Source organism: Pan troglodytes, chromosome 1 (assembly GCF_028858775.2).
Source record: "Pan troglodytes isolate AG18354 chromosome 1, NHGRI_mPanTro3-v2.0_pri, whole genome shotgun sequence".
Lineage (NCBI taxonomy): Eukaryota > Metazoa > Chordata > Mammalia > Primates > Hominidae > Pan > Pan troglodytes.
This window is the reverse complement of record NC_072398.2, coordinates 215,379,476-215,620,677: the sequence shown is the minus strand read 5'-3', so window position 1 is coordinate 215,620,677 and position 241,202 is coordinate 215,379,476. Positions and strand designations below refer to the sequence as shown.

At 49.3% G+C, this 241,202-nt stretch overlaps 6 protein-coding genes and 4 pseudogenes across 29 annotated transcripts; 7 read left to right on the top strand and 3 right to left on the bottom strand.

Annotated features, from left to right (window-relative positions):
- Positions 1-18,134: 18,134 nt before the first annotated feature.
- Positions 18,135-20,685, top strand: LOC129136495 (coiled-coil-helix-coiled-coil-helix domain-containing protein 2-like). Its single transcript, XM_063785711.1, has one exon. It carries the CDS (start codon positions 19,080-19,082, stop codon positions 19,470-19,472), a length of 393 nt encoding a protein of 130 aa, XP_063641781.1. The 5' UTR covers positions 18,135-19,079; the 3' UTR covers positions 19,473-20,685.
- A 1,501-nt stretch (positions 20,686-22,186) lies between these two features.
- Positions 22,187-22,230, bottom strand: LOC112207172 (U7 small nuclear RNA; annotated as a pseudogene).
- Positions 22,231-22,495: 265 nt separating this feature from the next.
- On the bottom strand, positions 22,496-22,563 carry LOC112207128 (U7 small nuclear RNA; annotated as a pseudogene).
- A 10,739-nt stretch (positions 22,564-33,302) lies between these two features.
- Positions 33,303-87,358, top strand: DDI2 (DNA damage inducible 1 homolog 2). Of its 4 annotated transcripts, XM_063785708.1 has the most exons (10): positions 33,303-33,741; positions 45,018-45,147; positions 48,673-48,909; positions 51,765-51,891; positions 56,626-56,753; positions 61,843-61,971; positions 68,054-68,157; positions 70,041-70,230; positions 74,947-75,009; positions 78,159-87,358. In XM_063785708.1, exons 1-9 carry the CDS (start codon positions 33,604-33,606, stop codon positions 74,961-74,963), a joined length of 1,200 nt encoding a protein of 399 aa, XP_063641778.1. In that variant the 5' UTR covers positions 33,303-33,603; the 3' UTR covers positions 74,964-75,009; positions 78,159-87,358. The 4 variants fall into 4 exon arrangements, with proteins under 4 accessions (XP_063641778.1, XP_009447136.3, XP_016810133.1 ...); XM_009448861.5 differs by lacking the exon at positions 74,947-75,009 and having other exon boundaries at positions 33,358-33,741; positions 78,159-80,602; XM_016954644.3 differs by lacking the exon at positions 78,159-87,358 and having other exon boundaries at positions 33,358-33,741; positions 74,751-75,009.
- Positions 87,359-103,179: 15,821 nt separating this feature from the next.
- PLEKHM2 (pleckstrin homology and RUN domain containing M2) lies at positions 103,180-153,696 on the top strand. 2 transcript variants are annotated; one of them, XM_513054.8, is made up of 20 exons: positions 103,180-103,476; positions 135,133-135,239; positions 135,603-135,712; positions 136,789-136,888; positions 137,434-137,521; positions 138,635-138,821; positions 140,297-140,356; positions 144,285-144,513; positions 145,982-146,800; positions 147,047-147,116; positions 147,235-147,325; positions 147,637-147,701; positions 148,070-148,158; positions 148,765-148,897; positions 149,481-149,671; positions 150,141-150,206; positions 150,839-150,998; positions 151,300-151,479; positions 151,562-151,678; positions 152,747-153,696. In XM_513054.8, exons 1-20 carry the CDS (start codon positions 103,417-103,419, stop codon positions 152,882-152,884), a joined length of 3,060 nt encoding a protein of 1,019 aa, XP_513054.3. In that variant the 5' UTR covers positions 103,180-103,416; the 3' UTR covers positions 152,885-153,696. The 2 variants fall into 2 exon arrangements, with proteins under 2 accessions (XP_513054.3, XP_009447171.1); XM_009448896.4 differs by lacking the exon at positions 140,297-140,356.
- Positions 153,697-153,789: 93 nt separating this feature from the next.
- On the top strand, positions 153,790-160,329 carry SLC25A34 (solute carrier family 25 member 34). 7 transcript variants are annotated; one of them, XM_524516.6, is made up of 5 exons: positions 153,790-155,789; positions 156,847-156,912; positions 157,011-157,163; positions 157,512-157,646; positions 158,144-160,329. In XM_524516.6, exons 1-5 carry the CDS (start codon positions 155,412-155,414, stop codon positions 158,324-158,326), a joined length of 915 nt encoding a protein of 304 aa, XP_524516.1. In that variant the 5' UTR covers positions 153,790-155,411; the 3' UTR covers positions 158,327-160,329. The 7 variants fall into 7 exon arrangements, 6 of the variants coding, with proteins under 6 accessions (XP_524516.1, XP_016810160.1, XP_016810170.1 ...); XM_016954671.3 differs by adding an exon at positions 157,944-158,017 and having other exon boundaries at positions 157,011-157,646; positions 158,144-158,281; XR_001718150.3 differs by having other exon boundaries at positions 157,011-158,017; positions 158,144-158,179.
- A 690-nt stretch (positions 160,330-161,019) lies between these two features.
- On the top strand, positions 161,020-166,958 carry TMEM82 (transmembrane protein 82). The gene is made up of 6 exons (XM_016954690.3): positions 161,020-161,581; positions 161,769-161,841; positions 161,954-162,128; positions 163,096-163,516; positions 165,844-166,031; positions 166,522-166,958. Exons 1-6 carry the CDS (start codon positions 161,494-161,496, stop codon positions 166,606-166,608), a joined length of 1,032 nt encoding a protein of 343 aa, XP_016810179.2. The 5' UTR covers positions 161,020-161,493; the 3' UTR covers positions 166,609-166,958.
- Positions 166,959-175,752: 8,794 nt separating this feature from the next.
- On the top strand, positions 175,753-207,877 carry FBLIM1 (filamin binding LIM protein 1). Of its 14 annotated transcripts, none has more exons than XM_001150861.6 (10): positions 175,753-175,848; positions 177,289-177,444; positions 183,614-183,806; positions 184,085-184,354; positions 186,478-186,665; positions 187,629-187,731; positions 189,507-189,676; positions 193,710-193,888; positions 196,247-196,364; positions 202,866-204,913. In XM_001150861.6, the coding sequence occupies exons 4-10, from the start codon at positions 184,105-184,107 to the stop codon at positions 202,977-202,979; spliced, it is 1,122 nt and encodes a 373-aa protein (XP_001150861.1). In that variant the 5' UTR covers positions 175,753-175,848; positions 177,289-177,444; positions 183,614-183,806; positions 184,085-184,104; the 3' UTR covers positions 202,980-204,913. The 14 variants fall into 14 exon arrangements, with proteins under 14 accessions (XP_001150861.1, XP_063641711.1, XP_054518909.1 ...); XM_063785641.1 differs by having other exon boundaries at positions 175,756-175,848; positions 177,289-177,470; positions 183,617-183,806; XM_054662934.2 differs by lacking the exon at positions 175,753-175,848 and adding an exon at positions 177,022-177,158 and having other exon boundaries at positions 183,614-183,668.
- Positions 207,878-209,654: 1,777 nt separating this feature from the next.
- Positions 209,655-212,928, top strand: LOC129136496 (large ribosomal subunit protein uL11-like; annotated as a pseudogene).
- A 12,262-nt stretch (positions 212,929-225,190) lies between these two features.
- On the bottom strand, positions 225,191-225,676 carry LOC456466 (ubiquinol-cytochrome c reductase hinge protein pseudogene; annotated as a pseudogene).
- Positions 225,677-241,202: the final 15,526 nt, after the last annotated feature.

The window sequence follows — 241,202 nt, the reverse complement described above, 5'->3', positions numbered from 1 at the left end:
TTAGCTACTTAGCTAGCTAGCTAGTTATTTTGAGACGGGGTCTTGCTGTGTTGCTCAGACTGGAGTGCAATCATAGCTCACTGCAGCCTCAAACTGCTGGGCTCAAGCAATCGTCTCACCTCAGCCTCCCGAGTAGTTGGGACTACAAGCGTGAGCCATCGCGCCTGGCCAGTAAAGTCTTTTTAAATAACCTTGTTAAAAAAGGACTAGAGGCCAGGGGCGGTGGCTCACACCTGTAATCCCAGCACTTTGGGAGGCTGAGGCAGGCAGATCACGAGGTCAGGAGATCGAGACCATCCTGGCTAACACGGTGAAACCCCATCTCTACTAAAAGTACAAAAATTTAGCCGGGCATGGTGGCGGGTGCCTGTAGTCCCAGCTACTCGGGAGGCTGAGGCAGGAGCATGGCATGAACCCGGGAGGCGGAGCTTGCAGTGAGCTGAGATCACGCCACTGCACTCCAGCCTGGGCAACAAAGCAAGACTCTGTCTCAAAAATAAATAAATAAATAAATAAATAAATAAATAAATAAATAAATAAAGGACTTACAGGCAAGCTGTAAGGAAGGTCACAGTGCCAGAGAACCTGCTACATCCTCTTTATTTCTAAGGGGAAAGAAAAACACACTGTGGAAAGAAAGAAGTGATTTGTAATGGAATTATGTGAGCCATTTAGCGGTATTATATATATTATTTTTTCTGATCTCTAAATGTTGAGATTGAATGGAAAAGGCTCACATTTGCATTTACGTTGCAACCTCTACACAAAGGTTGCACATTAGGCCAGGCGCGGTGGCTCACACCTGTAATCCCAGCACTTTGGGAGGCCGAGGTGGGCGGATCATGAGGTCAGGAGATGAGACCATCTTGGCTAACATGGTGAAACCCCATCTCTACTAAAAATACAAAAAATTAGCCAGGCGTGGTGGTGGGCACCTGTAGTACCAGCTACTCGGGAGCCTGAGGCAGGAGAATGACGTGAACCCGGGAGGGCGGAGTTTGCAGTGAGCCCAGATCGTGCCACTGCACTCCAGCCTGGGCAACAGAGCAAGACTCTGTCAAAAAAAAAGGTTGCACATTAAACCCCACACCACTCCAGCCTCCACTCTGCAGGTCGGGACAGAGTTTCCTAATGGTCAATTATCAGTGCTTAGTGTTGGCCTTGGGGCAGGTCCCCGCCATTTTCTGGAACAAATGCAACAATCTCAGTTATTTTTTCCTTTTTTCCTCCCTTATGCCACTTAAAGGGTCTCAGTTATTCTCTTGACTCCCAAATTCAACTGCTATTTCTTTCATGTTGCTTGTCCTGAATGTATCATGTTCTTACTCCGGGTTTTTCTTTCATTCAGCTCACAAATATTGAGTGTCTGCTATGTGCCAGGCATTCCAATGAGGTGTCCCCATCATCCACTACAGCTGAGCACCCTCTCTCCTTGAAACGTTCCTCAGGCGGCCTCTTGACTGGGACTCCCCTGGTCTCCTTCCACCTTCGTGGCTCCTTCTCGGCTGGCAATCCCTTTTAATACGGAGGTGATGATTTTCACCCACAGGCAGGTCAACCACAAGCCCAAATCCCAGCCCTGAGCTCCAGGCGACCAATTTCTAACCCTGACATGGATGCTTGACAGCACCTGGGGTGGGCTGCAAGTTCAGCCAGCGACTTTCCACCTCCCTGTCTCTGATCCTGCTCTATGCCCCCAAATTTAGGAAGTCCTGATGGTTTCCTGCACCCAAGCCTTCTGCTCATTTCCTCTGCTGTTACCCTGGTCCAGGCCTTCCCACCCCAGCTTTCCAGCTGATCTCACTCTCACTAGTATCACCATACATATGCCTGCCTGGTAATGCTTCCTGGAGCCAATTCTTCCTGTGTTTCCCCTTCTGCAGCTCCACGGGCTTGTTCCTCCAGCCCATGGTCAGCTGCCTCAGCCCCCACTTTCTTGCCTCCTTTCCTTTGTTCATGCTTTTCTGTCTGCCTGGAGTGGTCCACCCCGGCCCTCAGCTCCACATGTCCAATGTTCAGTAGAAGCCCACCCTCAAAAGACCCTGAACTACTTTTTTTTTTAAGGGAGATAGAAGTCTCGCTCTGTCATGAAGGCTGTGGTGCAGTGGCACAGTCATAGCTCACTGCAGCCTCCACCTCCTGGGCTTGAGCAATCCTTCTGCCTCACCCTCCCAAGTAGCTAGGACTACAGGTGCACACAACTATGCCCAGCTAATTTTTGTATTTTTTGTAGAAATAGGGTCTCACTGGGTGCGGTGGCTCATGCCCATAATCCTAGCACTTTAGGAGACCAAGGCAGGCAGATGGCTTGAGTCCAGGAGCTTGAGACCAGCCTGGCCAACATGGGGAAATCCTGTGTCTACAAAGAATACAAAAGTTAGCCAAGAGTGGTGGTGCACACCTGTGGTCCCAGTGTATCGAATTGGTGGGTTCTTTGTCTCGCTGACTTCAAGAATGAAGCCACAGACCCTCGCGGTGAGTGTTACAGTTCTTAAAGATAGCGTGTCCGGAGTTTGTTCCTTCAGATGTTCAGATGTTTCTTCCTTCTGCTAGGTTCGTGGTCTACGCTGACTTCAGGAGTGAAGCTGCAGACCTTCACAGTGTCACAGCTCTTAAAGGCGGCGCGTCTGGAGTTGTTCGTTCCTTCACGGTGGGTTCGTGGTCTCGCTGGCCTCAGGAGTGAAGCTGCAGACCTTTGCGGTGAGTGCTACAGTTCGTAAAGGTGGCGCGTCCAAAGTTGCTGTCCTTCCCAGTGGGTTCGTGGTCTCGCTGGCTTTAGGAGCGAAGCTACAAAACTTCGCGGTGAGTGTCACAGCTCATGAAGGCGGCACAGACCCAAAGAGTAAGCAGCAGCAAGAGCTATTGCCAAGAGCAGAAGAACAAGGTTTACAAACAATGTTCCCACAATTTGGAAGACTCCCTGACCAGCTTGGTGCCGCTGGTTCCGGCAGCCTACTTTTATTCCCTTATCTGGACCCACCCACATCCTGCTGATTGGTCCATTTTACAGAAAGCTGATTGGTCTGTTTTGACAGAGTGCTGATTGGTGCATTTACAAACCTTTAGCAAGACACAGAGTGCTCATTGGTGCATTTACAATCCTTTAGCTAGACAGAAAAGTTCTCCAAGTCCCCACCTGACCCAGAAGCCCAGCCGGGTTCACCTCTCACTAGCTACTCAGAAGGCTGAGATGGGAGCATCACCTGAGCCCAGGGAGGTAAAGCTGCAGTGAGCTGTGATTGCACCACTTCGTTCCAGCCTGGGAGACAAAGTGAGACCCTGTCTCAAAAAAACAAACCAAAAAAAGAGATGGTGGGCCTCACTACGTTTCCCAGGCTGGTCTTAAACTCCTGGATGCAAGCAATACTGCTACCTCAGCTTCTCAAAGTGTTGGGAATACAAGTATGAGCCACTGCGCTCGGCCTTTTTTTCTTTGTTGTGTGTGTGCCTGTTTTAATTTATAATCCTGTATATATCAACAGATATATCCCACATAACAAAAGCTTTGTGAGATCCTCAGTAATTTTTTTTAACTTTTTTTAGAGACAGGGTCTGGCTCTGTCTCCCAGGCTGCAGTGCAGTGGTACTGTCGTGGCTCACTGCAGCCTTGAATCCTAGGACTCAACTGATCCTCCCACCTCAGCCTCCTGAGTAGCTGGGACCACAGGCTCATGCCACCTCAACTGGCTAATATTTTTTAAATTTTTTTTGTAATTATGAGGGTCTCACTATGTTGTCCAGGCTGGTCTTGAACTCCTCAAGGGATCCTCCCACCTTGGCCTCCCAAAGTGTTAGGATTACAGGTGTGAGCCACCACACCTGGCCTCAATAATTGTAATAGTGTAAAGGAGTCTTGAGATTTAAAAAAGCGAAAACATCTGAGAACTGCTAGCTTCAGTCGGTGGTTTCATAGTATTGTTTGTGAGAAACATTTACATCGATTTCCTGGAGTGTCTGTTAAAATTCAGATTCCTGGACCCCATCCCAAACTACAGAATTAGAATCTATCAAATGTTTTCAGCTAGGTGTGGTGGCTCACACCTGTAATCCCAGCACTCTGGGAGGCCGAGGGTGGCAGATCACTTGAGGTCAGGAGTTCAAGACCAGCCTGGCCAAGATGGTAAAACCCCATCTCTACTAAAAATGCAAGAATTACCGGGGCATGGTGGCAGGCGCCTGTAGTCCCAGCTACTCAGGAGGCTGAGGCATGAGAATCACTTGAACCCGGGAGGCAGAGGTTGCAGTGAGCCGAGATAGTGCCACTGTACTGCAGCTGGGCGACAGAGAGAAACCCTGTCTCAAAAAAAAGAAAAATGTGTTTAGCTGGGTGTTGTGGCTCATGCCTATAATCCTAGCACTTTGGGAGGCCAAGATGGCAGGATTGCTTGAGACCAGGAGTTTGAGACCAACCTGGGCAACATAGTGAGAACTTATCTCTACGAAAAAAATCTAAAAAAAAGTTAGCTGGGCATGGTGATGCATGCCTCTTGTCCTAGCTACTCAGGAGACTGAGGTGGGAGGATTGCTTGAGCCCAGGAGGTAGAGAGATGCTGCAGTGAGCCATGATCGCACCACTGCACTCCAACCTGGGTAACAGAGTGAAACTCTGTCTCTAAATAAATAAATAAAAATCCAGACTGGGCCAGGCGTGGTGGCTCACGCCTGTAATCCCAGCACTTTGGGAGGCCCAAGGCAGGCAGATCATGAGGTCAGGAGTTCGAGACCAGCCTGGCCAAGAGACTAGTCTGGGCAATATGGTGAAACCCCATCTCTACTAAAAATACAAAAATTAGCTGGGCGTGGTGGCAGGCACCTGTAATCCCAGCTACTCAGGAGGCTGAGGCAGGAGAATTGTTTGAACCCGGGAGGCGGAGATTGCAGTGAGCCAAGATTGCACCATTGCACTCCAGCCTGGGTGACAGAGCGAGACTCTGACTCAAAAAAATAAAAATAAAAATAAATAAATAAAAATCTGGCCAGGTGCGGTGGCTCACACCTGTAATCCCAGCACTTTGTGAGGCCAAGGCAGGCAGATCACAAGGTCAGGAGTTTGAGACCAACCTTACCAACATGGTGAAATGCTGTCTCTGCTAAAAATACAAAAATTAGCCGGGCATGGTGGTGCACGCCTGTAATCCCACCTACTCAGGAGGCTGAGGCAGGAGAATCACTTGAACCCAGGAGGTGGAGGTTGTAGTGAGATGAGATCGCACCACTGCACTCCAGCCTGGGTGACAGAGCGAGACTCTGTCTCAAAAAAGAAATTAAATAAAATAAAAAATAAAAATCCATTCATGTTATCACAAGAAATTTCAATTGTACATTTGTTAATGAAAGAAAAGACAATTTCAACTTCTATAAATTTTTGAATTTAACATTTATTTTAGGATTTGTATTACCTCCTTGAGCTCAAGGCTATCAAGAATTTGAAGAGATCATTCTTTAAAAGTTCTGATTATTATTCCATGTAGCAAATACGCAAATATCAAGCATAAAACTTGATATTGGTCCAGGCACGGTGGCTCACGCCTATAATCCTAGCACTTTGGGAGGCCAAGGCAGGCAGATTACCTGAGGTTAGGAGTTCAAGACCAGCCTGGCTAACATGGTGAAACCCTGTCTCTACTAAAAATACAAAGAATTGGCCAGGCACGGTGGCTCATGCCTGTAATCCTAGCACTTTGGGAGGCCAAGGCGGGCAGATTACCTGAGGTTAGGAGTTCAAGACCAGTCTGACCAACATGGAATAATCCCGTCTCTACCAAAAATACAAAATTAGCTGGGCATGGTGGCACACGCCTGTAATCCCAGCTACTAGGGAGGCTGAGGCAGGAGAATCACTTGAACCTGGGAAGCAGAGGTTGCAGTGAACTGAGATTGCACCATTGCACTCCAGCCTGGGCAACAAGAGTAAAACTCTGTCTCAAAAAAAAAAAAAAAAATTTAGCCAGGTGCAGTGGCACACACCTGTAATCCCAGCTACTCGGGAGGCTGAGGCAGGAGAATCGCTTGAACTCCGGAGGCAGAAGTTGCAGTGAGCTGACATCGTACCACTGCACTGCAGCCTGGGTGACAGAGCAAGACTTTGTCTCAAAAAAACAAAACAAAACAAAACAAAACCTGATATTAAACAGCTACCTTCACAGAAAAGCTAAAACTTGGCCAGGTACAGTGACTCATGACTATAATCCCAGCACTTTGGGAGACCAAGGAGGGAGGACCTGTTTGAGCCCAGGAGTGCAAGACCAGCCTGGTCAACACAGCGAGATGTGAGACGCCATCTCTTTTTTTTTTTTTTTTTTTTTTTTTTGTTTGAGACAGTCTTGCTCTGTCGCCCAGGCTGGAGGTTAGTGGTGCGATCTTGGCTTACTTCTACCTCCGCCTCCCGAGTTAAAGTGATTCTCCTGCCTCAGCCTCCTGAGTAGCTGGGACTATAAGCATGCGCCACCGTGCCTGGCTAATTTTTGTATTATTATTTATTTGTATTTATTTGTATTAATTTTTGTATTATATTAGCTCAATATTTAATGCTTTCCCTAATAATTTGATTTTTTTCCAAATCATAATTATACAATATGTAGAAAATATCAATCTTTTTCACCAAATCCGATAGGGATCCAAACTCCCCCCAGTTAACTTCAGTGAGAGATATAAATTGTATGATTTTCTATGTATGCCATGACAGGAAGAAGGTTGGGAAGTACCCATCTAGTAAACTATAATTTCCAATATCTACTTCAGCCTTTTGGGTGTCCTCCAAGGGCAGTACCTTGTAAAACACAAGGAATAAATGTTTTGTGAGTGAATGAATGATTGAACAGATCTTCTAGAACTGTGAAAAGCATCTCTGGGGTGATGAGTATCTCAGTCAACAAAACTGACAGCCTGAGTGTGGGGAAAACACTGTGTGCATTTCAGCCATCTGCATGGATTGATTCCATTTGGCCTGCTGAATGGTGAGGTAAGGGCTCTGCAGAAGGAGTCAACGCTGAACTTGTCTGTGCTTGTGGAAGCTCAGAAATGATCCTGCCGCAACTTCAGCCTCCCCAGGCTGCCTGGCTGGGGGCTTTCTGTGACACTCATTCGCCTTGCTACAACCTCAACACTCATCTTCACCTTCTTTGTCCCCTAGCCCTAAATAAAAATATATTGTTTAGCATGTTCAGAATACTTTCATCTGTTAAAGGAAAAAATTAGCTGGCCGGTGGCTCACTCCTGTAATCCCAGCACTTTGGGAGGCCGAGGTGGGCGGATCATCTGAGGTCAGGAGTTGGAGACCAGCCTGGCCAACATGGAGAAACTCTGCCTCTACTAAAAATATAAAAATTAGCCAGGTGTGGTGGCATGTGCATGTAATTACTCCCAGCTACTCAGGAGGCTGAGGCAGGAGAATTGCTTGAATCCAGGAGGCGGAAGTTGCCCTGAGCTAAGATAGCGCCACTGTACTCCAGCCTGGGTGACAGGGTAAGACTCTGTCTCAAAAAAAAAAGAGAAAAGAAAAAGAATAAGAAAAAGAAAAAAATTAGCCTGGGCAACATAGTGAGACCCTGTCTCTAAAAAAAAAAATTTTTTTTTTAATTAGCTGGGCACAGTGGCGCACACCTATAGTCCAGCTACTCAGGAGGCTGAGGTAGGAGGATTGCTGGATCCCAGGAGGTGGAGACTGCAGTGAGCTGTGTTTGCACCACTGCACTGCAGCCTGAACAACAAATCGAGACCCTGACAAAAAAAAAAAAAAAAAAAAAGATAAAAGCATCTAATGATCCTTGTTAAAGCATGGTAAGGAAAAATATTCAGGACCCTTGAGATACGTATAGCGACCACTGCAATGGAATCTTGTAGTTGAGGAGAGCGACTGGACTCTCAACCCAATATAGTGTGAAAGGAAAAGAAAATCCCGGGACCCCAGACTCACTATGCCAAAGGAAAAAGTTAAGCTTGGGAACTGAGTATGTAAAACATTGCACTTTTTTTGGTTCCTAAACAGGTAGCTGCAAGACAGAGGCCACATATCTCCCCAGGTGACCTCCCTCATCCTGACAATGTAAATTAACAGCTTATTTTCACAAGTAAGGGACAAAGATAAGACTGGGAATCATTCCCCCGACCCCCACCTCCGCCAACCTGGAGACAAACGCATATTTGACTTCTTCCTCTACTCTATGTTTAGGTTATTTAATGTAAAATGTGGATTTTCTGAATAATTTTATGAACAATTGACTGTTCCTCTTTCCCCTCCTGCCCAATTTTCCCGTTTAAATACTGAAGTTCTCAAAATCCTCTTGGGAAAGAGCGCAGGCCACAGATACCACTGTAGCTTGTGTCTTTCCCAGACACATCCTCAACCTTGGCAAAATAAACTTGTCTGAGACCTGTCTCAGACACTATTTGGTTTACAACGGCATGGCAAGTGGGAATTTATAGCCAAAAAGCCAGGTGGGGTGCTAAAGTTTGGCCAAGCAAAGAATCTTTGTGGCCTGGCACGGTGGCTCACGCCTGTAGTCTGAGCACTTTGGGAGGCTGAGGCGGGTGGATCACTTGAGGTCAGGAGCTCGAGACCAGCCTGGCCAACATGGTGAAACACTGTCTCTACTAAAAATACAAAAATTAGCTGGGCATGGCGGTAGGCGCCTGTAATCCCAGCTACTCGGGAGGCTGAGGCAGGAGAATTGCTTGAACCTGGGAGGTGGAGGTTGCAGCGAGCTGAGGTCACACCACTGCACTCCAGCCTGGCCAACAGATCGAGACTCTAACTCAAAAAAAAAAAAAAAAAAAAAGAATCTTTGTGACATTAAAGCTTGTCAAAATCCCCAGTATTCTATTCACTTTGCCTATAAAGTTACACACTTATCAGCTGGGCACGGTGGCTCAAGCCTGTAATCCCAGCACTTTGGGAGGCCGAGTTGGGCCAATCCTTTGAGGTCAGGAGTTTGAGACCAGCATGGCCAACATGGTGAAACCCTGCCTCTACTAAAAATACAAAAAATTAGCTGGGTGTGGTGGTGCATGCCTGTAATCCCAGCTATTTGGGGGGCTGAGGCAGGAGAATTGCTTGAACCTAGGAGGTGGAAGTTGCAGTGAGCCAACATTTTGCCACTGCACTCTAGCTGGGTGACAGGGTGAGACTCCCTCTCAAAAAAAAAAAAAAAAAAACCAGGCACAGTGGCTCACACCTGTAATCCCAGCACTTTGAAGGCCAAGGCGGGTGGATCATTTAAGGTCAGGAGTTCGAGACCAGTCTGGCCAACATGGTGAAACCCCCATCTCTACTAAAAATAGAAAAATTAGCCCAGTGGGGTGGTGCGCACCTGTAATCCCAGCACTTTGGGAGGCCAAGACAGGCAGATCTCTTGAGGCCAGGAGTTTGAGACCATCCTGGTCAACATGGCGAAACCCGTCTCTACTTAAAAAAAAAAAAAAAAAAAAATTAGCTGGGCGTGGTGGTACGTGCCTGTAATCCCAGCTACTGGAGAGGCTGAGGCACAAGAATGGCTTGAACCAGGGAGGCAGACGTTGCAGTGAGCCGAGATGGTGCCACTGCACTCCAGCCTGGGCAACCGAGTGAGGCTCCATCTCAAAAAATAATAAAATAAAATAAAATACAAAATAAAATAAAATAAGCCTCCTATGGGCAGGAGAGGGGAAGGGGAGAGCATGAATTTATCTCAGAGACCCACCCAGTGAGGCTGAATGTTATGCAGTTTCAGAATCAAGCCAGGAGAGGGCACAGAAAACTTCTACTTGATGATCTAACAAAGGAAAAAAGATAATTCAGGAAATGGACAGAGTTCTCCTTCAATTATTCAGTCAGGTGACACAGTTTATGTCACCTCCTAAATCACCTGGAAAAAAATTTAGTCAATGTAATTTCATCCTGAAATCTCAACAGTTTTATTATACAATGGGTATCATAATGTCATCTTTGTACCATTTAATTTTTTTTTTTTTTGAGACGGAGTCTCACTCTGTCACTCAGGCTGGAGTGCAGTGGTGCAATCTCAGCTCACTGCAACCTCTGCCTCCCAGGTTCAAGCGGTTCTCCTGCCTCAGCCTCCTGAGTAGCTGGGATTACAGGCATCGGCGATCATGCCTGGCTAATTTTTGTATTTTTAGTAGAGACGGGGTTTCACATGTTGGTCAGGTTGGTCTCGAACTGCTGACCTCGTGATCCACCCGCCTCGACCCCCCAAAGTGCTGAGATTACAGGCATGAGCCACCGCCCCCGGCCCTCATTTAATTTTTTATTGAAGAAAATATTCAGATTTCTTTCAAGCCCCAGCCAGTCACCTATGCATTCTTTTAGATGGCATTTCTCTTTGCCCAAAGAGGTCAGCTGCTTCTGAGTAGTCCTTCTTCCTCTGCAAAGTAGGGACTATAACCTTTCCTGACTTTCCAGTGATGATGTTCACCATCAACCTGGTCCTTAGAGAGGAAGGAAGCATTAGACAAATGCAAGAGCTGATTATTAATTATGAACTATATGCTCTGGGTACATAGATCTGACTCAAGTTATTAGTAAGAATGAATACTTGATAATTGATGATTAACAGGACTGTAGCTTAAAACCAAGGTTCTAAAGTGCACAAAGCTCAAGGACATGTAGAAAAATGCTGTTTAGACAAACCCAAATATAAGCCAACTTGCGCTAGGCAATTAAACCCAGAAAAACGTTATTAAGCACTTTTGGAAGGTAAGAATTAATGCTTGAAGTGCAGATATAGACATCTCATACAAATAAAGCATGTATGATACATTTCCTATAGTATAACATAAATGGTTTGATAAAGTATTTGTTCTCTTTTTTCTTCTTTTTTTTTTAGAGACTGGGTCTCTAAAAAAAAAAAGCTCAATGATCCATCATTTCGTTACTCATGCTTATGTAATGAAACCTTCATCAAATCTCGATAGAATGGGGTTCAACGAGCTTCCAGGTTGGTGAACATACGGAGGTGCGGGGAGGGTGGCGTGCCTGAGGAGGGCATGGAAGCTCCAGATCCCTTCCCATGTTCCTTGCCCTATGCAGCTCTTCCACTGGCTGTTCCTACGTTATATTCTTTCATAATAAATGGCAATCTGGTTAGTAGACCGTTCTGAGTTCTGTGAGCTGTCCTAGCAGATGATCAAACCCGGAGAGGAGGGAATGGTGGGAACTTCTAATTTATAGCGAGTCTGCAAGAAGTACAGGTGACAACCTGGGACTGGCACCCGGCGTCTGAAGTGGGGGCAGTCTTAAGGGACTAAGCCTGTAACCTGGGGAATCTGATGCTATTTCCAGGTAGATAGTGTCAGGATTGAGATAAATCGTAGGACACTGCTAAAGTTTGGATGTTTATTCCCTACAAATCTCATGCTGAGCGTTTATCCCCTAATGGCAGGGTGTGGGTCATGCGGGTAGATCCCTCATGAATAACCAATGCCTTGTTGCGGGGAAGGGGTCAGTGAGTTCTCACTCTTTTCCCTCCCACAAGAGCTGGTTGCTAAAAATAGCCTGGCGCCTCCCCTGTCTCTCTCTCTCTTGCTGCGTGATCTCTGCACACACTGGCTCCATTTCACCATTTGCCATGAGTGGAAGCAGCCTGAAGCTTTCACCAGATTCTCCATCTTCCAGCCAGCAGAATTGTCAGCCAAGTTAACTTCATTTTGTTGTTGTTGTTTGTTTGTTTTTTGTTTGTTTGTTTTTTGAGATGGAGTCTCACTCTGTCCCCAGGCTGGAGTGCAGTGGCACGATCTCAGCTCACTGCAACCTCTGCCTCCGGGTTCAGGCAATTCTCCTGCCTCAGCCTCCCGAGTAGCTGGGATTACAGGTGCCCACCACCACACCCAGCTAATATTTTTGTATTTTTAGTAGAGATGGGGTTTCACCATATTGGCCAGGCTGGTCTCAAACTCCTGATGTCAGGTGATCCACCTGCCTTAGCCTCCCAAAGTGCTGGGACCATAGGCATGAGCCACCGCGCCGAGCCCTTAACTTCATTTTTTGATAAATTACCCAGCCTCAGGCATTCCATTATAGCAAGAGACTGACAGACACCCTCCTAAGGTCTGCAGAGAATTGTAGAATTTTTTGGTGTGAACCCCCACGCCCACCACCACATTAGGAGCCAGTGGAGAAGGAAATGGAATCTTCCCTTTCGATCAAATAAGCCCTTTTTCTCTTGGAATTGCCCTTTGATTTTTCTCAGTGTTAGTCTTTCTTTTAAAATCTTTAATATTTTCCTGATTACACCTAATACATATGTATTGTACAAAGTATAAGTTGACCATAGTCTGCTCCTACTCCTGCTCAAGGTTGTTTGTTTGTTTTGTTTTGTTTTGTTTTGTTTGAGATGGAGTCTTGCTGTGTTGCCCTGCCTGGAGGGCAGTGGTGCAATCTTGGCTCACTGCAACCCTCCGCCTCCTGGATTCAAGCAATTCTCCTGCCTCAGCCTTCTGAGTAATTGGGATTACAGGTGCCCACCACCACACCCAGCTAATTTTTGTATTTTTAGTAGAGAAGGAGTTTTGCCATGTTGGCCAGGCTGGTCTCGAACTCCTGGCCTCAAGTGATCCACCCACCTCAGCATCCAAAAGTGCTGGGGAAAAAGTGTGGGGATTACAGGCACCTGGCCTCAAGGTTGTACTTTAATTCATATGAGACTTTGGAAAAAGTACAGGTTTCTCCTGTACAAATTGGTTGGCAATGTGTCCTTTTTTCACCTTAAAATGCCTGGAAATCTTTCAGATAAGCTTTTTAAAAAAGCCTTTTATTAGGTGTAATTTACATACCACAAAATTCACCCATTTTTAAGTGTACAAGTTAATGATTTTTAGTACCCTTGTGCAACCATCACAACTCAGTTTTAGAACATTTCTATCACCCCCAAAAGTTCCTTCATGCCTATCAAAGCTTTTTAAAGGGTGCGTTTTTGTGGATAATTACAATCATGAGTAACAAGTCCCAGAAATGTCCATTTTGCCTGGCTTCCTTTTGCTGCCGGCAGGCAAAAAGAAAATTGCAAAAGCCCATCAACAAATGTTGGAAGAAAACACCATAAGCTGATCAACAGCTGTCTGCTAAAAATAGTTTATTCATGCTCTCCAGCTTTTAGTGAATGTCAGCCAAGTGCCAGGCATTAGTTAAGTCTGTTAGGGATATCAAGACAGGATAATAGCTTCCCCTGGAAGTAATTGGATATGAGTTCAATAGTATACAACCTCACTTAAAACAGTTTCCATATTCAATGGTTTGGGGTGGTAAAGTGTGCCGGGTGGGTGTGATATTTGGACTTCCACTTCCAGAACTGAAGATAAACAGGGGCTAGATTTACTTTCCCACCTAAACAACCAAAATACGGATCCCCAAAATGTAAGAAATGGTCTTCAAGACACCGGATATCACGCAACAAAGGACAGAAATCCCTGAAAAAAGTACAACAAATGGCTGGGCGCGGTGGCTCACGCCGGTAATCCCAGCACTTTCGGAGCCCGAGGCGGGCGGATCACGAGGACAGGAGTCCGAGACCAGTCTGGCCAATATGGTGAAACCCTGTCTCTACTAAAAATACAAAAATTAGCCGGGTGTGGTGGTACACGCCTGCAGTCCCAGCTACTCGGGAGGCTGAGGCAGAAGAATCGCTCGAACCCTGGAGGTGGAGGTGGCAGTGAGCTGAGATCGCGCCACTGCACTCCAGCCTGGGCAACAGTGCCAGACTCCGTCTCAAAAAAAAAGAAGTACAAGTGAAGTGAGCCCTATTATTGCTCCAGCTTACTGCCTTGAGGGTTTCCGGGCTCTACTGCAAGAAGAGCAAAGTGAGGAAGGGCCTGGTGGAATCCCGGAGCTGAGGAGACGGAGCTGAGTCCAGGGAGACCAAGGTAGCCAGATGGAAAGGACAGAGTACCAGAGAAAGGGAGTTGTTCAGACAGAACCCCAGAGATCTGTAAAAGGTCCCCGCCTCTAGCATTCAGCAGAGTACTGTTCAGAATACATATGTAAGAAAACTACACAAGGCTGGGGAAAGAACCACGTAAAAGGATTACTACAGCGATTCCTAACCTTTTTGGAGTTTCGGGATGAAACTCTTCCACCTCAGTTCATCAGACGTTCGTTAGATTCTCATAAGGAGTGGGCAACCTAGATCCCTCACGTGCACAGTTCACAATAGGGTTTGTGCTGCTATGAGAATGGAATACTGCTGCTGATCTGACTGGAGACAGAACTCAGGCAGTAATGCTCGCTCGCCTGCCACTCACCTCGTGCTGTGCGGCCCGGCTCTTAAGAGACCACCAACTGGTACTAGTCCGCGGCCTGGAGACTGGGACCCCTGGATTAGAAGGAATAGTGCCTACTCCTATGATCCAGATCCAGATTGGAAAAATTCGTAATGTGTGGGGCATTGGAAAGAGTACTTATGAAGGTCTTGCCTCAGGGGAATGATTAGCCCTAGAGTTGGCATTGCTCTGGTCCTAACAAATCTTTTTTTTTTTTTTTTTTTTTTTTTTTTGAGACACAGTCTCACTCTGTTGTCCAGGCTGGAGTGCAGTGGCATGATGTCCACTCACTGCAACCTCCACCTCCGGGATTCAAGGGATTCTCCTGCCTCAGCCTCCCGAGTAGCTGGGATTACAGGCATGTGCCTCCATGCCCAGCTCATTTTGTAATTTTAGTAGAGATGGGGTTTCTCCATGTTGGTCAGGCTGGTCTTGAACTCCCGACCTCAGGTGATTCGCCTGTCTTGGCCTCCCAAAGTGCTGGGATTACCGGCGTGAGCCACAACGCCCAGCAGTTAAAGACTTTCTAACAACAAAAAGCTTAATACTTTTTTTTTTTTTTTTTTTGAGATGGAGTCTCTCTGTTGCCCAGGCTGGAGTTCAGTGGCACGGTCTCGGCTCACTGCAACATCTGCTGCCCAGGTTCATGCGATTCTCCTGCCTCAGCCTCCCGAGTAGCTAGGATTACAGGTGCCTGCCACTGTGCCCAGCTAATTTTTGTCGTTTTTATTAGAGATGGGGTTTCACCATCTTGGCCAGGCTGTTCTTGAACTCCTGACCTCGTGATCCACCTGCCTTGACCAGCCAAAGTGCTGGGATTACAGGCGTGAGCTACCGCGTCGCCGGATACTTTTTTTTTTTTGAGATGGAGTTTTGCTCTTGTCACCCAAGCTGGAGTGCAGTGGTGCCATCTTGGCTCACTGCAAACCCCGCCTCGTGGGTTCAAGCAATTCTCCTGCCTCAGCCTCCCGAAAAGTTGGGATTACAGGCGCCCACCACCATGCCCGGCTAATTTTTGTATTTTTAGTAGAGATGGGGTTTCACCATGTTGGCCAGGCTGGTCTCAAACTCCTGACCTCAGGTGATCCACCCGCCTCGGCCTCCCAAGTGCTGGGATTACAGGCTCGAGCTACCACACTCGGCCAGTTTGATATTTTTAAGCCCATTATTTCCAATATTGTGAATTCTCAGATTGTCAAGTAATAAAATAAGCAAAATGAATCCTTAATAAAAATTCTATCTTGGCAACGCTATTTGTCATTTCCATCCTATGACTTTCTCTTCATATGTAACTGAAATTTCATAAATATTAAGAAATTGTTGTTTGGGCATAAGAATCAGATATGGAAAGGAGGCAATTGTGCTATTAACCGTGTCACTTAGGGCTACTGCCATTTGAGGCGTGCATCACACCAGCAGAATCATATACACCTGGGAGCTTGTCAGAACTGCAGAAATTCTCAGGACCTGCCCCAGACCTAATGAATCAGAATATACAGTTTAACAAGGTTCCTGGCCGGGCGCGGTGGCTCACGCCTGTAATCCCAGCACTCTGGGAGGCCGAGGGGGTGGATCACGAGGTCAGGAGTTCAAGACCAGCCTGGCCAAGATGGTGAAACCCCATCTCTACTAAAAATACAAAAATTAGCCGGGCGTGGTGGTGTGCGCCTGAAATCCCAGCTACTCAGGAGGCTGAGGCAGGAGAATTGCTTGAACCCTGGGGGCAGAGGTTGCAGTGAGCCAAGATCGCACCACTGCACTCCAGCGTGGGTGACAGAGTGAGACTCCGTCTTAAAAAAACAAAAGATTGCTAAGTGGTTACTACACACATTTGAGAAGCACTGGCCCTCTCCATGCAATACATTGAGCAAATACAGTCACATGTCACATAATCTTTAGTCAACAACAGACTGCATATAAGACAGTGGTTCCATCAGATTACAATATTGTATTTTTATTGTACCATTTTTATTGTACCCTTTCTATGTTTAGATACAAAAATACCAACCATTGTGTTACAATTGCCTACAGTATACAGTACAGTAACATGCTGTAGAGATTTGTAGCCTAGGAGCAGTAGGCTGTATCATATAGCCTAGGTGTGCAGTAGGCTATACTATCTAGGTTTGCGTAAGTACACTCTATGGGCAGGGCTCAGTGGCTCATGTCTGTAATTCCAACACTTTAGAAGGCCAAGGCAGGAAGACTGCTTGAGCCCAGGAGTTGGAGACCAGACTGGGCAACAGAGGGAGAAACCCTGTCTATACAAAAAAATTTAAAATTAGCCGGCTGTGGTCTAGACATGGTAGCTCACGCCTGTAATCCCAGCACTTTGGGGGGCTGAGGCAGGTGGATTGCTTGAGACCAGGAGTTCGAGACCAGCCTGAGAAACATAGCAAGACCCTTTCTCTATAAAATTAAAATATACAAAAATATATAATTTAATTTTAAAAAATTAGCCTGGCATGGTGATGCAGGCCTGCAGTCCCAGCTACTCAGGAGGCTGAGGCAGAAGGATCACAGCAGATCGAGGTTGCAGCGAGCTGTGATGGCACCACTGCACTGCAGCCTGAGCGACACAGCAAGACCCTATCTCAAAAACAAAACAAAACAAACAAACAAAAAAACTCTATGATATTCCAATGATAGAGTCACCTAAGATGCATTTCTCATATCTCGGTTAAACAATGCATGACTGTAATTTCTCCGGTCATGTTTCCTTATGTCTGAAAACAAAGGGCACTGAAACCTGTTTGTTCACTTTAGTTCACAGGCTGATTAGAGAAGTAAGTAAAATCCATCCAAATATAAATTAAATACACGTGAAATACCAAACCCGCTAGTAAACAGCGAGCTACATACAAGTCCCAGACACTCCACGACCGTTTCTAGATTGAAAATCCTAGGCCAGGCGCAGTGGCTCACACCTGTAATTCCAGCACTTTGGGAGGCCGAGGTGGGTGGATCACGAGGTCAGGAGTTCAAGACCAGCCTGGCCAAGATGGTGAAACTCCGTCTCTACTAAAAAAAAAAAAAAAATTAGCTAGGCGTGGTGGTGGGCGCCTGTAATCCCAGCTACTGGGAGACTGAGGCAGAGAACCCGGGAGGCAGAGGTTGCAGTGAGCCGAGACCGCGCCACTGCACTCCAACCTGGGCGACAGAGCGAGACTCCATTTCAAAAAAAAAAAAAAAGAATATTTGTATTTTCACTTCTGGGAACACACACACACACACACACATATATATTTAATCGAAACACGTTACCTTTCACTCAACAACTATTCAAGACAGAAACCATTTCGGGTAAGCAGACTCCTACAGGGTCCCTACTGCACATTTCTCATCGGTGGTCAAAGCAACAAAACCTGAACTAAGCCACAAGGTAGCTGCAGGAAGCTCTATGCCTGGGACCACTACAGGCAGGCACTAGTTTCCCTGTCCACCACTGCCCGAAATGGAGTCGGGCCCGGTTCTCCTGAGCTGAGCAGGCCAAAGTAGGGAGTCCGTGAGTGGACCGGGCATAGCCAGAGCGACGCCGCAGCACCCCAGCCGCAGGGTCAGCCCCAAAGGCAGCAAGGCCCGCTTGATCGCGGATGCCTGGACGCCCTCGTGCAAGCCTCGAAGGGGGGCTGCCACCCCGAACATTCGCCAGAACGAAAGCGGCAGCCAGGAGAAGCCCTCGCAGGTGCTGGAGGGATCCAAGCGCTTGAGCTGAGTCCGAAACTCGCACAGCAACCTCGGGAGGATAAACTCCAGCAACCAGAATCGGGTTGGCGTCGCCTAGCAACCAGGAGCCAAACGCGCGGACGCCAGGCATTGGCCTGCACGTGTCACGTGAGCCAGCGCCGCTGCCCAGTGGGAGATTACGCCGCAGGCACGTGATGCGGCGCAACCGCCCTTTGGCAGAGCTTTTCGCGAAGGCAGGTGTGGCGCTGAGCGCATAGGCGAGGCATTCCTGGGGTTTCCGCCGTATCTCTTTACAAAGTCCTGGCTTTGGCTGGTGCTACCAAAGAAAGGAAACCGGCGCTTGAGACTTGTCTGGGCTGGCTATGGTGAAGCAGTGAAACGGTGCAGAATTGTGTCAATGAGGCTAGTTCAGTTGTGCAAGAGCATTTCCTCAAAGTAAGACAGAAGCTTTTAGTTAAGTCAACACCTGCTAATGTTAGGCTGGCCAGAAATTTCCTGACAAATAATGGGTGAAGGTCGGGCGCGTGGTCGCTCATGCCTGTAATCTCAGCGCTTTGGGATCACTTGAGGTCAGGAGTTTGAGACCAGCTTGGCCAACATGGCGAAACCCCATCTCTACTGAAAGTACAAAAATTAGCCGTGTGTGGTGGCGCGCATCTGTAATCCCAGCTACTCTGGAGGCTGAGGCAGGACAATCGCTTGAACCCAGGAGGCAGAGGTTGCAGTGAGCCGAGATCACGCCACTTAAAAGAAAAGAAACGAAACTTTGTTGGTGACCATGTGGTGATGAAAGTGAGCGTTTTGGAGCGCAGCAAGGTGACTCCCCATGTAATTAGTATAGACAGAGAGTTTGTGCTCTAAAGGTTAGAAATAAATGTTTTCGGCCTGGTGGCTCATGCCTGTAATCCCAGGACTTTGAAAGGCTGAGCCAGGCGGATCACCTGAGGTCAGGAGTTCGAGACCAGCCTGGCCAACATGGTGAAACCCGTCTCTATTAAAGATACAAAAATAAGCCAGGCGGAAGAAGTCACTTAGCTCTTCGCTGGTTGTCACACGTCCGGAGGCCGAGCCGTCGCGTACCTAGGATACCTGGAAGCCGAAGCCACACCTCCCGCATGGCACCTCCGGCCAGCCGGGCCCCTTAGATGAGAGCTGCACCCAGGCCAGCACCAGTCGCTCAGCCACCAGCAGCGGCTCCGCCATCTACAGTTGGCTCTTCTGCTGCTGCGCCCCGGCAGCCAGGTCTGATGGCCCAGATGGCAACCACTGCAGCTGGCGTGGCTGTGGGCTCTGCTGTGGGGCACACACTGGGTCATGCCATTACTGGGGGCTTCAGTGGAGGAAGTAATGCTGAGCCTGCGAGGCCTGACATCGCTTACCAGGAGCCTCAGGGAACCCAGCCGGCACAGCAGCAGCAGCCTTGCTTCTATGAGATCAAAGAGTTTCTGGAGTGTGCCGAGAACCAGGGTGACATCAAGCTCTGTGAGGGTTTCAGTGAGGTGCTGAAACAGTGCCGACTTGCAAACGGATTGGCCTAATCAAGAAGTTCAACCTGGAGAGATGGAAAATCAGCTCTCATACTAATTAATTTAGTATAAAAATAGAATTGGTAGTGAGGGTATAAAGTGTAAGCATCAGTTAAACTTCTCCTGTCATTCCTAGCTTCCTTGCTTCAGAATTGAAATGGAAGGGAGGGTGTTCCTACTCTGTAGAATCTGGGACTGGGCAAATGTTTGTGTGGCCTCCTTAAACTAGCTGTTATGATTTTATTATTTGTGAGTTAATTAGAATAAAGTCATTTTCTTCCAAAAAAGAAAAAAAAATAGCCAGGCATGGTGGTGCACGCCTTTAATCCCAGCTACTAGGGAGTCCGAGGCAGGAGAATCGCTTGAACCTGGGAGGCAGAGGTTGCAGTGAGCCGAGATGTGCCACTGCACTCCAGCCTGGGCAACAGGATGAGACTCCGTCTCAAAAAAATAATAATAATAAATATTTTCACTCCACAACTGTCTTCCAATTTGGAGAGTCTGCGGTTTACTAGCTATGTGAACTCGGGTACATTAATTAAAATCCCCATGCCTCAGTTTCTTTATCCATGAAATGGGAATGATTACTCACAGTTCCTGTCTCTGAGGACTTCTAGAAGGATGAAATGAGGTCTTACATGTAGCAATATAAACTGGTAGTGAGGACTGAGCTTGAGTCAGATTACCTGCTTTGAATCCTTGTGCCGTCATGTACTGCTTGTGTATCCTTAGGCAAGAGACTGTCCCTCCTCTATCCTTCAGTTTCATCTGTAAAATGAAGATAATACCTCCTAGGATTTCTGTGAGAATTAAGTGACTCAATACACATAAAGTGCTTAGAAGAGTGTCCGGCACAAAGTCAATATTTGGAAATGTTAGCAATCATTTGGAAGGTGCTTGACGCACAGTGTTGATCAATAAATGGGACTTATTCTTCTTGGTAGCACTGCTGGTCTAGAGCAGGATTCTGGTTTCTGAGCTCTCCCTGCTCTCAACCTCCACGCCACCCCATCCTGACTTAAAATTAAGGACTGGAAATATCTCTAGCCATTTATGGTCACAGGTAATGGAGGTTCAAAGTGTGTCTCATAGAGTGATGAGAAAAGTAGGAGTCTACACTCTGAGCCAGATCCCAAGACGCTATTGAGCAGAGTCCAAAAGGGGTGAGGCCCAAGAGGAAAGCAGCTGAGGGGCAAAGAGCTGTGGGAACTCTGCTACAGAAGTGATTCTCTTAAGAGAGGCAGGGGGTGGTGGGGAGAGTTCAGTGAGCAGAACTGTGAGCAGGCGGGTCTGCCACATAAGCTTGTTGGATCTAGGTGGGAGGGTGTTGTAAAATATCCTAAATCCAACCCTAACCCATTCCAAGGAGTTGAATCTTGGATCTGAATCCTAGTACAACACAGAGTACATCTTGGATACCGGGATTTATTGATCGTGTATCATTTCTTGGGTTTACTTTCCCTCAACTCAGAAGTCATTCCTCCCTCTCCCTCATTCTCCAGGTCCAACCAATTGGCAAGTCCTGTTGACTTTTCAAAGTATCTCTCTAATCCACCTGCTTCTCTCTCTTTTGTCGCCACCTTTCTAGCCCCATAAACATTTTTGTGTTTCTCCTTTTGCCCGGTACAACCCATTCTCCACTCAACAGCCAGTGTGAACTTTTCAAAACTAATTTTTAACAACTTTATTGAGATTAAATCACATATCACAAAATCACCCATTTAAAATGTACAATTCAGCCGGGCGCGGTGGCTCACGCCTGTAAACCCAGCACTCTGGGAGGCCAAGGTGGGTGGATCATCTGGGGTCGGGAGTTCAAGACCAGCCGAACCAACATGGAGAAACACTCTCTCTACTAAAAAATACAAAAGTAGCCGGGCATGGTGGCACATGCCTGTAATCCCAGCTACTAGGGAGGCTGAGGCAAGAGAATTACTTGAACCCAGGAGGCGGAGGTTGCAGTGAGCTGAGATCGCGCCACTGCACTCTAGCCTGGGCAACACAGCGAGACTCTGTCTCAAAAAATAAATAAAATGTACAATTCAGTGGTTTTTGGTATATTCACAGGTGTGTGTAACAAACACCACAAATCAATTTTAGAACATTTTCATTACTCCAAAAAGATATTCTATACCCATTAGCAGTCACTTCCCATATACTGCCATCCCCCGATTCTCCACAAGCCCTAGGCAACCACTAATAAACTTCTTGTCTGCCAGGTGCGGTGGCTCACACCTGTAATCCCAGCACTTTGGGAGGCTGAAGCAGGTGGATCACCTGAGGTCAGGAGTTTGAGACCAACCTGGCCAACATGGTGAAACCCCTTCTCTACTAAAAATACAAAAAATTAGTCAGGCGCAGTGGTGGGCACCAGTAGTCCCAGCTAATTGGGAGGCTGAGGCAGGAGAAAGGCGTTAACCCGGGAGGCGGAGCTTGCAGTGAGCCGAGATCACGCCACTGCACTCCAGCCTCGGCAACAGAGCAAGACTCCATCGCAAAAAAAAAAAAAAATTACCTGGGCGTGGTGACAGGTTTTTTTTTCCTCAAAAATAAATAAATAAATAAAATAAACTTTGTCTCTTATGGATTGCCTTTTCTGGATATTTCATATAATTGGACTCATACAGTATATATCTCTTGTTACTGGTTCCTTTAACCTAGCATAACATTTTCATGGTTAATCTATGTTATAGTATATATCAATACTTTTATTTTAATTTTTTTAAAGGGGCTTTCCAGTGAAGACCAGAAAACCTGCTAAACAAATTCTTTTTTTTTTTTTTTTTTGAGATGGAGTCTCACTCTGTCACCCAGGCTGAAGTGCAGTGGCACGATCTTGGCTCACTGCAACCTCTGCCCACCGAGTTCAAACGATTCTCCTGCCTCAGCCTCCCGAGTAGTTGGGATTACAGGCACCTGCCACTGCACCCGGCTAATTTTTTTGTATTTTTAGTGGAGATGGGGTTTCACCATCTTGGCCAGGGTGGTCTTGAACTCCTGACCTCGTGATCAACCCGCCTCGGCCTCCCGAAGTGCTGGGATTACAGGCGTGAGCCACCGCGCCTGGCCCTGCTAGACAAATTCTAAAAGAACTGTAGCACTAATACTTCTTTTTCGGTTGCCAAATAATATTCTTTTATATGGATATACCACATTTTATTTATCCATTCATCAGTTGATGGATACTTGTTTCTACTTTTGGCTATTACGACTAATGCTGCTATGAACATTTATGTACAAGTTTTTGTGTGGACATATATTTTTATTTTTATTGGGTATATTTTTGGGGGTAGAAGTTCTGGATCATTTGGTAACTCTTTGTCTAAGTTTGTTTGCTTGTTTATCTGTTTTTTCTTTTTTTTTTCTTTGTGTGTGTGTTTTTTTTTTAATTGATCATTCTTGGGTGTTTCTCGCAGAGGGGGATTTGGCAGGGTCATAGGACAATAGTGGAGGGAAGGTCAGCAGATAAACAAGTGAACAAAGGTCTCTGGTTTTCCTAGGCAGAGGACCCTGCGGGCTTCCGCAGTGTTTGTGTCCCTGGGTACTTGAGATTAGGGAGTGGTGATGACTCTTAAGGAGCATGCTGCCTTCAAGCATCTGTTTAACAAAGCACATCTTGCACCGCCCTTAATCCATTTAACCCTGAGTGGACACAGCACATGTTTCAGAGAGCACAGCGTTGGGGGTAAGGTCACAGATCAACAGGATCCCAAGGCAGAAGAATTTTTCTTAGTACAGAACAAAATGAAAAGTCTCCCATGTCTACCTCTTTCTACACAGACATGGCAACCATCCGATTTCTCAATCTTTTCCCCACCTTTCCCCCCTTTCTATTCCACAAAACCGCCATTGTCATCATGGCCCGTTCTCAATGAGCTGTTGGGTACACCTCCCAGACGGGGTGGTGGCCAGGCAGAGGAGCTCCTCACTTCCCAGTAGGGGCGGCTGGGCAGAGGCGCCCCTCACCTCCCAGACGGGGCGGCTGGCCGGGGGGGGGGCTGACCCCCCCACCTCCCTCCCGGACGGGGCGGCTGGCCTGGCGGGGGCTGACCCCCACCTCCCTCCCGGACGGGGTGGCTGGCCGGGCGGGGGCTGACCCCCACCTCCCTCCCGGACGGGGTGGCTGCCGGGCGGAGACGCTCCTCACTTCCCAGACTGGGTGGCTGCCGGGCGGAGGGGCTCCTCATTTCTCAGATGGGGTGGCTGCCGGGCGGAGGGGCTCCTCACTTCTCAGAGGGGGCGGTTGCCAGGCGGAGGGTCTCCTCACTTCTCAGACGGGGCGGCGGGGCAGAGGCGGTCCCCACATCTCAGACGATGGGCGGCCGGGCAGAGACGCTCCTCACTTCCTAGATGGGATGGCGGCCGGGCAGAGACGCTCCTCACTTTCCAGACTGGGCAGCCAGGCAGAGGGGCTCCTCACGTCCCAGACGATGGGCGGCCAGGCAGAGACGCTCCTCACTTCCCAGACGGGGTGGCGGCCGGGCAGAGGCTGCAATCTTGGCACTTTGGGAGGCCAAGGCAGGCGGCTGGGAGGTGTAGGTTGCAGCGAGCCGAGATCACGCCACTGCATTCCAGCCTGGGCACCACTGAGCACTGAGTGAACCAGACTCCGTCTGCAATCCCAGCACCTCGGGAGGCCGAGGCTGGCGGATCACTCGCAGTTAGGAGCTGGAGACCAGCCCAGCCAACACAGCGAAACCCCGTCTCCACCAAAAAAATACGAAAACCAGTCAGGTGTCGCGGCGCGCGCCTGCAATCTCAGGCACTCGGCAGGCTGAGGCAGGAGAATCAGGCTGGGAGGTTGTAGTGAGCCAAGATGGCAGCAGTACAGTCCAGCTTTGGCTCGGCATCAGAGGGAGACCGTGGAAAGAGGGAGAGGGAGACCGTGGAAAGAGAGGGAGAGGGAGAGGTTGAGGTTGAGGTTTATCTGTTTTTTAAGACAGGGTCTTGCTCTGTTTAGGGAGAGGTTTATCTGTTTTTTAAGACAGGGTCTTGCTCTGTTTCCCAGGCTGGAGTGCAGTGGTGCAACGTCGGCTCACTGCAAACTCCACCTCCCATGTTCAAGCAATTCTCCTGCTTCAGCCTCCCAGGTAGCTGGGACTACAGGCGTGTGCCACAACGCCCAGCTAATTTTTGTATTTTTAGTAGAAACAGGGTTTCACCGTGTTTGCCAGGATGGTCTTGAACTCCTGACCTCAAGTGATCCACCTGCCTCAGCCTCCCAAAGTGCTGATATTACAGGCGTGAGCCACTGCGCCTGGCCCCCCCACCTTTTTTTTTTTTTTTTTTTAAGAAATGGGGTCCCACAATGTTAACCAGGCTGGTTCCAACTCCTGGGCTCAAGTGATCCTCCCACCTCAGTCTCACAGTGCTGGGATTATAGGCATGTGCCACTGTGCCTATCCTGTATGTCTAACTTTTTGAGGAACTGCCAAACTTTTTTCCAAAGTGGCTGCACCATTTTACATTCCCGCCAGCAGTCTATTAGGGCTTCCTATTTCTCCACATCCTCATCACCACTTGTTATCATCTGCCTTTTTTTTTTTTTTTTTTTTTTTTTTTGAGTATCTTTTTGGACAGAGTCTCCCTCTGTCCCCCAGGCTGGAGTGCAGTGGCACATTCTCGGCACGCTGCAACCTCCACCTCCAGGATTCAAGCGATTATCCTGCCTCAGCCTCCAGAATAGCTGGAGTTATAGGCGCATGTCACTACAGCCGGCTAATTTTTATTTTTTTATTTTCATTTTTTTTGAGATGGAGTCTCACTCTGTCACCCAGGCTGGAGTGCAATGGCACGATCTCGGCTCACTGCAACATCCACCTCTTGGGTTCAAGCAATTCTCCTGCCTCAGCCTCCCAAGTAGCTGGGATTACAGGCACACACCACCATGTCCAGCTAATTTTTATATTTTTAGTAGAGACGGGGTTTCACCATGTTAGTCAGGCTGGTCTCGAACTCCTGACCTCGGGATCTGCCCTCCTCGGCCTCCCAAAGTGCTGGGATTACAGGTATGAGCCACCACGCCCAACTCTGTCTTTTTTATTATAGCCATCCTAGTGAGCATAAAGTGGTATCTCATTTTAGTTTTACTTTGTATTTTTATTTTATTATGCTTATAGTTTCTGTAGGTCAGAAATTCAAAGGGAATACAGTGGAGACGGCTCCATGATGTCTGAAGCCTCATCTGGAAAGACTCATAAGTTGGAGATGATTCAACATCTGGGGGTTGAAGTCATTTGAAAGTGTCTTCACTTCTGTGCTTGGTGGGTTTTCCCGCTAATCAGCTTTCCCCTCAGCTGAGCAGCTTTCTGGAACAACCACACATATTTTCTCCATGCGGTCTCACCGTGTGGTGTAGTTTGGGCTTCCTCACAGCATGGCTGCTGGGTTCCAAGAGCAAGCGTTCCAAGAGAATCACGGAGAAGCTGTACTGACTTTTTTTCAGCCATTGATTTATTTTTATTTGCAGTTTGTATTCAATACAAATCAATTTCATAACAAGTTACTATGAATCAAAGCATACACACACAAATATACAATCCAAAATAGATGTACAGCATTTCCGCATGGAGCAAAAGGGAGTGTTCATTCACACACACAGTGGAGTGGGTTCATATCTGTTTCATCTGCTGTTCCCGTGTAGGTTTCTAAAGATGGAAAAAAAAAGACTACTGTGGCCATATTAGATGCTGGAACACATAAGCATCAGTGTGTGACCTTGTGAACAAAGGACTTCAGGGAGTGTCTATTTTTAAAAAGGTTTCTGTGTGTCAAGACAGTTGTAAACATTTTTATTACAGAATCAAGCCTACTTTACGGTTTAGGACCAGGTTCTAACTATCTAAAAATATTGACGTAACAAAATGTGTTTCAAACAGGGCATGATGGCTCATGTCTGTAATCCCAGCACGTTAGGAGATGAGGTAAGAGGATTGCTTGAGCCTAGGAGTTCAAGAACAGCTTGGGAACATAGAAAGACTCCTATTTCTACAAAAAGATAAAAATTCGCTGGGAATGGTGGCACATGCATGTAGTGCTAGCTACTTGGGAGGCTGAGGCAGGAGGATTGCTTTAGTCCAGGAGGTTGAGGCCGCAGTGAACTCTAGCCTGGGTAACAGGGTGAGACCATGTCTCTTAAAAAAAAAGGCCCCAGCCAGGTGCGGTGGCTCACGCCTGTAATCCCAGCACTTTGGGAGGCTGAGGTGGGCAGATCACGAGGTCAGGAGTTCAAGACCATCCTGGCCAACATGGTGAAATGCCATCTCTACAAAAAATACAAAAATTAGCGGGGTGTGGTGTTGTGCACCTGTAATCCCAGCTACTCGGGAGGCTGAGGCAGGAGAATCACTTGAACCTAGGAGGCGGAGGTTGCAGTGAGCCAAGATCGCTCCATTGCACTCCAGCCTGGGTGACAGAGTAAGACTCTGTCTCAAAAAAAGAAAAAGCCCCAAAATGTGTTTTAAATGCAGCTATTCTGATCCATAGTTGTTGTTTGCAAAAAGCATTTACAGAAAAAGAGTATAGCCTGGGCACAGTGGCTCAGGCCTGTAATCCCAGCACTTTGGGAGGCTGAGGCGGGCGGATCACCTGAGGTCAGGAGTTTAAGACCAGCCTGACCAACATGGAGAAACTCCATCTCTACTAAAAATACAAAATTAGCCGAGCGTGGTGGTGCGGGCCTGTAATCCCAGCTACTCAGGAGGCTGAGGCAGGAGAATCGCTTGAACCTGGGAGGCGGAGGTTGTGGTGAGCCAAGATCGTGCCATTGCACTCCAGCCTGGGCAACAAGAGTGAAACTCCGTCTCAAAAAAAAAAAAAAAGAAAGAAAGAAAAAGAAAAGAGTATAAAAGTTTTTGTGACTTTAATGCAAGTTAACTTTCAGTCTTTACTTTCCAAATACTTGATATACAGTTTTTGGCTCCTTTACATTTTTGCCCTTTTAATTTCAAGGTTTATAATTTTACCTTCAAAACAGATCTTTTTTTGTTTTTTGAGATGGAGTCTCACTGTGTCTCCCAGGCTGGACAGCAGTAGCATGATCTCGGCTCACTGCAACCTCTGGCTCTAAGGTTCAAACAATTCTCCTATCTCAGCCTCTGAGTAGCTGGGATTACAGGTGCACCACCATGCCCAGCTAATTTTTGTATTTTTAGTAGAGACAGGGTTTCATCTTGTTGGTCAGGCTGGTCTCGAACTCCTGACCTCAAGTGATCCACCTGCCTCAGCCTCCCAAAGTGCTGGGATTACAGGGGTGAGCCACCGCACCCAGCCCTTTAATGAATCTGGTGTCCTTGTTGAATGAAAATAGGTGAAATGAAATGCCTACGATTTGACTCTCTAAGGATAAACAAGAGTTATTGATGATGCTTGGACTTGGGGGTAGATTGCAGTCTATCATTGCCCTGGCACATGTCAATTACTACATAAAAGGTCAAATGCAATGTCAAATCCAAATCCTCAGAGGAAAAAGAATTCAGTTACCAAAAGAACAGTGATAGCCTAACAATGTAAAACTTAATATATTGGCATTAAATTAGTACTGCTGAAACAATACATTGAGGATTTATAGGACGATGGAAGCTTTTTTTTTTTTTTTTTTTTTTTTTTGAGATGGAGTCTCACTCTGTCTTCCAGGCTGGAGTGCAGTGGTGCAGTCTCAGCTCACTGCAACCTCCACCCTCCGAGTTCACACGATTCTCCTGCCTCAGCCTCCCGAGTAGCTGGAATTACAGACACTTGCCACCGTGCCCAGCTAATTTTTTGTATTTTTAGTAGAGATGGGGTTTCACCATCTTGGCCAGGCTGGTCTTGAACTCCTGACCTTGTGATCCACCCGCCTTGGCCTCCCAAAGTGCTGGGATTACAGGTGTGAGCCACTGCACCCAGCCATGGAAGCTTTTTTAAACTTTAAGACAGGATCTTGCTCTGTCACCCAGGCTGGAGTGCCATGATAATGGCTTACTGCAGCCTTGACCTCCAGGGCTGAAGTGATCATCCTACCTCAGTCTCTTGGGTAGCTGTGACCACAGGTGTATGACACCATGCCCACCTCTTTTTTTAAATTTTTGGGCCAGGCACGGTGGCTCACACCTGTAATCCCAGCACTTTGGGAGGACGAGACAGCTGGATTGCCTGAGGTCAGGAGTTTGAGACCAGCCTGGCCAACATGGTGAAACCCCATCTCTACTAAAAATACAAATATTAGCTGGGCATGGTGGCATGCTCCTGTAGTCCCAGCTACTCAGGAGGCTGAAGAAGGAGAATTGCTTGAACCCGGGAGGTGGAGATTGCAGTGAGCTGAGATCATGCCATGGCACTCCAGCCTGGGGGACAAGAGTGAAATGCTGCCTTAAAAAAAAAAAAAGGAGATTATGGCCAGGTGCAGTGGCTCATGCCCGTAATCCCAGCACTTTGGGGGGCCCAGTGGGTAGATCACCTGAGGTCAGGAGTTTGCGACCCGCCTGGCCTACATGGTGAAACCCTGTCTCCACTAAAAATACAAAAATTAGCCAGGTATGGTGGTGGGTGCCTGTAATCCCAGCTACTCAGGAGGCTGAGGCACAAGAATCACTTGAACCTGGGAGGCAGAGGTTGCAGTGAGCTGAGATCGCACCACTGCACTCCAGCCTGGATGGCAGAGCGAGACTGTGTCTCAGAAAGGAAAAACAAAAAATAAAAATTAGCGGGGCATGGTGGTGCAGGCCTGTAATCCCAGCAACTTGGGAGGCTGAGGCAGGAGAATCACGAGCCAGGGAAGTGGAGGTTGCAGTGAGCTGAGCTCGCGCCACTGCACTCCAGCCTGGGCAACAGAATGAGACTCCATCTCAATAAATTAATTAATTAATTTAATTAAAATAATTTTTTTTTTGTAGAGATGGGGTCTCACCCTGTTGCCCAGGGTGATTTCGAACTCTTGGGCTCAATCGATCCTCCTGCTGTGGCCTCCCAAAGTGCTGGGATTACAGGTATGAGCCACCCCCACCCCTGCCAATGGAAATCTTTTATTTTACTGGTTTTACTGCCGTATAGACTTAATGAACCAAATGAAAACTGAATCTCCACTCCATATTACATCTTTATTTCTAGACAAGATAAAATCTATTATTTATTATTATTATTTTTTTTTATTACCCAAGTTTTGTCTCAGGATCTACTATTCTTATTTTCAAGGTAGTTTTAAGTGTCCACATTTCTTAAGCCACATTCAAGAAATAATGTCTTCAATTTTGGATGTTGCCTCTCTTCATCTTGTACATGACATTTAAGCAGATTTAATATTGGCATCCATCATCTAGTCAAACCCTTCACGTGTTCTTCAAAGCAATTAAATTTGGGGTTCTCAACCTTTTCTTTCTTTCTTTCCTTTTTTTTTTTTTTTTTTTTGAAATGGAGTCTCACTCTGTCGCCCAGGCTGGAGTGCAATGGCGCGATCTCGGCTCACTGCACCCTCTGCCTCCCGTGTTCAAGCCATTCTCCTGCCTCAGCCTCCTGAGTAGCTGGGATTACAGGCACACGCCACCACGTCTGGCTAATTTTTATATTTTTAGTAGAGACGGGGTTTCACCATGTTGGTCAGGCTGGTCTTGAACTCCTGACCTTGTGATCCACCTGCCTCGGCCTCCCAAAGTGCTGGGATTACAGATGTGAGCCACCGCGCCTGGCCTTTTTTTTTTTTTTTTTTTTTTTTTTTTTGAGACAGAGTTTTGCTCTTGTTGCCCAGGCTGGAGTGCAATGGCGCAATCTCGGCTCACTGCAACCTCTGCCTCCCAGGTTCAACCAATTCTCCTGCCTCAGCCTCCCAAGTAGCTGGGATTACAGGTATCCACCACCACATCTGGGTAATTTTTCTGTACTTTTAGTAGAGACGGGGTTTCACCATGTTGGCCAGGCTGGTCTCAAACTCCTGACCTCAGGTGATCCACCTGCCTCGACCTCTCAATGTGTTGGGATTACAGGCATGAGCCACCACACCTGGCCAGGTTCTCAACCTTTTCTGTATCAGTAAAAGAAGGTGTGAAATTAATAGATTTGATGAAGACCCGCTTTTTTTCTTGCCACATTGGACTCCTAGATGCCATTTGGAATGGGTTTAGAAGACACGGAAGTATAGATGTTTCTTAACAGTAGAAATATAGAAGAGAAAGCAAGACCATGAGGAGACTGGCAGTTGACTCCAGGGCACAGCCAACTGCCTTGGTGGTGGCATTAGCTGGGTTTGGGGCAGACAAGGTACCCTGGGAGGAGTTACTTGAAAATGTTACAATAGTTTGATTTGAATAAATCTGCATAAGTAGGAGCAGTGCCAGAAGCAGCAGCCCCAGCCTGAGCCTGTCCACCATTGCTTTGTCCCCTCCATTGGTGTCTGGCATATATTGCTGGATGCTGGGTGAGAACTGCTGGCTCCAGGTGGACACAGGCGAGACCTAGCCTTAAAAATCACACAAAGTGGCTAGGTGCGATGGCTCACATCTGTAATCCCAGCACTTCGTGAAGCCAAGGTGGGAGGATCACTTGAGGCCAGGATTTGGAGATTAGCCTGGTCAACATAGCAAGGACTCATCCCTATTTTTTTTAATTAAAAATAATGTAAAATCATAATAAAAAGGAAATCAAGCCTGGGCAACATAGCAAGATCTCATCTCTACTAAAAGAAATTAGCTGCGTGTGGTGGTGCACACCTGTAGTTCCAGCTGCTGGGGAGGTTGAGCTGGAGGGATCACTTGAGCCCTGGAGGTTGAGGCTGCAGTGAGCCATGATCGTGCCACTGCACTCCAGCCTGGGTGACAGAGCCAGACCCTGTCTTGATAAAAAAAAAAAAAAAAAAAGGAAATCACATAATGTCACTTATGCCAGAGTTAGTCTGCCGAGCCATGATTCAAAGGGAGGGACATTCACCCCACTTCTTAATGGGAGGGTTATCCAATCACGTTGTAGGAAGAGCATAGAGGATGGGAGGCACTGTCATGGTCATCTTTGGAGAACAAAATCTGCCAGACCTGGGAACCTGAGCACCACTAGACCAAATATAACAATTAATCAATGATTCAAGCCTTAACTGATTACTTGATACCACCACTGGGCAATCCTAGAACATTTCTCAGCTAAACTTGCTTCAATTTGCAATGGTTATTTCAAACATTCACTCTAGAAGGCACTGTGTACGTCTTTCCTAATCCCCATTCCCAGCCCCCCTTTTCCCTATTTATGTCCTTTAGGCAAAGCTAAATACTTGCGTTCCTAGCCTCTCTCGCATCTATGTGACACAATTCTGTCCAGTGAGATGTAAGCAAAAATGTGCACAGGGACTTCTGGGCAAGCTTTTTCCTTGAATAGGAAAATGATGCATGCAGTGGAGGCAGCCAGCCATATATTGCAACCCTCAGGAAAAGGTCAAAACAATTACAAAAGTATTGGCCCTGATTTCAGTGAGCCACTCAACCAATGCTGTTGCTACCTCCAGGCCTTCTCTCCTGTGAGAAAATAAACCCTTGTTTGTTTATGCCACTGATAGTCAAGCTTTCTGTTGCTCGTAGGGGATATAAGCATTCTCACTCCCCTTTGCCTCTACTTTCTCTTTTTTTTTTTTTTTTTTTTGAGACAGAATCTGGCTCTGTCTCCCAGGCTAGAGCGCAGTGGACTGATCTCGGCTCACTACAACCTCCGCCTCCCGCGTTCAAGTGATCCTCCTGCCTCAGCCTCCCGAGTATCTGGGACTATAGGTGTCCGCCACCATGCCCGGCTAATTTTTGTATTTTTAGTAGAGACGGGGTTTCACCATATTGGCCAAGCTGGTCTCGAACTCCTGACCTTGTGATCCGCCCGCCTTGGCCTCCCAAAGTGCTGGGATTACAGGCGTGAGCCACCGCGCCCGGCTCCTCTAATTTCTCTTTGTAAAAGCCTTCAGCTGCTAATTCTCCCTTTCCTGCCACCAACAGCCTACTTACTACCTACTTACCTGCACCCACAGCCGTCTTATTTGCTCCTTCTCTCCTGTTAAAATGGAAAAGGGCTCCCTACCATGGAGGGGGGAGTGGGAGTAAATGGAAAGATGCTAATCTGGCATCCATTACAAGTTCATCTTTCAGTTTTGGTTTTCTTACTCATCCACACGTTAGTTCTGGGCCTCTACCACTCATCAGCTATGTGCCTTAAAAACAGGCCATTAAAGTAGCAAATATTTATTGAGTAGATTCTAAGCTGTGCCCAAAAAGGCACTGTGCTAGGTGGTAGGAGTTGCTAGGGCTAGGAAACAGACGCAGTCCAAGTAGAGAGAAAATTATTTACAAGACAGGGGAATGGAGCCTTGGAGGAACTGACCTATGTGGCTGGAAGGGCAGAGAATGTGGGAAGAGCTCGGAAGAAGGGGCTGGGGAGGTAGGCGTGGGCCACAGCCAACTGGCTTCTGTAGACTAGGGAGGGTAATGATTTTGGTTTCAATCCTAAATCACTAAGACAGGAAGTGAATTACTCTGTCGGAGCCTCAATTTCTACCTCGAAAAATATGTTTTATTACTAACTCCTGTACTAGATTGAGAGTTACGGAGAAGGATTTATCCTTTTATTCATTTCTGCATCGCCAGCGCCCGACACATGGTAGGCGCTTAATCAATGCCTGTTCGGTGAATAAATAAGACCGGGGACTCCTCCACAGACTTCTGTCATTAAGTCAACCAGTCAGCAGAGATTTCCTTCTCCGCGTTCCTTTCCTTCCCTCCCCTTTTCTCGCCCTTCCTCCCTCTCCTCTTCCACGCCCCCTTCCCACTCCTCCCCCTCCTATCCTCTCCTGGCTTCCTCCTCCTCTTCCCGGCCCCGCCCCCCGCTGCGTTGCGAAGGCGAGGAAGGCGAGGCGGGCTTTACGGCAGCCGCGTTGCGGCGGGGCGGGGCGCCGGGCGGCCGGCGCGCTTGGCGGCAGCCGTGGGAGGCAGGCCGGCAGGCAGACGGACTCGCAGGCGGGTGGCGGCGGCCGTGCTTGCTAGTGAGGGCGGGAGGGAGTGACTCACTGAGCGTGTGTGAGGGAGGGAGCGAGCGAGCGAACGAGCAGCCGGCGCCGTCCTCCCGCAGCACCAGCCAGGCCACGCCGCCGCCTCTTCCCCTGCGCCCCGCGCCCAGGCCGGGCCGAGCCGAGCCGGGTCGGGCCCGGGCCATGCTGCTCACCGTGTACTGTGTGCGGAGGGACCTCTCCGAGGTGACCTTTTCCCTCCAGGTCGACGCCGACTTCGAGCTGCACAACTTCCGCGCGCTGTGCGAGCTCGAGTCTGGCATCCCCGCAGCCGAGAGCCAGGTACGCCGGGCAGCGAGCCGGGCCTGCCCCGGAGCTAAGCCCTCCCCGCCTCGGGGCCCCACTCCCTCCCTTTGCTACTGGTGAAGAATTGGGGGCTGGGGGGAGCAAGGATAGCCATTCTCAGGTCACCCCCGCATCCGGAAAGGAGCTGGGGAGCTGGCATCAGTAGCTGCCCTCACACACTTCGAGCATGGGGTGGGGTACGAGGAGAGGGAGCGGAGAACCTGACCGCAGACGCACCCACTGCAGCGTGAGGGGCGCGTGGACTGTTGAGCAGCGCTAACCCTCCCCACCTTTGGCTCTTTGGCCCTTCCCTCTTTCTAATCCCGAGTGTAGGTTATCGTTGTGGACCTCAGAAGCAGCCGTGGGTTTGCTAGGATTCATACATCCTGCAAACCAGAAATACCAGTTTGGATCACTGTGGTAGATAGATGTTCCTCTGCTTTTTTTTTTTTTCTGGAGAGGGTTTCTGCTTAAATATACGCAGTTTACCTTTAAATGCACGTATTTGCACTTCCGGTGAAAGAAAAAGTTTAAGACTTGCACTACCTCATTTTGGGGTCTTTGGAAATGCTCTTTACCCACCACATGCGTTTCTGGTTAAATTCTTTTGAAAAACAGTACCTATTGGTTCAACTCAAGCTGTTTGTTTGTTTCGGTTCTACCCTGGTAGTAAGCCAGAAGGCCCTTTTTCTTTCAGGTCACAGTTCAGAGTTTGGGTCAGTTCAAAGCTCAATGCTTTAAAAGGATATTTGCTTGGAAACGGCCTAGTATCAGTGCTGTTTGGTGGTTTCATTTCCCTACTCAGCTTGCTGGAAAGAAGTTCAGCCTCTCATATTTTAACTAAGCAAAGTAATTCTCAAAATGCTTTGGGGCTGCCCCTAGTCTTTATCAAACAGAATCGGTGACACTAACGCTGTAAACTTTACACTAAAACACTTAGATCATGACTTAATAAATTTAGCCTGGAGGAAATAGTCTAAACATTAAGAAAATTATAGAGGTCTCCCAAGTCTCCATCAAGTAAATCTTGATTTTTTACTGCAGTTATGAAATAGTTTACAAAACGATTGCCCAACTGCAGCTTGTTCTGCTGTCTTATGGTAAACACGTGTCAATACTTTGTTCAGAAGTATGATTCCTTTACACAATGTGAACTTTAGAACCTTGGCATAAAGCTGTTCAGAAAGAATTTAAAAAGTTAATCCACAAAAGCTCAGGAACCAGTTCTGTCAGTGAATGCCTCATGTGGAGAACTAGGAAAGGACTGTTTAAATAGAGAAAATCAACTCTTCAATTTTTTTTCTTTTTTTGTTTTTGTTTTTGAGACGGAGTCTTGCTCTGTCGCCCATGCTGGAGTGCAGTGGTGCGTTCTCGACTCACTGCAACCCCAGCCTCCCGGGTTCAAGCGATTCTCCTGCCTCAGCCTCCTGAGTAACTGGGACTACGGGCGCGCGCCACCACGCCTGGCTAATTTTTGTAATTTTTTTTTTTAGTAGAGACGGGGTTTCACCATGTTGGCCAGGCTGATTTCAAACTCCTGACCTCGAGTGATCTGCCCGCCTCGGCCTCCCAAAATGCTGCGATTACAGGTGTGAGCCACCGTGCCCGGACAACTCTTCAATTTTTGATAGTGGCTTTTTCTTTTCTTTTCTTTTTTCAAGACGGAGTCTCTGTCACCTAGGCTGGAGTGCAGTGGCGCGATCTCGGCTTACTGCAAGCTCCACCTCCCGGGTTCACGCCATTCTCCTGCCTCAGCCTCCCGAGTAGCTGGGACTACAGGCGCCCACCACCGCGCCCGACTCATTTTTTTGTATTTTTAGTAGAGAAGGGGTTTCACCATGTTAGCCAGGATGGTCTCGATCTCCTGACCTCGTGGTCTGCCCGCCTCGGCCTTCCAAAGTGCTGTGAGCCACCGCACCCGGCCCGATAGTGGCTTTTTCAATTGTTTTTTCCTCTAGCTGTTATATTACCCTGGTTATGATCACCGGCTGGTAGGGAAAATAAGGAATTAAAATGTAAATTGGTTTTGTTGTTAGGGCTTGGGAAAAGACAGAGGTTGAGGTTGTTTCCATTCCTGCACTTTTTGTGATGGCTGAAACAAGAAATTTAAGTCAAAGGGATACCTGACACCCCCTTTAATTGACTTAAATTTCCTGTTACAGCCATCACAAAAGACGATTTATTGTGTGGTCAGCCAGACATTGCCCTCTGCCAGTTGGTAAAGTTAGGAATACCTTAGTAATTGAACATAGGCTAACTCCAAATTATTTCTTGTTCATTACGTCAATGTTTCGGCATTTACTTCCTTCCCAAGCCAAATTAGCATATAGAAACTTGGGCTCCAACTGGTGTTAAGCCTGTATTAGATAGCCATAAACAGCTCCTGTTTTTCCAGTCTGTTCTGTTGGCTCCATTGTAACCTGACAACACAGTATCTATTTTAAGGTGTCTGGTGGTCGGTTGTCTTTCACTTGCTTGCTTGCCCATCAGGCAGGAACAGGATCCACCCTAGACACTTGAGTCATTTCCTTTCATCAAATCATAATAGTAAACATCATTATAGTTTTTACCCATAAATATATCATGTTTACTTACTTGAGTGTCCCCCCCCCATTACCTCCCAGGGTTCTCTCATATTACTCATCTTCCCTTCCTTTCCTAGACTGTTTAACTCCTCTTGTTTACATTCTCCATTCCCATTCCTTCACCTCTCATTTCTGACTCCATTTCTTCAAGGAAATATATATATTTTTATGTTCTGGCTATTTTTTCCTGCCACTGTGTGTCCACACCACTGGTGTCCAAACTTTCATTCATGTATCCCTATCAGTAAAATATTTCAGATTATGCTTCTGTTATGTATATAATACATTATATACATGAACTGATACGTTGTATACATTATATATGACCACATGTGCATATAATACATATAACGTGCATTATATGCATATATAATACATATAACGTGCATTATATGCATATATAATACATTATCTGTAAAGTAACAATGTACACACACAAAATGGAACTTAAGGAAGGACGAACTAAAATAAATGGAAATGAAAATTCTAATATTTTCAGTTTCTTCCTCCACCGTTAAAGAATTGTCTTGCATGGCTGCCCTACATTGGTGATCAATGGTTTAGAATTCAGTCTTTCACCTGAGTGTCAATTGCAAATAAGCATATAGTTGGAAAAGGTGTTAATTTTTAACAGCTCTAGTCTGATTATAGTAGTTACAATGCAGTGATAACAAATTTAGAACAAGCCATCTCTACTTGTACATGTGATTAAAACTGGGCATGTTCTGTCTCTTAATAGAAGTGTGGGCTTGGAAGCCAGTCATGGCTCTGTTTGATGCTTTGATGCAGACTTGCCTGGGTGAACTTCAAACAGTTATCAGAACTTAGCTTCACTTTAAATTAATGTCTTCATAGTTTTGAAACATGATAATTTACCTCTGTAGGTGGCATATGGGAAAAGTAGGCACAACATACAAGGACCCTCAAATGAAAGGCAAATAATAGCAGTAATTGTATGATCTTGGAAATGCACACAGCATGATTTGTGGTTTGTAAACCACTATTTTATCTTCTGTGTGTTTGTTTTTTTGAGACAGGGTCTCGCTCTGTCACCTAGGCAGTAGTGCGCTCGCAGGTCACTGTAGCCTCAATCTCCTGGGCTCAAGTGATCCTCCCACCTCAGCCTCCTAAGTAGCTGGGACTACAGGTGTATGCTACGACATCTGACTAATTTTTTTGTTTTCTTTGGAGATGGGGGTTTCACTGTGTTGGCCAGGCTGGTCTCAAACTCCTGACCTCGGATGATCTGCCTGCCTTGGCCTCCCAGAGTGCTGGGATTAGAGGCGTGAGCCACCGCATCCGGCCCCAAATTGATAATTTTAAAGGCTACATAATATACCATCATATAGATGTGTTGTAATTTAGCAATCTCCCTTTTGTTGAGCATAATATTGGGGAAAATTGGAAGCAGTTATAAGTAACATGCCATGAACAGCCATATACTTAAGACTGTAGCCTCCATTTCTGTTTTCTCAGGATGAATTCTTAGATATGCAGTTGCCAGATCAAAAGCATAAAGTCTTTGAAAGGTTTTTAGTAAATTTAGATTATACAAGTCAAATTGGCTATTACATGGGGTAGTATATGTAGATAACTTGGTAGATATTGGGTATTTGATTAATGGTAATACTATTATGAAGCCATTCAGATGTAATTCCAAATGTTTTGTGGCCGGTTTATGGCCCTTATTTTATCTATATTCTTTATATTTTAGAGATGGGATCTCGCTCTCGCCCAGGCTGGAATGCAGTGTTGCAATCACAGCTCACTGTATCCTCAACATGTTGGGGTCAAGGGATCCTCCCAAGTAGCTGCGACTTTTTTTTTTTTTTTTTTTTTTTGAGACGAGATCTTGCCAGTGCTAGGCTTGAACTCCTAACCTCAAGCAGTTCTCCTGCCTCTGCCTCCCAGAGTGTTGGGATTACATGTGTGAGCCACTGCACCTGGCCTACCAGTTTATGTTCTGTAATGCTAGAAATTTATTGTTAAGCTTTTTGTTAATAGAAGGCTCTCATTCAGAGACCAGAAAACACCTGACCTCATGCTTAAAAGTTCTGAAGTTTTATTAATTAGTCTATTGTTAAATGTTGATTAAGATTATAATTCAGTCTCTGGGGTGCCTCCTCTGGAGTAAGTACCAGCAGTTGTGCCAGTTTTGCTGATTAAGACTCATAGCTGTATACATTTTCTTGTTGTATGTTCTTATAACTGGCAAAACTTGAATTTTGGGCTTTGTAGCTGTTGAGTTGGGTAACATGAATGGTGGAAGGATCAAGAATGCCGGCAGCGGATCCCCTTTTGTTTTTATTGGTAGAGATTTGAAGCCATGTCTAATAGATACTGAATGTTTGGTTGGAAGATCACATGGATTTATTTTGGGACTTTTGCTGCAAAATAATTGTCTTTCTTGGACTCTTAAGCCTATTTAAACAAAAAGAAATCAGTTCTTTGTGGCAATTACAATTTTAGCTAAGCTTTAGTTGATCTCATTTATGTCCTTAGACTAAAATGGAGCACAGCTGCTGCTTTGTCAGTGTGAGGAACGTGTGCTCCTCACCCAGGTTCTTCAGTCTAGTGTTTCCAGGAAATTGGCGCTGAAGCAACATTTCATATTTCATAGACATGCTCAATGTGGTGGTTATCTAGATTTTACATTTTTATTGTTAGATCATGCTGCCTTCCTTTAAAAAATGCTATTGTCTGCTGAGGAAATATTGTGGCAACTAAGCAGTGATGGAGTGAAGTATGGCATCTGTGAAGTGGGAGTCAGAGCGGGCAGTTGGTGGTGTTTCTTCATGTCCAGGGCATGGGGATGCGTTGAGCAGTGGACAGTATTTTGATCCTCTTGGTGGATAGAGTCTCTCAGTGGCAATGGATGGCTTAGTAGTACTTGTTAAAATCACCCAGCTAATTCACCAGGCCACTTTAGGGTTATGTTTGGGAAAGCTGTATATGATACTCCTCGAGTAATGGGCTTTGAAATTAGACAGTTCCAATTGCAGTTTTCTTCTTCTTCTTCTTTTTTTTTTTTTTTAAGAGACAAGATTTTTTTTTTTTTTTAATTTTTTATTTTTTATTGATCATTCTTGGGTGTTTCTCGCCGAGGGGGGTTTGGCAGGGTCACAGGACAATAGTGGAGGGAAGGTCAGCAGATAAACAAGTGAACAAAGTTCTCTGGTTTTCCTAGGCAGAGGACCCTGCGGCCTTCCGCAGTGTTTGTGTCCCTGGGTACTTGAGATTAGGGAGTGGTGATGACTCTTAACGAACATGCTGCCTTCAAGCATCTGTTTAACAAAGCACGTCTTGCACCGCCCTTAATCCATTCAACCCTGAGTGGATACAGCACATGTTTCAGAGAGCACAGGGTTGGGGGTAAGGTCACAGATCAACAGGATCCCAAGGCAGAAGAATTTTTCTTAGTACAGAACAAAATGAAAAGTCTCCCATGTCTACCTCTTTCTACACAGACACGGCAACCATCCGATTTCTCAATCTTTTCCCCACCTTTCCCCCCTTTCCATTCCACAAAACCGCCATTGTCTTCATGGCCCGTTCTCAATGAGCTGTTGGGTACACCTCCCAGATGGGGTGGTGGCCGGGCAGAGGAGCTCCTCACTTCCCAGTAGGGGCGGCCGGGCAGAAGCGCCCCTCACCTCCCGGACGGGGCGGCTGGCCGGGCGGGGGGCTGACCCCCGCCACCTCCCTCCCGGACGGGGCGGCTGGCCGGGCGGGGGGCTGACCCCCCACCTCCCTCCCGGACAGGGCGGCTGGCCGGGCAGAGGAGCTCCTCACTTCCCAGTAGGGGCGGCCGGGCAGAGGCGCCCCTCACTTCCCCGACGGGGCGGCTGGCCCGGCGGGGGGCTGACCCCCCCACCTCCCTCCCGGATGGGGCGGCTGGCCGGGCAGAGGGGCTCCTCACTTCCCGGTAGGGGCGGCCGGGCAGAGGCGCCTCTCACCTCCCGGACAGGGCGGCTGGCCGGGCGGGGGGCTAACCCCCCACCTCCCTCCCGGACGGGGCGGCTGGCCGGGCGGGGGGCTGACCCCCCCACCTCCCTCCCGGACGGGGCGGCTGGCCGGGCGGGGGGCTGACCCCCCCACCTCCCTCCCGGACGGGGCGGCTGGCCGGGCAGAGGGGCTCCTCACTTCCCAGTAGGGGCGGCCGGGCAGAGGCGCCCCTCACCTCCCGGACGGGGCGGCTGGCCAGGCGGGGGGCTAACCCCCCACCTCCCTCCCGGACGGGGCGGCTGGCCGGGCGGGGGGCTGACCCCCCCACCTCCCTCCCAGACAGAGCGGCTGGCTGGGCAGAGGGGCTCCTCACTTCCCAGTAGGGGCGGCTGGGCAGAGGTGCCCCCCCAGCTCCCCGACAGGGCGGCTGGCCGGGCGGGGGGCTGATCCCCCCACCTCCCTCCCGGACGGGGCGGCTGGCCAGGCGGGGGGCTGATCCCCCCACCTCCCTCCCGGACGGGGCGGCTGGCCGGGCGGGGGGCTGACCCCCCCACCTCCCTCCCGGACGGAGCGGCTGGCCGGGCAGAGGGGCTCCTCACTTCCCAGTAGGGGCGGCCGGGCAGAGGCGCCCCTCACCTCCCAGACAGGGCGGCTGGCCGGGCGGGGGGCTGACCCCCCCACCTCCCTCCCGGACGAGGAGGGAGGACGCTCCTCACTTCTCAGACGGGGTGGCTGCCGGGCGGAGGGGCTCCTCACTTCTCAGACGGGGCGGTTGCCAGGCAGAGGGTCTCCTCACTTCTCAGACGGGGCGGCCGGGCAGAGACGCTCCTCACATCCCGGACGGGGCGGCAGGGCAGAGGTGCTCCCCACATCTCAGACGATGGGCGGCCGGGCAGAGATGCTCCTCACTTCCCAGATGTGATGGCGGCCGGGAAGAGGCTCTCCTCACTTCCTAAATGGGATGGCGGCCGGGCAGAGACGCTCCTCACTTTCCAGACTGGGCAGCCAGGCAGAGGGGCTCCTCACATCCCAGACGATGGGCGGTCAGGCGGAGACGCTCCTCACTTCCCAGACGGGGTGGCTGCCAGGCAGAGGCTGCAATCTCGGCACTTAGGGAGGCCAAGGCAGGCGGCTGGGAGGTGGTTGTAGCGAGCCAAGTTCACGCCACTGCACTCCAGCCTGGGCGCTATTGAGCACTGAGTTAACGAGACTCCGTCTGCAATCCCGGCACCTCGGGAGGCTGGCAGATCACTCGCGGTTAGGAGCTGGAGACCAGCCCGGCCGACACATTGAAACCCCGTCTCCACCAAAAAAATACGAAAACCAGTCAGGCGTGGCGGCGCGCGCCTGCAATCGCAGGCACTCGGCAGGCTGAGGCAGGAGAATCAGGCAGGGAGGTTGCAGTGAGCTGAGATGGCAGCAGTACCGTCCAGCTTCGGCTCGGCATCAGAGGGAGACCGTGGAAAGAGGGGAGAGGAGAGAGGAGAGACAAGATCTTATTCTGTTGCCCAGGCTGGAGTGCAGTGGTACAATCATAACTCACTGCAACCTCGAACTCCTGGGCTCAAGTGATCCTCCTGCTTCAGTCTGCCAAATAGTTGAGACTACAGGCATATGCTACCATGCCTGGCTTATTATTATTATTATTTTAGAGATGGGGTCTTGCTGTATTGCCCAGGCTGGCTTTGCATTCCTGGCCTCAAATGATCTTCCTACCTCATCCTCCCAAAGTTTTGGAATTAAGGCGTGAGCCATGGCACCCAGCCTGCATAGGATCATTTTGATTCTCCTGAGTTTGCTTCCTCCTTGTAAATAAATAAATTTTCTCTTATAAATAGTTAGTGGCCGGGCGCAGTGACTCACGTCTGTAATCCCAGCACTTTAGGAGGCCAAGGCGGGCAGATCACAAGGTTAGGAGATCGAGACCATCCTGGCTAACATGGTGAAACCCCGTCTCTACAAAAAATACAAAAAAAAAAAAAAAATTAGCCGCTTGTGGGGGCAGGTGCCTGTAGTCCCAGCTACTCAGGAGGCTGAGGCAGGAGAACCCGGGAGGCGGAGCTTACAGTGAGCCGAGATCCCACCACTGCACCCCAGCCTGGGCGACAGAGCGAGACTCTGTCTCAAAAAAAAATAATAAATAAATACCGTTAAAATGTGCCTCTGCTCCCAGGAGACTGTTCATGTATCTCTAAATATACTGATAGTTGAATTTCTGAAACTGGAAAATTAAAGAGTAGGTTGTTGACAGTGGCTTCACAGTGTTGATGCTATGCTGTAAGAGCCTGCCTACCTGCCATTTTTCTTGACATGCCTCTTTTTTCTTGTTGCACACCTCAACCTGTGACGCTCATCACTTCTGGTTTATGTGTTTTTTCCAAGCAGTCTCACAAGTTATAATATGACTCTCAGTTGTTTTGCTGAAATTCTGTGTTGATGGTGATGTACTTTTACTGTGAAATTTGTGTTTAAATAAGGGTGTGTGAATGGGATGATGGGAGTGACAGTTGCAGTCTGTTGAAATGTGGTTCTTTTTTTGTTTGTTTTTGTTTTTTAAGAGACAGGGTCTTACTCTGTTGCCCCAGGCTGGAGTGCAGTGGTGCAACCGCAGCTCACTACAGCCTGGACCTCCTGGGCTCAAGCAATCCTCCTGCCTCAGACTCCTAAGTAGCTGAGACTACAGTCACATGCTACCATGGCTGGCTATATAAAATTTTTTTTTTTTTAGATATGCGGTCTCACTATGTTGCCCAGGCTGGTCTGAAACTCCAGGGCTTAACCCATTTGTGCTTAGCGTTCCAATGGAACGCTAAGCTTGTGGGAGTTATATCCTACTACTCAAGGTCATTGCCAAGGTATGATTTTTTCACAAAAAAAAATTTGCAACCTCTGGCCTAAATGGGTTAAGTGATGCTCCCACCTCAGCCTCCCCAAGTGCTAGGATTACAGGCATGAGCCATCATACCAGATCTGAAATGTGTTTTAACTCAGCGAGTTGAGCATTAAGAACTTAATAGTATTTTTTTTCAAGTCATGCATAAAACTTGTATAATTGGGCCTACAAATATGCTCATATTCAGAAGAATTTGATTTTGGTAGGAACTCATTTTCCTGTTCTGTTCCTCATGTCTAAAAATTCTGAGAGCAGATATGGCATAATCACTTTTTTTCCAGTTTAAATGCTGTGTTTTCAGTTTTTATTTCAGGTAACCTTACTATGAAAGCTGTAAGGAAACATAGAATGATAATGTTAGCAGAGAGAACTGGAAGGGACAGCTGTAATGATGATCTAGCCCACCTGCTTGCTTGACACATGGGAAGGGTGAGGTCTGGACCTGCTGAGTGTCATGCCCCTCACAGGGAGTTACTGGCAAGGATAGAACTCATGTTCCTCAGTTCGCATGTGGCCTGGTGAAAAATCATTAGGAGGAAAACCTTTCAAAGCCTGAGTTTATTCTGAATGCCTTTCTGGAGTATGTAATAATGCAGGGCAGATTTTATGTTTTTTTCATGATAAAATTATAGTGTACCTTTGTTCTTTCTATCTGCAACACATTATTTCATCTATTTGTGCTGTCAGGTTTTTTTCAGTTTGATTACACATCATAAAATATTTTTATTAGTAGTACATTCCTAATTCTTTTTTCCACTTGTATTTAGTTGTTATTTTCTTAGTTTCACTTTATTTTCCAGTCTCCCCCCTCCCACCACCCCACCAAGATGGAATCTTGCTTGCCCAGGCTAGAGTGCAGTGGTGAGATCTCAGCCCTGCAACCTTTGCCTCCCGGGTTTAAGCAATTCTCCTGCCACAGCCTCTGGAGTAGCTGGGATTACAGGCACGTGCCATGACACTGGGCTAATTTTTGTATTTTTAGTAGAGACGGAGTTTCACCATGTTGGCCAGGCTGGTCTCGAACCCCTGACCTCGTGATCCACCCGCCTTGGCCTCCCAAAGTGCTGGAATTACAGGCGTGAGCCAGCGTGCCCGGCCCAGAGTGATAAAACTTTGGGGATGGTAGAAGAGAAGGAAGATTGCAGTGCAGGAAGGATGATATTTGGGACCCTTTTGCCATTGTACAAGATTATTTCAAAGTGCACACTTTATTTAATAGTACTGTAGTTAGTTAGCATACCCAGAATAAATCATTCCCTTTTCCTCCCTGCTAAAAATTAAATCTAAAATTATATCCATTTCCATAAATTCATTCATTCTTTAGTTCAACAAATATTTGAGCATCAGTTATATAACAGGCCCTGTTCTAAGCATTTATGATCTCGTGAATGAAACAAAGTCTTTGTCCTCAAGTAGTTTACATTTAATGGGGCAGAAGGACAATAAGTAAATATATATTGTGTTAGTTGAGAGTACATTTTAAATAACATAGTAGGGAAGAACTCTAAAGAGTAATGTTTGATCAGAGACGTAAAAGGAAAAAAATGAGTGGAAAAAGAACATTCCTCAGGTAGAGAAAACAAGAGAAACAGCCCTGAAGGGGAAGTTGATCCCTGTTGTTTGAGGAACAGCAGTCATAGTGAAAGGCGAAGTCAGGAGAGCCAGGGACCACATTGTTTGGTCCTGCTAGGTGACGGGAAGGACTGTGGGTTTTGTTCTGGATGTGGTGGGAATCCACTGGAGGGTTTGAAAGGAGGGTGACATCTGATTCAGGGGAAAACTGGTCCTTCTACTTTGCGCTGTGTTACTTCTCAGTGCTTTATACTGTTGTATATCTTTTCTTGTTGTAGATCGTCTATGCGGAAAGACCTCTCACAGACAACCACAGATCATTGGCTTCTTATGGCTTGAAAGATGGGGACGTTGTGATTTTACGACAGAAGGAGAATGCAGACCCTCGACCTCCAGTGCAGTTCCCAAGTAAGACATCTGGTGGTTGAGCATCCCCCAGCACAACCATCAGCAGGTAGCAGAGCATAGCGCCTCAGAGTTTTGGATTCGCTTTGGATTCAGACTACAGAATACAGATCCTGACTCTGCCTTTTCCCTGCCATGTAACCTTGAACAAGTATTTTAACATCTCTAAATTGGTTTCCTCTTCTATAAGTTAGGTGCCATAATTAACCCCAACTCCTAAAGCTGACGTGAGGCTAATGCATGTAAAATCTTAGCACACAGCAAGCCCTCAATGAATGTTAGCTTCTGTTATCAGTGATAATTATACAATAATCTTTATCCTTGGGAAGGACTTGAAAGAATACATAAGCCTATGATTTTGCTACTTTGTGTCTGTCCTTCAGTGGCCAGCCTTTCTGGAGCATTTTATAGCCAGCCAGGCACTTGGAGCTGCATTTCACATGATCTCATAACTTGGTTGTGGGGGGATTTACATACTAATTTGCATAATAATTTATAATTATGAAGCTCAGATTTTAAATGGTGTCTTTAAAGTTACATAGCTATTAAGTGAGGGCACAGGAATTAAAATTTGATGCTTTTTCCATTATGCTGAACTTGATAAACATTAAGCAGCTTGACCACCAAGTTGTGGTTCTTTCCTACCAGCTGTGTTAATCACATACAAAGAAACGTTTATCTATCTTTGATGCTCCTTTTATAATAGATGTTTATAGTCTGAACTCTGTGCATTGGGATTTAGTAGGTTCTATGTCACTGAAATAATATGCAGAATTGTGTGGATGTGAATGTGTGTGTGCACTGGATAGAGAGAGGGTCATAGCTTTGTTCAGATACTTGAAGTGGCTCATGATCCACAAAATGGTTATAAGGTCTTAATGTGAAACAGCTTGGTGAAATGTGTGGTTTTTTTCCATTCGCTGCCATATTCAGATAGATTTTCTTAAATAGTGTTTAGCCTGTAGGTCACCAGTTTTAAAGTTTATGGTGACAGATGCTGGCAGAGTCTGGGTGATGACAGACTGACTGCAGTTTTAACCACAGTGTTTCCATTCAGCCTGAAACTGGAACTTACTGAGACCATCAAGGACCGGCTCCACCAGATCTGGAAGACATTAGTCCCTTGGGGCCACAGTTAAACTTTAGAAAGAAGTTAAAACTTCTTTCTGAAGAAGTTAAACGTATTTAAACAACTATGACAATCAGTAAAAACCACATCTTCCTTTGGTTAATTTGATGAGATTATTAATTCCGGAATTTACTTCTTTTTTTTTTCCTCTGCATTGTTGTTTATGGACAAGAGAGCCTGTAACAGGTTGGGGCAGGAGTGATCTGGTCTATTAAGTAAACATGTTTTTGAGAATTATTCTGAAGTGAATGGACTCTCAAGATAATGTATAACAGGAGTGGAGATAAAATTTCTTGACCTGCAAAGAGGGCCCACCCATATATGTTTTTCTGGCTGGTATAGATTAACTACCTCACAGAGATCATCCTCTTCACTTCACCATTTCCTTGGTTGGGAGTTGAAGAAAGTGGCTAGTTGAACCCCTGCTAAAGGGTAGAAATGTTACATCATGAGTTTAAGCATTCTCTTTTTCTATCTGAGGTCCAAAAAGGCTTCAGGATAGTACCAGACTTGAGACAAGTTTGTTTGTTTTTTGATTTTTTAGTTTATTTAAAATCCTTAATAGTGCAAGGATTGTGCTGTAATTCTGATCACTGTGGAATTGCTTAGTGTACTGTCATTTATAACATTAAGCACAGTTATCCTTAAGAAAAGTATTCAGTTGTTCAGACAAGTTTGACCATCAACTATATTTTTTGGAGTTGAAGGAATGTCGATTGACTCAGGCCTAGCCCCTCATTCTGGCTCTCCTTGTTTACTTTTCTCTTTTTCATTTTTCTTTTTTAAATTAACAGTTTTATTGAGATACAATTCATGCATTTAAATGATTTTTTTTACTATATTCATGAGTTGTGTAACCATCACCACAATCCATTTTAGCGTATTTTCATTACCTTAAAAAGAAATCCTATACCCATTTATAGTCATTTCCCATTTCCCCCTAGTCTCCGCAGCCTAGACAACTACAAGTCTACTTTCTGTCTCTATGTATTTACCTATTTGGAACATTTCATATAAATGGGGTCATACAATATGTGAGTCCATTGTGTAAGGATTAAAATTCCCTTTTATCTTCCTTTCATTTTAGTAAGGTCAGTTCCACCTGGCATATAGAACCTGGGAGTTGTAGCTTCTAAACTGTGGTAGCTTTTGGTGTACTCAGCACTGAGAACCTATGCAAGTCCCTTTTCTTCTTTCTTTTCTATAAAATGATGACACTGTTTAGCTCCCCAAGGGCATGAGAAGAGTTAGCAGAGATGCACAGATTAAAGTATAAATTCAGAGAACTATTAAGAACTTCCCTGAGCCAATACGTTTAGCACTGACTTGCAGAATTTAGCATCTAATATTTATGCTGCTCACTTGACATATATAATATCCTTTGATCCGGCCGGGCACAGTGGCTCACACTTATAATCCCAGCACTTTGGGAGGCTGAGGTGGGTGGATCACCTGAGGTCAGGATTTCGAGACCAGCCTGGCCAACATGGTGAAATCCCATCTCTACTAAAAATACAAAAAATTAGCTGGGCGTAGTGGCACACGCCTGTAATCCCAGCTACTCGGGAGGCTGAGGCAGGAGAATCACTTGAACCCAGGAGGCAGAGGTTGCAGTGAGGCAAGATCGTGCCATTGCACTCCAATCTGGGCAACAAGGCAAGACTCCGTCTCAAAAAAAAAAAAAAAAAAAAATTCTTTAATCCAAGCGTCAAGGCTGTTTGAACCATATGTCAGACCAGAGTAGGATTTTTCTCAAGAACAACATCCAGACTTATGCAATTATATTTATTGAAACTAGCTTTAATTTTTTTTTTTTTTCTTTTGAGATGAAGTTTCGCTCTTGTTGCCTGGGCTGGAGTGCAATGGCGCCATCTCGGCTCACTGCAACCTCCACCTCCCGGGTTCAGGTGATTCTTCTGCCTCAGCCTCCTGCGTAGCTGGGATTACAGGCGACTGCGACCACGCCCAGCTAATTTTTGTATATTTAGTAGAGACAGAGTTTCACTATGTTGACCAGGCTGGTCTTGAACTTCTGACCTCAGGTGATCCAGCCACCTTGATCTCCCAAAGTGCTGGGATTACAGGTGTGAGCCACCACGCCTGGCCACTTTAATTATTTAAAAACATAAATTAAAAACCTGATGTCTGTTGTGAGATATTTTATAAGCTAAAAATTTGGAGTTACTACCATCACCTTCCCCCTATTTTTCTTCTTCTATTGATTCACTCTCAGCCGGCAGTCTTTATATTCAGAGTCATCATGAGAAAGAACAAGGTTAAAGTCTACAGTTACCTTTGCTGCTGTCATATACCATGTATGAGCAAGTATTCTGCTGTTTCCTTCAAGTGCTTGTTTTTGTAGAGTAATTTGAGTAAACTGAATTGATTTTCCCCAACAGACTTACCCCGAATAGATTTCAGTAGTATAGCTGTGCCTGGCACATCAAGTCCCCGGCAGCGCCAGCCACCAGGAACACAGCAGTCCCACTCATCTCCTGGAGAAATAACTTCATCTCCTCAGGGCTTGGACAATCCGGCCTTGCTCCGAGATATGTTGCTGGCCAACCCGCATGAGCTGTCCTTGCTGAAGGAACGCAATCCACCCCTGGCAGAAGCTCTGCTCAGTGGAGACCTTGGTAAGCTTGTAAATTTGGAAGGCTATTAGGCTGGCCTGAGGTGAAGAAGCTGTGTCATAGCAAATGTGAAGAGACTCAAGCGACACTGTGTCACATGATTTATTGAACATACCAGTTTTTTCTCTGTGAGAGGTAAATTAGTGCTAAAGTCAAAGGCTGAGTTACTTGGAAACAGCAATAGAGTTTTAGGAGTGAAATCCATCTAGGCCACCCCCCTTGGTTTACTTTTTGTTTTCCTCATTGTTTTTGGCAGCAGATAACCTAGGTACTGGTTTTTTTTTGTTTGTTTTTTCTTTGAGACGGAGTCTTGCTCTTTCGCCCAGGTTGGAGTGTAGTGGTGCAATCTTGGCTCACTGCCAGCTCCGCCTCCCGGGTTCATGCCATTCTCCTGCCTCAGCCTCCTAAGTAGCTGGGACTACGGGCGCATGCTGCCACACCTGGCTAATTTTTTGTATTTTTATTAGAGACGGGGTTTCACCGTGTTAGCCAGGATGGTCTCGATCTCCTGACCTCGTGATCCGCCCGCCTCGGCCTCCCAAAGTGCTGGGATTACAGGCGTGAGCCACCATGCCCAGCCAGTAGCGATATTTTAACCTTAGTTAGATCTTCAATTAAAGAGATCACCAACAAGCCAGCTGATGCCAGGAAGGTTCAGTGCCCTGTATGGCAAAATGGAATCACCATAACCTCAGTCCACTCCAAGTTATTTTTTGTATTTTTTGTAGAGATGGAGTTTTGCCATGTTGTCCAGGCTGCTTTCGAATTCTTGGGCTCAAGCAGTCTGCCTGCCTTGGCCTCCCAAAGTGCTGGGATTACAGGCATGAGCAGTTGCACCCAGCTAACTTTTAGCCATCTTTATGAATCGAGTTTTCTCTGTAAATTACTCTCATTTTACTCTTGGGTTTATGAGTTAAATTGGGTTAAGTCTAAAAACATAACAGACACTTAATGACTCATTCCTCAATTGACTGTCTTTAAATTGGCAATCTTTACCTTGAGCGAAGTACTCAGATTTTAAATATACAATTCCTTGAGTTTTGACAAACTCCTGTAACCCCAATCAAGACACAGGACATTTCTCTCACTCCAGAAAGTTCCACTGTGTTGCTTTCTAGTCAATCTCCTCTCCTTATAGGTTACTACTGTTTTGATAATCTTATGGTTTAGTTTCCCGTGTTTTTAAACTTCATGTATATGGAATAATAGAGTGTCTGCTCTTTCGTGTTACGCTTTGTTTTTTTTTTTTCTTGAGATGGAGTTTCACTCTGTCTCCCAGGCTGGAGTGCAGTGGCGCGATCTCTGCTCACTGCAACCGTCGCCTCCTGGGTTCAAGCGATTCTCCCGCCTCAGTGTCCCAAGTAGCTGGGACTACAGGCGTGCACCACCACACCCGGCTAATTTTTGTATTATTAGTAGAGATTGGGTTTCACCATGTTGGCCAGGCTGGTCTCAAACTCCTGACCTCGTGATCCACCCGTCTCGGCCTCCCAAAGTACTGAGATTACAGGCGTGAGCCACCACTCCCAGCTCGTGTTAGGCTTTTCACTCAACTTAATGCTTTTTAGATCCATCTGTATTGTGTGCATTAGTAGTTCAGATAACCATTGTCATAATATCTTTTAATCTCTTATATCAGCATATCTAATCACCAAAGACGGTGATGATGGGGCATTTAAGTTTGCACACTTAAATGTACCACCATTTAAGAAATTGCAAAATAGTCCGGGCGGGGTGGATCACCTGAGGTCAGGAGTTCAAGACCAGCCTGGCCAACATGGTGAAACCCAATCTCTACTAATAATACAAAAATTAGCGGGACGTGGTGGCAGGTACCTGTAATCCCAGCTACTTGGGAGGCTGAGGCAGGAGAATCACTTGAACCTGGAAGGTGGAGGTTGTAGTGAGCCAAGATTGCGCCATTGCTCCCCAGCCTGGGCAACAAGAGCGAAACTCCATCTCAAAAAAAAAGAAATTGCAAAATAGGTTCTTGTTGTAACATACATCTTATAGCAAGCAGTGTTTTCTCTACTAATTTTCCTGCCTATTAATTCATCAGAACACACACAAAATATAGGTAGACTAAAAATAGTTTATACTTAATGTATCTGGCTTAAGGCAGGGCATGTTATAAAAGAAATGAAACTAGAAGAGGAAAAGGAGATTATATAATGCTGTATTTTGTTTCTAGGTAGTAGGATAATGAGAACAATGAGGAATGGAGGAGTGGAGACATTCATCTGCCACATGGTCACTCCCCACCATTTTAAATTGGAAAGTTGTTACCTCTGAGGAGAAACAATATGATAGATAACTTCTTATAAAAAATTTTTGCAAATACTTTTTTTTTTTTTTTTTTAAAAACAGGGTCTCACCATGTCACCCAGGCTGGAATGTGTGGTGCGATCACAGCTCACTGCAGCCTCGACCTCCTGGTCTCAGGCCATCCCCCCACCCTTGAACCCCCATCCAACAGTAGCTGGGACTACAGGCATGCACCACCACGCCCAACTAATTTTTATATTTTTTGTAGAGACAAGGTCTTGCTATGTTGCCCAGGCTGGTCTCGAACTCCTACGCTCAAACGGTCCTCCCACCTCAGCCTCCCAAAGTGTCGAGATTATAGGCATGAGCTACCACACCCAGCCACAAATACTTTCTTTACACTGAATTTAAATGATGAAATAGCCTTGACTCAGAGAACAGAAAGTAAATGTAATTGCTCATTTCAAATAAGCTTTAGGCATCCTCTCTGCATCTCTTACAGTTGTAGTTTGAGAAATTGTTTGGTGTGGAAAAGTACTGATAAAGGTTGAAAATATAGTGGTATTTAAGATTTTTCTCCCTTATTTTTGTAGAGAAATTTTCTAGAGTCCTGGTGGAGCAGCAGCAGGACCGAGCCCGGAGAGAGCAAGAAAGGATTCGTCTGTTTTCTGCTGATCCCTTTGACCTTGAAGCTCAGGCAAAGATAGAAGAAGATATAAGGTAAAGACCTGTTCATCTAAAGAACAAAACTTAGAGATTCCAGATTTCCCAGACTGCAGGTTATCTGACATTAGTTGGGCATCTGCTTGGAGGTAGCTTCTCTGTTTTGCAGTTGAGATAGTAACCTCAGTCTTTTAGGTTAGTCTCTCCTCTTTCATTTTCTATGCATTTCGATTCGACATGACAAAGATATAGGTGCTTAGTTTAATGACTTTCTTTCTAAAATTTTAAGGAGGACTCCCTGACTAGCAGACAGAGCATCATAACACAGCTTTAGATAAATGACCCCCGGACTGAGCAGAAGCCACCATCTGGTGAGACCACAAGGCTGGTTGCATATTACATGGGCTGATTTGACTCTCTTTCTTTAGACATATTGTATAAGTCCTGATTAAATCCAGGGCTTAAACATGATTGGATTAGAGAGGGCTCTGCGCCGATGGAACGTTGGTAGTCCTAAGTCTGTTTTCCTGCTGCATTTCTTGTACTGGCCTCAGTGGATAAACTGAATGCTGGACATGTTTCCAGCTCTCAGTTTCTGTAATGCAGTGGTTCTCACCTGGGGCTATAGTAAAATCACATGAGAAACTTTTAAAAATGCAGATGCTTGGACTCTTCTCCCAAATCTGATGAATCAGAATTGTCGGGCATGGAGCTCAAGCAAGGACAGTGACGCTGTTCCGGCCTCAGTCACACTGATAGTCACAAGCAAGATTCTGTTCAGTCATTCTCTGAAAAAAGGACAGCTGCTTTTCCTGCCTCAAGTCAGTTTTTGTTGCTAATTGTGAAGAACTTAGTAAAACTAAGAAGAAGATAACAGCAACGATACTTACTACACTTAGACTGCTTGGCCTTTTAGGGACCGTGTCATCATTTCGGTTACTTAAATGAAGCCTAACTTGGTCATTGTATTACACTATCTATCAACTTAGAAATTAAATCATGCTTTTTTAAACTTCTTATTCTTTTTATCTTTTTTTTTTTTGAGACAAGGTCTCACTCTGTCACCCAGGCTGGAGTGCAGTGGCACAATCACAGCTCATTGCAGCCTGGACCTCCCCGAGACTGAGGTGTTCTCACCTTAGCCTCCCGAATAGCTGGGAATACAGGCATCTGCCACCATGCCCAGCTAATTTTTTCATTTTTTGTAGAGACAGGATTTCACTATGTTGCCCAGGCTGGTCTTGAACTCCTGAGCTCACGCAATCCACGCGCCTCAGCCTCCCAAAGTGCTAGGATTATAGGGATGAGCCACTGCACTTAGCCCTTCCTTCTTCTCAATTGATCTTCCTTCTGACCTCAATTGATCTCCTACCTCAGCCACTCAAAGTGCTGGGATTACAAGTGTGAACACCATGTCCTGCCTCTTACTCTTCTTACTACATTTGAAATCAGAAATACAGGCTAGTCCTGGTGGCTCATGCCTGTAATCCCAACACTTTGCTTGAAGCCAGGAGTTTGAGACCAGCCTGGGCAGCAAAGTGAGACTCTGTCTTTACAAAAAATAAAATAAATTAGCCAGGTGTGGTGGCATGCACCTGCAGTCCCAGCTACTCAGGAGGCTGAGGCAGGAAGATCACTTGAGCCCAGTGGTTGGAGGCTGCAGTAAGCTATGGATTGTACCACTGCATTCCAACCTGGGCAAGAGAGTGAGACCCCCATCTTAGGGGAAAAAAAAAAAAAAGAAATATAATTGTACACTAGAATTAATTGACAGCCCTAAGTCATTACGAAACTCCATCTCAAAAAAATAAATAAGAATAGAAGTGAAATAGAGAGTGTCCATAAGGCTCATGTTTCTTTCTAGGGCTTGAGTGAAGGAAATAGGGTGACACATCTATTCTCTTCCCCACCCCAGGCCCAAGACGGAGTCTTGCTCTGTCGCCCAGGCCTGAGTTCAGTGGCACGATCTCGGCTCATTGCAGCCTCCGCCTCCCACGTTCAAGCGATTCTCCTGCGTCAGCCTTCTGAGTAGCTGGGATTACAGGCATGCACCACCACACCCGGCTATTTTGGTATTTTTAGTAAAGATGGGGTTTCACCATCTTGGCCAGGCTGGTCTCAAACTCCTGACCTCAGGTGATCCACCCTCCTCATCCTCCCAAAGGGCTGGGATTACAGGTGTGAGCCACTGCGCCTGGCCGCATCCATTCTTTGAAAGGTGAAAACCTTGTACCTCTGAAGAGACTCTCTACATATGGACCCCAGAAAAGCCAAAGTAGCTGGTGTTATTGCAGAGGATTTTTTGTTGAAACTCATTTGGGTTGGAGTCCATGCAAGATGAAGTATACAATTAATTTTAGGTTATTTCTATGTTTAATAATGTGCAATAGCATAAAACCTGTGTAATTATATAAAATGTCTATTAAAGTTTCATATGGCTTGCTACACCAGTGATTACACAGGGTAGGTGAACACAGGTTTGATAGCTTTCATATTTGCCTAAAGGAAGGTGCCTTTGACTTTCTGAGTTTAAATTTTGTTGCAAAATGACTGATAAAGCCATCAGTTCACTTGAGCTAGATGATTATTATGAAAAGAACAGAAACTGTAGTTAGAGTAGGAGTCAGCAGAGTTTTTTTTGTTTGTTTTGAGACAGGGCCTCTGACGTTTAGGCTGGAGTGTAGTGGCACGATCATGGCTCATAGCCTCAACTTCTTAGGCTCAGGTGATCCTCCCCCATCAGCCTCCTGAGTAGCTGGGTCTATAGGCACACCACCACACCTGGCTAATTTTTCTTGTATTTTGTAGAGACGAGGTTTCACCGTGTTGCCCAGTTGTGTCTTAAAGTCCTGGGCTCGAGTGATCTGTCCAGCTCCCAGAGTGCTTGGATTATAGGTGTGAGCCACCACGCTTGGCGTGAGGTTTATTTTTTGTTTGTTTGTTTGTTGAAGAGACAGGGTCAGCACCATAAAACAGGGCAAAAAAAAAAAAAAAAGTATCTTGCTCTGTCGTCCAAGCTGGAGTGCAGTGGTGCCATCCTAGCTCACTGCAGCCTCAGCCTCCCAGGCCCAAGCAATCTCTTGCGTCAGTCTCCTGAATAGCTGAGACTACAGGCTTGTGCTACCACGCCCAGCTAATTATAGTGATAGGGTCTCACTGTGTTGCCCAGGCTGGTGTCAAACTCCTGGCCTCAAGTGATCTTCCTGCCTTGGCCTCCCAAAGTGCTGGGATTATAGGCATGAGCTGCTGTGCCAGGCCTTAGTGGACTTTCTATAAATGGGCAGATAGTAAATATTTTAGTCTTTGCAAACCATACAATCTGTGTTGCTCATGTTCAACTCCGCCACTGCCATGTGAAAGCAGCCATAGACAATAGGACAATATGTAAATGCACTATATCACTGTGTTTCCATAAAACTTTTTTTGCCTAAACAGCAGGCTATGATTTACCAACCCTGGATTTACAGTGTAGGTTATCCCGAATCTTAGAAGCTGTTCTGTTAGTGTCTCAGTCTTCAGGTAAGTTGCCCAACCACTGACCTAGTTTCCATTAATGTTGGTAGTATTTGATAATGTTTTTAAAAGGAGATTGATTCATGCTGTTTTAAGGGAGTAGAAAAAAATTGGGAATAAACATGAGATGTTGGAGTAAGCAAGAACTCCCTTTTGTTGCTTTTCTCGTGTAAGAATTAGAGTTGTGTTGATTTTTTTGTTTTCTTTTCCTTCCTTTTGGTGGGGAGAGATGGGGTTTCACCATGTTGCCCGGGCTGGTTTGAAACTCCTGAGCTCAAGGGATCCACCTACTTTGGCCTTCCAAAGAAAGTGCTGGGACTACAGGTGTGAACCACTGCACCTGGCATGTTGATTTTTTTTGTTTTTGGTGTCTCGCTCTGTTGCCCAGGCTGGAGTGTAGTCGTGCGATCTTGGCTGCAACCTCCGCCCCCCGGGTTCAAGCAGTTCTACTGCCTCAGCCTCCTGAGTAGCTGGGATTACAGGTGCATGCCACCATGCCCGGCTAGTTTTTGTATTATTAGTAGAGTTGGGGTTTCACCATGTTGGCCAGACTGGTCTTGAACTCCTGACCTCCGGTGATCCACCCGCCTTGGCCTCCCAAAGTGTTGGGATTACAGGCGTGAGCCACCGTGTGCGGCCAGCATGTTGAATTTTTAAACAAATTATTTCATGGATCAAATGAACTATGAAACACATGTAGTTTTAAGTGATGGGTGCAATTTTTTTGTAGCATAAGCTGTTATATGAGCACTGTATACTAGATGCTTTGTACCTCTTGGCAACCTAGGTAACAGTTATCCTTAGTGTACAGATTAGAAAACCCAGTCCTGGAGATGAAGCAGCAGGTGCAGCACAAGATGTTGAAATATTTGTGTTTTCTGTTTGTGAACTTTTTGTAATGTTCTGGGCTTAGGAAATGTATTCAGATACCCAGTAAATCCTCAGTTAAAATTGGAACATTCCCGAAATTCTAACATTCTGCCAGAAAAATGGGGTTGTAACCCTTGCTCTCCAGTTTCTTATTTCTGAGCATATAAAGGCAGCTCAGTGTTTTACAAAGGGTAATTTTTATGCCTTTAGATTTTCTGCCAGCTGTTCATCTTACTGCCTCTTAGGAAATGATCTCTTGCCCCATATAGCACCAGTTTTTCTATGACTCGGCTGCTGTGCTTGGGGCAAAAGATATGTACAAATCTGTTTTTTAATATTGTGACTTTGAAACTGATTTCTCTCCATGGAATTAATGCTTTCAGTGTCCCTGGTCTTGTTCTGTTACAGGCAACAGAACATTGAGGAAAACATGACAATAGCTATGGAAGAGGCTCCGGAAAGTTTTGGCCAAGTAGTGATGCTTTATATTAACTGCAAAGTGAATGGACATCCTGTGAAAGCCTTTGTTGACTCAGGTGACGTCTCTGTCTTTTATTTCTTGGTCTCCCCTCCAACATCTTTACCTGACACGGGAGAAGGGGAGGCTCAAGCATCCGTTCAGATGGCTGTACTTTTTTTTTTTTTTTTTTGAGACAGAGTCTTGCTCTGTCACCCAGGCCAAAGTGCAGTGGCGTGATCTTGGCTCACTGCAACCTCTGTCTCCTCAGTTCAAGCGATTCTCCAGCCTCGGCCTCCCACGTAGCTGGGATTACAGGCGCCAACCACCATGCCCAGCTGATTTTTACATTTTTAGTAGAGATGGGGTTTCACCGTGTTGGTCAGGCTGGTCTTGAACTCCTGACCTCAAGTGATCTACCGTGCCTGGCCCAGATGGCTGTAGTTCTTAAGGCTGCTAACTCACTAGCGTGGGACTTACTGTTTCACTTGCCAGGCATTCTGTTGGTATTAGGTTTCTTTCTTTAATCATTTCTTAAGCAGTTTTGTATTTTGTGGTGTCTCCTTTTTCTTCCTAACTCCCCTTATCTAGCATCCTGAATTTCTTGGATGTTTCTGTAAAAAACTGGGAATACATAGGTTTAGAAGAAGGAGCTATAAAAGGAGCTGTGTAGAGTATAGGTCAAACACATTTCAGCCTGGCCTGTGCACCAGCACTTTGCCAAGATTTGGGAGGAGTGTAAGGCTATCTGGGTATGGTTCTTACCCTTAAAGAACTTAACAACCAAGTAAGGAGACAGGGATTCTTCTGCTTGAGGGTTCAGTTAATTCACATACTAGTTGGCACCTTTTCTGTCAGTAACAACCGTTTGCTTTTTAGTAAGACTACACCATGCAGCATTTTGTGGGTGTATGACTGAGTGGTCTCATACATCTTAATTCTGGGTGTCTCACTCAAGGCTGTAAGATAGGTGAGTTCCTAGAGTAGAAAAATTCCTTGCTCAAATAATATTTTCCCCCTTCACTGTGTATTTCTATATAAAAAGAAAAAAAGTATATTCTTTCATTTGTTCATCTACACATTCCTGAGCACATGCTGGGTTTCAGCTCTCTCTCTCTCATTTTTTAAAGAGAGGGTCTCTGTCACCCAGGCTAGAGTGCAGTGGTGCAGTCAGCTCACTTCAGCCTCCAACTCCTGGGCTCAAGTGATCCTCCAGCCTCAGCCTCTCAAGTAGCTGGAACCACAGGCATGTGCAACCATACCTGGCTGATTTTTTTAACTTTTTGTAGAGACAGGGTTCCCCTGTATTGTGTAGGCTGATCGGGAACTCCTGGCCTCAACTCTCATTAAGAGTTTGTACCTTGAGACTGGGTGTAGTGGCTCATGCCTGTAATTCCAGCATTTTGGGAGGGTGAGGTGGGAGAATTGCTTGAGCCCAGGAGTTTTGAGACCAGCCTAGGCAACATGGGGAAACCTCGCCTCTACAAAAAATACAAAAATTAGCCGGGTGTGGTGGTGCGTACCTGTAGTCCCAGCTACGGGGGAGGCTGAGGTGGGAAGATCACCTGAGCCTGTGGTGACGGCAGAGGTCAGGGCTTGCAGTGAGCTGTGATTGTGCCACTGTGCCCCAGCCTGGGTGAGTGAGACCCTGCCTTCGGGGGAAAAAAAAAAAAAGAGTTTGTATCTTGAGATACAGACATTCCTGGGAGTTTAAAAAAAACCTGAAATTATTCAGTTTAAAAAATATCTGTTGTGGGTAGGGCCTTGTGCTGAGTGCTTGGTGATAAGACTTAGTGACTGGAGCCTCAGAGGTCCCCTGTGTGAGTGAGAGACAAATACATAGAAGACGCTAATAGAATACTCTGTGTGTATTGATTCCTTATTGTGTGCCAAGCACCATGCTAGGTGCTTAATATAATCATCTTACTCAATTTTATTTCATCCTCAGAACATCTCTATGTACTTTGTTCTATAATTCCTGTTTTATCCATAAACAAACTTAGATATAGAGAGGTCACATTCTCTACTCTGTCTTTTACACATAAGGAAACTTAGAGGGATCAAGTCACGCTTCCAGGTATACAGAGTTCGTGAGTGGTGGGCTTTGGATTCAGCCCCAGGTCCCCTTGATGCCAGAAATCTCAACCACTGTGCAAAAATCAGGTGAATGTTGGATGGCTGTAGAGACCACATTCTCACTCTGACCGAGGTGCTCAGGAGAGTCTTTCCAGAAGACAGCATTTGAGCTGAGGCTTTGGAAAATGCAGGAGAGCAGTGAAAGGGGCCCTTCTCATCCTGGGTTGCTTACTTTAATAACTTGGCTTTTGTAAATTAAGAAGGAGGAAGAAAAGAGAGAATTGCCTTTCCAAATTCCCTTTTCCTTCATTATTTCTGGGCCTTTTTGAATCTAATCTTTCTCAAATGCCAATAACTTTTATTACTTATAAAGTGTAGGGTACCTGTGAGTAATATGAGCAGGAAGTGTTGGAATTGAGTGAGAGGCGAGGTCATTGCAAAAGGGCAGTCAGTTAGGGAGGAAGTGGGTCTTGAGCTAGATCTTGAAGCATCGGTGGAATTCAGAAAAAAAAGCAGGGGAGGGACCATTTTACAGGAGGGTCAAAGTGAGTGAATGGCAAAGGGGACATATTCCTCCTGCTGAAGCAGAGGGTTTAGAGTAGTTAGAATGTAAGGCTGGAAAGAAATGGTGGAGCCAGGATGGGGTGGGATCTGAAGCTGTGGTGATGGTGGTTTGAAACTAATCTCATAAGGAGTGGAAACCATTGAGGACTTTTAAGCAGATGAAGAAGTAAGTGATTTGAAAATGGTGCTATTGGCCCAGTGCAGTGGCTCAAACCTGTAATCCCAGCACGTTGGGAGGCTGAGGCGGGTAGACCACTTGAGGTCAGGAGTTCAAGACCAGCCTGGCCAACATGGTGAAACCCCATGTCTATTAAAAACACAAAATCAGCCAGGCATGATGGTGGCACACCTGTAATCCCAGCTACTTAGGAGGCTGAGGCAGGACAATAGCCTGAACCTGGGAGGCAGAGATTGCAGTGGGCTGAGATCACATTACTGCACTCCAGCCTGGGCAACAGAGCAAGACTGTGTTTCCAAAAAAAAAAAAGTGACATTTTAGGAAAACTAAAGGTAGACACAGATCTGGAAAATTCTGTACCCCTAAGGGTCACAACAATATCCTTGCTTTAAATTACGCATCCACGGAGTGGTTTGGAAGCCAGAACAATTGTCCTTTTGCAAGGGAATGGCAGTGTGAGCCAGGCTGATCACTATGGTTAGAAGAAGGAGCATCAGGACAGGCACAGTGGCTCAAACCTGTAATCCCAGCACTTTGGGAGGCCAAGGCAGGTGGATCACCTGAGGTCAGGAGTTCAAGACCAGCCTGGCCAACATGCTGAAGCCCCATCTCTACTAAAAATACAAAAAATAGCCGGGCATGGTGGCACTTGCCTGTAATCCCAGCTACTCGGGAGGCTGAGGCAGGAGAATCGCTTGAACCCAGGAGGTGGAGCTTGCAGTGAGCCGAGATTGCACCATTACACTCCAGCCTGGGCAACAAGAGTGAAATTCAGTCTCAAAAAAAAAAAAAAAAAAAAAAAAAAAAAAAAAAAGAAGAAAGGGCATCAGAAATAGCAGAAATTGCATAGACCTTATTTACAGGTTTGAGAGAAGAAAGACTAGGAGAAGAGTCAAAAGTGAACAGTGCCCAGGTTTTATGGCTGCAAGAAAATAATCCCATTGGCAAAGACAGAGAAATCCAAAGTGAGAATTATTTGGGGAGAAAGAGTTTTATGCCTGTTGGCTTTGACAGAAATGTCCAGTGCACAAGAATGTAGAACTAGAGTTTCAGAGAGAAATTAGGACTGCAAAGATTACAGAAGTGACTGTCTTCTACATAGGCCAACCCGCCGTGTACATGTTTCTGGGAGAGAAAATAACGTAAGTGCCCTCATATTTAAAGGGAAGAGAGTCTGATTGTTGGAGCAGAGTATGGGAGTCCACTTCTAAATTTTGGAAGACTGCATGATTTATTAATAGTAGACTATAGTGTCCCAGTGTGGGGTTTTTGTTTTTAATTTTACTTTTTGAGCAGATAAAGTAGTAAATAATGTACTTACTTGTTTACATAGTGAGACGGGATATTACTATGTTGCCCAAGCTGGTTTTCCACTCCTTGGCTCAGGTGATCCTCCCGTCTTGGCCTCCTAAAGTACGATTACAGGCGTGAGCCACTACACCCAGCCCAAAATTTGATATAAAAACAACTTGATAGGGCCAGACACTGTGGCTCACACCTGTAATCCCAACACTTTGGGAAGCTGAGGTGGGCAGATCACTTGAGGTGAGGAGTTCCAGACCAGCCTGGCCAACGTGGTAAAACCCCATCTCTACTAAAAATACAAAAATTAGCTGGACGTGCCGGGTGCAGTGGCTCACGCCTATAATCCCAGCACTTTGGGAGGCCGAGGCAGGTGGATCACGAAGTCAGGAGATCGAGACCATCCTGGCTAACACAGTGAAACCCCACCTCTACTAAAAATACAAAAAATTAGCCGGGTGTGGTGGTGGGCAACTGTAGTCGCAGCTACTTGGGAGGCTGAGGCAGGAGAATGGTGTGAACCCGGGAGGTGGAGCTTGTAGTGAGCTGAGACTGCGCCACTGCACTCCAGCCTGGGCGACAGAGCGAGACTGTCTCAACAAAAAAAAAAAAGCTGGACATGATGGCGCAAGCCTGTCAATCCCAGGTACTCAGGAGGCTGACGCAGGAGAATCGTTTGAAGCCAGGAGGCGACGGCTTAGAGATACTCGGTAAGAAGTGCAAAGTACTGCTAATTTAGCATTGCCATCTGTAGACACAGGACATCACTGCTTTCTACTGGTAAAGTTTTAAAATGTCATTTAATTATTGCATCGCTACAGAATATTCTTCCCTCAATGTCAAATTTTACATCATGTTTCAGATTACAGAGTAGAACTGAAAGTTGAATTAGGCAGGGCAGGACACTTGCTAGGTAGAAATGATTTTATAGAGACAAAAGCCTTGGGGTGTGCTTGGTTTTTGCTTTGTTATTATTTAGTGCTGTATTTTGAGTCTTCTCACAAAGTGGATTTTGTTTTTATTGTCTGATGTTTCTCTACTCCTCCAGGTGCCCAGATGACTATTATGAGCCAAGCTTGTGCAGAAAGGTGTAATATAATGAGACTGGTGGACCGTCGGTGGGCAGGGATTGCCAAAGGAGTGGGCACCCAGAAGATTATTGGAAGGGTACATCTAGGTGAGCAAAAGGCACTGGGGCTTGCTGTCTTTCTATAGGCTATTTGTAGGTAGGGTAGTCGATTTTCAAGTTTTTAGAGGGTCTTTTGTTGTTCTTATTTTGTTGTTGTTGTTGTTTTAAATTTCTTTTGTGTGGGTATGTCTGAGCTAGCAAGCCTAATTTCTAGAAGTTTTAAATCCTGTGTTCAGTCAAAGTTATGTGTTTCTGCTGGTTGCAAACAAGTAGTCTCCTCTACGTTTCTATTTCCTGAAAATATAATCCCTTTCCGTCATTTTAGCTGATTTATTTTTATACTTACCTCCATATTTCTAAATAACATGTTTATTTTGCTGTTTACTCATATGACTGTGTTTGAGAGCTGAGCTATCTAATTGAATGTGATTGCTTTTCTTTCATGGCTAGTATTATTTTCTCTTAGAATTAATAATTGTCCTGTTTTTCTTACTTGGTTTCTTGCGTAGTATTCATCCCAGACATTTCCTAATTATGTAAATCTCCTTTCAAGCACATCCAATAGCCTCTACATTTCATCCTATCAAAGATACTTCTTGAGCCTGGACTGGCAGTTTCAGGCCTGCTTCAGAGCTGCTGTTTTGGAATTTAACTTGACTGAGTCCTGCAGATTCCTTTCTCTTCTGTCTTGTGTTGGATTACATGAATCCCTTGTCTTCCTCTTTTTTATCTGCCCCTCAGTTTATTGGAGTGCATCATCCAGTAACTTTCTTAGAAGAGGTGCATGGGAGTAAATTGAGACTAATTATCAGACATGTCTTTTTTCCCTACATTATACTGGTCTGCCTAGGTTGGAAATCATTTTCCTTCACAATTTCGAGGCATTGCCCCTTAACCTTTTCACTGTCAGTGTTGCTGTAGTGAGGCTGGATTCTTTTCCGATTCTTGATCCTTTATGTGAAAGTTTTCTTTTTCTTTTCAGTTTTTTTTTTTTTTTTTTTTTTTTTTTTTTTTTTTTGAGACGGAGTCTCACTCTGTCACCCAGGCTGGAGTGCAGTGGCGCTATCTTGGCTCACTGCAAGCTCCGCCTCCTGGGTTCACAGCATTCTCCTGCCTCAGCCTCCTGAGTAGCTGGGACTACAGGCGCCCGCCACCGCACCCGGCTAATTTTTTGTATTTTTAGTAGAGACGGGGTTTCACCGTGTTAGCCAGGGTGGTCTCCATCTCCTGACCTCGTGATCCGCCCGCCTCGGCCTCCCAAAGTGCTGGGATTACAGGCGTGAGCCACCGCTCCCGGCCTCTTTTCTGTTTTTTTGAAACAGTCTTTGTTCTGTCGCCCAGGCTGGAGTGCAGTGGCACGATCTCAGCTCACTGCAACCTCCGCCTCCCGGGTTCAAGCGATTCTCCTGACTCGGCCTCCCTGAGTAGCCGGGATCACAGGCGTGCACCACCACACCTAGCTAATTTTTGTATTCTTAGTAGAGACGAGGTTTCTCCATATTGGCCAGGATGATCTCTCTCAAATTCCTGGCCTCAAGTGATCCGCCCACGAGGCCTCCCAGAGTGCTGGGATTATGGCGTGAGCTAGCGTTCCCAGCCTTCTTTTTCTTCTTTGAAGCTTGTAGATCTTCCCTTTGACCTCAGTGTTTTGAATTTTCACAATGCATGCTTGGGTGTGGATCTCTTCTCATATACTGTGCTAGGTACTTGGTAACCTGTGCAGTCTAGACACTCACATCCCTCTGTTCTGGGGACTTTCTCTGAATTATTTTGACGATGATTTTCTCCCCTCTGGAATGTCTGTTATTCAGGTAGGATAATCTCTCCTGGACTTGTCCTCTAGTTTTCTTCTCTTTTGTTTTTCTGTGGGATTTCTTCAACTTTGTCTTCCGACCTTTGTGTTGGAGTTTGTATTTGTTTGTATTTTACTTTAGATGGTTTTCATAAATGTCTTGTGATCCTTGGCATCATCTCACATTGAAGAGTGGGCCACTGGCTGGCCGGGATGGCTCACACCTATAATCCCAGTGCTTTAGGAGGCTCATGTGGGATGACGGCTTGAGGCCAGGAGTTTGAGACCAGCCTGGGCAACATAGGGAGAATTTGTCTCTACAAAAAATTTTTTTAAATAGCCGGGTGTGGTGGCAAGTGCCGATGGTGCCAGCTACTCGAGAGGCTAAGGCAGGAGGATTGCTTGAGCCAGGGAGATAGAGGCTGCCGTGAGCTGTGTTCATACTACTGTACTCCAGCTTGGATGACAATGAGAACTCGTCTCAAAAAAAAAAAAAAAAAAAAGAGTGGGCCACCAAAAGGCTTGTTTGGTAAATGACCTGGGTAGGCAGCCATGGCTCTTGTGGCCTTCACTGTAGGGTGGGTCTGAAAGTTGGGAGGGAGAAAAAGGCTGGCATCTCAGTTGGATTTTATTTATTCCCCCTGGTTTTCAGTTGGATACTTGTTCTGTCCCTGTCTCCCTCCATGCTCACCTCTGTTAAGAGTGCCTCTGTTTCACCCTCTCCAGAAAATAAGCCTCTAGTCTGCTACTGGGGTGAAGGGTCTCTTGGCCTAGCAGAGTGCGGGAGGGACACCCCAAGGGCTAACTGTGCCTCTGCGGCCTTCCCGCCAGCCTTGCTGCTTTGGGTCCATCTCTCCTCCTATCTGCAGAGGTATTTATGACCAGTTCCTATGCTCCATAGGAGTTCTGTGATGTCAGTTGGGTTGCTGCTCAGTTTTCCTCACTGTCATCTGCTTTTTAGCTCTAAAATTTTGTTCCTGTGGTCTCTACTATTATATTTGGCCTTAAAAATGTATGCCTTAGGGCTGGGCACGGTGGCTCATGCCTGTAATCCCAGCACTTTGGGACCCCGAGGCAGGTGGATCACCTGAGGTCAGGAGTTCGAGACCAGCCTGGCCAACATGGTGAAACCCTGTCTCTACTAAAAATACAAAAATTAGCCGGGCGTGGTGGCGGGTGCCTGTAATCCCAGCTATTCGGGAGGCTGAGGCAGGAGAATCGCTTGAACCTGGGAGGCAGAGGTTGCAGTAAGCCGAGATTGTGCCATTTCACTCCAGCCTGGGCAATGAGAGTGAAACTCCATCTCTAAAGAAAAAAAAAAAAAATGTGTGCCTTAGACAAAACCCAAAAACCTTTTTTGCAATGTTTTAGGAGTAAATGTAGATAAATGCATGTGTTCAGTCATTCATCTCTAATCAGAATTGTTTTTGTTTTCTTCTTCCATTATCCATTTAATAGATGCTTACTGTAGAGAACTTCAAAAGTATAGAAATGTGAGATGAAGGAAAAAAACATCCCTTAAATTCCTGTAGTGAGAATCAACCACCAGTATCATTTGGGCATATCTCCTGGTCTTTTTTCTGTGCATTTTTTTATCTTATAAAAGGTGATTATTTCATGTTTAAAATTTTATATTCTGCTCAAAGAAAAAGTGAAACAACATTTTCCCAATGTCACCATGAATTTCAAAAGAATTATTTAAATAAATGAATAAGTGTATAGCATTCTGTTGCAGGTTTAAGGATCAGCTTTTGGGTTGTTTCTTTTTTTCTTTTTCTTTTTTTTTTTGAAACAGAGTCTCACTCTGTTGCCCACACTGGAGTGCGGTGGCGTAATCTTGGCTCACTTCAACCTGTGCCTCCCAGGTTCAAGCGATTCTCCTGCCTCAGCCTCCCGAATAGCTGGGATTACAGGCACCTGCTACCACACCCGGGTAATTTTTGGATTTTTAGTAGAGACAGGGTTTCACCATGTTGCCCAGGCTGGTCTCGAACCCCTGAGCTCAAAGTGATTCGCCTGCCTCAGCCTCCCAAAGTGCTGGGATTACAGGCGTGAGCTGCTGCGCCTGGCTGGTGATGTTTCCTATTAGAACATGGCAGTATAGTTTTCTGCACATTTTGATTTTTTTCCCCCTAGTCAAGATTCCTGTAAGTGAAACTACTGAATCAAAGTTACGGATGCTTTAGGACTCTTGATATGTTGCTAACCTGTACCAATCCAGTTTATCCACCACTGAATGAATATTCATCTTAGTGTCCTATACTGTTAAGCAATATTAGTTTTCCCTCTTAAATTTACAAATAAGGTGGGTGTGGTGGCTCAGGTCTGAAATCCTAGCACTTTGAGAGGCCAAGGTGGGCAGATTGCTTGAGCTCAGGAGTTTTGAGACCAGCCTGGGGGCCATAGCAAAACCACATCTCTACTAAAACTACAGAAAATTAGCCGGTTGTCATGACCGTACGCCTGTAGTCCCAGCTACTCAGGAGGCTGAGGTGAGAGGATCACTTGAACCCGGGAGGCAAAGGTTGCAGTGAGCCGAGATCATGCCAGTGTACTTCAGCCTGGGCAATAGAGCAATACTCTTTTCTCAAAAAAAATTTTTTTTTACAAATGAAAGAGTGGTTTCTTATTGTAAGTTACTTTTCTTTCATTGTAAATGATAGTTTTTCTGCACATTTGCTCTTCCTTTCTTTTGAAATATGTATGTCTGTTTATTAGGGTCTTTGTGTTTCTCTTATTGATTTGTGTAGGATAAAGATAGTTCAACTACCTTACACTTTCCTAAACACAGTAGGACTGAGAGTTTTGCAGGAATACCATAAACTGGTTCCTTCAGGGGCTGAGTTCTCAGATTTTTGATGACTTTAAATGAGAAGATAATAGGAGGAGACAAAATAAGTACCAAGCTCTGTGGCCATCCTTGTGGATTTTACAACCGTGGCTATGATCAGCATGAAAAAACCCTTATAGCAATAGGGGAAACCTAAATAAAAGGAAAGCTTTACCATGGATTAGAGATTCAGTATGTTGGGGATGGCAGTTCTCCCACATTAATCCACAGAACCATTGAGATGCCATCAAAATCCTGGTAGTTTTTTTGTGAGACTGGATGTGCTCATTTTAAATTTGGCGTGGGCCCTATATTGTGAGAATGGGCAAAATACTCTAGAACAACATTGCCTTCTAGATATCAAAGGACTATCTAGAAGATACGAGTAGAAACAAACCCATGATTCTATGAACATTGATCAATGAGAGGAAGTCTTACAGAGCAATGGGGAAATGTTAGGAAATGTTGCTGGGACAAGAGGTATCCATGGGGAGAAATGAATTAGAAATCGGACCCTACCCACACCACACAAAAGCGAATTCAGAGTAAACACCTAGATGCAGGGGAGGGAGGATTGCTTGAGCCTAGGAGTTTGAGACCAGCCTGGGCAACGTAGCAGACCCTGTCTCAAAAAAAAAAAAAAACCCTAAAACCTAGATGTGGAAAGGAAAATTAAAGATTTTAGCAGAAAATACACAATATCTTGTGTAAGGAAGGAGTTCTTTAAAAATAGGTCATCTGCTGGGTGTGGTGGCTCACTCTTGTAATCCCAGCACTTTGGGACGCCAAGGCAGGGATGACTGCCTGAGGCCAGAAGTTCAAGACCAGCCTGGTCAATATAGCGAGACTCAATCTCTACAAAAAGTTTTTGGCTGGGTGCGGTGGCTCACGCCTGTAATCCCAGCACGTTGGGAGGCCAAGGTGGGTGGATCACGTGAGGTCAGGAGTTCAAGACCAGCCTGGCTAACATGGTGAAACCCTGTCTCTACGAAAAATGTAAAAATTAGCTGGGCGTGGTGGTGCGTGTTTGTAATCCCATCTACTTGGAAGGTTTAGGCAGAGAATCAGAGAACACAGGAGGCAGAGGTTGCAGTGAGCCGAGATCACGCCACTGCACTCCAGCCTGGGCAACAGAGCAAGACTCTGTCTCAAAAAATAATAATGAAAAGAACTTTTCAGCTGGACACGGTGGCTCATGCCTGTAATCCCAGCACTTTGGGAGGCCAAGGTGGGCAGATAACCTGAGGCCAAGAGTTTGAGACCAGCCTGACCAACATGGCGAAACCCCGTCTCTACTAAAAATACCAAAATTAGCCAGGCGTGGTGGCACATGCCTGTAATCCCAGCTACTTGGGAGGCTGAGGCAAGAGAATCACTTAAACCTGGGAGGCAGAGGTTGCCATCAGCCAGGATTATGCCATTGCACTCCAGCCTGGGCAACAAGAATGAAACTCCGTCTCTCTTTTGAAGTACGTAACAATAACCTTTTCTCTTCTTGTGCTTTTTAGCTCAGGTTCAGATTGAAGGAGATTTTTTGCCATGTTCCTTCTCTATACTTGAGGAACAGCCCATGGACATGCTTCTGGGACTGGACATGCTTAAACGGCACCAGGTAATTAAGAGCTTCACTTATTCTTTTTGCATCTGCTTTTTGTAATATGGTCATTATCACATTATTTTTATTGGTTACATATACTGGAAAACTAAGAAATAACGACTTTTCAAACCTGGAAATGTCCTTAAATTATGTTGCTATACAAAGGTTGAAATGATGTGTCAATATAGATAGAATCTGTTTTTGTGAAATCTCTCTGTGAATCTGTTAAATCTTGCCAAATGTTTTGAGATTGTAAAGGACAGTTTGGTTCCCTTGTATAATTTTCAGATTCTGGTTAGATCCTGATTAGTAGTTTTTTGATGACCTGACTAAAAAGTGTGGGTCAAGTAAGTCTTTAGCATTCTCTGATGCTGATCAAACAGTACTTGGGAAGAAGACCTTCAAGGTTAAGGAAGGTATATGTTGGGAGTGAAAGTGTTTATTTAGTACAGGGTGCATAATTAATATATTAATTTGTGTTGATATTTATCTTTCTACTCTAAAGCACAATAATTTGAGATATACTGCCGTCGTTGAAGAAGCAGTTAGTCCACTGGGTATTTAGATGAGATTAGGCATGCTCAGGGTGGTATGGATGTAGACCTCACTGGGTACTTCACATTTTTCACAGTAGGGTTTTATATCCAGTCAACCTGCCAGGTACAGTGGTACATGCCTTGTAATTCCAGCATTTTGGGAGGCCAAGGAGGGAGGATTGCTTGAGGCCAGAATGAGTTTGAAACCAGTCTGGGTAACTTAGTGAGACCCTGTCTCTACAAAAAATACAAAAATTAGCTAGGCGTGGTGGTACATTAGCTACTCGTGAGGCTGAGGCAAGAGGATCCCTTGAGACCAGGCTGCAGTGAGTCAAGATTGTGCCACTACACTTCAGCCTGGGTAACAGAGCAAAACCACATCTCAAAAAACAAAATTGAGTTCAAAACAATTGAAAATATAGCTAATCAATATTTTTATGTCACTATTTTAAAATATTTCTGTAAAAGTAGATGCATCATATTGATAATAAGACACAGCATTCTATGTATTTATTTATTTATTTATTTTGAGACGGCGTCTCGCTCAGTTGCCCAGGCTGGAGTGCAGTGGTGCAATCTTGGCTAACTGCAAGCTTCGCCTCCCGGGTTCACGCCATTCTCCTGCCTCAGCCTCCCGAGTAGCTGGGACTATAGGCACTCACCACCACGCCCGGCTAATTTTTGTATTTGTAGTAGAGATGGGGTTTCACCTTGTTAGCCAGGATGGTCTCGATCTCCTGACCTCGTGATCCGCCCGCCTCAGCCTCCCAAAGTGCCGGGATTACAGGCGTGAGCCACCATGCCCGGCTCACAGCATTCTAAATAGAACGAATGAATGAATGAATGTATGTATCAATAAAACCTTGTCACTGCCTTTCCTTATTTTTTTAGTCATGGTATAGACCAGCAGTCTCCAACTTTATAGATGTAAATCATATATGTGCACAACTGTCTATTAAGTAGTTATAAAATACACAAAAAAGGAAGTTAGCATTAGCATGGAGTAAAGAATACTGTGGAGATTGCCTTGCGTGGCACGATCTTGGCTCACTGCAACCTCTGCCTCGCAGGTTCAAGTGATTCTCCTGCCTCAGCCTCCCAAGTAGCTGGGATTATGGGCATGTGCCACCACGCCTGGCTAATTTTTGTATTTTTAGTAGAGGTGGGGTTTCACCGTGTTGGCCAGGCTGGTCTGGAACTCCTGACCTCAGGTGATCTGCCCTCCTCAGCCTCCCAAAGTGCTGGGATTACAGGCATGAGTCACTGTGCCTGGCCATTTGTGATTGGAGTTTTAAATTAAGGAGCATAATTTTTCTGCATGGTGTTTTATCTGCTATTATTCTTTGGTTTCTTTCTTCCAAGTGTTCCATTGACCTGAAGAAAAATGTACTCGTGATCGGCACCACAGGCTCCCAGACCACCTTTCTTCCTGAGGGAGAGCTACCAGAGTGTGCCCGGTTGGCATATGGGGCTGGAAGAGAGGATGTACGGCCAGAGGAGATTGCAGACCAAGAATTAGCAGAAGCCCTTCAAAAATCAGCAGAGGATGCAGGTATTTGGGATGGCCAAACTCTTCAATACTTGTTATTGATGGGTAAGCCCGGGAAGTGTGGGCTTCAGAAGGGGTAGGAACCTTTCCAGTTTTTAATCAGTCTCATGGTCCAGTAGTAGATGTGTTCATTATTTGTCTTCTTAACCTCCTTCTTTGATCTTCCTTTTTTTTTTTTTTTTTTTTTTTTGGAGACATTGTCTCACTCTGTCACCCAGGTTGGAGTGCAGTGTGCAGTGTGACATGATTGTAGTTCACTGCACCCTTGACTTCCTGGGCTCAAGCAGTCCTCTCACCTCAGCCTCCTGAGTAGCTGGGACTACACCTGGCTCATTTTTTATTTTTAGCAGAGATAGGGTCTTGCTGTGTTGTCCAGGCCTATCTCCAACTCCTGGGCTCAAGCAGTCCTCCTGCCTTGGCCTCCCGAAGTGCTGGGATTACAGGTGTGAGCTACCATATCCAAACCCCATCTCTTAATACAATAATGAAAAAGTCTGTATTCTGGCCCGGCGTGGTGGCTCATGCCTGTTAATCCCAGCACTTTGGGAGGCTCCAGGGGGCGGATCACCTGAGGTCAGGAGTTTGAGACCAGCCTGGTCATGGTGAAACCCCATCTCTACTAAAAATATAAAAATTGGCCAGGCGTGGTGGCTCACGCCTGTAATCCCAGCACTTTGGGAGGCTGAGGCAGGTGGATCACGAGGTCAGGAGATGGAGACCATCCTGGCTAACACGGTGAAACCCCGTCTCTACTAAATATACAAAAAATTAGCCGGGTGTAGTGGCGGGCACCTGTATTCCCAGCTACTCAGGAGGCTGAGGCAGGAGAATGACATAAACCCAGGGGGTGGAGCTTGCAGTGAGCTGAGATCGCACCACTGCACTCCAGCCTGGGTAAGAGAGCGAGACTCCATCTCAAAAAAAATAATAATAAAAATACAAAAAAAATTAGCAGGGTGCAGTGGCACACCCCCCGTAACCCCAGCTACTTGGGAGGCTGAGGCAGGAGAATTGCTTGAACTTGGGAGGCGGAGGTTGCAGTGAGTCAAGATGGCACCACTGCACTCTAGCCTGGGCAACAGAGTGAGACACTATCTCATAAAAAAGAGAAACATTCTGTTTTTTAGTATTTCAACAGATTAAGAACAGCTCAGTCCATTGCTGTGTTTAAGATAGATTGGGGTTATTTTGCTTAGACACATTTTAGAAGCTTCCTAAATTTTTTTAGGAAGTTTTTTTTGGATGTTTTTGTTTTTGTGATTTTCCTAAAGAAAATTTTGACAGTAAGCAGATGTTAACTTTTGAGTCCAACAGTATTTCCCTATTTCTTTCCTTTTCTTAGGACTGTTTTATTTTATTTTATTTTATTTATTTTATTTTATTTTATTTTATTTATATAGACAGAGTCTTGCTCTGTTGCCCATGCTGGAGTGCAGTGGCGCAGCCGTGGCTCACTGCAGCCTCAGTCTCAGTCTCACAGGCTCAAGCAGATCCTCTCGCCTCCGCCTCCCAAAGTATTACAGGCATGAGCCACCATGCCTCTTAGGCCTGGTTTATTTTGAAAAGTATCATTGCTACTGTGTGTGAGCAGCCCTAACTTCACTGAAGACAGAAGAACCAACAAAAAGAAGTATAAATTTTTATTTACTTAATTAAAAAAAAATTTTTTTTGAGACAAGGTCTTACTCTGTCACCCAGACTGATCCTCCCATCTCCCCTTCCTGACTAGCTATGACTACAGGTGCCTGCTACCATGTCCAGCTAATTTCTGTATTTTTTGTAAAGATGAGGTTTTGCCATGTTGCCCAGGCTGGTCTTGAACTCCTGGGCTCAAGCAATCCACTCGCCTCAGCCTCTCAAAATGACAGGATTATAGGAACGAGACACCATGCCTGACCAGCATAATTGAACGTTACTGAAAATGCAGTGTTATGGTGTGAGATTACAGTATTGTCGTCAGGCCATATTAGCACTGTATATATTGAAATCATGCTACCTAATACTTTTTTCTAAGTCTCAGTTATTTAGCTTGTTTAAGTGTAATGATGGAGCTAAGTTTTCTAGGTAAAATGGGGTAACAGTTTTGCTGAAATCCCCCATTTATTATAGAACGGTGACTCTGGGATGTATTTTCTAGAAGCTGAATAGAATTTACTTTTGAGTTTGGGTTATTTTACAGTCTTGTGCTGGCATTATTCATCAGTATGACTAGTATCACACATTGCTTTTTCTAGTACAGTAAATTATTAAGAGTTACAAGTTCAGGGAACAGCTTTATCCTAAAGACGAAAGTGGTAAGAGTTTTAAGAACAGCCAGGCAGCTTTTGCCACTGTTTTACTGGAGAGCATTCAGGTGTCTGTCATGGAGCTTTAGAATGGGTGTGGGTGGCAGATGGAGTTTTCCAGGTTGACTTTGTTCAGAATCAACTCCATCACCTTTTGGCTTAGTTTTATGTATAAAGTACAGTTTGAGTCAGGGCGTGGTGGCTTATGCCTGTGATCCCAGCACTTTGGTAGGCCAAGGCAGGACGACCACTTGAGCCTGGGAATTTGAAACCAGCCTGGGCAACACAGTGAGTCTTTGTTTCTACAAGAAATTAAAAAAAAAAATTAGCCAGCCATGGTGGCGCGCCTGTAGTCTCAGCTGCTTGAGAGGCTGAGACGGGAGGATCACCTAAGCCCAGGAGGTCAAGGCTGCTGTGAGCCATCATCGCTGCCACTGCAATCCAGCCTGGGTGACAGAGTGAGACCCTGTGTCCAAAAAAAAAAAAAAAAACAACAGAATTGACTCCCATCACTTTTTGGCTCAAGTTTTTATATTAACTACAGTTTTGGTTGTAACTTAAGTATTTTGTAGGAAGGGAGGAATTTTGAACAACCAGACAGAGACTAACTTAATAGTTTTAATCTTACCTGCAAGGTAAGCTTGAATGAGTTTGACATAGCTCCTTACAAGGTTTTGCATTTGGGGTGTAATTTATCATCTTAGTCGTGATGCTGTGTGTTAATATGAGGATATATTATCATTTTATGAAATGTCTTTTTTTTTTTCTTCCTTTTAACCTCCACAGTCTTGGTGCCATTATTTAAGAAACATTAGCTGATAATAGCAGTGTTTTCTAACCTACTAATAACAGTTATCCTTTTTTGGTAATTACCTTATTTTAATAAAAGTTTGGAAGATTAAAACAGATACACATATGTTTCCAGGCTTAGTGAAGGGGATGTACCAACTTTAAAGAATTAAAAAGAAATGGCTTTTTACCTAAATAACCTTTTGTTGCTGGTAGTATAGCTTGTGCTAATTTTTGTAATGTTTAAGTAATGAAATAGTTCTACATATCAGGTCCTTTTTATTTAGAACATCGACTTCCTAATATCATCCGAATAAATACTCTGGACATAGTAGGTGAAAGTATTTTGTTAACAACTTCTTTCTGGCCAAGGATGGTGGCTCATGCCTGTGGTCCCAACACTTTGGGAGGCTGAGGTGGGGAGATCACTTGAACCTATGGATTTGAGACCAGCCTGGGCAGCATGGCAAAACACTGTCTCTAAAAAAAAAAAACCACGGCTGGGCGCAGTGACTCACGCCTGTAATCCCAACACTTTGGGAGGCTGAGGAAGGGTGGATCACCTGAGGTCAGAAATTTGAGACCAGCCTGGCCAACATGGTGAAACCTCATCTCTACTAAAAATACAAAAATTAGCCAGGCATGGTTGTGGGTGCCTGTAATCCCAGCTACTCAGGAGGCTGAGGCAGGAGAATTACTTGAAGCCGGGAAGCAGAGGTTGCAGTGAGCCAAGATTGCACCACTGCACTCCAGCCTGGGCAACAGAGTGAGACTCCTTCTCAAAAAAAAAAAAAGAAAAAAAATTAGCCAGGCATGGTGGCATGCACCTGTGGTCCAGCTACTTGGGAGGATGAGGTGGAAAGATCACTTGATCCTGGGGAGATCAAGGCTACAGTGAGTTGTGGTTGCACCACTGCACTCCAACCTAGGCAACAGTGAGACACTGTCTCAAAAAAACAACAAAAAAAAAGAGCTTATTTTTTAAATACTTTATACTCTATTATAAACTCTATATTAAAATGTTTTTTTAAAAAACACATGTTTTTGATAGTAGGGATGGTGTCTCACTATGTTGCCCCAGCTGATTTTGAACTCCTGACCTCAAGGGATCCTCCCTCCTGGACCTCCCAAAGTGTTGGGACTGCAGGCCAGAGTCACTGTGTTCAGCTTGATGTATTATTTAAAAACTGATGAAAAGATAAGCTAGGATAGAATTTAATTAAGTGGTTTGTTTTCCTCTAAAATTGAATCTCAGCTGAGAAAGAAATTTGGAAAGGGACTGTTAGATATGTTCACTCACCTTTACTCCGTAAGATTTTTTTAATCACCTAATTCGATCAGGTGGATCTACTTTCTTCACCTGTCTCACATTTGCCCATGAATTCTCTATGTGTAGAAACAAAATTAATTTCTTTACAAGATCTATTAAAAATCTGTTGAAATTAACAGATTGCTGTGTGTATTGTGAGAGAATGGAAGCAACCAACAAATATTTTGGATGTCCAAACTACAGAAACATCCCCCAACTTGGAATCTACCAGTTCCTGATTTTAAAGATGGCAAAAGAACGGAAACTATAACCCTGCATGCTGTGTGGTTTGCATTGTTAACCCAAGTTTGCTTGTCTGTTTCCTAATTCACACAGAGCGTCAGAAGCCATGATGCATGTAGTGTGTGTGTACTGCAGCTGGAGTGGGCCCCAGACCAGGTATTTATAGACACCATGTTAAGCCTTCCATCCAGTTGTCATCTGTGATCTGACAGTCTGTATCTGCAGCAGTTTGGGAAGTTAGCATTTGTCATTCACCATTTCACCTTGTTCCATCTGGTTACAACTAGCCTATATGCATTTGTATTTTGGCATGCATACATGGATATGTAACATAAACTCCTGTTTAAAAATGGATTCGTTATTAGAACCATCCAACAGGGAGAAAATCCCAGTTAAAACAGTGTCTATTATATCTACCCCATCTTGGCTACTATAAATATCACATCAAGAATATTGGCCTCAAAACACTTTGTTGTTGGAGATAACTATGCTTTCATGGGTTTCATAAGTGCCTTTCCTCTGAAAAACTGAAAGCTGTTCTTTTACATTACTGCATACAACTACCTGGAGTTATAGAGGGTTAGAAATTTTAATTTTGTTGAAGAAGAAATGGAAACTTAGGCCGGAGGACTTGTCAGGGGTGACTCTGTGAACAACAGGAACTAAGACTTTGCTTTTCCTTCTGTCTCTGGCCTGACAGATTTTCAGGAAGCACTCTGCTTCCATTTCCTCTGATGTAAATAATGGTAAACATCAGCTGACTTACTAAGAGGAGGAAAGATGGTCTTTTAAACCAGCATCATAAGACTTTGTAGGAGTTTGCAAGCTGGTTGGAATTAGATACATAGCATTTAGTTTCTCTTCTTTCTTTCCTTGTAAGGATAGGTTAAAAGCAGGCATAGTTGAATTATTCTTAATAACCACTGTCCTCATCCTCTTCTCCTGTCATTCTGTAAACTGACCTAGTCCTCCCTTACGTTTAGGACTTAGGCTAGTGAAACTGACCTTCTCAGCTACAAGAGGACTATATGCTACTTTTTTAGTACAAAATTCATTGAGGGTGTGTTCACCTTGACCTCACTTGTTTATAACTAACACACAAATACCAGAAGGCCCTTACCATACCTCTTTATGTTGCTTACATGGATATTTCACTACAGTGCATTGTTTCTGTTAACATTAGTTCAAAATTCAACCTCTTCCAGAGTCAGCCTTAGTTTTAAATAAAACTAATAACTGTTAGACATCTGGTGGTATGAAAATAAAAAAACTAATAACTGTGTTTCTAGACTCTAATGGGTATAGCCTAAACTGAGATAAGTGCAGTTTTCCTTTTTACTCCTAAAGTGTAAGTAAGGTAAGGTTGTTTCATGGGAAGTCAATAGCTTCCTGAAACAATGCTTTGTCTTCTCATGCTGTTAACCAGTAGTTTATTAGAATGATTTAAAGCCTTTTGAATATAACTGCTTTGCTGCTTTTTAAGATCAAGCCCTCTTGTTGGATGTTAACATTTAGTACTGAGCATTTGAGTTGCATCTGTCCTAATAATAGATTGTATTTTGAAGTCATTTTTGTTACTGACCTTTTGATTTTTATTTTTTATTATTATTATTTTTTATTTTGACTGAGTTTCACTCTGTCACCCAGGCTGGAGTGCAGTGGTGCAGTCTTGGCTCACTGCAACCTCTCCCTCCTGGGTTCAAGCAATTCTCCCACCTCAGCCTACCTAGTAGCTGGGATTACAGGCACCCACCACCACGCCTGGCTAATTTTTGTATTTTTAGTAGAGATGAGGTTTCACCACGTTGGCCAGGCTGGTCTCGAACTCCTGACCTCAGGTGATCCACCTGCCTCGGCCTCCCAAAGTGCTGGGATTACAGGCATGAGCCACTGTGCCCAGCCCTTTTTGATTTTTAATTAAAGATCTTACAATGGTCGGGTGCGGTGGCTCTTGCCTGTAATCCAAGCACTTTGGGAGGCTGAGGCGGGCGGATCACCTGAGGTCAAGAGTTTGAGACCACCCTGACCAACGTGGAGAAACCTCATCTCTACTAAAAATGCAAAATTAGTCGGGTGTGTGGCGCATGCATGTAATCCCAGCTACTCTGAGGCAGGAGAATCGCTTGGACCCGGGAGGCGGAGGTTGCAGTGAGCTCAGATGGCGCCATTGTACTCCTGTCTGGGCAACAAGAGCAAAACACAGTCTTAAAAAAAAAAAAAAATTCTTACACTTACATGCGTAGAGGTCAATTTTTAACTGGATCAGTGGCAAAAGAAGAGCTGGAAATGATGTTTAATGATACTGTGATGCTTACACTGAGCTAGTGTTTTAGACTGCCGTCTTGTTTGGGTGGTCTAAGGTAGCAGTGAATCTAAATAGTCATTGCCAGTTGAAAAACTATTAATGAACCATCTCCCTCCACATTCCCCTTTCTTTAAAACACTTAAATATTCTTAACTTAGTTGCACACTATTGATGTGATAAAAACTTATAAGCCTTTTAAGTTTAGAGTTGTATTATTTGGTAGGATGATGATTGTGATTTAATCTGCTGATCATTAGTTTACTTTTGTTTTCTGAGTCAGATGCTCATCCAGTTTTACCATGATTTTTGGAAAGCTTGGCTAGAAATAAAATAGAACATTTGCTTCTCTGTCCCCAAGCATTATGTTATTTCTTATTTCTCTTTATAATTCCCTCTCTGTCCAGGTATACCTGGTTTTAGACTTCTCATTTGTAACCTCAGTGTTCACATTTGAAACAAGAAAAGTGCATTAACATGAGAATCATTCTGGTGCAGAGATTCTCAAGATTTGTAATATCCTTAAGAATCACCCAAGGAGCTTATTGAAAATGCACATTCCTGGATTTACTCTCAAGTATGGTACCCCAGGGTCTGCATACTTCACAAGCATCCCTGGTGGTTTTAGGGCAAGTGGTGAAAAAAGTACACTTGGAGAAACTATTCTAGAGTTGTAGACTAGACTAGGGAATAAAGAAACATAAATGTCCTTCATTCCTGAGCACTAACCCCGCCATTATGTGAATGCATATTAATGGGTACTTAATCACATTGAATTACAGTATGCAGATTTTATTAAGAACATGTCTACCTCTTATTCTGATGCTGTGAATGTCTACCACAATGAGAAAGTAATTTTAAAATCATTTCTATTTGTGTAAGAGAAACCTGAGTTTGAGGACCTTATTTTATTCTACGCTGTTTAGATTTGTATCCTCTGGTAATTTAGTGGCATTAGTCACCTGCTAATTAATCTTTTTCCTTTCCCCTGTGTTCCATATAGAGAAAAGTGGTAAAGAATCTACCTCACTGGGAATGTCATCATTACCAACTTCAGATGGGTTTAACCATCCTGCCCGTTCTTCAGGACAGAGTCCTGATGTTGGTAATCCTATGAGTCTTGCTCGCTCTGTCTCTGCTTCAGTCTGCCCTATCAAGCCCAGTGACTCAGATCGCATTGAACCTAAAGCTGTGAAGGCTTTGAAGGCTTCAGCTGAATTCCAGCTAAACTCTGAAAAGAAAGAACATCTTTCTTTACAAGATCTTTCTGATCATGCTTCCTCAGCAGACCATGCTCCAACAGACCAGAGTCCAGCTATGCCTATGCAGAATTCATCCGAAGAAATAACTGTTGCAGGTAATCTGGAGAAATCTGCTGAAAGAAGCACCCAGGGCCTCAAATTTCATCTCCATACAAGACAGGAAGCTAGTTTATCTGTCACATCTACTAGGATGCATGAACCACAGATGTTTCTAGGTGAAAAGGATTGGCATCCAGAAAATCAGAATCTGAGTCAAGTGAGTGACCCTCAGCAGCACGAAGAACCAGGGAATGAACAGTATGAGGTTGCACAACAAAAAGCTTCGCATGACCAAGAATCTCTTTGTAACATAGGGGACCTTGAGCTTCCTGAAGAAAGGCAACAGAATCAACACAAAATTGTTGATTTGGAAGCTACGATGAAAGGAAATGGGCTCCCACAGAATGTGGATCCTCCAAGTGCGAAGAAAAGTATTCCATCTTCAGAATGCAGTGGCTGCTCAAATTCAGAAACATTTATGGAAATCGATATAGCTCAACAGTCCCTAGTTACTTTGCTTAATTCAACAGGCAGGCAGAATGCCAATGTCAAGAACATTGGTGCATTGGATCTCACTTTAGATAATCCCTTGATGGAAGTAGAAACATCAAAATGTAACCCTTCATCTGAAATTTTGAATGATTCCATTTCCACTCAGGATTTACAGCCCCCAGAAACTAATGTTGAAATACCTGGAACAAATAAAGAATATGGCCATTACTCCTCCTCTCCAAGTCTCTGTGGCAGTTGTCAGCCCTCTGTGGAGTCAGCAGAAGAATCTTGCCCGTCTATAACGGCAGCCTTGAAAGAACTTCATGAACTTTTGGTTGTTAGCAGTAAACCAGCTTCAGAAAATACATCTGAAGAAGTAATCTGTCAATCAGAAACCATAGCTGAGGGCCAAACCAGTATTAAAGACCTTTCTGAAAGATGGACCCAAAATGAGCATCTTACCCAGAATGAACAGTGTCCACAAGTCTCCTTTCATCAGGCCATATCTGTATCAGTGGAGACAGAAAAATTAACAGGTACTTCATCTGACACTGGAAGAGAAGCTGTAGAAAATGTAAACTTCAGGAGTCTAGGTGATGGCCTGTCAACCGATAAGGAAGGTGTCCCCAAATCTAGGGAATCCATAAACAAGAACCGTTCTGTCACTGTAACCTCAGCTAAAACATCCAATCAGTTACACTGCACCTTAGGTGTAGAAATTTCACCCAAACTTTTAGCAGGTGAGGAGGATGCACTCAATCAGACTTCTGAGCAAACTAAGTCTTTGTCATCCAATTTCATATTGGTTAAAGACTTAGGTCAGGGCATACAGAATTCGGTAACAGACAGGCCTGAAACCAGAGAAAATGTCTGTCCTGATGCTTCGAGGCCGTTACTTGAATATGAACCACCTACCAGCCATCCATCATCAAGTCCTGCCATTCTTCCACCATTGATTTTTCCTGCCACAGATATTGACCGGATTCTCCGTGCTGGCTTTACTTTGCAGGAAGCTCTTGGAGCTTTGCATCGAGTTGGTGGGAATGCAGACCTTGCACTTCTTGTTTTGCTCGCAAAAAACATCGTAGTTCCTACATGACTGTGGGAAAGTGGGCTAGACCATTCTCCATTCCCTTTAAACAAAAGAAAGCTCTCTATATACACGCACACATACACACTCACCACATATACAGTATATATAGAAACCTGCAAGCAGAATGTTGAGCCAGATTTTTTTTAAAGATTTTTTTCGGCCAAAGTAATTTATGATCTTTTGTCTGATGAATTTGTCTATCCTACTTGTTAAAATTTAGGCCTTTTTAAATGTATTGGCAGTATGTGCATACAGAAGCTTTTTATTCTCATTAAGATGTATCCTGGAATAAAATGGATGGTTTTGTGTGTAGCATACTGTTTTAGAATGAGAGTAAATGCTTTGAAAAGCAGAAGCCATGAGAAATCCCACTACCCATCCAGCTAAAAACAGATCAACTCTCCACACTGTGACTGTGTGTCTGTGCTGATGGCAAGGTATGGTTTGCTGGCTCAGTTGTCAATTTAGAAACTTTTGACCACATAGTTTGGTGTTTGGAATTCTACCCAGTGCTCTGTGTATCATGATTCATTAATTATAACAGGAAATTGGAGAATAATTGAATATCTTATCGTAGAGTGGTATGTTTTTATTTGTGTGCTTAGGATTTGACATTTTAATAGGGCGAGCAGGAGGGTTTAAATCTTGGGCTACTTTGTGCATCGCAGGCTGCTGCATGGATTGCCATGAATCCTTATTACATTGGATGGGATATTGTGGGGGAGTTACAATGCAAGTGAAACATGGTGCTACCCAGATTTTTAAAAGAACAGAACAATCATAATTCCATTTGCAGATGTCAAGAACTGTGAGGGAAAAATAATGGCCTAAACACTGGAATTTGCTAGAGTTTGGGTTTGCTAGCATCTCACTGATAACACCTCAACCCTTAATGACTAATGGTAGAATTAAGTTCAGGAATGGATTGATTGCCAGCAGCTTATTTCCTTTCTAGACTCTTCTGCCAGGAAGTTCTTCAAACGCTCAGTGTGAGCTGTGATCTGAGTGAAATACTAAGTGTGATAACCTTGTCACTGGTTAATCTTGGTGCTTGGAACGGTCAGTCTATTTGGAGAGTGTCCTTTGTGGCAGTGGAAATACTAATTACAGTTTCTGACTTAAGTGGCCTTGGTAGAGTTTTCCATCCTTTTCTTTCCTCAGGAGTTTCTTTTTTAAGCAAAATTCATCTTATTTGTGTTTACCATGTCAAGTTAGAGTGGGGCATAATATATAGATGTATTTATTGTGGCCTTTTTTTATATAAGGACTAGCCCTTGGAAATCATTGTCCTGTGGGCCCCACTGTGCAATAATCCTACTGGATAGGTTTTAGATAATTCTTTCCTGGCAAACTGCTCTTTTGGGTACCTAGCAGGAATCTGAAGTCTTGGTTTTATTGAAAAGAATTTTGAGATTCATAATTTCTGATTCTAGATTATAGTTTGTAACATGTTTGAAACAGAAGCTTCGAAAGAGTGATTTCTCAACTTAGTGTTAAATGATTTTGTCTGAAGTCTGACTCTTTGTAAGCTTGTTGTTTCATCAAATTTTAAGTCATTGAGCACAATCAAAATGGAGGCTCATATCTCAGGAGTTTTTGAAATTTTAATTTAGGGGCACTTAGAGACATTTTTTTCTACCCCATCCAACTTCTTTCTTTCCTTTTGCTATGATGTTTGTATGTATGTTATAAGACTTTAGTGACGGGATGGCGTGTCACGTAGATTCATCATGATCCTTTATGTAGTTAGGAAATGGTTGACAGAAGGAATTGTAGTTTACTGCTTTTCAGAGGGCGTTAAGAACAACAGGTCAGCCAGGTTGTCTTTAAGATGTTCTTTTAGACAGCTGCACATTGTAGACCCTTTCACCTGCCCTACACCAAAGATGTACGATGCACTAGGAAACTGCTCATAGGATTTCTGTCAACTGACTTAAAGCTGTGATTGTAATTAAATAGTTGGTGCTATGATTGATGCAAAATCTAGTAGCAATGCAATGGGACCCTGTATTTGCTTTATGGGTGGTGGTTTGGGAATGTATTCTAAGCTTATAAATCTTTGGAACCACGGGGTGGGAAGGGTGGGGGAACTTACTGATGACAATAGACTCCCTCCTAAAGGGCCTTCCATGTAAGCAGAACGAACCTTGGCACGCAATTCAGTGTGGATATTTGGGAAACAGTTCCAAGTGGAATATATAATATCAGTCGGGAAAAGATTTCATTAGGATAGCTTTTTGTGTATGTATATGTATATTTATTTTTAGGAATAGATCTATAGTTGTACACGAATTCCTGTTAGGAATACTCTGAATGAGCTTAACCCACTTGCCAAATATCCTTGTCCCTTCCATCATTTTATTTTTGAGATGGGGTCTTGCAGTGTTGCCCAGGCTGGACTCAAACTCTGGGGCTTAATCATCCTTCTGAGTAGCTGGGACTACATAAAGGCCAAAGTATAATTGCTTTTGATTTTTAAAATCTTCTTGCCCATCATTTTTATAAAAATTAAGCTGTTTGTCCAACACGGTGAAACCTCGTCTCTACTAAAAATACAAAAAATTAGCTGGGCATGGTGGCACACGCCTGTAATCCCAGCTACTTGGGAGACTGAGGCAGGAGAATTGCTTGAACCTGGGAGATGGGGGTTGCAGTGAGCCTAGATCGCACCACTGCACTCCAGTGTGGGCGGCAGAGCGAGACTCTGTCTCACCCCAAAAAAAAAAAAAGCTATTGACACTGTTAATATTTTGGATGACTTAAATGTAGCAGCTCTAGAATGCAAAGGGTATATTAAGGAGCATTACAATAGTGAACCTTCATCGTCAGCTTTTATTCAATTAAGAGCTCCAGAAATGCAGAAATTATGGGTTAACTTCTAAGAATACCATCAAATCCTTGTGAATTCTGGTTGCCAACAGTAATAACCAGTAATGGGCACCTTTACCGGACAGCTCCTTTACCATAACCAGTAGTGGGCAGTTCTGCGGTCAGCACTTAACTACAAGGGCGGTCTCTGTTTCTTCACCAGAGAGAGAAGATTTTCCTGTGTAATTTGTGCCATTTCCCTGAAGTTGGTTCTTGAGCGGAAAGATGTGCTTGGTAACCAGACAGCAGCTTTACATAGGTTATAGATTTTGCTCATTGATGCTGTTAAGAATTATTTCCACTCATACCTGTTCAGGGCTCCAGACAGCCAATAGCCTTCATCCCACAGTTTGGGCTTCAGCTATTAACACATAAAGATAACCAGTTGCAGCTAGGCGCGGTGGCTCACGCCTGTAATCCCAGAACTTTGGGAGGCCAAGGCGGGTGGATCACCTGAGGGCAGGAGTTTGAGACAGGCCTGGCCAACATGGTGAAACTCCATCTCTACTAAAAATACAAAAATTAGCCGGGTGTGGTGGCCCATGCCTGTAATTCCAGCTACTCGGGAGGCTGAGGCAGGAGAATCACTTAAACCTGGGAGGCGGAGGTTGTGGTGAGCAGAGATCACGCCATTGCACTCCAGCCTGGGCAACAAGAGCAAAACTCTCTCAAAAAAAAAAAAAAAAAAAGGGTAACCAGTTGCTTGGCAAAGGAAGCTGGAGAGATGGCGAGTGCATGTGTTAAAACTCTTCTGCCTTGCAGCCCACATCTTCTAGAGCTCCCTGTCTTCATATGTACTAAAGGGAGACACAACCCTATGTGTTTTTTCCCAAAGAATGTCTCTAGCAAGAGGGTACATAGAAATGGAACATGAGGCTTTTTGTCACTGATTTTATGATAACCAGTTAATGTGGAATCTGCTGGTTGTCTTACTACAGCTTTCTATCTCCGGTGAAAGCCATAAAAATTTAGGTTAACTTTTAAGCTCATGTCTATATATATGTGTGTAAGCTAGCATATACATATGGTGATTGACAAATATAGTTAATTTTATATAGATTTAAAAGCAAGCAATTTTTATATCTACAGACGTACTCTTCACTTATGGTGGCTTTTATCCCGCCACATATATAAACATATATATATATAGCAAACAGCCTTGCAAATCATCGGCCAGAAAAGCTGCAGGGCGTTGCAATGGCCTTTTCCTACCTGTTAGCCACCTGTGGTGAGGGTGAGCAGGATGATTGAACTGCTGCATATTTCAAACCTGTTATCACTGGCAGTGTGTCCCAAGAGAAGCTGACCAGATTATGCATTCTACTGTTCTCTAGCACAAGTACTCACCAAAAAGCCAAATTTCCCCTTTGGAGTTGGTGACTTAGTGTAGTCTGTGGCTGACCTAGAAAGACACAGAGTTATCAAGAGTTTCCCTTCCTAGAAGATGAATGTTACCTTTTGTGTTAGGAGGTAGAGAAAATAAAAATAGCTTTTTTCCCCCTAGAATTGTTAATTCCTCTTAACAACAAATTAAATTCAAAGCCTGTCCTTGAGAACTGGAAATGTAAAATCGTGGTTCAAGTTTTATACCTTAGTGATTCCTCAGTAGGTGTTACTAGGAGTTCACTGAATGAACTTAGGAGTGAACCTTCGATGTGCTTGATTTTCTTTTGTGCCTTAGTTTCTCTGAATAGCAGAGGCATCAAATTTTGGTGGGGAATGAGAGGAGTATTAGGGGAAAGTTTGAAAATAGCTCTCCTGGAGATGGAGGGCACACAGAGTGGTCCTCAGGCTCACCTTGACTGAGTTGATTCACAGTTATCCTGCATCAGACCATTAGATTTCTTTAGTGCTATGATTATAATAGGGATTTTTGCATCACCAAAAACAGTTTTTAGATGTTTATGTTCTTTGTTTTACTATCAATGTTGTGCTGGTTAAGGGAGAGAAAGGTTCAAGAAGATCTTACATATTTGAAAGGAAATTGGTACTCTTGAAGGCTATGCAACATGAGTCTTTGAACAAGAATTCCTTGCTACTTTGATTCATTCATCAAATACTGAGTGCCTGTGTGCCAGGCACAGGTGAACTCTGGGGATTCAGGGGTAACTAAAACAGATTGGAACCCTGCCCTTGTGAAGCTTTCAGTCTAGAAGGGAGACGTGAAACAAATTTTAGCTTCAAAAGCAACATCTATTTTTGCCTGTTAGCATGCATGCATTTTAAAAGTCATAGAGTTACCTGGTTCCGCTTCAGAGCAGACTGGGAAAATCAGGCTTACAATGGAATCAGATGCTGTGGGCCTAAAACAGCTCTTTAAAAATCTATTTTTTTAGGCCAGGTGCGTTGGCTCACACCTGTAATCCCAGCACTTTGGGAGGCCAAGGTGGGTGGATATGAGGTCAGGAGGTCGAGACCAGCCTGGCCAATATGATGAAACCTTACCTCTACTAAAAATAAAAAATTAGCCGGGCATGGTGGCACATGCCTGTAGTCCCAGCTACTCGGGAAACTGAGGCAGAAGAATCGCTTGAACCCGGGAGGCGGAGGTTGCAGTGAGCCGAGATCACGTCACTGTACTCCAGCCTGGGCAAGAGTGAGACACCGTCTGAAAAAAAAAAAATTTTTTTTTTAAATGGAATCAGAGAAACCAACAAAAAATGTAACATGTATAAATGCCTGAGGAGATCAGTTATTGAGAAATCCATTTACAATGCTGGAGGAGAGGGGATGGCCAGGAAAGAAGTGCAACAAATAAATGGAAGATGACCCTAAAAATGCACCAGTGACAGACAGTCAGTCCATCAGACCACCTCACATGCAGGGTAGAAACATGGAGTGTGCGGCAGCATCCTCCTCACATCCCTTTGTGAGCACGGCTGCTCCGGAATACTGACCATCTGGGCTAGCACGACTTAGCAGAGGGTTCTGCAGGATGTGCTATTTTAAAGCAGCTGGGTGCAACTTGTGAAAACGGGAATCTAGAGCAGAACATGTAATCAGCGATGGCTGGGATTGGTGGACAGGATTGACAGGAGTATTTGAGGCTCTACCAGGCCTGTCTACAGGACAGCTTCATCAAAGGGACATTTTTTAACGTGTTATTTTAAATGCCATATATATGTTGTAATCCTGAAGCATACAGGTAGAATTTCTGGATCGTAACTACTAGTGACTTCTGAGGTTTACAGTTAGAAAATGTTCTCAAAGGTTTATCAGTTATGTATTGATGATTGGTAATCTAGACCCTCTGGAGGCTGTAGAATGTGAAAAGATACAGCTGAGCTGACAAGTTTTAGGGCACTATCTTCTGGAATGAAATCGGCCAAGAAAATGGTTCAAGGGCATGGGGGTTAGAGAATGTTTCTTTTACCTAAAAATGTTAAGCCAACTATGGAAGATTGGGGTCGTGGGGGCATGAAATACAAAATTATGATAATTTATACAGAACTAGGTTTCTTTATGTTCTGCAAGAAGGTTTTTATTAGCTAATTTGGGGAGGGGGGCATGCTGCAGTATTTTTTTTCCTGGGAACATGCATTTCTGATGGGAAGTTATTTTGTTTACATGAGTTGGTTTTACACACAACCCTGAATGAATGTGTCTATGGCCTAAAAATGGTAGACCTGTATTTCCTTCCCGAGGCAGGCTGATTCGTTTCCTGATTCCTTCTGTCTGAGATTACCTGATGCTGACCAGACTTATTTTTCCTTTCCTGAATCTTCACAGCTGAGTTTATGGCACCCATCCAAGACCTTCCCATTTGAATGACTAGATTTCTATTCTATCCCCGATCATCCTTTTGAAATAGTTCTAGTGATAAACTCAGAGAAATTCAATATATTGATTGAATTTTATTTTTTCGCTTTGTATCTACAACAAAAATTGATTTGTTCATTTTTATTTCAAATCTCTTCATGGCAAGTTGGGCTAATGGACTTTGCACTCAAGAAAGGTTTGTTTACCAGTTTTGTAGCCATGTTTGGCAAATCTTAGCAACTAGAAACCCCGTCCTTTCTTTTCCTTCTTTATATGTTCTTGCAGTTACTCTTGTATTGCAAGCTTTTCTGACTTTAAGCTTTGAGACTACTGCATCTTAAAAGAAGAACTAGGCTGACTGGCAAAAAGTCTTGCCGGTGGCCCTGTCACTCCCATGATGCTTTGGTTTTGAGAGTTGGGAAAACTCTAGAACTTAAGGGAACCAAACTCAGGAATCCCAAAATTGGTGGCATTGTGCCATTCGTTTAGGGGCTGAACATAGGACCTGTCTGAAACTGAGTGAGCTAGATGCATTTGGGTTTGAATTTTTGTCACATACTGAAATGTAAGTCAGCCCTAAATAATCAAAACACTTTATTTTATTTTTCTTTTTTTAAATAGGAACTTTCTGAAGAAAAAGTGGTGTGTAAAACATTTGATATTTAAGACAATAAAGTTTTTATCATAAGACTTCTGTTTGATCAATTTCTTTTAAATTGAGGTGGTTACTTCAGTTAGACAAGGTGGTGTCCTTGTCTCTATCTCCCTACTCCTTTAAATAGCTTATACCCAGACATTGTAATTTATGGCGTGTACCTGAACCCCAGAAGAAGTGGGCCTCTCAAAGCCGTTAACTTCCAGATTAGTACTGCGGGAGGACAGCTCCCTGCTGATGTAAAAGATGTGCATTTTGGGCCAGGCACGATGGCTCACACCTGTATTCCCAGCACTTTGGGAGGCCGAGATGGGTGGATTACTTCAAGACCAGCCTGGCCACCACGGCGAAACTCCCATCTCTACTAAAAATGAAAAAGCTGGGCGTGGTGGCATGCACCTGTGGTCCCCACTACTCAGGAGGCTGAGGTGAGAGGATTATTTGAGTCCGGGAAGCGGAGGTTGCATTGAGCTGAGATGCCACTGCACTGCAGCCTGGGCAACAGCAAGACCCTGTCTCAATTACAATAATAGCAATGGAGTATGGTGGCCAAGACTAGATTCTAGAGCTAGGCTGATTGGGTTTGAGCTTTGCCACTTACTGGTTTATATGACTGGGTAAGTTACCTAACCTTTCTGTGCTTGAGTTTCCTCACCTGTTAAATGGGGACCATCAGAGAGATTATGGGGCTTAAATGAGTTAATCATATGAAGTGCTTAGAATACCTGGCACAAAGTAAGTGCTCATGAGATGTGAGCTGGTATTCATTATGTCACTCAAGGGATTTGAGGATGCTACATGGAATTTCCAGAAGTCAAGTGCTTTGTCTAACAGACTGATGTGGGGGAAGGGCTTTGCCCCATGTAGGTTCCAGGCTACCGGGATTCTGTCTTTTTCAACATGTGGGTTCCAAGATTGCCTTGGACGTCAGCATCCAGCTGGCACACCAGGGAAAGGGGTGTTATGTACCAGGCCTGGAAGTGGTGTGCATGACTTCTCTGCCCACATTCACTGGCTGGAACTCAGTCACATGACCATGCCGGAAGCAAGGGGGGCTGTGAAATAGATGTTCAGGCTGATGAGGGGTACAGCTAGTTGGTTGGCTAAGCAGTCCTCCAATGTTGACTTACACAGAGACAACTCATACCATTTCACCAAAGGAGATGGCCCCAAATCCCACCCCAGGCAATCCATTGACCTCAACGTCCAGAGTTCCCTGATGCCATGTCTTTCAGGTCTTGATTGTGGCCCCTTAAGGTCTGGCAAACTCTGAACTTGGAAATGTTATCTGTTTCTACCCGATAGACAGTGATAGAGCTGGGATAGAATAACTGTAGTAGCAGATCTCAATTGGAAAAGGAAATGGGAAATGGAGGTGTCATTGGCCCCAACAATTAGAAAATCATGCTGAACAGGCTGGGTGTGGTGGCTCACGCCTATAATTCCAGCACTTTGGGAGGCCGAGATGGACGTATCATGAGGTCAGGAGATAAGACCATCCTGGCCAACATGGCAAAACCCCATCTCTACTAAAAATACAAAAACTAGCTGGGCATGGTGGAGCGTCCCTGTAATTCCAGCTACTTGGGAGGCTGAGGCAGAATTGCTTGAACCCGGGAGTCAGAGGTTGCAGTGAGCCGAGATTGTGCCACTGCACTCCAGCCTGGTGACAGAGCGAGACTCCATCTCAAAAACAAAAACAAAAAAAAAATCTTGCTGAACAGACATTGTGAAGAAGTTTATTAAAAATTCTGATTGCCTAGTTTGGAAGGAAGTCCCTTGTCCATTGTCCATAGCCCCACCTGAATTGAGTCTGCTCTTGGGAGTTGGCGTGGCCTTCTTAGCTAGCTTACTGCTTGGTGCAAGTCTGGGGACCCGAGGGTTGTCTAAAGCCTTGGAAAAGAGTCAGTGGCTTTTAAAACCTGAGTGTGTGGTTAACTTGGGAAAACAATTTACTTGGTAGACTTCTGATTATTCACTTGCAGCCATTTCTGCATGCCAGTAACCACACTAGCAATTCTTGCCTCTACACAGTTTTCAGGTCTGATTAATTTTGCTTCTCACTTCTAGTTCGTTCTCAGTGACACCTGCCTTGACTTCATCTGAAGTATATTTGAATGGGAAAACCCGAATAGATGATTTTTGCTGCAGGCCTGAGTCTTACTGGGCCTTAGTATTCAAAGCCTATTTCAAACAGCTCTTATCTGGGATCTAAAAGGAAATTTTTTTTTTTTTTTTTTTTTTTTTTTTTTTTTTTTTTTGAGACGGAGTCTTGCTCTGTCACCCAGGCTGGAGTGCAGTGACGTGATCTTGGCTCACTGCAACCTCAGTCTCCCGAGTTCAAGCGATTCTCCTGCCTCAGCCTCCCAAGCAGCTAGGACTACAGGCACGCGCCACCACACCCAACTAATTTTTGTATTTTTAGTAGAGACAAGGTTTCACCATATTGGCCAGGCTGGTCTCGAACTCCTGACCTCATGATCCACCCGCCTCAGCCTCCCAAAGTGCTGGTATTACAGGCATGAGCCACCACACCCAGCCTATCCTAAAGCTTTCTAAATGATGTGTCTGTGCTTTAAGTGATTAAAAATTAACCATTTTCAGACTCTTAGAGATACCCTAGGGTGTTAACCAGTGTAGAGTCATTACTTTGTGTATAGATTTGTGCCATGGGGCCTTTATTTGAGAGGATTTCTATGTACACAGACAAGGTAGTTTAAACAGGGAGTAGCTTAGACAAATCTCACCTTGTTCTGCTATTCTCACCTGTCTAAAAAGAATTATGAGAACAAAGGCTATTACTAGTTGGAGGTAAGAAATAATTATTCTGTCATTCAGATCTCAATCTTTTGATATTCAGTTCCATTTGAAATGAGATTTCTAGTACTTCACAGAGCTCTTATTTACAGTACAATTATAGTAGGAATTGTGAGACATTAGTTATTAGTGGAAAGAATTAGTGGTCCTTGGCACAGAGAAAGGGGAATTCGCTGCATCTTTATTTTAAAAAAGACTAAAGGTATCAAGAGAATAAATGTATTTGGGGTTTTATGGCAGAAGTCTGTGTCTACAGCTTGGGGGAGGAAAAATCTAAGAAAAGAGAAGTGGGGCCGGGCACAGTTGCTCACACCTGTAATCTCAGCACTTTGGGAAGGCTGAGGCAGGAGGATCTGATCACTTCAGCCCAGGGGTTCATGGCTGCAGTGAGCTATGATGGCGCCACTGCACTCCAGCCTGGGTGACAGAGCGAGACTCTGTCTCAAAAAACAAAAAATAATAATAATTCTCCAAATAAATGCTTCAGGATTTTTTTTTTTTTTTTGAGACATAGTCTCGCCTTGTTGCTGTAGTGCAGTGGTGCAATCTTGGCTCACTGCAACCTGCACATCCCAGGTTCAAGTGATTCTCATGCTTCAGCCTCCCGAGTAGCCGGGACTACAGGTGCGCACCACCATGCCTGGCTAATTTCCTTTTTTTTTTTTCGAGACCGAGTTTCGCTCTTGTTGCCCAGGCTGAAGTGCAATGGCGCGATCTCGACTCACTGCCACCTCCACCTCCCGGGTTCAGGTGATTCTCCTGCCTCAGCCTCCTGAGTAACTGGGATTACAGGCGTCCACCCCACCCAGCTCATTTTTTGTATTTTTAGTAGAGACAGAGTTTTACCATGTTGGTCAGGCTGGTCTCAAACTCCTGACCTCAGATGATCCACCTGCCCTGGCCTCCGAAAGTGCTGGGATTACAGGCGTGAGCCACCATGGCCGGCCTAATTTTTTGTGTTTTTAGTAGAGACGGCATTTTGCCATGTTGCCCAGGCTGGTCTCAAACTCCTGCTTCAGGATCTTGATCCCACTTGTTTAAAATTTCCCTTGAAAGCTCTGCTTTTGTCTGCAGCTGACCTGGGCTCAACTGTCTTGCCACTAGCAAGTGGAAAGTTTGCCCGGCTTTAATTTTTTAATCAGAATTCTGTAAGCTGAACCAATTGGGATGTCTGTGGTGTTGGCTGTTGTTTCTGCTGCTAATCGTCAGTCCTCTTCAGTTAGGGCACAAACAAGATGAATTTTTTCTCACAGATTGTTGTGAATGGTCTGCTGCTGCAGGCTTCTCCTTCCACATTGTGTTGTCCGTTATTTTGGTTGGTTGTTTTGAGACAGCCTCGCTCTGTCACCCAGACTGGAGTGCAGCGGTGCAATCACGGCTCACTGAAGCCTCGACCTCCTAAGCTCAAGTAATCCTCCCACTTCAGCCTCCCCAGTAGCTACAACTACAGGTATGCACCACCACAGCCAGATAATTTTTTCTGAGATGGAGTTTTGCTCCTGTTGCCCAGGCCAGAGTGCAATGGCGTGATCTCGGCTCACCGCAACCTCCCCCTCCTGGGTTCAAGCGATTCTCCTGCCTCAGCCTCCTGAGTAGCTGGAATTATAGGCATGTGCCACCACACCTGGCTAATTTTGTATTTTTAGTAGAGACAGGGTTTCTCCATGTTGATCAGGCTGGTCTCGAACTCCTGACCTCAGGTGATCCACCTTCCCCAGCCTCCCAAAGTGCTGGGATTACAGGCGTGAGCCACTGCACCCGGCCCCGGCTAATTTATTTTTAATTTTTCCTTGGGACAGGGTCTCACTATGTTGCCCAGGCTGCTCAAACAGTCCTCCTACCTCAGCCTCCCAAAGTGCTGGGGTTAGAGGTGTGAGCCACCATGCCTGGCCTAGTCCCTTCTTAAAAATAATTGTCCATTTGTAAACTGCTGATTTCTTTGGGGCATTGACCCCATACACTTTTCGTAAAGCATCAGTGATTTCACCATTCTTCCACCCAAGCTTCGCCAGACGTTTGATGTTTGTTCTTGCTTCAGTTTTAGCAGAATTCACGTTGCTCCTATAGGGGCTATTTTCTTTTTATTCTTTTTTCTTTTTTTTGAGATGGAGTGCAATGGCATGATCTCGGCTCACTTCAACCTCCACCTCCTGGGTTCAAGCAATTCTCCTGCTTCAGCCTCCTGAGTAGCTGGGACTACAGGCGTGTGCCACCACGCCCACTAATTTTTTGTATTTTTAGTAGAGACAGGGTTTCACCATGTTAATCAGGATGGTCTCGATCTCCTGACCTTGTGATCTGCCCCCATCGGCCTCCCAAAGTGCTGGGATTACAGGCATGAGCCACCGCGCCCGGCCAGGGGCTTTTTTCAAATTGATGTCTTACCCTTAGTTCCTCAATCTAGATTGTGTTTGAACATGTTATGACAAGTTAGTATTTGGGTGCAAAAGAAAATTGAAAGCCATGCATATCGTTTTTATATAATATACTTTCCCACAAACATTTTGAAGTTCTTCCATACATTTAAAAGTAAAAATACAAGGGAATAGAATAAATGTTCAAGAAAAGAACATCATTCTAAATCTCTCAAAATATGTAGCAAGCAGAACATATTGTCATCTTATATAAGAACGCCAAATTGTCACGAGACACTGCTTCCTTGTTTAGAGCTGTTAGTGTTCTAATGGGATTAACCAACTACCAAGCCTTATCTATGGAACCAGTGTGGCTTGGTTCCTTCTAGAACGTTACCAAAGGCCAATATTTTCCCTGCTTGACCCCAGATGTGTGAAAGTGAAGTGCCCTGAGCCAGAAATATTTCATCACCCCCAACCTGCTCTGCTCACAGTCTTCCCCTGAGAAGTAAATGGCTGCTTCATCCTTCCAGTTGCTTGCTTTAAAACCTTGACGCTGGCCAGGCTTGGAGACTCACCCCTGTAATCCCAGCACTTTGGGAGGCCGAGGCGGGTGGGTCACCTGTGGTCAGGAGTTTGAGATCAGCCTGGCTAACATGGTGAAACCCTGTTTCTACTAAAAATACAAAAAATTAGCCAGGCGTGGTGGCGGGCGCCTGTAATCCCAGGTACTCAGGAGGTTGAGGCAGGAGAATCGCTTGAACCCGGGAGGCGGAGGTTGCAGTGAACCAAGATCATGCCATCGCACTCCAGCTTGGGCAAAAAGAGCGAAACTCCATCTCAAAATAAATAAATAAATAAAACTTTAACCCCTCTCTTCACACCCTACCTATATCCAACCATTCCAGAATCCTATCAACTGTACTTCAAAATATATTCGATATCTGATCATTTTTGCAACCCTGGTCCTAGGCACCATTTCTTCTGCCCGGATTATTGCAACAGGTCTCCCTGCTCCTGCCCTTGTCTACCTGACTACCTACCTACCTCCCTACTCTGCCTGTCTGCCTCCCTACCTGCCTGCCTGCCTACCTACCTACCTACCTACATACCTACCTGCCTGCCTGCCTACCTACCTACATACCTACCTGCCTGCCTGCCTGCCTACCTACCTACATACCTACCTGCCTGCCTGCCTTCCTACCTACATACCTACCTGCCTGCCTGCCTGCCTACCTACCTACCTACATACCTACCTGCCTGCCTGCCTACCTACCTACATACCTACCTGCCTGCCTGCCTACCTACCTACATACCTACCTGCCTGCCTGCCTGCCTACCTACCTACCTACATACCTACCTGCCTGCCTGCCTACCTACCTACATACCTACCTGCCTACCTGCCTGCCTACCTACCTACCTACATACCTACCTGCCTGCCTGCCTTCCTACCTACATACCTACCTGCCTGCCTGCCTGCCTACCTACCTACCTACATACCTACCTGCCTGCCTGCCTACCTACCTACATACCTACCTGCCTGCTTGCCTGCCTACCTACCTACCTACATACCTACCTGCCTGCCTACCTACCTACATACCTACCTGCCTGCCTGCCTACCTACCTACCTACCTATCTGCCTGCCTACCTACCTACCTACATACCTACCTGCCTGCCTGCCTACCTACCTACCTACCTGCCTGCCTACCTACCTACCTACCTACCTATCTGCCTGCCTACCTGCCTGCCTGCCTGCCTGCCTACCTACTTACCTACCTACCTACCTGCCTTCCTGCCTTCCTGCCTACCTACCTGTCTTGTCCACTCTTAGCACAACAGCCAGCATAATTGTGTTGAATCACATCAGGCCTCTCCTCCAAACCCTTTGGTGGGTTCCTATCTCACTCAAAGCAAAAGCTGAAGTCCTTATAATGCCTCCAAGGCCCCTGTGGCTCTCTCTCCTTCACTTCCTGCTTGCCTACCTAACTGCCTGCCTGCCTGCCTGCCTATCTACCAGTCTACCTACTTACCTTCCTCCATACCTACATGCCTATCTACATACCTACCTATCTACATATATATCTACCTGCCTGCCTGCCTACCTACCTGCCTACCTACATGCCTATCTGCATACCTACCTGTCTACATACCTATCTGTCTGCCTGCCTGCCTACCTATCCACCTGTCTATCTGCCTGCCTGCCTGTCTTCCTACCTGCCTATCTGCCTGCCTGCCTACCTACCTACATACCTATCTGCCTACCTACCTACCCACTTGCCTTCCTGCCTACCTACCTACATACCTATCTGCCTACCTACCTACCTACCCACTTGCCTTCCTGCCTACCTACCTACATACCTATCTGCCTATCTACCTACCTACCCACTTGCCTTCCTGCCTACCTACCTGCCTTGTCTGCTCTTAGCACAAGAGCCAGTATAATTGTGTTGAATCAGATCAGGCCTCTCCTCCAAACCCTTCAGTGGGTTCCTATCTCACTCAAAGTAAAAGCTGAAGTCCTTATAATGCCTCCAAGGCTCCTGTGGCTCTCTCTCCTTCACTTCCTGCTTTCCCACCCTTCAGCTCCGAGCCACCCTGGCCTCGTTGGCCTTGAGTACCCCATACCTGCTCCCATGTCAGGGCCTTGGCACTTGCTATTTCCTTAGCCTGTAATGCTGTTTCCTCAGAGACTTTCCTGACTTTCTCTCTCACTTCTTTCAAGTCTTTACTCAAATAAAATATTTGGTAAATATAAATCAGGTAAATATAAATTTGGTAAATATAAATAAATTTGGTAAATATAAATATAAATCAGACCTTTATACAAGGTCTCGCTCTGTCACCCAGGCTGAAGTACTGTGCGATCACGGCTCCCTGCAGCCTCAAACTCCTGGACTCAAGAGATCCTCCCACCTCAGCCTCCTGAGGAACTGGAACTACAGGTCCACACCTCCCAAAGTGTGGGGATTACAGGTGTAATTGATAAATATTTGATAACTTACTTAGGTAAAGTAGCCAGAGAAGACCTCGCCAAAGTGATACTAGGTGACAGTATAACACCTTAGTGATATCACATTAGTGAGGCCTACTTTATTTAAAATTGTAGCTGCTCCTCCTCACCCCACATCACTTCCCCTCTACATTTTTCTCCTTTGCATTGACCACTACCTAACATACTCTGTGTTTCACTTATGTATATTGTTTATTTTCTTTCTCTGCTATTAGAATGTAAGCTCCATGAGGGTAGGGATTGATGTCTGTCCTCAATACCATACCCTCAGTGTCTAGAATTGTGCCTAGTGCAGAGGAGCCACTTCACAGAGCAGGAGCACCGTTGTCTTGGACAAACACCACTTTACGTTCCCGCTCCCTTTCAAACCTCATGCGTCTTAAGGAAATCACTTCTCTTCTAATGACAAGCAGCCAGAAAGAGCAGACAGTAAGCACAGATAAGACAGCTCAGGCACAGAAGGAGGGAGAAAGTCTCGGGTAACCACCCAACTTCACACTCATACAATGAGCCCCAGTAAAACAGTGGGCCCTAATAAGCACATTCCTTTCCCTCTAGGTGCACTAAGATAAGGAAGCTAAAAGCAGACTCAGGGAGTCGGGGGATGCCTGCAGCTGCAGGAAGATGTATGGGAACAGACACACAACTCTCCCTCCCAGGTAAGCAAGACAAAGAGACACAGAAACATTCCGAGCCTGTGATAAGCTCTCCCGCCCTGAACTCTTAAATACTCATAGTCTGTAAGAGAAAAGGCTCCTGACCTAAGTTGGCCAGAAGCCCCTCTTAGGTTTATACTCCAAAATAAGCCCATGTTTGACTGTTAAGCCACTTTTCATGTTTCTTTCTTCTTTCTTCAACTCTTACACCACTCAGATATGTTTTGAAAGAACAAATCCAGGAACACCACTTTGCTGCCTCAGTTTCCTGACTTCAAAGGCCCTGAGAGGCTGCCATAAGTGGGGTGACATAGCTAGTGGCAGAAGTGTGCCTGAAACCGAGACAGGTCAGTGAGGCCAGTTGAGAGATTCTAGCCCCAGTGACTGCTGATGCTGAGTTTAATGTATATTTAAGGCAGATTACATTCAGGGGGGTTAGTATGCTTGCGGACTTCTATGTGAGGTAGTTTTTTTTTTGTTTTTTCTTTTTAGACAGCATCTCACTCTATCGCCCGGGTTGCAGTGCTGGAGTACAGTGGCACAATCATAGCTCACTGTAACCTTGAAACTCCTCGGCTCAAGCCACCCTCTCACAGCAGCCTCCTGAGTAGCTAGGGCTAGAGGTACATACTGGCACACCCAGCTAATTTTTAAAAATTTCTTAGAGACAGGATCTTACTATGTTGCCCAGGGTGGACTTGAACTCCTGACCTCAAGCAATGTTCCTGCCTCAGCCTCCCAAAGTACTGGGATTATATGTGTGAGCCACTGCACCTGGCCCCAGTGAAGTAGTACTTTTTATTATACCCACATATAAGACTAATTTGGAACATTGGCAAACAGTATCTCCCTGCTAATAGTTGTACAGACTTTGATCATAGTACCTCTAGTACCTCACCCATTATCTTCCTAGAATGGAAAGGCTCAAATCAGGTGTATTAGGCCATTCTTTCATTGCTATAAAGAAATACCTGAGACTGGGTAATTTATTTTTATTTTTTTGAGATGGAGTCTTGCTCTGTCACCCAGGCTGGAGTGCAGTGGTGTGATCTTGGCTCACTGCAACCTCCACCTCCCGGGTTCAAGCGAGTCTCCTGCCTCAGCCTCCCAAGTAGCTGGGACTACAGGCATACACCACCACGCCTGTCTAATTTTTGTATTTTTAGTAGATACAGGGTTTTACCATGTTGGCCATGCTGGTCTCGAATGCCTGACCTCAAGTGATCCACCCGCCTTGGCCTCCCAAAGTGCTAGGATTACAGGCGTGAGCCACCGTGCTCAGTGAGACTGTGTAGTTTATAACGAAAAGAGGTTTAATTGGCTCATGATTCTGCAGGCTGCACAAGCATGGGCCAACATTGCTCAGCTTCTGGGGAGGCCTCAGGGAGCTTTTACTCATGGCAGAAGGTGAAGCAGGAGCAGGCTTATCACATGACAAAAGCAAGAGGAAGTGAGAGAGAGTGGTGGGGAGGTGCCACATACTTTTACATGACTACATCTTGCAAGAATTCACTCACTGTTTTGAGGACAGCACCAAGAGGATGGTGCTCAACCATTCATGAGAACTCCACCCCCATGATCCAGTCACCTCCCATCAGGCCCCACCTCCAACACTGAGGATTCCTTTTATTTATTTATTTATTTATTTATTTATTTTCTTTTTTTGAGACAGGTCTTGCTCTGCACCCAGGCTGGAATGCAGTGGCGCGATCTCAGCTCACTGCAACCTCCGCCTCCTGGGTTCAAGCGGTTCTCCTGCCTCAGCCTCCGGTGTAGCTGGGATTAAGGCACGTGCACCACACCTGGCTAATTTTTGTATTGTTAGTAAAGATGGGGTTTCACCATATTGGCCAGGCTGGTCTCGAACTCCTGACCTCAAGTGATCTGCTTGCCTTGGCCTCCCAAAGTGCTGGGATTATAGGAATGAGCCACCGTGCCTGGCCTAAGGATTACATTTTGACATGAGATTTGAAACAAATATCCAAACTGTATCATCAGGTGTAAAGAGAAGCAACCTTACGTTTGTCTTTAGTTCTCTCTTTTTTATTTTTTGTCACCCAGGCTGGGGTCTTGAACTCCTGACCTCAGGCAATCCACCCACCTCGGCATCCCAAAGTGCAGGGATTACAAGCGTGAGCCACTGCACCCAGTCTCATTTGTCCTTTAACTTCCATGGCCAGCTAAAAACTTTATCTGCATTTTAATTAAGTTAAAAATTAATCAGAAAAAAGAAATTAATCAGAAAATTAATCAGAAAAAAAGAAACTGTAGCATAGCCCTTTCTATGCTACAGCTCAAGGCAGCTGTTCTAGGTTGATGGACAGCTCTCTTCCATGCAGTGATTCAGGGAACTAGGGTGTCTATATTTTATACGTCTGACATCCCCTTGGCTTCATCCCACTGGTAGAAGAAGAAACAGCATGGAAGAGGAAATTTGCATAGAATCCCAGCCTAGGAATGGATCACATTTCTGTTCATGTTCTATTTGAGAGGATTTGATCATATAGCTGTGCCTGTCGCAAAGGAGGCTGGGAAATGTAGTGTAGCACTCTGCCTGGCTACAACCCTATTACTGTGTAAAGAGAGAGAAGATTTTGTATTTTTGTTGTTTGGCTTTTGTTTTGAGACAGGGTCTTGCTCTGTTGCCTAGGTTGGAGTGCAGTGGTGCAAACATGGCTCACTGCAGCCTCGACCTCCCATGTAGCTGGGATCACAGGAACACATCACCATGCCTGGCTAATTTTTGGATTTTTTGTAGAGATGGGGGTCTCACTTTGTTGCCCAGGCTGGTCTTGAACTCCTGGGCTCAAGTGATCGTCCCACCTTGGGCTCCCAAAGTGCTGGGATTACAGGCGTGAGCCATCACACGCAGCCAGAGAGAGCAGATTTGGGTGAATAGCTAGAGGCCCTCGGATGCGAACAGACCAGCATGCTTGAGAAACTAAGGTTGGTGGGGCTGGCACACACCAGCGGAGTTAGGAGATGAGTCAGGGAGGGAGGCTGGATCAGATCAGCCTTGGAAGCCAGAGAAAAGAGTATGGACTGTATTCTAAATGCTATGACAGTGGGTGGAGGCTGCAGTCAGCTGAGAACACGCCACTGCGCTCCAGCCTGGGTGACAGAGCAAGACTCTGTCTCAAAAAACAACAGGCTGGGCGCGGTGACTCACACCTGTAATCCCAGCACTTTAGGAGGCCGAGGCAGGTGGATCATGAGGTCAAGAGCTCGAGACCAGCCTGGCCAAGATGGTGAAACCCCATCTCTACTAAAAATACAAAAAATTAGCTGGGCATGGTGGCAGGTGCCTGTAATCCCAACTACTCGGGAGGCTGAGGCAGGAGAATCGCTTGAACCCGGGGGGGGTGGTGGCGGAGGTTGCAGTGAGCCGAGATCGAGCCACTGCACTCCAGCCTGGGCGACAGAGTAAAACTCCATCTCAAAAAACAACAACAACAAAAAATAAGAATAGAATCATTTTTCCTGGGTCACTGATTTGGAAATTAAGGCAAAGTGACTTGCCTGAGGCCCTAGCATGAGTCAGTTGAGGCTTTTGATTCTTGTTGCCTTTTGACTCAGAGTCCCATGCGCTTCTCATGAGATCAGAAAAGTCTTGTGCAATAAATGAATGAGCTTCAATTTCCAGCTTAAGTGACCCCCAATAACAAGATAAATAAGTATCTTGTGTTTTTCAGAGTCACCCTTTTTTTTTTTTGTTTTGCTTTTTGGGGTTTTTTAAGAGATGAAGTCTCGCTCTGTCACCCAGGCTGGAGTGCAGCCACATGAGCTCAAGAGATCCTCCCTCTTCAGCCTCCGAAGCAGCTGAGGCTACAGACATGCACCACCATGCCCGGCTCGCCCTGTGTTTGACACGCAGAATGGATTCCATATTTGAACTCTGGACAAGGAGCAATTAGCTGCACATCAATGCACATTTGGCCTCTCCCTCTTTCCTGTAAGAAGTGTTGTTAGATAACAATGTCTGTTGTACCAGCTCACATACCTATGCAAACCTTAGGAATTTGGTAGACAGTGAGACCTTACATTCCTCTGAATGTTGTAAAATGCTGAATGTGACCATCTCTCAATACATGCAGATAAAAACAATATGGCAGAAATGCCACCACCTTCTTATGTCACAGACCAAGTGGACACCCCAGGCATACAGCCAAGGAATAAAAATACCCACTGAGTGTACCATGTGCCCAAGCCATGATCAGCCATTCCTAGGGAGGAGGTGCCCAGCAGAACGCAGTGCTCAGCAGAAGATGGCCTGCTATTCAACAGCAGAGAAGAATCCCAAAGCTTGTTGGGTCAGTTTTGGGTGACTGCATTTTCATGAACCAGAGCTGCATCCAGCAGGTTGGGGCCTGTATGCACCCTAGCCAGGATGGAGTGGGAAGGAAGTGCGCAATTCTGACTCCACAAACACCTTTGGTAAGTAGGAGGCTATTTCTACTCATAGATACCTGGCTATTTATTTCCTCATTCAAAGTAATGTGTCCTCTGTCCTCAACCTTTTCTCTACCTATCCAGTGACTGGAGTCTCAACCCTCATCTGTTCTTATTCTGCTCTCTGAATATGAGAGGTAGATAACAACTCCAAAGAGGCTGTTATCTCTTGCTTTCCTGAACTCAGTACAAATAAGAAAACGCCCTGGGCTGGACATGATGGCTCATGCCCGTAATCCCAGCCCTTTGGGAGGCTGAGGTAAGAGGATGGCCTGCGCTCAGGAGTTCAAGACCAGCCTGGGTAACAGAGCGAGGTCCTGTCTCTACAAAAAATAAAATTCGCTGGGCGTATTTTATTCTGTACTCTCAGCTACTGGGGAGGCTGACGTGGGAGGATCCCCCAGGGAGTTCAAGCTACAGTGAGCTATGATCACACCCACCACTGCACTCCAGCCTGGGTGACAGAGTGAGACCCTGTCTTTAAAAAATAATTTAAGGCCAAGGCGGGCAGATCACCTGAGGTCAGGAGTTCAAGACCAGCCTGGCCAACATGGCGAAACCCCGTCTCTACTAAAAATACAAAAAAATTAGCTGGGCGTGGTGGCAGGCGCCCGTAATCCCAGCTACTGGGGAGGCTGAGACAGGAGAATCACTTGAACCTGGGAGGAGGAAGTTGCAGTGAGCTGAAATTGTGCCACCGCACTCCGGCCTGGGTGACAGAGCGAGACTCCGCCTCAAAAAAAAAAAAAAAAATTAGCTGGGTGTGGTGGCACATGCACCTGTAGTCCCAGCTACTCGGGAGGCTGAGGCAGGAGAATTGCTTAAAGCTGGGAAGCGGAAGTTGCAGTGAGCAGAGATCGCACCATCGCATTCCAGCCTGGGGAACAGAGCAAGGCTCTGTCTCAAAAAAAAAAAAAAAAACAAAGTACCACTATTTTGGGTCTCTCCTTGGGAAACTAAGGGGCTGGGGAGCGACCTTTGGAGGCTTGTGGGGTCCCTCTGAGATAAGCAATGAATCAGTATTTCAGATGCTAAGGGGACTTCAGGGATGGGGTGGCCTGAGCAGAGAAGAGGGAAGACCAGGGAACCAGAGTTGAGAACTGGGGTGTCTGAGAATAAAAAGGAGGGACTAATCTATGTGTCAGGATATATTTATTTGGGAACTTAAGGAGGGAAGAGAGCCAGGTAGGAGACTGACACCTCGAAGTGCAGGGGCTTTATGAGATGGTGGATTTGAGGAGGGTGTGTGGGAAGAGAGTTGTTACTGTGGGTTTCAGGGGCTGAGGGAGCTGAGGCCCTTGGGATACGTGGGGCTGAAGAAGAGGGATAAGGATAAGGAGTGGGAATGGGGCGTTGGGGCTGAAGGTGAGGAGGGTGTGTTTTGGGGGTGGGGAGGAGCACCAGGGACCTCAAATGTAGGACTGGGCCTTGAGGGTGAGGCACTGAGGAGGGGAGGCTGGGGAGGGCCAGGGGGGCCAGGGAGGGTCTAGGGCTGGGGGCTGGAGTCTAGGCTGACCCGGTGGGGGTGCTGGGTCCTCCAGGCTGCCAAAGCCAGGGGGCCTGGGTCTGCACATTGAGGGGATGGCTGGGCTAAGGAAGGGGAGGAAGATAAGTGGGGCTTGCGGGCTGAGAGGGTCTTGGGGTCCCTGGCCAGAGTTAGTGGGATGCACTGGGGTCTCTAAGGAGGGGTCTGTGGACTAAAGAGGGCCGGCGGGAGGGGGCCCAGGGTCTGTGGGTGTCTCGAGTCTCTGAGGAGGGCCGGGGTCTCAGGGTCTGTGGGGGTCTCTGGCCTGTGGGGTCGGAGTCTCCAGAGTCCTTGGGGCCTGTGGGAGTCTCTGGGGTTTTGTGGGGGGATCCTGTGGGCTGAGGAGGGCTGTGGGGAGGTTCTCGGGGTCTCTGGGGAGGGCCAGTGCCTCGGGGTCTTTGGGGGTCTCTGAGGAGGGCTGGGGGCCCAGGGTCTGTGGGGGTCCCCAGCAGGTGGGGTTGGGGTCTCCGGAGTCCCTGGAGTCTGAGGGTGTCTCTGAGGTCCCAGGGGGGAGTCTATGGCCTGAGGGCTGAGGGGGAGGGTCTCCAGGGTCTCTGAGGAGGGCCGGTGTCCCGGGCAGGCGGGGTCGGGGTCTCCGGAGTCCCTGGGGTCTGAGGGTGTCTCTGGGGTCCCTGAGGGAATCTGTGGGCTGACGAGGCCTGGGGGAGGGTCTCCGAGGAGGGCCGGGGTCCCAGGGTCTGTGGGGGTCTCTGGCAGGCGGGGTCGGGGTGTCCGGAGTCCCTGGGGTCTGAGGGTGTCTCTGGGGTCCCTGAAGGAATCTGTGGGCTGAGGAGGGTCTCCGAGGAGCCCCGAGGTCCCCGGCAGGCGGGGTCGAGGTCTCTGGCGTCCCTGGGGTCTGAGGGTGTCTCTGGGGTGCCGGGGAGAGTCTGTGGCTTGAGGAGGGCTGGGGGCGGGTCTCGGGGTCTCTGGGGAGGGCCGCGGCCAAGGGTCTGTGCGGGTCTCCGGGTCCCCGGAGTCCCCAGGCGCAGGCGGGCCCTGGCGCCGCCCCGCCTGACATCAGTTCCTGCCGCCGCCGCCGCCGCGGCGCACAGCCCGCGGCCTCCTTCCCCGCCGGCCGCGCTACGGAGCCGCCGGGCCGCGGTGGAGCGAGGGCCAAGGCGAGGCGAGGGCCGGGCGGCGGGCGCCGGGCCCCGCGGCCGGCACGACGGAGCCCCCGTACGGCCGGCGGCAGCGGTTGGCGGCGGCCCCCGGCCCCCGGCGCGGGAAGCGGCGGCGGGGCGGCGGCGGCGGCGGTGGCGGTGGCGGCGACGGTGGCAGCGCCATGGAGCCGGGGGAGGTGAAGGACCGGATCCTGGAGAACATCTCGCTGTCGGTGAAGAAGGTGAGCGCGGCCTCCCTCCCGGCCGGGGCCCCTTCCTCGCCGCGCCCCCGACGCCCTCCGGCGGCGCTCGCCCGGGCCGGCGACCCTGCTGCCGCAGGGACTCGGGCCCCCCGCCCTTCCCCTCCGCGACCCGGGGGGCGACGAGCGGCCGGGAGCCCCGGGCCGGTAGAGGGGAAGCGGCGCCGCTCACGTGAGCGCCGCGGCCTCGGAGCTATTTTTAAAGAACAAAGTTGAGGTCAGCATCCTCGGAGCTTCCCCAAACCTGGCCCGGGGCCCTGCCCTCCCGGAGAGGGGTCAGCGACCCTCCGGTCCGCCACTGGGGCAGCGGCGCCCCCGGGAGCTCCTGAAGGAACCCCATGCAGCCTCCTGCGGAATCCGCTGCATCCCCGGGTCCCCCCGCCAGGCTGGCGTCGCCCAGGGTCTGGCAGTCAGGGTGGAGGCCAGTGATAAGCAACTTCACTTTCCCATGGCCTGGGTCCCGGCGACATTGCCTCTGCTCCTGGGAAGTCCCCTGAATAATCTTGCTCAAGGATGGTAGCTTCGAAGAGGTTCACTAGGGGCTTTGATTATAAGAACCTGAAGTACATGGGGATTGCATTTTGGATGCTGATCCGGGGAACCGGGTGACACCACAGACACCTTGCTGTGGGGCTTGCCGCAGTAAACATCACTGTCCCAATTCCAGGTAGAAATGAGTACATACCTGTCAAGGGCATGTATTTGTGATGAAGTTGGCATATCCGCAAAAGGGTCCGTGCTGGAAGGTAGAATCCATATTCTGACGTTTTTGGGCTGGATATAAAAATAAAATAATAATAATAAATTTAAAAGAATCCATATTCACTGAAAACCTAAATGGCCAAATCAGAATGGATTTTTCTCTCTCTCTCTCTCTGTGTGTGTGTTTGTGTAATTTGAATTCCTGGCTCACCAGATAGTCTCAGAAACTGAAAAAAAAAAAAGAAAGAAAGAAAGAAAAAAGAGAAAGAAAATGGCTTGGGTGAGGGACTCAGCAGCTTATTTTACTTGAAGAAGCAAAATGAATAGAATTAATTGGATCAACCATCATATTTAAATAATTGTCTGTTTTCCCACTGAGATTCCTCAAAAGCAACACAGGCAAGCTATTTTACCTTTCATAAAGATCAATGTGACTTAAAAAGAAAATAGATTCTCGAATTGCCCTTACTGAAAACATTCCTCTAAAAGCACAGCTAAAGTAACATTGCAGAGATCCAACGAGTTTTACGTAGTTTTACTGAGCTTTGCTAATGTAATGGGGTATGGTTTTTGCTTACTCAAGGAGGGCAGGATGAGCAAATACTTTGTTGAGAAGCAGTACATCTTTCCTAACGGAAGAGAAAGGAACACAGGTGACCTTTCTAATCTAATCCGGACTGATTGTGGCTTTAGGTAGGCCCGGCATTTGTCTTTGGATTTCAAACAAATGAATGGAGAAAGTCCGTGATGGAGAGGCAGTAGACATGGGGCACGCTGTCACATGTATAAGCATGAGTCTTTTGAAGGCAGAGATTCACTTTGTAAGTCAGGCTGTCACTTATGAGTTAGGTGTGTTTGTTGAGGTGCATATAATTGTAGGTGTTTGGACAAGGACACTTATTGAGCTGGAATGCACCGCAGAAAATGTCACACTAGAAACTGCAAACCCATCCCTGGGTGTATCACAACCAAAGCCATGGCCAGCATCATCGTTAGGAGCATGGATTCTGGAGTCCAGCTGCCTGATTGAATCCCCGCCCTGCCAAATTAATAACCCTGTAACCTTGGTCAGGCTTATTAACCTCTCCATGCCCAGTTTCTTCATCTGTAAAGCAGGGATAAAATTAGGGTTGTTGTGGAGTGTTTTTGTTGTTGTTATTGTTGTTGTTGTTTGTTTTTGAGACAGAGTCTTGCTCTGTTGCCTGGGCTGGAGGGCAGTGGCGTGATCTCGGCTCACTACAACCTCCACCTCCCAGGTTCAAGCAATTCTCCTGCCTCGGCCTCTCGAGTAGCTGGGATTACAGGTGTGCGCCACCACACCCGGCTAATTTTTGTTTTTTGTTTTTTGTTTTTTGTTTTTTGAGACGGAGTCTCGCTCTGTCGCCCAGGCTAGAATGCAGTGGCCCGATCTCCGCTCACTGCAAGCTCCGCCTCATGGGTTCACACCATTCTCCTGCCTCAGCCTCCCAAGTAGCTGGGACTACAAGCGCCGGCCACCACGCCCGGCTAATTTTTTTGTATTTTTAGTAGAGACGGGGTTTCACCATGTTAACCAGGATGGTCTCGATCTCCTCACCTTGTGATCTGCCCGCTTCGGCCTCCCAAAGTGCTGGGATTACAGGCGTGAGCCACGGCGCCCAGCGTCTAATTTTTGTATTTTTAGTGGAGATGGGGTTTCCCCATGTTGGCCAGGCTGGTCTTGAACTCCTGACCTCAAGTGATCTGCCTGCCTTGGCCTCCCAAAGTGCTAGGATTACAGGTGTGAGCCACCGTGCCCGACTAATTTTTGTATTTTTTGTAGAGATGGGATTTCGCCATATTGGTCAGGCTGTGTTGTGAAGTTTTTGTTTGTTTTTTGTTTTTTGTTTTTTTTTTTGAGATGGAGTCTTGCTCTGTCACCCAGGCTGGAGTGCAGTGGCGTGATCTCAGCTCACTGCAAGCTCCGTCTCTCAGGTTCACGCCATTCTCCTGCCTCAGCCTCCCGAGTAGCTGGGACTACATGTTACAGGCGCCCGCCACTATGCCCGGCTAATTTTTTTGTATTTTTAGTAGAGACAGGGTTTCACCGTGTTAGCCAGGATGGTCTCGATCTCCTGACCTCATGATCCGCTCACCTCGGCCTCCCAAAGTGCTGGGATTACAGGCATGGTGAAGTTTTAATAAACATGTAGAGTGTTTAGCATGGATCCTGGCCCAGTCTTAACTGGTAGCTTTTTTCTTTGTGCAAGAGCCCATTCCTCAATTTTACAAGGCTTGAAGATGGCTCAACTGCCTCACCACCTAAAGGTTGTTCTGCAACACCATTTGTTCTTGGTAGCCACTTCCTTTGTGTGTTTGTTTGAGACAACTGCGATGTGATTCTTGCATCATAAATTACATTTGGTTTTCTGAATCAGAGTGTCTGCTTTACTAGGAACCTGTTAGTTTGGCTACAGCAGTAGACATTGAGGACAGCAGTCTTGGGGTCAGATTTGTCCTTGAATGCCAGTCTCACCTAAATGTGTTATATAGCACCTTGAGAGTTGCTTTGCCTTTTTTCTTGCATCCTACCACCAGTAAATGGTCTTACTGGTCATTTTATAAGGATTTTACATGAAGAAAATGAGATGCGCATTTCTGCAAGGAAAGATCCATTGTGTATTTCTGTATTTGCAATGAGTACTTTAGAACTTTTTATGAAAATGAAGCATGCCTACAGAAAAGTGCACAGGTCCTGAGCGGACAGCTTAATGAGTTCTCACAAAGTGAATACACCTGCATATCCAGCACCCTGACCAAGAAACAGAACATGACCATTATCCCAGAGGGCCCCCTCGTTCCCCCTCCCAGAAACTACACCCTCAAAGCAACCACTATCCCCAAGGAGTATTGTTGAGTTCAACTATTTTCACACTTAGATTTTGTGATGGTGAATACCCATTATAACACCAGACAGGTGAAACAGCTGTTAATCCATCTGAATCCAAGGCAACCTGTGTTCTGATATGGACACAGAATTCCTGAGGGTGAGAGAGAACTGGAGAGTTTAATAATTAACATGATTAAATGAAAATGATAACAATAGGCCAGGCATGGTGGCTCACGCCTGTAATCCCAGCACTTTGGGAGGCCAAGGTGGTGGATAACTTGAGGCCAGAAGTTCAAGACCAGCCTTGCCAACATGGTGAAACCCCATCTCTACCAAAAATACAGAAATTAGCTGAGTGTGGTGGCACGTGCCTGTAGTCCCAGCTACTTGGGAGGCTGAGGCAGGGAAGCACTTGACCCGGGAGGTGGAGGTTGCAGTGAACTGAGATCGCGCCATTGCACTCCAGCGTGGGTGACAGAGGGAGACTCTGTCTCAAAAAAAAAAAAAAAAAGGAAATGATAACAATAGCAAAGTCAATTCATATTCAATTCTAGAAAGGGAGCTAGTAGCAGAAACATCCCAGATGCTGCCAGTAAAGCCTGTGGTTGCTGATTTGTTAAAGAGAAATGTCCACGTCAACGACAGCTTTGGCATTTTTGAATCAGCATGTGGTTCTACTAAATAACATCTTCTCCAGGGGAGGGAAGGCAGGCAGTGATTTTCCCAAGTTCTGTTTTTGAGGAGCAGGTGTGTCTGCTGCATATGCCTGCAGAATGAGCAAAGACTATATGCCATAAGAAGCAACCTCCTGGCCAGGCACGGTGGCTCATGCCTGTAACCCCAACACTTTGGGAGGCCGAGGCGGGCAGATCACCTGAGGTCAGGAGATCGAGACCGGCCTGACCAACATCGAGAAACTCCATCTCTATTAAAAATACAAAATTAGCTAGGTGTGGTGGTGCATACTTGTAATCCCAGCTACTCGGGAGGCTGAGGCAGGAGAATCGCTTAAACTCGGGAGGCGGAGGTTGTGGTGAGTTGTGGCACCATTGCACTCCAGCCTGGGCAAAAACAGCGAAACTCCGTCTCAAAAAAAAGAAAAAAAGAAAAAAAGAAATACTGGTAGAGTTCAGAGAAAGAGAAGAAGCAAGCATTCAAGACAGAAGAAACAGCCTAGGCATCCCCAAGGAAGTGGGGCCTTCCAGATGGTCTTCCGAGGACAGGCGTGACCTGTCTTAAGAGGGACCTGTCTTAAGATTGCCAAGGGTTCTGCAGGATGCGGCTGGAAGGTGCTTTCTGTGGAAGCCATGTAGCCTAGTGGACACAAACGCAGGCTTCAGCGGCATGCAGACTTGGGCCTGGGTTTGTAACTGACCATCTCGATCCTGGCAGATGACTGGACCACTGTTCGCATCAGCAGTGAGAACCTACTACTAATGCTATAATGATAATTCAATTATATGAGAGAACACACTTAACAGCTCTTAGCACAATACCTTGCTTACAGTCAGGCCTAAATAAAAGCCACCATTACTACTTGCAAGCGTCTCTGTGGACTCTGCAGATCACCCTTGTGCAGTCTTCAGTGAGTGGTGGTGTTTTTTGTGCTTTTGTTTTTGAGACGGAATTTCGCTCTTGTTGCCCAGGCTGGAGTGCAGTGGCGCGATCTCAGCTCACTGCAACCTCCGCCTCCCAAGTTCAAGTGATTCTCGAGCCTCAGCCTCCCAAGTAGCTGGGATTACAGGCATGAGCCACTACGCCCGGCTAATTTTGTATTTTTAGTAGAGACAGGGTTTCGCCTTGTTGGCCAGGCTGGCCTCAAACTCCCTACCTCAGGTGATCTGCCCACTTCGGCCTCCCAAAGTGCTGGGATTACAGGTGTGAGCCACCGCGCCCAGCCGAGGTTTTTGTTTTTTTTTTGTTTTTGTTTTTTTTTTTTTTGAGACAGTCTTGCTCTGTCACCCAGACTGGAGTGCAGTGGCATGATCTTGGCTCACTGCAACCCCCTCTTCCTGGGTTCAAGCAATTCTCGTGCCTCAACCTCCAAGTAGCTGGGATTACGGGCACAGACCACCACGCCCTGCTAATTTTTGTATTTTTAGTAGAGACAGGGTTTCACCATGTTGGCCAGGCTGGCCTCAAACTCCTGGTTTCCAGTAATACACCCACCTTGGCCTCCCAAAGTACAGTCGTGAGCCACTGCCTCCGGCTTCAGTGAGAGTCTTATACTACACTGCTGTTTCTTCAAGCTCCAACTTTTTCTTAAAAGGCCACATGGTAAATATTTTCAGGCCGTATAGTCTTTGTTGAAACTGCTCAGTTCTGCTCAAAAGCAACCAAATGTGTATGAGTGTGGCTTTGTTCCAATAAAACTTTATTTACAAAAATAGGTATCAGGCTGGTTTTAGCCCACAGGCAGTAGTTCACATATGACGCATGTGTTCATATGAAAAAGTCCTTGCCAAGGTAGGCCAGGGATTACTTCCAGAGAAGTTGGTGCACCAGTCCTATAGTTAACCAAATCTCTATTGTAGCTGTGTTTTTGCACATTAGGCTTGTGGAGTGAACATGGACACTTGTAAATCCCATCATGTGTCCCTGTATTCAGTTATTCAAAACTATTTAGTGAGCACCTTCCCTAGAACCTCACCATCATAGGCCCTAGGAAGGTTCTTATGAACAGGCAGATGAGTATCTGCCCTCATGGAGCTGACATTCTAGAAGAAAAAGAAGGTGATAAATTCGTAGACAAATACAGAGATGATTTCAGATCATGGTAAGCATTATGAAGGCATTAAAGCAATGTGATAAAGAATTGGCAGGGAGGTTTGCTTTGGAGACGATCAGGGAAGATTCCCTAAGGCAATGACATTGCATCCTGCAAGGGACACTGAGTAGGATAAGAGAATGAAAAATGATTCTTTTTGTGTGTGTGTTTGTTTGAGACAGGGTTTCACTCTGTGGCCCAGGCTGGAGTACAGTGGCACCATCATGGCTCACTGTAGCCTTCAACTCCTGGGATCAAGCGATTCTCCCGCCTCAGCCACCTGAGTAGCTGGGACTACAAACGTATGTCACCACGTCCAGCTAATTTTTAATTTTTTAGTGTGGAGACAAGGTCTCACTATGTTGCCCAGGTTGGTCTCGAACTCCTGAGCTCAGGTGATCCTCCCACCTCGGCCTGCATAAGTGCTAAGATTACAGGCATGAGCCACTGCACTTGGCCGTAAAATTATTCTAAGAAAATAGTTGTTTTTAAAAACACACAAATAGCTCAGAAGTACATAAAATGAAAAGTAATTGCCCCTGTTCTCCTACCCTTTAAAAGGGATAAATGAATTGTAATAGGGTAACCATCGCTCTGTTCCTGGGTCCTGACAACCTTCTCTCGCCTCAGTCTCTCACCCACTTCGGTTTGGGCAGACAGTGCCCCACCGGCGTCGGCTCTGAGTGAAGTTCTATTTCTGGCCAGGCACACTGCCTTGAGCAGGAGTCTCCCAGTCCCCAGTCGGGATCGGGATTTACTGGCGCTGGTGAATGAGCCACAGCTGTTGTTCAGCCCAGCCTGTCTGTGCAGTTGAAAAGGCTGCCTTGCATGGTGAACTTTTTATCATTTTTCTACTCCTGAGATAGGTTAGATCTGCAAGTACAAAAAAATTAGCTGGGGGCGGGGAGGCGAGGCGGTGGGCATAGTGGCTCACAACTATAATCCCAGCACTTTGGGGGGCTGAGGTGGGAGGATCACTTGAGTCCAGGAATTCCAGACCAGCCTGTGCAACATAATGAGACCCTGTGTCTACAAAAATAAAAATAAAAAATTAGGTGGACATGGTGGCACATGCCTAAAGTCCCAGCTACTCAGGAGGCTGAGGCAGGAGGGTCACTTGAGCCCAGAAGTTCGAGGCTGCAGTGAGCCAGGATCATGCCATTACACTCCAGCCTGGGTGACAGAGTGAGACCCTGTCTCGGCGGGGGAAAAAAAAAATTAGCTGGGGTAGCTCATTCCTGGAGAGGGACTGGTAGGTAGGTAGATGTAAAAATTGTATTGACTATTTGGTTTAGATCAATAGTTTTGTTCTCTGTGGCTTTACAGAAAAACTCATAAGAGTTTTAAATGTTCTCAAAATCCCTAAGGACCTGAGTCACCAGGACAAAGATTTACATAAAATAGTATCTACACACGTTACAAACTGAAGTGTTAAGGGTCAGTGTGCCTTCTGCCTGCTCCTCTTCCTCCTTTTCCTAAATTCTCAGTAGCTATTTCCCTTCTTTCCTCTCTCCCAGAGTAAAGGCTGTCTGGTGAGGGCGGGGAGGGACCTGAAGGTCCCTAACCCGGAAACCATGTCGTGCACAGAGGGATCCTGACCCCATGAGTAACTCCACCCAGGCTCAGGAGTAGATACTAGTGGGGAAGTGATAACTGCTTTTTCTGAGCCCTGCCCGTTCACTTTTTTCGTTTTTGGTTTTTTTGTAGAGACTGGGTCTCCCTGTGTTGCTAAGGCTGGTCTTGAACTCCTGGCCTCAAGCCTTCCTCTCACTCCAGCCTCCCAAAGTGTGGGGTTACAGGTGCAAGCCACTGTGTCCATGCCCCATTCACTTTTTCTTTTTTTAATGGAGTTTTGCTCTTGTTACTCAGGCTGGAGCACGGTGGCACGATCTCGGCTCACTGCAACCTCCTTCTCCCTGGTTCAAGTGATTCTCCTGCCTCAGCCTCCCAAGTAGCTGGGATTATAGGCATGCACCACCATGCCCAGATAATTTTGTATTTTTAGTGGAGATGGGGTTTCACCATGTTGGTCAGGCTGGTCTTGAACTCCTGACCTCAAGTGATCCACCTGCCTTGGCCTGCCAAAGTGCTGGGATTATAAGCGTGAGCCACTGCACCTAGCCACACTTTTTTTTTTTTTTTTGAGACAAAGTCTCTCTCCGTTGCTCAGGCTGTAGGGCAGTGGCGCGATCTCGGCTCACTGCAACCTCCACCTCCTGGGTTCAAGAGATTCTCCTGCCTCAGCCTCCTGAGTAGCTAGGATTACAGGTGCCCACCACCACACCTGGCTAATTTGTGTATTTTTAGTAGAGATGGGGTTTCACCATATTGGTCAGGCTGGTTTTGAACTCCTGGTCTCAAGTGATCCGCCCGCCTTGGCCTCCCAAAGTGCTGGGATTACAGGCATGAGCCATCTCACCCGGACCCATGCCCGTTCACTTTTAAGATACGGTTCTCCTTTTACGAAATGCTTCTCTGACGTCAGGTTTCTGTTGGAAACCTTGTGACACTGTGTGGTCCTTTCCATCCCATCACAGAACAACCTGGGCTCGCTCTCTCCATGGTTTGGCCATGGCTTAGGCCTATCCAGATTGAAAGGCCCTGTGTGATGATTTGAGGCCAGGCAGAAACTCACTGGGGTTTAACAGAAACAGGTCACCATCTGGCAGCAACAGGCTGTTCAGACGGGGCTGACTGTCTGTGGTCATTCTGCCATTATGGCTAACACTCCGGAGCTTCAGATGGAGCAGTGGTCTCCCTCAGAACTCATCCAGCTGGATCCCAGTGTGAAAAGAAATTCCCAGCAAAACTAAAATTCTGCTGCCAGCTGACACAAATGTTAGGTCTGGAAACATTGAGTAAGAGGCAGAGTGGTCCACACAAGCCTTAATGTGGAAAGGCAAGAGCTGGTGTTCAGTTCGTGACAGTTGTGGGGAGAAGAAGGTTGGCATTTGCAGGGATTGTGGGGCTCCTGGCTGGGTCATTCCTACCTCAGGAGTCTCCAGCGCCCATCTCAGGCATCAGGAGTCACCACCACGGCAGGAGTGTGTTGCTGCTGGAGCTGGCAGTGCCCTTCTGTCCAACAGAAGCAATAGAGCTTTTCTCATGACAGAAAGCTCTCTGGGTTGCCACCTCTGCTGATAAAACAGGTTTCTTGGCCAGGTGTGGTGGCTCATGTCTGTAATCCCAGCACTTTGGGAGACCCAGGCGGGCAGATCACGAGATCAGGAGTTCGAGACCAGCTTGACCAACATGGTGAAACCCCGTCTCTACTAAAAATACAAAAATTAACTGGGCATGGTGGCACATGCATGTAATCCCATCTCAGGAGGCTGAGGCAGGAGAATCGCTTGAACCCAGGAGGTGGAGGTTGCAGTGAGCCAAGATCGCGCCACTGCACTCTAGCCTGAGCGACAGAGCGAGACTCCATCTCAAAAAAAAAACACAAAAAACAAACAAACAAACAAACAAAAAAACAGGTTTCTAAGCCTGGGATCTGGGAACTGCCATGCAATAGAGAATGAGCAACTCTGGGCCCCGAGCTCTCCTCCTTGAGGGTCTAAACCAGGCAGCAGGGCCGGTTGGTTTGGGTGAAGTCTCCTTTCCAGCCCTATCCTCCTTGGTGTTGCTCATTCGAGGTGCAAACATCCTAGAACTTCCATTTGAGGCAGGTGAATAAGGATGATTTCTGGGAGAGTCCTTTCCGCGGGAGATTAAAGTTTAGGCCATTGATCTATCAGTTATTGAAACCATCCAGGGTCCTGAGAGCTTCTCCTAACCTCTTGCCAGTGAAGCAGGTGGCCCTCTACACAGATATTCTCCTCCATGCTGTGTATTTTGTTTTGTTTTGTTTTTTGTTTTTTGAGACAGAGTCTCACTCTGTTGCCCAGGCTGGAGGGCAGTGGTGTGATCTCTGCTCACTGCAACCTTCACCTCCTGGGTTCAAGTGATTCTCCTGCCTCAGCCTCCCAAGTAGATGGGATTACAGGCAGGCACCACCATGTTGGGCTAGTTTTTGTATTTTTAGTAGAGACGGGGTTTCATCATATTGGCCAGGCTGGTCTTGAACTTCTGACATCAAGTGATCCACCTGCCTTGGCCTCCCAAAGTCCTGGGCTTATAGGCATGAGCCACCGCACCTGGCCTCATGCTGTGTACTTGTAATTTATCTTTTCCTCCTTTGCCGTAAGTGTCTACAAACATTGCACAAATACATAAGGAAGAAGGTATTAGTTTCTTATAATTCCCTTCCTCCCCAGATAATTGTATTTAACAGTTGGAACTAACAGATTCTGAGAAACCCAATATTATGCGAGTACAAGGAAGGAACTGATGCGTGCTTGAAATACACAAAAATCTCCAAACTTAATTTTTGAGGGTAATCAACCTTCATTGTTCAGACTTTTGCTCCAAGTTGTTTTTGGTGTTCACAGACTGCTGAGGCATGAGAGTCCTGAACATGTTGAGAGGAAGGGGAGTAATAAAACCACATGAATCCTTAACATTTAGTTTATTCGGCACCTGTTACATGCCAGGCCCTACAGTTGGCATGTTTACATGTGTTTCCTGGGTCAGTGGCCCATGATGTCGGGGCACTTTGGGTTTTTTGGGGTTTTTTTGGACAGAGTTTCGCTCTTTCACCAGGCTGGAGTACAGTGGCGCCATCTTAGCTCAGTGCAACCTCTGCCTCCCAGGTTCAAATGATTCTCCTGCCTCAGCCTCCCAAGTAGCTGGGATTACAGATGCCCATCACCACGCCTGGCTAATTTTTGTATTTTTAGTAGTGATGGGGTTTCACCATGTTGGCCAGGCTGGTCTCCAACTCAGGTGATCTGCCCGCCTCAGCCTCCCAAAGTGCTGGGATTACAGGTGTGAGTCACCGCACCTGGCCTTGGGGTTTGTTTTTTGAGACAGGGTCTTGCTCTGTCACCCAGGGTGGAGTGCAGTGGTGTGATCTCGGCTCACTGCAGTCTCGACCTCCCAGGATCAAGTAATCCTCCTACCTCAGCCCTCCTGAATAGCTGGTACTACAGGTGTGCACCACCACGTCCAACTAATTTTTTCTATTTTTTTTTTTTTTTGTAGAGATGGAGTTTTGCCATGTCGCCTAGGCTGCTCTGAAACTTCTGGGCTCAAGCCATTCTCCACCTTGGCTTCCCAAAGTGCTGGGATTACAGGCATGAGCCACCACACCCACCCGATGCCTGTTTAACACATGAGGGAATGGAGTTTAGAGAAGTAAACTGCCAGAGGTTATTAAGCTCACAAGGAGCAGGGCTGGGATTCGAACCATTTTCTGGCTCTTGCTCTTTCCCATTTCTCTGACCCTTTTCCTTCTCCATGGTGTTGGTCTTGAAGTAACAGATAACACGTCCCCATGGGTCAGTCTGGGGGCCAGTCCTCCGTAAAACCACCTAACAAATATTTGTTTTTATTGTTTTGTTTTGTTTTGAGACGGAGTTTTGCTCTTCTTGCCCAGGCTTGGAATACAGTGGCACAATCTTGGCTCACTGCAACCTCCGCCTCCTGGGTTCAAGCAATTCTTCTGTCTCAGCCTCCCAAGTAGCTGGGATTATAGGCGCCCGCCACCACGCCCGGCTAATTTTTGTATTTTTAGTAGAGACGGGGTTTCATCATATTGGTCAGGCTGGTCTCGAACTCCTGACCTCAGGTGATCCGCCCGCCTCGGCCTCCCAAAGTGTTGGGATTACAGGCATGAGCCACCGCGCCTGGGCACAAATATTTGTTGAGTGAGTATTATGTGCTGAGCACTCTTCTCGTCATAGGAATCAACAGTGAGCAAATCCTACCAAGCTCCTTCCCCCATGGGGCAGACATTCTGGAAGAGGAGACAGACATCAAACAAATTGCAGTGGGATAGGTGTACACCCCAAGTCCTCCCTAATGTCCTTTACTATCCATTATGGATTTGTAATCCAGGAAGGTCCATCATGCTTTCTAGCCTTGTATTTACGTTTTCAGCCTGTAGAATATCTGACTGTATTGCACGGGCCTTGGAATGGCAGCAAGGGTCCCCCCAGGATCCCCCAGCCTAACATTGTGATTTAGACAGTGACAGGGTGAGCATTTCCCTTGGCCATACTTGGGTTGTCTGGGTGGGGGAGGCACTCATGAGGTGGTGGTGTAGGCACAGGAGAGGAAAAGGGAAGTGAAAGATGAACACGCCAGCTGAAGCTTCTGTGCTTTGAAAGCCTGGTTAAAATGAGGCTTTGAAAAACTCCCTTCTCCTCCGCCAGTGCCACACACAACACTGAGCGTGCAGAGCTCAGAAAACCGAGCTCAGGGTCTCTGCCAGCTCCTGCTTCCGTCCCAGCAGTAGAAGAATGGAGTAGAATCGTGTGCACTCTGTTTTTCAGGCCATTGGCTGGCTTCTAGGTCTCTGGTGTTCGCTGAGGGGCCCCTTGGCAGAACCTCTTAGCAGTTTTCTCCCCACCTTAAGAGGAGTCCTCGGTCCCTCCGTAAGAAGTCAATCCCTGTGCTGAGTTCTGAGCCAGAGTAATCATAGTACCTTGAGGCTTGCACACTCCCCTTCCGGGAAGAGGAAGCATTTAGCTGCTTTTGGAAACCATGTTCTGTCAATTATGCTAGAGATCTGTGCCCAAGTAGGCTAGTCACTTTCAGCTGTCATTTTTCCTACACCACAAAGAAAGCACAGAAAAATGAAATCCACAGAAAAATGAAATGCACAGATAATTCAAGTACCTGCTTTTTTCCAGCTTTCCCCCTGCATGTCTTTCTTTTTCTTGAGACAGGGTCTCACTCTGTCACCCAGACTGGGATGCAGTGGTGCAATCACAGCTACTGCAGCCTCTGCCTACCAAGTAGCTGGGACTACAGGTGTATGCCACCATGCCCAGCTAATTTTTTTTTTTTTGTACATTTAGTAGAGACAGGGTCTCGCCATGTTGCCCAGGCTGGTCACCCCCTGCATATCTTTCAATAGAGCTGCCAGTAAAGCAGAGAGTCTACCAACTCTCCAGCAGAAGGACTAATGAGCAGTAATTTCGGAGGTGGGCAAAGAAACCTGTGCAATTAGCTGCTGTATTTAGTGGCAAATGAATGGTTAAGAAGCATTGATTTCACCAAACTTGCTTAAAGATCGATGCAGTCCCATGGTGGATAAACCCTTTATGACAGCTCTACACGTTGGGGGACTTTACCAGACCCAGGATGCCACCCAGTCTGGGCACACGCCCTTCCTGGCTGGGGCATTGACTGCCCTTCTAAGACATCACTGAAGGACAGCATTTTTCTTTTTAATATTTTATTTTTTATTTTTTATTTTTAGAGACAGGGTCTTGCTCTGTCACCCAGGCTGCAGTACACAACCATAACTCCCTGCAACCTCAAGCTCCTGGGCTAGAGCAATCCTCCCGCCTCATCATCCCAAGTAGTTGGGACTATAGGTGTGTGCCACCAGGCCTGGCTAATTTTTTAGTATTTTGTAGGGACAGGGGTCTTGCTATGTTGCCCTGGCTGGTCTTGAACTCCTGGGCTCAAGCGAACTTCCTGCCTTGGGCTCCCAAAATGCTGGGATTATAGGTGTGAGCCACCACTCCCAGCCAACAGCATTTTTGTTTTTCTTTCTTTCTTTTTTTTTTTTTTTTTTACATAGTCTTGCTCTGATGCCCAGGCTGGAGTGCAATAGTGCAATCTTGGCTCACTGTAACCTCTGCCTCCTGGGTTCAAGTGATTCTCCTGTCTCAGCCTCCCAAGTAGCTGGGATTACAGGTGCGCACCACCACACCTGGCTAATTTTTTGTATATTTAGCAGAGACAGGGTTTCACCATGTTGGCCAGGCTGGTCTTGAACTCCTGACCTCAGGTGATCCACCCACCTCAGCCTCTCAGAGTGCTGGGATTATAGGTGTGAGCCGCTGTGCCTGGCCAACATGTTTCATATAGAGCAACTAGCCTCATTGTTTTTGAATTGCAAGATCTCTGATTGGTTCTTATGCAGGGGTGATTTCTGGGCTCTCTTGCTCTATAATTCACTATAATTTGATTGCCATTGAGAATGAAATATTTTCTAGGCTATGGTGCAGTGGAACCTCAGGTGAAGGATTTTAAAATTAGGAGAGTAGGCTTGACGCAGTGGGTCATGCCTGTAATCCCAGGATTTTAGGAGGCCAAGGCAGGAGGATCACTTGAGCCCAGGAGTTTGAGACCAGCCTGGGCAATATAGTGAGACCCCATCTCTATTATTTTATTATTGTTATTATTATTTTATACTTTAATTTCTAGGGTACATGTGCACAATGTGCAGGTTTGTTACATAGGTGTGCAGGTTTGTTACATAGGTGTACATGTGCCATGTTGGTTTGCTGCACCCATTAACTCGTCATTTACATTAGGTATTTCTCCTAATGCTATGCCTCCCCCTGCCCCCCACCTCACGATGGGCCCCAGTGTGTGATGTTCCCCGCCCCATGTCCAAGTGTTCTCATTGTTCAGTTCCCACCTATGAAGGAGAACATGCAGTGTTTGGTTTTCTGTCCTTGTGATAGTTTGCTCAGAATGATGGTTTCCAGCTGCATCCATATCCCTGCAAAGGACATGAACTCATCCTTTTTGATGGCTGCATAGTATTCCATGGTGTATATGTGCCACATTTTCTTAATCCAGTCTATCATTGATGGACATTTGGGTTGGTTCCAAGTATTTGCTATTGTGAATAGTGCCACAATAAACATACGTGTGCATGTGTCTTTACCACATCTCTATTATTAAAATAAATAAATAGGAGAGTGGGCCGGGTATGATGATAAGGTGGGAGGATCGCTTGAGCCCAGGAGTTCAAGACTGGCCTGGGCAATATAGTGAGACTCCATCTCTATTATTATATTACATAAATATATTAATCTAGGAGAGTAGGCTGGGCATGGTGGTGTGCGCCTATAGTCCCAGCTACATGGAAGGCTGAGGTGGAAGGATTGCTTGAGCCCAGGAGTTCGAGACTGTAGTGCACTATGATTGTGCCTGTGATGAGCCACTGCACTCCAGCTTGGGCAACATAGTGAGCCCCCATCTCAAAAAAAAAAAACAACAAAAATAAAATTAGCAGTGTACATCGGAAGCATTGCAGTTCCCTGGGGCTGGTGAAGCGGCAGGCACCCAGCAGCTGAAGCCTCTGTTGACATCTCATGTTGTCTAGGAGGGAAGCAACTGGGACATTCCTGATGTGGTCCCCTAAATCCTGCAGAGCCCCATCGCTGAAGCCCTGGGGATAGCCCATGGCCCCTGCTGCTCTGCCCTGCTCAGTTTTTTTTGTTTTTGTTTTTGTTTTTAATTTTATTTTTAGAGACAGAGTCTCGCTCTGTCACCCAGGCTGGGATGAGCACTTCTGGGGTGGTGGCAGCTGATGTCCCGACTGCTTTATCTCCAGGTGGGATGAAGCAGAAGGAGCTCCAGAAGTAGCTACCCCTGTGTGTGAGCACACCTGGCCAAGACTCTGCAGTACAGTGGTAGGACGCTGGCCAAAGCTAGGGTGTGCAGGAAGTGCCCCTGTCTCCCTGGGCTCCGGTCTCCCTGCCTATAAAATGAGGGTTGTGGCTAAGTGATTATTTTTCTGATTTTCATTACATTCAGTAGTCAGTTTCATTCACTGATAACTTCTCCCTCTCCCTCTCCTTAACTCCAACTCCCTTCACACACCCTTCTGCACAGGGCAGGACATTCTTACTGAATGGGAGGCCCCAGGAAACTCTGTTTCCTAACCAAATGGTTTCTAAGGGCTCTTCTGCTCTTTGATAATGAAATTCCTCAGCCCTGGCCAGCACCCAGCCTTGTCTTAGATCGCAGAGGAGAGTCTCTACAGAAGTGCTGCTGGCAGTAGTGATTTATTCCTTGGATCCCATGAAAATGGGGTGTTATTAGCCGGGCGCGGTGGCTCACGCCTGTAATCCCAGCACTTTGGGAGGCCGAGGCAGGTAGGTCATGAGGTCAGGAGTTCAAGACCATCCTGGCCAAGATGGTGAAAACCTGTCTCTACTAAAAATACAAAACAATTAGCCATGTTGGTGGTGGACGCCTGTAATCCCAGCTACTCAGGAGGCTGAGGCAGGAGAATCGCTCGAACCCAGGAGGCGGAGGTTGCAGTGAGCCGAGATCATGCCATTGCAATCCAGCCTGGGCAACAAGAGTGAAACTCTGTCTCAAAAAAAAAAAAAAAAAAAAAAAAAAAAGGGGGTGGGGTTATGTTATTAGCTGGGTGCGGTGGCTCATGCCTGTAATCCCAGCACTTGGTGAGGCCGAGGTAGGTGGATCACCTGAGGTCAGGAGTTTGAGACCAGCCTGACCGATATAGTGAAACCCCATCTCTACTAAAAATACAAAAAATTAGCTGGGCATGGTGGCAGGTGCCTGTAATCCCAACTACTCGGGAGGCTGAGGCAAGAGAATCGGCTGAACCTGGGAGGCGGAGGTTGCAGTGAGGCAAGATCGTGCCATTGCATTCCAGCCTGGGCAACAAGAGCACAACTCCATCTCAAAAAAAGAAAAAAGAAAAAAAAAAAAAGGTATTATTAGTCTTAGGAAGCTTGGCTAAGACTTAAAATACCCCAGCTGGCCGGGCACGGTGGCTCACGCCTGTAATCCCAGCACTTTGGGAGGCCAAGACAGGTGGATCACGAGGTCAGGAGATCGTGACCATCCTGGCTAACATGGTGAAACCCAGTCTCTACTAAAAATACAAAAAATTTAGCTGGACGTGGTGGCGGGTGCCTGTAGTCCCAGCTGCTTGGGAGGCTGAGGCAGGAGAATGGTGTGAACCCGGGAGGCGGAGCTTGCAGTGAGCCGAGATTGCGCCACTGCACTCCAGCCTGGGGAACACAGCGAGAATCCCTCTCAAAAAAGAAAAAAAAAAAGACCCCAGCCTGCCTGCCTCACTTGTTTGTTTATTTTCTGCTCCCTGTGTCTTTCTGAGGGGATGGATGGCGAGCACTGGCCCTTCCCTTACATTCACAAGAGGCTGCGCCTGAAGCTGCAGCAAACTGCTGATGCAAGCTCGGGGGGGTAGTCGTTATGGTGGCCTCCCTGAAGGGACATTCAGTAGTTGCAACCACATGGCCCTTCTCCAGCTGTCACTGATACGGACGGGTCGCCCAAAGGTAAATGACAGCAGGTAGCTTGAGCTCCACCTTTCCCCTGGGGATCTGCCTTGTAAGGGAGGAATGTCTGTGAGACCAGAGGGGCACTTTGCCCAACCAGTGACCATGCTGTGAGTAGAATTCCCAGACGCAAGGTGGGCAGTGGCATGTCACTTTCCATGGGACGCGTCCTCACCCACCTTGTACCTACAGCATCGCCATGTGAGGGGCAGCCTCCAGGACTCAGTGGACCAAGAGGGCCCCTGCAGTGCAGTCTGGCTCAGAGGTTGAGATGAGCTTACTTAGCTGTGGCCATCGTGGAAGTAATCCTTAAAGAGGTGATTGGAGGTGAGGTGGGTGGTAATCCACCCATTCTTCAGGTGGGTTTTTTTTTTTCTTTTTTTGAGATGTAGCCTTGCTCTGTTGCCCAGACTGGAGTGCAGTGGCACAATCTCAGCTCACTGTAACTTCCGCCTCCCAGGTTCAAGCAATTCTTTTGCCTCAGCCTCCCAAGTAGCTGGGATTACAGGCATGTGCACCACCACGCCCAGCTAATTTTTGTATTTTTAGTAGAGATGGGGTTTCATCATATTGGTTAGGCTGGTCTCGAACTCCTGACCTCAAGTGATCTCTCCGCCTTGGCCTCCCAAAGTGCTGGGATTACAGGCATAAGCCACTGTGCCCAGCCTTTTTTTTTTTTTTTTTTTCGAGGCAGGGTCTCACTCTGTTGCCCAGGCTGGAGTACAGAGGTGTGATCATGGCACATTGCAGCCTCCAGCTCCTGGGCTCAAGCGATCCTCCTGCCTTAGCCTTCCGAGTAGCTGGGACTACAGGTATGCACCACCACGCCCAGCTAACTTTAAAAAAAAAAAAAGTTGCTAGAAACAGGGTCTTGCTGTATTGCCCAGCTGGTCTCAAACTTCTGGCTTCAAGCAATACTCCTGCTGACTCAGCCTCCCAAAGTGCTGGAATTACAGGCGTGAGCCACAGCGCCCAGCCCTCAGGTGGGGTCTATTCTGTTTTTGGATTTCCACCTCCTAGACCTGTCCTGCTGAGGCTCTTCCAAACACTCTTGTGTAAATAACGTTTGGTCTCCATGGAGCCCACAGGGAGGCTGCTGTTACCTGGTGGCCTTCTCCCTGGGCATCACAGGAGAGTCGTAACTGCCAGGCCGGGCCGGGCCAGGCAAGGTTTCTTAGGTATCCTTAGGTCTGTGTCTGCGGTGGCTGAGCAGGGATGGGGCAGGCGCAGCGGTGGAGCCCCACAGTGGCCAGGCAGTTAAACAGGCACGCTTACAGCCATCTGTCCAGCCTCTCCTGTTGTTGTTGGAGCAGGCATTTTTATCCTGCTCTGTAAATAGGGAAGTGTGACCCCTGCTCCCCTAGTATAACTTGCGAGTTGACAGCAGAGTTAGAATCCAGATCGCCCCTCTTTTGGGCTGGGCAGGGTTGCAGCCTCTTTTTGACCTTGTCTGACGAGGGAGAAAGGAAGGACGTCACTTGGAACTGTCTTATGTTCATTTGGCTGTTTATCGTCTTTCACAGCCACCTTTGAGTTAATTATTAGAGACCAATCTGGAAGGATTTCTTCGTATCAACCATAGTACTAGAAATTGTTTTGTGGGTGTATGAAGATCAGAGAGAGACGGGACAGAGAAGGCCGGGCTGTGGCAGCTCAGAGCAGAGAGTGGGACTCACCCTGATTAAAATTCTCTGAGTCAGGCATTTCTTGGCTTGTTGGAGTGTACCACCCACACTTCCCCGAAGCAGTCTTGTGACGCCCAGCCTTCCCAGAGCGCCTGGGAGCCCCGTGCTCCTGGCTTTGGGAGAGTCTGGGATGAGCTGAGCTAGCTCTTCCCGGCCCTGGTGCCTGAGCACAACCGAAAAATCAGCAGCAGGGACAGGAGAGCAGCTGAGCAGGTCTAGAGCGTGGTCTGGGAACATGCCTTTGAGACAGAGGCCTCAGAGTCCGTGGACCTTAGGGAACCACCATGTTTAAAACATTACCTTAAATCTGAATCTCTCTTCATTCTCAGCTGACCTTGCTTACTTTTGAATTTTCTTCTGATGACAACTTTTTCATCCTCCCACCACGGAGCACACTGGCCCACCTGCTTGTGGACTCTCCTTTGTGGCCAGAGGGGTCCCATCCTGTCTTTCCTGGGCAAGGACTGTATTTCTTTACTCTACCCTGTTTTTCCTGCCACTCTTTTGGCAAAACTGGTCAAAGGGATTTTCTGTATTTACTGTCTCTCCCTCCACTCCCTCCGTCCCTCCCTCCCTCCCTTCCTCCCTTCCTTTCTTCCTCTTCCTCTCTGTTCTTCCACTTCCCTCACCCCCTCTTCTGACCCAAAATAGGCAGAATGGCATACCGAAGCCCCATGTTCAGCTCGTATCATCACCGGACAGTCTATACCACCAGCCCTCTATTATTTTGAAACAGATTTCCAGACATCCATAAATATTTCAGTACGTATTGTTAAAAAATGAGGATTCTTTTCTCACATGACCCAGTATTACAAAAAATTCACAATAACTTTTCCTCAATATCATCAAATATTTGCTGTTTCAAGTTCCAGCTGCCTCATCACTGCCATGTTTAAATGCCTCATTTGCTGATGCGGGATCCACGCAAGCTCCTGCCCTCCGTGATGAGTGCCCATCAGGCTGCTGCCCCTGCCCCTGTGCCCATGTGCTTTCCTCATGGTCCCAGCACCTCCCTTTTAGGCCCCTGCTGCCATGACCCTGGCGACTGACCACACCTGCCCTTGGGAAACTTTCCTCACTGGGCTTCTGGAGCACATACTGCCCACGTTTTCTGCCCACCTCGCTGGCTGTGCCTTCGTGGTCTAAGACAGCGATCCTCAGCCCGGGCCAGGCATCAGGATTACCTGGAGTGTGACAGTGCTGCTTCTTGTGCCCTGACTCCAGAGTTTCTGATGTCATTGGTCTGGAAAGGGGCCCGGGCATTGTTGGGCTGCGTGGGTGAGGACCCCTGGGCTAACGCAGCCCTGGCGGCTCAGTACTCAGACGCTCCTCCTGCTGCACACTCACGGCTTTCAGTGGCTGGCGGCACCCCCCTGCCCCTGAACTTCAGATCCATTTCCACAGCTGTGTCCTTGATGTCTCCACGTAGATATCTTTTTTTTTTTTTTTTTTTTTTTTTTTGAGATGGGGTCTCACTCTATCACCTAGTTGGAGTGCAGTGGTGCAATCTTGGCTCACTGCAACCTCTACCTCCCAGACTCAAGCGATTCTCCTACTTCAGCCTCCTGAGTAGCTGGGACTACAAGTGTATCGTGCCATCATGTCCGACTAATTTTTTGTATTTTTGCTGAGGTAGAGTTTTGCCATGTTGCCCAGGCTGGTCTCCAACTCCTGAGCTCAGACGATCCACCCACCTCGGCCTCCCAAAGCGCTGGGATTATAGGCGTGAGCCACTGTGCCCGGCCTCCACATAGATGTCGGATAGGTGTTCTGAACTTATGCCAGAGCTGAACTCCACCTGATCCAGAAACGGCTGCCGTTCACCTGCTCAGACCATACCTCAGAACTGTTGCTGGCTCCTCCTTTTCCCTCATGCCCCACATTTAATCCATCGCTAAATCTCTGCGGCTCTGCCTTCAGACCCTGTATCTGACCCCTTCTCCTGTCCTCTACACTGTAGTCAGCTCCCAGCCCCCATTTTCCCATTGTCGGGGCTGCTAGCCTCCTAACCAGCCTCTGCCTCCACCCTGGCCTTTCACAGTCTGTCTACTCACCATACAGAAACTATGGCAAGGCCGGATATGGTGGCTCACGCCTGTAATCCCAGCACTTTGGGAGGCCGAGGTGGGTGGATTGCTTGACCCAGGAGTTCAAGACCAATCTGGGCAACATGATGAGACCCCATCTCTACAAAACAGAAAAACTAGCCTGCTGTGGTGTCGCACACCTGCAGTCCCAGCTACTCGGGAGGTTGAAGTGGGAGGATCGATTGAGGCAGAGGCTGCAGTGAGCCAAGATCGCGCCATTGCACTCCAGCCTGGGTGACAGAGCAAGACCCTGTCTCAAAAAACAAGCAAGAAGCTATAGCAGCTTTGTAATAGTGACATCGAGTTATGTACTTTCCTGTTCTCACCTGCCAACAGCTTCCCATCAAACTGGTAATGAAACGCAAAGCCCCTCGCACGGCCTGTGTGGCTGTGCATGATCCGGCCCTCAGCTGCCTTCTTGACCTCATCTCATGCTGCTCACCCCTCACTCCCTGAGCTCCAGCCACACCAGGCTCCTCACTGTTGCCCCTGCTGTTCCTCTAACCGGAATACTTTCCCCCCGGATGCCACAATAGCCATTTCCTCAGGGAGATCTTCTTGGCTCCTTATTTGTTTGTTTGTTTGTTTTTATTAATATTTTTTGAGTTGGAGTTTTGCTCTTGTTGCCCAGGCTGGAGTGCAGTGGCACGATCTCGGCTCACTGCAACCTCTGCCTCCCAGGTTCAAATGATTCTCCTGCCTCAGCCTCCCGAGTAGCTGGGATTACAGGTGTGCGCCACCATGCCTGGCTAATTTTTTGTATTTTAAATAGAGACGGGGTTTCACCACGTTGGTCAGGCTGGTCTCGAACTCCTAACCTCAGGTGATCCACCTGCCTCAGCCTCCCAAAGTGCTGGCATTACAGGCGTGAGCCACTGTGCCCGGCTTCTGTATTTATTTTTTTCCCTCTGGGGGCTCCGTATTTATAACAGATTTCCACACCCTGCTTCATTTTTTTCATAGCACTTACTACTCCCTGATGCCATATTATACATTTGCACTAATTTATCTCTGCCACCGTGTCTGATATGTACATAGCAGGTGCTCAGTAACTGTGTGTTGAAATATGTGACCCTTCACGGCTTGAGCCTCCCCTTCTGGCCACTGCTGAACTGAGCTTTGAGCAAGAGGCAGCTCCTCAGCCGAGCCTATCACAAGTGTGCATTCCTTGCCACCTCTGCTGCAGGCTCCAGACCGAGGGCCAGCATGCTTCTTCTGTAAAGAGCCGGGTGCTAAATAGTTCATGCTGTACAGGCCATGCGGTCTCTGAGACAGACTCCGTCTCAAAAAAAAAAAAGAGTGCTTAAAGTGTAGGCTTTGGGCTGGGCACCATGGCTTATACCTGTAATCCCTAGAATTTGAGAGGCTGAGGCAGGAGGATCACTTGAGCTCAGGAGTTTAAGACCAGCCTAGACAACATAGCAAAACTCCATCTCTACAAAAAAAATACACACACACAAAAAAATTAGCCAGGTGTGGTGGTACATACCTGTAGTCTCAGCTATTTGGGAGGCTGAGCTGGGAGGATCACCTGAGCCCGGTAGGTTGAGGCTGCAGTGAGCTGTGATTGCATTACTGCACTCCAGCCTGGGCAACAAAGTGAGACCTGTTTCTAAAAACACTGCTCCACTTGCCGTCATAGCACAAAAGCAGCCACAGGTGACACGTGAGCCGATGGGAGTGGCTGTGTTCCAATAAAACTTTACACACAAAACATGGAGGTGGTCCCCTAGCCACCCTGCCCTAGACTCCCACGAATTCTGAGATTTTCTGCCTTTCCCCAAAATCCACATGAACAGAAAGGAAACACTCAGAACCACTTGGCAGTCTGATCAGCAGAATGAACTTCTTCCCAGAAGTGGGGAAAGCCCCTCCTGGAGCAGCTGCAGCTTTTTTTAAAACTGACAAGACACATCCTCACTCGGGAGATGCCAGTGTGGGGCCAAAGGACAGAGACTGTACCAGCAAGGGCTGTTGGTAGGGAAGCCACCCTGGCTGCTCTCCTTGGTCTGTCTTCCAAGAAGCAGAACTGGAGAAGACTCTGAGCTCATGTCTACCATGGGCTTTTAGTTCTCATAGTTTATATTTTTTTGAGATGGAGTCTCACTCTTGTCGCCTAGGCTGGAGTGCAGTGACGTGATCTCAGGTCACTGTGACCTCCACCCCCTGGGTTCAAGTGATTCTCCTGCCTCAGCCTCCCGAGTAGCTGAGATTACAGGCACCCACCACTATTCCCAGCTAATTTTTGTATTTTTAGTAGAGATGGGGTTTCACTGTGTTGGCCAGGCTGGTCTTGAACTCCTGACCTCAAGTGATCCACCTGCCTCAGCCTCCCAAAGTGCTGGGATTACCAGCGTGAGCCACTGCACCTGGCCAGTTCTCATGATTTAAAAGAGAGGGAACTGCATTTTTCTTTTTTCTTTTTTTTTATGGAGTCTCGCTCTGTCGCCAGACTGGAGTGCAGTGGCACGATCTCAGCTCATTGCAACCTCCACCTCCCTGGTTCAAGCAATTCTTCTGCCTCAGCCTCCCGAGTAGCTGGGGCTACAGGTGCACACCACCACGCCCGGCTAATTTTTGTATTTTTAGTAGAGATGGGGTTTCACCATGTTGGCCAGAATGGTCTCGATCTCTTGACCTTGTGATCCACCTGCCTCGGCCTCCCAAAGTGCTGGGATTACAGGCGTGAACCACTGCGCCCGGCCCGGAACGGCATTTTTCTTTCTTGGATTCCCCTAAAACGTATTAGGAGGGGATTTAAATAGAGTCTAACTTTACAAAAAAGTTTTTTAAAATAGAGATGGGGTCTTGCTATATTGCCCAGGCTGGTCTCAAACTCCTGGCCTCTAATGATCCTCCTTCATTGGCCTCCCAAAGAGCTGGAATTATACTCGTGAGCCACCATGCCTGGCTAGAGTCTAACATTTTACATACATTATTCATTCTGGGACCTCCAACCCAGGTTTGATGAAAAGACCTGGGTTTAAAATCTGTCTCTGCCCCTTACTAGCTCTGTGACCTACTTACGGGGTTGCGGTGGTGATTAAATTACGTTTGAAAAGTGTGTCATCGTCATCATAGCTGCTAACATTTGTTAAGTGTTTATGATGTATCATGTACTTGGTAAACATAGTATAAGCATTATGAACCCTCATGGCAACCTATAGGGAGGGTCCTATTACTAAGCCCATTTTTACAGACAAGGAAAACGAGTTTCGAGAGGTTAGGTAACTTGCCCAAGGTCACACAGTGAATGAGTGGCAGAGTCAGCATTCAAACCAAGTTGTCCGACTCCAGAATCCACACTCTTAACAGCTCTGCCACCGTCCTGATGCACAGAGTGTGCACTCAATAAATCATGGCCCTAATTGTAGTGGGTATTAGCTCTACCAGCAGGTATTGAGTGCAACCAAAGAGTAATTTGGCATAAAAGATGAGGATTGTGCTTCCAGGCTGGGTTATATTTGTTATACTCACCCCATTAATTCTGTTCTGGGGTCCTCATTTCTTCGATGTTTGCTTTCCTTCCACTCCTCTTCTTTCAGAGCCTTCTGATACTGGAGCGGGAGGGAGGTGGTTACCAGCTGCGGCCTCATTACAGCTAAGAGAGTGCCACTGCTGTTTATTTACCTTTATGTGCTTTGCTACCCAGCTCCCAAAGTCTTTAAATAGCCACATGTGGCTAGTGACTACTGTATTGGACAGCTCAGGTCTAAATAGTCGTTTTATAACCCATTTTGCAGATGAGAAAAAATGAGGGTTAGAGAGTTAAGTAATTTGCCAAAGGTGCCCACCTCTGTAGTCGCAGAGCCACACTTTGGACCCAGGTTTCCTGCCTACGGAGCCTTCTCTCTCCACCACCGTGGCATATACACTCTTTGTACCGTACTTTTTGCAGAAATTGTTTCAAGGCACAGATTGCTTCCTAACTCATAATATCATGTGTAGATATGCAAGCCACCTTGAAATAAATGTGCAGGACATACCTAAAGAAAGCTATAAAAATTACCAAAGGATATAACAGAAGACCTGAATAAATGGGGAAAAGACTCCATGTTCCTGGATAGGAAGACTCAATATTGCAATATTATTTCCTCCTCCAAATGATCTCTGGATTCAGTATAATTCTAGTACAAGCCGGGCGCGGTGGCTCATGCCTGTAATCCTAGCACTTTGGAGGCCGAGATGGGCAGATCACGAGGTCAGGATATCGAGACCATCCTGGCTAACGTGGTGAAACCCCATCTCCACTAAAAAAAATACAAAAAATTAGCTGGGCATGGTGGCGGGCGCCTGTAGTCCCAGCTACTCGGGAGGCTGAGGCAGGAGAATGGCGTAAACCTGGGAGGCGGAGCTTGCAGTGAGCCGAGATCGCGCCACTGCACTCCAGCCTGGGCGACAGAGCGAGACTCCATCTCCAAAAAAAAAAAAAAAAAAATTCTAGTACAAATCCAGAAGAAAATTGTAGTGAAATTTGATTAAAATAATGTACTAGAACAGCCAAAACAGTTTTGTTGTTGTTGTTATTGTTGTTATTTGAAACGGAGTCTCACTCGGCTGCGCAGGTTGGAGTGCAGTGGCATGATCTCGGCTCACTGCAACCTCCAACTCCCGAGTTCAAGCAATTCTCCTGCCTCAGCCTCCCGAGTAGCTGGGATTACAGGCATGGTGGGGCCCGGCTAATTTTTGTATTTTTTTTAGTACAGACAGAGTTTTACCATGTTGGCCAGGCTGGTCTCGAACTCCTGACCTCAGGTGATCCGCCTGCTTTGGCCTCCCAAGGTGCTGGGATTACAGGCGTAAGCCACTGCACCCAGCTACCAAAACAGTTTTGAAAAAGAATGTTGAGGGGGCTGGGGTGGACTTGTTCTGCCCATACCAAAATGCTGAATAAAGTGAAAATTTTAAATGGAGGACCAGCACAGGAATATATAATAGGCCAACAAGAAGTAGTTTTAAAAGGGGCATATTACATCACAAATCAGCCAGGCATAGTGGCATGCATTTGTAGTTCCAGCTACCCAGCAGGCTGAGGTGAGAGGATTAGGAAGAGCTGGACCATTAATTAACATTAATAAATACGAGGGCTGGGTGCCATGGCTCATGCCTGTAATCCCAACACTTTGGGAGGCCAAGGCAAGCAGATCACCTGAGGTCTGGAGTTTGAGACCAGCCTGGCCAACACAGTGAAACTGGATCCTTACCTCATGCCATATATAAAGCTGGATCCTTACCTCATGCCATATATAAAGATCTAAACATAAGGGAACCTGGCCGGGCATGACGGCTCACCCCTGTAATCCTAGCATTTTGGGAGGCCAAGGCAGGAGGATCCCTTGAGCCCAGGAGTTCGAGAGCAGCCTGGGCAACATAGGGAGACCCTGTCTCTATCAAAAATAAAAATAAAATAAAATAAATAAAAACATAAGGGGACCAAAAACCAGCAGTGAAAAAACAAAAAAGGTCTAAACCTAAAAACCAAAATCAAATTGTCCTAAAACTATAAAAGAAAAAAGGCACTTTTGTGGCCAACCGTGGTGGCTCATGCCTGTAATCCCCACACTTTGGGAGGCTGAGGTGGGCAGATCTCTTGAGCTCAGGAGTTCGAGACCAGCCTGGCCAACATGGCAAAGCCCCATCTCTACTAAAAAATACAAAAATTAGCCAGGCGTGGTCGAAGGTGCCTGTGATCCCAGCTACTTGGGAGGCTGAGGCAGGAGAATCACCTGAACCTGGGAGACGCAGGCTACAGTGAGCCGAGACTGTGCCAGTGCACTCTAGCCTGGGCAACAGAGCGAGGCTCCATCTCAAAAAAAAAAAAAAGAAAAAAAGAAAAAAGGCACTTCTGTAATCTTACATTGGGAAAAATGGGAAACTATAAAGGAAAAGACTGGTAGATTTGACTGCATCAAAATTAAAAATTTTCTCAATAGGGCAAAAAAATGACAAGTGAAGTTTAAAGGTCAATTGATAACGGGGGGGAAAATAATATATAACAACACATTAGGTTAAATCCTTAAAGAGCTGCAACATGGCTGGGCGTGGTGGCTCACGCCTGTAATCCCAGCACTTTGGGAGGCTGAGGCGGGTGGATCATCTGAGGTTGGGAGTTCAAGACCAGCCTGACCAACATGGAGAAACCCCATCTCTACTAAAAGTACAAAATTAGCCGGGCACGGTGGCACATGCCTGTAATCCCAGCTACTCAGGAGGCTGAGGCAGGAGAATCGCTTGAACCTGGGAGGCAGAGGTTGCAGTGAGCCGAGATCACGCCACTGCACTCCAGCCTGGGCAACAAGAGCAAGATTCCGTCTCAAAAAAAAAAAAAAAAAAAGCTGCAACAAATAACAAAAACACAAGCAGCCAGTGGAAGATTGGGCAAAGGCTGTGAATACTTAGTTCCTAGAAGAAGAGAAACACGTGGCTAATACGGATGTTCCACTGCGCTTTTAATCAGAGAAGTACAATTTAAAACATGTACTATTTTTCACCAAATGGACTGGAAAAAATTAGACTAATTATATGCAGTGTTGGCCAGCATGGTCGGAGTGTAAATCAGTCAGACATTCTAGACGGGCAGGTGGCAGGACCCAGGCAGATTGTGAATGTATTTGTCCATTGGCTCAGCAGTTCCCCTTGCAGGCACTCACCATACAGAAGCATCCACACAGGACTGCACAATGGTCACTGCAATATTATGTGCTATGTCCAGGAACTGGATATGATATCCATATTTAACAATGGTTGAAGTATGGTACATCATAATGGTATGGAAATATACATGGATATACCTTAAAGGCAAAACAAGTTTCAGAACGAATATAGCATGATCTTATTTTCCTTTTTTTTTTTTTTTGAGACAAGTTCTTGCTCCAGGCTGGAGTGCAGTGGTGCCATTACAGCTCACTGCAACCTTGAACTCCTGGGCTCAAGGGATACCTCCCCCGACCCCTGCCTCAGCCTCCCAAGTAGGTGAGACTATAGGTGCATGCCACCATGCCCAGCTAACTTATTTTTATTTTTATTTTTCACCCCGGCTGGAGTGCAGTGGTGCAATCTTGGCTCACTGCAACCTCCACCTCCTAGGGTCAAGCGATTCTCCTGCCTCAGCCTCCCAAGTAGCTGGGATTACAGGAATGTGCCACCACACCCAGCTAATTTTTGTATTTTTAGTAGAGACGGGGTTTCACCATGTTAGCCAGGCTGGTCTGAAACTCCTGACCTCAACTGATTTGCCTGCCTTGGCCTCCCAAAGCGCTGGGATTATAGGTGTGAGCCACCACGCCTGGCTAATTTTTAATTTTTTGTTTGTTTGTTTGTTTTTGTAGACACAGCGTTTTGCTATGTGGCTGAGGCTGGTCTCAAACTCCTGGCCTCAAACGATCCTCCTGCCTCGGGCCTCCCAAAGTGTTGAGATTACAGGCATGAGCCACCACTCATGGCATTCCTTTTTTTCTTGTTTCTTTCTTTCTTTCTTTCTTTTCTTTTTTTCTTAGGTCTGTGTATACAGGAAAAGAGTTGGGGGGATACGTGCACACCAAGCTGTTGGCAATAGTAAATGGGAGCAAGAGGGCCTTTATTCTTTATACACACCTGTGTTGCTTCCATTTTTACAATGAACAAATGTTTTCAGAATAATTTTTCTTTAAAGGTATCTTAGCTGAGAAAAGAGTCTGAGTTCCAGCCCTGGGTCCTGTCACTTAACTAAAAACCATATTGAGGGACTTAACCTCATCTCTGTAAATACACACATATACACATTCTTTTCCATGTGGGAATTATAATTTAAGAGAATGAATAATATTCTGTTTTTTGTTTGTTTGTTTGTTTTTTGTTTTTGAGAAGGAGTCTTGCTCTGTTGCCCAGGCTGGAGTGCAGTGGCGCCATCTCGGCTCACTGCAAGCTCCGCCTCCTGGGTTCCTGCCATTCTCCTGCCTCAGCCTCCCGAATAGCTGGGACTACAGGCGCCTGCCACTACGCCTGGCTAATTTTTTGCATTTTGCTTAGTAGAGACGGGGTTTCACTATGTTAGCCAGGATGGTCTTGATCTCCTGACCTCGTGATCCGCCCACCTCGGCCTCCCAAAGCGGTGGGATTACAGGCGTGAGCCACTGCAGCCCAGCCCTGTTTTTTTTTTTTTTTTTGGAGACAGAGTCTCACTCTGCTGCCCAGGCTGGAGTGCAGTGGCACAATCTCAGCTCACTGCAACCTCTGCTGCCTGGGTTCAAGCAATTCTCCTTCCTCAGCCTCCTGAGTAGCTGGGATTACAGGTGCCTGTCACCGCACCCAGCTAATTTTTGTATTTTAGTAGAGAATGAGGTTTCACCATCTTGGCCAGGCTGGTCTTGAACTCCTGACCTCATGATCCACCCGCCTTGGCTTCCCGAAGTGCTGGGATTACAGGTGTGAGCCACCACACCCGGCCCTGTTTTGGTTTTTTAATTAGAACATTGCACTAGATCTCTAAGGATGCTTCCAGCTGTAACATCTGTCTATAGGCTCTCTGATCTCAGATTTACTCAGATTTTGAAATTAAAAAAAAAAAAAAAAAAAAAAAGCTCTACCCCAGTGTGGTCGTACTTAATACTGAAGTGTGCAATAATGTTTCCAGCTGTTGCTGAGAGGGATTATGCAGTTTTTGCAGGCTTATTCCTCTTTCTTTCAGCTCTAGAAATCTTTCCTTCTGGTGCTCTGATTTGCCTGCCTCTGGGAGGAAGGGAAGGGAAGACCCTGCAGGACTGAGGTTTGTCCTGGCTGACAGGCCTGCCAGGCTTGTTCCGGGCTGCAGAGAAGAGAGGCTATTTTTGTTGTGGGAGCTGAATTGTTGGTCTCTCTCCAGGAGCACATGCTTGTTGGTGTGGTTGATGTATCTTGCCTGCTGTGGCCATCTCTACCACTGCTTCCAGAAAACACTTGAGAATACGTTTGTCCCAAGAGGTTAAACCTGAGATCAGGATCAGGCATCTGTGCTCTTGTCTTGTGTTCCACTCCCTTCTGGCCATTGGAAAGGCAGTAGCAGAACAGGATATGGCTAACATGAACTTGGAGAGACTTTTCTCCTAGAGCTGTGCTTGAAAGGGGCCCTCTCTCTGTAACTGCGGTTGCAGTGAACTCAGTCCAATATCTGGGCTTTCTTGTCCTTCAGTAGGCTGATGGAGCTGCCCTTGCCCTCACCAGCCTGGTGGGGTTTGCACAGTGCTGCAGTTCATCTCACCTACTGTCCAAATCTCCTTTTATCAGCCCAGTCCAGGAACAGTGGTGTCCTTCTTGGTGTAGGGCTTAACATGAGCCTTGCATGCACCTAGATCCATATCCAGCATTGCAGGCAATTCTAGTATTCCATGTCAAGAAGGCTGGCAAGAAGGCTGGTGGGGCAGGTGCCCCAGTCCATCGGCCCTTAGTATATGCAGAGGGTAGCTTCAAGTGGGGCCACTGTGATATGAAGGAGGATTGTTTGAATTCAGGAGATTGAGGCTGCAGCGAGCCGTGATCACACCACTGCACTCCAGCCTGCATGACAGAGTGAGACCCTGTCTCAAAACAAACAGGCCGGGCACAGTGGCTCACGCCTGTAATCCCAGCACTTTGGGAGGCCAAAGTGGGTGGATCACCTGAGGTCAGGAGCTTGAGACCAGCCTGGCCAACATGGCGAAACCTCGTCTCTACTAAAGATAAAAAATTAGCTGGGCATGGTGGTGGGCACCTGTAATCCCAGCTACTTGGGAGGCTGAGGCAGGAGAATCACTTGAACCCAGGAGGCAGAGGCTGCAGTGAGCCGAGATCATGCCACTGCACTCCAGCCTGGGCAACAGAACAAGACTTTGTCTCAATAAAACAAACAACCAAAAAGAAAAGAAAAAAGATACTTTTCTAAAATATGACTGGGAAAAATGGGAAACTATAAAGGAAAAGATGGACAGATTTGACTGCCTAAAAATTAAAAATTTCTCAATAGGGCAAAAAAATAAGCAAAGTTTAAAGGTCTATTGACAATGGGAGGAAAATACGTCTAGTGCTCTCTGTATCAATGCCCCAACTCTGGGTTTGTGTGGCATTGATCTAGACAGCACTATACATAGTGCCCCTGAAGTTGTGCCATGCTGTGGCCCTGGCCTGAAGCTTGCCACCACTTGAGACCCATGCATGGACAGTGGATCCCTCCAGCCTCAAGTTGTCACTGTGCGGACTGCTCACTGGGTGCCTCTGGGGCACTGGGCTGTAAAGATACAGCTGTTGCCTGCTGGAACCTCCAGTGCCAGAGCAGCAGCTGGGACAGGGGTGGTTTGAGGTAGACGTCTCTGCTGGTCATTGTGGATACACCATTTGACTAATTTTTTTTAGCCACCTTCTTGATTCCAGAACTTTTGTAGCCTTCCTCTTAATCCATTTCTGATTTGGAGGTTTTTTTTTTTTCTTTCAGTTGCAGAGCTATTTTGCTGCATGTGAGGATGAGACCCCTGCCATCCGGAACCATGACAAGGTCCTACAGCGTCTGTGTGAGCACCTGGACCACGCCCTGCTGTACGGGTAAGGTGGAGGAAGTTTCCAAAGACGACGGAGCACAACCCAGGCCATGAGTAGCCTCCACAGAGAAACCCTTAGCTTCTCTGCCTTTTCTTTCTTCTCTCCCCTTGGCAGAAAGGGATTTGTCCCACTCAAGTGGGCCACAGTCTCTCTGTAGTTACCCCAGTAAATCATCTCTGGGCAGACATAAATGATGGAGGGAGGATTTGCCACAAATGATATGATGGTGTGAAGGTGTGCTGGGTGCCTGGGAGACCTGCTGGGGATCCATCACTTCCTGCCTTGCGCTCACTGCTGGACCAGCCGACTGCAGCTTCCCAGGTTGGCCCCATGCAGGTCACAGCAGCTCCTGTCCTGTTTTCTCAGACTGCAAGACCTCTCCTCTGGCTACTGGGTGCTCGTGGTGCATTTTACTCGGAGAGAGGCCATCAAGCAGATCGAGGTGCTGCAGCACGTGGCCACCAACCTGGGGCGCAGTGAGTAGTCACAAGGAGACGCTGGGGAAGGGACCAGCTCCACCTTCGGTGGGTAGCTTGGGGCTCTGTCCCAGGTTTACCCTCAGGGTCAGCCCTGGGAGGCGAATTACCTGGTGGTGTCCAGTAGCAGTGGGGTGTTAAAATGCCAGCACCAGGCCAGGCATGGTGGCTCACACCTGTAATCCCAGCATTTTGGGAGGCTGAGGAGGGAGGATGGCTTGAGGCCAGGAGTTTAGACCAGCCTGGGCAACACGGTGAGACCCCATCTCTACAAAAATTTAAATATTACATGGATGTCTTGGTACACACCTATAGTCCCAGCTACTCAGGGGCTGAGGTGGGAGGATGGTTTGAGCCCAGGAGTTTGAGGCTGCAGTGAGGCATGACCACAGCATTGCACTCCAGCCTGGAAGAAAGAGTGAGACCCCATCTCTAAAGATTTAGGAAAATGGCCGGGTACAGTGGCTCATGCCTGTAATTCCAACACTTTGGGAGGGTAAGGCAGGAGGATCCCTTGAGCCCAGGAATTTAAGGCTGTATTGAGCTATGATCACACCACTATACTCCAGCCTGGGTGACAGAGTCTCTGTCTCAAAAAATAAAATACTAGTAATAAATAATAAATTTATAAAATGCCAGCCCCCTCCATGAGGCCTCTTTTCTCCCTGCATATGATGGTTTTTTGGCACAGCAGTGATGGGGAGAAGGAGGGCGAGCTGCCAGCGAGAGCTGGACTCCTATGGAATCCCAGCCTGAGCACGTGCTATGGAGTCTGGTTTCTCTCCCTGAGCTGGGATCACTGTTAGCCTACAGGATCAGTGCAGAGTCCTGGCGTTTCTTGACCTGTCTGAAGTGTGCAGTCTGCCCTCTTTATCAGAATTTCCTGGCCAGCTACATGCTGAGGTCTGACTAGGAAAATAAAGCACTCAGGGGTTATGGTACCCCACCAAGCACAAAGGCCACTGAAGTGCCTGGTCCCATTACCTGCTCTTTCTTTCCTTTCTGCGCTTGCTTGGCAAATAAAAGCCAGCAGTCTGAGAGGCCTTCCTGCCGGTTACTCCTGCCTTTGTTTGCAGGCCGTGCCTGGCTGTACCTGGCCCTCAATGAGAACTCCTTGGAGAGCTACCTGCGGTTGTTCCAGGAGAACCTGGGCCTGCTGCATAAGTACTACGTCAAGTGAGTGTCTGGGACGGTCTGTCTCCCCTAGCCTCAGAGCTCCCTTTCAGCTACCTCCCAAAGGCTCTTGTCATGCAGACAGCACAGTGTGCCACATCAGTGATGCCAGAGAGCCATTAGAACCTTGCCAGTAGCTGGGTAGCCTTCACCAGGAGCACCGGTGTCCCATCTGGGCTCCTGGGTACAGTCTGGGTCTCTGCTGCTCCCTGGTCCTCCTCCCAGGCTTCAGACCTGACCAGTGCCCATGCTTTGGCTCAGCCTTTGCTGGGGTTGCTGCAGGAACAGAGTGTGTACAGCAGCTGCTGACAGCCTGACAAGCCTTGTGCTCGTCCATCTCTGAAGACACTGGCAGGACAGTGCAGTGTGGCTGCTAACCTAGTAGGAGATCGCTGAGAGGGTGGTGGGCAACAGCTATATCAAGCTGGGTGCCGTCCAAGGTGGGGGACATCACGTGTCAAATTTCAACACAGCTGGTATGTTGGTAAGGTTAGGCCAGGCTGGTAAACAGACCCAGAGGCACCATCGTGGCTTCTCATGTCTTGCAGGAATGCCCTGGTCTGCAGCCACGATCACCTGACGCTCTTCCTGACCTTGGTGTCCGGGCTAGAGTTCATTCGTTTCGAGCTGGATCTGGTGAGACACCAGGGCTCTCACTGCTTGTGGGAAGCAGAGGAGGGGGCAGGGTGGGGGCAGGGTGGGCGGTGGCTTCATTTCTCAGGTCTTGTTGAGGGAGCTTGTTGAGTATGACTGGGCTTGAGCAAAGCTTGTTTCTTCGGGCGAGGGAAAGGTTTCAGGGTCCATCGAATTGAGTGAGAAGAGAAGTGATGGCAAGAATTCCTGGTTCAGGTGACTTTTTCCTATCTCCCTATCCAACTTGGAGAAAAGCCACATTGCCTGGAGTATCTTAGCCCAGAAGAACTGGCCTTCATGTTTAGGATGTGAAGAGTTAGAAGGACAAGGCAGATTCAGCCTGGTGCTTCTGGGGTTCTGAAAAGTGTCATCAGCTCCATGAAGAGCCTTCAGCCACCCTCTTCAAGTTCTCAAGTTTCTCTCCCCATCACACCCTGTACAAACGGGATGCTGGCCCACATGGAGCCAAAGAGGCTCCCAGGCACCTGTTGGACTGGGCTCAAAATGGATGCAGCTGCCCCGTCCTAATCAAATGACCTTCCTTGGGCCAGGCGCAGTGGCTCACACCTATAATCCCAGCACTTTGGGAGGCTGAGGTGGGTGGATCACCTGAGGTCAGGAGTTCGAGACCAGCCTGGCCAACATGGCGAAACCTCGTCTCTACTAAAAAAATACAAAAGTTAGCGGGGTGTGGTGATGGACGCCTATAATCCCAGCTACTTGGGAGGCTGAGGCAGGAGAATCGCTTGCACCTGGGAGGTGGAAGTTGCAGTGAGCCAAGCCACGTCATTGCACTCCAGCCAGGGCAACAGAGTGAGACTCTGTCTCAAAAAAATAAATAAATAAATAAGAGAGAGAGAGAGAGAGATAGCGGGGGCATCAAAGGGTGTAGCTGAGTTCTGACAGCTCTGTCTTCCATCAGCCTGAAGTCCACAGCTTTAAAAGCCAACACTATTCACATTGCTCTTCTTAGCAGCTTTTCTTTGAATTTACTACTTTAAGCCATTGATTTCTCAAAGAGGCACATCTGTGTCTCCCAGGCCTGGATCCTGCTGTCTGCAGAAGGCCGCTGCACGAGGCCTCCCACCAAACGGGCCTCCTCTACTCTCTCCTCAGGATGCCCCTTACCTAGACCTGGCCCCCTACATGCCCGACTACTACAAACCTCAGTACCTGCTGGACTTTGAAGACCGCCTTCCCAGCTCGGTCCACGGCTCAGACAGTCTGTCCCTCAACTCTTTCAACTCCGTCACCTCCACCAACCTGGAGTGGGATGACAGTGCGATTGCCCCATCTAGTGAGGGTGAGTGGCCCCAGGGCAGAAAAGCTAAGCCCCTGTTGTGAAACAGACTTGAACTGCTTAAGCCTGGCTGGGTGATGTCTTCCTTGGCTAGTTTTGGTCTGGTGGCTGAAATTTGCAATTAAACAGGGCTGGCCATTTCCCAGATCTTCATCTCCTCAGAGTCCCTGTGGTGGCTAAAAAGGGGATTCTGGGCACAAAAAGCTGAAAAAAAAAAAAAATATATATATATATATATATATATATATAAAAAAAAATATATATATATATATAAAAAATATATATATATATATATATATAAAATATATATATTTTAAGGTTAGACCCTTTTCCAGAAGGTTCTAGTCACATGCCTGTGGCAGTTTTCTAAGCAAGGAAGGTTTAGCAGTGAGACCTGGAAACCTTGTCACAGGGTTGAGTGTTGCCTGTTCTGGGGAGCTTGTCTGACCCCACATTCTTTGCAGAAAGAGGTTAAGCAACCCCTAGAAGAAGAGAGAACCAGGCAGGTCTGAAGCGCAGGGAAACCTTGCCACTGTGTCCTGTGTGTCCGTCCGATTTCTCTGAGTTCCTTCTGCGCTCGCTGATGTGTTTGGGATGGTCGCACCCTTTGCATCAGGGACCGAGGAAGAAGCTGCAGGTCATTTTGTTGTCTTGACCCAATGATTTACTGGAACAGCCTGGTTTCTTTCAAACCTTAGGCCCTGGTGTTCATGGATAAAACTGGCCATTTTCCCCTCTTTATCTCCTGTGGGAGACCAGAGCCCTTCATTTACTTCACCCCACCACCTCACCTCCAGGGAAGGGGATCCCAGCCCCAATTTAGCCCTGGGGCACCCTAGAATTGCCTCAGCATTGAGACCTTGACCTTCCCCTTTCTTTATTTCTGCTGTACCACGGGTTATATGTCCCAGGAAGGGAGGTCCCTCTCAAACTTGCTGTTAGCAAGACCTGCATTGCTGACCGTGCAAGCTGAAGAAGGCGGCTCAGTCTCCTTAGGTTGGGCCCATGGGCCACCTTAGAGGAGTTGGAGGGGTGGGCCTTGCCGGAAGAGCCAGGGCAAGGATGGATCCATGGATGGAGGTGTCCCCTCAGCAATTTGGAGATTGTGCAACTGCAGCTGCCAGGGCAGTGTCTCCTTGCCCTGCTAGGGTATGGAGGGAAGGCATGTAAGAGGTAGAAAACAAAGCTAGGCACAGGCAGCCAGGCTTCTCTCTGCCAGAACCAGCTTCTGGATGTGGAAAGGGGTCACCCTGACACGTCTTTCCAGCTGGTTGGAGGCTCCTGGGCCAGCGCCTGAGCTGAGAGGCAGTCAGGGCCCTAGTAAGTTTCCCCAAGGTTGTTGGATACAATGTAGAAAGTTGAAGTTTTCCTCTCCTATTTCCTCCCCATGTCTCCCACCCCATTTCCCCTCCCCTCCCTCCAGTCGTCCTTCCACTGCCTGTGTTTCTAATCTTCAGTTTTGTCCCTCGTTTTTGTAGATTATGATTTTGGAGATGTGTTTCCAGCAGTGCCGTCTGTACCCAGCACAGACTGGGAAGGTGGGCCAGAGTCCGCTGTTACCCTCTTTTCCTGTTTTGCAATGTTTCCATGCCAAGCTTGCTGCATGTATCAAATCAGCTCCTTATTATTTATAATAATATCCATAATCATAATAAAGCCAAGTTTGGTGTTCTAATAGATGGAATTCTGCAGTGGGAAAACTCAACCTCTAGCCATAGGCAAATCCCTTCTCCCAGTGCAGGGCTCCTGCCTTTGCTCAGTGGCCTTTCGGAGTCACTAAGTGGCTGCATTTCGGGGGATACAGGGTCACCCTTCCTGATTCCAGTGCCAGCTGATGCTCTCGGGGTGTATAGGGCCTGACCCAGTGAACCAAGACTTGTTCTGGAAAACCATGCCTTTAAACATGCGGGTTGTAAGCTCCTGCGGGTCAGATGAGCATCGAAGAGAAAGAGCTTGATTCTTTCAGTCTGTTCCTAATGGCTTCCTCTTGGGTGTTTTGGAGTGGTTGAGGTCCAAGTCAGGGAACTGCCCAGGTACAGCTGAAACTTCCTACAGACAGAATCTCTTTGAAGCTTTAAAGCAGATTAAAAGGAAATCTGCCAGCCCTCCCACCCTGTCTGCTGGGCAGTAGCAGTGCCTGGGCATTTTTCTGCCTGAAATTCCACTTCATAAATTCACAAAGCTATTCCCAGGTTGCCACCATTACTCAAAGCAAAGGCTATGTTGCCAATAAGGTGAATGTTTCCCCCTTAAATCTGAGGCCATAGCAGATCCCTGTTATTTTACTTTATGTTATTTTATTTTACTTTTTGAGACAGAGTCTCGCTGTGTTGCTCAGGCTGGAGTGCAGTGGTGTGATCTTGGCTTACTGTAACCTCCACCTCCCGGGTTCAAGCGATTCTCCTGCCTCAGCCTCCCAAGTAGCTGGGATTACAGGTGTGTGCCACCACGGCCGGCTAATTTTTGTATTTTTAGTAGAGACAGGGTTTCACCATGTTGGTTAGGCTGGTCTCAAACTCCTGACCTCAGGTGATCCACCCCACCTCATCCTCTCAAAGTGTGGGATTACAGGCATGAACCACTGCACCTGATCCAAATCCCTGTTATTAAAGAGACTCCTACCCTCTGGGCCACTTCCAGCCTGGAACAGGGGAGGTGAGGGAACCTGGCCTCTGAACAGGGGAGGTGAGAACTGCCACACCCTGAGGATGAGGGGCACGTGGCTCTCCCCGCATTATTAGAGACGTGATCGCTGAGTAATGGGTGACAGGTGATCCGTTCCCAGATAATATGAGTATGAAATACCTTAACTCTGTGAGAAATAAGATGTGGCATTGGGAAAAATAAACTATGACACTTGGCCAAGAATAGCATTGAAGGGTCCCCTGTTTGAGTTAAATTAGCTTGGATTCCAGAATTCCATCATAACATCATGTACCCTCTTAGCCCCTCTTCTTGCAGCACACATGCTGGATATTGTTTTTTTTTTCCCTCCGATTCTAACAACTAACCCCCCTCCTGACACGCCTGTTGCAGTCACTTGACAAGCAGGGCCTGACCTTCCTCTACAGCCTTTCAGAGCTCCCTGCGGCCTGAGAACTAACAGCCCAGTTGCACTGCTTGCCTCAGGGCAGGGTGAGATTTCTGGAGTTCCTGGAGCAGGATTCCTGAGCTCACTCTGGCAGCTCACCCGGGGAGGCTCTGTCTTCTCCTTGGACCTGGAGGAAGGCAGGACTTGGGGCAGCTCCAAACTCTGAGCCTGGGGTGGCCTTCCCCTGGTCTTTGGCTTATTTACAGAGCTGGTGGGCATGCGGGCCTTGACACCCACCACATCTCATGATCTGCCCACTCACCTCTCAGGGCTCCTCTTGGGTGCAACTGCGTGTGCTGAGGAGAATCACAGGGGCCGGAGCAAGAACACATGGGCTTGGCAGGAGCCTGCTTTGGGACCGAGAGACACGGTTTTCTGTATCTTAGAACTTAGGCTCTGAGATCCCCGGAAATCTGGAAAAAGTCCCCGATGTTGCTGGTCTTTTCTGGCAGAGCTACTCATTGCCTTTAGCCTCCTCTTTTGTCCTTATATTAACAGACAGCAGACTTAAAAAAAAAAAAAAAAAAGGGCCAGGCTCACACCTGTAATCCCAGCACTTTGAGAGCTGAGGCTGGAGGATCGCCTGAGCCCAGGAGTTTAAGACCAACCTGGGCAACACAGGGGGACCCCGTCTCTACTAAAAATATAAAAATTAGCCAGGCTTGGTGGTGCACGCCTATAGTCCCAGCTACTCTGTGGGCTGAGGCAGGGCAGGAGGATCACTTGAACCCAGGAGGTCGAGGCTACAGTGAGCTGTGATTGCGCCACTGCGCTCCAGTCCGAGCAACACAGCGAGATCCTGTCTCAAAAAAAAAAAAAAAGGACGGTGTGCTGCATCAGCAGACAGCTGCCCTGTGGCTTCCAAGAGGCACTAAGTTGACAGCTGGTTGGGCCCCCAGTGGGGCTGTGGGGTGCATGTTTGCCTCTTTTCTTCCGGGCAGACAGCGGCCAGCAAGATGAGCATTGGCCGGCAAATAGAGCACGACCAGCCATGGCCCTTGCCATTGACCCTCACCCAGGCAGTTTCACCAGCTGGGCCTCAGCTCTCTGCTTGGGTGGCTCCCATCTGCCACTGGCCATATGGGCTGTGTGCTTCACCTGCCCGTGCTCCCTCTCCTGCCCTGTTCCAGTAACCAGGGGCAGATGGCTGGCTGGGGCGGGATGTCTAAGCCAGCTCCCCTCTTGGGGGCCGTGTCAGGGTATGACTCAGAAAGGACCAGTCAGTGAGCTGACACTTGAATGAAGTGGAGTTCTCGGCCGGGCGCGGTGGCTCACGCCTGTAATCCCAGCATTTTGGGAGGCCGAGGCGGGCAGATCACGAGGTCAGGAGATCGAGACCATCCTGGCCAACATGGTGAAACCCCAGCTCTACTAAAAATACAAAAATTAGCTGGGCATGGTGGCACATGCCTGTAATCCTAGCTACTCGGGAGGCTAAGGCAGGAGAATCACTTGAACCCGGGAGTTGGAGGTTGTAGTGAGCCGGGCTCGCGCCACTGCACTTCAGCCTGGCGACAGAGAGAGACTCCGTCTCAAAAAAAAAAAAAAAAAAAGAAAGAAATGGAGTTCTCAGCACCACCCTTGCAGGGGCACCTGGTCCTGCCCCCGAGGAGTGTGTAGGGTCAGGGGTGCTGGGGAGAAGCAGCCTGGGGGGCGGCCTCTCGGACCCCTGTCTTTGCCCCTTCGCACCTTGTTCTCATCGCCCTGCTCTGTCATCTTGTCTCTACTCTGTGCTCTGGGCATTTCCCTCTGCCCCATGGTTCCCACCCCTTGGGCTCCCATCCTGTCTCCTAGCCTCTGCCCCCACTCTGCACCCCTCACTTTCTCTGCTGTCTTCCTCCATTCTTCTCCCTTTGTGTTCCTTTTACCTCTGCAAGGGACCCTTCAGAGGACTTTGGGCACCTCTCAGCCCTACAAGTGGGGTATGGGGCTAACGGGGCTGCTGGGTACCCCTGTAGCGTCCTGGCAGGAAGGCTCTGAGGGTAACGTAAGAGGCGTGCAGCCTGGCTCCTCTCTAGGGCTCCCAGCCACCCATGGAGGCCTCGAAGTCACCATCCCTATGGGACTTAAGCCTGGAGCTTGAGCCTGGAGGCTGCTTCACCGCGGGGGCCCTTAATACAAACTCAGCCAAATTGTTGTGAGCTCTGGAGGGCCCCCAGGGGTGGTGGAGATGGTGTTCCTTCCAAGTTGCTCCTAAAGTACAAAACCCCATGTCCTGTTAGGTTGTGGCTTCTACTCGAAATAGGGCCACCCCTGTCAGGTTTCCCTGGGAGGAACTGGCCAGCCTGCCTCCCTCCTGGGCTAACGCATGCTCTGGGGGTCGGGGACCCTGGGGGGTGCCTGACAGGGTGTCTCCTGCTTCCTTGTCCTCCCAGATGGAGACCTCACAGACACAGTCAGTGGTCCCCGCTCCACAGCCTCCGACCTGACCAGCAGCAAGGCCTCCACCAGGAGCCCCACCCAGCGCCAGAACCCCTTCAACGAGGAGCCGGCAGAGACTGTGTCCTCCTCTGACACCACCCCCGTGCACACCACCTCTCAGGAGAAGGAGGAGGCCCAGGCCCTGGACCCGCCGGATGCCTGCATGGAGCTCGAGGTCATCAGGTCAGCAGGGAGGGGCCCAGAAAGGAGCTGAGGTCCTGGGGTCCAACCTGTCCACTCCCAGCATCAGCTGTTCATCCAGGGCAGACCGGGACACCCCCTGAGGGCAGTTGCATGCCTTTCTGGAAACCCTTCCCACCTCTAGGAGGTTCTTTGAGCAAGAGGAAGTGGAGGCCTGTCCTAGTCAGCTCGGCTGCTGGAACAAAGCACCGCAGACAGGCGGCTTCCACAACAGACATTCTTTCTCACAGCTCTGGAGCCTACAGTCCGAGGTCAGGGTGCCGGTGTGGCCAGCCTCTGATGAGGGATTCACAGATGTCCCTCTTCTCGCTGTGTTGTGGCGGGGAGTGGAGAGAGAGCTCTCTAGGGTCCCTTTTATGAGGGTGCTGATCCCATTCCTGAGGATCCCACCCTCAGGACCTCATCACCCCCCACCCCCTGATACCATCACATTGGGAGTTAGGATTTCAACACAGGAATTTGGAGGGGACACACACATTCACTCCATTGTAGGGCTCAAGCCCTTGGAAGCAGGTGGCACAGGCAGCGACCGTGGCTGGTGTCTGGGGCCATGTCCAGGCTGCCAGGGCGTTTGCTGGGTCTGCCTAAGATCAGAAAGCACCTTCAGGCTGTACTTCTTCCCAAGGGAGTTCTTGGAAGTTAAGATACAATTTCTGAGATTCATTGAAAGAAAAGTATCTTTGTCATATGGGCAGGACATGGAAAGGAAGGACGTGGTGGGTGGCCAGCAGGGACTGTCAACCAGAGCCTCCCCAGCTCCCTGACCTCCCCGACCCCCTCTTGAAACTTCACACTGACTAAGAGGAGAAGCCCTGTGTGCGTGTCAGACTGCCCAGGCTTGCTGGCCTGAGGCGGGGGATTGCTCCCCAGTGACTGGAGCCAGGAGGCCACCCCATGGGCTGGTTCCAGTCCACAGCAGCATCATGCTCAGACCTGGGGTCCCTTAGCTAAGCCCGCTCCAGCCAACCTGGAACCAGAGTGGGACCTGGAGCGTGAGCCCAGAAAGCGCTGAGTGCTTTCTGGGTGATTCCTCCATGATGATGCCTAAGGGAAGTGAGGTCAGCTCGGGATCCACATCCGAAGGGGGGCTGAGTGGAGGGGGCATTGCCTGACCAGCCATGGCCTGTTTTTCTTTCCTAGAGTGCAGCTAGCTCAGCTGTTCCATTAGGAGGAATTCAGTAGACCCACTCTGGGGTTCCTCTGGCTGCAGCCATCTGTGCCCAGCCCATGCTACCCCCACCCCGCCCCTGCCAGCAAAGGGGGTGCCTCGGGGCCTGAGCCACTGTTGTCCTCTGACCCAGTGCCTCCACCCAGCACTGCCTAGGACCACTGACGCGCTAGCTGTGCCCTCAGAGGCTACATGGCCAGCATTGCCACCGTGACCCAGCCTGGTTTTCCTCAGCACTGGACTACTCAGGGGTTAACTCTCTCCCCATCGTTACTGTCCCAGGGTCACCAAGAAGAAGAAAATTGGCAAGAAGAAAAAGAGCAGATCAGATGAGGAGGCAAGTCCACTCCACCCCACCTGCAGCCAGAAGAAATGTGCCAAGCAGGGGGACGGTGACAGCCGCAATGGCAGCCCAAGCCTTGGGCGGGCCTCACCAGACACTACGCTTGCCTCCCCCCAGGAGGAGGGAGAGGGGCCGAGCAGCACCACGGAGAGCAGCGAGCGCTCCGAGCCGGGCCTGCTGATCCCTGAGATGAAGGACACCTCCATGGAGCGCTTGGGGCAGCCCCTGAGCAAGGTTATCGACCAGCTCAACGGGCAGCTGGACCCCAGCACCTGGTGCTCCCGTGCTGAGCCCCCAGACCAGTCCTTTCGGACCGGCTCTCCCGGGGATGCCCCGGAGAGGCTGCCGCTTTGTGACTTTAGTGAGGGGCTTTCAGCCCCAATGGACTTCTACCGCTTTACCGTCGAGAGTCCAAGCACTGTTACATCAGGTGGCGGCCACCATGACCCTGCAGGGCTTGGCCAACCGCTGCATGTTCCTAGTAGCCCTGAGGCTGCTGGCCAAGAAGAAGAGGGAGGAGGAGGAGAGGGACAGACGCCTCGGCCCCTAGAGGATACCACGAGGGAGGCTCAGGAGCTGGAGGCCCAGCTGTCCCTGGTCAGGGAGGGGCCTGTGTCTGAGCCAGAGCCTGGGACCCAGGAGGTTCTCTGCCAGCTCAAGCGAGACCAGCCCAGTCCGTGTCTGAGTAGCGCTGAGGATTCTGGGGTGGATGAGGGACAGGGGAGCCCTTCGGAGATGGTCCATTCCTCGGAGTTCAGGTAACAAGACTCTGCAGCTGGCATGGGACTCTCCCAGCCCTTGAAGCTGGGGACACTGCGCCTCTGACCTCCAGATAAATTAAGCACTAGGAAGACCTAGCCTGAGTGAGAAGGGGTGTGAGCCTCCCTCCCTAACTTTGGCTCCTAGTGGGAGGCGGAGGCACTACCCCCTGGCTCTGGGGTGGGGTGTGGCCTCTCTCACCGCTGCCTGCCTGACACCTCGCCCTCCTGACTTGGCCCTCACAGAGTAGACAACAATCACCTGCTCCTGCTCATGATCCACGTGTTCCGAGAAAACGAAGAGCAGCTGTTCAAAGTAAGTCCTAGGAACTCAGGAGTGAGCAAGAGACGGCAAGGGCAAGGCGGGATGGGCCACCGCCCCCGCTGGAGCGGCAGGAGCCACCTGCCTGACCCTTGTCTGCTTCGGCCCCCAGATGATCCGGATGAGCACCGGGCACATGGAGGGCAACCTGCAGCTGCTGTACGTGCTGCTCACAGACTGCTATGTCTACCTGCTCCGGAAAGGTGCCCGCCGCCCCCGGGCAGACAGCGGGTTGTAGACGAGGCTGACTCTCAGCCCCTTTTCCCCAGTTCCCTTGCCCTCTGAGTGCCTCCCGGCTGCCTGGCATGCAGTGATGGAAAGGCACCCCAAGGAAGGTGTTGCCAGCAGCCCTGAGACGTGAGCCTGGGGCTCCCTCTGTGAGCACTCCACGCCATTCTCCTACTGCAGGGCAAGGAGAGGCCCTCTAAGAGGGGGGGCTGTGTCTAAGAAAATGGGGCAGGGGGAGGGAAAAGAGGCCTGTGGGGATAATAGGCCTTGGGGTCTCCTCTCTCAGGGGCCACAGAGAAGCCATACCTGGTGGAAGAGGCCGTTTCTTACAATGAACTTGACTATGTGTCGGTGAGTCCAGGCCCCGCAGTTGTGCGCCTGCTGTAGGTACAGGGCTTCTCAAGCCACTTACCCATAGAGCTGCAGGGCGAGGCACGGCCCCTTACTCCCTTCCCGGGGTTGGGCACCAACTTAACTCTCAGAGAGGCTTCTGTACACGATGCTGGGGGTAAGAACCAAGCTTGAGGTCGCCTCTTCCCGTGCTAGACTTCTGACCGTCCCTCCCTCACTCATGCCAGCCCCTGGCCTCTGGGGCTTTACTTGGTGGCGGCCCGGGGTGTGCTTCTTCCTCCCCAGCAAGCGCTCAGCCTGGCCAAGCTGTCTTCTCCACCAGGCAGCAGCTAAGCCCCAAGTGCATGTCACGGTGTGGTTTCTGGCAGGTTGGCCTTGACCAGCAGACGGTGAAGCTGGTGTGCACCAACCGCAGGAAGCAGTTTCTGCTGGACACGGCTGATGTGGCGCTGGCTGAGTGAGTGGCAACCCCGCCCCTCTGGAAGGATTGGAGAGTTCGCAGCTGCCCATAGGTGTGGGTGGCCTGGGGGTCAGGGGTGGAGGTGGAAAGTGGGAGATCCAGGAGGGGAAACCAGATGTATTCCCTCTGGAACCTGCATCTGCTCAGAGAGGCAGGCAAGTAGACGACAATCATAGGACTCATGTGGTCAGCCCAGGTGACCTCAGCCCCTGGCGACTCTTGGGGGTGCTAGCATGAGTTGTCGGACAGGAAGGCAGGCAGAGAGCCATGCTGCTGGGCCAGGCGTGCCCTTGAACGCCTGCATCCTTGTCGTGGCTCAAGGTCCCACCCGTTGAAGTCCTGCCCACCCTCTTTGTCTGTCTTCCCTCACTGTCAAAATCCAAGGCCCCTTGGCCATTGAGAACGATCAGGCCTGTTCCAGTTGTCATTTGATGACCTTGGACCTGCGTCATTGCCGCACCTGCCGCCCTGGTCACTGGGTCTAGCCAGGTCTCTCCCCCAAGTTTCTGTGACCCCTCCAGGCCAGCAGCGCTCAAGACTAAGCCCTGTCCAGTTGAGGCCCTGTTCCCAGGCCTCTAACCACAAACCTCACTCCCTGTGCAGGTTCTTTTTGGCTTCTTTGAAGTCAGCCATGATCAAAGGCTGTCGAGAACCTCCCTACCCCAGCATCCTGACGGATGCCACCATGGAGAAGCTGGCACTGGCCAAATTTGTGGCCCAAGAATCGAAGTGTGAGGTAAGAACCTGGGGAGGAAGCTGAGTGCAGCCCCTGAGATGGCAGAGCAGCAGCCGCCTTGGCGTGAGCGTTAAGGGATGCACGTGGATGTCTTTGCCATTTCACAGTCGCCTACCTGGGCGGGGCGGGGCTTTCCCACCCTGGAAGGGAGGAAAGTCATGTCCACCTTCCTACCTGGGGTGTGTCCTAAGGTTAAGACACCCTCGCTCGGCAGGGCACAGTGGCTCACGCCTGTAATCCCAGCACTTTGGGAGGCCAAGGCAGGCGGATCACCTGAGGTCAGGAGTTCGAGACCAGCCTCGCCAACATGGCAAAACCCCGTCTCTACTAAAAATACAAAAATTTAGCCAGGCGTGGTGATGGGCGCCTGTAATCCCAGCTACTTGGGAGGCTGAGGCAAGAGAATTGCTTGAACCTGGAAGGTGGAGGTTGCGGTGAGTGGAGATCACACCACTGCAGTCCAGCCTGGGCGACAGAGCGAGACTCCATCTCAAAAAGAAAAAAAAAAGAACCAGTCCGGGCTCAGCCACCTGCCTGGCCCAGGCCTTACTCGCTTTGTCCCCCGTGCCCGCCCCCGCATCAGGCATCTGCTGTCACCGTGCGCTTCTACGGCCTTGTGCACTGGGAGGACCCCACAGACGAGTCCCTGGGCCCCACGCCCTGCCACTGCTCACCCCCCGAGGGCACCATCACCAAAGAAGGCATGCTGCACTACAAGGCGGGCACCTCCTACCTGGGCAAGGAACACTGGAAGACGTGCTTCGTGGTGCTCAGGTGGGAGCCCTGGCAGCTCTAGGCCTGGGGCTTGGGCCCTGGGGTGGCTGGGCTGTCAGGTCCCCAGCGGGGATCTCTCTGCAGCAGGTCACTGAGGGAGCAGCCTGAGGAGAGGACGCTTCCCTTCCCTACAAGAGCTTGGAGTTGACTTAGCTCAGGCTGTTAGAGCTTCTCTGTAGAGCCAGTCATCTTTGGGGCCCCAGGAATCCCTGAGTGCCTCAGGGGAGGATGCAGGCTTGGTCCCCCGATGAACCTTGAGCTGCGCCCCAGGTCTGCTGAGGTGGCCACGTTCCCTGCTGGGCCCCCAGGCCCTTCTTCACCCTGCCTTCCGTAGATGACAGCCCCTGGTGTCCTTTGCCTCAGGTTCATGGCCGCAGCATGTGCGTGGGAGGGGAACCCTGGGACCTGGGCTCCGCCTGGCCCCAGTTCCTGGGACAGGCCTCACTCGCCCTGTGTTGTGCCCCTGCAGCAACGGGATCCTCTACCAGTACCCGGACCGCACCGACGTCATCCCTCTGCTCTCGGTGAACATGGGGTAAGTGTCCAGGGAGAAGCGGGTGTATCCTGGGGCCCAGAGCTGCCGTTTCCCTGGTTTGAGATGGCTGCCCCTGTTGGCAGTTCAGCCTCGCCCTCAACCCCACCCCATCCAGCGGCCCTGATAGGTGGCCTGGGGCTTCCACGCTCTGAGGGCTGCAAGGAGCCCACAGGAGGGGAGGAGGGGAGGCAGCAAGGAGCTCCTGGCTTAGAACAGGTCCAGTCTGATGGGGGAGGCAGGCCCTTCCCCAGAAGCTCCCGGCCTGATGGGAGATGGACGTTCGGGTATTTGGGAGGAACAGCAGGCCCTCAAGAGGAAGCATGCATGAATGAATGCGGCCGATTCTCAGAGGGCCAGTGGGACAGCTGATTCCCAACCCCTCCTGGCCATGCTTGGGTATCTAGAGGATCTTGGGCATCCTGGAGGTGAAAGGCATTGCACAGCAAGGCGGTGGGTGGGGCTCCCAGACCTCTCCTGGGAGCTGGAGGGGCCTGGAGAACCCTCTGGTATCCTCCAGCCCCCAGGACGGTGGGGCAGACCCTGTGCCGCACACCCCGCACCAACCCTGGGGGCTGTCACCCCGTGCTGCCCTTGCCTCCTCGCTCCTGTTTCACCCTCCTCCTCTGGCCCAGGGGGGAGCAGTGCGGTGGCTGCCGGAGAGCCAACACCACGGATCGGCCCCACGCCTTCCAGGTCATTCTCTCCGACCGGCCCTGCCTGGAGCTAAGTGCCGAGAGCGAGGCCGAGATGGCCGAGTGGATGCAGCATCTCTGCCAGGCTGTGTCCAAAGGGGTGAGCTTCGCCTGCCCCCACCGCGCACCTGGCTTGCCTGACCCACCCAGACCCCCAGGGTCCCATCCCTAAACCCATAGTCACAGAGCAACCTGAGGGCCAAGACGGACCTCCAGGGGGCAGCCCAGGAATGGACCCTGGAGCTCAGAGGCATCACCCCCATCCCCGCCTCTGCTCCCGATCCCTGGAGGGAGATCCCTGGAGGGAGAGCAGAAGGGCTGGCTGGTCCCCTGGAGTGTGGAGTTCTGGTGCAGACCAGCCCTGGAGGCCCCAGCCTGCCTCTCCCCTGCCCCGCTGCCAGGTCATCCCCCAGGGCGTAGCTCCCAGCCCCTGCATCCCCTGCTGCCTGGTCCTCACGGATGACCGCCTCTTTACGTGCCATGAGGATTGCCAGACCAGCTTCTTCCGCTCTTTGGGCACAGCCAAGCTGGGCGACATCAGCGCCGTCTCCACCGAGCCGGGCAAGGAGTACTGTGTCTTGGTGAGCTGGGAGTGGGGGCGGGGCTGCAGGGCCTGCAGAAGGAAAGCTCTGGCTGCTCACCCGGGGGCCTGGCTCTCCCTAGGAGTTCTCCCAGGACAGCCAGCAGCTCCTCCCGCCCTGGGTCATCTACCTGAGCTGCACTTCTGAACTGGACCGATTGCTGTCTGCACTGAACTCTGGGTGGAAAACCATCTATCAGGTACCCAGCTGCCCAGGAAACCCATTAGCCAGGGACCCTGTGGAGTGGGAGCCACTCCCCGGGGAGAGGAACCCCTGCTGCTCCCAGGACCTGGCCCTGCCTCCAGGGTCCTGGGCACAGCCATGTACCAGGGCGCTCCTGCCTCAGCCCCGGGGGTGAGTGCCTGCTGCTCTTAAAACAAACCCAGAAGAGTCCTCACTGTCCTTGCCGTCTCTTGCTGCGCACAAGCCTGCCAGGCTGGGAGCCCGAGGCCCTCAAGCCACTCAGCATTGCTGCCTCAAGGGCCTGGGAGGGAAGGGGTGGGCCCTGGGAGGTGGGTGTGGGACTCCAGCCCCGGTGGTTCTGCCTCTGGTTTGGACTGGGCCTTGGGTGATTGAGGGTGGCCTGGCAGGAGAGAGCTGTCTGGGGGCAGAGGCCAAGGTGGGCATGTTGGTGCCGGCCCCAGACTGAGCAGACACACCTGACAGGCACAAAAACTTAGAATCAAAAGGACAAAACCCTGACTCCCAGTGAGTCTGAGGCCAAAGCTGAAAACAGAACCCAAGAAGCTTAATTCCTGACCTCAGTTCCAATCAAACAGCACGAATTGTGGTGGACCTCCAGCTGTGCTCAGATGGGGGGACACAATATTGGCAGTACCCTCTTCCTTGCCCTCCAGGCTGAGTGCCAGTGTGGGAGCGTGCTCATGACAGCCCTGCACACGCGGGTTTTGAGCACATGCTACGCTCTAGCCCCGTGGAAGCCTGGACTAGTTAGAGGCAGAGAACAGCTCAGGACAGACACCTCCCTGCAGAGCCAAACAGAGTGCAGCACCTGCCTCGCTGGGCCATCCTGAGAGCTGGGGCCTTCCCAGGAAAGAGGGAGCTCGGGGGGCACCACCCCATCCTCAGCTCAAGCCCCTGGAAGAGCGGGAGAAACTAGCAGCATGGAAGCTGTTCCCAGGGAGAGATGGGGAGGGCCTGACAGGGGTTCCGTGGCCAAGGCAGAGGCAGGCCTGGTGCCCACAAGCCCTGAAGACTCCTGTGGCCCTCAGTGGCCCTCATCTGTTCTCTGCACGCCCCAACACAGGTGGACCTCCCCCACACGGCGATCCAGGAAGCCTCCAACAAGAAGAAATTCGAGGATGCCTTGAGCCTCATCCACAGCGCCTGGCAGCGGAGCGACAGTCTCTGCCGCGGCCGAGCCTCCCGAGACCCCTGGTGCTGAGGCAGAGCTGGTTGGCGTCCCTGGTGGGCAGGAAAGGAAGGCACGCCAGCCGGCAGGCACACTGTCACGGCTGTTGTCATGCTGTCGGGAGCCTACAGCCCACCCCTGCCCTGGGTGGCAGAACCACCGAGTGTGGCTTAAGACAGGGTCCCTCCACTCCAGGGATCCAGATCAGGTGCCCGGCACCCCTGGGCATCCTGCCCGACAGGTAGCGAATGGAGGTCGCTGGAGGCAGAGGGTCCGAGCCCCGTGGGCTCTGCGGATGCACGCCCTCCTCCCGGGCCTCCGCCTCAGTCTGCAGAAACACCATCCATCTAAGGACGAACAAAAGAACCAGGAGGGCGGGACCCCCCTCTTCCTCTCCTGGGTTGGGGGCTGGGGCCCTGAGTGCCCAGCCATCCTTGTTCGTGTTTGAACACTCTCCTGGCCACGTGGGGAAGCGGGAACACGGGGTGTCTGCGCATGTTTCCTCCTCCTAGCTCCATCACTGCGCACACAGCTGCCTGCCTCGCCAGATGCAGGGGGGCGGGCAGCCCTCCCTGGCTGCCAGGAGGCTCTGCATGCCCACAGTCCTGCCCTGCCTCTCCCCTCAACCCGGCAGTGCCTGTAGCACCGAGGAGCAAAGGGGGTGGATGGGGGGCTTGGAGAAGGGCGGAGCCCACCAGCCTGGCATCCATGTTGACATCTTCTGACTGTCCCCTGCTTGGCTGGAGCCAGGCCCTTCCCTAGAGTTTCATCAGGAGCCTCCTGGGGAAGGGGTCAGGTGGTTTGGGTTTGTTTTTTAAAATAAAATAGACATGTTATATTGCCAAGGCTTGTCACTGGCCCTTTTTGAGCAGGGTAGGGGAAGGGAGCTCTCCAAATCCCTTGGGCCCTTTTCTGCAAACCTTCCTCCATCATCTGCCCTGTGCCCGACACAAGGGACCCACGGGACATGCAGAACCAGATCCGCCACAGCTGCCGGGTGGACTCACTGTCTGCAGACCCTCAGGCCCTGGGAGTTTCTCGGCCTGACCTTTGCCCTCCGTCCTGTTCCTGTTTGCTGCAGCGGCCAGGGGAGGAGCAGCCACCAGCTCAAGCCCCAGGGCACGTCTGCACTGCCGCCCACCATCTGCAGCCCACCCCGGGGCAGGGCGCTCCTGCCTCCACAGCCCCGGGGGTGAGTGCCCAAACCCAGGAGAATCCAAGCTGTCCTCGCTGTCTCTTGCTGCGCCGTCCCCTCCAGGGCTGGCCAGAGGGTGACAACCCTGCCAGGCCGGGAGCCTGAGGCCCTCAAGCCACTCAGCATTGCTGCCTCAAGGGCCTGGGAGGGAAGGGGTGGGCCCTGGGAGGTGGGTGTGGGACTCCAACTCGGGTGGTTCTGCCTCTAGTTTGGACTGGGCCTTGGGTGACTGAGGGTGGCCTGGCAGGAGAGAGCTGTCTGGGGGCAGAGGCCAAGGTGGGCATGTTGGTACCGGCCCCAGCCTGAGCAACACACCTGACAGCTGGCCCAGGTGGCGTTCTCTTCTCAGCGGGCACAAAGGGCATCCCAGGGCAGGCCTGGCAGCAAGTCCTTACCAGCCAAGGTCACTCCTCAAGTCCTACTCACCCAGGTGCCCTGAAGTCCTGGGAGCAGCGAGGGGGGCATAGGAGCCAGAGGCAGTGGGGGTGGGGGCGAGCAGGTGATGCGGGTGCCTTTATTGGGTGCAGCACTGACCTAGGCACACTCTTCTCATCGCCAGTCCTCCACAGAACCTTCTGGAGTGGATGTCAGTATCTCCATTTTACAAATGAGAGAAACTGAAGCTCTGAGAGGAAGTGACTTGCCCAGGGGTCACACATAAGAGCCACACCTGGGATTCCAATCAGCTCCCCAGGGCTCCAGAGCCCTTCTCTACTTCTGACCCTGCTGAGCATGGGCCTATAGACGGTGGGAGCCAGACTGAAGACTTGAGTCCTGGAAAGGGGAAGTCAGTCACCAGGGGCACATCAGGGGCAGGGTGGGGCAGGGGCGGAGTTGGCCATGTACCCCATGCCAGGGACCTCCCAGTCACTTGCCCCCTGCCTAGGGCTCTGCCAAAGCTGGACAGGCTAAGCCAGAGGCAAGGCAGGGGTGCCAGCCCTTTGCCCAGGGCCAGAGGGAGGCCAGGAGGAGGTGCCTGGGCTGGTTGGCACCTTCTCCCTATCCACGCTCTCCCTCCAGTCCCAAGTGACCTTTCCCCCAGATCCCAGGGTCCAGGCCCGCCCTCGGCTGGCAGGTGTGGGCACAGAGGCAGCTGGGATTGGTCGCAGCTGGCGGAGGCATGTCCCAGGCTCCGGCAGACCGCTGGAACAGCTGAGCAGAGCAGGTGGACTGCTGAGATAGACCAGGGACACCAGGCAGCCACAGGCCTGTCACACCAGGACGCTTACCCTCTAGACATGGCCTCGGGCCCCTGCAAACCCCAGCCCCGTAGCCCTGCGAGGTTACAGACAGCCTAAACGCCACCACCACAGGGCCTGTGCCGTGCCCCTGACCAGGGCACAGAAGGCCACTGGCCCGGAGGCCATGGAGACGGTGCCCCCAGCAGTGGACCTGGTGCTGGGTGCTTCTGCCTGCTGCCTGGCCTGTGTCTTCACCAACCCCCTGGAGGTGGTGAAGACGCGGCTGCAGCTGCAGGGGGAGCTGCAGGCCCGGGGCACCTACCCACGGCCCTACCATGGCTTCATAGCCTCTGTCGCTGCTGTGGCCCGAGCAGACGGGCTGTGGGGCCTGCAGAAGGGGCTGGCTGCCGGCCTTCTGTACCAAGGCCTCATGAACGGCGTTCGTTTCTACTGCTACAGCCTGGCGTGCCAGGCTGGCCTCACGCAGCAACCAGGTGGCACCGTGGTTGCGGGAGCCGTGGCGGGGGCACTGGGAGCCTTCGTGGGGAGCCCTGCTTACCTGGTGAGTGGCTTGTCTCCATCCTCCACCATCCCATGACCCAGCTCCCGCAGGGGCCCTGCAGCCTCCAAAGGCAGGGCTCAGTGGACCTGGGTGGGGTGGGGCAGCCGGGGTGGGGCTGCTCCCTGGAACATCCTAGCCCAGGCCTGGAATCTGCCCCTTGGCCCAGGGCCTTGCTCTGATCCATGCTCCCCTGGGGTCCCTGCCCCACTGGTCCTGAGCCAGGGGAGGGGGCAGAGGGTGTCAGATGTGCTGGCTCAAATCCTGGCTTGGTTACTTCTCTTCCCGCATGGCCTCATGTACGATAAGAATAAAAGCTACCCTTGAGGGCCTCCTCCTCGTGTGCACTCTGCAGGGGCGCCTCAGGGCCACCCAAAACAAATAAAAAATTAAAAAATGTTTTGAAGAAAGCTACCCTTGGCTGGGTGCAGTGGCTCACGCCTGTAATCCCAGCACTTTGGGAGGCCGAGGCGGGCAGATCACCTGAGGTCAGGAGTTTGAGACCAGCATGGTCAACATGGTGAAACCCTGTCTCTAATAAAAAGTACAAAAATTAGCTGGGCGTGGTGATGCATGCCTGTAATCCCAGCTACCGGGGAGGCTGAGGCAGGAGAATCGCTTGAGCCCAGTTGGCAGAGGTTGCAGTGAGCCAAGATCATGGCACTGCACTTCAGCCTGGGCAACACAGCAAGACTCTGCCTCAAAAAAAAAAAAAGAAAGAAAGAAAGAAAAAAAAAGCTCCCCTTGAGCAAAGGCTCGCCTCGCCCTTGGCTGGTGCTGGAGAGTCATTGTCTCAATCCTCAGAACAGCTTTCCAACCGTGACAGAATTGAGGCCCAGAAAAGGTTAAGTAACTTGCTCCAAGTCACACTGAGACGCAAAACCCAGGCCAACCCCAGAGCTGCACCTCAACCCCATTTCACTTGACCCCTAAGCTTCAGGCTCGGGACCATGGAGCTGTGAGTTTCAGGGGCACAGGGGCAGGGCGCCCTCAACACACACAGCTCATCCTGGCTCTCCCAGGCTCCATCCCCACACCCGTGTCCTCTCTGCTCCCATAGATCAAAACGCAGCTGCAAGCCCAGACAGTGGCCGCAATGGCCGTGGGACACCAGCACAATCACCAGGTGAGGCCTGCCACTCTCAGAGCTCCCTGGGGGCATGGATTGGGCATGCTCCCAGCCTAGGCAGGGGTGGCCAGTGACCCCGTGCCCTCTCCCCACAGACTGTCCTGGGTGCCTTGGAGACCATCTGGCGGCAACAAGGGCTCTTGGGGCTGTGGCAGGGTGTTGGTGCGGCTGTGCCCCGAGTCATGGTGGGCTCAGCTGCCCAGCTGGCCACCTTCGCCTCTGCCAAGGCCTGGGTACAGAAGCAACAGGTGAGGAGCTGGGGACACCTGTGCCTATCCACAGAGACACACCGGACTGAGGGGGGCCACCTGCCTCCTTCCACACGGGGAAGACCAGGGGGTGGCAACAGATGGGGCCCTGCCTCTGCCCTCAGAGTCGTGACTCCGGCCCTTGGTACCAGCAGGAGTGTGGGGTCAGCAGTGAACCCCAAAGCTGAGAAGGAGCTCAGGGTGGCAGGGCTGGGGGATGGCTGGAGGGGCCTCATCTGCTCCCCTTTCTGTAGCCCTTTTAGCCCCTGTGTGGTAGGAAGCCGGGAGGGCACGACGTGGGTGGGTAGAGAGCTGTTGCAGGGATCAGCACCTGTGCCATCCCCACAGTGGCTCCCTGAGGACAGCTGGCTGGTGGCCCTGGCTGGGGGCATGATCAGCAGCATAGCCGTGGTTGTCGTCATGACTCCCTTCGATGTGGTCAGCACGCGGCTATACAATCAGCCGGTGGACACAGCTGGCAGGGTGAGCAGGGGCGGGTCTAGGGGAGACCGTGGGGAGCTGGGAGCACCCTCCCAACACACACGCACACACACACACACTCTCACACACTCACACTCACACATGCACAGCCAGAGACACGCAGACACAGGCCAGGTATGCAAACACATTAACTGGGCTTGTTTGCTGAGCCCCCGGGTCCCAGGCACAGGCTAAGCACTTTCACATCTGGATTTTATTCCATCCTTATAATCACATTCATCTTCCTGATGAGGAAACTGAGGCTCAGACAGATCAACTGACTTGCATGAGTTCCCCCAGCCGGTAAGGGGAGGAGCCAGAACTGGAATTCAGGCCTGACCCCACAGCCTTCCCGTGGTGCCGCAGCCTCACAGGTGTGTCCAATACAAAGGTGCTGTCCATAGGGTGTGTGGGGGTGAAATTGACCCGTGTGCCAAGATGTGGTGCCAGCCAGGGCCTCGAGGCCCCTGTAGTAACACTCACCCCATGTCTTTCCCCAGGGCCAGCTCTATGGGGGCCTCACCGACTGCATGGTGAAGATCTGGCGGCAGGAGGGCCCCCTGGCACTCTACAAGGGCCTGGGCCCCGCCTACCTGCGCCTGGGCCCCCACACCATCCTCAGCATGCTCTTCTGGGACGAGCTTCGGAAACTGGCTGGGCGGGCCCAGCACCAGGGCACCTAGACGACGGCCCTCACCCCCACGTCCTGACACGGCCGGCACTTGGCCGGAAGTGAGGGCCTGCTCCAGGACAACTGGCTGTCCCAGGGCGGGCCATGGGCCCAGGCCCTGCCAGAGGTCCCGGGAGAGTGTGGACAGCTCTGGTCCATCCAGCCCCTTGGCCCACCCAGGTCCAGAGCATCCACTTCAAGTTACCACCCATTCTGTCTTCCAGACAGTTCTCTTCCTTCTCTGTACTGCGTACTGGGTCACCACATCCCAGAGCCTTGCTCAGTTATAGCAACTGCTGCGGGCGTGCACACGGCATAGGCCCAGTAACTTACATACATCGGCTCACTTAGGCCTCAGACAGCAGCACGAGGCAGGCACTTTTACTTCTTTTACCATTAGAAAGCCAAGGCCTAGAGTGGTGGTGGGCTTTGACCACAGCCACACAATTTTGAAGTGGCAGAGCCAGGACTGGAGCTCAGCCCTGCTCACCCTAGACCTATGCGCTTGGCAAGTGCATGACTGTGACAGGCCCATGGGCCCGGACTGCCCACAGGGGTCACTGTGCCATGGCAAAGGCTGGGGAGCACCAGGAGGCTGTGGCGTCGTCACCTGCCTTATTTGCTGGAGATGCTGTAGCAGAGAACCACAGACTGGGCGACTTAGACAATAGAAATGTATTTTCTCACAGTTCTGGAGGCTGGATGCTGGAGACCAAGGTGTCAGTGGGCTGGTTTCTTCTGAGGCCTCTGTCCATGGCTTACAGATGCTGCCTTCTCTCTGTGTCTGCACATGGTAGTCCCTCGATGTGCGTCTGGGTCCTGATCTCCTCCTCTTATAAGGACACAAATCTTGTTGGCTTAGGGCCCACCCTCATGACCCCACTTTAATTTTTTTTTTTTTTTTTTGAGATGAAGTCTCGCTCTGCCACCCAAGCTGGAGTGCAGTGGCACGATCTCGGTTCACTGCAACCTTGGCCTCCTAGGTTCAAGCAATTCTCCTGCCCCAGCCTCCTGAGTAGCTGGGATTACAGGCGTGTGCCACCACACCCGGCCAATTTTTGTATCTTTAGTAGAGATGGGGTTTTGCCATGTTGGCCAGACTGGTCTCGAACTCCTGACCTCAAGTGATCCACTGGCCTTGGCCTCCCAAAGTGCTGGGATTACAGGCATGAGCCACCTCACTTGGCCCAATTTTAACTTAATTATCTCTGTCAAGAGCCTATCTCCATATACAGTCACATCCTGAGCTACTAGGGGGTAGGACTTCAACATGCACTTCTGCAGGGGCCGCAGTTCAGCCAACATCATTTTTTTTTTTTTTTTTTTTTTTTGAGATGGAGTCTCGCTTTGTTGCCCAGGCTGGAGTGTGGTGGTGCAATCTCGGCTCACCACAACCTCCACCTCCCAGGTTCAAGTGATTCTCCTGCCTCAGCCTCCTGAGTTGCTGGGACTATAGGTGTGCGCCACCATGCCCAGCTAATTTTGTATTTTTAGTAGAGACAGGCTTTCACTGTGTTGGCCAGGCTGGTCTTGAATGCCTGACCTTGCCGCCCGCCTCGGCCTCCCAAAATGCTGGGATTACAGGCGTGAGCCACCGCGCCTGGCCTCAGCCAACATCATCTAAGGGCTCTCACGGAGGGCCTCCCAGCTGCCCGCCCTGTGGTCATTTGCACATATCCTGACAAGCCTGAAAGAAGCTCCGGGTGCCCATTGTTCAGTCCAGGTGCCCATTGTTCCCGGGACTGAGGCCCGGGAAAGGGAAGCGATGTGGCAGGGCCAGCAGCAGACCCTGGGCCTTTCTCTAGACTGAGCACCACTCCCCATGGGTGTGCTCTCAACGCCACACCGACCTTCACACTGCAGAGATGGATGCCAACTCCCTGGCAGGGGCAGGACTGCTGCCGAGCAGCCCCACCTGCCCTCCCAGCCACACCCCAAGTCTGTAAGTGCCGCTCCCAGGAACACCTGCTACTGCACACTCCAAACCAATAAAGTTTTATATTTTGTTTACTTCAACGACCCTCCTCTGTGGTGAATCTCAGTCTCCCCCATCCCTGACCCCCACCTTCTGCTCCCTCTGCCCTTTCTGTTTGTGAAAGCAGGATGGGAGCCGTGGTCCACCTGTTCAGCTCCGCCCTGCTGGACCCAGGTGAGGCCTGCCACCTAGTGGACCCAGGGAGGAGCATCAGGAAGGGCGGCCCCGGCCTGTGGGAGGAGAAGGCTCAGGCAGGCTCGGGCGGCAGGAGATTCCACACCGAATCAGAGCCGGAGGCTTTGGGAAGCTGGAACCAGACCTTACAAAAAGCAGGCAGAGCTGACCTCCTGGCTGTGGGGGAAGAGAGCCCAGACCTCAGGCTGAGAGGGCACAGCTGATCTCTGGCTATGGGGGGGATAGAGTCCCTACTCTCAGACCCTGGGCTGAAGGGTCAGAGCCCACACTTCAGGCTGCAAGAGGACAGGACCCACACCTAAGGCGGGGCAGGACAGATGGAGCCTGGGACTTCAAAGGGGCATTGGGTGGTTCAAGCCCTCAAGGAAGATTGCTTTTTTTTTTTTTTTTTTTTTTGAGACAGAGTGTTGCTCTGTTGCCCAGGCTGGAGTGCAATGGTGTGATCTCAGCTCACTGCAACCTCTGCCTCCTGGGTTCAAGCCATTCTCCTGCCTCAGCCTCCCAAGTAGCTGGGATTACAGGTGCCTGCCACCACGCCCGGCTAATTTTTTGTATTTTTAGTAGAGACAGGGTTTTACCATATTGGTCAGGCTGGTCTCAAACTCCTGACCTTGTGATCTGCCCACCTTGGCCTCCCAAAGTGCTGGGATTACAGGTGTAAGCCACTGCGCCTGTCCTCCCTCAAGGAAGATTTCAAGTAAAGTGGATGCCAGACTTTAGCAGGGACAGAGACCAGAGACCAGCCCAGAGACACCTGTCCCTTCACCCCACACTGCCCAAATGGGGAGCCCGGGCAGCAGCTGGCTCCAGGCACCCCGTGTGCCTGGAGCTGGGACCTTGCCCTTCTGGGCCTCGAAGGGTTAACACCCCTGGCTCTCCTCCCTTCCCCTCCCCTGGGCCTTTGACCCCTCCCAGCCTCTCTCCTTCCCTCCACTGACACCTTTGCCCAGTGACGTTGGTCTGTCCTTGCGCAGACCTGGCCGGAGGCTGGGGCTCCTTCCAGGGCTGCCATGTTCTCTCTTCCATCCCTCCCCTCCTGGCTCCCCGGCCTCCCCTCCCTCGAGTGGGGCTCTAGCCTCCTCGACTCCCTCCTGCAAGGTGAGCACCTCACCCCATTCCTGCCTTGGCCCCGCCCCCTTCCAGCTCTTTGCAGTGCAGGGTGGACCCCACCCACCTGGTCTCCCGACACCCCTGCCCCTTGGCCGCCCCCTCTGACCCTACCAACGAAGCCTGCCCTCCTAACACCCCTGCACGCTGCCTCGCTGCCTCCCTCCCACCCCCTCAGGCCTGATCGGGGCCCTTGGAGTCTTGGTCCTGAACAGCCTCCTGAAAGTTTACTTCTTCGTGGGCTGTGCCAAGTGAGTGCCCACCTCATCCCCCCAGGGAATGTGGCTGGGGGCACGGGGACCCCCACCAGGGGTCGAAGGTGGCAGTTCTGCACCCCTGCCCACACCCATTCTGTCCCCAAAGTGACCCGCAGCGGCGACCCGAAAAGGAGCGGCTTCGGGCCCAGTGGGCCTCCCTGGAAACGGTGCACCTGGCAGGGCTGGCCCTGTTTCTGACGGTCGTGGGGTCCCGGGTGGCTGCCCTCGTGGTGCTCGAGTTCTCCCTCCGGGCCGTGTCCACGCTGCTGTCCCTGGGCAAGGTGAGGCCTCCGGGAAGGCAGTGGGTGGATCACTCCCCAGCCCAGGGCCCGGACTCACCCCCGGAATGTGGGCAGCAGGGCCCAGGTCCAGCATCCCAGCCTCTTCACCGTATTTTCCGTAAGACTGAGAACAGAGGCTGCAGGTTGCACCCTTGGGTTTGGTTGCGGAAGGGGCCACACTCACAGTGGACACAGTCCCAGTCCCAAGAAGACAAGAGTGACAGTTTCTGTAGATCCGGCCCCCCAAATGCCAGGCCCTGCGCCGAGTGCACCGTGTGCATCACGTAATCCTCACAGCCACAGGGGTAAAGGTTTGCTCTGATTCCCCATTTCACAGATGGGGAAACTAAGGCTCAGAGAGTATGTGGCTTGTCTATGGTCAACAGATAGAGTCAGGCTTTGGACCCAGGTCTCTGAGACTCTGAACCACCACCCTTCAGCTAACAGATGGGCCCCAAGTACTAAGACATGATTGAAGGCTGGGCGTGGTGGCTCACGCCTGTAATCCCAGCACTTTGGGAGGCCGAGGCAGGCGGATCACCTGAGGTTAGGATTTCGAGACCAGCCTGGCCAACATGGAGAAACCCCATCTCTAAAAACAAAAACAAACAAACAAAAAAATTAGCTGGGCATGGTGGCGGGTGCCTGTAATCCCAGCTTCTTGGGAGGCTGAGGCAGGAGAATTGCTTGAACCCAGGAGGCGGAGGTTGCAGTGAGCGGAGATCGAGCCACTGTACTCCAGCCTGGGTGACAGAGCAAGACTCTGTCTAAAAAAAAAAAAAAAAAAAAAAACCCATATGATTGAAATTAAGGTGAGAGAGATGATCCCCTAGGGCTTCATCTGAAGCCGATGTGGCCCCTTCGGGAACCATCCCCAAGGTCCCTTCAGGCTCCGGCTTCCTGTGGTGGGCAGCACCTGTGGTGAGGCAGCCCCCACATCTCGGCCCCTCTTCGGCACTCCCCGCAGGGCTCCCAGGGTGCCACCGAGAGGCTGCAGCTCTACCTGCTGTGCCAGTACTCGCTGGGCTGCGGGCTGACCTGTGGCCTGAGCTTCCTGCAGGAGGGCGCCCCTCACCGCACGCTGAACCTGCTGCTGAGCCTCGGGCTGGCCACGCTGCTGGGCCTGGGTGCCCGGCGCCTCCACCGCCACGTCTGCCGCCTCTACGAGCTGCACAGCAGCCAGCGCTACTGTGGGGTGTGCCTGGGCCTGCTGGCCCATGCACACAGCCTCCCCCAGCTGCTGGGCCATGCCCTGGCCATAGCCTTTGCTGTGGGTGACCTGGCAGCTGTGGCCCTCATCAACCAGGACTTCCTGACCACCTCGGAGGCCATGCGGTTCTGGACACCGCTCACCATCTGCTACACGCTGCTGGTCATCTACATGCAGGGTGAGCGCTGTGGGGCCTGCTCCATTCAATCCACGCACATCCCTCTGTCTGGGTCAGGCTCCGGGGAGGCCGACAGCCATCAGCCCTCACTCTTGCCATCCCAGAGTGCCTGGTCAGGACAGAGGCTGTGTGGCGGGGGCAGTGCAGAGAAGCAGCATGTAGTGGGCACCCTGAGGTTGTAGTCTTTAGATTGGGCTTTGAAAGATGAGCAGGAGATCCCTAAGAGAAGCGAGGCAGAGAATGGAATCTTGGACAGAGAGAACCGCATGTGCCAATGCCCAGAGGGGAGAGAGGGCATGGCCGTGCCAAACAAGCCACAGGAGTCCAGTGTGGCTGTCACCCCAAGGGCACGGGGAAGGGGTGAGGCTGGCCAGGTTCAAAGGGGCCTGTTGGAGAGCCCTCAACAGCCAGGCAGGGAAGTCTGATGAGAGGCTGCTGTCCAAGTTTGTTTATGTTTTTGTTTTGCTTTGCTTTTCTGTTTTTTGAGACAGGGTTTTGCTTGGTGGCCCAGGCTAGAGTGCAGTGGCACGATCATGGCTCGCTGCAGCCTTGACCTTCTGGGCTCAAGTGATTCTCCCACCTCAGCCTCCCAAGTTGTAGGGATTATAGGCACACACCACTGTGCCAGGCTAATTTTATTTTTTGTAGAGAAGGAGTCAGCCGGGCACAGTGGCTCATGCCTATAATCCCTGCACTTTGAGAAGCTGAGACAGGCAAATCACTTGAGGTCAGGAGTCCAAGACCAGCCTAACCAACATGGTAAAACCCTGCCTGTACTAAAAATACAAAATTAGCCCAGTGTGGTGGTCCATGCCCGTAATCCAGCTACTCAGGAGGCTGAGGCACAAGAATCGCTTGAACCCGGGAGGTAGAGGTTGCAGTGAGCCAGGATCGAACCACTGCACTCCAGCCTGGGCGACAGAGAGAGATTCTGGAAAGAAAGAAAGAGAGAAAGAGAGAGAGAGAGAAAGAGAGAAAGAGAGAGAGAGAGAAAGAGAGAAAGAGAGAGAGAGAAAGAGAGAGAGAGAGAAAGAGAGAAGGAGGTCTTGGCCGGGCATAGTGGCTCACGCCTGTAATCCCAGCACTTTGGGAGGCTAAGGCAGGTGGATCACCTGAGGTCAGGAGTTTGAGACCAGCTTGGCCAATGTGGTGAAACCCCCGTCTCTACTAGAAATATAAAAATTAGCCAGGTGTGGTGGCAGGTGCCTGTAATCCCAGCTACTTGGGAGGCAGGAAAATTGCTTGAACCTGGGAGGCGGAGGTTGCAGTGAGCCAAGATCGCACCATTGCACTCCAGTCTGGGCAACAGGGGCGAAACTCCATCTCAAAAAAAAAAAAAAAAAAAAAAAAAAAAAAAAAAAAAAAAAAGAAGGGGTCTTGCCATGTTGCCCAGGCTGGTCTTGAACTCTTGGGCTCAAGCAATCCACCTGCCTCAGCTTCCCGAAGTGCTGGGATTACAGGCATGAGCCACTGTGCCCGGCCTACTGCAGGGTTTTTTTTTGTTGTTATTTTGTTTTGTTTTGAGATGGAGTCTTGCTCTGTCGCCCAGGCTAGAGTGATCTCGGCTCACTGCAACCTCCAACTCCTGGGTTCAATCAATTCTCCTGCCTCAGCCTCCCAAGTAGCTGGACTCTGTCTCAAAAAACAAACAAACAAAAAAACGGGGCCAAGCATGCTGGCTCACGCCTGTAAACCCAGCACTTTTGGAGGCTGAGGCAGGCAAATCACTTGAGGTCAGGAGTTCAAAACCAGCCTAGCCAACATAGTGAAACCCCATCTCTACTAAAAATATAAAAAATTAGCCAGGTGTGGTGGTGGTGAGCCGAGATCATGCCACTGCACTCCAGCCTGGGCGACAGAGTAAGACTGTCTCAAAAAAAAAAAAAAAAAAGAACAGAAGCCGGGAGCCTGGCAAGGAGGCTTCTTGGAAAGAGGAAGGTGGTTGGGCCCAGGTGGGTCCATGGGGGTGGCGAGAGGTGTTCAGCTGGGAATGTGCTTGGCAGAAGGAGTTGCCAGGGCTAACTGAGGGACTAGAGGCGGGTGTGCGGAAAAGAAAGGAGTCAGACTGACTCCTGCCACTGCGAGGCTGCGAGGCTGTGGGGCTCTGGCCTGGACCAGTTGGAGGCTTGTGGGCTGGGCAGTGAGTCCTGGAGGCAGAGCACCTGGTGCCCTGCAGACACTCGGAGCAGGGGTGGGGACCAGGAGGATGTGATGGGAGGGGGGTTGCACGGGAGGGGAAGGCTTATCCTGTGGAGGGTGGGTCAGGGAGCAGGGAGGTCCAGTCCAGGGTGTGGGGTCGGACGGTGACAGGCACCCGCATCCCACAGAGGAGCAGCGGCAGCACCCCGGCCTGCAGAGCCAGGTGCAGACGGTGCTGGTGCGCATGGGCGGCCTCTTCGTGCTGCTGCTGACTGTGGGTCGCTGGCTGGACCTGCTGGGCATCCTCGTCTCCCTACTGGGCGAGCTCTGGTGTCTCGTGGGCGTCCGCACCCTGCTTGACCTCTGCCAGATACAGGTGGGCACCCCCATCCCATGTGTCCCCCAGACAATGAACCCTGCTTCAAACAGCCCAGGAGCCTCAAGAGGCTCAAGTTTAAGAAGAGCCAGCTGCGCACGGTCTCTCACACCTGTAATCCCAAATACTCAGGTGGCTGAGACCTGAGAATCACTTGAACCCAGGAGGTAGAGGTTGCAGTGAGCCAAGATCTTGCCACTGCACTCCAGTCTGGGCAACAGAGTGAGACTCCATCTCCAAAAAAAAAAAGACAGAGCCAGGGTGACTTCCCTTGGGGGTCAGGGGCAGAGGGAGCTGGAATCACCTCTCCCACCTGCTTTCACCAGGCTAGGGCTGTCCTCCAGGTCACTAGCACCCCCCACCCTGTCCACAGCCCTCTCCAGCAACAACCCAGAGGCCCAAGGGGGAGGAAGTGCCCGGGTCACTGGAGGCCCAAGGCCCGCAGGGGGATGGGTGAATGGGTGGTGTCATTCTCAACGCTTTTCCTCAGGATTTTCCATCCCAGAGGCCTCCGGTGTCAACACCAAGCCAGCCCCTGCCCTCGGCACCCCAGTCCCAGAGTTCGGCCCCCTCTTGACCTGCCTCAGGGAGGATCTGGAGTCTGTCTCAAGCCCACTAGCCTGATCTCCGAGGCCTTGACCCCAGGGCGATGCCTGGAGGCAGAGTGGCAGAGCTGGCCTCCTGCCCAGAGCTCAGCACAGGCCCTGGGAGCCCCGAGAAGGGAAGGCAGGATTTGGGGATGGGAGCCTCTGGAGAGGGGACACCTGGGGACCCCTGGTTGAACCCTCTTTTTCTTGGGGTGGGCAATGATGCAGCCTCTCAGACCTGCCTTCCTGGGCAGGGGTGGGGGTGCATCCTCAGGAGGGCTCCCCCTTTACTGGTCTCCCTTCCCTTCTCCATGAACAATAAAGACGATGACTTTCTCAACCTGTGCTTAGAATCACGAACACACAGAGGCCAGGCGTGGTGGCTCACGCCTGTAATCCCAATACGTTCGGAGGCTAAGGTGGGCAGATCACCTAAGGTCAGGAGTTCAAGACCAGCCTGGCCAAGATGGCGAAACCCTGTCTCTACTAAAAATACAAAAATTAGCTGGGCATGGTGGTGGGTGCCTGTAATCCTAGCTACTGAGGAGGCTGAGGCAGGAGAACTGCTTGAACCTGGGAGGCGGAGGTTGCAGTGAGCCGAGATTCGTGCCACTGCACTCCAGCCTGGGTGACAGAGCAAGACTCTGTCTCAGAAACAAAACAACAACAACAAAGAATAATCACAAACACAGAGAGCAGGAAAGAGGCTTTTCTGAGGCCACACAGCTCTTCTGGCAGGTCCTGGGATATGTGCCTCAGGCTGGCCTGGGCTGGGTCCCCTGGGGGACGTGGCTCCTTACAGACTGAGCAAAACCATTCTGGGTAGAGAACTGGGTAGAGTGGTGGGGGGGGCATGTAGTACCGTAGTACCGAGGTGGCTGATGAGGTGAGGGGACGGGGGGATGGACACTTGGTCTGGCACCCACCTGCAGTCTTGGGTGGATAGTGGCCATGTCCTGTCCCATCCCAGGCTGGGAAACAGCTGAAGGACGCACAATGCTGACCAGGCCTCTGCTGGGTGCTCTGTGGTCCCCAGCCCCAACCCTGACTTCTTGAAGGCTATGAGCATCCTTCCCATCTCAGCCCGTTCAGGGCCCAGCTCAGGAAGGCCAAAGGGTTGGGCACCAGCTCCTCTGCCTACCCTCTGTGTGACCTTAGACAAGTCACTGCCCCTCTCTGAACCTGGCAGAAGAATTACCACTGCACGCTGGGTGCCTGCCATGTGCTGGGTACTTTCACCGTTTCATTTCATTTTGACATCAGCCCCAAGAGGCAGGCACTGTTATCCCTTTTTACAGAGTCAGAAACTGAGGCTCAGAGAAGTTAAGTGACTTACTCAAGGGCGCACAGGCATTAAGTAGCAAACCTGGGATTTGAATCCAGGTGGCCTGGCCCCCACAGCTCAAGTGCTTTGAATGCTCCCTGCTACCCTCTTCTTGTTGAAAAGCTGGGGCCAGGGAAACTAACAGAGATGAGAAATATGGCACGTCCATTACCGACAGGCTCTGGAATGTGGTTCCAGCCACCTCGGTGCAAAGGAGCCCAGCTCCAGCCCCCAGGGCCCTTTGGTTCCATGGGGATCCAGGGCTGCAACTCAGGGCCCTTTCCTAGCGGAAGCCCCACGGGGCAAAGGAGCCTCCCGGCCAGTGGTCTTTCTGGAGGGGGTTTGAGAGGCATGGGGGTGGCCAGGAAGGAGGCATTAGGGAGGAGGGGAGGCCTGGAGAGGGCACCTTGAGGATTCCAGGCTCTGATGGGTCCCTCCCTCTCGACAAAGGCACCACACTCACCCGAAGACTGCTGCTTGGGAGCAGGCAGGGGTGACCCAAGGATCCTTCTCGCTCTACGCTCAGCACACCTGGGATACAGAGCAGGCTGCACCCAAGGCAGGGCCGGGTGGTTTCAGCTCATTCCCCCAAGAATGGCCACCCCTTGGACAGCTCCAGCAGCACCCTTTGAACCGTGCTCCTAGCCCTACCACCAGGACAGGCCTCTCATCCCAGGGCGTGGTCGCTGGGGTTGGGAAAATGCCTACGGAATCCCCTCCCCCAATGCAGGACCCAGTCCACCCCGCCTGGGAATGTGCTCTGTTCCCTCCGGGCAGGAAATGTGCCCCAGTCTGGGAGGAAATGGCTCAGTTAGGTGGGCACAGGGCCAGCCCCTTGCCGGACCCAGACTGGGCTCTGGGTTCCAAGCGGGGGCCAGTGTTTTTGCTGGAATGTGCTTTAGCCTCTGGATCCCTGGCACAGCCTGGGCCCCATTAGGGACAGGGCCAGGAGGGAACTGGACTCAGCAGTCCTTTCCTTTTTATGGGCACAGGGATTGTTTTCCAAACAAAAATCAGGACACGCGGGCTGGAATAGCATTCTTTTCTTATCGAAATATTTTCATGAAAAGACTGACAAGGGCATAAAATGAGCTCACTCTAAATGAGGCATTTAGCAAATCTCCACACCAAATGGAGAAAAATAGGCCTGAAGTCCAGCAGGCATAGGACAATCCAAATTGTATGGTCTGGGCAAAGCATGAGGCTGGGACCAGTTCCCCAAGGGGACCCGAAGAGCCTGACCCCTGGGGCCTGACCACCAGGACCAAGGTTCTAGGGTCAGGGCAACATCGTGCTGAAGAGGTGGGGGACCAGCGTCCCCAGGCCCTGCGTAAAGTGGGTAGTGACCCCTGGGGCAGCTGGGATTGGGGTAAGCTGGCCTCCCCATCCTGAGCCCCCTACTTCTGGCTTTTCTGAGCTCTGGCATTTTCTTTCTGAGGACTTGCATTTCTTCACCCATTCATTCATTCAGTGTCATCACTGAGTACCTGCGTGGATCCAGGCATCAGGCTGGCACTGGGGACACTGAGAGGAGTAAGGGAGGTTCCCTTCCACAAAATGCTGCAAAGAAAAGTAAAGCCGGAGGCTGGGCGCAGTGGCTCACGCCTGTAATCCCAGCACTTTGGGAGGCCGAGGCGGGCCGATCACCTGAGGTCAGGAGTTTGAGACCAGCTTGACCAACATGGAGAAACCCTGTCTCTACGAAAAATACAAAATTAGCCGGGCGTGGTGGTGCGTGCCTGCAATCCCAGCTACTCAGGAAGCTGAGGCAGGAGAATCGCTTGAACCCGGGAGGCAGAGGTTGTAGTGAGTCGAGATTGTCCCACTGCACTCCAGCCCGGGCAACAGAGTGAGACTCTGTCTCAAAACAAACTAACAAAGAAACAAAGAAAAGTAAAGCCGGGTCAGAGGACAGAGTGACGGGGGCAGAAGTGAGAGAAGGTGTATTTGTTATCTACAGCTGCGTCACAAATTACCCCCCAAACTTGAAGAGTTTAAAACAACAGACATTGATCGTCTTGCTCTTTCTGTGGGTCAGGGATCTGGGTGCTGCTGAGCCGAGTCCTGTGTCTCAGGGCTGCTGCCAAGGGTCAGCGAGGCTGTGGTGTCGTCGTAAGGCCCAGGGCCTCCCTTCTTCCTTGCCACATCGGGCTCCTGCAAGGCACCCCTACAATGCGGCCGTTGGCTTTCCTCAGAGCCCACCAGGGAGAGGGGTGGAGGACAAGCAAGCCCACGCTTCGTGACTCAATGCTGAAAGTGACATCCTATTGTTTTGGCCACAATCTATCATTGAGGAGAGGTCCCCAGGTCCCACCCACCCGAGGGGAGGGCATGGATGCCAGGAGGTGGGGATCCTGGGGGCATCTCAGAAGCTGCCGTCCATGGAGGGCTCCTGCGAGGAGGGGGCATTGGAGCAGACACCTGAACAGAGTGAGGGGGCAACCAAGCAAACAGCGGAGGGAAGAACTTCCCAGGCCAAGAAGACGGCTCAACAAGGGCCTTGCAGCAGGAACAGGCCAGGGCATTTAGGAAGGTGGTAGAGCAGGGCACAGTGGCACACGCCTGTAATCCCAGCACTTTGGGAGGATAAGGTGGGTGGATCATGAGGTCAGGAATTCAAGACCAGCCTGGCCAAGATGGTGAAACCCCGTCTCTACTAAAGATACAAAAATGAGCCAGGCGTGGTGGCGAGTGCCCGTAATCCCAGCTACTCTGGAGGCTGAGGCAGAGAATTGCTTGAACCCAGGAGGCTGAGGCAGAGAATTGCTTGAATACAGGAGGCGGAGGTTGCAGTGAGCCCAGATCGCACCACTGCACTCCAGCCTGGGTGACAGAGCCAGACTCTGTCTCAGAAAAAAAAAAAAAAAAGGAAGGTGATAGAGAGGGTGGAGCGGCTGGGCCTGGAGCCCTGGGCGAGGCTATGGACTGCGTTGCCCTGAGGGGAGCCAGCGGAGGGTTTTGCACAAGGACATGACGGAAGCTGACGTACACCTTGAGAGGAGTCCTCTCGTGGCTGTTTTCAGAATAGTTTGGAAGCATTTGGAATAACCCAGGTGAGAAGACAGGCGTTCCCAGGCCAAGGGGGTGGTATTGAAGCCCAGGTGGGTTTCAAGGCTCTGGAGTGGACTGAGGGACTGAGGCGGGGTCAGCGCCGCTGCAGCAGAGGGGTGAGGGGTGCAGTGGTGGGAGATGCTGTCTCGGGGGTGGGTTGGGGCAGGATCACACAGGGCCAGGGTGAGGGGCTTGGCATTGTCCCAGAGAGCAGCGGGGAGCCACAGAGGGCTGTGCACAGAAGGGCATTAGATGCTGCTTTAGTGAGGTGTTCTGGCTACTGTGAGAAGAGGGGATTGTAAAGAATAAGAGTGAGGCATATGGGCCAGGTGAAGTGGCTCACGCCTGTAATCCCAACACTTTGGGAGGCCGAGACAGGAGGATTTCGTGAGCCCAGGAGTTCGAGGCCAGTCTGGGCAACATAGTGAGACCTCATCTCTACAAATAATTTAAAAAATTACACTTTGGGAGGCCGAGGCAGGTGGATCACAAGGTCAGGAGTTTGAGACCATCCTGCCTAACACGGTGAAACCCCGTCTCTACTAAAAATACAAAAAATTAGCTGGGTGTGGTGGTGGGCGCCTGTAGTCCCAGCTACTCAGGAGGCTGAGGCAGGAGAATGGTGTGAACCCGGGAGGTGGAGCTTGCAGTGAACCGAGATCATGCCACTGCACTCCAGCCTGGGCGACAGATCAAGACTCCGTCTCAAAAAAAAAAAAAATACAAAAAATTAGCTGGGCGTGGTGGTGGGCGCCTGTAGTCCCAGCTACTCAGGAGGCTGAGGCAGGAGAATGGTGTGAACCCGGGAGGTGGAGCTTGCAGTGAACCGAGATCATGCCACTGCACTCCAGCCTGGGCGACAGATCAAGACTCCATCTCAAAAAAAAAAAAATACAAAAAATTAGCTGAGCATGGTGATGGGCACCTGTAGTCTCAGCTACTCGGGAGGCTGAGGCAGGAGAATGGCGTGAACCCGGGAGGCAGAGCTTGCAGTGAGCCGAGATGGCGCCACTGCACTCCAGCCTGTGCGACAGAGCAACACTCTGTCTCAAAAAATAAAATAATAAAAAATAAAATAAAAAGAGCAAGGCAGATCCAATTTTTAGGACTCCCTTTAGGAAAAATAATACAGAATTCGTATGAAAGTGACTATTTTTTTGGGTGGGGGGGAGAACAGAGTCTCACTGTGTTGCCCAGGCTGGAGTGCAATGGCATGATCTCAGCTCACTGCAACCTCCGCCTCCTGAGTTCAAGCGATTCTCCTGCCTCAGCCTACTGAGTACCTGGGATTACAGGCACACACCACCACGACCGGATAATTTTTGTATTTTTAGAAGAGACGGGGTTTCACCATGTTGGCCAGGCTGGTCTCGAACTCCTGACGTCAGGTGATCTGCCTGCCTCAGCTTCCCAAAGTGCTGGGATTACAGGCCTGAGCCACTGTGCCTGGCCAAAAGTGACTATTTAGAACAAAGAGAAAAAGCACAACAAATGACTGGAGACTTGGAGATTTGGGTCCTTCTTCTGATGTCTCCCTGGACAGTTTGCTAGGCGTTCTTCATGGACATGCTTCCTGAGTGAAACCAGCTTCTCTCCTTGTCTAGAACACTCTGTAACTCCCAGCAACTCCCAGCCTTCACAGGGGCCATGGAAGTGAGGCCATGAGCATAAGTTTTATTAACTTCACAATAAGCCCACCTCTGGCTAAGAGAGAAGAGGGCGAGACCCACAGGGGCAATGGCAGGTTCCAGGCCACATTGTGCTTTAGTAAGGAGGCGGCTCAGGGCTTGAGGGTGCGGAGATAGATCAGCAAGGGCAGATGCTGGGATAGATGCTGCTGGGAGTAGAGGGTCCCAGTGGGATGGGGGCTCAAGGAGGAGGCTGGGATCAGTGAGGGTTTGGGGCTAGCTCAAGGACCCTCCCAAATAAGGGGCAGAAGGGCCCTGACTAGCAAGGCCTAGGGCGAGGAGGAGCCCCCTCAGTCTGCTGAGCCTCAGGCCCCTCCTTGGCCTCTCCCACACTTCTCACCCCCTCACCCTGGAGCCTGTGCTGATTTGCTGAGTGGACAGTCTGGCCGTGGGAACCAGCACGCCTGGTCAGAGCCAGTTCAGGCCCCTAAACCAGAGCGGGATTAACGCGGAGACAATATTGTCACAGCCAGGTCTTGGGAAGCTGGGCTTTGCCTGGGTGAGGCAGTGGGACACAGGATGGGAGCCTGAGAGTGGACACCATGTGGCTCTAGCTGTGGCCTGGTCGATTCCCACTTGGCTTTTTTTCCTTTTTTCTTTTTTGGCGGAGTCTTGCTCTGTTGTCTAGGCTGGAGTGTAGTGGCACGATCTTGGCTCACTGCAACCTCTGCCTCCAGGGTTCAAGCAATTCTCTTGCCTCAGCCTCCCGAGTAGCTGGGATTACAGGCGCCTGCCACCACACAGAGCTATTTTTTTTTTTTTTTGAGACAGAGTTTTGCTCTTGTCACCCAGGCTGGAGTGCAGTGGTGCGATCTCAGCTCACTGCAACCTCAGCTCACTGCAACCTCTGCCTCCCGGGTTCAAGCAATTCTCCTGCCTTAGCCTGCTGAGTACGTGGGATTACAGGCACCTGCCACCACGCCTGGCTAATTTTTGTATTTTTAGTAGAGACAGGGTTTTGCCATGTTGGCCAGGCTGGTCTCAAACTCCTGAACTCAAATGATCTGCCCGCCTCGGCCTCCCAAAGTGCTGTGATTATAGGTGTGAGCCACTGCACCCAGCCTCACGACTGACTATTTATTTAGAACAAGGAAAAAAAGCGCAACAAATAACTGCAGAAATACAATTTTAACTGGCTTAAGAAAAAGTAAGGACCGGGCACGGTGGCTCATGCCTGTAATCCCAGCACTTTGGGAGGCCAAGGCAGGCAGATCACGAGGTCAGGAGATCAAGACCATCCTGGCTAACACAGTGAAACCCCGTCTCTACTAAAAAAAAAAATACAAAAAATTAGCCGGGCATGGTGGCGTGCGCCTGTAGTCCCAGCTGCTGGGGAGGCTGAGGCAGGAGAATGGCGTGAACCTGGGAGGCAGAGGTTGCAGTGAGCCGAGATCGTGCCACTGTACTCCAGCCTGGGTGACAGAGCAAAACTCCGTCTCAAAAAAAAAAAAAAAAAAAAAAGAAAGAAAGAAAAGAAAAAAGAAAAAGTAAGGGAGCCCATAGTTGTACTCCAGTCTGGGCGACAGAGCAAGACTGTCTCAAAAGAATAAAAAATAAAAAGTAAGGGAAAAAAATGCATTGACTCTGGAGGTCTGGTAGTAGGATTGCAGGCATGGCTGGATCCAGCAGCTGATGAAATCAGTTATCTTTCTTTCCTATCTCTTTGCTCTGCTGTCCTCTGTGGTGGTCCAAGTGGGGGGCAAAAGTGGTGTCAAGCTTGTATTCTGCCAGCCAACAAGCCCAGAGAGCTGATCTTAGAACTAACAGCCACTATGATTGGCTGGACATGGGTCATGTATACACCAGGCACTGAGAGTGGAAGACAGGTTCCCCAAACAGAAACTGAGTGCTGTTATCAGAATCAGGGAAAGCAGTGCTGGCTATCAGGAGCCATGGATGTTCCTTGGATTCTCTTGCAGGACAAAGTCACGTCCTTCCCTTCCCTTCAGAACTTTGTCCCTCTTACTAAAACTTCTATCCTTCACGTGGTAGGGAGAGCAAAGGAACTCATCTCTGAACACCTACTGAGCATCAGGTATTTTTACCCACATTTACCCCACCAGATTCTCGCTATGAAGCCACAAGGGACAAACTTGGGTTGGCAACCCCTCGGTTGCAAGAGGAAACTGAGGCCCAGAAAGAAGTGATTTGCCCAAGGCTGGCAAATGGCAGAGCTGGAATCACTCCCGGATACTGATGTTACTCACAGCTGTATCTGTGTCCCCATCTGACCTGGCCACCATGGGGGAGCTCCCTTTTCTCTATGCTGCTCCTCTCCCCGCCCTGCGTAGCACAGGGCCCCACACACAGCAGCGCCCAGGAAATAAGCATTGGACTGACCTGACTCCAAGCAGGTAGGGTGGAAGATGGAGGATGGAGGAAGGAGCTGGGAGGCCCAAGGGGCTTCTGAGGCTGTCTGCCAAGCTGACCTCTGACCTTTAAAGCCCATGTTTTCCCTTCTGCCCCCTTTCCCTGGGAATATTCGTCCCTATTCTCACACTGGCTCCTCCCCATCTCAGCTTAACCCTCACCTCCTCAGAGAGGCTTTCCCCCCACACCCCACACCCCACACCCACCCCACCCCCTTTTGTCTCAGACCCCTTGTCCATTCCTTCATAGCACCTTTTACTATTGGTTATTGTTGTTAATTTGCTTTATGGTTTGCTCTACCCAATCTCCCTGTAAGGACTGTGGGGACAAGGACTGATCATGTCTGATTTGATCCCGTCGGCTCCTTGACTCATGCATTGCACACAGTAGGTGCCCGGTCAGTGTCTGCTCAGTCAAAGCTCTCCACTGTGGAGGTGCCACCCCCGCCCCGGCAAGCAGACTTGCCCTCAAACCTCTCTTCCACCCCTTCCCTGCCACTCAGGGTCTCAGCTGCCACCATCCTAATAGAAGATTGAGCCCCTTGCCTGCTGGAGCAATCTAAGGGAGAAGAAAGCCGTTGTGAGCCTGGCAGGGAGGGCGGAGGGCAGCAGAGCCTCTGAGCTGGCAGACAAAGGGCGTGTGTTCTCATCCAGCGCACTTCCTGGGTTTCCGTTGCAGGAAGTTTGGCACCTGCCGATCGGTGACATCGACACCAGAGCTGCTGCGGGCCAGGACGAATCCCTCCATCCGGGAGCAGTGGTGGCGGTGGAACAGGTGGCCTGGGGTGCTGGAGGCAGGTAAGCAGAGGCAGTTGGACCCCTCATTCCCCTTGGACTGTCCCAGAGCAAATGTGGGAAGCCTGGGTTCTAGACTAAGTCAGTGTGACCTTGAACAAGGCCCCAAATCAACTCTTCGTTGCCTCACTATCCCACCTGGGGGTGCAACAGGTGGTTCAGGGGCTGTCATGGAGGTGAGGGCAGGCAGCTCCACTTTTATCTCTTAAATAAACTTCTGGGTCACTAAGCACTTGCAAAGGGGTTCTACAGCCAAAAGCGCCTGAAAACCCCCAGATCGCACCTTCCTCCTTTGAGTCCTTCCCATCTCTGTCGTTCAGAGGGTATGGGGAAGTCTCCTCCAAAGGGTGCTGCAAAGCTGGAGTTTTGGGGGGCAGGGGCAGGATATCACTGCCAAGCCAGGAATGAGCCGAGCAGGGACTCAGACAGCCTTGAGTCCCAGCCTCGCCCTGCTGCACAGAACTCTCAGCACCTCCAAGCCCCAGCTTCCGAATCTGTAAAGGATGGCACTGGTACCTGTTCTTGAGACTAGCAGAGCTGTGTGCCCAGGGACACAGCGGCTCTGGTTTGAATTCGGCTCTGCCATTTGCCCCTAGTGTGGCCTTGAGCCTCTCGGGGCCTCAGTGTCCTTGACCGTGAACAGGAATCATCAGCCCTGGTGCCCAGGGCTCTTGTGGGATTAGGATGGGGATGAGGATGGGTACCAGCACCTAGAAAGCCCCTATCAGTGGCAGCTCCTGGGACTGCTGCTGTTACTGCAGCTTGGCTGAGAGGATCAAATGGGAAAAGGGGCGACAAGAGGGATGGGAGGGGCGATGATCAGTGGGTGAGGGCGGAGGCAGCCTCCTCCGACCCTCATAAACCAGCCTCCCTCAGAAACAGCCCCAGAGCCACCCTGGAGGGGTGACTGTAGCTGAGGGGTTGCAGGACGGGCCAATCCTGTCTGGCAGCCCCGCAGATGGCGCTGGGTCCAGCGCTCCTCCAGCCTCAGCCACTGTGGCTTTAATCAAAAGAACAATCTGTCTGCCTCTGAATCAGACCCAGATTCCTTTCCCCACAATGTCCCTGAGGCCTCCAGGGACCCAGGCAGTCCATCCCGGCCCCATCCCGGGCCCCAGAGTCCAGGCTCTGCCTCCCCTCCCGCTCCTGTCCTAACTGCTCCAGCTGGGAGGGGGAGGGTCACTGGATGTGGAGGGAGGGGTTCAGCCACAGGGCCAGCCGGGCCCTGCCTTCCAGAGCTCCTAGAGCGGCCTGTCCCCCGGGACACAGGGACCCACCTGCAGAGGGCTTACAGCTCAGGAGAGCAGAACAAGGTGACGTGCTCCACTGGGGGTCTCTGAGACCCCCACCCTCAGGGACACTCCCGGAAAAAGCCCCCAACCCAGCATATATTAACCACTATTAATCACAGTCCTGGCTGTGACTGTCACCTTTTATCCTCAGGCCAACCTGGAGAGGTAGGCAGTGGCTACCTCCACTTTACAGATGAAGACACTGAGGCTCAGGAGGCGGCGTGACTGCTCCGGGTCTCACGCTTAGTAAAAGGCCGCAGAACCCTGGTCGGTTTGACGCAAGACCCTGGCGGATCCCCGAGCCAAAGTAAGCGCTCACCTCCGCCGGACAGGGTAGGTGGGGTTGCCAACCCAGGAGAGCGAGGGAAGGGGGACGGCAGGGACCACTAGGGGTCCATAAAGGACGCGAGGGGGTGGGCAGAGGGGAGGGAAGGAACCCCACCCCGACTCCCCATTCTCCTACCCCCACTCCCCATCCCTCCCATTCCCCCATCCCCCCCATCCCCATTCCCCCCCATTCCCACCCCCTGGCCTGTGCCAAGGGGGAGGGGAGGCGTGGTCCAGGGAACAAAGGGAGGGGGAAGGGGCGGCGCGGGGCGCGGCCGGGCAGGTTGGGGGGCAGGTAGGGGCCGCTTCCGCGGGGCGGGAATCCCGCGCCCCCTCCCCCCGAGCCTCACCTTTTATGGTAAAGCGGCGCGGGGCGGCGGGGCGGAGGGAGCCGAGGGGGCGGGGAGGGCGGACGGGCGGAGGGGACGGGAGGCCCAGCGGCTCCGGGCTCCGCTGGCTCGGGCGTCGGATCGGAGCCGCCGGGGCGCGGGCGGCCCAGGTAAGCGGGCCGGGTGGGTGGGGGTCGCGTCCCTCCGTCCCTGTCCCCGGTGCACACAGGTGACATCGCGGGCAGCGCTCGGCCGGAGCCTGCTCGGTCCCCAGCCGGGACCCCCGGCGCAGCGCCCCTGGAGGGGCCTGCGGGTGGGGGGTGCGGTCCTGACGCCCTTTGCGTCCCAGTCTCTTGGTCTCTCTCCCCGGAGTCGGGGAGTCGGCAGGTCCGGGGCGAGGGCTCAGTGAGGCCGGCGGAGGGCCGAGTCCCAGCCCGGGAGCGGGAGCCGGGGACTCGGCGCGCAGGGCGGAAGCTCCCGCACAAAAGGCCGGAGTCCCGCACATGGATCGAATTAAAGCTCCGGCGGCGCCCAGCGGTGACCCCGGCGGCCGCCCTGCTCGGCTGCCTGCGGAGGGTCCCGCGTTTCCGGAGCCCGGGGGCGCTCCAGGCCCCTTTTCCTAGCCAGGGTCAGGCAAGGGGAGGGACGAGTCCCGGGGCTGCTCCTCTCTGGGCCTCAGGCGTCCGTCGGGGGCTGAGAAGGTGTGGAGATGGGCGATACCTAGGTGTGTGCCCTGGGATGATCTTGGCGTCGGCCCCTACCCCTCACCTCCCGCCCAAGCCTGAGGACCCCGGGGAGAGGCTGGGGCCGCGCCCAGATTCCTGCTCTTAATGACGCTGTAGGCTCTGTCCGGGTCCTGGAGGCACCCCCAGCCGAGCCCAGCCCCCGGGCTGCTTCTCCCTCTCAGCTGCTGCCTAACCAGCTGTCCTTCTCTTTGCACCTTCCAAGGGCCTAGACCCTGAGTCTCCTTTCCTTATATATCCTCTCAGCCGCCCTAGGGACACACTTATTCTCACTTTATGAAAAAACGAGGCCAGAGAGTTTCGGTGACCTATTTGGGGTCACCCCGCAGGAAAGAAGTAGGACCGCGTGTGAACCCAGCTCTCTACCTCCTCTGTTTCCCTGGGGTGGGAGAGAGGTTGAGGGAACCCCTCCCCTAAGTTGCAAGGTGGGAGGGGTTGGGGCACACCCCGCCACTTCTGCCTAAGTTAAATTCCGTACCCAAAGGTAGACTGCTTTATCCGGTCATTAAAGAACAAAGCTGGCCGGGCGCGGTGGCTTACGCCTGTAATCCCAGCACTTTGGGAGGCCGAGGCGGGCGGATTACCTGAGGTCAGGAGTTGGAGACCAGCCTGGCCAACATGGTGAAACCCCGTCTCTACTAAAAATACAAAAATTAGCCGGGTGTGGTGGCGCGCGCCTGTAATCCCAGCTATTCGGAGGCTGAGGCACGAGAATCGCTTGAACCCAGGAGGCGGAGGTTGCAGTGAGCCGAGATCGCACCACTGCGCTCCAGCCTGGGCCACAGAATGAGACTCTGTCTCAAAATAAATAAATAAATAACAAAGCTTAAGCCGGGTGTAGTGGCTCAAGCCTGTAATCCCAGCACTCTGGGAGGCCGAGGAGGGCGGATCATTTGAGGTCAGGAGTTTGAGACCAGCCTGGTCAACATGGTGAAACCCTGTCTCTACCAAAAATACAAAAATTAGCCAGGGGTGGTGGCGTGCGCCTGTGGTCCCAGCTACTCAGGAGGCTGAGGCAGGACAATCGCTTGAACCTGGGAGGTGGAGGTTTCAGTGAGCTGAGATTGCGCCACTGCACTCCAGCCTCGGCCACAGAGCAAGATTCTGTCTCAAAAAAAAAAAAAAAAAAAAAAAAAAGAGCAGAGCTTAGAGGTGGTCCCAGAGGTTTTTTTGTTTTTTGTTTTTTTCTTTGTAGGGAACAAGGAGTAGGAAGGAGGACTGTGGGGGTGACCCCGCTGAGCTGCACATCCTCTGCCCCAAGGCTGCAGCCTCTAGCTGGTCTGGGTGGCTGGCTGGATCCCTGCCTCCTTCCTTCCTTTGGACAGGAAATGACTTTCCTTCCCTTTGTTCCCACTTTTCTCCACTTATCTAACTGGATCTGTGATTCGCTCTCTGGGGGAGGAAGAGTGGGGGTGGAGGGTCCCCTGGGCACAGCTGACTGGGAGATGGCCCCAGGGAACTTACACACAGCCTGCTCCCAGCTGAATCGGTGGCAGTGGGACTGGAGGGAAGCCGGGGCTCCCTCTTCCGATGGGATTGACAGGGCTTTGAAACTCCCCAGCTTAGACCCCCTGGGGCCTGAGGTCCCTGCAGTCACTGCTTGGGAGGTATAGGGGCTGCCCAGCTGTGAACATCTGGCCTCAGTGCTGGACATTTTCCGAGAAGCCAGGCAGATCCGACTTCCCGGAGGAGTGTAGGAAGGGTCAGGGCTGGGTGGGAGGAGGCAGAGGGCCATCCCGAAGGCCCACAGCAGCCCCTGGGGACCAGCCCGGAACATGCCGACCACAAGATTTCTGGTCTGGATTGGGCCATTGTAGAGTGAGAACAGGCCTGGGAACTTGGGCGACTTTGTGCCACCCAAGGAAGGAAAAGCGTGTCTGGGGACACACTTTCGGATGATGTTCCATTAGAATTCTGAGTGCCATGGATGGCCTGGAAAGTCACTTAATCTCTTGGAACGTCACAGGGTCCATCTGCAAAGTGGGGGCAGGATGGGCATTTCTTGCAGCTAGATTGAGAGGCTGGTGGGTTTTGAGGCACATATAGCACCTGGCACAGGGCCTGGCACGAAACAAGTGCCTTATCAGCAAGTTGTTTGGTATTTCTTTAAATCTCACATGCACTCTGAACATTGTTGACAAAAATAGATTCTTAAACTTATAACAAAGTGTAAAACTAAAGCCCGTGACAGCCAGCCTAAGCATACATACTTCCAGACATCATTTCCAAACCCAGAAGCAAAAGACAGGTACTTTAAAATAAGTTTTGAAGCTCTTTCCTAATATATTGGTTTCTTCCTCAGAATAGATATTTTATTGTCAGACTGAGCTATGTATTTTAGCCAAACACATAAACCAACTTAAGGGAATTTAGGAGCACGTGTTATTGTTTTTATTATCATCCATCCGTCGCTGTGAACCCAAAGTGACCAGTGCACTTTGAGATAAGGAGGGAAGCCTGAAGAGCGAGATAGAAAAGGGGACATTTTTAGCCCTGGGCACAGGCATTGGGTGCCTGGTGAGGACTGGTGTGCTCACTGGACTCCCAGCTTTCCCACCCGTGGCCCCACCTCAGCCTTGGCCACAGGGACTACTGTCAGCAGGAACTACCTGAGAGATGGGAAATAATGTCCTTTTCCTGACATCAGGGTATCAGGGTGCCACCATGCTCTCTGATTTATGCTTTTCTTTCTTTTTTTTTTTTTTTGAGACAGAGTTTCACTCTGTCACCTCAGCTGGAGTGCAGTGGCGCAATCTCAGCTCACTGCAACCTCGCCTCCCAGGATTCAAGCGATTCTCCTGCCTCAGCCTCCTAAGTAGCTGGGGACTACAGGTGCATGCCACCATTTCTGGCTAATTTGTTTTTTTTTTTTTTTGAGACAGACTCTTGCTCTGTTGCCCAGGCTGGAGTGTGGTGGTGCAATCTTGGCTCACTGCAACCTCCGCCTCCTGGGTTCAAGCAATTCTCTGTCTCAGCCTCCCGAGTAGCTGAGATAACAGGCGCCCGCCACCATGCCCAGCTAATTTTTGTATTTTTAGTAGAGACAGGGTTTCACCATCTTGGCCAGGCTGGTCTTGAACTCCTTACCTCGTGATCCAACCACCTTGCCCTCCCAAAATGCTGAGATTACAGGCATAAGCCTCCACGTCCAGCCAAATTTTTGTATTTTTAGTAGAGACAGTGTTTCACCATGTTGGCCAGGATGGTCTTGAACTCCTGACCTCAAGTGATCGCCCACCTCCCAAAGTGCTGTGATTACAGGCGTGAGCCATCGGGTGGCCAGATCTGGGTTTTGATGCCTGCACTCTGATATCCTCTAGGCACACAAAGAATGCAGACACCGCTGAAGGTCAGAGGCATTGATAGTGAGCTTGTGAGCCAGCCTGTCCTGCCCTGGGGCTATCATCGCTTTCGTCCACCCTTGGCAGCAGGAAACTGCCCCTGGAGAGGGCCAGGAATCAGGGGGGGCCTTGTGGAAGAGGTGATGTTTGAGCTGGGCCTCTAAGAGAAAGCTGAAATTCACCCTGTGGGGGCAGGACAGGAAAACCATAGGAGAAACATTGCAAGGCGAGAGAGAGGACATAGGAAGGGCAAGTGGTCCAGGGGCTCAAAGAGGCTGAGGCTGCCGCAGTTGGACTTCATCCTGAGGTGGTGGAGAGCCATACTTTTTTTTTTTTTTTTTAGACAGAGTTTCGCTCTTGTTGCCCAGGCTAGAGTGCAATGGTGCCATCTCACCTCACTGCAACCTCCACCCCCACGGGTTCAAGTGATTCTCCTGCCTCAGCCTCCCAAGTAGCTGGGATTACAGGCGCCCGCCAGCACACCCAGCTAATTTTTGTATTTTTAGTAGAGATGGGGTTTTACCATGTTGGCCAGGCTGGTCTCGAACTCCAGACCTCAGGTGATCCACCTGCCTCTGCCTCCCAAAGTGCTGGGACAGAGTCTCACCCGGGTGCGATGGCTCACGCCTGTAATACCAGCACTTTGGGAGGCTGAGGTGGGTGGATCACGAGGTCAGGAGATCAAGACCATCCTGGCTAACATGGTGAAACCCCGTCACTACTAAAAATACAAAAACAAAATTAGCCAGGCGTGGTGGCGGGCACCTGTAGTCCCAGCTACTCGGGAGGCTGAGGCAGGAGAATGGCGTGAACCTGGGAAGTGGAGCTTGCAGTGAGCCAAGATCGTGCCACTGCACTCCGGCCTGGGCAACAGAGCAAGATTCCGTCTCAAAAAATAAAAAAAGACAGTCTCGCTCTGTTGCCCAGACTGGAGGGCAGTGGTGCAATCTTGGCTCACCACAACCTCGGCCTCCCAGGTTCAAGCGATTCTCCTGCCTCACCCTCCCAAGTAGCTGGGATTACAGGTGCCCACCACCACGCATGGCTAATTTTTGTATTTTTAGTAGAGATGGGGTTTCACCATGTTGGTCAGGGTGGTCTTGAACTCATGGCCTCAAGTGATCCACCTGCCTCGGCCTCCCAAAATGCTGGGATTACAGCTGTGAGCCACCATGCCCGGCCCATGGAAGGTTTTTGAGTAAAGGAGAAAGAGATTGATGCTCTAGAAAGATCAGGGTTAGGAGGTGAGACCAGAGGCCATGGAGCCTCCCCATCTCTCCCCTCGCCCCCTGCCCACTGCCCAGGCCTGAACCAGGACCCAGGTTTTGGAGACTGGGTGGAGTGAGAGAGTCTGGCACTAGAAGGCAAGCAAGGAGGGTGCTGGCTCGTGTGCAGGGCTGAGAAAGGGCAGAGCAGAGCAAAGTGGCCAAGAGCATGGGCTCTGGGTTCCAGTGCCATCTCACCACCGTGTGACCCTGGACAGGTGACTTCTCTCTGAGTCTCGATTTCTTGATGTGTTAGGTGGGTGATGATAGTGCCTGCCCTGCAGCCACCTTGTGAGTGTTTATGAGTTAATGAGCATAATGTGTGAGTGTTTATGAGTTAATGAGTATAACATGCTCAGGGCAGAGCCGGTCTTGGTGAGGGCAGCTCTCACTGCGCCCTGCCCACTCTGCTGCCGGAGCCTAGCCCTGACGCCCTGACAGATCCTGATCTGTTCTCTTTCCCTCCCAAAGCAGAGCTGGCCTGAACCTCCAGGACCTCAGCCCTTCTAGGAGAATCTGATCCCAGGTGAGGGAGGTCACTTGGGGTGTGGCCCAGCGGGCAGGCGGGACTCCAGGCTGGGAACGGAAGTCAGCCCTGCTGGGGCTGGGAGCTGAAGCATCTGTTCCTTCCTCGCGGGTGTGAGACAAGGAAAAGTGATCATCGGTGAGGGCTGCCCTTTGCTCCCCTAGGTGTGCAGGTTCGGGGGAGGGGCAGTCAGGACTTTTGGGTCTCACCCCTGTGGCCAAGTTCCCTGGTGGGTCCTGTCTTCCCCAGCAGGACACCCCCACCCCTTCTCTGGCTGGGCTGGGTGCTGGACTGAATTGTTGAGATGGTAGGGTGGCTGACCTGTCTTTTTGGGAGGAGGGAGGCTCTCTCCTCTCGGGGGAGGGTGTCTGTGTGTCTGGGTGGCAATCCTGTGCTGTACCCCACTCTGTCCCTAGCCACACCAAGAGCTGAAGCCATGGCCTCAAAGCCTGAGAAGAGGGTGGCATCGTCTGTCTTTATCACCCTGGCACCCCCACGCCGCGATGTGGCCGTGGCGGAGGAAGTGAGGCAGGCAGTTTGTGAGGCCCGGCGTGGCCGCCCCTGGGAGGCTCCTGCCCCCATGAAGACACCCGAGGCTGGCTTGGCGGGGAGGCCTAGCCCCTGGACAACCCCTGGCAGAGCTGCAGCCACAGTGCCAGCTGCACCTATGCAGCTCTCCAATGGAGGTAAGAGCTGAGGGGACTTTGGGGAAGACCACGAGAGAGGCAGAGGTGGGGAGGAAAGGGCAGGCTCCAGCGTCATTCATTCATTCATTATTCATCCTGACAAAATTCACACATCAACGGGTAACAAAGATGTGCCCCTTCTGGGTGGGCAAGGGAGCCCGGGAAATAGAGGCTAGATGTCAGAATTTCTGGGACATTTTCATGGGTTATTGGGATTATGGGAAGAGGATCTTGGGAGTGTGGGAACAAGATCAAACTTGCCTGGGAAGGGCTGTCCTGTCACTGGTCAGCATGGCTGGCTGGCCGTTTCGTCTGCCAATTTAATACCCTCAAGCAGAGCACGGGGATCTTGGGGTTCAGTCTCCCTGAAGTGAGATAAGTTTTAGGTGACCAGCTTGGTCATGCACCTGGTCTGACTGCAGGACACAAAGGCTGGCCCCGGGCCCTGGGGATGCTGCCAGCTGCTTGAAGCCGTCTACACCGAAGGCTGCCATCTGCCATCTGCTTAGTACTTGTCCTCTCAGAGTCATCCTCGAGCGGGTCCGGGACCCCCTTTCTGCCCACCTGCCCTGTGGCCTCAGGTCCCCCTGCTTCTCTCTTGAATTTCTGCCCGCCCATCACAGCCTATGGGCCCTGCACCGGGAGGCAGGCACTGGGAGAGGCCACAGCACTCTTACTGCCTCTCCAAGACCTGGTTCCTGACTCCATGAGCTCATCGGAGCCTCTTTCTCTCACTTCCGCTGAGTCAGCAGCAGCATCACCCGGGCCTGTACCAACACAGTCACTGGGTCCATTCCAGCACAGCCGCCAGCTCCCACCCCAAGTATCTCTGATTCAGCAGATCTGCCGTGGAGCCTGAGAATTTGCATTTTTTTTTTTTTTCGAGACAGGGTCTTATTCTGTCACCCAAGCTGCAGTGCAGTGCAGTGCAGTGGTGTGATCACGGCTCACTGTAGCCTCAAGCTCCCTGGCTCAAGCGATCCTCCCACCTCAGCCTCCCAAGGAGCTGGGACCACAAGCTCTCACCACCAGGCCCAGCTAATTTGTGTGTGTGTGTGTATGTGTGTGTGTGTGTATATTTTGAGACGAAGTCTCGCTCTGTCACCCAAGCAGGAGTGCAGTGGCACGATCTCGGCTCACCGCAACCTCTGCTCCCCAGGTTCAAGCAGTTCTCCTGCCTCAGCCTCCCAAGTAGCTAGGATTACAGGCGCCCACCACCACACCCAGCTGATTTTTGTATTTTTAGTAGAGACAGGGTTTCACCATGGTTGCCAGGCTGGTCTCAAATTCCTGACCTTAGGTGATCTGCCCGCCTCAGCCTCCCAAAGTGCTGGGATTACAGGCGTGAGCCACCGCGCCCAGCCTAATTTTTTTTTTTTTTTAGATGGAGTTTTGCTTTTGTTGCCCAGGCTGGAGTGCAGTGGCGCAATCTCAGCTCACTGCAACCTCTGCCTCCTGGGTTCAAGTGAATATCCTGCCTCAGCCTCCTAAGTAGCTGGGATTACAGGCATGCCCACCACGCCCAGCTGATTTTGTATTTTTCGTAGAGATGGGGTTTCTCCGTGTTGGTCAGGCTGGTCTCAAACTTCCAACCTCAGGTGATCTGCCTGCCTCAGTCCCCCAAAGTGCTGGGATTACAGGTGTGAGCGACTGCACCAGGCTTTTTTTTTTTTTTTTTTTTGAGACAGGGTCTGGCTCTGTCACCAAGCTCACTGCAGCCTCAACCTCTTGGGCTTAAGTGATCCTCCCACGTCAGCCTCCCAAGTAGCTAGGACTACAGGCTTGTGCTGCCATGCCTGGCTACATTTTTTTAAATTTTTAGTAGAGTTGAGGTCTCACTATGTTGCCCAGGCTGCTCTTGAACTTCTGGGTTCAAGCGAACTGCCTACCTCGGCCTCCCAAAGTGCTGAGATTATAGGCATGAGCCACCGTGCCTGGCCTGAGATTAAGTTTCTTGCCTAAGGACACACAGCAAATCAGTGGCAGAGTTAGACATGGAACCCAGGCCGGGGTGATCCCGACCGGAGCCCTCAGCTTCCCTCCGTATGGCCATGTAGGTAAGTAAAACCCTCCCAGGTCCACCTGGGAGGCTCTGACCAGCCCTCTCTCCTCCCCCATTGCAGGATGCCCACCCCCTCCTCCTGTCCTGGATGGTGAGGACGTGCTTCCTGACCTGGACCTCCTCCCACCCCCTCCACCACCCCCTCCGGTGCTTCTGCCTTCTGAAGAGGAGGCTCCTGCTCCAATGGGGGCCTCACTCATTGCAGACTTAGAGCAGCTGCACCTGTCCCCGCCCCCGCCCCCACCACAGGTACTGCCCGCCCCCCTACCCCCAGCAATCCCTTGGTCCCCTTGGTTGGGGGACGGGGAGTCTGGGCCTTCTGGGCGTTCAGGGGTTCTAAACCTGGACTTTGTCTGGTGCATTCTTCTGCTCGGGGTCAGTCCCTCTTTGAAGCTCTCAGAAGTCCCTATTCAGGCAGGTAAAAATTGGTTAAGTGTTTCAGGGTCGCTGGAGAGGGCTGCCACTGCCTGGCTGCTGCACCTGCCGCAGACACCTGCTTCAGCTCTGAGGAAGACGTTTCCCTGAGTCCGACCTAAATCCCTTAGGCTGCATAGGAAACCTGGATTTTTGTTTGTTTGTTTGTTTTTGAGATGGAGTCTCGCTCTGTCACCCAGGCTGGAGTGCAATGGCATGATCTTGGCTCACTGTAGCCTCCACCTCCCAGGTTCAAGCGATTCTCCTGCCACAGTCTCCTGAGTATCTGGGATTACAGGCACCCACACCATGCCTGGCTAATTTATTGTGCTTTTATAGAGACAGGGTTTCACCATGTTGGTCAGGCTGGTCTCAGACTACTTACCTCATGTGATCCGCATGGCTCGGCCTCCCAAAGTGCTGGAATTACAGGTTTGAGCCACTGCACCTGGCCAGGAACCTGTTTTTAACCCTGGGCCCTTAACAGAGGCTGTGTAGAAATGGGGGGCGTCACAGGCCAAGGGCTTAGTCCACTTCAGTCCAGCATCCATGGGGAAGCCTGGTTGCAGGAGAGTCCTTCTAAGTAGGACAAGGAGCAGTGGCTGATTGAGGGACCCCAGTCAGCTGCCACTGTGACCTTCCTGCTAAGAGACTTACACAGGTCCCTTGCTTCCCTGGGCCTTGGTTTCCTTCTCGGTACAATGCGGCTAATTGTACCTGTTACCACCCAGATGAGGAACAGAGCTGGGAGGGCTGCATGGAGTCCCACTGGATGATTCCCCGTCTGCATCCCCACAGGCCCCAGCGGAGGGACCTTCAGTCCAGCCCTGTCCCCTCAGGCCCGTGGAGGAAGAGCTGCCACCTCCCCCGGCAGAACCTGTTGAGAAAGGGGCATCCACAGGTAGGTGCACAGGGCTGAGAGGATACTGGGGTGATCTCATGGGGCCAGCATGGGCTTCCAGGTAGAAACCAGGAGAGTGAGGACCCCTCTTCCCATCCCCACCCCAGCTCATGTTAACAATGATGGGCTTTGTAGTTCGGCATCCATTTAATTTGTATTGCTTTAGCCTTTTTCCCTTTATACCTAAATTCTATTTAAAATGTTAGTCTGCACAGTTTGCTATGATAGCAAAAATGTCTTGAATTTTTTCTCACTATTTTATTTTCTGAATACCTAATGCCCTCACACAATGCAAAATAAACAGCATGAGTGGGGACACAGTGAAAAGCCTGCAACCTACCCCATCCCCTTACCACCCGGTTTCCTTCCAGATGGGTGTCCTCTGTCGTTGAGCTCTCGTGTATCCTGCCAAAGACACTACGCATATACGAGCAAATACAAATATGTGTCCACCTGCTCCCTCCCCCCGTTTTTCCATAAGTAGCAAACTAGGCTCTTCTGCTGTTCACTTTCTTTCCTTCGTACATCTCAGAGCTGGTCACACATCAGAATATAAAGTGGCTCCTGGCTGAGCGTGGTGGCTCACGCCTATAATCCCAGCATTTTGGGAGGCTGAGGCAGGTGGATCACCTGAGGTCAGGAGTTCGAGATCAGCCTGGCCAACATGGTGAAATGCTGTCTCTACTAAAAATACGAAAATTAGCTGGGTGTGGTGGTGTGTGCCTGTAATCCCAGGTACTCGGGAGGCTGAGGCAGGAGAATCTCTTGAACCCAGGAGGCGGAGGTTACAGTGAGCTGAGATTGCACCACTGCTCTCCAGCCTGGGTGACAGAGTGAGCTTCCGTCTCAAAAAAATAAAAAAATAAAATAAATAAACAAAGTGGCTCCTGGCTGGGTGTAGTGGTTCATGCCTGTAATCCCAGCACTGTGGGAGGTCAAGGCAGCCAACAATCCCTTTGTCCTGAAACTGCTGTCCAGAATTCCTTATTTATTTATGTTATTTATTTTTATTTTTATTTTTTTAGACAGAGTCTTGCTCTGTCACCAGGCTAGAGTGCAGTGGCGCGATCTTGGCTCATTGCAACCTCCACCTCCTGGGTTTAAGCGATTCTCCTGCCTCAGTCTCCCGAGTACTGGGACTACAAGCGCCCGCTACCACGCCCAGCTAATTTTTGTATTTTTAGTAGAGACGGGGTTTCACCATGTTGGCCAGATGGTCTCGATCTCTTGACCTTGTGATCCGCCCACCTCGGCCTCCCAAAGTGCTGAGATTACAGGTGTGAGCCACCGCGCTGGGCTTTTTATTTTTTTTTATTTTTATTGTTTTTCCTGAAACAGAGCCTCACTCTGTTACCCATGCTGGAGTGCAATGGCACAGTCTCGGCTCACTATAACCTCTGCCTCCTAGGTTCAAGTGATTCTCCTGCCTCAGCCCCATGAGTAGCTGGGACTACGGGGGCATGCCACTATGCCCGGCTAATTTTTGTATTTTTAGTAGAGATGGGGTTTCACCATGTTGGCCAGGCTGGTCTTGAACTCCTGTCCTCAAGTGATCCGCTCACCTTGGCCTCCCAAAGTGCTGGCATTACAGGTGTGAGCCACCATGCCTGACTCAGATTCCTTTTTAATGCTCCTCATGACCCTCTGTATTTGTCATTTGAGGAATTTGCAGGGTTTAAGACAGAGCCTCGGGTATCCTGAGCATGTTCTGGGTGGTGCCTGGGTACAGTCCTCACAGGCTGGGCTGGTGATGGCCTGTGTCTCCCCTACCCCAGACATCTGTGCCTTCTGCCACAAGACCGTGTCCCCCCGAGAGCTGGCTGTGGAGGCCATGAAGAGGCAGTACCATGCCCAGTGCTTCACGTGCCGCACCTGCCGCCGCCAGCTGGCTGGGCAGAGCTTCTACCAGAAGGATGGGCGACCGCTCTGCGAACCCTGCTACCAGGTAACCCCTGCAGCAGACCTCTGGGTGCCAGGCAGTGAGCTGAGCACTTAGAATATGTTGCACCATTTCATTCCCCACACAGTCCTGGGAAGTAGGCACTATTGACCCCTTTCACAGATGAGGAAACTGAGGCTCAGAAAGAAGGAGCCCAGTGAAGGCGATTAGTTTCCTAGGGCTGCCTGTAAGAGATCACCACAACCTTGGTGGCTTCCAGCAGTACACGTTTATTCTGTCCCAGTTCGGGAGATCAAAAGTCCAAAATCAGCTTCACTGGGCCAAAACCAAGGTGGTGTGCTGTCTGGAGGCTTGAGGGAGAACCCACATCTCTGCCTTTTGCAATTTCTTTTTTTCTTCTTCTTCTTCTTTTTTTTTGCGGTGGGGGACGGAGTCTCACTCTATCGCCCAGGCTGGAGTGCAGTGGCACGATGTCAGCTCACTGCAACCTCGGCCACCCAGGTTCAAGGGATTCTCCTGCCTCAGCCTCCCGAGTAGCTGGGATTACAGGCACCTGACACCACACCCGGCTAATTTTTGTATTTTCGGTAGAGATGGGGTTTCACCATCTTGGCCAGGCTGGTCTTGAACTCCTGACCTCGTGAGCCACCCACCTCGACCTCCCAAAGTGCTGGGATTACAGGCATGAGCCACTGCGCCCAGCCTCTTTTTTTGTTTTTTTTTTTTTAGATGGAGGCTCGTTCTGTCACCCCAGCTGGAGTGCAGTCGTGCAATCTCAGATCACTGCAACCTCTGCCTCCCGGGTTGAAGCAATTCCCATGTCTCAGCCTCCGGAGTAGCTGGGATTACAGGTGCCTGCCACCATGCCCGACTAATTTTTGTATTTTTAGTAGAGATGGGATTTCACCACTTTGGCCAGGCTGGTCTCAAACTCCTGACCTCAAGGAATCCACCCCCTCGGCCTCACAAAGTGCTGGGATGACAGGTGTGAGCCACCGCACCTGGCCCCTTTTGCAGTTTCTGAAGCTGCATTCTCCTTGACTCCTTCCTCTGCTTCAAAGCCAGCAGTGTAGCATCCCACTTCAGCGGCCCTATTGCCACCTCTGTGTCAAGTTACAGGGACACGCGATGGCATTTAGGACCCACCTGGATAATCAGGATAATCTCCCCCATCTTAAGATCCTTAGCTCATCCCATCTGAAAGCCTCTTTTGCCGGGCAAGGTAACATTCGGGGTCCAGAGATAAGGACCGGATATCTTTGGGGGCATCTCTTAGCTACCACACGAGGTCACACGAGATGGCCAAGGAGCTGGGATTCTACTCCACACCCATCTGGCTCTGGAGCCTGCCATCAGTCTTGCCACTATCTCCCCTACAGCAGAGCCACAGGGTTCCAATGTTTGATCTCACGGGAATCTGTGTTGCTTCCGGGTACCAAGTGCAATCTGGGAGAGCCAGCTGGGATGCCAGCACACTGGAATTTCTAACTCTTGGATGGTTTTTGGTGGCATGTTGAATGTGGTGACCACCCACAGCCGCATCCCCTGGGGATGTGTAGGCCACTCTTTGTGCTTATGAATGAGGAACACCTGGAAATCAGCTTTTGAATCAGTGTCTCAAGTGATTCTCATGCATATAGAAGTTTGAAAACGGCTGATTTAAAGGGTTAGAGTATTTGGAGCTGAGACTCTCCAGAAGAATCCAAACAATCCAATCCCAGGCTCACCACCAGTGAGGCACTGTGGGAAGAGAGAGGAGCCAGGCCCTCCCTGCCGTGTCCCTGTGACCCCATCAACATCATGGGGGAGTGTTCCTCAGGGGTGAGACACCGGGGGAGGAGGGGTGTCCAGCTGGAAGCAGGAAGCAGCCAGGAGGAAGACTTGAGCAGTGTGCTGGGGAGAGAAGGGCCATGCCCATGAGAGGGAGGGGGGAGTGGGAGATGCCCCCACACGTGTCCAGGTGAGGTCAAGGTAAAATGCACAGGAGCACAGCCAGGAAGGAGAGACAGCATGTCCAGGAGAAAAGGTGGAAAGGCTAGAGGGAGGCCCACTGCCCTGCCTCGGGAATCTCTTTGTCATTGCTCCTCATTCCAGAAGGAATTTGAGGCAGCTTCTATGAATGCATGTATACCAGCCAGGCGCGGTGGCTCACACCTGCAATCTCAGCACTTTGGGAGGCTGAGGTGGGAAGATTACTTGAGGTCAGAAGTTCAAGACGAGCCTGGGCAACATAGCAAGACTCCATCTCTATTTTAAAATAGCTATTTTTTATTAAAATATGTTTTTAAAGAGAATGCATATATACCTATAGACCACAATAACATGCGTGCACTGAAAAATTCCACGTGATTCTCCCGCCTCAGCCTCTCCAGTAGCTGGGATTACAGTTGCCCACCACCACGCCCGGCTATTTTTTGTATTTTTAGTAGAGACGGGGGTTTCACCATGTTGGCCAGGCTTGTCTGGAACTCCTGACCTCAGGAGATCTGCCTGCCTCAACCTCCCAAAGTCCAGGGATTACAGGCATAAGCCACCTTGCCTGGCACATTTCTTCTTAAAGCATCATATAAAATTATGTTAACTGGGCAGGTGCCGTGGCTCATGCCAGGCCGAGGCAGGTGGATCATCTGAGGTTAGGAGTTCGAGACCAGCCTGACCAAAATGGAAAAATCCTGTCTCTACTAAAAATACAAAAACTAGCCAGGCATGGTGTGTGCCTGTAATCCCAGCTACTTGGGAGGCTGAGGCAGGAGAATCACTTGAACCCGGGAGGCAGAGGCTGCAGTGAGTCAAGATCACACCACTGCACTCCAGCCTGCACAACAGAGCAAGACTCCATCTCAAAAAAAAGAAAAAGCCTGGGCACGGTGGCTCACGCCTGTAATCCCAGCACTTTGGGAGGCCGAGGCAGGCAGATCACCTGAGGTCAGGAGTTCGAGACCAGCCTGACCAACATGGAGAAACCCCGTCTCTACTAAAAATACAAAAAATTAGCTGGATGTGGTGGCACATGCCTGTAATCCCACCTACTCGGGAGGCTGAGGCAGGAGAATTGCTTTAACCCGGGAAACGAGGTTGTGGTGAGCCAAGATTGCGCCACTGCACTTCAGCCTGATTGACAAGAGCAAAACTCCGTCTCAGAAAAAAAAAAAAAAAAAGGTAGATCTCATGTTAAGTGTTCTTCCCACAATAAAACAATTTTTTAAAGACTGCAATAATACTACGATATGTAAAATAAAGACATCCAAACAGAAGGAAAATCAAAATAGAAAGTGAGACGAGATCAAAGGGAATGTTACTACCCAAAATGTGTGAGGAAGCCAGACACGGTGGCTCACGCCTGTAATCCCAGCACTTTGGGAAGCTAAGGTGAGTCGATCACTTGAGGTCAGGAGTTCGAAACCAGCCTGGCCAACATGGTGAAACACCGTGTCTACAAAAAATTAGCCAGGCGTGGTGGCGCACACCTGTAGTCCCAGCTACTCAGGAGGCTGAGGCATGAGAATCACTTGAACCTCAAGTAGAGGATGCAGTGAGCTGAGATTGGGGCACTGCACTCCAGCCTCAGTAACAGAGCAAGACTCTGTCCCAAAACAAAACAAGAACCAAATAACAACAAAAAAAGCCCTATAATGGTTTCTAAACGTGAAATGTGGAATTTGGCTCTGAGCTTCCAAGTGGCCAAATGGAAAAGGGAAAGAATTTCAAGTCTTCTTGTCTGTATGATGAAAGCACCCAATTCTCCTGAGAATTCCTTTTCCTGACCCTGAGGTTTAAGCAAGGTTTCTCCTATGAGCTCTGTGGACCCTGGCCATAAACATATCCCAGTAACAAGAAATGCAGCCATAGCATCAGGGCATCAGGGCAGTATTCCTTGCTGTAAGCCAAGGATGCAAGGCTAAGCTCAATTTGTTATAAGCAATGGTGGAGGTTTTGGGCGATAGTTACAGGTTGTCTGCAGGCCTCTCCTGTACTTCCCAGTTCCTGGGCCCCTGAGGGCAGCCTCTCAGAAGAAGACGACCCTCGTGGGTTGGGGTGGGTGTGTCGTGGATGGCTCTGGCAGTGGCCTCTGTCCCAGGACACACTGGAGAGGTGCGGCAAGTGTGGCGAGGTGGTCCGGGACCACATCATCAGGGCCCTGGGCCAGGCCTTCCACCCCTCCTGCTTCACGTGTGTGACCTGCGCCCGGTGCATTGGGGATGAGAGCTTTGCCCTGGGCAGCCAGAACGAGGTGTACTGCCTGGACGACTTCTACAGGTACGAGAAGGGTTTGTGCACCGGGTGGGGTGCAGGGACAGGGCGAGACCCAAGCAGGATGAAGGAGCTGAGCTTGAGTACTGGGTGCTGGGCCAGAGTTTCCTGTCTACCGGTTTATTATAAAGAATATTACAGGGCTGGGCTGGGCGTGGTGGCTCACGCCTGTAATCCCAGCACTTTGGGAGGCTGAGGCGGGTGGATCTCGAGGTCAGGAGATCGAGATCATCCTGGCTAACATGGTGAAACCCCATCTCTACTAAAAATACAAAAAAAATTAGCCAGGCACGGTGGCGGGCGCCTGTAGTCCCAGCTACTCGGGAGGCTGAGGCAGGAGAATGGCGTGAACCTGGGAGGCAGAGCTTGCAGTGAGCCGAGATCACACCACTGCACTCCAGCCTGGGCGACAGAGTGTGAGACTCCGTCTCAAAAAAAAAAAAAAAAAAAAAGAATATTACAGTGCTGGGGGCAGTGGCTCACACCTGTAATCCCAGCACTTTGGGAGGCCAAGGTGGGCAGATCATGAGGTCAGGAGTTTGAGGCCAGCCTGGCCAATACGGTAAAACCCCATCTCTACAAAAAATACAAAAATTAGCTGAGCATGGTGGTGTGTGCCTGTAGTCCCAGCTACTTGGGAGGCTGAGGCAGAAGAATCACTTGAACCCAGGAGGTGGAGTTTGCAGTGAGCCGAGATCGCACCACTGCACTCCAGCCTGGGTGACAGAGTGAGACTCTGTCTCAAAAAAAAAAAAAAAAGAAAAGGATATTACAGCGATACAGACAGACACGTGAAGAGATGCCTAGGATGAGGTCTAGGGGAAGGGGCAAGGAGCTTCCATGCCCTCCCTCCCCAAGTGTGCCACCCTCCAGGAACCCCCACGTGTTCAGCCACCTGAAAGCTCCTGAACCCTGTCCTCTTGGGCCTTCTATGGAGACGTCATTGGATAGGCATGATTGACCACCCAGTAGAAATTCAGCTGGAGGAAAAGGGTATGGTGGAAGCTAATAAACTGAGAGGGAAACCTAGCAGGGCCTGTCCAGAATCATCTTGGTCTCTCTATGCAGCTTTTCTTCCTCCAGGATGGAGGGCAGGATTCTCCCTGGAATGAATGAAGGGCTTATGACTCAGTCAGATAAGGCAGGCCAGAGAATTTCTTTATGGCCAGCTCCCAGCAAGAAAGGTGGGAGAAGATTCCTGCCTTGGGGAGAAAAAGGAACAGGCAAAAGGTCAGAGAGAAATTCTGTTTTCTAAGGCCTGAAGTGCCCAATATTATAACAAGTACTATGGGAGTGATGAGCCCAGCAGGAACTATAGACAAAAACATATATAAAAAACACATATGGGGCCAGGCACGGTGGCTCACGCCTGTAATCCCAGCACTTTGGGAGGCCAAGGCAGAGGTTGCAGTGAGCCGAGATCGCACCACTGCACTCCAGCCTGGGCAACAGAGCTAGACTCCATCCCAAACAAAACAAAACAAAAAACTGAAAAATAAATATAATGTCACAGGCAGGTACGATTAAGGGTTCTGTTTTACCACCCAAGGCACACAGCAGCTAAGTACCCAAAGTCTCTCCACAGGTAAGTATTGAAGCTCTTGGTAAGTATGCACATCCCCAAGGACCTGACTTTGGGGCCCTGCTCTGAAAGCCCAGACCTCGGGGTCTGCCCTTGGAGCTGAATGATGCAGTGGGGACACACAGATATCCGCTGGACTCAATCCCTGCCCATGAGTTGCTCACCACTCAAGCGGAGAGACAGATGTGCCTCTTAAGAAAGAAAGAAGTACTGGCTGGGCACAGTGGCTCACGCCTGTAATCCCAGCACTTTGGGAGGCCAAGGTGGGCGGATCACGAGGTCAGGAGTTCAAGACCAGCCTGACCAACATGGTAAAACCCCGTCTCTACTAAAAATGCAAAAATTAGCTGGGCATGGTGGTGCCTGCCTGTAGTCCCAGCTACTCAAGAGGCTGAGGCAGGAGAATCACTTGAACCTGGGAGGTGGAGGTTGCAGTGAGCTGAGATTGCATCATTGCACTCCAGCCTGGGTGACAAGAGCAAAAAAACTCCATCTCAAGAAGTACTGAAAAAAAAACAAAAAAGGCAGATGAGATGGGTCCCAGCCCCACTGAACACAGTTCTCAATTCAGACAATCTCCAGTGACGCTGGGAAACCAGTTCTCATTACACAGGTCTCTCCACCTGCTCCTGCCAAGAAGAAACAGACATCTCTGCAGTCCCATAGCAACGGGACTGAAATTGCTCAGGAGGTGAACACCAGCCAGCCCGAGTTCTGACAGCTAATTAATTTCTGTGGTTGTGGCATGAACGCCTCCCAAGCATGGGTTCCTTTGCTTCTAGGAAATTCGCCCCCGTCTGCAGCATCTGTGAAAATCCCATCATCCCTCGGGATGGGAAAGATGCCTTCAAAATCGAATGCATGGGAAGAAACTTCCATGAAAATTGCTACAGGTGTGAGGTGAGTGGAGCCTAGGTGGTTTAATAACATTCCATTGCTGCGTGCCAGGCCCTTAGCTGGGTTGCTTGGACATGGGGACAGGTCAGGGTGGGGGCTGTACTCTCAAATTGCTCATTGTCTAGTAGGAGAAACAAAAGATACTGGAAATGCAACCATAGTCTATTATCAACTCTTTGCGTTAATAAGAAACCAGACTCAAGTTGCATTTTCCAGAGAAGGGAATCTGTTGGCTCATGGTGCTGGGATCACTGATGGTATTGAGTGACGGCATCAGGACTCTCTCCATTTTTTTTTTTTTTTTTTTTTTTTTGGACACGGTCTTACTCTTGTTGCCAGGCTGGAGCGAAGTGGTGCGATCTCAGCTCACTGCAGCCTCTACCTCCAGGGTTCAGCAATTCTCCTGCCTCAGCCTCCCGAGTAGCTGGGATTACAGGCGCGCACCACCACACCTGGCTAATTTTTGTATTTTTAGTAGAGACAGGGTTTCACCATGTTGGCCAGGCTGGTCTCGAACTCCTGACCTCAGGTGATCCGCCCACTTCCACCTCCCAAAGTGCTGGGATTACAGGCATGAGCAACCACGCCCAGCCTCTTTCCATCTCTTGGCTCTCCCTTGTTTGTGTGTTTGCTTCATTTTCTCTGCCTGTGGGCTGGCCTTCTCTGTGGGGAGGTGGGGCACAGTGCATGGGCATAGGTGGCCCAGGTTTGCATCTCCCCAGCTTAGAAACCCTAGGGGAAAGAGAGAGCACACCCCCTCCAGGGAAGCCAGACAGTCCCTAGAAGGCCTCTAATCACCCCAGCTAGGGTCACATGCTCATTCAGGGCCAGTCACTGTGGCTGGGGTGCTAGGATTGATAACCGCTGGGGCCAGGGAGGCAGAACCATATAAAAAAGGAGGGGTTGTTACAACTGGAGGAAGGGAGAAGAGGGTGCTGGACAGATCCACACCACAGTGCCTTTTCCAGGTGCTGGGCAAGAGAATGTAGAAATCAGCTTTGGGGGCCTGGTGCAGTGCCTCATACCTATAATCCCAGCACTTTGGGAAGCTGAGATGGGTGGATTACTTGAGCTCATGAGTTCGAGACCAGCCTGGGCAACATGGTGAAACCCTGTCTTAAAAATAAATAAATAAAAATAAAAAATAAATCAGCTTTAGGATAAAGAAGGCAGTGATGGTCTAACCAGGATGGCAGAATCAAAGGCACTCATGTAGGAGGCAATGCTTGACTGGGCCTTGCAGGATGAGTAGGAGTTTGCCAGATATTCATAGAGGGGAGAAGTCCAGAAAGGGGGAAAAGAGCTACAAAAATCCACGGTAACACGAGCAAGCCTGAAGAATCAGAGGAAGTGGAAGCTTTTTTTTCTTTTTTTTCTTTTTTTTTTTTTTTGAGATGGGATTTCACTCACGTTACCCAGGCTGGAGTGCAATGGCGTGATCTCAGCTCACTGCAACCTCCACCTCCCGAGTTCAAGCGATTCCCCTGCCTCAGCCTCCCGAGTAATTGGGATTACAGGCATGCACCACCACGCCCAGCTAATGTTTTGTATTTTTAGTAAAGACGTGGTTTCTCCATGTTGGTCAGGCTGGTCTCAAACTCCCAACCTCAAGTGATCTGCCCACCTCAGCTTCCCAGAGTGCTGGGATTACAGGCGTGAGCCACCATGCCCAGCCTTTTTTTATTTTTGAGACAGTCTCACTCTGTCTCCCAGGTTAGAGTGCAGTGGCATGATCTTGGCTTACTGCAACCTCCAGCTCCCTGGTTCAAGCAATTCTCCCTGCCTCAGCCTCCTGAGTAGCTGGGATTACAGGTGCGTGCCACCACGCCCTGCTAATTTTTGTATTTTTAGTAGAGATGGTGCTTCTCCATGTTGGCCAGGCTGGTCTTGAACTCCTGACCTCAGGTGATCCACCTGCCTCGGCCTCCCAAAGTGCTGGGATTACAGGCATGAGCCACTGCACCCAGCCTAGATCAACTCTTTTGAATGTTACTTTTTCACTTAGAAATTGTCTCTTTTAAATTGTTTTTATTAAATTTTTATTTATTTATTTATTTATTGAGATGGTGTCTCACTCTGTCACCCAGGCTGGAGTGCACTAGTGCGATCTCAGCTCACTGCAACCTCCACCTCCTGGGTTCATGCGGTTCTCCTGCCTCAGCCTACCAAGCAGCTGGGACTACAGGCGTGTGCCACCACACCTGACTAATTTTTGTATTTAGTAGAGATGAGATTTCACCACGTTGGCCGGCTGGTCTTGAACTCCTGACCTCAAGTGATCCACCTGCCTCAGCCTCCCAGAGTGCTGGGATTACAGGTGTGAGCCATTGCACCCGGCCAGAAGTGGAAGTTTGTAGATGTGACGGGAGTGTAGAGGGCTGGGGTTATGGTTAATGATTAGGTCAGAGAGAAGGAAAGGACTATGGTGCCAGGCTAGAGAGTCTGGACTTCAGGCTGCAGAGAGGGGTCAGCTGAGATGGGCGAGCTGATTAGAAGCTGGTGCAGTTGTCCCAGGAAGAAGGGCCCAGGAGTCGTCACATGTGGCTTGGCGATCAGAAGGGTCCTATGCTAGTTTTGAAGTTCTGCTATTGCTGTCTTTAAATTCTTGATTTTTGTTTGTTTGTTTGTTTTTAATAGAGACAGAGACTGGAGTCAGGCTGGAGTGCAGTAGTGTGATCATAGCTCACTGTAGCCTTGAACTTTTGGGCTCAAGCAGTTCTCTTACCTTAGCATCCTGAGTAGCTGGAAGTACAGGTGCGCACCACCACGCCCAGCTAATTTTTTTATTTTTAAAATTTTTGTAGAGATGACTTCTCTACAAAAATTTGCCCAGGCTGGTCTTGAACTCCTAGGCTCAAGCGATCCTCTCACCTTGGCCTCCCAAAGTGCTGAGATCGCATGCATGAGCCACTGCGCACGGCCTGAAATTCTTAATTTTTTTTTTTTTTTTTGTAGAGACTGAGTCTCACTTTGTTACCCAAGCTGGAGTACAGTGGCGCTATCTCGGCTCACTGCAACCTCTGCCTCTCAGGTTCAAGCAATTCTCTTGCCTCAGCCTCCTGAGTAGCTGGAATGACAGGCTTACACCACCATGCCCGGGTAATTTTTTGTATTTTTAGTAGAGATGGGGTTTCGCCATGTTGGCCAGCCTGGTGTTGAACTCCTGATCTCAAGTGATCTGCCCGCCTTGGCCTCCCAAAGTGCTGGGTGGCGTGAGCCACCACACCCAGCCAAAATTCTTAATTTTTGAACAAGGGGCCCCACATTTTTATTTTGTCCTAGATCGTACAAATTATGTAGTCAGTCCTGCTGAGGAGGCTCAGAAATCCTCTCCCACCCCTTCTACAGCTGGCTCCTTGTCACTGAAGCTTCTGTCTTCTCCGGTGATGGTGACAAGGTGGCAACTTTTATGCGGGGACCTAAGTGGAGAGCCCCAGAGCAGATCTCCTACTCAGCCGATGAGTATTTCGACACACTTGTTCACTCCCATTTATTTAAACAGATACTGGAACCCAGAGGCTATTTTCACTGAGGTTATCAAAGGAGCTGGGTAGAGAAGTTGATAAATTGCTGCATAATTACATTGTCTTTGTTGGTTATAGCTCAAAGTCCTGCTGATAATGCATTTTGAAAGCCCAGTGAGGAAGTTTAAGTGCTGTTATCCCCAACATCATCCTCATGAGTTCCAGCAGTGACTGGCACCTTCCTGAGCCTGGCCAGGAAGCGAATAAACCCCCCCGGTAGTCCTTGATGACTTGGCCGAGGTGGTGTAGTAAGTCGGCATTTGGACTCCAGCAGTTATGTGTCAGAAGATGAGGCTTCTTGGCCAGGCACGGTGGCTCATGCTGGTGATCCCAGCACTTTGGGAGGCTGAGGCAGGCGGTCAAGAGATGGAGACCATCCTGGCCAACAAGGTGAAACCCCATCTCTACTAAAAATACAAAAATTACCTGGGTGTGGTGGCGTGTGTCTGTAGTCCCAGCTACTCGGGAGGGTGAGTCAGGAGAATTGCTTGAATCCGGGAGGCAGAGGTTGCAGTGAGCCGAGATTGCACCACTGCACTCCAGCCTGGAGACAGAGTGAGACTCTGTCTCAAAAAAAATTAGCTGGGTATGGTGGCGCACACCTGTAGTCCCAGCTACTTGGGAGGTTGAGGCAGGAGAATCACTTGAACCTGGAGGCAGAGGTTGCAGTGAGCAGAGATTGTGCCACTGCACTCTAATCCTCTAGCCTGGGCAACAGAGCAAGACTCTGTCTCAAAAAAAAAAAAAAAATGAGGCTCTTGAACCGCAGCAGCCTGGAAGGAGTTGAGTGCTGTTACCTAAGAAGAAAAATAGGTTTCCCTGCACTGCCCACACCCACATCTCACCATTTCTACTTGCTTTGGGGTCCATATTATTTATGACTATTGTTGGAAGGATAACAATACTTTTATATGTAGGTAGTATTGTTTTTTTTTTTTTTTTTTTTTGAGACGGAGTCTCGCTCTGTCGCCCAGGCTGGAGTGCAGTGGTGCAATCTCGGCTCACTGCAAGCTGCACCTCCCGGGTTCACGCCATTCTCCTGCCTCAGCCTCCTGAGTAGCTGGGACCACAGGCGCCTGCCACCACGCCTGGCTAATTTTTTTGTATTTTTAGTAGAGATGGGGTTTCACTGTGTTAGCCAGGATGGTCTTGATCTCCTGACCTTGTGATCCGCCCACCTCAGCCTCCCAAAGAGCTGGAATTACAGGTGTGAGCCACCGCACCTGGCCTGTAGGTAGTATTTTTTAATTTATAAAATGCTTTCATTGACATCACCTTGTTTAATCCTAGTGACAGTCTTGTGAGATGGGATTTATTGTCCCCATTTAACATGGGGAAACTGGTGGGGTGTGGTGGCTCACACCTGTGATCCCAGCACTTTGGGAGGCTGAGGCAGGAGGATCACTTGAGCCCAGGAGTTCGAAACCAGCCTGCGCAGTAAGACCTCATCTTACCATAAATGTTTAAAAATTAGCCAGGCATGGTGGTACCCGTCTGTAGTTCCAGCTACTCTGGAGGCTGAGGCAGGAGGATTGCTTGAGCCTGACAGGTGGAGGCTGCAGTGAGCCATGATAATGCCACAGCACTCTAGCCTGGGTGACAGAGTGAGACTCTATCTTAAAAAAAAAAAAAAAAAAAAAAGGATGGGAAACAGGCAAACAGTCTCAGAAAAGTGGTTCCAGCCATGCTTGTGTGGGCTGGGTTCAGCGAGGTTTCAGCCACCGCACAGCTGCCTTGCAGAGGTTGTGAGACTTGGTGGTAGATAAGGTGTTTCTTCCAATTGGTTCTAATTTAGGAGGGGTCTCATGTGGCCCTCCTGCATGTGTTCTTACAGTGCCAAACAGGTGGCACAGATGGTGCAGTTGTATAGCCCATGGTCTACTTGAGAGACTCAAGTGGCCTTGTAGGGAGGAGACACACAGGGGTGCCTCACCCAGCTGGCCATGGAGGAAGGCAGATTGCAGACCCTGGTTCCTACTGCATAAGGAGGGCCACCTGTGACCCCAAAGTAGTCTCTATAGGGACTCTTTTTTTTTTTTTTTTTTTTGAGACGGAGTCTCGCCCTGTCTCCCAGGCTGGAGTGCAGTGGCGCGATCTCAGCAACCTCCTCCCGGGTTCAAACAATTCTGTCTCAGCCTCATGAGTAGCTGGGATTACAGGCACCCACCACCACGCCCGGCTAATTTTTATATTTTTAGTAGAGACGGGGTTTCACCATGTTGGCCAGGCTGGTCTCAACCTCCTGACCTCGTGATCCTCCCGCCTCAGCCTCCCAAAGTGCTGGGATTATAGGCGTGAACCACCGCGCCCGCCCAGAATTTATGTTCTAAAGGGGTTATTGAAGCTGGGCGCACTGGCTCACACCTGTAATCCCAGCATGGGAAGCCAAGGTGGGTGGATCACTTGAGGTCAGGAGTTCGAGACCAGCCTGACCAACATGGCAAAACCCTGTCTACTAAAAATACAAAAATTAGCTGGGTGTGGTGGCACATGCCTGTAATCCCAGCTACCTGGGAGGCAGGAGAATCGCTTGAACCCAGGAAGCAGAGGTTGCAGTGAGCCAAGATCGTGCCACTGCACTCCAGCCTGGGCGACAGAGCAAGACTGTCTCAAAATAAATAAATGATAAAAACAAATTTTAAAAAATAATAAAGGGGCTATTAAGACTCTTCTAGCCCCAACTTTCCCTGAACCCTCAGGGGACTTCCCCAGGTGTCCTTAGTTCTCCTGACAGTGAATGTCTGTCCTCACCGGTGCCTCCACATGGATTAAAGCCTCCATGTGTGTCTGTGTCTCATCTTCCCTTATGGAGACCTGGCCCGGGTGTTGGGAGGGCAGCAGTGAGCAGCTTCCTTCCTCCCACTTAGGAAGGGCATCCACTCATGCAGTTGGTTTATTCGGCAGATGCCAAGTGAGTCCCTCCCCTGTGCAGGCAGCGCCCAGGCCCAGGGCGGGTCAGCATGTGTCTTTGTCTCCCCAGGACTGTAGGATCCTCCTGTCTGTCGAGCCCACGGACCAAGGCTGCTACCCCCTGAACAACCATCTCTTCTGCAAGCCGTGCCATGTGAAGCGGAGTGCTGCGGGGTGCTGCTGAGAGTGCCCGCTGGGCAGTGAACAGACCACTAGCCCCGGCTGGGGCCCTTCCCTGACTTGGTTTCCCTTCCTAACCTGCTCTTGCACACTTTCCTTCTGAGCCTCCATGGGGACCAGCCTGCAAGCCGGCCCAGCCTGTCCAGGATACAGTGGGGCTGAGCACCCCCAGGCCTTCCACTCCTCTACCCTCTGGGCACCAGAAGGCTCCTGGACCATGAGCTTCACCCCCAGAATTCCCTGCTGACCCTGCCCCACTTCCAGGGAAAAGCTGGGGGAAGTTGGACCCCTCTCACTGACTAGCTGTCTGGTAGGGGTGCTGGGACCAGCCTCGCCTATGGGGTTGAGCTGTTTGAGGACAAACTCCAAGGTCCCTTAAAAAGTGCCTTTTAGAGGCTGGGCATGGTGGCTCACCCTTGTAATCCCAGCACTTTGGGAGGCCAAGGTGGGTGGATCACCTGAGGTGAGGAGTTCAAGACCAGCCTGGCCAACATGGTGAAACCCTGTCTCTACTAAAAATACAAAAATTAGCCAGGCATGGTAGCAGGTGCCTGTAATCCCAGCTACTGGGGAAAGCTGAGGCAGGAGAATTGCTTCAATCTGGAAGGCAGAGGTTGCAGTGAGATTGCACCATTGCATTCCAGCCTGGGCAACAAGAGGGAAACTCCGTCTCAAAAAAAAAAAATAAAAGTGCCTTTTAGGCCGGATGTGGTGGCTCATGCCTGTAATCCCAGCACTTTGGGAGGCCAAGGCAGGCAGATCACTTGAGGTCAGGAGTTTGAGACCAGCCTGGCCAACACGGCAAAACCCCGTTTCTACTAAAAATACAAAAATTAGCTGGGTGTGGTGGCGTGCGCCTGTAATCCCAGCTACTCAGGAGGCTGAGGCAGGAGCATTGCTTGAACCCGGGAGGCAGAGGTTGCAGTGAGCTGAGATGGCACCACTGCACTCCAGCCTGGGAGACACAGCGAGACTCTGTCTCCAAAAAAAAAAAGTGCTTTTTGAAAATGTTGAGGTTGAAATGATGGGAACCAACATTCTTTGGATTTAGTGGGGAGCATAATAGCAAACACCCCCTTGGTTCGCACATGTACAGGAATGGGACCCAGTTGGGGCACAGCCATGGACTTCCCCGCCCTGGAATGTGTGGTGCAAAGTGGGGCCAGGGCCCAGACCCAAGAGGAGAGGGTGGTCCGCAGACACCCCGGGATGTCAGCATCCCCCCACCTGCCTTCTGGCACCTCCTCCCGGGTGCTGTGTTGAGTCAGCAGGCATGGGGTGAGAGCCTGGTATATGCTGGGAACAGGGTGCAGGGGCCAAGCGTTCCTCCTTCAGCCTTGACTTGGGCCATGCACCCCCTCTCCCCCAAACACAAACAAGCACTTCTCCAGTATGGTGCCAGGACAGGTGTCCCTTCAGTCCTCTGGTTATGACCTCAAGTCCTACTTGGGCCCTGCAGCCCAGCCTGTGTTGTAACCTCTGCGTCCTCAAGACCACACCTGGAAGATTCTTCTTCCCTTTGAAGGAGAATCATCATTGTTGCTTTATCACTTCTAAGACATTTTGTACGGCACGGACAAGTTAAACAGAATGTGCTTCCCTCCCTGGGGTCTCACACGCTCCCACGAGAATGCCACAGGGGCCGTGCACTGGGCAGGCTTCTCTGTAGAACCCCAGGGGCTTCACTCCAGACCACAGCGTCTTGCCCTGAGCCTAGAGCAGGGAGTCCCGAACTTCTGCATTCACAGACCACCTCCACAATTGTTATAACCAAAGGCCTCCTGTTCTGTTATTTCACTTAAATCAACATGCTATTTTGTTTTCACTCACTTCTGACTTTAGCCTCGTGCTGAGCCGTGTATCCATGCAGTCATGTTCACGTGCTAGTTACGTTTTTCTTCTTACATATGAAAATAAATGCATAAGTGTTAGAAGCTCTTCCATGTTGTGTGTAGGCTCTCACACAGGTAAACGCTGGCGTTTGGTAGTAGCCCTGGGCATCTGCTCGCTGTGGCGGGAGTGTCCGAAGAGTGCTGGGGCTCAGCTCAGCAGATGGAGGGGCTCATTTCCTGCCTCATGCCCAGCACTGGGGCCGGCCAACTCACTGGGTGTGCTTCTCCTGGACACAGGCCACCACTGATGGGGTTGGCTGCAGGGGCCTCAGTAGGGCTGCCAAATGCTTTAAGAATTAACACTCATGCCGGGCGTGGTGGCCAATGCCTGTAATCCCAGCACTTTGGGAAGCTGAGGTGGGCGGGCCACTTGAGGCCAGGAGTTTCAGACCAGCCTGGCCAACATGGTGAAACACCGCCTCTACTAAAAATACAAAAATTAGCTGGGCATGGTGGTGCATGCCTCTAGGCCCAGCTACTCGTGAGGCTGAGGTAGGAGAATCTCGAACCTGGGAGGCAGAGGTTGCAGTGAGCTGAGATCACAACACCGCACTCCAGCCTGGGTGATAGACTGATTCAAAAAAATAAGAATCAACAGTCAGGCTGGGTGCAGTGCCAGCACTTTGGGAGGCCGAGGTGGGTGGATGGCTTGAGCTCAGGAGTTTGAGACCAGCCGTGTCAACATGGCGAAACCCCATCTCTATGAAAAATGAGCTGGGCACGGTGGTGTGCACCTATAGTCCCAGCTACCTGGGAGGCTGAGGTAAGAGGATCACCTGAGCCCAGGAGGTCGAGGCTGCAGTGAGCCGTGATTGTGTCACTGCACTCCAGCCTGGGTGACAGAGTGATACCCTGTCTCAAAAATAAAAAAAAAACACTCACCCCCAGGGCGTGCTCCCTGCACATAACTAGGCTGCTCTCCCTTTTCAAGCTTGCACACTGACCCCTGGGCTCACTTGGTGAGCACAGGCCCAGAAAGAGTTGGCCTGAAAGAGCACTGGCTTGGTGACAGGCCACCCAGATCTCAGACCTATCTCTGTACTCAATAGCGTGGACAAGTTAGTAACCCTCAGCCTTGATGTTCTCATCTGGAGCAGTTTAAAACATTTTATTTATTGGCTGAGCACGATGGCTCACACCTGTAATCCCAGCACTTTGGGAGGCCGAGGCAGGCAGATCACAAGGTCAGGAGTTCAAGACCAGCCTGGTCAACATGGTGAAACCCCATCTCTACTAAAAATACAAAAATTAGCCAGGCGATGTGGCAGGCGCCTGTTATCCCAGCTACTTGGGAGGCTGAGATAGGAGAATCGGTTGAACCTGGGCGGCAGAGCTTGCAGTGAGCTGAGATTGCGCAACTGCACTCCAGCCTAGGTGATAGAGTAAGACTCCATCTCAAAATATATATATATATATAATTTATTATAAAAATAGAGGCCGGGCGTGGTGGCTCATGCCTGTAATTTTAACACTTTGGGAGGCCAAGGCAGGCAGATCACGAGGTCAAGAGATCAAGACCATCCTGGCCAACATGGTGAAACCCCGACTCTACTAAAAATACAAAAAAATTAGCTGGGTGTGTTGGTGCGCACCTGTAATCCCAGGTACTCAGGAGGCTGAGGCAAGAGAATTGCTTAAACCTGAGAGGCGGAGGTTGCAGTGAGCCGAGATTGCGCCATAGCATTCCAGCCTGGTGACAGAGCGAGACTCCGTCTCAAAAAAAAAAAAAAAAAAAAAAAAAGAGGCCAGGCACGGTGGCACATGCCTGTAATCCCAGCACTTTGGGAGGCCAAGGCGGGTAGATAGCCTGAGGTCAGGAGTTCGTGACCAGCCTGACTAACATGATGAAACCCCATCTCTACTAAATACAAAAAAGTTAGCCGGGCCTGGTGGCACATGCCTGTAATATGAGCTACTTGATAGGCTGGGACAGGAGAGTCCCTTGTACTTGGGAGGTGGAGGTTGCAGTGAGCTGAGATCACGCCATTGCACTCTAGCCTGGGCAACAAGAGCAAAACTCCATCTCAAAATAAATAAATAAATAAATAGAGATGGAGTCCCACTATGTTGCTCAGGCTGGTCTCAAACTCCTGGGCTCAAGCAATCCTCCCACCTTGGCCTCCCAAATAGCTGGGATTACAGGCGTGAGTCACCATGCCCAGCCAAGTTGGAACAGTTCTAATCTATCATGGAGAGTTGCTGTGAGAGAAAGGGAAGTATTAGGCTGAGAGATTTCAGCTTAGTTCATGAGTCACTGGCTTCATCTTGTGAACCCTGAAATTCTCTAGCCGTTACTCCCTCCATGGTCACGTTGATGCCTGTCAATCAGACCACCAGGAACACGCCTGCAGTCAACAAATTTGGGTTTATTATGCTTGCTGTGGCAAGGGAGGCCACACAGCACGGGGAAGCCAGGGCCTCTCCAAAAGCAGTGTTAGTGCTGGTATCGGATTTGGAGAAAGATTTAGGAAGTGTGGGTTTGCTCTGGATGTGTGCTGTCAGAAAGCGGGGTGATTGTATGCTTCAGTGACTCGATCCCTTTATATCTACAGCTGTGATTGGGGGCGACGCAGCAGCAGCTGCAGGGGACATTCTCATTTGTGTGGGTGGCCCTGAGATGCGTGTTCAGGACAGCTGCTGAGTGGTGTTGCTTTTGACTTTAACCTTCTTAGGCCAGACGTGGTGGCTCATGCCTATAATCCCAGCACTTTGGAAGGCCAAGGAGGGCGGATCATCTGAGGTTGGGAGTTTGAGACCAGCCTGACCAACATGGAGAAACCCTGTCTCTACAAAAAATACAAAATTAGCCAGGTGTGGTGGCGCATGCCTGTAATCCCAGCTACTCGGGAGGCTGAGGCAGGAGAATCACTTGAACCTGGGAGGCGGAGGTTGTGGTTAGCCGAGATCACGCCATTGCACTCCAGCCTGGGCAATGAGAGCAAAACTCCGTCTCAAAAAACAAAACAAAACAACAAAAAAACCATATAAACAAACAACAAAAAAACCATATATATGTGTGTGTGTATATATATATGTATATGTGTATATACATGTCCATATATGTATATATGTATGTATATGTGTATATATATGCGTGTGTGTGTGTGTGTGTATATATATATATATATATATATGGCCTTGTTGTAATTCCTCATGTCCTAGCATGCTTCTGTTTGAGTGTATTTGGAGGGGTGTTACCTGGATGAAATTCTAGGAGATGCCTCTGCTTTTCGGGCTGCCCATGTAAAAATCATTCCATAAGGGGATGCTTCTAGGGAGCACTCAAGAGTGTGTATTCACCTCCCCCACCCCAACCCTCCCAACCAACCTTCATTCTTCTTTTCATTCCTCTTTTCATCCTTTTCTCTGCTCTCACTTGGAGGGCGCCTGCCACATGTAGGCACAATCAGAACACCCCAGGCAAAGATGATTTCCCTTCCCTTTGGGTACACTTACTGGCAAAGATAAAATATATTCTCTAGATTCAAAGAGATATTTGTGCATCCATGTTCATAACAGCATTACTCACAATAGCCAAAAGGGGGAAGGAACCAAGTGTCCATGAACAGAAGAACGGATGACAAGATGTGGTCTCTCCAGACAATGGAAGATTCTTCAACCTTAAAAAGGATGGCAGCCTGGGTGCGGTGGCTCACATCTGTAATCCCAGCACTTTGGGAGGCTGAGGCAGGTGGATCACTTGAGGTCAGGAGTTCAAGACCAGCCTGGCCAAAATGGTGAAATCCCATCTGTACTAAAAATACAAAAATTAGCCATTAGCCAGCTGTGGTAGTGCACGCCTGTAATCCCAGCTACTCAGGAGGCTGTGGCAGGAGAATCGCTTGAACCCAGGAGACGGAGGTTGCAGTGAGCCGAGATCGTGCCATTACACTCCAGCCTGGGCGACAGAGCGAGATCTCCTTCTCAAAAAAAAAAAAAAAAAAAAAAGGCCACACGCGGTGGCTCACACCTGTAATCCCAGCACTTTGGGAGGCTGAGGCAGGCGGATCACGAGGTCAGGAGTTCAAGACCAGCCTGGCCAACATGGTAAAACCCCGTCTCTACTAAAAATACAAAAATTAGCCAGGCATAGTGGCACACACCTGTAGTCCCAACTACTGGGGAAGCTGAGGAAGAAGAATCATTTGAACCCAGGAGGCAGAGGTTGTGATGAGCTGAGATCATGCCACTGCACTCCAGCCTGGGCAACAAAGTGAGACTCCATCTCAAAAAAACAAACAAACAAAAAAGGATGGCATTCTGACACATGCCACAATGTGAATACACCTTGACAACATTGTGCTCAGTGAAACAGGCAGACACAAAAGGACAGACACTGTATGATTCCACTTATATGAGTATCTAGTCAGATTCATAAAGACAATGTAGAACAGAGGTTTCCAGGAACTGGGGGGAAATAGGAATGAGGAGCTTAGTGTTTAATGGGGGCAGAGTTTCAGTTTGGGAAGGAGAATAGCGTTCTGGAGGCTGGGCGCAGTGGCTCACGCCTGTAACCCCAGCACTTTGGGAGGTCAAGGCAGGCGAATCGCTGGGGCCCAGGAATTCAAGACCAGCCTGGGCAACATGGCAAAACCCTGTCTCTACAAAAAATTAGCCAGGCATGGTGGCATGCGCTTGTAGTTCCAGCTACTCTAGGGGTTAAGGTAAGAGGGTCATCTGAGCCTGGGAGGTCGAAGTCGCACTCCAGCCTGGGTGACAGAGTGAGACCCGGTCAAAAAAAAAAAAAAAAAAAAAAAAAAGCTGGCCAGAGTTCGAGACCAGCCTGGCCAACATGGTGAAACCTTGTCTCTCTAAAAATACAAAAATTATCCAGGTGGGGGCCGGGCGCGGTGGCTCACGCCTGTAATCCCAGCTCTTTGGGAAGCCGAGGCGGGCGGATCACGAGGTCAGGAGATTGAGACCATCCTGGCTAATAGGGTGAAATCCTGTCTCCACTAAAAATACAAAAAATTAGCCGGGTGTGGTGGCGGGCGCCTGTAGTCCCAGCTACTCGGGAGGCTGAGGCAGGAGAATGGTCTGAACCCAGGAGGCGGAGCTTGCAGTGAGCCGAGATCGCGCCACTGCACTCCAGTCTGGGCGACAGAGAGAGAGTCCGTCTCAAAAATAAAATAAAATAAAATAAAATATTAGCCAGGTGGAGTGGCGGGCACCCGTAGTTCCAGCTACTTGGGAGGCTGACGTGGGAGAATCACTTGAACACAGGAGGCAGAGGTTGTCGTGAGCCAAGATTGCACCACTGCGCTCCAGCCTGGGTGACACAGTAAGACTTTGTCTTAAAAAAAAAAAAAAAGTTCTGGAGATGTATGGTGGTGATGGTTGCCCAACAGTGTGAAGGTACTTAATGCCATGAAACCGTACAGTTAGTTGCGATGGTAAATTTTACATGTATTTTAGCACAATTAAAATATACGTATATAATACATCTATCTATGCATCTAAACCAGATGCTGCGAGACAGGAAGAGGAGCTGGTGAAGGCATGCAGTGCTGGAAGGGTCCTGAGGGGGACGGTCCCTGCCTAGGGTCCCCTGCGCAGCCTGGGAAGGCTGGCCACTGCTGTCTGCAGATGAGCTGGTTGTCCCGGCTGTCCTGGACTCCCTAAAGGCAGGTGCGCACACAACCACTAGAGGGCAGCATGGGCTGGCAAACGGGGAGCCCGGGCATGAATGATTTCAGGGTTCACACGGGTCCTCAACTTCTCCAAACTGCAAGAGGGGAAGGGTCATTCCGGCCCACGCATCACGCAGGGTTGCAGTGAGGCTGAGAGGAGAGAACAGATTGCAAAACTAGAAAGTGTCCAGCCTGGGCCAGGCACGGTGGCTCACGCCTGTAATCCCAGTACTTTGGGAGGCAGAGGCCGGTGGATCACCTGAGGTCAGGAGTTCGAGATCAGCCTGACCAATATGGTGAGACCCTCGTCTCTACTAAAAATACAAAAATTAGCTGGGCATGGTGGCGTGTGCCTGTAGTCCCAGCTATTCAGGAGACTGAGACAGGAGAATCGCTTGAACCCGGAAGGCGGAGGTTGCAGTGAGCCAAGATCATGCCACTGCACTCCAGCCTGGGCGATAGAGCTAGACTCTCTCTCAGAGAAAGACTCTGTCTCAAAAAAAAAAAAAAAAAAAGAGAGAAGGAGACCAAGGTGCAACTTTCTTCGGTTGTCCCGAATCCGGGTTCATCCCACACCAGCCACCTCCACCATGCCGTGAAGTTTGACCCCAGAGAGATCAAAGTTGTATACCTGAGGTGCACTGGAGGTGAAGTCGCTGCTTCTGCGCTGGCCCCCAAGATCGGCCCCCTGGGTCTGTCTCCAAAAAAGGTTGGTGATAACATTGTCAAGGCAACGGGTTACCGGAAGGGCCTGAGGATTACAGTGAAACTGACCATTCAGAACAGACAGGCCCAGATTGAGGTGGTGCCTTCTGCCTCTGCCCTGATCATCAAAGCCCTCAGGGAACCACTAAGAGACAGAAAGAAACAGAAAAACATTAAACACAGTGGGAATATCACTTTTGATGAGATCGTCAACATTGCTTGACACACGTGGCACCGATCTTTAGCCAGGGAACTCTCTGGAACCATTAAAGAGATCCTGGGGACTGCCCAGTCTGTGGGCGGTAATGTTGATGGCCGCTACCCTCATGACATCATAGATGACATCAACAGTGGTGCTGTGGAATGCCCAGCCAGTTAAGAAGCAGAAAGGAAAATATTTCAATAAAGGATCACTTGACAACTGGTGGAAAAAAAAGAAAAAGAAAGAGTGTCCAGCCTGGGCAATGTGGAGAAACTCCATCTCTACTAAAAATAGAAAAATTAGGCAGGGCCAGGCGCAGTGGCTCATGCCTGTAATCCCAGCACTTTGGGAGGCCGAGGCGGGTGGATCACCTGAGGTCAGGAGTTCGTGACCAGCCTCAACATGGAGAAACCCCGTCTCTACTATAAAAATACAAAATTAGCCGGGCGTGATGGTGCATGCCTGTAATCCCAGCTACTCGGGAGGCTGAGGCAGGAGAATTGCTTGAACCTGGGAGGCGGAGGTTGTGGTGAGCCGAGATCGCGCCATTGCACTCCAGCCTGGGCAATGAGAGCGAAACTCCGTCTCAAAAAAAAAAAAGAAAAATTAGGCGGGCGTGGTGAGCACCTGTGGTCCCAGCTACTTGGGAAACTGAGTTGGGAGATTCACCTGAGCCTGGGATGCAGAGGTTGAAGTAAGCTGAGATCGCACCACGCCACTGCCCTCCAGCCTGGGCCACAGAGCGAGACCCTCTCTCCAAAACAAAACAAAACAAAACAAAAAACTAGAAAGTGAGTGATATGGCTGTGGAATTGCTGCCTCTGTCCTAGAGACACGCCCTTTTGGAGGGAGACCTGTGTCAGCAGACTGAATTCTTCATTGGCTCAAACCCCCACCTGCTAGGAGGGGCCCACCTGGAAGTCCCCATGCTGCTACCCTGCAATTCCATACCTGGGAACCTGGGCACAGTAAGCACAGAATCAGAGCTGGGACAAAGGACAGCATGGTGCACTGGGAGCCCTGAGCCTTTCCGATGGTCACCCTGTCCCCAGAGGCCCCTTTCCCGAGGGCACACCCAGGTGTGAACTTCACCCAGCACAGGCCACAGGCCAGCCCCTCCAGGGCAACCCAAGCCCCTCCCTACCCTGCTAGAGAGACAAATGGTGGGAACCGGGAATTGAATGGGGGGATGGGGAGAGGGGAGGAGGCTGAGCTGATGAGGAAGAATTGCAGGGACTGAGAACATTTTCCAAAAAATGTTCTCCTCACTTTAATGTACAGTTTATGTAACAAAATAATCTATGAAGTAGCAATTTTGACATTGCCAAAGAGGAGGAAGCTGCACATCAGAGAGCTGGTATAACTGCACAAGGCCGCACAGCAGAGACAGGATCAAAGCAGGTCCAGTGAAAACTCTATAGTCCTCCACTACAGACCCACTTCAGAAATCCATATTCTAGAATGTTTCAGAACCCATCGTGTAACACAGGTGCCAATGTCCAACTGAAAAAACCTTTAATGTCTGGAGCTCTGCATCTCTGCATCTTTTTTTTTTTTTTTTTTTTTTTTTTTGAGACACAGTCTCACTCTGTTGCCCAGGCTGGAGTACAGTGGTGCAAATACAGCTCACTGCAGCTTTGATGATGTCCTGGGCTCAAGCAGTCCTCCTACCTCAGCCTCCCAAGTAGCTGGGACCCCAAGCATGCACCACCACACCTGACTAATTTTTAAAATTTTTTGTAAAGACGGGGTTTTACCATGCTGCTTAGGCTGATTTGGAACTCTTGGCCTCAAGCAATCCTCCTGCCTCGGCCTCCCAAGTGCTGGGATTACAGGAGTGAGCCACCGTGCCCAGCTAAGACCTGCATCTTTTTTTTTTTTTTTTTTTTTTTTTTTTTTTAGAGATGAGGTCTCTCTATGTTGCCCAGGCTGCTCTTGAACTTCTGAGCTCAAGTGATCCTCCTGCTTTGGCCTCCCAAAGTGCTAGAATTACATGTGTGATCCACCACGCCAGGCCAAGACCTGCATCTTAAGAGGGGGAGTTTAGACTGCAGGCCTCTTGCTTGCAAGTGACATATAATTTTCCCAATCCATCCAGAAAGGTCCTTGTATCCTGTATGACTCATACTAATTCTCAGAGAGTGAGCATCAGATTAGAGAGACTCTGGAGTATACCCTGCTCATAACCTTCCTTCTGCAGAAAAAAATGTATGTGATTCAGTGGAAAATAATGCACTATCTACACCCAGCACACCCTTCCTGGTTATCAGATTCTAGCCTTTTATTGTCTTTGAGTGACTTTACAGCTCTGTAAATTATAGGTAAATGATATATTGCCCTGTCTAGTAGAGGTTCTCCCTCGCTTTCTTGTTGAAAAACCAGTTTTCATTTGCACATTCATTTCAATATTCCTGACCTATGAATGTGACTGTTCTTAGCTGCCCCCCCCCCTTTTTTTTTTTTGAGACAGAGTCTCGCTCTGTCACCCAGACTGGAGCAGAGCACAGTGGCATGATCTCAGCTCACTGCAACCTCCGCCTCCTGGGTTTAAGCGATTCTCCTGCCTCAGCCTCCTAAGTAGCTGGGATTACAGGCATATGCCATGATGCCCAGCTAATTTTTGTATTTTTAGTAGAGATGGGGTTTCACCATGTTGGCCAGACTGGTCTTGAACTCCTGACCTCAGGCAATCCACCTGCCTCGGCCTCCCAAAGTGCTGGGATTACAGGCGTGAGCCACTGTGCCCGGCCCTTAGCTGCCCTTTTGAGCTGGTTATAACATCACCTGGCTCCCTTATGAGTTAAATAAAATGGTTAATACCTATTCATTTTCTATCTGTGTGGGAGTCATGATTTTACCTTCTTTTGAAAATGAAAATGACCTTGCAACGCTTCCTTCATCAGGTGTTTATGACAGCTCCTTTAGGCCAGAGGAGGTGGTGGGGTCCCCTGCAGGGCATCCCATGAGGTGGAATTAAGAGCAGCTGGCCAGTGGCCTCTGTTCCCCAGAGTGGTCTCTGAATGGGAAGGGAGGGGAGTGGAGGAGGAAGACAGGAGGGAGGGTTCTGCCCAGTGGATGGGATAAGGTCTTAGCAAGACCTAGATGCTCGGGCTGGGTGAAGTGGCTCATGTCTATAATCCCAGCAATTTGGGAGCCGAGGCAGGAGGATCACTTGAGCCCAGGAGTTCTATTTCAGCCTGGGCAATGGAGTGAGACCCCATCTCTACAAAAAAACACAAAAAACAAAAAACAAAAAAAAAAAACTAGACTCTGTCTCTGGTTAAGCTCCTAGCCAGCTATTTGACCTTGAGACACAATGTCTTTAAGTTTTGAGGGTGAGGAAGGGTGTCAAAAACTGACATTTATTTCCTGAGCTCTTGTCTGTCTTGTCTGGGGTGAGGCTGGAGAGGTGGGATGATTGACTGCGCTGAACAGGAAGCTAGGTTTCAGGAGTTAGGCGCCTGCCTGGGATCGAGACTCCTTGATGAGGATACTGACAGTAATAACAACAGCAGCAGCTACCATTTCGTGGGCATGCATATGCCCATATGTATTATCTCATTTAGTTCCCACTGCTGCCTGGAAGGAAGGAATGATCTATGATCCCATCGTTCACACAGGGAGACGAAGGCTGAAGGTCACACCACATAGATTCCAGCTCTATATTTAGCCAAGTCCTAAACCCTTTATTCCACTGCCTTAGCCTCCTAGATGAGACAGGGCAATCCCTTGGCCACTGAATTGCTTTTTTCCTCACCTACAAAACAAAGAGAATTATTACCTTGATCATACACGTAAAGGAATGCAATGGCAGATGACCAAATGTCATGTGGTTTCCTGGGATGGATTCTGGAAAGGAAGAAAGGACATTAGTGGAAAATCTGGTGAAATCCCAGTAAAGTCTGGAGTTTGGTGAGTCATGTTGTACCAATGTCAGTTTCCTAGTTTGGACAAATGTGCCATAGTTGCGTGAGATTTTATTTTTATTTTTATTTTTTCTGAGACAGTGTCTCGCTCTGTCACCCAGGTTGGAGTGCAGTGACGCGATCTTGGCTCACTGCAAGCTCTGACTCCCGGGTTCACGCCATTCTCCTGCCTCAGCCTCCTGAGTAGCTGGGACTACAGGTGCCCACCACGACGCCCGGCTAATGTTTTGTATTTTTAGAAGAGACGAGGTTTCACCGTGTTAGCCAGGAAGGTCTCGATCTCCTGACCTCGTGAACCGCCTGCCTCGGCCTCCCAAAGTGCTGGGATTACAGGCGTGAGCCACCGCACCCGGCTGTTTTTTTTTTTTTTTTAAGACGGAGTCTTGCTCTGTCACCAGGCTGGAGCGCAGTAGAGCGATCTTGGCTCACTGCAACCTCTGCCTCCCAGGTTCAAGCAATTCCCCTGCCTCAGCCTCCCAAGTAGCTGGGACTACAGGCACACACCACCACGCCTGGCTAATTTTTTGTATTTTAGTAAAGACAGGGTTTCACCATGTTGGTCAGGATGGTCTCGATCTCCTGACCTCGTAATCTGCCCACCTCGGCCTCCCAAATTGCTGGGATTACAGGTGTGAGCCTCCATGCCCAGCCTCAATAAATCTAAAGTTATTTTGAAATCAAAAGTTTCTTATCTAACAAACTAACGGGATAAAGGGGAAAGTCTTTGAGCCTGAGCTCCTGGATGCCCTGCCTCTCACTGATGATGTAAGAACAAGGGGGTGAGAGGAGGCCATCACACACTCTTCTGCCAACAGGAAAGTCGGGCTGAGAGGGGAGTCATGTCTGGACAAGGGGGAGGGGCCTACTGACTGAGAAGATGGCAGAGAAGAGGAGTGGGGGACCTGACCCAATATCTATAGCATGTGGGAGACAAGTGCCAAGTAGGAAGAGGATGGCGAGGGGTCTCAGAAGATCAGAGTGACCTTCACCCAGTGTGAGTGGTCATTTTTTTCCTTCCCACCTTCATCCTCCTCCTCGCAGAGGTGATCAGATGTTTGCAGGTGCCTGCTTGTGTTTACAAGTAGGTCTTGGAAGAAAAGAGAGGCAGTGGGAGGGGTGGGAAAGCCCTGTTCTGGCAGTCAGGACACCCAGGGCTTGGCCACTAACCAGCTGTGTGAGCTCGGCTGGTCTCACACCCTCTCTGGGTTATGGATTCCTGAGGAATCCATAAACACAGCAAGGATTCCTCAGGAAAACACAATACGGGCCGGGCACGGTGGCTCACGCCTGTAATCCCAGCACTTTGGGAGGCCAAGGCAGGTGGATCACCTAAGGTCTGGAGTTTGAGACCAGCCTGGCCAACACGGTAAAACCCCATCTCTACTAAAAATACAAAAAATTAGGCCAGGAGTGGTGGCTCATGCCTGTAATCCCAGCACTTTAGGAGGCCGAGGCAGGCGGATCACCTGAGGTTGGGAGTTCAAGACCAGCCTGACCAACGTGGAGAAACCCCATCTCTACTAAAAATACAAAATTAGCCGGGGTGGTGGCACATGCCTGACATGCCTGTAATCCCAGCTAGTCGGGAGGCTGAGGCAGGAGAATCGCTTGAACCCAGGAGGCGGAGGTTGCAGTGAGCTGAGATTGCGCCATTGCACTACAGCCTGTGCAACAAAAGCGAAACTCCGTCTCCAAAAAAAAAAAAAAAAAAAAAAAAAAAAATTATGGCCTGCCGTGGTGGCTCATGCCTGTAATCCCAGCACTTTGGGAGGCCGAGGCGGGCAGATCACCTGAGGTCAGGAGTTCGAGACCAGCCTGACCAACATGGAGAAATCCCGTCTCTACTAAAAATACAAAATTAGCCGGGCATGGTGGCTCATGCCTGTAATCCCAGCTACTCGGGAGGCTGAGGCAGGAAAATTGCTTGAAACCAGGAGGTGGAGGTTGCAGTGAGCTGAGATCATGCCACTGCACTCCAGCCTGGGCAACAAGAGCAAAACTCCATCTCAAAAACAAACAAACAAACAAAAAACACAATACGACCCAGGAATCCTGAACTGGTCCTTTACAGTTAGCAGGATCCCAAACTTCAGACCACAGGGAGGGGCTGGCTGAAGCAGGAGAGAAACCCATGAGGGGTTACCCTGAGGGCCCAATCAGAAGGCACATGGGGGGTCAGGGAGGGTTAAGAATGCTCTCTGGGGCCTGTGAGTCATGGGCCTGGCAGCTTGGGGTTTCCCAAGACTGCTCAGACGGGCTGTGGCATGCAGGGAGCTCAGCCAGAACCTCCCTTGCAAATCTGCACCCTTTCCCCCAGCAACCCCCCGGCTTCCAGCACCCCTCTGACCAGCAACCCCTCCTTGGCAAGGTAGAACTCCCAATGGCCCACCCTGAGATGGCTTCAAATCAAGTCCCACGGGCAGAAAGCAAACAGTGGCTCCACTCCAGTGTGCCTAGAGATCCCACTTCATTCATTCATTTGTTCATTCATTCACTCACTCTTTAATAAAATACTCATTGACCCCTCCCATCTGCCAGTCACTGCCCTTGGCACAGAGCTCAGTTTAATGGAAAAAGGAGAAAAGAGAACAGTCCGTGCTGGGGAGGCACAGCCAGGAGTCCAGGAGGGCAGGCCATGGAGAAAGTGATGTCAGAGCTGGGCCTAAAGTGTGTGCAGGGGTCAGCCAGGCGAGGCTCTGGAACAAGAGCTATCGAGGCGCTTGCTCTCTGAGCTGGGCACAGCTGAATGTGGCTGAGCATGTGGGAAGTGCAGGATGAGGGCCAGACTCAGGCAGGAACCAAAGCAGCAAGGCTTCCTAGACTCTGTGCCAGGATTGGGGCTTTTTCCCAGGGGGGCAATGGTGAGAAGGAAGAACCCCAAGCCAGTAGAACCCCAAGCCGGTAGAACCCCAAGCCGGTAGGGCAGATGAACTTGCCATAGAGTCCAACTGCCCATAACCACAGAGGTGGTGGCCGGGGCCCAGAGAGGGTGTGAGACCGGCCGAGCTCACACAGCTGGTTAGTGGCCAAGCCCTGGGTGTCCTGACTGCCAGAACAGGGCTTTCCCACCCCTCCCACTGCCTCTCTTATCTTCCAAGACCTACTTGTAAACACAGGCAGGCACCTGCAAACATCTGATCACCTCTGCGAGGAGGAGGATGAAGGTGGGGGAATGAAGGCGTGCAGGTGAATCAGGTCAGTGTTGCTCATAGGCTGACCCAGTGCAGATGGTCCCGTCAGTGGCAAGGAGGGCAGGATTCTGCACGGGTGAGAGCACTTGCCCTAGGGGGATGCAGTGAGTCACTGGGTGCAAAGTTCACACTCCTCCTTCCTCCTGGCTTTGATCTGAGTTCCCTGGAGGGAGGTGCAGCCTGGATTCCTGGAGGCGGGGCCATCTCCTCTCCCTGCCCTGCCCTGTGGGTCCAGATTGGGAGGCCGGCTGTCTTCACTCCTCTCTGAACTCCCACACACACCTTTTCAAGGCCCTAGTAAGTTTCCATGTTGGCCTCACTGGCGGGGTCAGACTTGACCTATCACCTAGGACATTCGCTGCAGGAAGTTGGAAGCTTCCCTCTCCTGCTGAGCTCAGCCATGCGTCTTACTGCCTGGTGCCACATTCCGTTCCCTCCTGTCTCTGGGAGGATGATCAGATCTGGCAGAGAGCCCAGGCCTGCCCAACCAGCGGAACAAAATAAATGACCGCAGGGTGGGACTCCGCGGACACCAAGACACCAGGGAACTCTTGGACTGAGGACCAGAGGAACTAACCCCAGTAGCTGCCCCCGAGCAAGGACCTACTACTGATGCTGCCAACAGCCCCGGGAGACAGAAATATTATCACCCTTATTTTATAGAGAGGAGAAAAGAGGAGTGCAAGGGTCATGGGGACAGTGAATGATCCTGACATCCACTAAGGGCCCTCTTGGGTTTTGTGTCATGAGTTGAAAGGGAAGCAGCTGGCAAGGTGGCGTGACATTGAGCTGCCCAAGTGCAGGTGAGATGCGGTGGAGGTGGAGCAGTGGGACTGACCAGTGTTGGGGTTTTGTCAGAACCGCAGGAGGGGGTGGGGGTGGGGCCTGACCATGAATTGTAGGCTGAGCAGGAAGGACACGGAGGGCAGGCAGGCTGAGGGACATGCAAAGGGGGCAGGATCCATGGACTGCTGGAGCCGGGGCACTGGAGGAAAGAAATGAGGTGAGGTCAGAGAGGTCAGTCAATAGATATTATAGAGGAGGGGCAGTCACTGGTCACGGGGGACAGATACTGGGGTGGCACTGCTCCTAGGGTGTAAACCCTTGGCACATAGCCTGCATAGAACAGGCCCTCAGAGAGTATTTGTGGAATGAATGAGTGGCTACTTGCAGTCTGGGGTTGGGTGACTCAAAGGATATTTTACTTTCTTCTCTCTAGCTTTTTTTTTTTTTTTTTCTGAGATGGAGTCTCACTCTATTGCCCAGGCTGGAGTGCAGTGGGGCGATCTTGGCCCACTGCAACTTCTGCCTCCCAGGTTCAAGCGATTCTCCTGCCTCAGCCTCCTGAGTAGCTGTGATTACAGGTGCCCACCACTATTCCCACTAATTTTTGTATTTTTAGTAAATACGGGGCTTCATCATGTTGGCCAGGTTGGTCTCAAACTCCTGACCTCAGGTGATCTGCCCACCTCAGCCTCCCAAAGTGCTGGGATTACAGGTGTGAGCCACTGTGCCCAACTCTGATTTTTTTACAGTAAGCACATGATAAGGGAGGAGACCACCCCTCATATTGTCTTATGCCCAATTTCTGAATCCAAAGAAAGAAGTAGTAAAAACTAAAAGGCAGAAATGGAATCCACAGGCAGATAGCCCACCACTGCACCCTGGGCCTGGAGTTAAAAATCAACCCCGACCTAACTCTTCTGTTATCTATAGATTTCAGACATTGTATGGAAAAGCGTCGTGAAAATCCCTGTCCTCTTCCTTTCCGTTCTGATTACCAGTGCATGCAGCCCCCAGTCACGTACCCTCTGCTTACTCAATCGATCACGACCCTCTCACGCGGACCGCCTTAGAGTTGTAAGCCCTTAAAAGGGACAGGAATTGCTCACTCGGGGAGCTCGGTTTTTGGAGACGTGAATCCACCAATGCTCCCAGCTGAATAAAGCCCTTTCCTTCTACAACTCGGTTTCTGAGGGGTTCTTGTCTGAGGCTCATCCTGCTACAATGATACTTTTCTAATATGAACCCATATATGTTTTTAAAATTCATTTTTCTGAAAAGATAGGCTAAATCCATAAGATAGAAAAATAATGGACCAAAACTTAGAGAAAAGATAACTACTGGCTGGGACCCAGGACTGTGGCCAGCCCTGGGCTGATTTGTGGTTTGAGCAAACCACTGCCCTTCCCAGAGCCTCGCCTGTGAGACAGGGGTTGGCAGAAGTGGGCAGGGCAGCAGCTAGGGATTGAGCTGAACTGATGACATCTCAGGCTCTTCCCAGCCTTAACAGCTCAAGATTTTGAGGCAATCTGGATTCCCACACCTGGTGAGAGAAGCAAATTAAGGAAATGACCTGGTCTTTGGAGTTCTCTTCCCTAAGAGGATAAACACCACAATATTGACAGTCCAGGCAACAAGGCCAAATTCAACCCAGAACAATGTTTTAGGTCACACCGTCTCTCATCAATCCCTAATTGAACTGAAGGTATTTAACACTTTATCTCCCCTTTTTTTTTTTTTGAGATGGAGTCTTGCTCTTGTTGCCTAGGTTGGAGTGCATTGGCACGATCTCGGCTCACTGCAACCTCTGCCTCCTGGGTTCCAGCAATTTTCCTGCCTCAGCCTCCCAAGTAGCTGGGATTACACGCTTCCACCACTGCGCCCGGCTAATTTTTTCTTTTTTTCTTTTTTTTTAGTAGAGATGGGGTTTCTCCATGTTGGCCAGGCTGGTCTTGAACTCCTGACCTTGTGATCCTCCCGCCTTGGCCTCCCAAAGTGCTAGGATTACAGGCATGAGCCACCGTGCCCAGCCTTATCTGCCATTTTTTATCTTCCATTCTAAACCAGTCCTTCTCAAACTGAAATGTGCATACAAATCACCTGTGAATCTTGTTAATATGGAAATAATCAATAGGTCTGAGGTGGGACCTGAAATTCTACAATTCTAACAACCTCCCAGCAGATGTCAGTGTTGCTGGTCCCCAGACCACTATTTAAATATCAAGGCTCAGCTGGGCACAGTGGCTCACGCCTGTAATCCCAACATTTTGGGTGACCAAGGCGGGAGGATTATTTGAGCCCAGGAGTTCCAGACCGGCCTAGGCAACATCAGTGAGACTCTGTCTCTACAAAAAACAAAAATTAGCCAGGTACAGTGGCATGTACCTGTGGTCTCAGCTACTCAGGAGGTGGGAGGATCCCCTGAGCCTAAGAGTTCGAGGCTGCAGTGAGCTGTGATCGCATCACTGCTCTCCAGTCTGGGCTACAGGGTAAGACCCTGCCTCGAAAGAAAAAAAACTGACAAAGCAGCATCCCTTTGTCACAGAGAAAACCTGGAAACTCCATTGTACTTCACGGAATTGCTAAAAGACGACACCAGACCATATAGGCTGCCTTCCTATTAACTTTTTTTTTTTTTTTTTTGAGATGAAGTCTCACTCTGTCACCCAGGCTGGAGTGCAGTGGCTCGATCTCGGCTCACTGCAACCTCACCGCCTCCCGGGTCTAATCAATTCTCCTGCCTCAGCCTCCCGAGTAGCTGGGACCACAGGCAAGCGCCACTACGCCTGGCTAATTTTTGTACTTTTAGTAGAGATGGGGTATTGGCCAGGCTGATCTTGAACTCCTGACCTCAGGTGACCCACCCGCCTCGGCCTCCCATTGTGTTGGGATAACAGGCGTGAGCCACTGAGCCTGGGCCCTATTAACTTGTCTGTCACCTGTCATCTCCCTCTTGTCTTTCATTACTACTTGCTTGTTGTCTATCGTGTGTCCCCTCTACTGCAATGAAAATCCTTTGAAGGCAAGGGCACTGCTGGGTCCCTAGCTGCTGAGCACATATTTAAGGGCTAACTAAATATTTGTTGGATGAATGAACCTCAACATTTTGAGGTAGTAAGTAAAAAAGCAAGTGACAGAATGGTATGCAGGCTTTTTTTTTTTAGGAGTCTTGCTCTGTCACCCAGGCTGGAGTGCAGTGGTGTGATCTCGGCTCACTGCAACTTCTACCTCCCAGGTTCAAGTGATTCTCCTGCCTCAGCCTCCCGAGTAGCCAGGATTACAGGCGTGTGCCACCACGCCTGGCTAATTTTTGTATTTTTAGTAGAGATGGAGTTTTGCCATGTTGGCCAGGCTGGTCTCAAACTCCCAACCTCAAATGATCTGCCCACCTTGGCCTCCCAAATTGCTGGGATTTCAGGCATGAGTCACCGCACCCAGCCCCATTTGTGTTTTTTAAAAGTTTGAGGCCAGGTGTGGTGGTTCACACCATTAGTTCTTTGGGAGAACTGTTTGAGGCCAGGAGTTCGAGACCAGCAGCCTGGGGAACATAGTGAGGTCCTGACTGAAAAAGTTTTTTCTTTTTTTTTTTTTTGAGACGGAGTTTCATTCTTGTTGCCCAGGCTGGAGTGCAGTGATGCGATCTCAGCTCACTGCAACCTCTGCCTTCCGGTGGTTTCAAGCAATTTTCCTGCCTCAGCCTCCCGAGTAGCTGGGACTACAGGAACACACCACCACGCCCAGCTAATTTTTTGTATTTTTAGTAGAGACGGGGTTTCACCATGTTGGTCAGGATGGTCTCGATCTCCTGACCTTGTGATCCGCTCACCTCGGCCTCCCAAAGTGCTGGAATTGCAGATGTGAGCTACCACACCTGGCCAAGTTTTTTTCTTAATTAAAAAGGGCCAGGTGTGGTGGCAGCAGCTACCATTTTTTAGTATGTACATGCATTTGCTTTGTTTTGTTATGCACAGTGCCTGGTCATAATATATTTTTTAAAGAATAATGCCAGTGTGGTGGCTCATAATGCCAGTGTGGTGGCTCACACCTGTAATCCCAGCACTTTGGGAGGCCAACATAAGTGGACTGCTTGAGATCAGGAGTTTAAGAACAGCGTGGGCAACATGGTGAAACCCTGTCTTTACAAAAAATACAAGAAGTTAGTTGGGTACAGGCGCGGTAGCTCACACCTATAATCCCAGCACTTTGGGAGGCCGAGGTGGGCGGATCACCTGAGGTCAAGAGTTCGAGACCAGCCTGACCTACCTGGAGAAACCCCATCTCTACTAAAAAAAAAAATACAAAATCAGCCGGGCATGGTGGTGCATGCCTATAGTCCCAGCTACTTGGGAGGCTGAGGCAGGAGAATCACTTGAACCTGGGAGGCGGAGGTTTTGGTGAGCCAAGATCACACCATTACACTCTAGCCTGGGCAACAAGAGCGAAACTCCGTCTCAAAAAAAACAACAACAAAAAAACTCCCTTCAGGTGATGCTCCTGCGGCCAGAGTTGAGAGCCTCTTTTTTCTTTTTTCTTTTTTTTTTTTTTGCTCTCTGTTGCCCAGGCTGGAGTGCAGGGCACAATCTCAGCTCACTGCAAGCTCCGCCTCCTGCGTTCACGCCATTCTCTTGCCTCAACCTCCCGAGTAGCTGGGACTACAGGCACCCACCACCACACCCGGCTAATTTTTTGTATTTTTAGTAGAGACGGGGTTTCACCGTGTTAGCCAGGATGGTCTCGATCTCCTGACCTCGTGATCTGCTCGCCTCGGACTCCCAAAGTGCTGAGATTACAGGCATGAGCCACCGTGCCCAGCCTGAGATTCTGTTTTAAGATGGCTTTTGATTTATTTTGATGGAGGTAATGTATCAATTTTTTTCCTTTATGGTCTTTATTTATTTATTTATTTATTGAGGCGGGGTCTCATTCTGTCACCCAGGTTGGAGTGCAGTAGCGAGATTTCTGCTCAATCGATCCTCCCACCTCACCCTCCTGGGTAGCTGGGATCACAGGCACATGCCACCACACCCAGCTAATTTTTTGTATTTTTGGTAGAGACAGGGTTTCATGTTGCTCAGGTGATCCTCCTGCCTTAGACTCCCAAAGTGCTGGGATTACAGGCATGAGCCATCAAGCCCGGCCTGCATTTCCTTTTATCTTAAGAAACTTCTCTTCGGTTGGGCGAGGTGGCTCATGCCTGTAATCCCAGCATTTGGGAGGTTGAGGCGGGCGGGTCACCTGAGGTCAGGAGTTGGAGACCAGCCTGGCCAACATGGTGAAACCCCGTCTTTACTAAAAATACAAAAATTAGCAGGGCAAGGTGGCGGGCGCCCGTAGTCTCGGCTACTCGGGAGGCTGATGCAGGAGAATCACTTGAATGCGGCAGGCAGAGATTGCAGTGAGCCGAGGAGACGCCACTGCACTCCAGCCTGGGTGACAGAGTGAGACTCCATCTCATAAAAAAAAAAGAAACTTCTCTTGTCTGTTTGTGGCTCGTACCCATAATCCCAACACTTTGAGAGGCTAAGGCAGGAGGATCATCTGAGCCCAGGAGTTTGAGACCAGCCTGGGCAACATAGCAAGACTTCATCTCAGAAAAAATTAAAAATGAATAAGTAAATTGTTTAAAAAAAGAAAAAAAAATTTTTTTTGAGACAGAGTCTTGCTATGTCACCCAGACTGGAGTGCAGTGGCATAATCTCAGCTCACTGCAACCTCCACCTCCTGGCGTCAAGGGATTCTCCTGCCTCAGCCTCCCACGTAGCTGTGATTACAGGCATGTACCACCACACCCGGCTAATTTTTTTTTTTTTTTTGCAGATCACAGAACTTTTATTTAGATGGAATCACTGCGAATTACATAGAAGCTACCAGCCTAAGCCAAAACCCACGAGGTTCATGTGAACTTACAGTTACACAAATAAGAAACAAATGGTACATCCAAAACCATAAGGAAATATTCTGATGCCCAGATGATGAAGGCTGGCGTGAATTAAGTCCACACATTTATTTCAAGTTGTTAAAGAGTTTGTGGGCCACGCAATGGTCCTTTGCATGCAAGAAGTCAAAGAGCTCCTCCGTGCAATCCTCTTCTGTATGTGATCGAGAGGATACATGCTCATCACAGAGCTCTAGCCGCTCCCGGGCCTTTACACATTTCTCCAACTGCTCGCATTGCTCTCTCACTGTTATTAGGGGATCCACTAATTCCTCCTCTTCCTCTTCCTCTTCCTCTTCCTCCTCCTCAGGATCTCCGGATTCGGTAAGCATCTTTTGCTCGTCCTCCAGTCCCATGTCTGGCTACGGTTCTAGATTCAACACGAGCAGCAACAGCGGCACCTCAATTTTTGTATTTTTAGTAGAGATGGGGTTTCACCATGTTGGCCAGGCTGGTCTCAAACTCTTGGCCACAGGTGCTCCGCCACTGAAAGTGCTGGGATTACAGGTGTGAGCCACCGTTCCCGGCCAGAAACTTCTCTTTATCCTGAGCTCTTAACAATCATCTCCTATAATTTCCTGAAAGTATTAAAGTGTCACTTTCAGCTGGGCGAGGTGGCTCAAGCCTGTAGTCCCAGCACTTTGGGAGGCCGAGGAGGGCGGATCACTTGAATCCAGAAGTTCAAGATCAGGCTGGGCAACATGGTGAAACCGCATCTCTACCAAAAATACAAAAATTAGTCAGGTGTGGTGGTGGGCCCCTGTAGTCCCAGCTATTTGGGAGGCTGATGTGGGAGGATAGTTTGAGCCTGGGAGGCAGAGATCACAGTGAGCAGAGATCATGTCACTGTACTCCAGTCTGGGTGACAGAGAGAGACCCTGTCTTAAAATAAAATAAAATAAAAAATAAAGTGTTGCTTTCATATTTAATATCTTGACTTTTTTTTTTTTTTTTTGAGCTGGGGTCTCGCTCTGTCACTTGGCTGGAGAGCAGTGGTGCGATCTTGGCTCACTGCAACCTCTACCTCCCAGGTTCAAGTGATCCTCCTGTCTCAGCCTCCCAAGTTTGCTCACTAGTTCATCCTTTACCCCCAGTCAGCAAAGTCATGTGTGTGGTGCCTCAAGTTTCCATACTGGTGTGGATCTGCAGTGGGGCTGCTTTTCCTGACCTATTGGCCAGGCTTACCTTTCTGTAATTAATACTTTGTTTGTTTGTTTTTTGAGACAGAGTCTTGCTCTGTCACCCCGGCTGGAGTTCAGTGGCGTGTTCTCGGCTCACTGCAACCTCCACCTCCCAGACTCAAGCGATTCTCGTGCCTCACCCTTCCGAGTACCTGAGACTACAGGCATGCGCCACCACGCCCAGCTAATGTTTTGTATTTTTAGAAGATACAGAGTTTCACCATGTTTGACCAGGCTGGTCTCAAACTCCTGAGCTCAGGCAATCTGCCCGCCTTGGCCTCCCAAAGTGCCAGGATTACAGGCGTGAGGCACTGCACCTGGCCACCTTTCTGTAATTAATACTGATAGTTTGTGTAATACATTTTATTTTTCCATGGAAAACACGCACACACACACGCACGCACACTACTGTCAAGAAAAACTCTGAGGCTCATTCACCCAGCTTTGTGATTGTTAACTGGTGTTAAAATGATGTCACCTGGAGGCTTTTTTGAATTTACCAGGACTCACACTTAATGCAAAAGGAAGAAAGCTCTCTCAGGTGAGACAGCCACGGAGTGGGAGGGTGCAGGAGGAGGCCAACATCATCAGCAAGGATCCCCTGCAAACATGCCGCCCAGGAGGCAAGACCTGTTTGGCATGTAGACCAGTCCTAGTCCACAGGTAAACATTCCATGCACTGGGGCAGAGGGGACTTGAGGAATTTATTTACTTCTTTATTGGATGGAGGAGGGTGGTGAGGGAAGGATGGGAAGTATTTGGTTCGCCCCTGCCATTTATCCTGGGATTCCCGGCATCTGAGGAATCTGCATCCATACTGATTTGTTGACCCTGATTCTTTCTGTTTTTGTTTTGTTTTGTTTTTGAGACAGAGTCTCACTCTGTTGCCCAGGCTGGAGTGCAGTGGCATGATCTCAGCTCACTGCAACCTCCGCCTCCCGGATTCAAGCGATTCTCCTACCTTAGCCTCCCGAGTAGCTGGAATTACAGGCAGGCACCACCATGCCCGGCTAATTTTTGTATTTTTAGTAAAGATGGGGTTTTGCCATGTTGTCCAGGCTGGTCTGGAATTCCTGACCTCAAGTGATCCATCCGCCTCGGCCTCCCAAAGTGCTGGGATTATAGGCGTGAGCCACCGCACCTGGCTGACCCTGATTCTTTCTCCAGGGCCAAAATCGGCCTTTGCACAACAGAGGGTTTTTTTAATTAAAAAAAAATTTTTTTTGAGACAAGGTCTTGCTGTGTCACACAGGCTGGAGTGCAGTGGCACAATCATGGCTCAAGTGATCCTCCCACCTCGGCCTCCTGAGTAGCTGGGACTAGAGGCACATACCACCACACCTCGCTAATTAAAAGAAAATATTTTTTAGCAACGGGGATCTCACTATGTTGTCCAGGCTGGTCTCAAACTCCTGCGATCAAGTGAACCTCGTATTTCAGCCTCTCAAAGTGCTGGGATCATAGTCATGAGCCACTGCACCTGGCTGGGTTTTTAGACACGTGACTGTTTAGTGAAAACACAGCACTAGGCTTTTTGAAGCTAAATGACCTGGGTTTGAATGCTAGCTTTGCCAACCTTAATGACTTAGTTTAAATCTCAGTTTCCTCCCTAATGTGAGGATAACACTGCCTGCATCAAAGAGTTCTAACAAGCTGAAGTATTGGAAAGGGCTTTGTTAGCTGCAATGCTCCTGCCAAATGTTCTTCATAGCCTTTCCTAAGAGGAGGAAAAAAGAGAGATTTAAGTTTTGTAATTTGGTTGCCCTAAATAACAATGGGCAAGAGCTAAATCACAAGGCATAAGTGGCAGTGGACACAAGTTCGTTGGAAACATTCCCCAACATTTTTAGCCAAAAAGTTGTTCAGTTCTCTGTGTTCTCCCTCTTCTGCAACCTACACCCAGCCAAGGGCTGACTCAGTTTTAAGGGAGAAGTAGCATGAATTCAACAACATTGCATTCAGCATCCTCTATTCCTGCACTGAGCCTCTATTCTTTAGGTAAGGAGAGCCCCAGAATGAGAGGTCTTCAAAAGATGAAATCAGAAGTTGTCAGAGGCTGGGTGTGGTGGCTAACACCTGTAATCCCAGCACTCTGGGAGGCTGAGGCAGGTGGATCACTTGAGCTCGGGAATTTGAGACCAGCCTGGGCAACATGGTGAAACCCTGTATCTATGAAAAATACAAAAATTAGCTGGGTGTGGTGGCATGCACCTGTAGTCTCAGCTGCTCGGGAGGCTGAGGTGAGAGGATCGCTTGAGTAGGGGAGGCAGAGGTTGCAGTGAGCCAAGAGTGCGTCACTGCACTCCAGCCTGGGTGACATAGCAAGACCCTATTTCAAAAGAAAAAAAAAGTTATCAGAGATTCATAAAGGGGATTCAGACATTAGGTGAGAAGTTTGGATGAGATAAACACTAAAATCTCTTCGAACTCCAAAGTTCTATACAAAAGAGTTCCTCTCAAAGTGTATCATCTAGTGGGGGAGATAAAACCTGAACAGGCCGGGCCCGGTGGCTCACGCCTGTAATTCCGGCACTTTGGGAGGCTGAGGCAGACAGATCACGAGGTCAGGAGATCGAGACCATCCTGGCTAACACGGTGAAGCCCCATCTCCACTAAAAATACAAAAAATTAGCGGGTGCCTGTAGTGCCAGCTACTCTGGAGGCTGAGGCAGAAGAATGGCGTGAACCTGGGAGGTGGAGCTTGCAGTGAGCCGAGATCGTGCCACTGCACTCCAGCCTGGGTGACAGAGCGAGACTCCATCTCAAAAAAAAAAAAAAAAATGTCGTATAGTGATAGAAGTAGTCATAGGGTATCCAGATGAAACTCTGGCTGTACCTAAGGCATGAACACTCATCAGGGCAAGCCAGTGTGGTCTGGCTGGAAAAGGGATGCTGTTGGGAGGTGACTAAGCTGAGAGTGGGGAGGCTGGGGAGATTCATTGTACTGAGTGCCTACTGCCAGATATTCTGGAGCTTTTATCCCAGTGGGAGATGCAGACAAAAACAGGTAAACAAGAGAATGCAGATAGAAGTAAGAAAAATAAGGCAAGGGAAAGAATGGAGGGGAGGGACACGTGAAACTAGATGCAAGTGATATGAAGGAGCCTTCCGTGTGCAGAATTTGAGCATGGACCTTATGGGCAGAGGAAACAGCATAGATAAAGTCCTGAGGCAAGCGTAAGCATTGTGTATTTGAATAACCATTGCGAGGAACAGTGACTATTTTTCCACTAGATGAGATGTGTGGGTTTCTCCCATCTAGGCACTTCCTTGGAGCTGACTAGAGAACAGATATGGCTTTTTTTTTTTTTTGAGACAGAGTCTCGCTCTGTTGCCCAGGCTGGAGTGCAGTGGCGCAATCTCGGCTCACTGCAACCTCCACTTCCCGGGTTCAAGCGATTCTCCTGCCTCAGCCTCCCGAGTAGCTGGGATTACAGGCACGCACCACCATGCCCGACTAATTTTTGTATTTTTTTTAGTAGAGATGGGGTTTCACCATGTTGGTCAGGCTAGTCTCGAACTCCTGACCTCAGGTGATCTGCCTGGCTCAGCCTCCCAAAGTGCTGGGATTACAGGCATGAGCCACTACGCCCAGCCACAGATATGGCTTTATAAGTCAGCCAGTGTGACTTGGGACAACTAAAGTTGGAAGGCTTCAGCCAGCTGTCATTAAAGGAAGGGTGGGCCCTTGGTCTGCAACTGCCAATTAAAGAGATTATAGGGTAACAGTGACAGCAACATTGCAACTGAAAGGGACAAGCAAAGTTTGCTAGTCAGTGTGAGCCTAGAGGTGGCTTAGAAGACAAAGGCGTCTCACATTATGCTCCCACTCACACACATACACCTTAGTTTTGTGAGGTGTGCAGGATAGTTTTCATCTTCATATTGCACCTGTGGAAACAGAATTGAAATGACTTACTCAAGCCATATAGTAAGCAACCAGCTAGGCTAAGACCCAGTTTCCTCATCCCCAATCAACTGCTCTTCCCTTTATTTATTTATTTATTTACAGACAGAGTCTCACTCTGTTGCCCAAGCTGGAGTGCAGTTCGAGGCTGCAATGAGCTATGATGGTGCCACTGCACTCCAGCCTGGGTGACACGCTACACTGGGCAACAGATCGAGAACCTATCTCTTACTAAAAAAAAAAAAAAAAAAAAAAGGTAGAAAAAAGTCTGTTTGTGCCTTAACTCTATTCCACTCAAAATCTATGCCCAACTTGTCCTATTTTCTTTTTTTTTTTTTTTTTTTGAGACAGCATCTTGCTCTGTCACCCAGGCTGGAGTGCAGTGGCACAATCTCAGCTCACTGCAAACTTTGCCTCCTGGGCTCAAGTGATGCTCCCAACTCAGCCATTCAAGTAGCCGGGACTATACCACCACACCTAGCTAATTTTTTTTTTTTTTTTTGAGATAGGGTCTTGCTCTGTCACTCAGGCTGGAGTGCAGTGGCACATTTTTGGCTCACTGCAACCAGTGGCACATTCTTGGCTCACTGCAACCTCTTGCTCTTGGGTTCAAGTGATACTCCTGCCAGCTAATTTTTGTATTTTTTACAGGCATGATCCACCGCACCTGGCCTGAGACTCCATCTCTACAAAAAAAAAAAAAAAAAAATTAGCCAGGCATGGAGTGGCGCACCTCCTCGGGAGGATGAGGTAGGAGGATAGGTTGAGGCCAGGAGTTCAAGGCTGCAATGAGCTATGGTGGTGTCACTGCACTCCAGCCTGGGTGACAGAGCAAAATCTTGTCTCCAGAAATAAATAAATAAAAATAAAATTGCATAAGATTATATTCTAAGTAGGCCGGGCGCAGTGGCTCACACCAGTAATCCCAGCACTTTGGGAGAGTGAGGCGGGTGGATCATGAAGTCAGGAGATCAAGACCATCCTGGTTAACATGGTGAAATCCCGTCTCTACTAAAAATACAAAAAATTAGGCGGGCATGGTGACCGCACCTGTAGTCCCAGCTACTCGGGAGGCCGAAGCAGGAGAATCACTTGAAATGGGAGGCAGAGGTTGCAGTGAGCTGAGATTGTGCCACTGCACTCCAGCCTGGGCAACAGAGCGAGACGCTGTCTCAAAAAAAAAAAAAAGTTATATCGGAAGTACTGCCTGAAACTATTCAGTCCAGAAGTCAGAAGCTTTGGGCTTGGGCCAAATCTAGCATACTGCCTATTTTACTGATGGCCTGGGAACTAAGAATGGCTTTTATATCTTTTAAAAGGCTAAAAAAAAAAAAATGACCGGCGCAGTGGCTCATGCCTGTAATCCCAACACTTTGGAAGTTCAAAGTGGGCGGATCACCTGAGGTCAGGAGTTCAAGACCAGCCTGACCAACATGGTGAAACCTCGTCTCTACCAAAAATACAAAAATTACCCAGGTGTGGCCGGGCGCGGTGGCACACGCCTGTAATCCCAGCACTTTGGGAGGCTGAGGCGGGTGGATCACGAGGTCAGGAGATCGAGACCATCCTGGCTAACACAGTGAAACCCCGTCTCTACTAAAAATACAAAAAATTAGCCGGGTGTGTTGGTGGGCGTCTGTAGTCCCAGCTACTTGGGAGGCTGAGGCAGGAGAATGGCGTGAACCCAGGAGGCCGAGCTTGCAGTGAGCTGAGATCGCACCACTGCACTCCAGCCTGGGTAACAGAGCGAGACTCTGTCTCAAAAAAAAAAAAAAAATTACCCAGGTATAGTGGCGTGCGCCTGTAATCCCAGTTATTCAGGAGGCTGAGGCAGGAGAATTGCTTGAACCCAGGAGGCAGAGGTTGCAGTGAGCCGAGATCATGCCACTACACTCTAGCCTGGGCAACAGAGTGATTTGGTCTCAAAAAAAAAAAAAATCAAAATAATGTTGTGATTATTGTGAATAATTTGATTATGACAAGTAAAATTGTATGAAATTCAAAAATCAGTGTCCACACAAAAAAAGTTGTATTGGAATAATTTTTTATTTTTTATTTTTGGGAGACAGAGTCTTGCTCTGTTTCCCAGACTGGAGTGCAGTGGTGCAATCTTGGCTCACTGCTACCTCCGCCTCCCGGGTCAAGTGATTCTCCTGCCTCAGCCTCCTGGGTAGCTGGGATTACAGGCGCCTGCCACCAGGCCCGGCTAATTTTTGTATTTTTAGTAGAGATGGGGTTTCACCATCTTGGCCAGGCTGATCTTGAACTCCTGACCTTGTGATCCACCCACCTCGGCCTCCCAAAGTGTTGGGATTACAGGCGTGAGCCACTGCGTCCGGTCTTTTTTTTTTTTTTTTTTTTTTTGAGATAGAGTCTCACACTGTCACCTGGGCTGGAGTGCAATGGTGCGATCTCAGCTTACTGCAACCTCCGCCTCCCAGGTTCATGTGATTCTCCTGCCTCAGCCTCCTGAGTAGCTGAGATTACAGGTGCACATCACCACATCCAGCTAATTTTTTGTTTTTTTAGTACAGATGGGGTTTCACTATGTTGGCCAGACTGGTCTCAAACTCCTGACCTCGCGATCCGCCCACCTCAGCCTCCCAAAGTGCTGAGATCACAGGCATGAGCCACCGTGCCTGGCCTTTTTTGTTTTTTGTTTTTAAGACAGAGTCTCACTCTGTTGCCCAGGCTGGAGTGCAGTGGCACGATCTCGGCTCACCGCAACCTCCGCCTCCCAGGTTCAAGCGATTCTCCTGCCTCAGCCTTCCGAGCAGCTGGGATTAGAGGTGTGTGCCCCCACGCCCGGCTAATTTTTGTATTTTTAGTAGAGACAGGGTTTCACCATGTTGGTTAGGCTGGTCTTGAACTCCTGACCTCAGGTGAGCCACTGGCCTCGGCCTCCCAAAGTGGGAATAAAACTTTTTCTCATTTGTTTATATATATATATATTTTATGTCTGCATTGCACTCCAGTCTGGGCAACATGCGAGACTCCATCTCAAAATAAATAAATAATAAAAAATAAAATAAAAAAGCTTGCTGGCCCCTGGGCTGGACCAGTAGCTCCCTTTCTATTGATGGGAAATTTGAGGCACAGAGAAAATGAGTGGCCTAAGATCATACACAGAGTCAATGGCAGAAATAACTCTGGCTCCCTATTGGTGCTCTTTTCACTTCATTACCATATAAAAGCAGCTAAACAAAGGTTTCTCAGCTTCTCATGACAATGGCTACTTGGTCCTTTTATATGCCTCATCTCTGCTGATTCTCACTCTTGTCTAACCTAGGTTCTAGCAGCTGCACACAGATGCAGCTGTGACCTCGAGAGGGCAGCACTCGTTAAGATGACTCCAAAATACAATCTCTTATCTGAGACCCAAAAATAGAGTGAATATATCGTCCTGTCCTAACGAAAAAAAGAAAAATGCATTAGAAAGTGTCTCAACTGCTTCTGATGATGATATATATGCATTCATACCAGTGTAAATGTAAGAGGTTTTCCTTTTTTTTTTTTTTTTTTTGACAAATTGTCAACAAAGGTGAATTCAAGCACAAACAATCCCCACATTTAGCTAGACTGGAAAGCACCGAGGCCACATCAGTGGCAAAGGCAAGACAGGCATTTGAGAGAACCACCCAGAGAAACTTTTTTTTTTTTTTTTTTTTGAGACAGAGTCTCGCTCTGTTGCCAGGCTGGAGTGCAGTGGCTCGATCTCTGCTCACTTCAACCAACCTCCGCCTCCCAGGTTCAAGCAATTCTCCTGCCTCAGCCTCCCAAGTAGCTGGAACTACAGACACACGCCACCACGCCTGGCTAATTTTTTGTATTTTAGTAGGGATGAGTTTCACCATGTTGGCCAGGATGATCTCAATCTCCTGACCTCGTGATCTGCCTGCCTCGGCCTCCCAAAAGTGCTGGGATTACAGCTGTAAGCCACCGTGCCCTGCCCCCAGAGATACTTTCAAGTGTTTCCTGAGCACTGGGGGAACATGAAGAGGGAGAAAATTAGATCTCAGAGAGCCCAAGGGACAGTTTTAAGTAGACTCGTGACCCAGGTTTGTCCTTTTCTGAGTAGACTAGAGGTTCCATCTCTTTATTCTGGGATGTCCAGTAATAAAATGGGGCTAGTAGGGCTTGCAGGCAATGAGGTATTTATGAAGTACAATTAATGTATGCAAAAGGCTTTGAGATCCTTCAGATTAAAAAGTGTCCTGTGCAGGTGCAAGATGGACTGGTGTTGCTGTGAGGGCAGATATATTTTGTGGGTGTTACCATTGTTGTTGAACAAGGCAGTGGGGGAAAAAGTAGTTAAGATTATGTGGCACAATCCTTCAACATGACCCAGAACTGGGCCATAGGAAACTTGTACAGACTATCACATCAGATGATGGAGAGAAACATCACTGAGAATGCATAAATCCCCGGAGGCAGAATGGTTAATTTCGTGAGGCACAGTCATGTCTAGACAAATCTGGTGGGGCTATTTAGAAAAATACATATGGTACTTCTGGCTTTTACAAGGAAGGGGACCAAGTCACATTACTCAGCAAATATCTTTCCTTAGTCTGAACTTGGCTTCTAAGATTTTCTGAGAACTGAGCTTTTTTTTTTTTTCTTTTTTTTGAGATAAGTTTCACTCTTGTTGCCCAGGCTGGAGTGCAATGATGTGATCCCGGCTCACTGCAACCTCTGCCTCCCGGGTTCAAGCGATTCTCCTGCCTCAGGCTCCCAAGTAGCTGGGATTACAGGCGACCGCCACCACACCCAGCTAATCTTTTTAAAAATATATTTAGTAGAGACGGGGTTTCACCATGTTGGCCAGGCTGGTCTTGAACTTATGACCTCAGGTGATCCGCCTGCCTCTGCCTCCCAAAGTGCTGGGATTATAAGCGTGAGCCACCACGCCTGGCCTGAGCATTTTTTCTAAATAATCTTGAAAGGCCTGGTGCTGGGTTAATAGCAGGAACTAGGCTAGTAGCGTAATTAAACATCCCCATATTGCAACACTTAAACATATGGGAATCCCAATGAGTTCCTAATGTATAATTCCTAAATTTAATCCTAAATTGTTCCACTGAATCCTTTTATATTACCTTGGCTAATTATGTAATATCTTAATCTCCAGTGGTAATGAAAAATGTGAAAATGATGGCATGAGTTGATTCATTTCTCCTTGCAGATATTCTATCAGGACCAATGATAAGGGCTTCTAGAAATAAAACCTCAGCAGACAGGAAACTGCCTTCAAACTTCAGCAATCAAGAATATTACTTACTTTAGTCCCTGGAATGCATGAGAAAATGGAAATGCACTGAATTAGATTTTACAAAATTTTTATCAGCTAGAACTTTGGTTCAGATCACTCCTATAATATTCAGGAAGACCATACAGACTTATCATGAAAATGAATAGTTCAGTTTACTTGGGGTATGATTAGTTAGGAAGGAATTAAGAAATCCTTAGCAGAAATATCCATACATTTAAAAGTTAATTCTGGCCAGGCACAGTGGCTCACACCTGTAGCCCCAGGACTTTGGCAGGCTGAGGTGAGTAGATCACCAGAGGTCAGGGGTTCAAGCCAGCTTGGCCAACATAGTGAAACTCGTCTCTACTAAAAATACAAAAAAATTAGCCAGGCGTGGTGGTGTGTGCCTGTAGTCCCAGCTACTCAAGGGGCTGAGGTGGGAGAATAGCTTGAACCCGGGAGGTGGAGGTTGTAGTGAGCTGAGATCATGCCACTGCACTCCAGCCTGGGCAACAGAGCGAGACTCCGTCTCAAAAAAAACCAACTTAATTCTGTTACACAGAAAAGTTACAACTGTAATGCTGCATTTGCTTTGGAAATTATAAGCTACCAAGAAGAAAGAAAAGAAAAAAGACGGCTGGGTGGGTGCAGTGGCTCTGACCTCAGCACTTTGGGAGGCCAGGGCAGGTGGATTGCTTGAGCCCAGTAGTTTAAGACCAGCCTGGGCAACAGGGCAAAACCCCATCTCTACAAAAAATACAAAAACTAGCAGGGCAGGGTGGTGTGTGCCTCTAGTCCCAGCTACGTGGGAGGCTGAGGGGGGAAGATGGCTTGAGCTCAGGAGGTGAAGAGGTTGCAATGAGCTATGATCATGCCACTGTACTCCAGCCTGGGTGAGAGAGTGAGATCCTGTCTAAAAAAAAAAGATAAAAATAAAAAGATGTAATATAACACTCACATGCCCAGCATTATAAATGTAATTCGGGATTTAATTTATGACATAAAGCTAATTGACTTCACAGCTTTGTATGCTGTCTTTTTTGAACTCCTGGCCTCAAGCGATCCTCCCACTTTGGCCTCCCAAAGTGCTGGGGTGACAGGCATGAGCCACTGATCCTGGCCTTTTTATGCTTTTGACAGTTCTATAGGGCCAGGTGCAGTGGCTCACACCTGTAATCCCAGCACTTTGGGAGGCCGAGAGGGGAGGATCATTTGAGGTCAGGAGTTTAAGACCAGCCTGGCCAAAATGGTTAAACCCTGTCTCTACTAAAAATACAAAAAAATGAGCCGGGCGTGGTGGCGCACACCTGTAATCCCAGCTACTCAGGAGGGTGAGGCAGGAGAATCACTTGAACCCAGGAGGTGGAGGTTGCAGGGAGCCGAGATTGTATCACTGTGCTCCAGCTTGGGTGACAGAGTGAGACTTCATCTCAAAAAACAAACAAACAAAAAAACAACACAGACAGTTCTGTAATACTACATGGTTTTATAGGGCAAAACTATTTTGTAAAATATTATTATACTCCATCCATGAATTTCAAAGCAGTTGACAGAATCATTAGAGTCTTGGTGTATCCCTCTATGCTTTTAAAAAAATCCATTTAAGAAATAAAAAAGCCAGGCATGGTGGCTCACGCCTGTAATCCCAGCACTTTGGGAGGCCGAGGCATGTGGATCACAAGGTCAGGAGATTGAGACCATCATGGCTAACACGGTGAAACCCCATCTCTACTAAAAATACAAAACGTTAGCTGGGCATGGTGGTGGGCGCCTGTAGTCCTAGCTACTCGGGAGGCTGAGGCAGGAGAATGGTGTGAACCCGGGAGGCGGAGCTTGCAGTGAGCCGAGATTGTGCCACTGCACTCCAGCCTGGGCGACAGAGCGAGACTCTGTCTCAAAAACAAAAAAAAGAAAAGAAGTAAAAAAAGTCGGGCGTGGTGGCTCATGCCTGTAATCCCAGCACTTTGGGAGGTCGAGGCGAGCAGATCACGAGGTCAGGAGTTTGAGACCAGCCTGGCCAAGATAGTGAAACCCCATCTCTACTAAAAATACAAAAAATTAGCTGGGCGTGGTGAGGGGCATCTGTAATCCCAGCTACTTGGGAGGCTGAGGCAGAAGAATCGTTTCAATCCGGGAGGTGGAGGTTGCAGTGAGCTGAGATCACGCCACTGCACTCCAGCGCTGGCGACAGTGCGAGACTCTGTCACAAAAAAAAAAAAAGAAGTAAAAAAACTCAGTGGACTTTATCCTCATATTAACATAAACAGTTTAAATAGTATTTCTCAGATTATAAAGCACGTTTACATCTATTATCTGATTTGATTGAATGTTCAAAACAACCCTGTGGAGTAGATGTGTTATATATACTTAATAGATTTAATAAATTTCTAAAATTAACTCAATGAATATTTGTCGAGCAACTACTGTTTGCCAGGCACTAGTCTAGAAGATGACCATTCAGACAAAAAGAAAGCACACCAAGACCCTACCAAAAATGTTTATGTAACTTGCCCAAGAACACAGAAGGTGAATCCAATCATTTTGACTGGTGTACTCTATCATTTTTTCTATCTTAATTTGGAAAAATGAAGCATAGTTTTTTTTTTTTTTTTTGAGACGGAGTCTCGCTCTGTCGCCAAGGCTGGACTGCAATAGCGTGATCTCGGCTTACTGCGACCTCCACCTCCCAGGTTCAAGCAATTCTCCTTCCTCAGCCTCCTGAGTAGCTGAGACTACAGGCATGCGCCACCACGCCCAGCTAATTTTTGTATTTTTTTTTTTTTTTGGTAGAGATGGGGTTTCACCATGTTGGCCAGGCTGGTCTTGAACTCCTGACCTCAGGTGATCCACCTGCTTTGGCCTCCCAAAGTGTTGGGATTACAGGCGTGAACCACGGTGCCCAGCCAGCATAGATAATTATCTTGACTCTGTCTCTTGGTAAATTTGTGGCATTTCTGGCATGGACTTGCTCAACCACATTTGCTTGCCAGCATCTGCCCCCATACATTCCATCCTCCAGTCCTCTACTAGCTGAACTATTGAAAGCCAGTTCCTTTGCTTATGCAGCCCTTCCCTCCTACTTCAGGGCTCAGGTCATCCTGTCAATTCTTTCCACTCTCCAACCCACATCAATTCCCTACTCCCAGACTGGGCAACACAGTGAGACCCTGTCTCTACAAAAAAATTTAAAATTAGCCGGGGGTGGTGGCATGCTCTTGTATTCGCAGACACCTGGGAAGCTGAGGCAGAGAGGGGAGGATCCCTTGTACCCAGGAGTTAAAAGCTGCAGTGAGCCATGATCACATCACTGCTGGGTGACAGAGCAAGACCCTGTCTCAAAAAAAAAAAAAAAAAAAAAAAAAAACTGAAAACATCCAGCATATTTGTACACAGGGTTTCAATGTCCCCAATATAATGGATACTGTACTTACTTGTTTATCTTCTTTTGAAAGGAGAGAGAAATCTTTCTTAAGGCCAGACACAGTGACTCACGCCTGTAATTCCAGCACTTTGGGAGGATGAGGTGGGCAGATCACTTGAGGCCAGGAGTTCGAGACCAGCCTGGCCAACATGGCGAAACCCTGTCTCTACTAAAAATACAAAAATTAGCCAGGCATCCTGGCATGTGCCTGTAGTCCCAGCTACTCGGGAGACTGAGGCAGGAGAGTCACTTGAAAGCAGGAGGCACGGGACATGGTGGCTCATGCCTGTAATCCCAGCACTTTGGGAGGCCGAGGCAGGTGGATCATGAGGTCAAGAGATCGAGACCATCCTGCACAACATGGTGAAACCCGTCTCTACTAAAAATACAAAAATTAGCTGGGCGTAGTGGTGTGCACTTGTAGTCCCAGCTACTTGGGAGGCTGAGGCAGGAGAATCGCTTGAACTTGGGAGGCGGAGGTTGCAGGGGACCAAGATCGTGCCACTGCACTCCAGCTTGGTGACAGAGGGAGACTCCATCTCAAAAAAAAAAAAAGAAAGAAACTAGGAGGCAGAGGTTGAAGTGAGCTGAGATTGTGCCAATGCACTCCAGACTGAGCGACAGAGCGAGACTCCATCTCAAAAAAACCCCAAAACTAACTTTCTTTTTCTTTTTTCTGAGACAGAGTCTCGCTCTGGCGCCCAGGCTGGAGTGCAGTGGTGCGATCTCGGCTCACTGCAAGCTCCGCCTCCCGGGTTCACGCCATTCTCCCTCCTCAGCCTCCCGAGTAGCTGGGACTACAGGGGCCCGCCAACACGCCCAGCTAATTTTTTGTATTTTTAGTAGAGACGGGGTTTCACTATTCACAGAATGGTCTCAATCTCCTGACCTCGTGATCTGCCCACCTCGGCCTCCCAAAGTGCTGGGATTACAGGCGTGAGCCACCGCGCCCGGCCAAAACTTTCTTAAAATTTAATACTCTCCAGGAAGTAGAATTTTCATGACATATACTCTACATGTAACTAATGCATTAATACCATCAGAAATACATCTCAACTAGTTTGTTAAAGAAATGATCTTTTCCGGGCAGGGCGCGGTGGCTCACGCCTGTAATCCCAGCACTTTGGAAGGCCGAGGCGGGTGGATCACGAGGTCAGGAGATAGAGACTATCCTGGGTAACACGGTGAAACCCCGTCTCTACTAAAAATACAAAAAAATTAGCCGGGCCTAGTGGCGGGCGCCTGTAGTCCCAGCTACTCCGGAGGCTGAGGCAGGAGAATGGCGTGAACCCGGGAGGCGGAGCTTGCAGTGAGCCGAGATCACACCACTGCACTCTGTGACCTGGGCGACAGAGCGAGACTCCGTCTCAAAAAAAAAAAAAAAAAAAAAAAAGAAAAGAAAAGAAATGATTTTTCCTCAGCTGTATTTTAAGTTCCACATCAGTGATTCTTAGGAGGAGTGAGAAAGGTCCCACGAAGTAGGTAATTCAAGAGATATCTCAGAATCCCTCGAAATCCTGATATTCCATTTTAGAAGACAGCTTTCCTCAACCACCCCCAATTTTTCCCTGTCCCCCAGGCTGGAGTGCAGTGGTGTGATCTTAGCTCACTGCAACATCTGCCTCCCAATGCCCCAAAATTGAATCCAATCCCTCAATCACTACCAGTATAAATCAATGTAAATGACAGAAGTATAGTGTGTGCTAGGACAAAGGAAAAACAGGTGAAGACCTTATTCTACATAAGCTGGAGAGCAACATTTCATAAATAATTAGAAAATGTACACTTAACCATATACTACTGCTAGGCTTCATCCAAAGTGACAAATATCAAAAAATAAAAAATTGTGGGCTGGGCGCAGTGGCTCACGCCAGTAATTCCAGCACTTTAGGAGGCCAAGGCGGGCAGATCACCTGAGGTCAGGAGTTCCAGACCAGCCTGGCCAACATGGTGAAACCCCACCTCTACCAAAAATACAAAAATTAGCTGGGTGTGGTGGCACATGCTTATAGTCCAAGCTACTTGGGAGGCTGAGGCAGAAGATTGCTTGAACCTGGGAGGCTGCAGCTATAATGAGCCGAGATTGCACCACTGCACTCCAGCCTGGGTGACAGAGGAAGACTCCGTCTCAAAAAAAAAAAAAATTCTGAAATTCTGAAGGTGGAGCTTGACCCCAAAGTGATATATCTGTTTTCCTTTTTTTCTT

What these genes read in the sequence shown, in the direction of transcription:
- LOC129136495 (XM_063785711.1), top strand. Translation starts at nt 19,080, where the DNA reads ATGAGAGCTGCACCCAGGCCAGCACCAGTCGCTCAGCCACCAGCAGCG.
- SLC25A34 (XM_016954659.3), top strand. Translation starts at nt 155,412, where the DNA reads ATGGAGACGGTGCCCCCAGCAGTGGACCTGGTGCTGGGTGCTTCTGCC. An exon ending in TGGGGAGCCCTGCTTACCTG is followed by an intron (nt 155,790 to 156,846) that starts GTGAGTGGCTTG and finishes CTGCTCCCATAG; the next exon opens with ATCAAAACGCAGCTGCAAGC. An exon ending in GACACCAGCACAATCACCAG is followed by an intron (nt 156,913 to 157,010) that starts GTGAGGCCTGCC and finishes CTCTCCCCACAG; the next exon opens with ACTGTCCTGGGTGCCTTGGA.
- FBLIM1 (XM_001150861.6), top strand. Translation starts at nt 184,105, where the DNA reads ATGGCCTCAAAGCCTGAGAAGAGGGTGGCATCGTCTGTCTTTATCACC. An exon ending in TGAGAAAGGGGCATCCACAG is followed by an intron (nt 187,732 to 189,506) that starts GTAGGTGCACAG and finishes CCCCTACCCCAG; the next exon opens with ACATCTGTGCCTTCTGCCAC. An exon ending in AAAATTGCTACAGGTGTGAG is followed by an intron (nt 196,365 to 202,865) that starts GTGAGTGGAGCC and finishes TTGTCTCCCCAG; the next exon opens with GACTGTAGGATCCTCCTGTC.
- PLEKHM2 (XM_513054.8), top strand. Translation starts at nt 103,417, where the DNA reads ATGGAGCCGGGGGAGGTGAAGGACCGGATCCTGGAGAACATCTCGCTG. An exon ending in GCTGATGTGGCGCTGGCTGA is followed by an intron (nt 148,159 to 148,764) that starts GTGAGTGGCAAC and finishes CTCCCTGTGCAG; the next exon opens with GTTCTTTTTGGCTTCTTTGA. An exon ending in CTGCTCTCGGTGAACATGGG is followed by an intron (nt 150,207 to 150,838) that starts GTAAGTGTCCAG and finishes CCTCTGGCCCAG; the next exon opens with GGGGGAGCAGTGCGGTGGCT.
- TMEM82 (XM_016954690.3), top strand. Translation starts at nt 161,494, where the DNA reads ATGTTCTCTCTTCCATCCCTCCCCTCCTGGCTCCCCGGCCTCCCCTCC. An exon ending in CGCTGCTGTCCCTGGGCAAG is followed by an intron (nt 162,129 to 163,095) that starts GTGAGGCCTCCG and finishes CACTCCCCGCAG; the next exon opens with GGCTCCCAGGGTGCCACCGA. An exon ending in GCTGGTCATCTACATGCAGG is followed by an intron (nt 163,517 to 165,843) that starts GTGAGCGCTGTG and finishes CGCATCCCACAG; the next exon opens with AGGAGCAGCGGCAGCACCCC.
- DDI2 (XM_009448861.5), top strand. Translation starts at nt 33,604, where the DNA reads ATGCTGCTCACCGTGTACTGTGTGCGGAGGGACCTCTCCGAGGTGACC. An exon ending in GAAAGCCTTTGTTGACTCAG is followed by an intron (nt 56,754 to 61,842) that starts GTGACGTCTCTG and finishes CTACTCCTCCAG; the next exon opens with GTGCCCAGATGACTATTATG. An exon ending in TATTGGAAGGGTACATCTAG is followed by an intron (nt 61,972 to 68,053) that starts GTGAGCAAAAGG and finishes TGTGCTTTTTAG; the next exon opens with CTCAGGTTCAGATTGAAGGA.